Consider the following 288,358-nt stretch of genomic DNA (forward strand, 5'->3'; position numbering starts at 1 on the left):
GTCAAAGATGCTATAGGATTTTTACAGGATGAAAATGGAGAAATGGTAAGAGAGGATGTTGAGAAGGCCGAACTTTTTAATTCCTATTTTGCATCTGTTTTCTCTCAGAAAGAAAATGTAACATCAACTGATCTTCACTGTCCTTTTAAAGGAATAGAGGAATCCAAGTTATCTGTAAACAGAAAGATTGTGAGGGAATATTTAGCTAACATAAATGAGTTCAAGTCTCCAGGTCCAGATGAATTACACCCCAGAGTACTGAAGGAGATCGTAGAAGAAATTTTAGAACCACTCTCCATAATCTTTGAAAATTCTTGGAGAACAGGAGAAGTCCCAGAAGACTGGAGAAGAGCAAATGTTGTTCCTATCTTCAAAAAGGGGAAGAAGGTGGACCCAGGGAACTATAGGCCGGTGAGTCTGACTTCTATACCAGGAAAGATCTTTGAACAAATTATTAAACAACATGTATGTAAGTACATGGATAAGAATGAAGTGATTAACCAGAGTCAGCATGGGTTTGTAACTAACAAGTCATGTCAGACTAACTTAATTTCCTTCTATGACAGAATCACTGACTGGGTGGATCAGGGAAATGCTGTAGATATAGTATATCTTGACTTCAGCAAAGCATTTGACAAAGTATCTTACACCATCCTTATTGAAAAAATGACCAAGTATGCAATGGACCAGGCAACTGTTAGGTGGATTCATAACTGGCTTAGTGATCGGACTCAAAGGGTGGTTGTAAATGGCTTCACATCCAGCTGGATGAATGTCTCAAGTGGGGTACCACAGGACTCCGTCCTGGGACCTGTAATGTTCAACATCTTTATCAATGATTTAGATGAAGGAATTGAGGGTAAACTGATTAAATTTGCTGATGACACAAAGCTAGGAGGGATAGCTAATACTAGAGAAGAGAGAGAGAGGATTCAAAAAGACCTAAATAAACTGGAGCAGTGGGCAGCAACCAACAGAATGGTTTTTAACAGGGAAAAATGCAAAGTACTACATCTGGGCAATAAAAATGAAAAAAGCATATACAGAATGGGAGGAATAGAGCTAAGCAACAGTACATGTGAAAAAGACTTAGGTATACTAATAGATCATAGACTGAACATGAGTCAACAGTGTGATGCAGCAGCAAAAAAGGCAAATACAATTCTGGGATGTATTAACAGAAGCATACAGTCTAGATCACGTGAAGTCATTATCGGTCTTTACTCCTCTTTGGTCAGACCTCATCTGGAATACTGTGTACAGTTTTGGGCACCACATTTTAAAAAAGACATAGACAAACTGGAGCAAGTTCAGAGAAGAGCGACCAGAATGGTGACTGGTCTGCAAACCATGTCCTATGAGGAACGGTTGCAGGATTTGGGAATGTTTAGCTTGCAAAAAAGAAGACTGAAAGGAGACTTAATAGCTGTCTACAAATATGTCAAGGGCTGTCACATTGTAGAAGGATTATCTTTATTCTCATTTGCACAAGGAAAGACTAGAAGCAATGGGATGAAACTAAATGGGAGGAGACACAGATTAGATATTAGAAAAAACTTTTTGACAGTTAGGGTGATTAATGAGTGGAACAGGCTGCCACGAGAGGTGGTGAGTTCCCCTTCAATGGATGTCTTCAAACAGAGGCTGGACAGACATCTGTCTGAGATGATCTAGTGAATCCTGCTTTGAGCAGGGGGTTGGACCAGATGACCCAGGAGGTCGCTTCCAACTCTACCATTCTATGATTCTATGATTCTATGAAAGTGCATCACCAAAAAATCAATACAATAGGATTACGAAATTGTAAACAATATAATCAAATTACAAAAAGTGTGAATAATAATAAAGTAGTATTCTACAAAATGGTTGGAAGAAAAAGGGAAAGGAAAGAAGAGATAAAGTGAAGGAGGAGGGAAGGGGGAGATGAATGTGAGAGAGAGAAGTGTGGGAGGGGAGGGAAGGGAGGAAAAGATATTAAGGGGATTAGAGGGATTTGATCTCTCCTCAGATAGGTCTTATCTAATGACTCTATGAGTTAGGCAAGTCACTCCGTTGATTATAATGCCAGTTTTGTTATTTATAAAGACCATGAGGAGTGCATAGCGTAGCTCTTAGGTTGTTGTTTAACTCAACCAGGTGTTTAATTCAGGGGTTTCTCTACCAGCGATCCACAGAGCCCAAGTGTTATAAATCTTATCTGGATTTCCACCAATTTGACCTATCAAAAGTTCCATTCTATAGATGTTGTTTAGTTCAGACACAAATTCCGAGCGTGGTGGAACTTTTTCTTGTTTCCAATATCTCGGGATTAGGTTCCTGGCGGCTGTAAGGAAATGTCTAAGCAAACCTTTCTTGAATCTAAAAATGGAGATGTCACTCAACGAAAGTAGGGCTAGCTCTATAGATGGATACATCTTCTGTATGGAGAGTTTGTTATACAGATCAACAATTGCCAATCACAAGCTCTTAATAGGGGGGGCACGACCACCAGATGTGTGTGTATGAACTTCTGTCTTCAAGACATCTCCAGCAGGTGTCTGGTGTTGTGGGCTACATAGAATGAATGTTGACAGGGCATCTGTACCATCTAGAAAGAACCTTATAGCTTCTCTCCTGTGATACTGAACATAGAGAAGAACTAAACAACAGGATTTTGGAGCGGTCCTCAGGTGAAATGGGTCACTCTCCCAGTTTGTGAAACACAGAGGAAAGTTTTTTGGGCCAGTTTGGCCATCTAGGTATAGTTTGTATAGCGTTGAGACGGTGTGGTCCAGAGGGCTCTTTGATAAGCATAGGGTTTCAAATGGAGTCAGAGGTCTAAGGATATCTGTTTGTTTCATTATTGAGTTGATGTAACTTTTAAGCTGTTCGTAGAAGAACCACGTGCCCACCGGGGGCTCTTCACCCAAGAAAATGTCCTAAAGTGATCTCATTCCAAATTGATTTATGAAATCAAGTACAATAGGGTGTGAATTTTTACGTTTATTTTGAAAAATTGTTCTATTACCTGCTGGGAAACCTGGATTGTCATAAACTTGGGTTAAGGGGCCTGGAATGGATGATAGACGGAGAAACCTATTGCTTCATCTGAGAAATGGGATGAGGCCCCTAGTAAGAAAAGGAACGACGCCCTGACTCTCTCCTGTTGACCTCGTAGTCCATAAGGTCACCAGTGGGTCAAAGCTGGACAGATCCCTCTCTAAACCTACCCACTTCTTGCTACGACCATGATGAAATAGATCTAGGATACAAGTTCCCAAAGTGGCATAACTATATAGGGTGAAATCTGGTGGGCTCACACCACCAACTTGTTTGGGTTTACTCAAAAAGTAGGATAGATGTGGGCGTTTGTGGGACCAGATGAATCTAGTAATCGCTTTCTTGAGTCTAGAGAAAAAGAAGGCAGGAAGAATTAACGGGATTGTTTGAAAAAAGTATAGAAGGCGCGGTAAGAGATCCATTTTTATAGCGTTAATCCTTTCGAACCAGGATAACTGTAAGTTGTTCCATTTTCCCAGATCAAGTTCTGTTTTAATTAGCACAGTTTTGAAATTAGCATCGTACAACTGGGAGGTTTTGGCAGTTAATTTTACATCTATATAGTTCTCCAATCAACTTTTTAATCAAAGTACCTTGTTCTTCTGAACAATGTCTCGAACGCTCCATATGTCTCAGGCTTTCAAGGAGAAATGCATGTACAACATGTGCTGGCTTCACCCTTAAATAAGGGCCACCTGTTTCACACCTGTTTCTTTATAGAATGATTGACCTCACTAATTGACCTCGACACTACTATTATTTTGAACACTCCCCCGTACAAATAATTATTCAAGTACACAGACTCAAAAAACGGCAGATCATGAATGCGGAGTCTGGGGGTTTTCTTACAATCTACTGCACCAATTGGTAAATTGGTTGACATGTGGTGATATAATTTATACCAAAAACAGTGATTAATCTGGTTAGTCATATTGGACTGGTATTATTTTGAACACTACTGTAAGTCAATTATTTGACTAGTAAAGAAGTGAAGGCATCTTAATAAACAACTGGATTCGGGCGTAGTTTGATTATTTTGGGCGATCAGACCTTCTGTTCTGATTTTGAACCTGGCTAAGAAAATTAAACATTGAAAATATTCCGGAACAAATGTCACCTTCTTACAACATCCATACATAGTAACCTTATCTAATCCGCCATCAAGGAGGGACAGGCAGGTGATGCTTAAAAATAACAATATAAGCAGTACTGCTGCACCCCCTATGTAAATAAACTTTGTAAAGGCAATGGATAAAAATGCAAAAATATTCAAGTATCTCATTGACAAATTTCCAAGGTTGAGTGAAGGATGGAGTCTTCATTGGACCTCAGATTTGTAAGCTTCTTCAAGATGAGGAGTTTGTTTGCTGCATGGCAAGGAAAAGGCTGCATGGGTAGCATTCGCATTAGTGGTAACTATTTTTTTGGGATACTCAAGAACAGATAGCTATGAAGAGTTGGTGGAAAATTTCAAAACATAAAAGGATCTTGGCTGTAATATGTTCTTAACCCCTTCACAACCTTTGACGGCATCTTTCCTCACACTTGATGGCGATGCTCCGCCAGCAACTGTTTATCTTTTAAATCCAGCTGTCAATCACTTACAGTGGGATTTAACACGCGCCGGCCAGGAGCGTGTTACAAATCCTGCCCATCGGTGCCCCGGTCACATTATCGCGGGACGCCAATGGGTTGTCATGACAATCGGGGGTCTGCAGAAGACCCCCGTGCCTGTCATTGTGCCTGTCTCCTGTGAATGCCGGCTGAAGCTCTGCTATGTGTAGCACAGACGATCGGACAATCGCAGCTTCAAGTCTCCTAAGGGGACTATTGAAGTCAGTAAAAATTGTGAAAAAAAAAGTTTTTAAAAATATGAAAAAAAAAACAACAAAAAAAACAAGTTCAAATCACCCCCCTTTTGCCCAATTGAAAATAATACAATTAAAAAATACACTGCTCAAAAAAATAAAGGGAACACTTAAATAACACATCCTAGATCTGAATGAATGAAATCTTCTCATTGAATACTTTGTTCTGTACAAAGTTGAATGTCCTGACAACAAAATCACACAAAAATCATCAATGGAAATCACATTTATTAACCAATGGAGGCCTGGATTTGGAGTCACCCCCAAAATTAAAGTGGAAAAACACACTACAGGCTGATCCAACTTTGATGTAATGTCCTTAAAACAAGTCACAATGATGCTCAGTATTGTGTGTGGCCTCCACGTGCCTGTATGACCTCCCTACAATGGCCTGGGCATGCACCTGATGAGGTTGCGGATGGTCTCCTGTGGGATCTCCTCCAGGATGGCACATCAATGCGAGCTGTGGCAAGAAGGTTTGCTGTGTCTGTCAGCGTAGTGTCCAGAGGCTGGAGGCGCTACCAGGAGACAGGCCAGTACACCAGGAGACGTGGAGGGGGCCGTAGGAGGGCAACAACCCAGCAGCAGGACTACTACCTCCGCCTTTGTGCAAGGAGGAACAGGAGGAGCACTGCCAGAGCCCTGCAAAATGACCTCCAGCAGGCCACAAATGTGCATGTGTCTGCACAAACGGTTAGACACCAACTCCATGAGGATGGTATGAGGGCCCGACGTCCACAGATGGGGGTTGTGCTCACAGCCCAACACGGGGCAGGACGCTTGGCATTTGCCACAGAACACCAGGATTGGCAAAGTCGCCATTGGTGCCCTGTGCTCTTCACAGATGAAAGCAGGTTCACACTGAGCACATGTGACAGACGTGACAGAGTCTGGAGACGCCGTGGAGAGTGATCTGCTGCCTGCAACATCCTTCAGCATGGCCGGTTTGGCAGTGGGTCAGTAATGGTGTGGGGTGCCATTTCTTTGGAGGGCCGCACAGCCCTCCATGTGCTCGCCAGAGGTAGCCTGACTGCCATTAGGTACGGAGATGAGATCCTCAGACCCCTTGTGAGACCATATGCTGGTGCGGTTGGCCCTGGGTTCCTCCTAAGGCAGGACAATGCCAGACCTCATGTGGCTGGAGCGTGTCAGCAGTTCCTGCAAGATGAAGGCATTGAAGCTATGGACTGGCCGCCCGTTCCCCAGACCTGAATCCGATTGAGCACATCTGGGACATCATGTCTCGCTCCATCCACCAACGTCACGTTGCACCACAGACTGTCCAGGAGTTGGCGGATGCTTTAGTCCAGGTCTGGGAGGAGATCCCACAGAAGACCATCCGCAACCTCATCAGGAGCATGCCCAGGCATTGTAGGGAGGTCATACAGGCACGTGGAGGCCACACACAATACTCAGCCTCATCAGGAGCATGCCCAGGCATTGTAGGGAGGTCATACAGGCACGTGTAGGCCACACACAATACTCAGCCTCATCAGGAGCATGCCCAGGCGTTGTAGGGAGGTCATGCAGGCACGTGGAGGCCACACACAATACTCAGCCTCATCAGGAGCATGCCCAGGCGTTGTAGGGAGGTCATACAGGCACGAGGCCACACACAATACTCAGCCTCATCAGGAGCATGCCCAGGCGTTGTAGGGAGGTCATACAGGCACGTGGAGGCCACACACAGTACTCAGCCTCATCAGGAGCATGCCCAGGCGTTGTAGGGAGGTCATACAGGCACGTGGAGGCCACACACAATACTCAGCCTCATCAGGAGCATGCCCAGGCGTTGTAGGGAGGTCATACAGGCACGTGGAGGCCACACACAATACTGAGACTCATTTTGACTTGTTTTAAGGACATTACATCAAAGTTGGATCAGCCTGTAGTGTGTTTTTCCACTTTAATTTTGGGGGTGACTCCAAATTCAGGCCTCCATTGGTTAATAAATTTGATTCCCATTGATGATTTTTGTGTGATTTTGTTGTCAGCAAATTCAACTTTGTACAGAACAAAGTATTCAATGAGAAGATTTCATTCATTCAGATCTAGGATGTGTTATTTGAGCGTTCCCTTTATTTTTTTGAGCAGTGTATATATAAAGACAATTAATCTGATCAGTAAATGGCGTAACGAGAAAAATATCAAAACACCAGAATTGTGTTTTTTGTCCGGCACAACATTGCAGTAAAATGCAATAAGAGGTGATCAAAATATCATATCTACCCCAAAATGGTATCAATAAAAACGTCAGCTCAAGGCACAAAAAAAATAAGCCATCACCCAGCCCCCGATCTTGAAAACGCTACGGGTCTTGGAGAATGGAGACATAAGCGAAATTTTTTTTTCTTACAAATTTCGGAATTGTTTTTCACCACTTAAATTTAAAAAAACCTATACATGTTTGGTATCTGTGTACTTGTACTGAGCTGAGGAATCATATTGCCAGGTCAGTTTTACCATATAGTGAACATGGTAAATAAAAAAAATAAAAAATTGTGGAATTGCACTTTTTTTTTTGCAATTTCACCGCACTTGGAATTTTTTTTCCTGTTTTCCAGTACACGATATGGCAAAATCAATGGTGTCGATCAAAAGTGCGACTCGTCCCGCAAAAAAAACAAGCCGTCATACAGCTATATTGACGGAAATATAAAAAAAAAATGGAAAATCGCAAGGTCATGAAGGGGTTAAAGATTAATTTCTTACATTCGCATCTAGACTTTTTTTTTTTTTTTTCACCAAACTGCGGAGCAATGAGTGACTCAAGCACGTGGACAGATTTCACCAAGACATTGTGGCCATGGAGAAAAGATGACAAGGAAAATAGAATCCATCAATGTTTGCAGATTACTGCTGGACAATTGTGAGAGATGATCCGATGCAGGAGTACAAGAGACAAGCAAAAAAAGAGTCGTGACTGAATGAGAAGCAAATGTTGTAGTGTAATTTCTATAACAATTCACTATAGTGTTCAGACAGGTTTTAGTTATTTGAATTGTTGCTAAGTTTCCTCGAAATAAATATCAGAAAATTGTCATAAAATATTCTGCATCTTTATATTTGCAAAAATGATAATGTTTCAAAGTACTGAAACTTTTATGTATTAAAGGGGTTGTCCACTACTTTATATTACCACCCCCCCAATGTATGTTGCAGATAATGCCTGTGAGTGGCGCTATCACTGGCCGCTCACAGGCATCACGTGCTGGAGCAGCAGGGGCTCCTATAAATAATGTTTATTTTACTTTTTTACCCATTTTTTACCCATATTGCTTACCTGTCATGCAGCTTTCCCTGAATCCCTTTATTTATGAGAACAATGGCTAGACTGCACACTTCGCTCCTATTTCCTTGTAGATTGTAAGCTCTTGCGATCAGGGCCCTTAATCCTCTTGGTAATTGGTGAATTATGTGTTACGCTGCAATGACATATATGGTTTGGACTTGTACGCTCTGAATGTAATGTGCTGCGGAATATATTGACGCTATAGAAATAAAATTATTACCTGTCCTCTCCTTTTCAGTGAAACCAGAGATCCCTTTGACTATATTATGTAATATGGCTATCGTACCACTTGGCCTTCGCTGACATACACCATCTGACTGGCAATACTGGTATCTTGGCTGTATATCGCAGCCTTGACGTATTATATCATTTTGCAGGTTATGATGTGTCGGGATCAAGAAGGGATCCATTTAACCCATGGATCTGAGGTCAATTTTCTAACTTACAGACTGACAGCGCAGGGTATGTAGAGAAGGCCGTCTGTTTCTGCGGACTTTCTGTATACACCCAGGAAGTTCACCTCCGGCTGTGCATCAGAATGTGCTGGTACCAGCAACACGACCAGAGCTATTTATATGTATTTATACAAGTCAGCTTAAAAGGTTCACATGTACTCACCGACCCGTGGGTTATCTTACACTCTGGGGTAATGCTCGGCCTCTCCCCATCTAAGAATAGAGAACAGCATCAGTTGTATATCAATTCCAATTATCATTATCCGCGCCATAAAAGACCCCCAGGGACAATAAACGAGACATGTAGTTATGCAGCAATGAGGGAGGGAAAACTGAGTCACGGAAATAAAAATAACAGACACTTCCACTGGCGGCCACATGGTCTCAGGGGAACCCACCAGGCATTACATCAAACTTATTAGCGCTCTTCCAGCCCAATCAACCGGCTGTCATGTGATGAGTACATGGGGGAAGCCATTATGGGAGAATCCACCTCACTCAGGCCTGATTTCTCCCTCCACAAATATATATTCCACATGCGCCGTCGGTAGTGTCCTCCTAAAAGGGGTTTGTGAAACGCGCGTCGGGTGTGTGCGATATTTTACAAAGTCTCATCCATACACTGTAGAGGAAATCTGCATCAGGAATTGACTGATGCTGCGGATTTCCCCCCTTACACTGCACAGGAACAGAATACATTCATGTTGCAGACATTCTTGCTCATCCTAACGCTTCCATGTTATGTGGGGTGGGACCTGCAGGACCCCCGGGCCCTGGTCGTAGTCAGGTTGCTCGCTCATTCTTCACTTGCTCACTGGAAAGGTGTCATAATGGCGGCTGCACAGAACCACGACCATTTATCAACATTTTGTCCCGTAAACCAGCTACATAGAAAATGATTTCTGCGGTTTTACATTCTCACAGCTGAGGGTTTGTATTCACTGTGGATAATCCCATAAACTAAACTCATCAGCAGAAATCCTTCTCCTCTCCTGGCAGTTTGCTACAATGTATCAGTGAAGATAAAATCTAGCAATCTATAGCAAATCCTGAGAGGTCAGAAGCATTAATAAATCTCATGTTTTAGCCTCTGGATGATGTACAATAAAAAATGATATTGCAGTAGTTCGTTAGCCAGAAAAATCGATGTAAATCATTTACATATAGTGAGTGGAAACAGTGTTATTTCCACACTGAGGATGGCAGCAAGCAGGGATCTACTGCAAAGATTTACAAGACCATCTAAAATCTGAGAATTTCAAGAAGAACTAGAGAAACGTGTGACACATTTACACACCCATCATACAGTCGCCTCCAGTTCCACCTGCTGGACCACAGCGCCGAGCGGCAATGTTCAGAAGGAGGGAGAGGGGCCCTGCAGCTGCAAATCGGCCCCACAATCTCCTCCCATCTCCAGACTTTGTTCCCTCCGATGAGTGAGAGAAACTTTCACATCCTTGTAAAGAGGATTCAGGGTAACGTTCCCCTAAGTGACAATGACAAGTGAGTGGCCATTACTGATCGGTGTCACCTCCGCCAGGAAGAGTCCTCATATAGAAAACAATATAATCTCCAGTGCGAGGTTAATACAAGCACCGTCCATCATCAGATCCAGAATACACTGTAAAATAGAAGCCGAAATCTCTACTATATCTTATATTATACAGGAAGACGAATATCAACAACCAAGAGTCATTCTCCTGTACCCCGAGTGTCAGCCTCATTCTCCTGTACCCCGAGTGTCAGTGTCATTATCCTGTACCCCGAGTGTGAGCGTCATTATCCTGTACCCCGAGTGTCAGCCTCATTCTCCTGTACCCCGAGTGTCAGCGTCATTATCCTGTACCCCGAGTGTCAGCGTCATTATCCTGTACCCCGAGTGTCTGCATCATTGTCCTGTACCCCGAGTGTCAGCGTCATTATCCTGTACCCCGAGTGTCAGCGTTATTATCCTGTACCCCGAGTGTCAGCGCCATTATCCTGTACCCCCAGTGTCTGCATCATTGTCCTGTACCCCGAGTGTCAGAGTCATTATCCTGTACCTGAGTGTCAGTGTCATTATCCTGTACCCCGAGTGTCAGTGTCATTATCCTGCACCCCGAGTGTCAGCGTCATTATCCTGTACTCCGAGTGTCAGCGTCATTATCCTGTACCCGAGTGTCAGGGTCATTATCCTGTACCCCGAGTGTCAGCGTCATTATCCTGTACCCCGAGTGTCAGTGTCATTATCCTGTACCCCGAGTGTCAGCGTCATTCTCCTGTACCCCGAGTGTCAGGGTCATTATCCTGTACCCCGAGTGTCAGCGTCATTATCCTGTACCCCGAGTGTCAGGGTCATTATCCTGTACCCCGAGTGTCAGCGTCATTATCCTGTACCCCGAGTGTCAGCGTCATTATCCTGTACCCCGAGTGTCAGTCTCATCATCCTATACACAAAGTGTCAGTGTCATTGCCACAAAACCCAAGTGTCAGCGTCATTAACCTAACCTAATTTCTGAGCACAAAATATTCAACGTGTGCACATACCCTAATACTCGGAGCATAAGGGTATGTGCACACGTTGAGTTGCACCACTTCTGCATCTCTTGGCAGGAAAAAACAGCCTCAAAAAAGTTGCGTTTTTGCCATGATTTTGCCTGCGTTTTTCACCCCTTGAATGCACTGAAATAATGCAGGTAAAAATGCACAGAGAATTGACGAGGACGATTACTTTCTGCCCCAAATCTGCAAGTCAAAAATACTCAACGTGTGCACGAGGCTTCAGGTTTCTCATTGACTTTGCTGGCATCAGGTTTTGCTAACAAATCTGCACCAAATCTGCAACATGTGCACACAGCCTTAGTGTCATCATCCTGTACCCCAAGTGTCAGCGTCATTATCCTGTACCCCGAGTGGCCGTGTCATCACCCTGTACCCCGAGTGGCCGTGTCATCACCCTGTACCCCGAGTGGCCGTGTCATTCTCCTGTACCCCGAGTGGCCGTGTCATCACCCTGTACCCCGAGTGGCCGTGTCATCACCCTGTACCCCGAGTGGCCGTGTCATTCTCCTGTACCCCGAGTGGCCGTGTCATCACCCTGTACCCCGAGTGACCGTGTCAACACCCTGGACCCCGAGTGACCGTGTCATCACCCTGTACCCCGAGTGGCCTTGTCATCACCCTGTACCCCGAGTGACCGTGTCATCACCCTGTACCCCGAGTGGCCGTGTCATCACCCTGTACCCCGAGTGTCCGTGTCATCACCCTGTACCCCGAGTGGCCGTGTCATCACCCTGTACCCCGAGTGACCGTGTCATCACCCTGTACCCCGAATGGCCGTGTCATTCTCCTGTACCCCGAGTGGCCGTGTCATCACCCTGTACCCCGAGTGACCGTGTCATCACCCTGGACCCCGAGTGACCGTGTCATCACCCTGTACCCCGAGTGGCCTTGTCATCACCCTGTACCCCGAGTGACCGTGTCATCACCCTGCACCCTGAGTGGCTGTGTCATCACCCTGTACCCCGAGTGACCGTGTCATCACCCTGTACCCCGAGTGGCCGTGTCATCACCCTGTACCCTGTGTGACCGTGTCATCACCCTGTACCCCGAGTGGCCGTGTCATCACCCTGTACCCCGAGTGTCCGTGTCATCACCCTGTACCCCGAGTGGCCGTGTCATCACCCTGTACCCCGAGTGACCGTGTCATCACCCTGTACCCCGAGTGGCCGTGTCATCACCCTGTACCCCGAGTGGCCGTGTCATCACCCTGTACCCCGAGTGTCAGTGTCATTATCCTGTACCCTGAGTATCAGTGTCATTGTCCCGTACCCCGAGTGTTAGTGTCATTATCCTGTACCCCGAGTGGTCGTGTCATTCTCCTGTACCCTGAGTGGCCGTGTCATCACTCTGTACCCCGAGTGTCAGTGTCATCACCCTGTACCCCTAGTGTCCGTGTCATCACCCTGTACCCCGAGTGGCCGTGTTATCACCCTGTACCCCGAGTGGCCGTGTCATCACCCTGTACCCCAAGTGGCCGTGTCATCACCCTGTACCCTGAGTATCAGTGTCATCACACTGTACTCCGAGTGTCAGTGTCATTACCCTGTACCCCTAGTGTCCGTGTCATCACCCTGTACCCCGAGTGGCCGTGTTATCACCCTGTACCCCAAGTGGCCGTGTTATCACCCTGTACCCCGAGTGGCCGTGTCATCACCCTGTACCCCAAGTGACCGTGTCATCACCCTGTACCCCAAGTGGCCGTGTCATCACACTGTACTCCAAGTGGCCGTGTCATCACACTGTACCCCGAGTGGCCGTGTCATCACCCTGTACCCCGAGTGACCGTGTCATCACCCTGTACCCCAAGTGGCCCTGTCATTCTCCTGTACCCCGAGTGGCCGTGTCATCACCCTGTACCCCGAGTGACCGTGTCATCACCCTGTACCCCGAGTGTCCGTGTCATCACCCTGTACCCCGAGTGACCGTGTCATCACCCTGTACCCCGAGTGGCCGTGTCATCACCCTGTACCCCGAGTGTCCATGTCATCACCCTGTACCCCGAGTGGCCGTGTCATCACCCTGTACCCCGAGTGACCGTGTCATCACCCTGTACCCTGAGTGTCCGTGTCATCACCCTGTACCCCGAGTGACCGTGTCATCACCCTGTACCCCGAGTGTCCATGTCATCACCCTGTACCCCGAGTGACCGTGTCATCACCCTGTACCCCGAGTGGCCGTGTCATCACCCTGTACCCCGAGTGACCGTGTCATTACCCTGTACCCCGAGTGACCGTGTCATCACCCTGTACCCCGAGTGACCGTGTCATCACCCTGTACCCCGAGTGGCCGTGTCTTCACCCTGTACCCCGAGTGGCCGTGTCATCACCCTGTACCCCGAGTGGCCGTGTCATCATCTTGTACCCCGAGTGGCCGTGTCATCACCCTGTACCCCGAGTGTCAGTGTCATCACCCTGTACCCCGAGTGGCCGTGTCATCACCCTGTACCCCGAGTGACTGTGTCATCACCCTGTACCCCTAGTGTCCGTGTCATCACCCTGTACCCCGAGTGACCGTGTCATCACCCTGTACCCCTAGTGTCCGTGTCATCACCCTGTACCCCGAGTGACCGTGTCATCATCCTGTACCCCGAGTGGCCCTTTATTTCACAGCCCTTTGCTGATCTCTATGATAACACCTTGATCCTGGAGATGCCTTTGTACACAGATGCTGTTTCTGGATCTCCTCCAATATTATCTCAGGCGGTGATCTGGTTTATGACCTCTCTCTGGAGAATGCGCTGGTACCCGCAATTTACTAACTCACCTCAGAAGCCTCCTTATTACCTGCTGCCACCTTGTGGAGACTTATAGCTCTACGGTCGCCAGAGTCAGCTGTTCCCTCAGGCATTGTGTCAGGTCATGTCTTTTTTAAAGTGTAAAATACCAGGTATCAAACACAGAACAGTGCAATAAAAATAATAGCGACATTTAATTGCAAATATTTTTTACAAAACATTAAACATAAAAAATAATCCCTCCCAGGAATCATTGTAAACCTTGAGAGTCTATATTCTCCTCTGTAGACTTATCTCATCACTCCAGGTGTGGCCGGAGCAGAGAATGCGCTGGTACCAGCAACATGCACACAGGAATGACACTTGATTGATAAATGGAGGATGCCGTCTGAGCGGTACCAGCACATTCTCCCCAGTGCACAGCTCTCCACCCACGGCCACGAATCCAGCACAAACTAGCTGCCGAGCAAGAAGCGTTCACAGGTGGAGCCGGCACGTCCTGTATACACAGTTATGCATGGACCAGAAAAGGAAGATATAAAAAAAAAAATAAACCAAGAAGAAAAAGAGACAGTAACAATAAGATGCGTAAAGCCGGAGCCGGACCTGCGGGCGAAGGATCAGAGGAGCCGTATACAATATACAAAATATACTAATGTCTACAGCATATACTAATCTATACAATCTGCTGAATACATATACAATAGACAGCTGCAGAACTATCCCCCTCCCCATTGTAAAATATGTGTAGTAGCACAATTTAGAAACCAACAAACCAATGACAGGGTAAATATCTGAACACAATTTATAATGAGGTTTCTCCAAATTTAACACAAAATGTCCCTTTTCCTGACTCCTGCAGTATCAGGATTATTCACCCCTTCACAATCAGCTTCTTAGTACCTAGCATAGCTCCTCCGGCTGTTATGACCTGCTACAGACAAGACGGCTGTTATGACCTGCTACAGACGAGATTCATAGCCAGACATCAGCTTCTGGCAGTATTCCTAAGGGGTCTTACCCATTCCTCCAGGTCACTAGTATAATTTGGTTTGCTGCAATCGCTTTCATCAGATCCCACCAAAGATTTAACTATGGTGTTCAAGTAAGGAACAATCAGAGAGTGAGAGGCGCTGATGAAGAAATTGACAGGTGACCTGGTAGGAACCGCGCAATTCAGAGTCATCGGTGTCTCTAATCCCGGAGACAGAGTCATCAGAGAACGCTTCATCCGTACATGGATAAGGCAGTGAAGGCGGAATATACGATCCACACTTACCTCTTGATCCGCCCCCCAGTAGAGATCTTCAGGATTTGTCAGGGTTCTCATATGTTCTGGGTGCAATCCTGTGGACGAAAAAAAGGAAAATGTATATTGAAAATAAAAAATACTCCTCTCACACAGGTCCCAGTAATTCCCTCAAACAGGTGTGAAAAAAACAAACAAATAAGCAAATGCAAGAAACTTTTTCATATATTGAAATCAGCTTCTTTCTCCACTTATGAGCCACTTCTTTTCTTCCTGTCTACTGAATTCACATTGAAACACTGTTGAAATCTGTCTTGTTCATGACAAGATAGACTTCAAGCTCACTGAGGGATCAGCTTTCTAATGCTTTATCTCATCCCATAGCTGGATTCACAACTACACTGCTTAGTAGAGTGGTTTATTTCCCTTCATGATGTTGCTACTTATCACGTCACAAAGATGGATTCACAGTTACACTGCTCAGTACCTCCACATAATGTCCTTCATGCTGCTGCTGTGTATGAGAGACATTATAGCAGCTAGTCTCTAACCACTAACTCAGAGACAACTAAATATTTTATTGATACCGTTTTCAGAAGGGTAAACTGGTGAAACATGCAGGATACAAGTAATATAAACACTAGAAATAGTATTATTCTTCATGAACACAAACAGAATAGCTTATTCTGAAGTTACCTGAAACATATCACTGGCAATCATATTGATCAGCAGATATCATATATCACTCATTTCTCTATTTCCTCCATGGTTCTGACCTTCTGTATTCTAGGAAGAATCTTAGACTGATTTTTTTAAACAAAGTTTATTTAGGATGCAATGACAAAAAGACACATTACAGGGAAACAAAGGCAAACAGTATGGGTGTTAGTCAATGCAGGACAAAAGTTATTGTCTATCATAACAACGTAAAACACATGCTTTTGCCAAGGAGGGAATCCCCCTGGGATCCACTAAGCCTCCGGGCTTTTCTGACTGAGACGTGAAGTAACAAAGTCAGATATCGGGGGCCGGTTACCCCTTTTGCAGCAGGAATCCCTCTGACTAGGCCAGAGTAAAGAATACAGGTGGCGACTCCGCTCCGTCCGTATCCCCCTGGGATCCTTTCGCCTGTGGAGCCTATCTCCTCTGCTCCCCTCCTAGGCCTTCTTAAGTCAAGACCCTGACCGGGTAGAGACAGTGGTTAACTCTGACCCGCTCCTCGTCTCAAGGCCAGAGTACGAGGACCGCGAATCTTCAGCCAGCTACAGCCTCTTGCTGGACCCTGACAGAAGACCCTCAATCAAAGACCTTGAACCTAAGATGACCATAGATTAAATATGAATCAATAAGTGTTTCCTAAAAGTGTGTCCTCCACCCTCACCCACTACATGGTTCCCCCTATCTTTGGTTCCCCCCATCTCCTCTATCCCGGATCGGGGCAGCACCCTGGTGCATTTAGGCCCCCTACAGGACAGGAGTGGTGTAGTGTTGAGTGTGAAGTGGGGTCCTGAGAGATGCTCCATCCTTACCTGGAAGAGGAGATACCACACCTCTATCTGAGGTGCAGTACCCCTGTGGCGACTGAACCCTCAGGGGCGCCACAGTAATAAACAGGATCTGGGTGAAAATATGTTCTTTCTATAGTGAATGGACAGTGTTCTGGGCCTATTAACAGAAGAAAAGACTTCGGGCTCTCTGTGATAGGCATCCCCATCTCGTCTTGCAGAAATGTAACTACTTGGGCCCGATAGCCCCTGGTCTCCAGGCAATCCCATAGCAGATGGTAAAAGGTTCCCGGAGTCCTGTGGTATTTAGGGTACAGGTCCGGGGACTGGAACATGTGGTGTAGTGGGATCGGTAAAGGATATGTAATTGAGTAACTGAGAGACTAACTTGGGCGCCTTCAGAGCCAACCCCCACTGCTCATCCTACACGGCTCCGACATTATCATCATTCTAAACCTCTTGTACTCCTGCTACTCCTCCTGGAAGTGTATGAATGCATTAACAGCAGGGTGTTAGAAGTTGGGGGGGCTTATTTCTTCACAGGTTGATTCTGTCGGCTCTGACTGGACAATTCATGGACATATCCAACTGAAAACACCCATAAAAGAGGGACTAAAAGAGGAATGGCACAATACAAAGCACTAAGAAAAGACCCTCCAAGTCTTGTATTTCATGGAGAATACAAGTATTTATTAAACCAGACATGCCAGGCGAGGAGACAGGTCCTTTTTAGCCAAATCTGTGGTTTGGTCTATTGGGACCCTTTAAATAATGAGGCCCTAATCCAACTCCATTTCTAAATTATGCGGTCAGGGCAGTCAATCATCCTAGAAAAGTACTTCTGGGAGAAACTAACCCTGATGATTATGGCCTAAGGCTATGGTATGAGAGGTTTTAGCCAGTCCTGCTGGTAGGGACTGTGAAGCCGTCTCTATTGTAGATTTGCTTCCTCTATAGACCTCTGTTTCCTCAAAAAAAATTCTGGACGAGCAGGAAAAGCTTGTGGCTACTTTACCCTAAATACATTGTATTGGCTCGTATACTGGATACTAGTCATCCGTCATCTAGTTGGACAAGAGTTTTGGGAACTCTTGGGCACTTGATTGATCTCCCCATAGTAATGGTTGCCAAATGATGAGCAGAGTTAGTGTAGAATTAGTGATCTGTGCTGTATAATGGGGAGAAACGCCGCCTGGTGCAACGTCAATAGAGCAGAATATATGTTGTCTGCTCCCCTTAATCCAGTGATAGTTTACTATCAGATTCCCACTCATGAGATAATTTTTTTTTTTCCTTCAAATGATATGTTATTGATGTCTCTTTCATTAACAGTGACTACCTATCTCCAGTCCGGAGGCGAAAACCAGTTTGGGATTTTTTAAAAACCCTATAATAAAAAGGTATTTATTTTTAATTACTGCATCCTCACTAACATAACCTTTAATGTACATAAAGTCATGGAGGCAATTGTAGCGCCCCGAGGGTTCGGCCGCTACAGGGGTATTGCACCTCAGACCGGAGGTGTGATATTCCACTCCCAGGTAAGGATGGAGTGTGGACCAGGGCTCAGTTAGCTGCATGCAGCACACACACCCCATTTCCGAGGGACAGCTCAACGGTGCTCCCACTAGACATAAGTGCAGGCACGACCGACCATGTCCCTGCTGGAGTGGGGAGGGGGGTGGAACACCCAGTGCTGTAGGGGCAGATAGGGGGCGGTTCCTGAGCGTAGGAAGGAGCTCATTGGTTGCTGGTCACCTGGGCTCATGGCTAGAGGGAGGTATAAAAGGTGGGCACCATCTTAGATCTAGGTTCGTTCTGTGGAGAGGAGAAGACAGGGAGCAGCAGCTCAGGCTGAGTGCTGCTCCAGAGGCAGGCCTAGGGAAGAGGCCGGGGCCTGAGAGGAGAAGGAGAAGTGGGCCTGGCGAAGAGGCCGAGGAGGAGGTGAAGGGGAGCTGAGATTCTGGCTCATCTCAGCTCCAAGAGAAAGGAACAGAAACAGAAAGGAACTGCAAAGAAGGAGAGACAGAGAAACAGAAGGGCTCAGGAACAAGAAGGTGGAAGGGACCCTAAGAACCCACGAGAATCCAGGGTGCAGGGTCAGGCAGATTAAGGGTACCGGATCCCAAGTTGATGGAGGAGAAACAACCCTCAGCCAAAGACCGGTCGTCGTGATCATATATTGGTGCGAAACCTCATCAAACCTGCTAGGAAGGCACCATATAGGACAGCGGAGGACGGGGCCCACGTTTAACCGCACAGGTCCGTGGCGGCTGGACAAAAGTGGGTCACTGGTGAGGCAGGCCAGAGAAAGGATAAAAGGGGGTCCTGTGCCATGCTCCTGAACTGCCTGGGAGTTGACCGAGCCCCTCACCTGGTGGACGCAGCACAGCTCAGGCGGTCACTGCTGGCCGAAGTGACCTGGAACAAATGAATTGTGAGTAAAGACCCTGGACTGTAACTTGTTGTCCGTGTGCTCCTTCGCGCCTCCAGCACTATCAGCACCGGGACTCGCACTACCATCACTCCCAACATCCACTACACTGCCCTGGGGCTGCACTCTTCCCGTGGGGAGTCACATCACCTCAGCTGCACCCATCATCAGCCCCAGCGGACTGCCTTGCAGCGGCGGTTCCCAATAACCGCAATCCACGGGTGGCGTAGTCGGACATTATTTGGAGCGCATAGCAGACTACCATTGGCCTGACCACCCTGAGCTGCGGGACTGGGCCGCCACTACTACTACCCCCATCGTTCCCCTATCGCCCGGATCCGCATGCCCCACGGCCCAGGGGGCGAGTCAGCTTTGGCGTAGTCGGCAGGATCATTACCAACCCGCCACAAGCGGGTATTGCGTGCCTGAAGAAAATTGCACATGTACCTTAAAAAGAAGTTTCCCGCCGCCCGGAGTCGTTTCCCGCCATCCGGAGCCGATTCCCGCCATCAGACGCCATCTTGGACCGTTTCCCGCCATCTTCATCCGTCTTTCCCGCCCTGGCAGAGCGGACGCCATTATGTGCGCACCAAAAGACAGCAGGAAGCCACCTCCCATCGTGGGCCAGGTCCCAGAATGGCGCCAAAGAAGGAGCCCGCCCCCACCAGCCATGAATGCAGAAGTGGAGATGTCCATCAACATGGGGGGGCTGCCCCTGAAAGTGATTGTCAGCAGAATGCCCCAGGACCACCCCCTCTGGGGGCGGAGAGAGAAGAAAACTGTGGGGCAGGGCGCAGTCTGGCCAGGCCGCACCCGGAGATGGAGGGAGAAACCAGTTCCGGTACCCTGGCAAAGGGCCTGCTGCAAGCTACACCACCATTCAGCCTCACCGAGCTGTTAGCCCATCTCCCCAAGGAGGACCCTGAATATACACGGGCGGCGTTGGAAGAGCTGGACCGGAGGATGGTCCGGGCGCAGCAGGACGTGATCGCCGGATGGAAGAAGGAAGTGGCCCGGCGGGCTGTGATCCTGCAGCCGAAGGCGCCATCGACGAGCAGCGCACCAGCCACCGAGGGCAGTGAAGGCCGAGCGGAGGCCGAGGACGACGCCGCGGAGGAGGCCACGACACCAGAGGCAGGTAACGGAGACGCCCCTGCACTGAATCCTGAGGCCGCCGACCTGCCCCTGCTCCCCGTCACGGAGCCCAACGCACCGGGACCCGCCGTCGACACCGTGCCCCCGCCGCCATCAACCGGCCCCCAAGCCGTCGACGCTGCTGGTGAGCCCCGCCCCACGCCGTGCCCTCTGACCCCGGGCGTGCTCAGCCAACCACCATCGCAGGCCCGGCCGCAAGGCCCTGCGCCCCCGGGCGCCGCTGCCCCGACGGAACCCCCTGCACCTGCTGTACCGCCCTTGGGAGCAACCAGGAAACAACCAGCACGGGCCTGGTCGCAAGGTCACGTGCCCCCGGGCGCCGCCAGCCCACCTGCGCCCCCTGCTGCTGCAGTACCACCACTGGGCGAGGATCTCTTCGCTCAATACACCACTCCGGATGGGCTGCCCTTCATCTGGCCCCCCGAGTTTGTCAACCCCCGCTTCCGGAGGAGCCCGTCCGCGGAGGTCGAAGTACCCTCTGAGCCCCTCATACCTGCTCCGGGGCCTCAGAAAATCCCCCAGCTGCCATTGGAAGATGCCCAGTTTGAATGGGACCCCACAGGGGAGGACCTGATGGGGTTCACGAAAGAAACGCGAGCGGGCGCAGCTGAGCGGCGGGAGGCCTGCCGCCAACAGCTGGAGATGTTTGAGAAGGAGCAGCGAGAGCGGCGGGTGAAGCAAGAGAAGCTGCAGGTCCAGAGCGCGGAGCAGAAAATGAAGGCGCGACGAGATCCCCGAACTGCCCGCAGACCCCGAGTCACCGGGACTGTGGTGAAGTTCCAGATGGAGCGCGGCTGGGGCTTCATCCGAGACCCCGAGACCATCAGTGACGTGTTTGTGACAAGGAGAGATGTGGAGAGTTACCTACCGGAAGGCCATCGTGGGCGGGATCTATTCCCAGGCGACGTGGTGTCTTACACCCGACACCAAGGCGTGAAGGGGTGGTACGCCCTACACGTCCGCCGAGTAGTAGAGGAGGAGGAACAGCACTACTCGGACGCTGAGTACCAGGAGGGCCCGGACGGGCCTGAAGATTCGTATGAGGAGGAAGAAGGAGCGTCACGAAGACACCGTTACCAGTGAACGGTCAAGTGGCATTGTAAATAGTTACCCGTAAGGGTGCAAAGGAACTGTGTGGGACTGTTTCAAATTGCGTGTGGTCCCCGTTGGGACTGATATAGGACTGTGTGAACGTTATGCCCTATCCCCTAAGTAACCTGGCTGAGGACTGAGAACAGCCACCCCTCTTCCCCTAACAGGCTGAGGACTGTGAGCAGCCATTCCCCTATCCCCACCGGCCGAGGACTGGGAACGGCCAATCCCATGTATATAGTTGCGCTTCTTAAAGCGCCCCCTACTGGTTTTATACAAGAACCGCAACGTCTACCTCAAAGTTAAAATGGACTGTTGCACCTTTAAAAAGAAAGAACACCTGGTCGCAAGTTGCACCGCCGCCAGGATCCAAGAATGTGCTTTACTTAAAAAAATGTTTTATGTGAAAAGGTTTTATATGCTGCTAAATAGTCATGTGAAAGTTTTCTATAATGTTTTATACAAAAGAGTTCCGGAAGTATTGAAAAAGTTTTCTATAATGTCTAGTGAAAAGAAAAGTGTGTCCCATAAAGGGAGTTGAACCGTAATGTCTGTTTCTAATGTAAAAAGTTATTGAAAAAGTCTTTGCATGTCCTGTAATCAACTGTTTTTGCTCTTTTCCAGCCCGAGGACGTGCTGTGCTTTACCAGGGGGGAATGTAGCGCCCCGAGGGTTCGGCCGCTACAGGGGTATTGCACCTCAGACCGGAGGTGTGATATTCCACTCCCAGGTAAGGATGGAGTGTGGACCAGGGCTCAGTTAGCTGCATGCAGCACACACACCCCATTTCCGAGGGACAGCTCAACGGTGCTCCCACTAGACAGAAGTGCAGGCACGACCAACCATGTCCCTGCTGGAGTGGGGAGGGAGGGGTGGAACACCCAGTGCTGTAGGGGCAGATAGGGGGCGGTTCCTGAGCGTAGTAAGGAGCTCATTGGTTGCTGGTCACCTGGGCTCATGGCTAGAGGGAGGTATAAAAGGTGGGCACCATCTTAGATCTAGGTTCGTTCTGTGGAGAGGAGAAGACAGGGAGCAGCAGCTCAGGCTGAGTGCTGCTCCAGAGGCAGGCCTAGGGAAGAGGCCGGGGCCTGAGAGGAGAAGGAGAAGTGGGCCTGGAGAAGAGGCCGAGGAGGAGGTGAAGGGGAGCTGAGATTCTGGCTCATCTCAGCTCCAAGAGAAAGGAACAGAAACAGAAAGGAACTGCAAAGAAGGAGAGACAGAGAAACAGAAGGGCTCAGGAACAAGAAGGTGGAAGGGACCCTAAGAACCCACGAGAATCCAGGGTGCAGGGTCAGGCAGATTAAGGGTACCAGATCCCAAGTTGGTGGAGGAGAAACAACCCTCAGCCAAAGACCGGTCGTCGTGATCATATATTGGTGCGACACCTCATCAAACCTGCTAGGAAGGCACCATATAGGACAGCGGAGGACGGGGCCCACGTTTAACCGCACAGGTCCGCGGTGGCTGGACAAAAGTGGGTCACTGGTGAGGCAGGCCAGAGAAAGGATAAAAAGGGGTCCTGTGCCATGCTCCTGAACTGCCTGGGAGTTGACCGAGCCCCTCACCTGGTGGACGCAGCACGGCTCAGGCGGTCACTGCTGGCCGAAGTGACCTGGAACAAACGAACTGTGAGTAAAGACCCTGGACTGTAACTTGTTGTCTGTGTGCTCCTTCGCGCCTCCAGCACTATCAGCACCGGGACTCGCACTAAAATCACTCCCAACATCCACTACACTGCCCTGGGGCTGCACTCTTCCCGTGGGGAGTCACATCACCTGAGCTGCACCCATCATCAGCCCCAGCGGACTGCCTTGCAGCGGCGGTTCCTAATAACCGCAATCCACGGGTGGCGTAGTCGGACATTATTTGGAGCGCATAGCAGACTACCATTGGCCTGACCACCCTGAGCCGCGGGACCGGGCCGCCACTACTACTACCCCCATCGTTCCCCTATCGCCCGGATCCGCGTGCCCCATGGCCCAGGGGGCGAGTCACAATCAGGTTGCCCTTTTTTAGAATGGTGATTGGAGGCACGCCATTACTGTAGTCACATAGTACAGGGAAAGGGTATTTTCAGCAGCCTGAAGTCCTGTGGCCAATGTTGCACCCGTATTTTTTATCAGATTTTCATTTGTATAATAAGTAACTTTTATTCTTATAGTTTAAGATCAAGAAAATGTATATGTTGAGGATAAAAATACTAGAGTTAATTTGTATAAGATAGTTGAGATATGGAGGGGATCTAGGGCTTATATGGTGCTGATTCTGGCCCTCTTATGGTCTTGATCTATCTCCCCTTACCTTGCCGCAGGGGCTGGCACTCTACTTCCAAAGTACGTAATAGTGTTGAGCTGGGTGACCTGGCCCCTATTCCCTCCAATACTTTTGGTCTGAAGGTCTCTCTTTCTTCTTCCCCTGATGAAACTCGAAGAAACGCGTCGGATATACAGGGCTGTTGAGGGAGTGTGCGCTATATCCTTGTAGACTTGTTTGCGCTAAGCACATATGCATTTTACACACTTATAGGCACTTTAATTGATTTTTACTCTGCAGTTATAGCCTTGTATGACAGGGAACACGGCGTATATGTAATCATGCATATTATTTGTGCACAAGTAGTATTTGGGGTAGCATGCAAACCGTACGTTGTCTACCCTCAATTCGTCTGACAGTTAGCGGTGACTGCTTATTTATAGGGCCAATTAGGGACTATACCAGGGCCACAGGACGAGGAGTGGGGGCGCCATTATGTATACTGGAACTATGGTGCCAATCCTGCAGCAAGGTATGGAGAGGGAGATCAGGACAGAAGAAGCCATAGACCTCCATACCTCAACTATCTTATTTCATAGATAATTTATCATATACAGTATAGACCAAAAGTTTGGACACACCTTCTCATTTAAAGATTTTTCTGTATTTTCATGACTATGAAAATTGTACATTCACACTGAAGGCATCAAAACTATGAATTAACACATGTGGAATTATATACTTAACAAAAAAGTGTGAAACAACTGAAAATATGTCTTATATTCTAGGTTCTTCAAAGTAGCCACCTTTTGCTTTGATGACTGCTTTGCACACTCTTGGCATTCTCTTGATGAGCTTCAAGAGGTAGTCACCGGAAATGGTCTTCCAACAATCTTGAAGGAGTTCCCAGAGATGCTTAGCACTTGTTGGCCCTTTTGGCTTCACTCTGCGGTCCAGCTCACCCCAAACCATCTCGATTGGGTTTAGGTCTGGTGACTGTGGAGGCCAGGTCATCTGGAGTAGCCTCCCATCACTCTCCTTCTTGGTCAAATAGTCCTCACACAGCCTGGAGGTGTGTTTGGGGTCATTGTCCTGTTGAAAAATAAATGATGGCCCAATTGAACGAAAACCGGATGAAATAGCATGCCGCTGCAAGATGCTGTGGTAGCCATGCTGGTTCAGCATGCCTTCAATTTTGAATAAATTCCCAACACTGTCACCAGCAAAGCCCCTCCACACCATCACACCTCCTCCTCCATGCTTCACGGTGGGAACCAGGCATGTAGAGTCCATCCGTTCACCTTTTCTGCGTCGCACAAAGACACGGTGGTTGGAACCAAAGATCTCAAATTTGGACTCATCAGACCAAAGCACAGATTTCCACTGGTCTAATGTCCATTCCTTCTGTTCTTTAGCCCAAACAAGTCTCTTCTGCTTGTCGCCTGTCCTTAGCAGTGGTTTCCTAGCAGCTATTTTACCATGAAGGCCTGCTGCACAAAGTCTCCTCTTAACAGTTGTTGAAGAGATGTGTCTGCTGCTAGAACTCTGTGTGGCATTGACCTGGTCTCTAATCTGAGCTGCTGTTAGCCTGTGATTTCTGAGGCTGGTGACTCGGATAAACTTATCCTCAGAAGCAGAGGTGACTCTTGGTCTTCCTTTTCTGGGGCGGTCCTCATGTGAGCCAGTTTCTTTGTAGCGCTTGATGGTTTTTGCAACTGCACTTGGGGACACTTTCAAAGTTTTCCCAATTTTTCGCACTGACTGACCTTCATTTCTTAAAGTAATGATGACCACTCGTTTTTCTTTACTTAGCTGCTTTTTTCTTGCCATAATACAAATTCTAACAGTCTATTCAGTAGGACTATCAGCTGTGTATCCACCTGACTTCTGCACAACACAACTGATGGTCCCAACCCCATTTATATGGCAAGAAATCCCACTTATTAAACCTGACAGGGCACACCTGTGAAGTGAAAACCATTTCCGGTGACTACCTCTTGAAGCTCATCAAGAGAATGCCAAGAGTGTGCAAAGCAGTCATCAAAGCAAAAGGTGGCTACTGTGAAGAACCTAGAATATAAGACATATTTTCAGTTGTTTCACACTTTTTTGTTAAGTATATAATTCCACATGTGATAATTCATAGTTTTGATGCCTTCAGTGTGAATGTACAATTTTCATAGTCATGAAAATACAGAAAAAAATCTTTAAATGAGAAGGTGTGTCCAAACGTTTGGTCTGTACTGTACATTTTCTTCTTCTTAAACTATAGGAATAAAAGTTATTTTTTTTACAGGGCTTTCTTTTTTTTTGTTATTTTTCTTTGGTTGATGGGGTCCTGGAATATTAGTCATTTTCTGTGATTTTCATCCCACAATTTTTTCCTTTTTACTCAGGCCGCTTTAAATAATAAAGGCCTTAAGAGAATTGTGCAATGCTACCATTCACAGCCAGCGAGTCCATGATGATCATGAAGTCTATAAATTTTCCTTGTGGAAGGAGGCGCTTACAAAGCTCTGGAGCGTATTCATCTTTTATTCATGAGGTTGAGGTGGCCGGAAGGACGGCATTACTGGCTTTATTCCTTAACGTGTCTGGGATAACTGGATTAACGTCTTAATACAAATCTGTTAATTGTCTGTGAAAACCTCCTAAGGCCACGAGGGAGCGAGCGATCATTAATACCTGGTGAACACGCGGCTTTTATTACGCTTCAATCAACCTGATAACGATCTGGTGTCACCTTGGCCGTGGTGAGAGTTCATGTTAATGCATAAAAGTCATATAATTTATAGCGGCAGCAGCGACGAGGACTTCGGGTACACGGATATTATCTATCTGAACTACGGAGAAGTCTCACTTCCTAGAAATGTCTGAGATATTTATGTCCTATTGCTTCTTGAAGAGCAGAGTCTAGGAAGCGCCATGATCTACATCATTGAAGAATTCTTGCTATTCAGATGCAGCAATTAACCCGTAGATGGTGGGCCAATCATGGCAGAGGCGTTTAAGCAGTTAGAAACAAATGTGTCCCCCTGTGATACGATCATATTATTATTATAGCGCCATTTATTCCATGGCGCTTTACATGTTAAAAAAAAGGGTATACATAGCAAAAACACTTACAATAATCTTGAACAAAACGTGACGGCGACTGGTACAGGAGGAGCGAGGACCCTGCCCGCGAGGGCTCACCGTCTACAAGGATAGGCTGCTCATAGTAAACTGAAGACCCCAATGTCTACTTAGTCCTACGTCTGTGGTCCATAAGGGATCATCAATTTTACAATACTGCAGTACTGTCAAGCAATTGCTTATAAAAAGGAGGGAAAAATAAATATAAGAATCTCAATTTAACCCTTTTTCCACAAAAGTCAAGTAGAAAAATCTAAAAAAAAAATAAATAAATAATTCACTTTTTTTTTTTTATTGTCATGTGCGAAATTGTCCAAACTTTATAAAACATTGGAATATTTATACCATAAGGTGAATATCAATCAACACACGGTGTGCAAAGGGGTTAATGATGGTGCTTGTATTGGGAACCAATGGTTTTGGCCTGTGGGGGGAAAAAAAAAAATTCTGCCCAATACTAAATATTCACAGGAATGAAAAGATGTATCGGCATATTATTTAAGGGGGAAATCACTCGCTGTATGCCGCATCTAGCTACATTGTGGGAAACACTTTCAGATTTTAAAAGGGAACCTGTCATCTGATTCCGGATGAACCACGGTCCCCCTTTGAATGACAGGTCTGTGCCTGTGTGTGCGCATCTGCTGCTACTGGAGTGAATGTGACCTGTACTGTAGTACCCAAGAACGGCCACTAACAGTGTATGGCGCTGTGCTCTTCTGGCTCAGCGCTGCGGGATGTTGGTCCGCCACTGATCAGGCATTGATAATCTACCTTAAGGATTGTTTATCCTAATATTTAAATAGGGAATGCAGAAATCCTGCACCAGTTGCAGAATGGAACTGATTTTAAGTCTAAGAAATTTCTGCCACATGTGAACATACCCTCCACCCACATCTTGAGGAATATTCTCTGTACTTCCTGCACAGACTTCCTCTGCGTACCTGCTTTCAGTGAAAGTAAGTAAGTGAACGTTCCTGACAGTAATGACACAATCTCTTCCAGAAATATAAACTATGCATTTGTAGAGAATATGTCCCCGTCCGGCAGAGGCAACGATCTGGAGGCCAGAAGCTCCGTGCTCACGATCTGACGGATCTTTTTCGGACAGATGTGCTCTGCTTTCCTGAGACTGTAAGAAAAAAAAAAAGTGTCAGTGACTTTTCTTCAATCCTTCTTGTAACATCTAATTTCATGGAGGACGTGACACCAGCTCAAAAATGTCCTCCTGTTTCTCTTTCAAAAGTGTCCACCTGTTTCTCTTTCAAAAGTGTCCACCTGTTTCTCTTTCAAAAGTGTCCACCTGTTTCTCTTTCAAAAGTATCCACCTGTTTCTCTTATTTTATTCTCTCTTCTTCCCTGAGAATATATATATATTTTTTAAACCCGCCATGCAGAAATATGGATAGTGGCAATTTTTGTAGTCTTTACCAAGAGGTGTGGATCACAATTTTTTTTTGCAAACCAGAGATGTGCAAAAATTTTACATTTTTGTAATTTTTGTCACCAAAATGGGCTGAGATGGGGGCACGGTGCCACAGCTAGTCTAATTTATGGCGAACTGTGCTGTTCCTTACGCCACAAATCTTACTTCTGTCTCTGACGGAGGGGCAAGCAACTCGTCAAATGCTCCCAATTCATTACCAAGCATGCGACTCATAGGGGGGTCTGACTCCAACACGCCCCTTATAAAGACCAGCAAGAAAATCGCAACGGATGAAACAAAGTGATCCATAATGCGTTTTACCTTCAGGAGAAGTGGAAATCACCACGGTGCCTTTTCTGTTAGACTTTTTGGTTTTCAGCTTACGACTGGAGTCTTTGGATTCTCCCCAGTTTCCCAACTTTGCTATAAAAAATATAAGTTAAAAGTGGATTGCACAAGATGACACCTGACAAATCTAAAGACAAAGTCCAGGAGTGAAGGTTTAAACCTGTCTGGAGCAATACAATAAGGAGGATATGCAAAGAACAAGAGCAGCAAAACAGAGAAGAAATCATTAATTTTAATTAGGGAAAGAAACGGTAGAAACTGAAAGTGCTGAATACATAGTGTTAAGTAATAAGTAGTAAGTCATCTAGTTCAGCCGAATATCACGCAGCAGTTATCGGGATGAAGCATTGGAAGCGGCAATAATAATAACTACAGCAAAGCACAACACCAGCAGGTTATTGTCCGCCCGCGGATCTCGGGTGCCCTACTTGGCGCCTGCTGATAACCCGGCGTTGAACACTTCTCGCCCTATCACTTCTGGCATATTTCTGCAGTGAATTTTTACAGATGGTGAAGTCACTGAATCAACACTTTAATGTGGCATTTCTCAGCCCACGCCCCGGGTTTATTTCCGTCTCGGTGACGTATGGCACTTTGGTTCTAAGTTGTGGAACTTTACTGGATTTCTATATTCAGCCTTGTACACACCACAATAACAGTCAGTAAACTTCTTAACATTTTCCAGATCTCTGCTTACTGGGAACGTTACTGGTTTCATTGTCTCGACCTGGATACAATTGTAGACAATCTGTAACTGGGAGAAGTAGAGGGCCGAGCCGGCTCACCCCGGGGTCATGCGGAGACCACAGCTGATTGTTAAGCAGGGAAGCGTCCGAGCAGCACTTTATAATGGACTCACAGGTACGTAGAGAATCCAGCTGGGAAAACCGTGGGTTAACACCTGCCCTTTATTCCATAGTTAAAATTGTGGTACGAAAAAAAAAAAGGAGTGACAGCCGGCAAGTAGCAAACCTACGCGTCTCAGCTTTAAGCCTTACTCATAGTATGTGGCCAACTTATGTATGTGGCCAACTGAGAGAAGTATTAGACGTCTACTAGAGTCCGGCCTCTGATGTTCCCATTCACTGTCAGCAGAGTTCTTGAAAACGTTAATGAATTGGAACCCAAAGTATAATGGAAAAATACAGAAGTTAAAGTGGTAATCTGGTCAGAAGAATTTATCCCCAATCCTCTGGATACACAATGAATGCTCAGACCCCCCACTGACTGCATAGGCACCCTCTTAATACAAGACAGCATCTAGGAGATGTTTAATTGGAGCGAAGGCTGAGAACAGAAGGTCTAAGGCCCAGATGATAGCACCTGAGAACAGAGCTCGTGCAGCTGGGGATCAGGGGAGCACGGTCTCGAATTCTGGAGATGAGTTGGGGTCACCATCGTAGATCATTTATCCCAGGGATAGGTGACAAGTGCTAACATCTGAGGAGAAGCAGGAGATTGATGTATCATTTGTAGTTTACTTTTGAGAAAGGGTTCGATATGAACCTGAAATGCGTTAATAAAAGCTACCTGAAGTATTGCCACACGTGGAACTACTCCTTTTTCCCGCAGCGACGTCTACCAGAACCTCTGTCTCCTGGTTCTCTTCAATCTACAGACGTGACTGCAGCCGCTGGATAATCTATGGGCATTTATTGGAGTTGTGAAATACACAACTCAATTATGTGATCACTCCCCTCACCTACATTACCCCCCTTATATGCGCTTGTCTCCCTTTTCCTTTTCTGAATGCTTACTACTGGCATACGCCTTTAATACCAGCTACATGGTCTTGTATATACAGTCAGTAGAGCCGAGGAGGTGGCCGAGAAATGATGACGTAATTTCTTGAAGACGTGACATATGATGGATTGTTCTCACTGCAGATATACATGGAGATCACAAGCCGCAGGCTTACCTAGAAACTTGGCATTTACAATGGTGTCATCATTCAGTAATGGGGTAAATATGACGTCTGAGGAGTCTGGGGACCCTGGGGATAGAGGAATAATCCTGTCACCTCCATATCACTAGTAAGGAGTGGATTAGAAGCAGCGTGAGGTGACACTACACAGTGAGGGAGAAACGTGGAGAGGCCGGTGATGTCACAGACTGTGGGGCGGCGGTTATCTGGTAAGGCCAGTGATGTCATACACTGTGGGGCGGCGGTTATCTGGTAAGGCCAGTGATGTCATAGACTGTGAGGCAGCGGTTATCTGGTAAGGCCGGTGATGTCACAGACTGTGAGGCAGCGGTTATCTGGTAAGGCCAGTGATGTCATACACTGTGGGGCAGCGGTTATCTGGTAAGGCCAGTGATGTCATACACTGTGGGGCGGCGGTTATCTGGTAAGGCCGGTGATGTCACAGACTGTGAGGCAGCGGTTATCTGGTAAGGCCAGTGATGTCACAGACTGTGAGGCAGCGGTTATCTGGTAAGGCTGGTGATGTCACAGACTGTGAGGCAGCGGTTATCTGGTAAGGCCAGTGATGTCACAGACTGTGAGGCAGCGGTTATCTGGTAAGGCCAGTGATGTCACAGCCTGTGAGGCAGCGGTTATCTGGTAAGGCTGGTGATGTCACAGACTGTGGGGCGGCGGTTATCTGGTAAGGCCGGTGATGTCACAGACTGTGAGGCAGCGGTTATCTGGTAAGGCCGGTGATGTCACAGACTGTGGGGCAGCGGTTATCTGGTAAGGCCAATGATGTCACAGACTGTGGGGCAGCGGTTATCTGGTAAGGCCAGTGATGTCACAGACTGTGAGGTAGCAGTTATCTGGTAAGGCCGGTGATGTCACAGACTGTGGGGCGGCGGTTATCTGGTAAGGCCAGTGATGTCACAGACTGTGAGGTAGCAGTTATCTGGTAAGGCCGGTGATGTCACAGACTGTGGGGCGGCGGTTATCTGGTAAGGCCGGTGATGTCATACACTGTGGGGCAGCGGTTATCTGGTAAGGCCGGTGATGTCACAGACTGTGAGGTAGCGGTTATCTGGTAAGGCCAGTGATGTCACAGACTGTGGGGCGGCGGTTATCTGGTAAGGCCGGTGATGTCACAGACTGTGAGGCAGCGGTTATCTGGTAAGGCCGGTGATGTCACAGACTGTGAGGCAGCGGTTATCTGGTAAGGCCAGTGATGTCACAGACTGTGAGGCAGCGGTTATCTGGTAAGGCCGGTGATGTCACAGACTGTGGGGCGGCGGTTATCTGGTAAGGCCGGTGATGTCACAGACTGTGAGGCAGAGGTTATCTGGTAAGGCCGGTGATGTCACAGACTGTGAGGCAGAGGTTATCTGGTAAGGCCGGTGATGTCACAGACTGTGAGGCAGAGGTTATCTGGTAAGGCCGGTGATGTCACAGACTGTGAGGCAGCGGTTATCTGGTAAGGCCGGTGATGTCATACACTGTGGGGCAGCCGTTATCTGGTAAGGCTGGTGATGGCACAGACTGTGAGGCAGCGGTTATCTGGTAAGGCCGGTGATGTCACAGACTGTAAGGCAGAGGTTATCTGGTAAGGCCGGTGATGTCACAGACTGTGAGGCAGCGGTTAACTGGTAAGGCCGGTGATGTCACAGACTGTGAGGCAGAGGTTATCTGGTAAGGCCGGTGATGTCACAGACTGTGAGGCAGCGGTTATCTGGTAAGGCCGGTGATGTCACAGACTGTGAGGCAGCGGTTATCTGGTAAGGCCGGTGATGTCACAGACTGTGAGGCAGCGGTTATCTGGTAAGGCCGGTGATGTCACAGACTGTGGGGCAGCGGTTATCTGGTAAGGCCGGTGATGTCACAGACTGTGGGGCGGCGGTTATCTGGTAAGGCCGGTGATGTCACAGACTGTGGGGCAGCGGTTATCTGGTAAGGCCGGTGATGTCACAGACTGTGAGGCAGCGGTTATCTGGTAAGGCCGGTGATGTCACAGACTGTGGGGCAGCGGTTATCTGGTAAGGCCGGTGATGTCACAGACTGTGGGGCAGCGGTTATCTGGTAAGGCCATGATGTCACAGACTGTGAGGTAGCGGTTATCTGGTAAGGCCGGAGATGTCACAGACTGTGGGGCAGCGGTTATCTGGTAAGGCCGGTGATGTTATACACTGTGGGGCAGCGGTTATCTGGTAAGGCCGGTGATGTCACAGACTGTGGGGCAGCGGTTATCTGGTAAGGCCGGTGATGTCACAGACTGTGGGTCAGCGGTTATCTGGTAAGGCCAGTGATGTCATACACTGTGGGGCAGCGGTTATCTGGTAAGGCCGGTGATGTCATACACTGTGGGGCAGCGGTTATCTGGTAAGGCCGGTGATGTCATACACTGTGGGGCAGCGGTTATCTGGTAAGGCCGGTGATGTCATACACTGTGAGGCAGAGGTTATCTGGTAAGGCCGGTGATGTCACAGACTGTGAGGTAGCGGTTATCTGGTAAGGCCGGTGATGTCACAGACTGTGGGTCAGCGGTTATCTGGTAAGGCCGGTGATGTCATACACTGTGGGGCAGCGGTTATCTGGTAAGGCCGGTGATGTCATACACTGTGGGGCAGCGGTTATCTGGTAAGGCCGGTGATGTCACAGACTGTGAGGTAGCGGTTATCTGGTAAGGCCGGTGATGTCACAGACTGTGGGTCAGCGGTTATCTGGTAAGGCCAGTGATGTCACAGACTGTGAGGCAGTGGTTATCTGGTAAGGCCGGTGATGTCACAGACTGTGAGGCAGCGGTTATCTGGTAAGGCCGGTGATGTCATACACTGTGAGGCAGCGGTTATCTGGTAAGGCCGGTGATGTCACAGACTGTGAGGCAGAGGTTATCTGGTAAGGCCGGTGATGTTATACACTGTGAGGCAGCGGTTATCTGGTAAGGCCGGTGATGTCACAGACTGTGGGGCAGCGGTTATCTGGTAAGGCCGGTGATGTTATACACTGTGAGGCAGCGGTTATCTGGTAAGGCCGGTGATGTCACAGACTGTGGGGCAGCGGTTATCTGGTAAGGCCGGTGATGTCACAGACTGTGAGGCAGCGGTTATCTGGTAAGGCCGGTGATGTCACAGACTGTGAGGCAGCGGTTATCTGGTAAGGCCGGTGATGTCACAGACTGTGAGGCAGCGGTTATCTGGTAAGGCCGGTGATGTCACAGACTGCGAGGCAGCGGTTATCTGGTAAGGCCGGTGATGTTATACACTGTGAGGCAGCGGTTATCTGGTAAGGCCGGTGATGTCACAGACTGTGCGGCAGCGGTTATCTGGTAAGGCCGGTGATGTCATAGACTGTGAGGCAGCGGTTATCTGGTAAGGCCGGTGATGTCACAGACTGTGAGGTAGCGGTTATCTGGTAAGGCCGGTGATGTCACAGACTGTGAGGCAGCGGTTATCTGGTAAGGCCGGTGATGTCATAGACTGTGAGGCAGCGGTTATCTGGTAAGGCCGGTGATGTCACAGACTGTGAGGCAGCGGTTATCTGGTAAGGCCGGTGATGTCACAGACTGTGAGGTAGCGGTTATCTGGTAAGGCCGGTGATGTCACAGACTGTGAGGCAGTGGTTATCTGATAAGGCCGGTGATGTCACAGACTGTGAGGCAGCGGTTATCTGGTAAGGCCGGTGATGTCACAGACTGTGAGGCAGCGGTTATCTGGTAAGGCCGGTGATGTCATACACTGTGGGGCAGCGGTTATCTGGTAAGGCCGGTGATGTCATAGACTGTGAGGCAGCGGTTATCTGGTAAGGCCGGTGATGTCACAGACTGTGGGGCAGCGGTTATCTGGTAAGGCCGGTGATGTCACAGACTGTGAGGCAGCGGTTATCTGGTAAGGCCATGATGTCACAGACTGTGAGGCAGAGGTTATCTGGTAAGGCCGGTGATGTCACAGACTGTGAGGCAGCGGTTATCTGGTAAGGCCGGTGATGTCACAGACTGTGAGGCAGAGGTTATCTGGTAAGGCCGGTGATGTCACAGACTGTGAGGCAGCGGTTATCTGGTAAGGCTGGTGATGTCATACACTGTGGGGCAGCCGTTATCTGGTAAGGCCGGTGATGTCATAGACTGTGGGGCAGCCGTTATCTGGTAAGGCCGGTGATGTCATACACTGTGGGGCAGCCGTTATCTGGTAAGGCTGGTGATGTCATACACTGTGGGGCAGCCGTTATCTGGTAAGGCCGGTGATGTCATACACTGTGGGGCAGCCGTTATCTGGTAAGGCCGGTGATGTCACAGACTGTGAGGCAGAGGTTATCTGGTAAGGCCGGTGATGTCACAGACTGTGAGGCAGAGGTTATCTGGTAAGGCCGGTGATGTCACAGACTGTGAGGCAGCGGTTATCTGGCAAGGCTGGTGATGTCATACACTGTGGGGCAGCGGTTATCTGGTAAGGCCGGTGATGTCACAGACTGTGAGGCAGCGGTTATCTGGTAAGGACGGTAATGTCACAGACTGTGAGGCAGCGGTTATCTGGTAAGGCCGGTGATGCAATACATTGTGAGGCAGCGGTTATCTTGTAAGGCCGGTGATGTCACAGACTGTGAGGCAGCGGTTATCTGGTAAGGCCGGTAATGTCACAGACTGTGAGGCAGCGGTTATCTGGTAAGGCCGGTGATGTCACAGACTGTGAGGCAGCGGTTATCTGGTAAGGCCGGTGATGTCACAGACTGTGAGGCAGAGGTTATCTGGTAAGGCCGGTGATGTCACAGACTGTGGGGCAGCGGTTATCTGGTAAGGCCGGTGATGTCACAGATTGTGAGGCAGCGGTTATCTGGTAAGGCCGGTGATGTCACAGACTGTGGGGCAGCGGTTATCTGGTAAGGCCGGTGATGTCACAGACTGTGAGGCAGCGGTTATCTGGTAAGGCCGGTGATGTCACAGACTGTGAGGCAGCGGTTATCTGGTAAGGCCGGTGATGTCACAAACTGTGAGGCAGCGGTTATCTGGTAAGGCCGGTGATGTCACAGACTGTGAGGCAGCGGTTATCTGGTAAGGCCGGTGATGTCACAAACTGTGAGGCAGAGGTTATCTGGTAAGGCCGGTGATGTCACAGACTGTGAGGCAGCGGTTATCTGGTAAGGCCGGTGATGTCACAGACTGTGAGGCAGCGGTTATCTGGTAAGGCCGGTGATGTCACAGACTGTGAGGCAGCGGTTATCTGGTAAGGCCGGTGATGTCACAAACTGTGAGGCAGCGGTTATCTGGTAAGGCCGGTGATGTCACAGACTGTGAGGCAGCGGTTATCTGGTAAGGCCGGTGATGTCACAGACTGTGAGGCAGCGGTTATCTGGTAAGGCCGGTGATGTCACAGACTGTGAGGCAGCGGTTATCTGGTAAGGCCGGTGATGTCACAAACTGTGAGGCAGCGGTTATCTGGTAAGGCTGGTGATGTCACAGACTGTGAGGCAGCGGTTATCTGGTAAGGCCGGTGATGTCACAAACTGTGAGGCAGAGGTTATCTCGTAAGGCCGGTGATGCAATACATTGTGAGGCAGCGGTTATCTGGTAAGGCCGGTGATGTCACAAACTGTGAGGCAGCGGTTATCTGGTAAGGCCGGTGATGTCATACACTGTGAGGCAGCGGTTATCTGGTAAGACCGGTGATGTCACAGACTGTGAGGCAGCGGTTATCTGGTAAGGCCGGTGATGTCACAGACTGTGAGGCAGAGGTTATCTGGTAAGGCCGGTGATGTCATACCCTGTGGGGCAGCGGTTATCTGGTAAGGCCGGTGATGTCATACCCTGTGGGGCAGCGGTTATCTGGTAAGGCTGGTGATGTCATACACTGTGGGGCAGCGGTTATCTGGTAAGGCCGGTGATGTCATACACTGTGGGGCAGCGGTTATCTGGTAAGGCCGGTGATGTCACAGACTGTGAGGCAGCGGTTATCTCTAAGGCCGGTGATGTCACAGACTGTGGTGCAGCGGTTATCTGGTAAGGCCGGTGATGTCATACACTGTGGGGCAGCGGTTATCTGGTAAGGCCGGTGATGTCACAGACTGTGAGGCAGCGGTTATCTGGTAAGGCTGGTGATGTCACAGACTGTGGGGCAGCGGTTATCTGGTAAGGCCGGTGATGTCATACACTGTGGGGCAGAGGTTATCTGGTAAGGCCGGTGATGTCATACACTGTGGGGCAGAGGTTATCTGGTAAGGCTGGTGATGTCATACACTGTGGGGCAGCGGTTATCTGGTAAGGCTGGTGATGTCACAGACTGTGGGGCAGCGGTTATCTGGTAAGGCCGGTGATGTCATACACTGTGGGGCAGAGGTTATCTGGTAAGGCCGGTGATGTCATACACTGTGGGGCAGAGGTTATCTGGTAAGGCCGGTGATGTCACAGACTGTGAGGTAGCAGTTATCTGGTAAGGCCAGTGATGTCACAGACTGTGGGGCAGCGGTTATCTTGTAAGGCCGGTGATGTCATACACTGTGGGGCAGAGGTTATCTGGTAAGGCCGGTGATGTCACAGACTGTGAGGCAGCGGTTATCTGGTAAGGCCGGTGATGTCATACACTGTGAGGCAGCGGTTATCTGGTAAGGCTGGTGATGTCACAGACTGTGGGGCAGCGGTTATCTGGTAAGGCCGGTGATGTCATACACTGTGGGGCAGCGGTTATCTGGTAAGGCCGGTGATGTCATACACTGTGGGGCAGCGGTTATCTGGTAAGGCCGGTGATGTCATACACTGTGGGGCAGCGGTTATCTGGTAAGGCCGGTGATGTCACAGACTGTGGGGCAGCGGCTATCTGGTAAGGCCGGTGATGTCATACACTGTGGGGCAGCAGTTATCTGGTAAGGCCGGTGATGTCATACACTGTGGGGCAGCGATTATCTGGTAAGGCCGGTGATGTCACAGACTGTGGGGCAGCAGTTATCTGGTAAGGCTGGTGATGTCATACACTGTGAGGCAGCGGTTATCTGGTAAGGCCGGTGATGTCATACACTGTGAGGCAGCGGTTATCTGGTAAGGCCGGTGATGTCACAGACTGTGGGGCAGCGGTTATCTGGTAAGGCCGGTGATGTCACAGACTGTGGGGCAGCGGTTATCTGGTAAGGCCATGATGTCACAGACTGTGAGGCAGCGGTTATCTGGTAAGGCCGGTGATGTCACAGACTGTGGGGCAGCGGTTATCTGGTAAGGCCATGATGTCACAGACTGTGAGGCAGCGGTTATCTGGTAAGGCCGGTGATGTCACAGACTGTGGGGCAGCGGTTATCTGGTAAGGCCATGATGTCACAGACTGTGAGGCAGCGGTTATCTGGTAAGGCCGGTGATGTCACAGACTGTTGGGCAGCGGTTATCTGGTAAGGCTGGTGATGTCACAGACTGTGGGGCAGCGGTTATCTGGTAAGGCTGGTGATGTCACAGACTGTGGGGCAGCGGGTATCTGGTAAGGCCGGTGATGTCACAGACTGTGGGGCAGCGGTTATCTGGTAAGGCCATGATGTCACAGACTGTGGGGCAGCGGTTATCTGGTAAGGCCGGTGATGTCATACACTGTGGGGCAGCGGTTATCTGGTAAGGCCGGTGATGTCACAGACTGTGGGGCAGCGGTTATCTGGTAAGGCCGGTGATGTCACAGACTGTGGGGCAGCGGTTATCTGGTAAGGCCGGTGATGTCATACACTGTGGGGCAGCGGTTATCTGGTAAGGCCAGTTATAGCACAGAACGCAGGGGCGGCAGTCATCTGGATAGGGCCGGTGGTGGCACAGAACGCGGGGGTGGCGGTTAACTGATGGAGGCTGGTGACATTACTTCACCTGTTAAAGTCGGAGTTGGTCTCGACACAATATGGTAGATTTTCAGACTGGTGTCACTACTTACTGGTCATGGCGAGGAGGACGCAGGTCTCCCTCTCGCCCAGGAGCTCACTGGCGTAGCGCTGCTGGTTCTCCTGGAGATTCTTCACTTGCCCACCTTCATCTGCAAGCTCTATTTCCCCTGCAATATACAAGTTATGGCCATTTATAGAGACTACTATAGATATTGGTAATTATATTGCGCATTATCATGGTTCAGTGTGGACACAGGCCAAAGAAGCAAAAATCTTTATGCTGAGGATTATTAGGTCTAAATTTATGGAAAGGGTAAATAATGTCAAATGCCAATCTGGACAATTCTGAATCATGTCAAGAAGAATCTCTCTACACATCATAGAAGAACAGTAATATGCCAAACTGCGATACTGTACAATAACGCAATACACTGTGCCATAAAGATAATGCATCAGACTGCAGAATTACAGCACGCAGGATTATAACGCTCCCTCCTGTCTCCTACTGTACAATTATACACTATAACGCCCCCTCCTGTATCCCATTATATATTATAATGCTCCCTCCTATATACTATTATACATTATAACGCCCCCTCCTGTATCCATAACGCTCCCTCCTATATCCTATTATACATTAGAACGCTCATTCCTATATCTTATACATTATAATGCTCCAGTTGTATTATTCTTCTTCTTCCATTCCTTCCATGTTCCCTTCATACCTTCATTTTCATAGTGACATAAGTTTTTGATACTTTCCAGAAGGAGCTGAACTTTGCAGTTGATATTAAAAAGTGTCTCTTCACTCTCTGCGGAGGAGATCAGAGGAGGACGGAGAGTTACGCATCGCAGAGAATATTACATTTGCATTACATTTACAAATCTGAATCCGATTATATACGAGATTTTGTCTCATCCACTTATTTTTTGAAACTGAAGTAAAGAAAAGCCCCCAAGGTTTCTATGGGTGCCATGATGCGTCTTACGACACTAAGTACAGTACAACAAGACCCAACTGTCTCATGTTTTGTAGAAACAGCCACATTTCTGCTTACCTCCATACAGAACGGTTATGAACATCTCGGCAGTATTACTGAAATAATCAGACCAGTGTAAATAATGAGACACCCAGAGCAGGGGACTATATAAAGAACCTACCTGAGGTTGTGAGCGTTCCTGGTCTCCAGGGAGAAGGTCACAACCAGCAGACATCGACTCTGCTGCCGTTTGCCACGCCAGCCCTGATTGCTCAGCAAACAATCCTTATTATTAATAGTGAGGTTGGCGCACAGCTTGGCTTTACACGGTTTTGTCTCCAAGGTGTTGCTAGACGTGGTTGCCAAGAATGCATCAAATCTGTGCGCACGTCTTGCATCTGTTTCACTTTGCACGGATCTCCTATCGCAGCAACAACAATGTACCTCGCAGGGTTTACCTTTCTTCTTCCCTTCTGTGAAGCCATAATAAATAATATTCCCACAAGTCATACAATGCAATGATGGGACGTGATACAAAACATCGCTGCATACAGGAAATGTGACAATCATGGGGCAGCTTTCTGAAATAATCACCATCAGCAGCGAGTGGCTTCAGGATCTGCTTCTAGTGGTCTTCACCCCTCCTCCTGTGGTACTACATGTGTCTTCCCACGTCTATCTTTTACTGCACCATCGCTCACGCTGTCACAACCAATGGACCCAAGTTACTAATGGTTTTGTGCTTAGGTGAAAAATATGCCAAAGTTTGTTGCATGAAGATCAGGTCTCTTCTTTTTTCTTTTACGTTTTTATGGCTTATTTTATTAGCTCTTAGATTCATTTTTGTGACTCATTAGTCAAGCAGTACCTCAAAAAAAGGGTGTTGCTTAAACTAAAATTAGGTAAAATAACCAATAAATGTTGTAAAGTTAGACAAAAGTGTCTAAACTGTCACATGTACCATCCAGCATGGGCCACCAGGTTACAGGTGTCTCATTTAATGACTGACTGTCTATTCTAAATATCGGGAAGGATTTGTAAATCGGCACCAATTATCGTGATGTTACACCAGAAAGGGGTCCTCAGCTGCTGGACCCCATTATTACGGCTCTACCTGCTACTTCTTTGGATGATGTACATATGCTAGGTAATATATGTACATTTATGTTTATGTCTCTTGGGTTGTGAGCCATCAAATACAGTTAAAATTCACAAAAAAAAAAACAAAACATGAGAAAGGTCCAGTGAATATTCCTTTACTTTGACATCCAAAATATTTAGATTTGAGAGTCCTCAGTGGTTGATACCTTTTTAATGGCTAACTGAAAAGATGGTAACAAATTGCAAGCTTTCGAGACTACTCAGGTCTTTTCATTACTAGCCTGATGAAGAGACCCGAGTAGTCTCGAAAGCTTGCAATTTGTTACCATCTTTTCAGTTAGCCATTAAAAAGGTATCAACCACTGAGGACTCTCAAATCTAAATATTTTTCTATCTACTGGCTAACACAGTACAAGAATATATATTTTCCTTTTAACATCCAGAAATTCTCAGTCTGCTGATTCCAATACTGTAGATTCATGAAGAGATGAAACGTCGTAGGACTTACTGCCGCCTTATACTCTGTGATAATACCAGTAGAATTGATGCAATACAGCCGGCTATTATCCAGCTCGATGGAACAAGTTCTGGGTGCTTTTCTCTCGTGCTGCGGCTCCGGGTCAGGTCGAGGAGTTCAGAGAATGTCTTATCTGATGAAGATACTGTTTTACATGGACAATTGAGAAAGAAGCAGAAAGTTTACAGTAGGAGGTGGAGATCCAGGTGGGTTCTGCAATACTGGGGGGGTCCAATAGAATCATTAAATAAGTATCTTTAATGATGTGCAGTGAGAGCTTTTATTTGCTGTCAAGAGTGTAGTCTCACTATAACAACCTTGCTGTGGGTTAGCTTTAGGGGGCTTCAGCTGTAGCTGCCCACCCAAAGAACTCTGTCGTCTAGTGATCTGGATGAGTATTAGATGGGGACAGATGTCCACATAGGGCGATACCATAAAAGCAAATAAACTAGAAGCGGTCACCTAGAAGGGTTGTGACAGCCACAAATCCTATGAACACCTGCAGAATCCCAGCTGTCGCTGCTCCGTGTACAGGAGGAGCAGATAATTGGAACGGAAAAGGAATTTTTCCCGGCTGGATGGCTGAGCTGCTGGACATAGAACGATCCTCAAGCATAATTTGGCGACGCTTTTCAGAGACGAGTCGGCTCCTTTTTCCAAACAAAAACGCGTCGACAAATAAAACGATCCTCGAGTATAGTAATATCTCAGTAAAATAGGGTTTTGTCAACGCGTTTTGTCTTAAAAAAGGAGTCAGTTTGTCTCTGAAACACGTCGGCAAATATAACCCTATTTTACTGAAATATTACTACACTTGAGGACCGTTCTATGTCCAGCAGCGCAGCCACCCACCTGTGAAAAATTCCTTTTTCCATTCCACAGATTATACAGGATAATAAATAATTACTTTTTCACGGCTCTAATATGAAAAGAAACATGAACGGCCGGAAAACAGGCAAATCATAACATAGCAATGGGGTATATCAGGCGCCCCTGATTCTCCAGCACTGCTGGTATTTTCATTTTCCCAAATGTTCTATTTAGTAAAGCAGAAAAAACAGCACAGATGTGAACAAAGCCCAAGCTAAACATTCCTGGATAATTTGCTACTTTGTACCGGTATAAGTAAAATGTATCAGCTTAAGTCCAGAGGATTGTCTAGACTGGATGCAACTGTAGCAAACATCCAGCTGTAAGACCTGTTACACATGCAGAATATTGCCAGGTACTGACAGCAAAAGTATTGAAAATGGCAGGCAGGCAATCAAAACCTTTCTTAAATTATGAGTGATTGCACACGGTTTATAATTGGTGAGAATTTTACTTGCATATTAGTGTGTGAAAAATCAGGATGGTAACAACACCGGCCACGTTATTGAGTGAAATGTCACGAATGTACACATTGCACAAATTGTCTGTGTGTAAATCGACCTGTAATGCAGATTTTGAAATCCTCGGCCTGTCAATTCATTGTGCAGACTTCACCTTTGCAAAACATGGGGTATAATATTCTCAAAAAAATCGCCAACAAAATCTATGTCTAATGCGTGCAGATTTCAAAAGCAGAAAAGTTGTGAATTCACTGCAGAAAATCCATAGCTTTTTTTTTCTGTCCACTCTTTTAGGATAGAAAAATGCAGCATTTTACAGTTGTCGCAAAATGAATTAGATAAATGAGAGTTCTGAAAACGCAATAAGAAGTTGCATCTTTCTGTTTTTTTTGTCCTGCAAGTTTTTTTTTTTTAAATTACAGCATGTTAATTCTTTCAGTGTGTTACTGTGCTTTCCAAAGTTAGATCAATGAGGCTGAGCCGGAAAAAAAAATGCATAAATAAAAAAAAAAAAATGCATCAAAAACACACACATTTTAACATGGAATTATTGTTTTGTTTTTCTGCCGATTGTGTGTATTTTCACAGCTGGGAAAAAAATCACAGCAAAAATGTGTGACCATACCCAATGATTAAATGTTATTTCCTGTAAATTCCTTTAACTCCAGAACTCGTGGCTGCATCCACGCTTCACATGTATCTACACCATGGTAGTCACATAAAAAAAAAGTCACTTATCCCGGTTGTAACCCAAAGTGTCAGGCGGATGCAGATAAAGCAGCTCACGTTCTGCAGCGCTGATCTTTTCGGATGTATGCCGCCTCTGTATTTCCAGCAGTACCGCCAGGTCTCTCTTCTCCGCCATCCTATTAAACTACAAAACAAATCTCCATAAGTTTCTGCTACAGGCAGATAAAGATTCCCAATTCACATCAGGACTATAAGATCCCAGGTACGTTCAGCTGTATCACATCTAATGTAGTGTACTTAATTATATGTACCAAATATTCAGCTGGGGGTCTTTATGTAGGGGAGACAGGGCAAAAACTTAGAACAAGGATGAATCATCATCGCCACACAATAAAAGAAAAAAGAATAGATCTGCCTGTAGCCAAGCATTTTTGTTCCCCTGATCACAGCATAAAAGATATGAAATTACTGGTATTAAAAGGTAACTTCAAATCTCAGAGAGAAAGGAGGGTCTCAGAATATAAACTGATGATGACCTTTAACACTTTCAGAGCAGGAATGAATGTGTTGCATGGATTTATGTCATTCTACATCAACTAAGGAATGTGCTCCTCAGACCTGTGAGGCCATCACAACACTGGACCTAGTCACAGGACAATAAAACCTTCACACTCCTTATCTATTAACTGCTAAAACATTTATAGCCAGAACTGTTTATCTCTTCCATAATAACTCTGCTTTTCATCACCTGTCTTACCTATTGCATTTTTTTCTTTCTTGTGTGTCTTATTGTGTATAAATATGTGACTCTTCAGATTTTGTGGTATGCTAGCCTGATGAAGAGACCTGCGTAGTCTCGAAAGCTTGCAATTTGTTACCATCTTTTCAGTTAACCATTAAAAGGTATCAACCACTGAGGACTCTCAAATCTAAATATTTTTCTAGCATAATGTAGTATTTCTACCAAAAATTGCTGAATAATTGAATAAAGCATTCTGACTGAGGAGGAAAAAATAAACAAACATGTGCCCGAAGGGAGATGGAGTCTGAATTGCAGATTCTGCTGTGTTTGAGCAAATGTTGCTGAATGCAGATCTAAACCTGATGACCCTACAGAGGCCAATGGCGGCCGTCATGTTGCTTCAGTGTCCGATGTGCGATAGATCCTGGATTTCCATGAGAAATGGAAATCATGATGTAGATGTCAACACAGCCCAACACATTTATCACTTAAGCACTTAGTTGTGTGAGGTTTCCACATATCACATGCAGCAAGTATAATTTATATATTTTATCATATAACATTTCTTTAAAGATTTTTGTGCTCTTAAATGTATATAGTTGGGGATAAAAATAATGTTTGCAATTGGGCTTCATTCAAGGGAACCTGTCTGTCGCAGAGAAAAATGGTAAAATCCATAAATACATCACTGGAGAGGGGACATTCACTCTCATTGAAAATATGGGACTAATTATAACTGGGGAAGTGAGAAAAAGTTGACACTTCAACTTCCATTGAAGTAGGATCTCATGTTATGAACAGGTAATTACAACAGGGAGATTTGATGAGAACCAGCCAACAAGCCTAGGATTCATGTACTCAGAGGCAGAGAAGTACAGGGGCTTCCTCTGTTCAAAGGAATTAGCTTCCTCTGTTCAAATATCGGAGAGATGCATGATGCTATCCATGCCAGATAAAATCACAATAAGAAACATGACCACAATATCTGACACCTGGGACCTCCAGGGGTGAAGATATCCTGAAAGTTGGAGATCTCAAACTTCTAAAAGATCTAGTACATCCCACCATCAGCCCCCAAATGTGCTAATGAAGGGGAGGTATGTGGGCATAACCTTGATCTAATAAAATTCAGAGTTTGGGTTTTGGTCAATAGTCAGTCCTGGAAGGTACAGCTTGCTGTGGGTTCTGTTCGTTTTCCTAAAGAATACTTCTCTCCGCTAAGCTCTGAGCAATTTCCATGGCATCAGGTTTAGTATTTTTTCTTTTGTTATCCCTTTTATTTTATTTAATTGTAGCCAGGTACTGTAAATCATTCTGTGGAAAGCTCAGAGAATTCTTAGAAAATATAGTTAGAAGATCTCTTCCCAGCACAGCAGCAGGTGATTGACAGATCTCCACCTATGTACACATAAGGGAGAGACTTATCCATCACCAGGTGCAGGGAAGGAGCTGAACTAGTCTAGTCCCAGGCCGGATTCTCTAACAATATTTGCTCTGAAATGCTGGAGATTGTTACGCACACGCCCGGACTGACTGGCGTAAGCGTTGTTAGTGATCCCACTGGACCATGAACCGAGGAGTACCTGGAGGTGCGTGACTAAGTATCAACTCGGTTCGACTAAGGTCGCACGGCGGCTCAGTCGACTCCGTGAACCAGGGAGGAACAGAGGGACCAGGTGCTACTCCAGGTCAGACCCCGGTCACAGCTGTTGACCCACACCGAGAACGCAGGAACGGGCAGGCACAGCTGGTATGCAGGCAGGTGGGTACTGGCAGGCACAGCTAGTATGCAGACAGGCGGGTACTGGCAGGCACGGCAGGTATGCAGACTGGCAGATACTGGCAGGTAGGAAAGCAGGCTGGATAGGAACCAGTACAGACTGGGATACAGGAACAGAGCCGCGGGTGCGGTGGACTAGCAGAGCAGAACCGCAGGTGCGGAGGACAAGTGGAGCAGAGCAGAGCGAAACCGCAGGTGCGGTGGACAAGCAGAGAAGAGCGAAACAGCAGGTGCGGTGGATAAGCAGAGCAGAGCGAAACCGCAGGTGTGGTGGACAAGCAGAGAAGAGCAAAACCGCAGGTGCGGTGGACAAGCAGAGCAGAGCGAAACTGCAGGTGCGGTGGACAAGCAGAGCAGAGCGAAACCGCAGGTGCGGTGGACAAGCAGAGCAGAGCGTAACCGCAGGTGCGGTGGACAAGAAGAGCAGAGCGAAACCGCAGGTGCGGTGGACAAGCAGAGCAGAGCAAAACCGTGGGTGCGGTGGACAAGCAGAGCAGAGCAAAACCGCAGGTGCGGTGGACAAGCAGAGCAGAGCGAAACCGCAGGTGCAGTGGACAAGCAGAGCAGAGCAGAAGGTGCAGGCAGAAAGGACAGGGCTCTGTTCACATGGAACAGACTGGAAAATACAGGAAGATAGTTAGAACACAGGAAGTAGATACGGAGGCAGGGAAACGGGACAAGCAGAACCAGATACACACAAGGTACTTACAATGAAGTATCGAGTGGACACAAAACTCACAAACAGAAGTACAGAGACAACGAGTTGGAGTTAGGTGCAGGTTCAGACACTGCAGGAAAAGGGCAGGTAAAGACATAGAGACAAACAGGTAACGGGCTAGGACACAGTTCAGACAGGAACTGAACCCGGAACAAGATACAGGAAAGAGCCTGGGAACTCAGCCCCCAGGGTGGCGGAACAGACTAGAAGTCACAGATTCAGGTAACAGGCCTGGGTACCCAGCCCCCAGGGTGGCGGAAACAGACAAGATACAGGACAGGACCTGGCAACTCAGTTGCACAGAACACACTCAAATAAAGAGTTGCTCAGGAACCTCCTACTGGGTTGAGGGGGTTTAAGTATCCAGTGACTCACAACAATAGGCTGGGGACGCATAAGGAGTGCGCACACAGTAACTATAAGAATCAGGCAGTAACCACGCTGCCACCCTAAGCAATCAGACAAGAGACATGCACACAGCAGGTACTGGAGCAAAGTGTGAAGCCAGGACTGATAGGTAAGATGGCGGTCTTGCATGGTGGGAGGTGGTAAACCATGCCAGCACGCCGCCAGGGATGTTACAGTACCCCCCCTTTACGCCCCCTCTTCTTCAAGCCTGCAAGGATTTTCTGCAGAGAATTTGGAGGCCGATCCTTCGCTTCAAGAAGATTACCTCTTCTGTCCACTAGAGGGAACGAAACTGGTCTCACCATCTTGGTGACTAGGATGCTTCCTCCCATCGAGCTATCCTCAGCAACAGATGAAGTGGGTGAAGTATCAGGAACAGGACACGGGAAAGTCTCTCTCCATTTGTTAATATCGGGTAGCACCCCAAAGGATTCACGGGACAACTGGAGATCCTCCACCGGGTTGGAGGGGTGCAGAGACTCGGGGGTAACCACCGCCTTGAAGTACACTTTGCCAAGCTTACTGGATGAAGTGGCCGAAGTACCAGGTACAGGGAGCAGAAAGGTCTCTCTCCATTTGTTCTCAGGTAGCACCCCGAAGGATTCAAGAGACAACTGGAAGTCCTCCGCCTGGTTGGAGGGGTGCAGAGACTTGGAGGTAGCCACCGCCTTGATGGACTTATTGCCAGATTTATTATAGATGGAGGATCCTTGCTTAGGGACCAACTTCAGTCTGGTTTCTGAGATGACACGTCTGCGAGGCCATGTGGTACCTGAAGCCAGATCATTGGTAAAATCGTCGAGACTGTGTGGGGACAATGCCTCCGCCTCCCCTCCTTCGGAGATTTCAGCGCACAGCGAGTCAGCGACTAGCAGATCTGGTGAAGAAGAGGACACTGCTGACTGTCCTGAAGATATGGGGACTGGACACCCCTTGTACCTCAGCAGTCCCCCAGGAAACACCATACAGGATCTCCAGGCCTGAGCGGCACTAGATCTCTCGGCTCTGGACGACCTGTGGGTAAACCAGACAGCACCTGGAATGTGAACATCTTCATGTGTAATGCTCCAATCTGGAGCTTAATTTGAACAGACATATTTTGACTGTTTCTGAGTAGGGCTCGTCCTTCCGCTGACAATGCCCATACCGGATTCTGGAGTTGTCGGACGGGAATCAGACACCGACTCTTCAAGGCTTTACGCCCGAAACTTCCAGTTAATCCGAGGCCTTCACTTGCCATGGAGACAGTCACGGTCATCTGTGGAGAGGAAACACTAACGCCAAGGGCAGCCTCTCCTACAGGCCTAATGTCTTGGGATTCTCCAACCTTCGCTGGACAAAGACCATCAGGGTGTCCCAAACAACCGCAGCGAAACCGCAATCCGATTTTGTGACTGAGTTCCGGCCTCTGCTTTGCCTGACGAACATGGTCATCCTTCATGGATTCTGTGCGGATAGCTGCCTCTACAGGCTGGGGAACAGGAGGTCTTTGGGAGGACAGAACCTGGCGTGACAGTTTACCTCTACACCTTGCACGTCTGGACTGCCTCTTGAGGTTGGGAAGAGAAGTATTCTGTGGAACATTATCATCCTGTGTGGATTCTGTGTAGGCAGCAGTCTTTTCAGGCTTGAGAGCTGGTGGGCTACCTACACGCATCACCCATCGGGACTGCTCCAGGATATTGGGAAGGGAAGCTTTAACAGAAGCCTCAGGGTTACGGTCATCGAAGACTATTAGAAAGGCCACCAGGAAGGCCTGCAGGTCAGAGACGATAGGATCCCATGCTTCCCATAGGGGGGTGATCCAATTCAAGGCATCACCCGCTAAGTAGGACATCATAAATGCTACTTTAACCCGATCAGTGGGAAAATAGTGAGCATAGAATTTGAAATGCAGCATACATTGCTCCACAAACACACGGCTTTGTTTTGGATCCCGGTAGTATCGTGGTGAATCCGCAGGAACGAGTGCTGATAGCTCCATTTGGGCTGGTGCGTAAATCGACTGGACCTCAGCTTGAGAAAAAATTTTCCTTGGTGCATGTATTCGCCAAACAAGAATTCAAATGTCTCCGAGAGCGAAGGGCCATGGGGTTCAATGGGGACCATGGCCTGAGAAAACTGTTACGCACACGCCTGGACTGAATGGTGTGAGCGTGGTTAGTGATCCCACTGGACCATGAACCGAGGAGTGCCTGGAGGAGCGTGACTAAGTATCAACTTGGTCCGACCAAGGTCGCACGGCGGCTCAGTCGACTCCGTAAACCAGGGAGGAACCGAGCAAAGGAACCAGGTGCTACTCCAGGTCAGACCCCGGTCACAGCTGTTGACCCACACCGGGAATGCAGGAATGGGCAGGCACAGCTGGTATGCAGACAGGTGGGTACTGGCAGGCACGGCTGGTATGCAGACAGGCGGGTACTGGCAGGCACGGCTGGTATGCAGAGAGGCAGGTACTGGCAGGCATGGCAGGCATGCAGACTGGCAGATACTGGCAGGTAGGAACGCAGGCTGGATAGGAACCAGTACAGACTGGGATACAGGAACAGAGCCGCGGGTGCGGTGGACTAGCAGAGCAGAACCGCAGGTGCGGAGGACAAGCGGAGCAGAGCAGAGCAAAATAGCAGGTGCGGTGGACAAGCAGAGCAGAGCGAAACCGCAGGTGCGGTGGACAAGCAGAGCAGAGCGAAACCGCAGGTGCGGTGGACAAGCAGAGCATAGCGAAACCGCAGGTGCGGTGGATAAGCAGAGCAGAGCGAAACCGCAGGAGCGGTGGACAAGCAGAGCAGAGCGAAACCGCAGGTGCGGTGGATAAGCAGAGAAGAGCGAAACCGCAGGTGCGGTGGACAAGCAGAGCAGAGCGAAACCGCAGGTGCAGTGGACAAGCAGAGCAGAGTGAAACTGCAGGTGCGGTGGACAAGCAGAGCAGAGCGAAACCGCAGGTGCGGTGGACAAGCAGAGCAGAGTGAAACCGCAGGTGCGGTGGACAAGCAGAGCAGAGCGAAACCGCAGGTGCGGTGGACAAGCAGAGCAGAGCGAAACCGCAGGTGCGGTGGACAAGCAGAGCAGAGCGAAACCGCAGGTGCGGTGGATAAGCAGAGCAGAGTGAAACCGCAGGTGCGGTGGACAAGCAGAGCAGAGCAGAAGGTGCAGGCAGACAGGACAGGGCTCTGTTCACATGGAACAGACTGGAAAATACAGGAAGATAGTTAGAACACAGGAGGTAGATACGGAGGCAGGGAAACGGGACAAGCAGAACCAGATACACACAAGGTACTTACAATGAAGTAGCGAGTGGACACAAAACTCACAAACAAAAGTACAGAAACAGCAAGTTGTAGTTAGGTGGAGGTTCAGACACTGCAGGAAAAGGGCAGGTACGGCCATAGAGACAAACAGGTAACGGGCTAGGACACAGTTCAGACAGGAACTGAACCCGGAACAAGATACAGGAACGAGCCTGGGAACTCAGCCCCCAGGGTGGCGGAAACAGACTAGAAGTCACAGATACAGATAACGGGCCTGGGTATAAAGCCCCCAGGGTGGCGGAACAGACTAGAAGTCACAGATTCAGGTAACAGGCCTGGGTACTCAGCCCCCAGGGTGGCGGAAACAGACAAGATACAGGACAGGACCTGGCAACTCAGTTGCACAGAACACACTGAAAGAAAAGTTGCTCAGGAACCTCCTACTGGGTTGAGGGGGTTTAAGTATCCAGTGACTCACAACAATAGGCTGGGGACGCATAAGGAGTACGCACACAGTAACTATAAGAATCAGGCAGTAACAGCGCCACCACCCTAAGTAAACAGACAAGAGACATGCACACAGCAGGTACTGGAGCAAAGTGTGCAGCCAGGACTGAAAGGTAAGATGGCGGTCTTGCATGGTGGAAGGTGGTAAACCATGCCAGCATGCCGCCAGGGATGTTACAGAGATTTTCCGAAAATAATATGGCTGCAATCATGCAACCAGGCTGTGATTCATGATGCCTTTGGTTTGGCCATCATGAATTAAATAACTGGGGTAACCCTGGACTCTGAACTTTCCTTCAAACTACATATCCAAACCCTTTCCACTTCCTGCCAACTCCAACTCAAAAATATCTCCTGGATCCGCACATTCCTCAACCATGAATCTGCAAAAACACTAGTGCACGCCCTCATCATCTCCCGCCTTGACTACTGCAACCTCCTGCTCTGTGGCCTCCCCTCTAACACTCTCGCACCCCTCCAATCTATCCTAAACTCTGCTGCTCGACTAATCAACCTGTCCACCCGCTATTCCCCGGCCTCTCCTCTCTGTCAATCTCTTCACTGGCTCCCCATTGCTCAGAGACTCCAGTTCAAAACCCTAACCATGACATACAAAGCCATTCACAACCTGTCTCCTCCATATATCTCTGACCTAGTCTCCCGTTACATACCCGCACGCAACCTCCGATCCTCACAAGATCTCCTTCTCTACTCCTCTCTTATCTCCTCCTCCCACAATAGCATACAAGATTTCTCCCGTGCTTCCCCCCTACTCTGGAACTCTCTACCCCAACGTATCAGACTCTCGCCTACCGTGGAAACCTTCAAAAGGAACCTAAAGACCCACCTCTTCCGACAATCCTACAACCTGCAGTAACCACCGCTCCACCATACCGCTGCACGACCATCTCTACCCTCACCTACTGTATCCTCACCCATCTCTTGTAGATTGTGAGCCCTCGCGGGCAGGGTCCTCGCTCCTCCTGTACCAGTCGTGGTCACATTGTTTTCAAGATTATTGTAATTGTTCTTGTATTATACCCCTTTTTCACATGTAAAGCGCCATGGAATAAATGGCGCTATAATAATTAATAATAATAATAATAATAATAAACTGGTTCCTCTTAAAATTTTTGCGTTGCACGTGACATTCTAACATGGCGTTTGTAATTCTTTTCTGTCTTTTTTTCTGAGCTCCTCTCAGCTGAATTATGACCACAGATCACATATAAGTTGCGTTCAACTTTGATATAGACATAAATCACCTGAGATGAGCTCAGAAGAAAGATAAGAGTAATAAACTGTCAGCTCAAAGACGGATTCTCAATTTATTCTGTAACCAGCAATGTTGCAAGTTAAACAAAGTGCCTGGAAATTGTAAAAAATTTTTAATGACACCCAATTGCAAAAATTGCTTTTGAAGAGGTCTATATCCTTAAAGGAAATATCTTGCATGCATTTTTTTATTACAAAGGGTTCAGACTCTGCCAAAACTCTTACTGTTGCTCTTATTCATTCTCGTCTGGACTATTGCAACTCTCTACTAATCGGTCTCCCTCTTACTAAACTCTCCCCTTTCCAATCCGTCCTGAATGCAGCAAGCTGGATCGTATTCCTCTCCAACCGCTACACCGATGCCTCCACCTTGTGCCAGTCATTACACTGGTTACCCATCGCTACAGAATCCAATAAAAAAGTATCACTCTCACCCACAAAGCTCTCCACAGTTCAGCACCGCCCTATATCTCCTCCCTCATCTCTCACTATCACCCTACTCATACCCTCTGTTCTGCTAATGACCCAAGACTAACATTCTCAATAATTCAAACCTCCCACTCCTGTCTCCAAAACTTCTTGTGTGCTGCGCCACTTCTCTGGAATGCACTACCCAGGATAATTCGATTAATTCCCAATACCTACAGTTTTAACCGTGCCCTGAAAACTCCCTTCTTTAGACTGGCGTATTACCTCACTTATGTAACTATTCCAGTTTTGCTCATACAAAATTTTCTTCCAAATCTTGTCCCTCCAAGCATTTGTTCACACACCCTCCATGCATTTAATAGCCCTTTGTGTCTGTACAGTACACATTTTGGCTGGTGACCAGATCATGCAGTGTTATTTGAATACTCGATTTATTATATTTATGGCTGGACTGTACAATACAAGGAACTTTTTACCATTCACCTTTCGTGTCTCCCCTATTTCCTCATAGATTGTAGCTTGCGGACAGAAACCTCACTCTGCTTGGTATCTGATGAGTTATGTGTTACTCTCTTATGTCTTTATTGTCTGTACAAGTAAAGTGCAGCAGAATATGTTGGCGCTATAGAAATAACAATTATTATTCAGAGATCGTTAAAAAAATGTAAGTAGTAATTTCACTAGTAAACGTCCTTACAGTGTTTGGCTGTTGCGTTCACAAGTTCCCAAGTTGGGACATGATCACTGCAGAAGGTAAAGACTGGTGCGGTATTGGAAGCAGCGGGAGTCGGTGAGGGGACTATTACTACTTTTATCTTTTAATGCAATCTGAGCATTTTACGAGATTTTTTAAACTGAAAAGAGAACATCCATTAATAATTTGCAAAAAGCGAGTCTGCATTAGTCAGTTCTGCAGGAAGGCGTCCAGTGTAGGACTGATTCTGTGTATATAGTGTGACAATTATTCATATACATAAATATATATATATATATATACACACATAAACACAGATCAATACGGTTTTATAACCATGGTATAATACAGAATATCTGATGATCCAGTGACTCGCCCCCTGGGCCGTGGGGCACTCAGAACGGGGCTTCAGGGCGATGCTGGGAGTAGTAGTGGCGACCCGGTCCCGTGGCTCAGGGTGGTCAGAGCAAATGCTGTGACAGTGTATTTGTAGGTTTTGAAAGTCCGACTACGCCACCCGTGGATTGCGGTCAGGGAGCACCGCCGCTGCAAGGCAGACCGCTGAGGCTGATGTAGATGTGCAGCACAGCGATAGGATAACTCCCCAAGGGAAGAGTGCAGCCTCAGGGCAGTGTAATAGGATGCTGGGGGGTGATGGTGCAGGCGCAGCAGTAACCACACAGAGTCCAATAATGCAGTCCAGGGTCTTTTACTGCAGATCTTATCACTGACCCACCAGGAGTACAGGGTAGGAATGGACCTGGGTGTCTGAGGGCATTCGGGCGAGCTCTACTGGTCAGGGTGAGTGGGTAGGCCTACCGTTCTCTCTCTGCCATTGCTGACTATCTCCCCCTTTAGTGGTGTGATAGCCCACGTCCCTGAGCTGGCCGTGTACTACGCCTGTATGGCTTGCGACTCGGGCCTTAGGTACCTGTAGCTTCTCCGTGCTGTACCGGTCCCTCTGTGTGGCGGAGCCTCCAGGCTTCTCAGGCCAAGGAACCTGAAATCCCTTGCGGGTTGGTTATCTGCTGCAGGACTTGCAACCCTGACAGCCTCGGACCCCAGTGTCCGGTTGTGTAGTTCTCTCTCTGCCAGGACCGGCTCTCATCGCCTCTGTCCCTGGCTTGCTGTTCCTCCTATGCCTCCTGGACTCCTCAGCTGCGGCTGACCTGTCCCTCTCTTCTGGGAACCCTTCTGGAAGCTTCAGAAGTGGGTCCTGGTCTCCCTAACCCTGCCCTCAGTACCAGCTTTTATAGGGGCAGCCTGCTCCCCCTACTGGCCTTGGACAGGAGGTGCTGCATGCTAATGGTCCCTGACCAGAGAACCTCCCTCCTGCTCTCAGACACAGCCTTAAATGTTTGTGGCATACAGGCCTGGGGTGACACATTCCCCCTAGTAAAGCTTAGTACTCCGGGACTAAACAAGAAACACGAATACAGGGCATAAATTATAACATAAACACAACAAAGAAGAAAACAACAAACACCACCACGTATTGAGTTCTTTAGGTCACAGTGTGGTCTGTGACCGGGTGTCCGTTTCACCCAGTAAGGCGAAGTCTTAAACGGTGCGGGGACCTGTCCAAAGCAAACCCCAAGCATTGGCCCTGGGCGTGGCTGCAAGGCGAAGCTATCTACTTTAGACCACACGGGGCCAAACCAGACAGGTTTTTCTTCCGTGGCAGTCTTCGCAAAAGGCACCAAGTGCAACTATTCACAATGTAGTTCCGGTTATCCAAAGTTCATAACCTGTCAGTCCATATATGCAGAAAAACTGGAGAAAACACTATTAGTTACAGGTAACAAACATATTAAATATATACATTGTACATTTTAGATCTTGTACTTATATCCTCCAGCGAGCTGGTGTTTGACCCCTAGTGCTCCTGGTTGACCTCCTTAACCCACTGTCTGGTGGGGGACCAACCTGGCTTTCCCTACTATCATTGAGGGTGCCGCTACTAGCGAGGTTCATAGGCAGGGCAGGCAGCTGTCCACAAGTTCTTTGGCTTACCGCAGGCATGGCAGGCTCACTGTCAGCAGAGGGTTGACTCTCCTGGGCTGCTGGCGTGGGTTCTTCCGCCTCTGGGGCCGCTTGCTCTTCTTGTTCTTCCTGTCCTCCTGTAGGCTCCTGCTGGGTAGGCTGAAGGAAGTGTAGGACGGGTACCACTATTGCGCTATTTATCTGAGTCCAGGTCCGGGGGAACTCTCCGAGAACTGTGCTGATCATCTCTTCCTTGTCCTCTGCGGGTTCAAGGTCATCTTGATCTTCATTTGGACTCTGTAGTTGCTCGGGGCACCGTTTTAGGTGGTCTCTGGAGACGGTGCTAGTGGTTTCTCCTCCATCCTTGGTAATCACACATACCTTCGGGTTGTTGTGGTCAGACTGTAGTACTGTGTACGGGTCTCTTTCCCACTGGTCATCCAGCTTGTGAAGCCTTCTCTTCCGCTTCAGGACCTGCTCACCAGGTTCCAGGGGACCAGCAGGGGCGTGTTGGTTGAAGAGCCTCTCTTGCTTTTCTCTCGCTTGAGCCAGACTCCTCTCCACACTCTCCTGTACCTTCTTGTACTGTAGCCGCCGTTCCATATCCCAGTCCGCGTCTGGGGAGGTGTCATCGGGTGTCAGGACTCCCATCTCCAGGTCTATCGGCAGTTTACCTGGTCTTGCTCGCATCAGGTAAGCCGGGGTGCAATTTGTAGCATTCACCGGGATATGGTTGTACAAATCAATCAGGTCTGGCAGCTTCTCCGGCCACAGGCTGCGTTCTTCCAAGGGTAACGTCTTGAGGAGATCGATGACGATATTGTTCATTTTCTCACACAGCCCGTTGGTTTGCGGGTGGTAAGGCGTTGTCCGAATCTTCCTACAGCCGTAGAGGTTGCAGAACTCCTGGAATACTTCAGCCTTAAACGCTGGACCTTGATCTGTCAAGACCTGTTCCGGATACCCATGTGGACGGCAGAAGTGTTGTTGGAAGGCTCTGGCCGCTGTTTGGGCTGTCAGGTCTTTAACAGGAACCACTACCAGGAACCGGGAGTAATGGTCCACAATCGTGAGGGCATAGACGTAGCCGGACCGGCTTGGAGCCAACTTCACATGGTCCAGAGTTACCAGCTCAAGAGGCTGCCTGGTGACGATGGGCCTCAAGGGTGTCTGCTGGCTGGTACGGTCCTTCCTTCTGAGGTGACATGGGCCGCAGTCCCTGCTCCACTTCTCGATGGCCCTTCTCATGCCGACCCAGTAGAACCGCTCTCTCAGTAGGAACTCCAGTTTCTTCCACCCGAAGTGTCCCGCTCTGTCATGGTAGGCCTCCAGGACCATTGCTGCATCTCGCCTTGGGACCAATATCTGCCAGGTCAGCTCGTGCGTCCGGTGGTTGACAAGCCTTCTGCACAGCTTACCCTCGTAGAGGAATAGCCTGCTTTTCTCCTTCCATATCTGCTTGGCTTCCTCTGGAGCGTCCGGGCCAGGGCTAGCGTCTTCCTGGGTTAACATGTCTTTCACCAGGCGTATTGCAGGGTCGCTATCTTGCGTTTCAGCCCAGCCGTGGTGGGGTAAGGGGTTGAACATGACGGTGGTTAAGTCTTTGTCTCTTACCCGGTGAGAATACTGAGTGGCCCCATACCGGTGGAACGCAGGGAGCTCTATTTCCTCCAGCTCTTCCGAGTCGTCTTCTCCTTCAGGTAGGTGGGGCATTCTTGATAGGGCTTCTGCGTTGGTTCTGCCTGCAAGGTATTTGATTGCGAAGTCATAATTGGATAGCCGGGCCATCCACCGCTGTTCTAGAGCACCTAGTCTTGCATTGTCCAGATGCATCAACAGGTTGTTGTCCGTGTACACGGTGAACTTTGCGGAGGCCAAGTAATGCTTAAACCGTTCCGTGACGGCCCACACCACTGCCAAGAATTCTAGCTTGAAGGAGCTGTAATTCTCCGGGTTTCTTTCAGTGGGCCTCAGCTTCCGGCTGGCATACGCGATCATCCTTTCTCTGCCCTGTTGGTTCTGTGACAGTACGGCTCCCAGTCCCACATTACTGGCATCTGTGTGGAGGATAAAAGGCTGGCCATAATCGGGGTAGGCCAGGATCTCATCCCCATTGAGGGCCATCTTCAACTGGCGGAAGGACTCCTCTTCCGGCCTGTCCCACTTGAAGGGTGGCTTGTGACTTCTGGATTTAGATTGCCCTATCAGGAGGTCCTGCATAGGGGCTGCCATCTTAGTGAACCCGGGGATGAACCTTCGGTAGTAGCCTACCAACCCGAGGAATTGCCTCACTTCTTTGATGTTAGAGGGGCTTGGCCAGCTCTTGATGGCTGTAACTTTGTCGGGGTCGGGGGCTACTCCCTCTGCACTCACCACGTGTCCTAGGTACTGGACCTTCGGTTTTAACAGGTGGCACTTTAAAGGCTTCACTTTCAGGCCGTAGCCTGCCAGGGCTTCGAACACCTCGGCCAAGTGCTTTAGATGGTCCTCGTAAGTCTTCGAATAGACGATCACGTCGTCCAGGTAAAGGAGTTTCGGTGCCCTAGACAGCATTCCATCAGCCTCTGGAAGGTCCCTGGTGTGTTGCAGAGCCCGAAGGGCATAAAGTTGAACTCACTCAGTCCCATCGGGGTGGTGAAGGCGATCTTCTCCTTATCAGCCTCTGCCACAGGAACCTGCCAGTACCCGCTAGTAAGGTCCAAAGTAGAGAAGAAATTAGCTGATTTTAGAGCTGCTAAAGACTCCTCTATCCTAGGTAACGGGTACGCATCTTTATGGGTGATACGATTGATTTGTCTATAGTCCACGCACATTCTCATGGTACCGTCTTTCTTTTTTACCAAAACTAAGGGAGCTGCCCAGGGGCTACAGCTGTCTCTAATGACCCCAGCTTCTTTCATTTCTCTCAGCATACCCTTTGCGTTCTGATAATGTGCAGGGGGTACAGGCCTGTGTCTCTCTTTTATTGGTGGGTGGCTCCCCGTGGGGATATGGTGTTCTATCCCTCTTACTCTGCCGAAGTCTAGCGGGTGCTTGCTAAAAATTCTCTCGTACTCCTGAACCACCCGGTATACTCCTTGTTTTTGGTGCAGGGGAGTGGAGTCAGCACCCACATGGAGTTTCTGGCACCAGTCCTCCTGTTGTTTCTGGGAGCCATTACCCTCCGCCTGAGGAGATGGAGGCAAAGGTTCCACGGCCCTGATAGCTTTGTGCTCAACAGCAAACAGTTTGGCAAGTGTAGCGTACCTGGGTAAGTGTACCTCCCTCTCCCCAATGTTAAGAATGCGAACGGGCACCCTCTCATGACGGACATCAACCACCCCCCGGGCTGTCAAAATGGTGGGCCTGCTGTCTGAGTACACGGGTTCTACCATGGCTTGGTAGTCTCTGCCTCTCAACCCGATTGCAGTCCGACACCAGATCATCATTTCACTTTTGGGAGGCATGGCAATGGGGAACGGGTCGCTCATCCTCACGCTACCGATCTCACCACCAGACAGTTCTACCTGTTGCCGTCTCATCAGGGCTCTTATCTCTTTCTGGAGGACCCTCTGTTGGCTGGAACTAGCATTCACCGCCACCTGCTGCAAAATCACAATTACTTCTGAAAGACAGTTTTCAATCACATTAGTACCCAAGGTTATTTTAGGGTGACTTTCACGACGGTCAATGTCCATAATGATCACTCCCTGTGCCGGCAGCTCCACCTTACCAATCTTGATGGTCATTTCTCTGAACCCCACCTGCGGCACGGGTTGGCTGGCAATGATGCTTAAGTCATCGTCTGGATAGCGGGTTATGTCAGCGTCACTCCAGTACCGCTTGAAAAGTACATAGGGGATGGTAGTCACTTGAGACCCGGTGTCCAGCAGTGCACTCATGGGGATACCGTCCAGCACTACGGGTAAGACCGGGCATCCTCCCACGTACTTATCACGCCAATTAGACGGGCCTGATGACCTTATGCCTGGGGGTTGGCCCTCTGACCCAGGTCGGACCCATTTAAAGTACAGTACCTTGCTATGTGTCCTGGCTGACTGCAACGGCGGCAAATCGGCTGTCCATCCTCAGTGTAGCGGTCGGCAGGCCTCCCTCTGAACAGCGGGATCCTCCTCTGTCGACGCCATGGGACATCCTCCGGACTCGAAGCCAGTTCGATTGGTCTTGACGGTTCCACCTGCAACGACTGTACGGTCCTGGTCAATGCAGCCACACTCTTTGTTAGCTCCTGGACCTGATGGTGCAGGGCTGCAGGCTGGGATGGATTTAGGGCCTGTGCATCAGCCCCCACAAGGTCTGCGGGGTAGGGCGCTGCCCCCTGATGGTAAGTGATGGCAGGGCGCCGGGAAGCTACAGCGCCACCTGGTGCGGGTTCTCTGAGCACCCGGATGGCCCTATCCTTGAACTGCGCAAAAGTCAAATCGGGGTTCTGTAGGGCCATGAGGTGCAGCTGAGTCCTGTGGGCGCTGGACAGCAGACCTTCTATGAACTGGTCAGTCAACAGTTTATCAGTGTCCTGCACGCTACCAGGGTCAGCTTGTTTGATAGCTCTCAGGGCTTCTTGCAGGTTCAAGGCATAGTCTCTGATACTATCCTGGGCCCGCTGCTTACAGCCATAGAACCGCATTTTGATTTCTGCTGAGGTACGGGTGTCAAAGGTACTCCGCACCCGGGTCAGAATGTCCTTTAGAGTCCTTTTCTCCTCATCTGACCATGATTTCACTTCCCGCTGGGCTGCACCGGTGAGCTGCCCCGTTAGAATGCTCACTTTCTGTTCTTCTGTCAGGGGATAAACTTTAAATAAACTGTGCAGTCTTTCCCTAAAGTCAGTTAGGGTATGGGATTCCCCTGAGTATTGGGGCAGCCAGGCTGCTCCGGGGATGTAGGGCATGGAGAACGGCATCACCGCTGCTGCAGCCACGCTGGTGGTAGAATGTCCCTCCGCGTCCGTCATCTTCCTCCCCCCTAGTTAATCGTGGCCTACCTTCCGTTGATCCTCTTCCATAGGCCGCGGCTCCGCTGGTGCTGCTCCGTGCGAGGACCTTGCGTCGCGTCCTGGTGACATCAGCGTCGCTCTCTCTCCTTCCAGGACCTTGCGCAGCGTCGGTGCGTAGGACGGGGCCTCAGGTCTCACGCGGTTTGGACGTCCACGCCCCTCTTCTTCCTGCGCGGCGTCCTGAAGATGGCATCCGATGGCGGGAAAATGGCTGAAGATGGCGGGAAACGACTGAAGATGGCGGGAGACGACCGAAGATGGCGGGAAACGGCTCCGGATGGCGGGAAACCTCTTTTTAAGGTACGTGTTCAGTCTTTTTCAGGCGCGCAATACCCGTTTGTGACGGGTTGGTCACAATCCTGCCGACTACGCCAAAGCTGACTCGCCCGCTGGGCCGTGGGGCACTTGGAACCGGGCTTCAGGGCGATGCTGGGAGTAGTAGTGGCGACCCGGTCCCGTGGCTCAGGGTGGTCAGACCAAATGCTGTGACAGTGTATTTGTAGGTTTTGAAAGTCCGACTACGCCACCCATGGATTGCGGTCAGGGAGGACCGCCGCTGCAAGGCAGACCGCTGAGGCTGGTGTAGATGTGCAGCACAGGGATAGGATAACTCCCCAAGGGAAGAGTGCAGCCTCAGGGCAGTGTAATAGGATGCTGGGGGGTGATGGTGCAGGCGCAACAGGAATCACACAGAGTCCAATAATGCAGTCCAGGGTCTTTTACTGCAGATCTTATCACTGACCCACCAGGAGTACAGGGTAGGAATGGACCTGGGTGTCTGAGGGCATTCGGGCGAGCTCCACTGGTCAGGGTGAGTGGGTAGGCCTACCGTTCTCTCTCTGCCCTCGCTGACTATCTCCCCCTTCAGTGGTGTGATAGCCCACGTCCCTGAGCTGGCCGTGTACTACGCCTGTATGGCTTGCGACTCGGGCCTTAGGTACCTGTAGCTTCTCCGTGCTGTACCGGTCCATCTGTGTGGCGGAGCCTCCAGGCTTCTCAGGCCAAGGAACCTGAAATCCCTTGCGGGTTGGTTATCTGCTGCAGGACTTGCAACCCTGACAGCCTCGGACCCCAGTGTCCGGTTGTGTAGTTCTCTCTCTGCCAGGACCGGCTCTCATCGCCTCTGTCCCTGGCTTGCTGTTCCTCCTATGCCTCCTGGACTCCTCAGCTGCGGCTGACCTGTCCCTCTCTTCTGGGAACCCTTCTGGAAGCTTCAGAAGTGGGTCCTGGTCTCCCTAACCCTGCCCTCAGTACCAGCTTTTATAGGGGCAGCCTGCTCCCCCTACTGGCCGGGGACAGGAGGTGCTGCATGCTAATGGTCCCTGACCAGAGAACCTCCCTCCTGCTCTCAGACACAGCCTTAAATGTTTGTGGCATCCAGGCCTGGGGTGATACACCAGCACATACGAGCTTCAATAGACACCAAACTATTTTGAGTTTTGTCCTGATCACAACAGACATGTACAAATATACAGCTGAGGCAAAAAGTGAGAAGAATATCTGATTTGCATAAACTAATAGGTTACAGAAGAAATAATCAGATTAATTCAAATATAACTTAATGAATCATGAAAAATATCTCATTAAAGTGCCAAGTGCTCAAATAGTGATTCAAAAATTACTGGTCACCAATCCCATTAATTTTTAACAACTCAATTAAAAAGTCTCGGCTCGTATTTGTTTGAATCCTAGTCAAGTACAATGACAATATGATATAAGGTAAAGGATTAATAAAACAGTATGAGCATGTTCTAGATTGACCCCGTTACCTTGGTGGGGTGAAATGCCAGGACTGAGACAATTATTATATTATTGCTGCATAGGGTGGGTAAGTGTTTGTCATTTCTCCCTATTGTTACTGGAACACTAATTACTGCCAATCATAGGCACGTGTAATCCTTCACCTTATATCATATTGTCATTGTACTTGGCTGGGGATCAAACAAATATGAGCCGAGACTTTTTAATTGAGTTGTTAATACCGGTGGTGTTATGACTATGCTGATATGACAGTGAAAAAGATCTCTTGCTAGGCTTTGAAACCCCTTAGTCTAAAAAACACACGTTCCCAATTGGTGGGTAAGCTTGGGATCCTATTTTTGTTTAATCAGGTTTCACTACCACCCCTTTCTTTGGGACACAGTTATATTATGATTGGAAGTTAATATTTGCGTCCACAGTAGAAAGGCGATCCTGAACATACGGTGGAAAAACATTGATTGGTGACCAGTTATTTTTCAATCACTACTTGGCACTTTTTTTTTGTTTTAGCTAGTTTTATTGAACGATTTGAATCGAATAACAGAGGTGACTCTATAGGGGGACCATTATAATTAAATATTTTTTTGGCCTCTTTCCACACTCTACAAGCCAATCTATGGATAGGAATCAGCTTCTTATTAGTAAGTGGATTTCGGTGGATTTTGTCCAATTTATCAAGAGGCCTGAAAAACCACCCGTAAAGGTTGATAAGCTTTATAGCTCTATGAGTAGCAGAGTCTGGGGAAGAATTGAACAAGAGCAGGTCATTCACATACAGTGCCAGACGATCCTCTACTGATCTATGCTCTACTCCTCTAAAGATTTCATCCGATCTGATTCTAATGGCCAAAGGCTGCATTGCCAACGCAAACAGCAGAGGGGAGAGGGGGCATCCTTGTCGGGTACTTCTAATATAATGGAAAGGAATCAGAAATTATACCATTCAAATGGATATTAGCCTTAAGATTTTTATAGAGAATTGGCCGGGGACTCTTCAGGATGGTGCGCACCGCCCCTTTAAGAGGGAGGGAGAGCACGCTCCCTAAGTGCAGTGCCCGGGAAGCTGCGCGCAGCAAGCGCAACAGCAGCAGCAGGGGAACTGGAGGACGCCGGACCGGGACCGCGGTGGTGAGGGGAACGGCGTCTCTGCCCGACAGGAGGCAGAGACGCAGATGCTACAGCTTTTAATATTAATATTAAGACAATCGGCGCTTCATAGAATGAGTCCGGCAAAATGCTCGACTCGAAAGAAGCATCAAACACTTTCAATAGGTGGGGAAGAATTTCTTTTCTATACTGGGTAAATATCTCAAGAGGCAGTGCGTCTGGGCCTGAGGATTCACCCTAGGCCATGTCAGAGAGCGCTTCCTCCAGTTCCATCATAGAGATCTTAGCTTCTAACAATTCCCGTTGTTCCTCCACTAATTGTGGAAATTTAATATCATTAAGATATATTTGTATATCCTCTGCTGACTGCGTTAATTTAGATTTATATAAGTTTTGATAATAACTTGAGAATGTGTCCAGTATTGAGTTATTAAGATGACATCAATCGGATCTGGGTTTTGATCATGAGAGCCGAATAATGAAAGCCAAAGACGTTTTATTTTACAAATAGATCTTTGTGTAACACTAAAACTCAAGTTAAACTGAGCCAATATGGGGTAATGGTCTGAAATGGCTCTAGGTAATGGTTACTAGAACCGAAAATGCTTTAGGGTTTCCACATATAAAATCAATATGTGATTTGAATTCTTCCCAGGGGAGAAGCAGGTAAACTCCTTTATAACTGGATTATGGAGGCGCCAGACATCATACCAGCCAACCTCCTTCAAGAATAACCCGAAGGTAAGTAGGGACATTTTGTGGAATAGAATTATAAGAAGTCCCAAGTCTATCTAGTTCTGGATTAATTATCAGATTAAAGTCTCCCATACATAGTATAATAGCTTGTGGAAAGGACGCAGCAAATTTCGCCACTTCATATAACAGATTGATCGGGGTGGGGTTGGGGGGAGAAATATAATCCCAAAATAACACAAAGCTGAGATTCAATACAAGCTTGAACAAATACAGTGGTGTGAAAAAAGTGTTTGCCCCCTTCCTGGTCTCATTCTTTTGCATGTTTGTCACACTTAAATATTTCAGGTCACAAAACAAATGTAAATATTTGACAAAAATAACACAAGGAAACATTAAGGTCATTATTATTAAGGGAAAAAGAAATCCAAACCTACAGGCCCTGTGTGAAGACGTGATTGCCCCCCCTTCCCATTAAGACATAAATTAACTGTGGTTTATCACATCTTTGGGAAGCTGAGTTCAATTTCCCTAGCCGCACACAGGCCTGATTACTGCTACCCCTTTTCTCAATCAAGAAATCACTTAAATAGGACCTGCCTGACAAAGTGAGGTAGACCAAAGAGCCTCAAAAGCTAGACAGCATGCTGCGATCCAAAGAAATTCAGAGACAAATGAGAAACAAAGTAATTGAGACCTATTTGTCTGGAAAAGGTTATAAAGCCATTTCTAAAGGTTTGGGATTCCAGTGAACCTCAGTGAGAGCCATTATCCACAAATGGTGAAAAGATGGAACAGTGGTGAACCTTCCCAGGAGTGTCCGGCTGGCCAAAATTACCCCAATAGCACAGCGACAACTAATCCAAGAGGTCACAAAAGACCAACAACATCCAAAGAACTGCAGGCTTCACTTGCCTCAGTTAAGTTCAGTGTTCATGACTTCACCATAAGAAAGAGACTGGGCAAAAATGGCAGCATGGCAGAGTTCCAGGACAAAAACCACTGCTGAGGAAAAAGAAAATGATGGCTTGTTTTGCCAGAAAACATCTTGATGATCACCAAGACTTTTAGGAGAATACTCTGTGGACTGAAGAGACAAAAGTTGAACTTTCTGGAAGGTGTATGTCCCATTACATCTGGAGTAGAAGTAACACAGCGATTCAGAAAAGGAACATCATACCTACAGTAAAATATGGTGGTGGTAGCGTAATGGTCTGGGGCTGTTTTGCTGTTTCAGGACATGGAAGACTTGCTGTGGTAAATGGAACCATGAATTCTGCTGTCTTCCAAAAAATCCTGAAGGAGAATGTCCAGCCATCTGTTCGTGACCTCAAGCTGAAGCACACATGGGTTATGCAGCAGGACAATGATCCAAAACACACCAGTAAGTCCATCTCTGAATGGTTTCATAAAAACAAAATGAAGACTTTGGAGTGGCCTAGTCAAAGTACTGACTTTAATCCGATTGAGATGCTGTGGCATGACCTTAAAAAGGCGGTTCATGCTCGGAAACCCTCCAATGTGGCTGAATTACAACAATTTTGCCAAAATTCCTCCAGAACGTTGTAAAGGCTCATTGGCAGTTATCACAAATGCTTGATTGCAGCTGTTGCTGCTGAGGGCCTAATCAGTTATTAGGTTTAGGGGACAATCACTTTTTCACACAGGGCCCTGAAGGTTTGGATTTCTTTTTCCCTTAATAATAAAGATCTTCATTTAAAAACTGCATTTTGTATTTACTTGGGTTATCTTTGTCTAAGATTTAAGTTTGTTTTGTGATCTGAAGCATTTAAGTGCGACAAACAGGCAAAAGAATAAGAAATCAGAAAGGGGGCAAACACTTTTTCACACCACTGTATATATCGAACATCTGGATCTCTTTGGATAACCCCTGGTTCCCATCTAATTGATTTGTGAACTAGAATAGAAATACCTCTAGAGTGCAAGGTATGAACTGAATGGACCGAGTATTGTATCCATGGCTTATTGAGTAATCTGAGGGTTGAACATTGCAGGTGGGTCTCCTGCAGACAGATAATTTGAGAGTTCAGATAATTTGAGAGTTAGATTTCCTCATTTGAGAAAAAACAGCATTGCGTTTCTTGGGGTTATCAAGGCCTCCAACGTTCCAAGACAGTACACTTAATGTTATAAATCAAAGTACCAGATGCTAAAACAATGCCCTATACTTATACTAACTTAAAGCTCTTATTAGAGCAACGTGAATATAACTATACCCTTCGGGCAAAGAAACTAGGTGCCTTATAGACCATGTACCATTAACGTTGCCTAAATCAGAAAATAAACGGGGATAGTCTACAATAGTAAGAACCAACTATACAATACAGACTATAGCTCAGTTACTAAGCAAAATATTGATTGAGATGGTGTATTCCCTTAGGCAATACAGGATAATAGAAAACTATATACATGTATACTCTTACAGAGGCACTTCACATGGTATGAAGGAAGGGGAGGGAGAAAGGCAAAGGGCAAGACAAAAAAGAGATACTGATATGTAATAAAGGTGTTTGGTAATATATGTAACTTTAAATATAAAAAACTCATATTTGCATCCCCCACAGAGCGGGCATGAGCCCATACAAATGAAATGTCACTGGTACTGTATCCGCTCCAGCATGTAGATGGTATAAGGGACCCTGGGGATAAAAAGTCAAGAGACCTAGAGGTCCATCATGATGTCCAGCAGATCCCCTGTTTTAGCGACATTTTGTGCATTTAATCAAGTTCAACCAATCATCTGCTTCTGAAGGAGACTGAAAAAACACAGGTTTATCCTCTTGTAATACCCGTAATCAGGCAGGGAATGCCGTAGAGTAAGGAATCTGCATCTCTCAAACGTTTTTTAACGTTCATGAATGCAGCTCTTGTCTTCTGTAAAGCGGCAGAGAAATCCGGGAAAAGCACGACAGTAGAGTTGTTATAAATGATCAGGCCCTTGTGACGTGCAGCACCTAAGAAGGCGTCTATCCCTGTTGCTCAGCAGACGAGCCAGCAGGGGTCTGGGCTGGGCACCTGGCGTATGTGGACATGCCAGGACATGGTGGGCACGCTCTATGGCAAATGCAGATGAAAGGTTGGAGTCCGGAAAAGTAGATTTGATCCAATTCTCCATAACAGTGCAGGGGTCCCTGCCTTCAGCACGTTCAGGAAAACCCAAAATCCTTAAATTATTCCGGCAGAGCCTCTGTGACCACATATCGGCAGCTTTTTCAAGGTGTGAGAGCTTACCCGGCACAGAAGCCAACGAGTCCTCTGTGGCGCCCTGCTACGCACTGGTGCCACAGAACCCAGAAGGGTGCATGGATGGACTTCTCCCCAAGAGGCCCTCACACATTCACACACCTCCACCTCAGACCAGCAGACGGAGCCCTGATAGGGATATATATAGGGAGGGTGGAGCCAGGCAGCTCAGTTTAGTTTGGAGCTCAGTCAGAGTTCAGTCTGTGAGCAGAGAGCAGCGAAGAGGCAGCACGCTGGCTGCTGTGCTTAGGCGAGCCTTGGCCTACAGCACGTGTGAAGGCCTAGTGAGGGCCTTGAGTGGGCCGAAGGCGAGAGGAGAAGGAAGAAGTAGCAAGGGGGGCAGAGGAGCATACCAAGCTCACACCGGTATATTTACCGGACACCGGGTCCGCGCCTACAGGGACTCTTTACACCCAGTAGGGACTACCGGAACCCCTGGAGGACTACAGGTCCCAGGTTTGCCTAACGCTGACTACAGTACCAGGGCTAGGAGTCACGGAGGCCCCAGCAACCAGGGAGAGTGATCTCCAAGAGAAGGCCCTACCACCAGGTCAGCAGGTGCAAGAGAGAAACAGTAACCAAGCTAGGCCTAGCTCCAGGCAGGTCAGAAGCTTAGCTAGAGGAAGCAACGGATCAGGAGGCCCTACACCCACTCATTGGGGAGAGTCCAAAAGTGCACCCTTCGCCCGGAGTACCCTGGACCGTGCCTGCATCATCACCAGTAAAGGTACTGAAGCTTACCCCCATGTGAGTGTCCGTCTTTCCTCTGGGACCGTCCTGCCGTCTCTCACCAGCATCCACCATCTACCCCTACACTGCCCTGGAGCTAGCTCTACCTGTGGAGAGCCACACCATCCCTGCTGCCGTAACACCAGCTCCAGAGGACTGCTCCGCAGCGGCGGCTCCCTTTATCCGCATTCCACAGGTGGCGTCACGAACTCTTTTACAAAATCCCCTATAAATCATCCCCCTTTTTTATTGACCGCCCTGGGTCACGGACCGGGCCAGCCACCGTGATATCCCCCCCAGCATCTACCGGCCCGGCACCGGGTACCCCACGGCCCAGGGGGCGCGTCACCTCCTGCGCAGATACTCTGGTCTCAGCTTCCTTCACCCACTCTCACAGGTTTTGAAGATCTCAGCAGCCCCACATCTATTTTTACCTCATCGATTTTGCCGGTGAGAGACAGAGTAGGAGCTTGTATGGCAGCCAGAAATTGAGTAGAGACCTGTTTCAGCGTCAGCTCAGGTTCTTCCTGTAGTACATCACCCTCGGTGCCATCGCGCGCCGCCTCCTCCTCCCCCTGTTGTTGTGCCGAGGGCCCGGCGCCATTTTGTGTCTCCCGGAGCTTCTCAACTGCCACGGATTGCCTCTTTCTGTTCTTAATGTCACTCGCCAGGAAGCCCACGATGTAAGGTATCCCTGGATACTTTTCTCACCCAGATTTCGGCAGGATTATAAATAGTACATCGAGTTCAGTGCGGAGCTCTCACTAGATCCGTCCTCATCTTAACAGCTGGCCAGACCCCACCGAGATATTTTTAATGATCCATTAAAAGTTATATTTTAATTAATCTGATTATTTCTGCTGTAACCTATACATAGCATGTACACGTATTTTTATGACCCGCTTTGTTTCTGACTGTTTGTACAGCTTTTATTGGTTCCAGTCTCTGCACTTTAAAGCTTGTTTATACGGATGTTCCTATCGCCCATCACAGGACATTGTGGTGTTCACCGTTCTTCTTTGGGCTGTTCAGGTTACACAGGAGATTATGACTCTGTAAAACCTGGAGTTGCCATAAAAGATCCTTTTGGCTGTTTTCCAGCACAGATAAAGAGTTGTGATCTTGTGGAAAACTTCTAGAAGCTGTAAAAAAACAATCATTACTACTCAGTTAAATACAGTGCCCAGCCCGGCAAAACTTTAACTCCTTAACCCCTTAATGACCGGGCCATTTTCCGTTTTCGTTTTTTGCTCCCCTTATTCCCAGAGCCATAATTTTTTTTATTTTTTTTGGTCATTATGGCCATGTGAGGGCTTATTTTTTGAGGGAGAAGTCGTACTTTTGAACGACACAATTGTTTTTACCATATCGTGTACTGGAAAACGGGAAAAAAATTGCAAGTGCCGTGAAATTGCTAAATGCTAAAATGCTAAAACTGAAATTGCTAAATGCTAAAACTGACCTGCCATTATGATTCTCCACGTCATTATTGTAGACACCAAACATGTATAGATTCTTTTTTATTCAAGTGGTGAAAAAAAAAAAATCCAAACTTTGTTAAAAAAAAAAATGGCACCATTTTCCAAGACCCGTAGGGTCTCCATTTTTTGGGATCTGGGGCCGGGTGAGGGCTTATTTTTTGCGAGCTGAGCTGAAGTTTATATTGATACCATTTTTGGGTAGATCTGATGTTTTTATCGCCCGTTATGCATTTTATTGCAATGTAGCGGTGACCAAAAAAACCCGTAATTCTGGCGTTTTGTATTTTTTTCTCGTTACGCTGCTTACCGATAAAATTTATTTATTTTTTTTTTATTGATAGATCGGGAGATTATGAATGCGGCAATACCAAATATGTGTATATGTGATTTTTTTTTTTTATTGTTTTATTTTGAATGGAGCAAAACCTTTTTTTTTTTACTTTTTGAATGCTTTTATAGTCTCCATGGGAGACTAGAAGCTGCACTTGTCTGACTGCCTCTGCTACACACAGGCGATGATCAGATCACCTGTGTGTAGCAGAATTGCTCACTTGCTATGAGCGCCAACCCATCGGCAACCCGCGATCATGTGACGGGGTCGCCGATGGATGGAGCCAGTGACGCGTTTCCAGGAAGCACGAGTTAGATGCCACTGTCAGAGATTGACAGCAGCATTTAACTAGTTAACAACTGCGGCTAGATCGCGATTCCACCCGCGGTTGTTAGGGGAGCATGTCAGCTGTACAGATCAGCTGTCAAGTGCCCGGAAAGGTGCGGACTCAGCGTCAGAGCCCGCACCAAACAGGGGGATCTAACGTGCGTTGTACTATTACGGCACAGGTCATAAAGGGGTTAACAACCGCCGATACGCCTTTTCACGGCGGTCGTCAAGCGTACCCATTCCTCAGCGCCGCTGTTTAATGTCGCTGAGGAATAACAGTGTAGTGCCCCCCCAGCGTCAGAAAATCTCCGGACAACAGCTGAGATCCTGGACAACATGATCAGGGCTGTTTTTTTCCGGTCCCCGATCACTGTTATTCAGTGAATAACGGTGATCACAAAAAAAAATGTGTGCCCGTGATAAAAATTATTTTTCTCTCTTCTGACATGATATACATGTCAGAAGGAGAGAGAAATGAAGCTCCCCGAGCCCACCCGGTACCTCTACCATCAGACCTCCTGATCTGTCCACCGGCCCTCCGTTTTCTTCCTGTCAAAGAACATGGAAGGTGCACGCGCAGTGCGCCTGCCGAGGTCTGCCGGCCTGTACCTGGCAACAATAGGGAATTTTCCCTATTGGTTCCTTTTGATCCCTGTGATAGACCCTATCACAGTGATCAAAAGCAAAAAATAATAAATCAAATTCCCCTTTGTCACCCCCTTAGTTAGATAAAAATGATAAAATAAAAAAATATATTTTTTTCCATTCTTTGCAGTTAGGGTTGGGTTAGGGATGTGTTAGGGTTGAGTTGGGGTTAGGGTTGGATTAGGGTTAAGTGCTGTGTTAGGGTTAGGATTGTGTTGGGGTTGTGTTCGAGTTGGGGTTGAAATTTTTTCAAAAGTAAAGAAAAGAAAAAAAAGATGACGATATGACAGCTAGTGTCGAGTGCAAGTGCTCGTTACTTGAGTTTGCATCGGGTGCTCGGGTAGATAATGAGTATTGCGGGTGCTCGAGTACCCGCCTGCATGTTTTGCGGCTGCTATAGAGCAAAAAAAAAAATACATGCTAATGTATATTGCAATCCCTGCATGCTTTTTTTTTGGGTGTCTAACAGGCGCGAAACATGCGGGGCAGGGACTCGCGCACCTGAGCAACCGATGCAAACTCAAGTAGCGAGCACTTGCGCTCAACACTAATGACAACATATTCAATATGACGACTTAATGTTATCAAATTCTGTGTCGTAACTCTGGGTTCAAAATGTTCACTATCCCCCTTGATAAAATCAGTGAGGGGTGTAATTTCCAAAATGGGGTCACTTGTGGGTGTTTCTTTCCTTCAGAGCGCTGCCATGCGCCTAAACAGTGTTTTTTTCCCCACATATGGGGTATCAGTGTACTCAGGAGAAATTGCACAACAATTTTTGGGGACCATTTTCTCCTGTTATCCTTGTGAAAATAAAAAAAATTGGGGCTAAAAGATAATTTTTGTGGAAAAAGTTTGACCTTTTACTTTCACATCTCTACGTTATAAATTTCTGTGAAGCACTTGGGGTTGAAGGTGCTCACCACACATCTAGATAAGTTCCTTGAAGGGTTTAGTTTCCAAAATGGGGTCACTTGTGGGGGGGTTTCCACTGTTTAGACACATCAGGGGTTCCCCAAACACGACATGGCATCCGCTCTAGATTCCAGGTAATTTTGCGCTCAAAAAGTCACACGGCGCTCCTTCCCTTCCGAGCCCTGCCGTGTGCCCAAACAGTGGTTTCCCCTACATATGAGGTATCGGCTTACTCAGGAGAAATCGTACAACAAATTTTGTGGTCCATTTTCTCTTGTTACCCTTGTGAAAATAATAAAATTGGGATCTGACTTAAAATTATTCTGAAAAAAGTTAAATGTTAATTTTTTCCTTCTACGTTGCTTCAGTTCCTGTGAAGCACATGAAGGGTTAATAAACTTCTTGAATGTGGTTTTGAGCACATTGAGGGGTGCAGTTTTTAGAAAGGTGTGACTTTTGTGTATTTTCTGTCATATAGACCCCTCAAAGTCACTTCAAATGTGGTGTTGTCCCTAAAAAATGATTTTGTAAATTTTGTTGGAAAAATGAGAAATCGCTGGTCAACTTTTAACCCTTATAACTTCCTAACAAAAAAAAAAAGATTTCTTGCAAAAATTGTGCTGATGTAAAGTAGACATGTGGGAAGGAAATGTTATTTATTAACTATTTTGTGTGTGACATAGCTCTCTGATTTAAGGACATAAGAATTCAAAGTTTGAAAATTTTTTAGCATTTTTGACAAATTTCCGTTTTTTTTTTCACAACTATATATGCAAGTCATATCAAAGAAATTTTACCACTATCCTGAAGTACAATATGTCACGAAAAAAAAACAATCTCAGAATCAGTGGGAACTTTTGAAGCGTTCCAGGGTTATTACCACGTAGAGTGACAGTGGTCAGAATTGTAAAATTTGGCTTGGTCATTAAGGACATAATTGGCTCCATCACTAAGGGGTTAATAAGAGGCAGGAGGTAGCAAAAGGCTGCGATAAGTTATCTGCACAGGATAAGATCTGGGTTTTCAGCCTCTGGAACTAAATAATAAAGGTTTCCCCTCCCTAGATGAAATAGAGATCTTAATCAACTGTGAAAAGTTTTGCAACTTTCTAAGACAAACAAGAGGAGAGCAGGTTTCTGGGGATGGTGCATTTCAGTGTGTTTAGGTAGAGGAGCGTGCAGCACCAAGTATCAAGAGGCCTCCACATCTGGGCCTCCAAAGGGAAGATGTGGCACAAAAATAATGTACAAGTTAATGTACAAGTTAAATAAATAGTAAAATGCACTGAAATACTTACCTTAACCCAAAACTCCCCCTCGACTTCAGATCAAAAACAGCCGAATATGCTGATATCTAATGTATATGGCGGTCTCCCAACTCGCCCCCCACGATGGATGATGTTGGAGGAGATCAAGGATAGGCAGTAGGAATTTATAAGCGTGATCCTTTAATCCCCCAGTAGATAAGTGGCCGCCAGGCGTCTGGCAGCGTCTTTCTCCTCTTTCCACACATGTATGAGGAGTAGTGTTGAGCGAGTATGTTCTGTCCGAGTATGCTCAGGCGAGCACTGAGTATTTATAGCTGCTCGGTGTTATGTTTGAATCGCTCCCGTGTGCATGATTTGCGACTGTTTGGCAGCTTTATTACATGTGAGGAATGTCTATTTCTTACACATTCCTCACATGTAATAAAGCTGTCAAACAGTTGCAAATCATGCACACGGGAGTGATTCAACCATATCACCGAGCAGCTATAAATACTCGGTGCTCGCCTGAGCATACTCGGCGAAAGGGTTAACAGAACATACTCGCTCAACACTAATGAGGAGGTGAGGAGATACTGCTGAAGGCTTAATGGGTGGCCATCAGACATCGAAGATATAGGGTCATATGTTTTATTCTCCAGATCTACAGTCACAATTCTGCAGGCTTCAGAGCTAAACTCTCCCAACATTCCCTGCTTGTTCAATGCCTGCAGCAATTACAGCACCATGTGACGGTCAGCACAGAACTTACCACAGACGGATGGCCCTCTGGACGGACACTCAGGTCTCTGGACTCTCTCTGGTTTTCCACTGCTTGTGTTACCAGCTTGAGGAATTCTTCATTGAGAGCGTCTATCGCCGCCTCCTGCCACACAATACAGGTATCAATGGTAGAGGACAGATACTTTATTCTACAGGAGGATCTTGAACTGTGAATAGACCGATACTGTACACGATTACCTGCTGACCTGAAGGCTGGTGCAAGTGGCTATGGGCCCTCATGGCAAACACCGACATGACGGCCACTCTAGTATAGGGACTACACCACCCGCACTTCCCATTGTCACTTCATCCCACATTGTCTCTCATTGTGCCCCCATACAGGATGTAATGGATATTAATGGCTCACCTTTGTGGCCGTCTTCTCTGAATATTCCTCTTTGGGGTTTTCTCGAAGGCGTCCAGAATTCCTCACAAAAACATTCTCCATGATTCTCTGGTTTCTAAACTTGCTGTAAAATTCACAGCTGATAAAAGAAAACGTGGGGAAGGAAATGACCCGGCAGATGATGGCAGTAGTTATATAAAGCTGGAAAGTTTTATTGATGGTGAGTAACAAGTGGGGCAGCCATGACAGCTACCCCGTGGAGATGTAGTGTATCTTGCATAGACATCTAATGATCAGCGCCACCTAGAGGCCTTTATATCAACGAAGATGAATTTTTTTTATTTTTTTGTGTCCTGCTTTATTTAGATTGGTGACTCAGACTCAGCTGTAATCTCCATTAAAGTATGGTGCAAACTGAAAACCCATCTCCAGTCTCATCAGAGGCTCAGACTGCTGTTCTCTTCCTCATGCTTTACACTGCAGCTCTGCTTGTTTGGACTGGCTGCGTATGAGCTCAAGCTCAGCAATTAAACTGAAGTGACCCACGTAACATAAAAAAATTCCTCCTGAGATGTTGCCTTTCCTGGGGGTTCATGTGACATTGTAATGTCAATCAGCTGATGCAGCCTTCATACTTCCATCAGATTAAACTGTGAATGCTGCAGACGATCAGAAGCTGGTGACTGGCGGCAGTGGTTAGGTGACATTACAATGCCACGTAACCTTCTTGAATCGCAAGAGAAACGGCGCCAGTCCTAGATGCATGTGTTTTTTTTTGTAAGTAAGTATATGGTTTTCTTTATGACATGTGCAACACTTTAAAGTTAAGAAAAGGCTGTCCAGTGGTGGACAAGCCCTTTAACGGAGATGGATTTCACATGGACAGAACGTGGTCCCTACCTTCTCTGCGTGTGGGATTGATCCGGTAATTTGTGTATCATCAGAAGGTCTCTGATTGCGGTTTTCATGTCAGGATTTGCTTCTCCAACGCCCTGGAAGGAGAATGTGAGAATTACAGAAAATATAGTTAGTAGATGGATTTTAGTACTTACAGTAAAATCCTTTTCTCATTGAATATGTGGCACCCCAGAGGGTCTGGTCGCCACAGTGGTAGCAATACCATGTCTGAGAACAAGCGGGAGTTCCCTGGTTAGGAACACTTTGCATGCAACACCTTCTGCCCCAGACCAGGGAGGGGAGGATCCTGCCCTTTATAAACTGGATCTGGGGCGGGGTTAGTAGAGTAGTAGCAAAGCAGTAGCAGAGTGAGGCGCTCGGTAGACACGAGGAGCAGAGAGCCAGGGACTGGAGCTGGAAGAGCTCGTCCTGGCCAGTGACACCGAGAACCGGACACCGGAGTCCGAGGCTGTGGGGGTTACACACCCAGCAGCAGAAACCACAAGGCAGGGGATTTCAGGTCTCCTGGCCCACCAGAAGCTCGGAGGCTCAGCCACACGAAAGGGACCGGTACCGCCACAGAGGAGCGAGGAAGACAAAGGGCCCGAGTCGCCAGCCATACGGGTGAGCACTACACGTTACACTCAGGGACTTGGGCTACCACACGACTACAGCAGGATAGCCAAAGAGTACGGTCAGAACGGCAGGCCTACAACTCCGCCTGACCAGAGGGACTCTGCGTTTGTTCTCAGACTGACCAGGCCTTCATCATTAGCCGGTACTCCCGTTGGGGCCCTCATATTCGCCATCAGTAAAGACCCTGGGACTGCACTGCAAAGACTCTGTGTCGTTACTATTGCTGCTTCGCACCACTACCACCATCATCCATACACGCTGCCCTAAAGCTACACTCTTCCCGTGGGAAGTCACATCACCTTGCTGCACACACCACCAGCTTCAGCGGCCTGCTCCGCAGCGGCAGTTCTTAATAACTGCAATCCACAGGTGGCGTAGTCGGACATTAACCTCACACAAAAAGACTGCCACTGGTTTGACCGCCCTGGGTCACGGACCGGGTCACCGCCACGGTGACTACAACCCCCCAGCATCCACAAGGCCCGGCTCCGGGTACCCCACGGCCCAGGGGGTGCGTCAAATACATTGGGGACGCAGGACCTACTTAGAATTTAAAGGGATATTCTGGTTTCATAAAAATTCCTTTCCTCCCAGCGGCAGTTTGTTAAAAAAAAAATCCTGCGTTTTACTAACCCTCCCCTGGTTCGCTGCTGCAGATCTGTAATTGTCTGCAGCGCTGAGAGTTCAGCTCTGCACGAGTTGACGGCACAAGCTGCTGAGCTCAGTTATTGACTGCAGCGTTTTCAAATGTTATATCAGTGCTGCAGACAATATATACTAATATCATACTGGGAGTAGTGGCGAAGACTCAGCGTGGGACCTGGGGAGGGTGAGAAAAGCGCAGCTTGTGTTTTTAAATCATACTATACCCGAGAGCATAATGTTTTTTTTTCCGAATCCAAATTCTCTTATATCAGGAAGTAATAGTTATTTGGAAGGTCTTCCCTGAGGAGCTGTTTTAGCAGTAACTTCATATATCAGTGTCAGGTACGTAGCTGCAGAAATATGTAAGTGACGCCACCATTATCACATGTATAGTGGACACATCCTGTATGACGATTACTAGATGTCTGCAAATATGCACATTCCTCATCAATCAGCACAGACATGGAGCTTCTGGGGTGTACTGACAGCACTTACGGTGCGCATCCCTGGCCTCTCCACACCCCAGGAATGAAAGAAAGAGCGGCATATCGCCTTGATGGCTCCATTCATGCGCTGTATGTATTCATTTTTAATAGGAGTTTGATGCAGACCTAAAAAAATCAAAAGAGCAAAGCAACAGCCAAAATGTTAAAAAGCGACCAATAATAAGTTACAAGTTGTATTCACATTATAATATCTACTTCATTGTTCCATAAGCTTTAGACTATTACTGACCTGTACTGATCCGTGCCACTGCATGCACAATGATCGCTGCCAGCTCCCCGACATGGTCCAGGCTCGGGTACGGCACAAACAAAGCTTGATTTTCTGTATCATAATAGGAATCTCCGAGATGCAGATCATCCGTCAGACACTCGGGACTCTGGATTCTGGGGATTGTCTGAGCTATCAGGAGAAGCAGAGGAAACTGGGAGCAGCCATGACATACAAGATGGAGGAGAGCAGAGCCAAACCGGAACACAACTAACTGACGGGGGGAGAGCCGGCTCATGTCCATGGGGACAAGGCTTCCGATGGTGACGCTGGGCTCAAAGCTTTTCTGCTTCTCTGAAAAACAAAAATGGAATAGACAGTAACTGAGCTGCGGCAATAAACGTGGTTTAAGTGATTTATAGAAAACGTGTTATTATCAGAAATTTATCTTTTGGGGTTTTTTTAGCAGATTTTTGGTAAATATACATTTTTAAGAATTTTTGATGATTTTTATTTTTTCCATTTTTCATGTCACAATAATTATATTTATATAGTATTTATATAGTATATTGTGGTAGATCGGCTCACTTGGTTGCTCATAGAGGTAGACACAGGAACACTGTCTCTTTAAATCTTCTGTGGTTTATTAAGAGGACCGCATAAACCACAGCAACGTTAGCAAAACAAACTCGGCCTTGCTGGCCTAACAGGGAAAACAAAACATAATGTACGGCACAAGCACAGTCACAGTCCTTGTTGCTACGGGTAACCGCCCACTTCAGGAACAAAACAACCCAAGGTTTAGCCTTCCATAACATTAACACCAAGGCTCCAGAGCTTGAGCTTCCAGGCCTTCCCCACACCAAATGCTCTGAAAGGCTGGGAATTTATCCTCTGACGACCTCCTCACTTTCTGCAGGTGTTTAATCACCCTAGCACTAAATATGGCTGATTAACCCCTGTCTATAATTTGTGTGCTAGAACACTTTTTCTATGTTTATATTACTGGAGTTAACAACCTCAGTGCTACATATCTCCCCTCCAGTAATATGTCTTCTATTTTTCACTTTGAAGAAAAGAGGTGAGCCTTCAGTTCAGAGCAAGGAAGCCACTGGACAGTGGCTGGAGCAATGCATGCTGGGAAGTGATTGAACAATAGATCCAGCACCTTTAGTGCTGGCAGAATGATGATGACGAAGAACTGCGCAACTGCTAAGGAGAAGATGGCAAGTTATGCAGCAAAAGACATATTAGAGAATCTATGTCTGTGTATGGGATCTGATGCTCTGTTTTAGAATTAGTAAACTCCAATTGCAATGGTTATATTCTGAAATTCACTGGCAAACCCTTTTGGACACATTTAGGTAAAAATATTTAAAAAAAAAATTGTGCCTAATGGTGGAGATTTATTGTAAAGTCATTAGCAGCCATTATGACATTAGTCCAGCAGAGATGATTGTGGGCTGGTTTAGATGAATAAGAAGAGGTATAGGATTGCTTAGGACAGGAGCAGGAAAAGATGAGAGAATGCCGTACTATACCAAAATATGAACCCAGCACCTTGAAGATGAGACTCTTTGCTTTTTTTGGAAATGTGACAGAAGCTACGTGTTAGAACTCTCCTGTTAGGTTTTTTCTATCTTGCTGGTCACATGACCTTTTTTGCCTATTTAATCCTGCTCCGCCCTCCTGGCCTTGCTGGACTTCATTGTAATTTCTACTCTTAAGCTAGCCTGGTGCTTAGTTACCTTTCTCAGTCAGTTTAGCTAGGTCTTCGGACCTTTATGTTCTATGTTGTGTGTTTGTCTTTTACTGCTACAATCTCTGCTAGGAGGTGTCCAACTTTATCCCAGTCCCTAGTTCTTGTAGGGATCCCTCCCTTGCATCTATAGGTCTTCGTACAGACTAGCCGAGGACTTTAGCGGGTCTGATCGCAGGATCAGGTTCCCCGTTACATCGTAGGGATCTAGCTTAGCTCTATTGTAGGGACAGATCTCCTTTCTTTCCTTAGTGCTTGCAGCAGATCATAACAGTAAGTCCAGCCCAAAAATATCTCTAAGGAAAGACCTCCAGTTTCCATCATGGTGTCGGTTCAGGATTTGGCTCAACACCTGCAGGGACTCTCTCTGGAGGTGGCCGAGCTCCAACAACACGTGAGTAGCTGTTCTGGAGCACATTTTGTGGAGCCAAAGGTACGTTTGCCTGATTTATTTTTTGGTGATCAGCAAGAGGTTTTTTCCTTTAAAAATGCTTGTTTGTTGTATTTTCGTTTGAGACCCAGATCCTCTGGTTCATAATGTCACTTTTGCGCAAAGAACCTCAGGGATGGGCCTTTTCTCTCCAACCTAGTGATCCATGCTTTAGATCAGTGGATAGTTTTTTTTCTGCTTTGGGTTTGTTGTATGATGATCCTGATCGTGTCTCATCAGCTGAGACTGAATTGAGACGTTTGAGGCAGGGATCAGGTAATGTGGAAAAATATTGTTCTCACTTCCGTCGGTGGTCTGCCCAGGTGGGGTGGAACGATTCAGCTTTGAAAAGTTTGTTTCTTGCGGGGCTAGGTGAAAGGGTTAAGGATTTGCTGATTGCTTATCCCACACCTGGAAACTTGCAGGAGGCAATGCAATTAGCTATACGGGTGGACAGGAGACTGCGTGCAAGGGTTAATGAGAGTAAATCCTCTGCCATGTCAGCTCCTAGTCTTGAGAGGGTCTGTAATGACATTGGAGAGCGGATGGAGATTGGGGCGATGGCACCCCGCTCTCAGGAAAAAGACCACAGATCTTCTGAAGGTTTGTGCTTTTATTGCGGGAAATCTGACCATTTTATTAAGAACTGTGTGCTTCGTATGAACAAAGAAAAAAAAAAGGTCAGTTACGCCCATATTGCCTGTTTAAATACTAAGGGGGTATTTCTTCCTGCTACTACTGCTGCTCGGGAAGAATTAATTGAATTTCGGATATTTGTGGATTGTGGTTCTACTCTGAATGTGATTGATGGGGGATTCTTGGAAAAACTTAAATTAAAACCCAAACCTTTGTCATCCCCTATTGCTGTGGTTTCTGTCGATGGCTCCCCCTTGAAGAGTGTTACTCACAAGGTCTGTGAATTTCCCCTCACTATTAATGGTATTCACCAAGAAAATTTGGATTTGGTAGTATTAAATAATTTGCCTTCTCCAGTAGTTTTGGGGTTACCCTGGTTAAAATTGCACAATCCTGTACTGGATTGGTCTACCAATGAAATTTAGTCCTGGAGCCCTAAGTGTTATGACAAGTGTTGTAACGGACGTATTGCTGCGGTGGAAAAAGGGGAATTACCTGTACCTATTCAGGATTTTTGGAGAGTTTTTTCTGAGGAGGAGTCACAAATTTTGCCTCCCCATAGAGACTACGATTGTACCATTGAATTTGTCCCTGGAGCGACTCTTCCTAAAAGTCGTTTATTTAATCTTACTATTCCTGAGAGAAAGGCTTTGGAGGAATACATACAGACAAGCTTGGCCGCCGGTCACATTAGGCCTTCCAAGTCTCCTGTGGCTGTTGGATTTTTTTTTGTTAAAAAAAAGGACGGCGGTTTACGTCCTTGTCTGGATTTTCGTGAGATTAGTAAAATTACTGTACGCAATCCTTACCCACTGCCATTGATTCCTGATTTGTTTAACCAGTTAGTGGGGACCAAGTGGTTCTCTAAAATTGATCTCCGGGGGGCATACAATTTGTTGCGCATGAAGGAGGGTGATGAATGGAAGACTGCTTTTAACACTCCTGTGGGTCATTTTGAGAATCTGGTTATGCCTTTTGGTCTTACCAATGCTCCAGCATTTTTTCAGAATCTTATTAATGACATCCTTAGACCTTTGATCGGCAAAAATGTGGTTGTGTATTTGGATGACATTTTGATTTATTCACCGGATCTGGAGTCTCATTGGCGGAGCGTACGTGAGGTATTACAGCTATTAATTGACAATTCGCTTTTTGCTAAGCTGGAGAAATGTGAGTTCGCTGTACAGAGAATTAGTTTTTTGGGCTACATTATCTCCAGCGAGGGCTTTGAGATGGACCCTGTGAAGGTTCAGGCGGTTCAGGAATGGCCTAGGCCCAGGGTCGGTCTGGGATGGCGGGATACCGGGAAATTTCCCAGTGGGCCCCGCCCCCTGCTGCAGAGTAGAGGGGGGAGAAGAGAACAAAAAAAAATTTTGCGGTTTTAAGGGGCACGGGCCCTTTAAAAGCGCAGGCACAGTGTATGCAGGGACGCGCGCACGCAGCGTTCATTACCTGAACCACCGCGGCGCACGTCCCAGTGAATCAGCTGAAGCTGCGTGTCTCCCTTCGCCGGCCGGCGTATGACGTCATCGTCATGCGCCTGCTGTGAAGGAGGCGCGCAACTCAGGAGAAGGAGGACACCGCACGGGAGCGCAGGAAGGTAAGAGGTGTGTGTGTGTGTGTGTGTGTAATTGTCTGGACCCACTGGCTGGACACACAAGGCGGGGGCCAGCTGGACACACAAGGGGGGGCCCAGCTGGACACACAAGGGGGGGCCCAGCTGGACACACAAGGAGGGGCCCAGCTGGACACACAAGGGGGGCCCAGCTGGACACACAAGGGGGGGCCCAGCTGGACACACAAGGGGGGGCCCAGCTGGACACACAAGGGGGGGCCCAGCTGGACACACAAGGGGGGGCCCAGCTGGACAGACACACAAGGGGGGGCCCAGCTGGACAGACACACAAGGGGGTAGCCTGGCTGGACACACAGGGGGGGAACCCTGGATGGACACACAAGGGGCAACCCTGGCTGGACACACAAGGGGAGCTCAGCTGGACACACAAGGGGGGGCCCAGCTGGACAGACACACAAGGGGGTAGACTGGCTGGACACACAAGGGGGTAGCCTGGCTGGACACACAAGGTGGTAGCTGACTGGACACACAAGGGGGGAACCCTGGCTGGACACACAAGAGGGAACCCTGGCGGGACACACAAGGGGGGTACCCTGGCGGGACACACAAGGGGGGAACCCTGGCGGGACACACAAGGGGGGAACCCTGGCTGGATACGCAAGGGGGGAACCCTGGCTAGACACGCAAGGGGGAACCCTGGCTGGACACGCAAGGGGGGGCCCGGATGGACACACAAGGGGGGGAGCCCTGGCTAGACACACAAGGGGGGGGAGCCCTGGCTGGACACACAATGGGGGGGAGCCCTGGCTGGACACACAAGGAGGAGCCCTTGTTATGTTCTGCTACCAAAGCTAAGGAAAGAGAGGAGATCTGTCCCTACTATAAGACTCAGCTGAATCCCTACGATGTAACAGGGAACCTGATCCTGCGATCAGACCTGCTAAAGTCCTAATCTAGTCTGTACGGAGACCTATAGATTTGGGGAGGGAATCCCTAGAAGTACTAAGGACTGGGAGGAATATGGGACACCTCCTAACAGAAATAGTAGCAGACAGACGAACAAACAAAATAGATAGAACCTAGAGGTCCGTAGACCAAGCAAACTAACAGAGTTAGATACAGAGCACAGGCTAGCTAGAAAGTAGATATACAATGAAGTCCAGCAAAGCCAGAAGGGCGGAGCAGGATTAAATAGGCCAACAAGGTCATGTGACCAGCAAAGGAAAAAAAACCTAACAGCAAGGTTCTAACAGTACCCCCCCTTCTAAGAGGATCCTCCGGATCCCCTAGGACCAGGCTTATCAGGAAATCTCCTGTGAAACGCTCTGATAAGTCTGGACGCGGAAACATCATCTGACCTCACCCAAGAGTTATCCTCGGGTCCGAAACCTTTCCAGGCCACAAGATACTGCAAACTACCTCTATACCGTCTAGAGTCAAGGATGCGAGAAATTTCATATTCCCCGTCCTCCACCACCGGAGGAACAGAGGCAGAGGCGTCACCATCCGACACAACAGCTTTTTTTAACAGAGAGACATGAAAGACCGGATTAATTCTCCAGGAGGTAGGAACCTCCAACCTAACAGCAGATTGGTTGACAACCTGAAGCACCTTAAAGGGCCCTACAAACTTGGGACCCAATTTCTTAGAAGGAATCCTCAACCGCAGATTCCTAGAGGACAACCAAACCATGTCACCAACAGCGAACAAAACCTCCTGTCGTTTCCTATCAAAGTAGTCTTTAGATTTTCTGTTGGCCTCCTGAAGATTACCACGCACATCCGTCCAAACTCTTTCCAAATCACCGGAAAAATTCTCCTCCTCAGGCACGGCAGATCCCAACTTGGAGAACGACCCAAACGACGGATGTCTCCCAGAACAACAAAAAAAAGGCGAACAACCAGCAGAAGAAGATGTATGATTGTTCAGAGCAAATTCGGCAAGTGGCAGAAACTCAGACCACCCCTCTTGATTGTCTGCCACAAAACAACGCAAGAACTGCTCAACATCCTGGTTTTTCCTTTCTGTCTGGCCATTAGATTCAGGATGATATCCAGACGAAAACGACAAATGAATTCCCAACCTGTCACAAAAGGCACGCCAAAAACGAGCCACGAACTGAGGACCCCTATCAGAAACAATGTCAGTAGGAACGCCATGAAGTCTGACAATTTCCTTGACAAAGGCCTTAGCGAGAGTTTTAGCGCAGGGCAGTTTGACGAAGGGAACCAAGTGACACATCTTGCTAAAACGGTCCACGACCACCCAGATGACAGTAAAACCCTCAGAGGAGGGAAGGTCAGTTATAAAGTCCATAGCCAAATGTGTCCAAGGAGCACTGGGGACCTCCAAAGGACAAAGCAACCCCGCAGCAGGAGTATGTGAGGACTTAGATCTAGCACATATAGTACATTGGCGCACCCACTTAATGACTTCCTTCTGCCATCCAGGCCACCAAAAACTGCGACCCACCAGTCTCTTGGTCTCAGAGATTCCGGGATGACCTGCCAACCGAGATTCGTGACACTCAACAAACAAATCTCTCCTAAAGGTCCCAGGCACAAACAACCTCCCATGAGGAGTGTTAGATGGGGCATTCTCCTGAGCTTTAAGAATCTCATCTTCCAAAACGGAGTCTAAAGCAGCTATCACAACACCTTCTTGTAAAATGTTTTCCTCTTTCTCAGCACCGACTATGGGAGAAAAACTGCGAGACAAGGCATCCGCCTTAACATTCTTAGTACCAGGGATGTAAGTAACGGAGAAATTAAACCGCGAGAAAAACAGTGCCCACCTAGCCTGACGGGCATTCAGGCGCTTGGCAGCGTCAAGATATATCAGATTTTTATGATCCGTAAGAACCTGAACGGGAAATTCCGCACCTTCCAAGAAGTGGCGCCAGTGTTCAAATGCGAGTTTAATAGCCAATAATTCCCGATTACCAATATCGTAATTCAATTCAGTCTCCGAAAATTTTTTTGAAAAAAATGCACAGGGATGTAATCCATCCCCGTTATCCTGAGACAATACTGCGCCAACCCCCACAGAGGAAGCATCAACCTCAACCAAAAACGGCCTAGTAACATCAGGCTGCATAAGGATGGGAGCAGAGGTGAACCTCTCCTTGAGATACACAAAAGCTTCAATGGCCTCAGAAGACCACTGAACCGCATCAGCACCTTTCCTGGTGAGATCAGTCAGAGGTTTGACAATACTAGAAAAATTTTTTATGAATTTTCTATAGTAATTGGCGAAACCCAAAAACCTCTGTATTGATTTCAAACCAATAGGCCTAGGCCATTCCTGCACAGCCTGAACCTTAACCGGATCCATCTCAAAACCTTTGCTGGAGATAATGTAGCCCAAAAAACTAATTCTCTGTACAGCGAACTCACATTTCTCCAGCTTAGCAAAAAGCGAATTGTCCATTAATAACTGTAATACCTCACGCACGCTCCGCCAATGAGACTCCAGATCTGGCGAATAAATCAAAATGTCATCCAAATACACAACCACATTTTTACCGATCAAAGGTCTAAGGATGTCATTAATCAGATTCTGAAAAAATGCAGGAGCATTAGTAAGACCAAAAGGCATAACCAGATTCTCAAAATGACCCACAGGAGTGTTAAAAGCAGTCTTCCATTCATCACCCTCCTTCATGCGCAACAGATTGTATGCCCCCTTAAGGTCAATTTTAGAGAACCACTTGGCCCCCATTAACTGGTTAAACAGATCAGGAATCAATGGCAGTGGGTAAGGATTGCGTACCGTAATTTTGTTAATCTCACGAAAATCCAGACAAGGACGTAAACCGCCGTCCTTTTTTTTTACAAAAAAAAATCCAACCGCCACAGGAGACTTAGAGGGCCTAATGTGACCGGCGGCCAAACTTGTCTGTATGTATTCCTCCAAAGCCTTCCTCTCAGGAATAGTAAGGTTAAATAAACGACTTTTAGGAAGAGTCGCTCCAGGGACAAATTCAATAGAACAATCATAGTCTCTATGGGGAGGCAAAACCTGCGATTCTTTCTCAGAAAAAACTCTCCAAAAATCCTGAATAGGAACAGGCAATTCTCCCCTATCCAAAGCTGCAATACGCCCATTACAACACTTGTCATAACATTTATGGCTCCAGGATTTAATTTCACTGGTAGACCAATCCAGTACAGGATTGTGAAATTTTAACCAGGGCAAACCCAATATTACTGGAGAAGGCAAGTTATTCAACACTACCAAATCCAATTTCTCATGGTGAACACCATTAATAGTGAGAGGAAATTCACTGACCTTGAGAGTAATATTCTTCAAAGGGGAGCCATCCACAGAAACCACAGCAATGGGGGATGATAAAGGTTCAGGTTTTAAATTGAGTCTTTCCACGAATCCCCCATCAATTACATTCAGAGTAGACCCACAATCAACAAACACCCGAAATTCCATTAATTTTTCCTGAGCAATCGTGGAAGCAGCTAAAAATACACCCTTGGAATTTAAACAGGCAATACGGGCGTGACTGACCATTTTTTTTTCTTTCTTCATACGAAGCTCACAGCCTTTAATCAAATGACCAGATTTCCCGCAATAGAAACACAAGCCTTCTGAAAAACGACGGTGTTTCTCTTGAGAGCGAGGTGCCACCGATCCAATCTCCATCGGTTCACCACTGTTAGTACACACATTATCATAACCAGAAACTGACATAGCAGAGGATTTGCTCTCATTAACCCTTGCACGCAGTCTTCTATCCACCCGTATAGCTAATTGCATAGCCTGTTGCAAATCCTCAGGTGTAGGATAAGCAATTAGCAGGTCTTTAACCTTTTCACTGAGCCCAGCAAGAAATAGACTTTTCAGAGCAGAATCGTTCCACCCTGTTTGAGTGGACCAACGACGAAAATGTGTACAATATTTTTCGACATTACCTGATCCTTGTTTTAAACGTCTCAACTCAGTCTCAGCTGATGTCACACGGTCAGGATCATCATATAATAGTCCTAAAGCAGAAAAAAAACTATCCACTGATCTGAAGCATGTATCACTAGGTTGCAAAGAAAAGGCCCACTCCTGAGGCTCTTTGCGCAAAAGTGACATTATGAACCCTACGCGCTGGGATTCATCCCCAGAGGACTTGGGTCTCAAACGAAAATACAATAAGCAAGCATTTTTAAATGAAAAAAATTCTCGATGTTCACCAAAAAATAAATCCGGCAAACATACCTTAGGCTCCAAGAAATGTGCTCCAGGACAGTTACTCACGTGCTGACGGAGCTCGGCCACTTCCAGAGAGAGTCCCTGCAGGTGTTTAGCCAAATCCTGAACCGACACCATGATGGAACAAAAAAAAAATCTTTCCTTAGAGAATTTACAGGCTGGACTTACTGTTATGTTCTGCTACCAAAGCTAAGGAAAGAGAGGAGATCTGTCCCTACTATAAGACTCAGCTGAATCCCTACGATGTAACAGGGAACCTGATCCTGCGATCAGACCTGCTAAAGTCCTAATCTAGTCTGTACGGAGACCTATAGATTTGGGGAGGGAATCCCTAGAAGTACTAAGGACTGGGAGGAATATGGGACACCTCCTAACAGAAATAGTAGCAGACAGACGAACAAACAAAATAGATAGAACCTAGAGGTCCGTAGACCAAGCAAACTAACAGAGTTAGATACAGAGCACAGGCTAGCTAGAAAGTAGATATACAATGAAGTCCAGCAAAGCCAGAAGGGCGGAGCAGGATTAAATAGGCCAACAAGGTCATGTGACCAGCAAAGGAAAAAAAACCTAACAGCAAGGTTCTAACAGCCCTGGCTGGACACACAAGGGGGAGCCCTGGATGGACACACAAGGGGGGACCATGGCTGGACCCAGGCAAAGGGGAGTGGGCAGGCTGGACACATGGAGGCCAGGATGGATATATTGGGGGCAGGATGGATATATGGGGGGGCAGGCTGGACTCATGGAGGCCAGGAAGGATATATGGGGGGGCAGGCTGGACTCATGGAGGCCAGGATGGATATATGGGGGGGCAGGCTGAACACATGGAGGCCAGGATGGGTATATGGGGGGGGGACAGGCTGGACACATGGGGGGCTAGGATGAATATGTGGGGGGGCGGGCTCGATACACATGGGCTAGCATAAATATATGGAGGGGCACGCTGTATATATGGGGGATGTCAGGATGGATATATGCAGGGGGTAAGGGCAGTATGGATATATGAGGGGGGAGGCTGGACACATGGAGGCCAGGATGGATATGTAGAGGGCAGGCTGGACACATGGAGGATATATGGGTGGGATATATGGGGGCGCAGGCTGGAAACATGGAGGCAAGGATGGATATGTGGGGGGGGCAGACTGGCCACATGGGGGGGCTAGGATGGGTATATGGGAGGGGGCAGGCTCGATACACGTGTGCTAGGATAAATATATGGAGGGGTCACACTAGACAAATGGTGGCCAGAAGGGACATATGGGGGTGCCTGGCTAGACAAGGGACTTAATTACTGTTTGGGAGCCAGATTGAGGAACATACTTTATTAGTTTATGGTGACCAGTGGGGAACATTATTACTTTAGATTCCAATTATTATTATTACATTATTACTTCTGTAATATAATTTACTTTTTAGGAAATTGTTTTCCATGGGATGGGACAAAAGAGGGGTCCTGTTACTGTGCAGGACGGCACTATGTTGCTTTTTTTCTTCAACTGGTGTAGTGTAGAAGTCGGGGGGAAAAGTGGGAATATTCTCTAGAAGAGATCAGTTATTGATAACTGTGTGTTATTTTCTGCAGAGATGATTCCTGGCTGGAAGAAGTGATGGCTGTCTGTGCCAGATGAAGAAGAAAAGCGAAGATGAAGGACTTCACCTAGAGACGTCACTGGTGAGTCAGTGTGTTACATGTACACTTACTCTATACACGTGGTCAAAATTGTTGGTACCCCTCGTTTAATGAAAGAAAAACCCACAATGGTCACAGAAATAACTTGAATCTGATAAATTACAAATTTTTGAAAATGAACAAATGAAAGTCAGACATTGCTTTTCTGCTTCCACAGAATTTAAAAAAAAATTAACCTCATGAAATCGGCCTGGACAGAAATGATGGTTCTTCTTCTTAACTTAATATTTTGTTGAACAACCTTTTGAGGCAATCACTGCAATCAGACGATTCCTGTAACTGTCAATGAGACTTCTGCACCTCTCGACAGCTATTTTGGCCACTCCTCATGAGCAAACTGCTCCAGTTGTCTTGTGTGTGAAGGTTGCCTTCTCCAGACGACATGTTTCAGCTCTTTCCAAAGATGCTCAATAGGATTTAGGTCAGGGCTCATAGAAGCCACTTCAGAATAGTCTAATGTTTTCCTCTTAGCCATTCTTGGGTGTTTTTAGCTGTGTGTTTTGGGTCATTATCCTGTTGCAAGACCCATGACCTGCGACTGAGACCAAGCTTTCTGACACTGGGCAGCACATTTCTCTCTAGAATCCCTTGATAGTCTTGAGATTTCATTGTACCCTGCACAGATTCAAGACACCCTGTACCAGATGCAGCAAAGCAGCCCCAGAACATAACAGCCTCCCCCATGTTTCACAGTAGGGACAGTGTTCTTTTCTTGATATGCTTCATTTTTCCATCTGTGAACATAGAGCTGATGTGCCTTGCCAAAAACTTCCATTTTTGTCTCATCTGTCCATAGTACATTCTCCCAGAAGCTTTGTGGCTTGTCAACATGTAGTTTGGCAAATTCCAGTCTGGCTTTTTTATTATTTTTTTTTTTCAACAATGGTGTTCTCCTTGGTCGTCTTACATGAAGTTCACTTTGGATCAAACAACGGTGGATAGTACGATCTGACACTGATGTTCCTTGAGCTTGAAGTTCACCTTTAATCTCTTTAGAAGTTATCCTGGGCTCTTTTGTTACCATTCATATTATCCGTCTCTTTGATTTGTCATCAATTTTCCTCCTGCGTCCACGTCCAGGGAGGTTGGCTACAGTCCCATGGATCTTACATTTCTGAATAATATGTGCACCTGTAGTCACAGGAACATCAAGCTGCTTGGAGATGGTCCTATAACCTTTACCTTTTAACATGCTTTTCTATAATTTTCTTTCTAATCTCCTGAGACAACTCTTTCCTTTGCTTCCTCTGGTCCATGTTGAGTGTGGTACACACCATGTCACCAAACAACACAGTGAGTATCTGTAGCCCTATATACAAGCCCACTGACTGATTACAAGATTGTAGACACCTGTGATGCTAATTAGTGGACACAACTTGATTTAACATGTCCCTTTTGTCACATTATTTTCAGGGGTATCATCATTTCTGTCCAGGCCTATTTCATGAGTTTAATTTTTTTTTTAATTCAGTGGAAGCAGAAAAGCAATGTCTGACTTTCATTTGTTCATTTTCATAGATTTTTAATTTATTATTACTTTTGTCAGATTCAAGTTATTTCTGTGACCATTGTGGGTTTTTCTTTCATTAAACGAGGGGTACCAACAATTCTGACCACGTGTGTATATAGTATATACAGAACTCCTGTGTATGTCACTGGTGATCACTGTATTATGTATACACTATATACAGAGCTTCTGTGTATGTCACTGGTGACCACTGTATTACCTGTACACTATATACAGAGCTCCAGTGTATAATGTCACTGGTGATCACTGTATTACCTGTACACTGACACTATATACAGAGCTCCTGTGTATAATGTCACTGGTGATCCCTGTATTACCTGTACACTATACACTATATACAGAGCTCCTTTGTATAATGTCACTGGTGACCACTGTATTACCTGTACACTATATACAGAGCTCCTGTGTATAATGTCACTGGTGACCACTGTATTATCTGTACACTATATACAGAGCTCCTGTGTATAATGTCACTGGTGACCACTGTATTACCTGTGCACTATATACAGAGCTCCTGTGTATAATGTCACTGGTGATCACTGTATTACCTGTACACTATACACTATGTACAGAGCTCCTGTGTATAATGTCACTGGTGACCACTGTATTACCTGTACACTATATACAGAGCTCCTGTGTATAATGTCACTGGTGACCACTGTATTACTTGTACACTATATACAGAGCTCCTGTGTATAATGTCACTGGTGACCACTGTATTACTTGTACACTATATACAGAGCTCCTGTGTATAATGTCACTGGTGACCACTGTAATACCTGTACACTAAATACAGAGCTCCAGTGTATAATGTCACTGGTGATCACTGTATTACCTGTACACTGACACTATATACAGAACTCCTGTGTATAATGTCACTGGTGAACCCTGTATTACCTGTACACTGACACTATATACTGAGCTCCAGTGTATAATGTCACTGGTGGTCACTGTATTACCTGTACACTGTACACTATATATAGAGCTCCTGTGTATAATGTCACTGGTGATCCCTGTATTACCTGTACACTGACACTATATACAGAGCTCCTGTGTATAATGTAGCTGGTGGTAATAACAGTGTTGTTAGTATTGTGGTTTGTATTCATGATCAGTATTGTAGTATTTGGTCACTTTGGGGTGGTAATATGTGGTCTGGTCATGGTGTGGCCGTATTTGTTCCTTGTATGTGGTATTATTCGGTCACTATGTGGTGGTAATATGTGATCTAGTCATGGTGTGGCGATATTTGTCCCTTTTGTATGTGGTATTATTGGTGTTGATATAGTGTACTGTGTTGTGTATGGCAGTCATTTTGTTCTTGCTGATATTAACTAGGAAAATATTTTTTTCCATTAGGCCACAGCCCCACCATTAGTATTCGGTCAGTATTTTTTCTCAGGAGTCGCTACCAAAACCAGGAGTGGGTGATAAATGCAGAATTGGTGACTTGTTTCTATTATACCTTTTCTCTGATTGTTCCTCACCTGGTTTTGGCTCCCACTCCTGAGAAAATATACTGACCGAATACTGACCAAATACTGATAGTGGGGCCGTGGCCTTAGAGATTAAATACTTGGACCAGAGCGGCAGAGATGCACTTACAGGGGTTTTCTGGTGAAAACAAGTAATCACCTCTCCACAGGATCAGTGATGATATTGATTGGGGGGGGTCTGACTGCTGGGACACAATCGGCAGAATGTGAAGCTTTTCACCCCATTAGACTGGAGCGGCCTGTGAGATGCGACCACTCATCCAGTCATTCCCTCAGTGACTGTGAGCGCTGCTCTTTTTTGGAAGCTGCATTTTAAAATGGGGATAAGTGTCCTGTCAGGGATGAAACTTCCCCATTCTTCTGATAGGTGCGTTTTCCAATGTTCGGACCCAAACGATCAATAAGTGATCACCGATCCTGTGGATCCCATGGATCGGTGATAACTTGTTTTAACCAAAGAACCCCTTTAATGCAAACTACCGTAATTGTACATCCCAGTTATAGTGGTGCACAGTAGATGTGCAGGAGCCGCCAGTCAATGCTCCACTATAACAGGGATAGCGGATAACAGATATTTGCATATGGCTGTAGGTGGGCCCCTAGAGTCAGTTCTCCCTGTGGGCCCCAGACACCCCAGTCCGACCCTGCCTAGGCCTATTGGTTTGAAATCGATACAGAGGTTTTTGGGTTTCGCCAATTATTACAGAAAATTCATTAAAAAATTTTCTATTATTGTCAAACCGCTGACCGATCTCACCAGGAAAGGTGCTAATGCGGTTCAGTGGACTACTGAGGCCATTGAAGCTTTTGTGTATCTCAAGGAGAGGTTCACCTCTGCTGCCATCCTTATGCAGCCTGATGTGACTAAGCCGTTTTTGGTTGAGGTTGATGCTTCTTCGGTGGGGGTTGGCGCAGTATTGTCTCAGGAAAACAAGGATGGAGTACATCCCTGTGCTTTTTTTTCAAAAAAATTTTCTGAGACTGAACTTAATTACGATATTGGTAATCGGGAATTGCTGGCGATTAAACTCGCATTTGAACACTGGCGTCATCTCTTGGAAGGTGCTGAATTTCCCATTCAGGTTTTCACTGATCATAAAAATCTGATCTATCTTGATGCTGCCAAGCGCTTGAATGCCCGTCAGTCTAGGTGGGCACTTTTTTTCTTGCGGTTTAATTTTTCCGTTACTTACATCCCGGGTACCAAGAATGTTAAAGCGGATGCTTTGTCTCGCAGCTTTTCTCCCATGGTCGGTGCTGAGGAGGAGGAGAGCATTTTACAAGAAGGTGTTGTGATTGCTGCTTTGGACTCCGTTTTGGAAGATGAGATTCTTAAAGCACAGGAGAATGCCCCATCTAACACTCCCCATGGGAGGTTGTTTGTGCCTAGGACCTTTAGGAGAGATTTGTTTGTTGAGTGTCATGAGTCTCGGTTGGCAGGTCATCCAGGAATTTCTGAGACCAAGAGACTTGTGGGTCGCAGTTTTTGGTGGCCTGGATGGCAGAAGGAAGTCATTAAGTGGGTGCGTCAATGTACTGTGTGTGCTAGATCTAAGTCTTCACATACTCCTGCTGCGGGGTTGCTTTGCCCTCTGGAGGTTCTTAGTGCACCTTGGACACATCTGGCTATGGACTCTATTACTGACCTTCCCCCCTCTGAGGGTTTCACAGTCATCTGGGTGGTCGTGGAAAGTTTTAGCAAGATGTGTCACTTGGTTCCTTTCATCAAACTGCCCTGCGCTAAGACACTCGCTAAGGCCTTTGTCAAGGAAATTGTCAGACTACATGGCGTTCCTACTGACATTGTTTTGGATAGGGGACCTCAGTTCGTGGCTCGTTTTTGGCGTGGTTTTTAGTGACAGGTTGGGAGTTCATTTGTCGTTTTCATCCGGATATCATCCTGAGTCTAATGGACAGACAGAAAGGAAGAATCAGGATGTTGAGCAGTTCTTGCGTTGTTTTGTGGCAGACAATCAGGAGGGGTGGTCTGAGTTTCTGCCACTTGCTGAGTTTGCTCTTAACAACCATACATCCTCTTCTGCTGGTTGTTCGCCTTTTTTTGTTGTTCTGGGAGACATCCGTCTTTTGGGTCATTCTCCAAATTGGTATCGGCTGTGCCTGAGGAGGAGAGTTTTTCCGGTGATTTGGAGAGAATTTGGACGGATGTGCATGGTAATCTTCAGGAGGCTAACAAAAAATCTAAGAGGTACTTTGATAGGAAACGGCAAGAGGTTTTGTTTGCTATTGGTGACATGGTTTGTTGTCCTCTAAGAATCTGCAGTTGAGGATTCCTTCTAAAAAATTGGGTCCCAAGTTTGTAGGGCCCTTTAAGGTGCTTCAGGTAGTTAACCAATCTGCTGTTAGGTTGGAGGTTCCTACCTCCTGGAAGATTAATCCGGTGTTTCATGTTTCTCTGTTGAAAAGAGCTTATGTGTTGGATGGAGACGCCTCTGCCACTGTTCCTCCGGTGGTGGAGGACGGGGAATACAAAATTTCCTGCATCCTTAATTCTAGACGGTATAGAGGGAGTTTGCAGTATCTCGTCGCTTGGAAGGGTTTCGGACCCGAGGATAACTCATGGGTGAGGGCAGATGATGTTTCTGCTTCCAGACTTGTCAGAGCGTTTCACAAGAGGTTTCCTGATAAGCCTGGGCCTAGGGGATCCGGAGGATCCTCATAGAAGAGGGGGTACTGTTAGAACTCTCCTGTTAGGTTTTTTCTATCTTGCTGGTCACATGACCTTTTTTGCCTATTTAATCCTGCTCTGCCCTCCTGGCCTTGCTGGACTTCATTGTAATTTCTACTCTTAAGCTAGCCTGGTGCTTAGTTACCTTTCTCAGTCAGTTTAGCTAGGTCTTCGGACCTTTATGTTCTATGTTGTGTGTTTGTCTTTTACTGCTACAATCTCTGCTAGGAGGTGTCCAACTTTATCCCAGTCCCTAGTTCTTGTAGGGATCCCTCCCTTGCATCTATAGGTCTTCGTACAGACTAGCCGAGGACTTTAGCGGGTCTGATCGCAGGATCAGGTTCATCGTAGGGATCTAGCTTAGTTCTATTGTAGGGACAGATCTCCTTTCTTTCCTTAGTGCTTGTAGCAGATCATAACACTACGGTTGACATGCTTTATGAAGACTTTAGAGAAGACGTCACCAATCATTTAATCACACATCACAGTCACCAATCAGCACCTTGAGTCTGTTTATTAAGTGCTTGCTTGATTTCTTCCAAAGTCTTAGTTAAAGGGCTAGCAGTGATGAGTTTCTTAAGGTTTTCTTCTCTGTACAACGCCGTCAAAAAGAGCTGTGGGTTTAACTGTGAACCTAGGAAAAGTAAAGGTAAAATCTAAATATCCAGGTCCAAAGAATTCTTACATAAAAGGTCCTAACTATTCTAAAGAATCATTGGCTATGACGCACCTACAGAAGAAAGCATCGGTATGTTGCCATTCATCAGACCTTCATAGGCGATCTTATTGGCCGAGGTCTAAAGTAAAGTAAGGAAATATTCAGAATCTGGGGACGGTGTCCCTCGTTGTAAAGTTGGTAGCAGAATTCAGTTAATTAAATAATTCACATGACAATCTCAAATTATTTCATACGTAGGAAACTACAGATATAAAACTATGAGATATCAAAAACTGTGAAAATGGCACCACTATCAGCGACCAACCCATCATTAACTTTTTCCCACCTTACAAAGTGAGATCATTTTCCTAGGACATGCTATCAGTTTATAACCATTGAAGGTTTGACTCTTAGACCCCCAAACACCCTGTCCAGTGAACTACACGCATTAGGGTCTTTTTTTGTGAATTCTGGAGTATTTGACTTTTACATCTTCTATTTATCATTGTACAAAGCTGACTGAAATGAGTTACCAGTGAACGTACTGTATTTTTCAGACTATAAGACGCTCTGGACCATAAGACGCACGAGACTATGGGCGTGTGGAGCAGTGAATATTCATTCTCTTTATTAGCGTGCACACTTTTAGCCACAGCCGCCAGCTCCTGCAGCTGCTGGACGATCACATGTGTCTGCTATTAAAGAGAATGAATATTCACTGCTCTCCACTCCTATCCACCTCTCAGCGCCGCCTTCAGTGCATAGAGGTGGGCGGGACTATGGGCGTGGGGAACAGTGAATATTCATTCTCTTTAACAGAGGGCACAGTGTTAGCTGCAGCAGCCTCCTGTGACCTGCTCTTCCTACGCTGCCACTCCCCCTCCACAGCCACAGCCACACTATAAAGTACATCCAGACTGTAAGATGCACTCCCCACTTTCCTCCAATATTTTGGAGGAAAAACGTGCGTCTTATAGTCCGAAAAACAGGGTAATCCTTAACTATCTTCTGAGGTGTGTTACGGATCCGGGTGTTGGAACCTCTGTGCTGTGATGCAAGGAGGGACCAGAGGGGAGTAAATAAGTGTCTACCCGGACCGACCCTGGCGACACGGCGGCTCAGTCGACTCCGTGAACCAAGGAGGGACCGGGAAGGAGAACCAGGTGCCACTCTGGGACCGACCTTGTGTGAAAGCAGGTGACACCCACGGGACTGATGGCTGAAGCCAACAGGCACAGCAGATGAGCACGGCTGGTAGACAGGCAGGTCATGCGGGTAGGCAAGCAGGCGGGCACGGCAGGTAGACAGGCAGGCGGGCACGGCTGATAGACAGACAGGCGAGCACGGCTGATAGACAGACAGGCGGGCACGGCTGATAGACAAGCAGGCGGGCACGGCTGATAGACAAGCAGGCGGGCTCGGTTGATAGACAGGCAGGCGGGCACGGCTGATAAGACAGGCAGGCAAGCACGGCTGATAGACAGGCTGGCAGGCACGGCTGATAGACAGGCAGGCGGGCACGGCTGATAGACAGGCAGGCGGGCTCGGCTGATAGACAGGCAGGCGGGCACGGCTGATAGACAGGCTGGCGGGCACTGGAACCTAGGGGCTGAGGAGAGTGTTAGTACACAAACAACAGCCTTGCACAGGCACCTCCATTTTGGAGGAGGTGCCTTATATAGGGGAAGTCCTCCGGCCATTGGTCGGGGACTCTTTAGGACGGTGCGCGCTACAAGGTGAAATAGTAGTGGTTCTAAACCAGTTCAGAAGATGATACAGGAGAAGACATAAGGGTTACAGACCAGAGAACAAGATTACTGGTAACTAATTCTGCAGTCAATTATGTACAGTGATACATAGAGGATGTAAAAAACACACACACTGCAAAACTTTATGATAAAACCCTTATGAAAAAAATGTTTCTTAGCCAAAAACACATGCACAAAAGTAAAAAAAAATAAAATGCCCCGAATCCACTCATAACTTTTAACAGTGATATCCAACCTCATCGTGCTCCAGGGGTTCGGCTGCTCTGGCACCATTATGTGCCTTCATGTGGTTGTGCGGCTCCTTAGCGGACATGTTTTTCTTTGCTGCTAGCTCAGTGGACACCTTCATCAATGTGAGCTTTACAACTTTCATAAGTGCGGTGGCTTCTTGCATGAAAATGTCTGAAATTAACACAGAATGTTACGGCAGAAAATAACGAAAATGGCGCTCAATGTGTCCCGGATTAAGTCAAAAAGCAAGTGAGACATCAAGTCAAGCTTCATCTGAGGTTACAGACGGATTTGGGAAAGCAAGGTATTTACAAAAGAGCTCATCTATGGCAGAGAGTTCACATGAAAGGGACTCAAAGTATTGGCCAACTCCTTTAAGGTAGCAGGTACATAGAAACATAAAATATTTGGTTTCCAGGTGATGGCTGATCACGCGAGAGCCTCACCTTGGGTCGGTTCGGTGTTATACCCCTGGTTGATCATCAGGGACGAGCTCTGACTCTGCTGGGATGTCATGGTAGCTCTTGTACTTTCCTCTTCACCTTCCAGTGGGATTTTCCTCCACTCAACACTTTTATTGGTTCCCAGTTCGAGAGTCTGTAATATTTCCTGGAACAGGAAAAAAAAAAACCAACATGCATGACCCAGCTAAAACCCTTAGCAGAACCTTTCATACAATAGATCTGGGTCACAGGGATGGCCTTGGGCTCACCTTCAGCACCTGTATCCTGTGTATGAAGGCCTTGTAGAAGGAGAGCGTTTCGCTCCGGTGTCTTCCTAGCTGAGACGTCAAGTGAAGATTTTGGTCTTCCAGTTTGTCAAATAAAGTTCGTACATTGAAATCCTCCAGGAGGCGTACACAGCTCCTACGATCTAAGACATAGTATGTCTGTGAAGGCTCTGCGGCCATCAACGAATAGGAAACATGCTGATAGTGATGGCTTAATGTGGTTTATAGAGAGTAAAACCAACCGGACAGATCAGGTCCAACTCGAAAATTCTCTTTTTGGGGACTTCTAATTGTTATATGTAAACCATTAATGGCAGACACTTATTTACAGGGATCCGATAGGGAGCGCACAGTGAATAGAGGCTGAGCAACATTGACCTGTAGACATCATGTACTGTACGCACCTGATCCATAGGAGATTTCCTTTTTCCCAATGTCTTGTATCTCTCCAGAGCCGCGAGAGCCGACAGCTTCATAAAACCGGAGGCTGAGAGAGGAAAACAAGGCGGATATCAGACGTAACGTAAAAGGCACCAAGGTGACGTCTGGCAAAAAGTCACATGTACAAGTACTATAAATGACGATTTATGGTATATAGTGGTCGTACATAAGGTGCATGGTGTATAGCATATGAAGGTCACATGGTATACTGTATACAAGTTCTTATCTGGTATATGTCATATCTAGGTCACATGGTATACGATATTAAAAAGAGGTCATACATTAAATGGAGAAAAGTGACAGGATACACTTAGAACCAAACTTGGGTATTTCCTTCAGTCCCATCGCTTCCAACAAATAACTTGCGACCCTCGCGCCCTGATGTATAACACTGTCACCCGCCATACTGTCTGCTGTTACCAACATGTCACAGAATGACTGATAATAAAAAGCTCACTGATCCCAGCGGGGGTCCTGTAATTGCAGCCATCTCCTGTAACAGGAGCCACCTGGGTAACAAGTCCGTCCATGACATTTCTTCCTCCTGGATCTTCCCCCATCACCTGTGAGAGTGATATTACTGAGAAGTGGAAGGAACCGCAGCAACTCGGCCATGAAAGTGGAGACCCCGTAATGTTACAGAGCGGGGGGGCTGAGTGCTGAGGAGCAGAGGGCAGAAAAGTCATCAAAGCTCTGCTGACCCCATACCTCCTCTGGTATTAACATCAGCACAAACACTGAGCCCCCGCCGGGAGTTTCTTGGCCGAGCAGTTGCATGCAGCCGTACATTACCAAGCACAATGCTGAGTGGAGTGGTGGAGTGGTGTAAAGCCGCAACCACTGGACTCTGGAGGAGACGTGTTCTGTACAGGTTTTCAGCACAAGACATTGTGGACAATTGTAGCTTCTGCTTTGTGAGAAGAGTTTGGGGAAGACCCTTTTCTGTTCCCCATGACTGTGCCCAGTGCACAAGGGCTACACAGACATGAGGTGGGGGGAGGGGGAGGGTTTGGTGAAAGAACATGACCAGCTGCACAGATCCCAACTTCTTTGGGATGAACTAGACTGGAGACTGTGAGCCCGACCTCTTCCCGCTCTCATTTTCCCAGTAGAGTGATCTGCTAATGTCTATGGATAGAAGGGGAGGTTGGAAGATGAATGTGGAGGGGGCACTTACTTTACTCCATCTAGGGTATGAGCTTTATGACATATATGGAGGCCACATGTTGTATTATCTAAATATATACTGTATATCAGAGTATTCTACATAATAATATATACTGTACATCATATCCCTAAGACCACCTGTCTTGTGTGAGCACATATTCAGGTGGGATATAAGGTTCTCCAAGACTCCTCCATCTGGGCTTCCAGTTCTTCAGCGGGCAGGGGGTGTAGAGTGAGGGTCGTAGTACCAAGGTGAGGACCAGCAGAGTGACCATCACTATGAGGAGCAGCAGCAGGATGCCTACAGCACATGCAAGATGGCACCATTAGTAATTGCAGCTACAGACACAGTATAATAGTGAGGATTGCAGTAATAGGAAGAAATGCCACCCCTCTTCCCCTAATGCCCGCACTATACACAATGTGAAGGAAGTAATGTATTACCCAAAATAGCCGGCCAGTTTGGTGCCAGTTGGAGCCTTTGTTGGGTAACAATACCCTGCTTGACCAGCTGATATGGAGAAGACGGCTGGATACGAGAGGCCCCCGGATCACAATACACATTATTCTCTTTCACCGTCACAAAAAGCGATCGATCCCTAACCCCGTTGTCCATGAACACGTATGTACCAGGATCTGTGAAGACGTGGGCGAATCTACAACATAGATAACACACGATCAATGCCCTGAGCAAGGGCGTAAAAGTGATAAACTGCGAGAAGACAGTGACTACCTGGAAACATTCACATGGGTCTCCCCGATGAGGTGGTTGAGCCTCCTGAAGGCCCCAAAATCCCAGTGAGGGTTTGTATTAAACAAGTGATCCTTCTGATAGAGGGGATAATGACTGGATGTCCGCTCTGTAATATACCAGATAGGATGTGTTATTAGACAGTGTGTCCTGACATACGATGCAGAAGATAATGACTCACTCTCGACTCGCTGATGACATTGCTGCACAGCTTTACCTGAGCAATGTAGCTGCAAAGAGAGTGATTTGTGTGCTCTCTCCTGCACTGAAGCGATAGAGGAGGAGAGCTATGTCAGAAGCGAGGAGAGAGCAATTTGTGTGCTTTTTTCTGCACTGAGGTGAGACCATCAGAGATGAGCAATGTCAGAAGCGAGGAGATAGCAATATGTGCGCTCTCTCGTGCACTGAAGTGATAGAGGAGACGAGCAATGTCAGAAGCGAGGAGAGATTTGTGTGCTCTCTCCTGCGCTGAAGTGATAGAGGAGACGAGCAATGTCAGAAGGGACGAGAGAGAGATTTGTGTGCTCTCTCCTGCGCTGAAGTGATAGAGGAGACGAGCAATGTCAGAAGCGAGGAGAGAGAGATTTGTGTGCTCTCTCCTGCGCTGAAGTGATAGAGGAGATGAGCAATGTCAGAAGCGAGAAGAGATTTGTGTGCTCATTTCTGCACTGAGGTAAGAGAATCGGAGATGAGCAATGTCAGAAGCGAGGAGAGAGCGATTTCTTGGCTCCCACCGGCACAGTGACAGTGATCACATAAGAGAGGTTTAGTTTCAGGCAGAGCTGGTTCTGGGCAAGCACCATCAGCATAGAAGGAAAGAGGGGCAGTAATGTAAATAAGTGGGTGGACGGTGCACAGAGGCACTTAGCCACACAGAGGATGCAGTAAACACCTTTATTTGCATATTAAGATACAGTTTTTTATTTTTAACAGGTAACAGAGGAACAGATTTAAAAATAAAAAGACCGTTATTTATTGTTGCTCCATTTCCTACAAGGCTATGTGGTTTGAAGTGTAAATTTGTCGTGACAGATGCCCTTTAATACATTTTGGATGTAGATGCTTCTTGGCCTCCAAAGTAACCACAATGGAGGAAAGAAGCAACGACTCTTCCAGGGGTGGATTTTTTACCCATTTTTTTCACCCAAGACAAGGTTTCATCTCCTCTACCGAGACATTTTCTATCCTCATCCTTTTTTTGACAGCAGCACAGGACCTATTTAATTACTTATTATAATTTTCTGTCCCCAATTGGTCATTATTAGTAGTTTTCAGTCCCTTACTAGGGGCAATCATGAGAGATGAGTATGAGGTGCATTTTAATACTGGCGGAGAATGTAACATCCCATTCTCCGTTGAAGATCTTGATACTCCTTAACCAGCTTTTCCTATGAATAAAAACTTTCTTAGCTGTACAGTGGGCTCCGGTCTTGTACAGCACCTCCACAGTCCTTTCTCCGGTCAGTGGGGAGCACGCTCCTCGCTTTCTGAGCGACTGGAAGTTTGGGAATTAGACATCATCATGGTTTTTCTGGTCTCTGGTGTTCGCTGTTGTCTGCATTGTTCCAGTATTTCTGACACTGATCAGACCCCCTGCTCTGAATCTGTAGTGACCCTCAAGCCATTAGTAGTATTCTGATACATGGCTGTATTAAACACTAGTACTACCACATTACAGTTTACATAATATACCATACTTAAGGTACAGTTAAACCTGAATACTATTCATTTTCAGTGCTTAGCACTTCTTTTTTTGGATTTCATCAGCTCTTCTAACTTTCACCAAACAAATGGTTCAAGCCTTGTTTCGTTATCCCATGATACATAATGCTCCATATTTCGATGACCTTCTGATCATTGCCATTTCTGCCTTTCTTTTTTTCATACCAGTCCTAGAAAACAACATTTTGCAACCGAGGTTGATTTGTGAACAAGAAATGATCAGATTTGGTATACTGAGGATCCTTTCAGATGCCTAAATACAAATGTCTTTCCAGGGGAAAAGAGTCTATCCTAGGTTTATTGACTGCTTGCATCCCTGCAGTTCCATGCAGTCAGGGACTAGGTCTCATTCATAGGATCTAGTCCAATCCACCGAGGCTCCAAGGAGATGTGGCTAAACTTAAAACCGTAAAAGGGATTATGGTGACCTTATCAACAGCAAAGTTGTTACCCCTCAGGAATTGTGTCTGAAGAAAAAGATCTTTCAGTCCTTGGTCCTTTGTTTCACGACTGGAGATATCGACTTGATCACAATTCTCTAGAACTAAAAAGATGAGAACTCTTTCTCTCTGAATCTCCAGGACAGACACGCTTTCTCGAATCTGACATTTCTGCATATTCTTTTACTCCAAACCCTAGAGGGTGTTACAGAAAATCTTGGTTATAAAGAACTAAAAGAATCTTAATTGCATCGCTTTTGCCAAAAAAAGAGCAAATACTGCCTTCTAAAATAAGTCTCCAGAAGATTCTTCCAGGATCTTGGATATAAGGGTCTCATGTAAGATCAAAATGTTGAGGACCACCAGGTGGGATTCTGGAAACTACATACTGCTGAGAAAAGGCCTAGCCAAGGCTGAAGCTCCTAGAAAGAGCTGAGAGAGTGACTTAGGCTGATTATCACACGATATGATGTGGATCTGACAATGCAACTTCTCATCGAGTCATTCCCTCTCTTTCAGGCTAACCTTTGGTCCTTGAAGGCTTTACGAATGCTCCTTGGGAATGACTTTTGCAGATTGACATAAAAAGACTTGGAATACAGCATTTCTGATCGATATTACCTTAGCAAAGTATTAAAGGAAACCTGTCATATTGCTCATGCAGTTGGAAGTGCAGGTAGCATGATCTAGAGAAGAAGATGAGCAGATTAATAGATGGTTTTGTAGAAAAAAGGAGATTTTTGTGTACTCACCGTAAAATCTCTTTCTCTTAGCCTCTAATTGGGGGACACAGGACCTTGGGTGTTATGCTGCTGTCCACTAGGAGGCGACACTATGCACAATCTGAAAAAGATTAACTGTGGCTCCTCCTCTGCAGTATACACCCCTGGACGGCGTCAGCCTTCTCCAGCTTTGTGCAAAAGCAATAGGAGGAACGTAACATGGATAACATAACCATGCCTATAAGAAGGCAACTATGTACGAGCTCAAGAGAAAACAATATGAGAACTCAACATAACAACGGCCCGGAACGGGCAACAGGGTGGGAGCTGTGTCCCCCAATTAGAGGCTAACAGAAAGAGATTTTACAGTGAGTACACAAAAATCTCCTTTACTCTGTCGCCTCATTGGGGGACACAGGACCATGGGACGTCCCAAAGCAGTCCCTGGGTGGGAATTAATGGACGAATATTGTGTAGATAGGCCCCTATAATTGGGGCACTGCCGCCTGCAGGATACGTCTACCCAGGCTCGCGTCTGCTGAGGACTGGGTATGAACCATGCAGTGTTTGGTAAATGTGTGTAGGCTAGTCCAGGTGGCTGCCTTACACACTTGTTGTGCCGAAGCCTGGTGTCGAATGGCCCAGGAGGCTCCTACCGCACGTGTAGAGTGTGCCGTAATTCCTGCTGGAAGAGGAGAATTTTTGAGGCGGTAGGCCTCTTGTATGGTGGATTTGATCCACCTGGCAAGGGTAGCTTTGGTAGCTGGCAGACCCTTGCGGCCGCCTTCCAGAAGAAGGAAAAGAGAATCAGACTTCCGGAAGGGCGCAGTCCTAGACACATAGATACGCAATGCCCTGACAAGGTCAAGCGTATGCAGAGCCTTCTCCACTCTATGAACCGGGACCGGACAGAGGGATGGCAGTGAAATTTCCTCATTGAGGTGGAAGTTGGACACAACCTTTGGAAGGAAGGATGGAACCGTACGGAGGACTACCTTGTCCTGGTAAAAAGCCAGGAAGGGTTGTCTGCAGGAGAGTGCTGTGAGTTCAGACACCCTGCGTAGCGAGGTGATTGCCACTAGGAAAACCACTTTCTGGGATAGAAGGAAGAGTAAGACTTCCCTAAGGGGTTCAAAAGGTGTTTCCTGTAATGCTGTCAGCACCAGGTTGAGATCCCACGTTTCTAGTGGTCGTCTGTAGGGGGGAACCAATCGGGAAACCCCCTGAAGAAATGTCCTTACTTGCGGCTTGTTAGCAATGCACCTCTGAAAAAGCACTGAGAGAGCTGACACCTGGCTCTTAAGGGAGGCCAGGGACAGTCTGGCCTCCAGACCCGATTGGAGAAACCCAAGTACCCTGGGGAGGGAATAAGGGAATGGGGTCTGGCCACGAGATTCGCACCAGGTAAAGAAGACTTTCCAGATACGGTAATAAATCTTAGCAGAGGTTGGCTTCCGTGCCCTGATCATGGTTCCAATGATGTCAGGCGAGAATCCTGACTGGGTTAAAACCCAGGTCTCAATAGCCATGCCGTCAAATTGAGGGCCCTTGAGTTCTGGTGGTAGAACGGGCCTTGTGACAGAAGATCCGGGCGGTTGGGGAGACGCCAGGGGACATCTGCTGTGAGCAGTACGATGTCGGCGTACCATGTACGTCTGGGCCAGTCTGGTGAGATTAGGATGGTTAGAACTTCCTCTTGCTTGATCTTCCTCACCACTCTTGATATCAGGGGGAGAGGTGGAAAAATGTACAGGAGCTGGAACTGGGTCCAGTCCTGAACCAGGGCGTCCGCTCCTAGCGCCCGTGAGTCGTGTATTCTGGCCATGAAGTTGGAGACCTTGGCATTGAAGTGGGATGCCATTAGGTCCACGTCCGGAGTCCCCCAGCGATGGCAGATCTGGCGAAAAACTTCGGGATGGAGAGACCACTCTCCCGAGTCCATTCCTTGCCGGCTGAGGAAGTCTGCTTCCCAGTTGTCCACACACGGAATGTGGACCGCAGAGAGAACCGAACCTGTGTCTTCCGCACAGTGGAGAATGTGTGTCACTTCTCGCATCGCCTGGGCACTGCGGGTCCCCCCTTGGTTTTTCACATATGCCATAGCCGTGGCATTGTCCGACTGTAATCTGATGTGAGCGGTTGCTAGTAAGTGATGGAAGGCTCTCAACGCCAGAAGGATGGCACGAATTTCCAAGATGTTGATAGGCATGGTCGCTTCTGGTGGAGACCACTTGCCCTGTGCTCTGTGGTGTAGGTGCACCGCACCCCAACCCGTCAGGCTCGCGTCGGTTGTCAGAACCTTCCATTGACCCGTGAGAAAGGATTTCCCCTTTGTTAGTGAGGTTGGCTTGAGCCACCAGTGCAGGGACCTCCTGGTTGACGACATCAGCTGGAACTCCCTGTCGAGAGAAAAAGGGTTCCTGTCCCATGACTTGAGGATGGCTAGTTGGAGAGGCCTGAGGTGAAGCTGGGCAAATGGGACCGCTTCTATTGCCGCCACCATCCTGCCAAGGACTCTCATGGCAAATCGGCGAGATCGAGGGGGTTTGCTGAGGAGGGTGCAAACTCCTAAACGGAGAGGCAGTGCCTTGTCCTTGGGAAGGAGCACTAGACCCCTGAAGGTGTTGAATAACATTCCCAGGAAGGTCAGAGACTAACTCGGGGTTGGTGATGACTTTTGTAGGTTGACTAACCAACCCAGGCGACTCAGAATGTCGATTGTGATTGAGACGCTGAGCTCGCAGTCCTTGAAGGTGGGAGCCTTGATAAGAAGATCATCCAGGTATGGAACGACTACTATGCCTCTGGAGTGCAGGACGTGCATGGTGGCTGCCATGACTTTGGTAAACACTCTGGGAGCCGTGGCGAGTCCGAACGGGAGAGCCACGAACTGGTAGTGGTCCTGGTCGATTGTGAACCTGAGAAATCTCTGATGGGCGGGCGCAATTGGTATATGCAGGTATGCGTCTTGTATGTCTATGGAGGCGAGAAATTCTCCCTTCTCCATGGACGCAATGATGGACCGAAGGGACTCCATGCGGAAATGACGTACCCGTACATAATTGTAGAGCTGTTTTAGGTCGAGTATGGGCCTTACGCCGCCTCCTTTCTTGGGGACTACGAATAAATTTGAGTAGAACCCTTGGAAGCGCTCGGCCGCGGGGACCTGTACTATGACTCCTGCTTGAAGAAGCGAGCAGCCTGCTTGGTGGAAGGCACGAGCCTTGGCTGGCGGTTTTGGGGGAACAGACAGAAAGAGTCTGTTTGGTGGATTGGAAGTGAACTCTATCTTGTATCCCGAAGACACTAGTTCCCTGACCCACCTGTCTTCTGTAATAGGCAGCCAGACTTGATGAAAGAGCGAAAGACGGCCGCCTACAGGTGGGGTGTCTTCCGGAGTCCGTGAGTCATGATGAGGAGGAAATCTGAGATTTTCCTCCTTAAAACTTTGACTGGCCTGCTCTTGACTGCCAGGTCTTGTCCGACTTTTGCGTCGACCGCGAGTTCTCTCTGTGAGACGGACCATCGGAAGAGTTTCGAAAGGATTGGAATCGAGTTTGGTTGTGCTTCTTGTAAGTGTTTTTGGGCTTCAGTTGGGGGAGAGAGGTACTCTTACCCCCGGTGGCGTTGGATATCATTGTGTCCAACTGTTCACCGAAAAGTCGACCACTGAGGTACGGGAGGTGCATGAGGGACTTCTTTGAGACTGCATCTGCTTTCCATTCCCGCAGCCAGAGGATACGCCAAATCGTGATGGCGTTTGATGCTATCCCCGCTGCACCCCTTGCAGAATCCAGAGCTGTATGAAGCATGTAATCTGCTACAACTGCTATTTGGGCCGCTTGGTCTGACAGCTCAGGGCAGATACTTGTAGGCTAGCTTGTAAATTTTGGGCCCAAGCCAGGATGGCCTTGGCAGCCCAAACTGAGGCGAACGCGGGAGCCATGGAGGCCCCTGCCGCCTCGAAAATTGAACGAGCCATGCGTTCTACCTGCCGGTCTGCCGTGTCCCTGAGGGTTGAGCTATCTGGCAGTGAAAGGAGTGACTGTGCTGCTAGCCTAGAGACTGGGGGATCCACTTCAGGTGGATCTGTCCTTTGTTTGGTGACCTCCTGTGGGAAGGGGTACCGCGCCTCCAGATATTTGCGATTGGTAATCTTCTTCTCAGGCTGTGAGAACTGCTTTTTAAGGATCGCCTTAAACCGGTTTCAGAACTCCTTCAAAGGAAATCTTATGTCCTGGTGTCTCCGGGGCTGGATCAGAGATGTCCAGCACCAGATGGATGGATGATATTGGATCATCAACTAGCGCTGTATTGCTAGGGGGGATAGGGATTAGGGACCCGTCGGTTTCCTTGTCTGAGTCGGAATCCTGTGTATCACTAAGGCGTCTCCTGCTGGGTGAACCGGAGCGGAGGCCTTCTCTGGTCAGGGATGGCTGTGGGGATCTGCATTGTCTGTCCCTGGCAGGGGACGGTCCAGATGAGCCGGGACTACGGTGTCTCTCCCTAGAAGGGGATAACCGTGTGGTATGGGATGACGCAGATGAAAGCGACCTGTGGGTCCGCTTGCGTCCTGACCTAGACGTGGATGTGCCCGTGCCGTCATGTCCCTGAGTGGAACTCTCCCTTTGCTGGGTAGTGTTCATAGCTACGTGCTGACACTGGGGAGTGTATTACTGCAGGCTGTACAGAGTGCATAATAGCAGTCCAGCCTGGTTCTCTTGGACCTTGAGCCTGGCATAGTGCACAGGGGTGGCTATGCAGAGGGCCATGGCTATGCAGAGGAGCTTATAGGATTCACAGCCGAGGGAGAAACTCCAGCTGTGATCTTACCCCACTAGTGTGCCTCTAGGTCCAGTGCCGAAGATCCACAGTCCTGTGCCCCCCGGAGACTGGCAGGCCTGTTCTGTATGTGCCGACCGGTAGCTGCAGGGTTAATTTTTTCCTCCAGTAGATAATGGCCGCCGGAGTATGAGGAAGAAGGGGAGGCGGAGAGCTGAAAAAGGGCGGCAGTTTGCTGTGAAAACGCGCCCTTTCAGTGTGGATCCGCCCCTTCTATGACACTGTAGAGTGTCATATTCGTCATCCGGGGGGCGGAGAGGGGGTGGCGGCTTCGGCTAGGCCCAAACAGGAGTCCGCAGCAGGGCTGGGGTCCCTAGATTCAGTGCAGTGTGCTAGCTACTGAGAGCTGCAGAGTGCAACCTGTACAGGCCCTACCTGAGGCGTCTGAACCTAATACCCCCAGAGGGGGATTAGGGAGGGTGCTGTTGTCACCATCAGGGGGCTTTATCCTCGCCTTGACCTCAACCCAGAAACCAAAAGGAATTGGGGAAGGAGGGGGGTCTTGACTTCGACCAGCACCCGAGGGGCTGGGGAAGGAGCGACATGGGGAATAGCCATCTCCACTTCATCTGTGCACCCCTAATAGGGGGCAGAGGAAGGAGCCATGTCGGGAGTCTCGCAAGAGACCCACTTTTCTTCATCTGTAATCCCGTCGTAAAAAAATCGGAGTAAAAATTTTAGGTGTGCCTCCTATGCGACACTAAGCAAAAACTGAAGAAGGCTGACGCCGTCCAGGGGTGTATACTGCAGAGGAGGAGCCACAGTTAATCTTTTTCAGATTATGCATAGTGTCGCCTCCTAGTGGACGGCAGCATAACACCCATGGTCCTGTGTCCCCCCCAATGAGGCGACAGAGTAAACAAAATGTTGTATCTTTTTGCTTGAAAATTCTTATTCATTCTGAGCTTGGGAGTCCAGTAGGCGGGTCTAATCAGTGATTGACATCTCTATGTCCTTATGCTGAAAAGGTTGCAATAATTGAGTGATAGCACTGAGTAGACTTCTAAATATAGATGTTCACTAAAAATCATCATCCGGACAATCACTCAGCCTGTAAACCGAGCGTCAGGAGGAAAGTCCTGCAAGCGATACTCCCTCCCTAAAGATCTGGTTATTCGGCATTCTCCTGTGGTGTTAAGGAGGTGTGGATAGAAAAGTGGAATAAGTCTTACCAGTAATGCATTTTCTATGAAACCTCCAAGGCAGTACCAGTGCCAATACATATCGATCCCCTCCCTTATAATAATCCAACAATCAGCACTTTTGTAATTCCTATAAACATGTGCATAGCTGCACAGAATATGGGCATAAATGAATACAAATGAAGAAACTTCTGCATAAATGAAGCGTTAATCCGCATATCCATACATCCACGTGCTGGAAAATGGCATATTAAATAGTATAAAGTGTTTAATCCCTCACCACAAACATTTTAATTTTCTCACTTTAGCTTTTCAGTCCCCACCTTGCAAAACTATATTTCTTCCGTAAGAAGCCTTGTTTATTTGAGTTGCATTTTTTGACTGCACAATTTTACCTTTTAATGTATTGAAATACAAGGGATAAAAAATTATGAAAGTGGGGAAAACAAACAGCAACACGTCATTGTTGTTGGGATTGGTTTTGCCTCATTCTCTGTGCAGTAACTTTATTCCACAGGGCGATGTGCGATTGTGCCGATAGCGCATTTCTATAGCGTTGTGTTACTGTCACACACGATCCGTATACACCGCGTTCCAAATTATTATGGGAATGCTATTTATCTCTGATTTTCCTAAATGGTCGATACTAATGAGTCAGTATAATGTTCAAATCATCAACCGCTAAAGGGTAAATAACATTTTACAAGCCTCCCAATGATAACAGGATTTTTGTCAAAAATAAAAATGCACCAAATTATTCTGCACAACAAAGTTTCCAAACAAGGTGAAAATGGTCATTTGTTGAATTTGCAGCATTACGAGGTCACATTCACTGAAATCAAAATATTTTTCAATAAAAACCATTTTAACAGGCCAAGTTACATAACATAGGGCCCTCCAGTGATGTCACATTAACAATTCTTGCATCCATTGGGACTTGTGAGTTTTCGGATACTTTCAGCTTGAATTTCTCCGCAGTAGGGCAGAATCGCCTCCCAGAGTTCGCGTTTCGATGTGATCGGTCTTCCACCCGCATAGATATTTATGTTGAGGATACTCCAAATGTTCTCAATAGGGCTGAGGTCAGGGGAGGGTGGTGGCCGCACCATGAGTTTCCCTCCTTTTATGCCCATAGCAGCCAACGACTCGGAGGTTGCTTTGCAGCATGAGATGGAGCGTTGTCAGCATGAAGATGATTTTGCCATGGATGGAGCGGTTCTTCTCTTTGTACCATGGAAAAAAGTGGACAGTCAGAAACTCTATATACTTTGCCAATGTTGTTTTCACACTTTTAGGGACCTATCAGCACTCTCCTCATGATTCCAGCCCAAAATATGACTCCGCCACTTCCTTACTGACGCCGCAGCCTCTTTAGGACATGGTTGCTGTCCAACAACCATCCATCTGGACCATCTAGGGTTGCACAGCATCATCAGTACACAAGACTGGTTTATAATTAGTCTTCATGTATGCCTGGGCCACTGAAACCATTTCTGCTTGTGAGCGCTGTTAAAAGTGCGTCCGAATAGTAAGTCTATGCACAACTGCAGCCTATGGAGGATGCTACACATTGAGGTTCACAGACAGAGGCTCCAACAGCTTCACATAGCCGTCTGCTGCTTTTTAATGGGATTTTAGCAGCTGCTCTCTTAATCTGATAAATTTTTCCGGCAAAAATCTTCCTCATTATGCCTTTATCTGCCCATCTGTGCTCTGTATCAGCCACAAATCTCTTCACAGACAATGATAACACTAGTTTTCCTAATGTTTTCATACCTTGTCCGAGGCATTGAACTATGTGACGCTTTTCAGCAGCAAAGAGATCATTTTTCTTAACCATACTGCTTGAAACCTGCAGCTACTTAATAATGCGGAACGTCCTTCCTAAGTAGTTTTCCTGTAATTGGGCCTCACCTGGCAACTAATTATCACAGATGTTTGAGATTGATGTCAGTAATCCAAAGACCCTGAGAGAAAAACCATCCATGAGTTTATTGGAAAAACAAATAATTACATTTTTATGACACTTAAATCCAATTTGCATAATAATTTGGAACATGGTGTAGTTTCTTCAGTGTTTTATGGCATTCCCTCTCTATTTTTATTGCTATGCTGTGATGTCCTTTCACTATCCAGATTTATCACAAGTGGCTGCTGCATTCCCTGCCTCTGCTTTTATACAGGCTATCATAGTTTCTTTTGATTGGCTGTGCTATACCACGTAATGTGATTGCTGCAAGGCATTATAGGAAAGCCTGTCTGGCTACAACAGAGTTTACGTGACCCTTCTGTCTGATGTAATCTGTGGTGTATAAAATGGCGGTGGCCATTTTTGACAATTTATGTGACGTTAAATTTGCCAGGTTCATTGAATTCCCTATAAATTTGCCACAAATGCGATTTCCAATCGAAAAGCGTTTCTCATCTCTAACATGTAAGGATACTTATGTATGGATAGATGTGAAATAAATGAACAGATGGATTCTATATTATTTTGCGATTCCACAACTTCCCATCCACCATAAAAGACAGATATTATAAGGTTTATGGTCTAACAGAAAAAAAAAGTTGTATTCCTCATAAACCTCACATAGTTTGTGTCCCGCTGTTACTTTGGAAGACACAGGATACATACAATGAAGGAAATAATTATTTGATCCCTTGCTGTTTTTGTAAGTTTGCCCACTGACAAAGACATGAACAGTCTATAATTTTAAGGATAGATTAATTTTAACATTGAGAAATAGAATATCCAAAAAAAATTCAAGAAAATCACATTGTATTTATTAGAAAAATTGATTCGCTTTTTGCAGTGAGAAATAAGTATTTGATCCCCTACAAACCATCATGAGTTCTGGCTCCTACAGACTAGTTAGACGCTCCTAATCAACTCGTTACCTGCATTAAAGACAGCTGTCTTACATAGTCACCTGTATAAAAGACTCCTGTCCACAGACTCAATCAGTCAGACTCTAACCTCTACAACATGGGCAAGACCAAAGAGCTTACTAAGGATGTCAGGGACAAGATCTGCACAAAGCTGGCATGGGCTACAAAACCGTAAGTAAGACGCTGAGTGAGAAGGAGATAACTGTTGTTGCAATAGTAAGAAAATAGAAGAAATACAAAATGACTGTTAATCCACATCGATCTGGGGCACCATGCAAAATCTCACCTCGTGGGGTATCCTTGATCATGAGGAAGGTGAGAGATCAGCCTATAACTACACGGGAGGAACTTGTTAATGATCTCAAGGCAGCTGGGACCACAGTCACCAAGAAAACCATTGGTAACACATTACACCTTAAAGGTTTAAAATCCTGCAGTGTCCGCAAGGTCCCCCTGCTCAAGAAGGCACATGTGCAGGCCTGTCTGAAGTTTGCCAATGAACACCTGGATGATTCTGTGAGTTATTGGGAGAAGGTGCTGTGGTCAGATGAGACAAAAATTGAGCTCTTTGGCATTAACTTGCCATCTTTGGAGGAAGAAGAAGGATGAGTACAAACCTAAGAACATCGTCCCAAATGTGAAGCATGGTGGGGGAAACATTATACTTTTGGGGTGCTTTTCTGCAAAGGGGACATGACATCATCATCATACTGAAGGGAAGATGGATGGGGTCATGTATCGCAAGATTTTGGCCAACAACCTCCTTCCCTCAGTAAGAGCAGTGAAGATGGGTCGTGGCTGGGTCTTCCAGCAAGGCAATGACCCAAAACATACAGCCAAGGCAACAAAGGAGTGGCTCAAAAAGAAGCACATTAAGGTCATGGAGTGGCCTAGCCAGTCTCCAAACCTTAATCCCATAGAAAACTTATGGAGGAAGTTGAAGCCCTGAGTTGCCAAGTGACAGCCTCAAAATCTGAATGATTTAGAGATGATCTGCAAAGAGGAGTGGACCAAAACTCCTCCTGACATGTGCGCAACCCTCATCATCAACTACAAAAAAACTCTGACTGCTGTGCTTGCCAACAAGGGTTTTGCCACCAAGTATTAAGTGTTGTTTGCCAGAGGGATCAAATACTTATTTCTCACTGCAAAATGCAAATAAATGTATCTATTTTATACAATGTGATTTTCTTGATTTTTTTGGATATTCTATCTCTCAATATTAAAATTAACCTAAGTAACTAAGTGCAAATAAACATATTTTTTTAGAGCTTCACCTCTCCTTCATGCTGCTAATGCATCTGAACATAAAAGAGACAGAAAAGTAGGGTTACCACCGTTAAAGAAGCACTTCCATCAAAGTAATATCCTCTTAATATATTGCAATCATGATATTATAGAGCACTGTGTAATTACAATTGCTCATTTTACCTTCTCTTTTCTCTACTCCATATAGAAACAGGAAGTTTTTGTTCCCTGCATGAGTCATCCCCCTCTTCAACTCTTGATCCAGCTGCTCCCGCTCCTCCCCCTGCCAGGGAGTTTTGCAGTGATGTAGGATTGTAGCTCTAATGATGACTCATGCAGGGAAAATACACTTTTGTCTCTACATAGATCTTATAACGATTCAGCTTGTCTGTTTTTAATCACATGATGTCACGACTTATTGAAAAAGGGAAGAATTAATTGGGTAGAAAGGCAAAATGAGCAATTGTAAGTACACAGTGCTGTGTAATATGATGGGTGCAATATATTAAAGAGGATAACAATTTAGATGGGAATTCTTCTTTAACGGCTGGTTCACATGGGGCTGATAAAAGCTCTATTGGGGCAGAATGATCGCTAATATGAACCTTCTGTCTCCATGCATGCTGGCGTCAGCAAATCACCTATTACATGGGGAGAAGACTTTCATGCCACATAACCAATCAAAGCAACCAATGAATAAGTGTTTTGCTTTGCACTGTGATACACAGAGGCTGTAGAAGACAAGGAATGTATTTATACATATTTGTACGTATATGTAACTTACCACTAAAATAGAAACCTACTAGTGATCCGGTGACATTACCATTTTGCAATATGCTCAGCTGAAATAGCACCACGTCGCCCTTTTTGAGGCACAGGATGGGATTGGGTATTCTGGGTAAAGATGTCGGATCTGGTGATGTAGGAACCGGATCTCCTGCGCGTGATTTCCTGGGTGTTGGCACCGACCACGAGTCTCCTAAAAACAAGCGCTGTTATCAAGATTTCAATTCTTTTTGGGAACAGCTTATATAACACACCTAACACGAATATTACAATTATCTGACCTGTCAGAAAAGACTCGATGACATGTGCGCCGGCCAGAATGACGCCAAATACACCGCTGGGACTGAATAACACAAGATGCACTTGCTCGCTGCTCCACAGGTGGTGATCCGGACCCAGGACATTCATCACCTCCTAAGATAGAAGGGTAAAACGCTAGTTATACCTGCAGTAATGACAGCGAGGAGGATACACGGCTAGTACTGGTCCTAGACATAGAGATCCGCTGCGGACTTCACATATCAGGACATTCTGCTATTAACACAGCACCCAATGATGACAAACCTGCAACAGATGAATGGTTAAATGTAGTCCTGGACGCTATCTTCTTGAGTCATTCTAATAGTTCTAGGTGTTGTCCAAGACCTCGGACATCAATATTGATCAAAATCTCAATTAAAATTAGAATAAAAATATCTAGGGGACTTTTTTTTCCCCCAAGCTGGCATTAAAGATAGGAATCCACCCATTTCCACCAGGTTAATTGCCCTACTGACAGCACCGGAGGAGTCAGGATCAGCACAGAAGGAAAGAAAAACAATCGCCAAGACTTCAGATCTTCTGTGAATTTGTGCTATGGCTCATTGAAACTTTCTTAGAAAATAAATATTTGTGTAGGAACAGGCGGGTTGTACGGCACAGGAGCTGAGCGTTCTGAGAAATCTACTGTATCATCACAAGACTGTTTCATCTGTGACCCGGGTGTAGCAAAACTTTTCATACCTTTAACAGTGTTTTCAATGACTTATTTCAAAAGCATCCAAAAATAAATAAATAATTGTTATAAAATGACCCCCTGCCACCACCAAAAGTGGTGCTTTCCTACCCATCAGTAACCAGACCCTTCAACTAATCTATGGCCTCGCAAGATGACTTTTGGTCCCGGCGGAGGTTCAGAGAGGTAATAACACTTCTCAGTGTTTTGTTCACTGAGCTTTAGTTATCACTTTTCCCTTGCAACATTGTCTCCATCATGCTGGAAAAATCATCATCACCACATTGCTCTGAGATGATGGTAGAAGTTGCTCTTGGGGGTCTGAAAGGGCTTCCTCAGAGAAAATAACTTTAGACCCCGTCCTCTGCAGAACAATCTCTAGAATTCCTGCAGAATGTCAGTCTGTCCTTGATACTTTTCAATTCATCCGATCACTCTTCTATCTAGAGTTAATGCAAATTGCCAATATAAAAGCTCAAGCAGCAAAATTTGTGAAAGCAAGTATTTCTGTCACTCTCAAAACTTTTGGCCACGATTGTATATTCCCTAGGGACAGGTTTGTTGCAAGTTTCTCAATTGCCCCTATAGAGCTTGTACAAACACATATGTCCACAGCAGAAAAACCCCATTAACATACATGGAATGGATTTGCAGGTGTAGTTTAATATACCATAAGTTCACTACAAATTCTATATGGTATAAGTTCGCCATCTGGTGGCTAAACTGTATCACAGTTTTTTTGTTGTTGCATTAGCAAAATAAAGTGAAAAATTATTACACTTCTGTATTTCTAGGTGACGTAATGAGATAAAATAAGTGTAATTTTTTTTCAAAGGTTTGAGTCAAAAAGTGTATTATACTGAGATTATCAATGTCTCTGGAAACATTACAAATGATATTGTTAGTCAAAGTCCCGCCACTAATCAGTAAGTGGATTGCGTTTCCCCGGCATACCAGCTTTCTGCTCCTCCTCTTCTCAGGTTCTTCAATTTGTAGCTGGAATTGCATGTTGGATCCAAAGCTCATGGATATCCGAGGAATCGTCATGAGGCAGAAACGATCGCACAGTTCTTCAGCCGAGACATAATGCAGACAGTGACACCTGAGGAATATGGATACCAGCAGATCCAAATCATAGTACATTACTGATCCTGTACTGATATGGAGTTACCTTCTGTATCATACTCCAGAGCTGCACTCACTATTCTGCTGGTGCAGTCACTGTGTACATACATTACATTACTGCTCCTGAGTTACATCCTGTATTATACTCCAGAGCTGCACTCACTATTCTGCTGGTGCAGTCACTGTGTACATACATTACATTACTAATCCTGAGTTACATCCTGTATTATACTCCAGAGCTGCACTCATTATTCTGCTGGTGCAGTCACTGTGTACATACATTACATTACTAATCCTGAGTTACATCCTGTATTATACTCCAGAGCTGCACTCACTATTCTGCTGGTGCAGTCACTGTGTACATACATTACATTACTAATCCTGAGTTACATCCTGTATTATACCGCAGAGCTGCACTCACTATTCTGCTGGTGCAGTCACTGTGTACATACATTACATTACTGATCCTGAGTTACATCCTATATTATACCCCAGAGCTGCACTCACTATTCTGCTTGTGCAGTCACTGTGTACATACATTACATTACTGATCCTGACTTACATCCTGTATTATACTCCAGAGCTGCACTCACTATTCTGCTGGTGCAGTCACTGTGTACATACATTACATTACTAATCCTGAGTTACATCCTGTATTATACTCCAGAGCTGCACTCACTATTCTGCTGGTGCAGTCACTGTGTACATACATTACATTACTGATCCTGAGTTACATCCTGTATTATACTCCAGAGCTGCACTCACTATTCTACTGGTGCAGTCACTGTGTACATACATTACATTACTGATCCTGAGTTACATCCTGTATTATACTCCAGAGCTGCACTCACTATTCTGCTGGTGCAGTCACTGTGTACATACATTACATTACTAATCCTGAGTTACATCCTGTATTATACCCCAGAGCTGCACTCACTATTCTGCTGGTGTATTCACTGTATACATACATTACATTACTGATCCTGAGTTACATCCTGTATTATACTCCAGAGCTGCACTCACTATTCTGCTGGTGCAGTCACTGTGTACATACAGTACATTACCGATCCTGAGTTACATCCTGTATTATACCCCAGAGCTGCACTCACTATTCTGCTGGTGCAGTCACTGTGTACATACATTACATTACTGATCCTGAGTTACATCCTGTATTATACTCCAGAGCTGCACTCACTATTCTGCTGGTGCAGTCACTGTGTACATATATTACATTACTGATCCTGAGTAACATCCTGTATTATACTCCAGAGCTGCACTCACTATTCTGCTGGTGCAGTCACTGTGTACATACATTACATTACTAATCCTGAGTTACATCCTGTATTATACTCCAGAGCTGCACTCACTATTCTGCTGGTGCAGTCACTGTGTACATACATTACATTACTAATCCTGAGTTACATCCTGTATTATACCGCAGAGCTGCACTCACTATTCTGCTGGTGCAGTCACTGTGTACATACATTACATTACTGATCCTGAGTTACATCCTATATTATACCCCAGAGCTGCACTCACTATTCTGCTTGTGCAGTCACTGTGTACATACATTACATTACTGATCCTGAGTTACATCCTGTATTATACTCCAGAGCTGCACTCACTATTCTACTGGTGCAGTCACTGTGTACATACATTACATTACTGATCCTGAGTTACATCCTGTATTATACTCCAGAGCTGCACTCACTATTCTGCTGGTGCAGTCACTGTGTACATACATTACATTACTAATCCTGAGTTACATCCTGTATTATACCCCAGAGCTGCACTCACTATTCTGCTGGTGTATTCACTGTATACATACATTACATTACTGATCCTGAGTTACATCCTGTATTATACTCCAGAGCTGCACTCACTATTCTGCTGGTGCAGTCACTGTGTACATACAGTACATTACCGATCCTGAGTTACATCCTGTATTATACCCCAGAGCTGCACTCACTATTCTGCTGGTGCAGTCACTGTGTACATACATTACATTACTGATCCTGAGTTACATCCTGTATTATACTCCAGAGCTGCACTCACTATTCTGCTGGTGCAGTCACTGTGTACATATATTACATTACTGATCCTGAGTAACATCCTGTATTATACTCCAGAGCTGCACTCACTATTCTGCTGGTGCAGTCACTGTGTACATACATTACATTACTAATCCTGAGTTACATCCTGTATTATACTCCAGAGCTGCACTCACTATTCTGCTGGTGCAGTCACTGTGTACATACATTACATTACTAATCCTGAGTTACATCCTGTATTATACCGCAGAGCTGCACTCACTATTCTGCTGGTGCAGTCACTGTGTACATACATTACATTACTGATCCTGAGTTACATCCTATATTATACCCCAGAGCTGCACTCACTATTCTGCTTGTGCAGTCACTGTGTACATACATTACATTACTGATCCTGAGTTACATCCTGTATTATACTCCAGAGCTGCACTCACTATTCTGCTGGTGCAGTCACTGTGTACATACATTACATTACTGATCCTGAGTTACATCCTGTATTATACTCCAGAGCTGCACTCACTATTCTGCTGGTGCAGTCACTGTGTACATTACATTACTGATCCTCAGTTACATCCTGTATTATACTCCAGAGCTGCACTCACTATTCTACTGGTGCAGTCACTGTGTACATACATTACATTACTAATCCTGAGTTACATCCTGTATTATACTCCAGACCTTCACTCACTATTCTGCTGGTGCAGTCACTGTGTACATACATTACATTACTGATCCTGAGTTACATCCTGTATTATACTCCAGAGCTGCACTCACTATTCTGCTGGTGCAGTCACTGTGTACATACATTACATTACTAATCCTGAGTTACATCCTGTATTATACCCCAGAGCTGCACTCACTAATCTGCTGGTGCAGTCACTGTGTACATACATTACATTACTGATCCTGAGTTACATCCTGTATTATACTCCAGAGCTGCACTCACTATTCTGCTGGTGCAGTCACTGTGTACATTACATTACTGATCCTCAGTTACATCCTGTATTATACTCCAGAGCTGCACTCACTATTCTACTGGTGCAGTCACTGTGTACATACATTACATTACTAATCCTGAGTTACATCCTGTATTATACTCCAGAGCTGCACTCACTATTCTGCTGGTGCAGTCACTGTGTACATACAGTACATTACCGATCCTGAGTTACATCCTGTATTATACCCCAGAGCTGCACTCACTATTCTGCTGGTGCAGTCACTGTGTACATACATTACATTACTGATCCTGAGTTACATCCTGTATTATACTCCAGAGCTGCACTCACTATTCTGCTGGTGCAGTCACTGTGTACATACATTACATTACCGATCCTGAGTTACATCCTGTATCATACTCCAGAGCTGCACTCACTATTCTGCTGGTGCAATTACTATATACATACATTACATTACATTACTGATCCTGAGTTACATCCTGTATTATACCCCAGAGCTGCACTCAGTGTTCTACAGACTATACTTCTAAATACTTCAGTTTTACTTTGATAAGAAGTGACTCCCATAATTGTTAGTGAACATATATCAGTAGATGTGACTGACATTCCCAGCTCTGTGCTGAGCTCTCCACTCTGAAGGCCGCAGGTTGGGGTACAGTCATGATGCTGCGGAGATGCACACTTCCTTGTAGATGAGAGGCGCACTTCAGCACCAGAGCAGCGCTCTTCCACCTGCATATAAACGTCACATTTCATTTTGGAGTATAGGAGAATGTGGTGCAGAAAAAAAAGTTGCTATTGGAAACATTTTCATACTCACATTTACGAAGCGGAAAGTAAAATAAAAGAAATATAATGCTCAAAAATGACGGTGCAATCTGGGCTCTTGTCCAATAAATGAAGGATAATATTCAGTAGTTCGCTATATGTGTGGTAGAGGTTTGCAGCCTTTTCAAATCTATAACTCAAAAAGTTTGCAAAGGCATGCTGGGAGTTGTAGTTTGGCAACAATTAGAGAGACATATAATCATAATTAACCATTCATTCAAGGAGGGACACAGCTGAGATGGGCCGAGTTTTTCCCATACGGCTGCATGGAGCTGAGCGCACATTTGCCTCCTACCTGTGGCTGACAACCTAAGTCGCTGTTGCTGTCTGATCTCTGCTGTTCTCGGTTGTCGTAAAACACGAATCCGGCCTGACAGATGCAGGAGCCGTCGGATTCCTGGAAGGAGCGGTTCAGTCCTCGGCAGACGCAGCTCCTGGAAGCTGAGGGTCATTCACAATAAAAAAAAATCACATCAGGTTAAGTGGTCGGCATCAGACCAATCAATGATCCGGGGACGACCTGGAGCCGCCGCAGCGATAGTGGGACAGTAATATCCAGTAAGTTGGGATCAGAGTCAGACTCTTAGGAGATACTTTATTGTATGATGGAGACGCAGCATCCGGATAACTCTGCCGCTTCTTGTTTTGCTCCGTTCACCTGCAGCCGTCCACATTGTATCGTCCGTGCTGGCTATAGCAGCATTGTCCTGTTCACATCAATGGAGAAATGCTGCAATATCCAGCAAAGACACTAATGGGCCTTGCAGTATTTTTGCTGCATTTTTTTCTGTAGGAAAAGCACCAGAAACAATGAGTTTTTTCCACCCTGAAAACTAGAGGAAAAAAAAATCCAGCACAAATGCTACGTGCAAACAAGCCCATAAGAGCAGAAGTGTCTATGGCACTTGCTGATTGCTGCAGCCTGAGATGCCGGGAGTCAGACCCCTATAGGTAATTAAAATCTATACCCTCCGGATACTAAGGGGTTTAGCTTTGCTTGATCTTCCCCCTGGCAGAGCAATGATGGAGAGGGGTCTGCTGCACAGCGACCATGTTCACATGTCTAGGTGAGGACTCTGCTCCTAAATCCTGGGATAGACTTTGCCCAGTTTCCTTAGTAAACTCTGCAGGATGCCCGTTACAGCCTTGGATCCAGTCATGGCAGAAATACAAGATTATGTCATGAGAATACAATGGTACATCCAGGAAGGTGCTGGCATCAAACTTAGACAAAGGTATGTGATTTACAGTTACCAGTCATCGTATCTCCCATTAAATATGACTTTAAAGGGGTTTTCTAGAATTGTTATTTTTTTGTTATTATTCAGGCTCGCCCGGTGTATAAATAATAAAAATGAGTTTTATTAACTGACCCCGGCTCCACCGCTGTCAAAAGTCTTTGTTGACAGGTTTGCGGTGGTGACGCAGGGCGCAAGACTGCTGCAGCCAATCACTGGGATCAGCAGTGATGATGATGATGAGTCAGAAAGAGACTGCTGAACCCGTTGATTGGCTGCAGCAGTTATGGGCTATAGTTGTTACATAACCATGACAACTTGTCAACAAAGGCAGCAGCGAAGAGGCAGCTCTGGACGAGTGTCGGGTGATTAATGCTGATTTCATCATTTTTACAGTGGGCAAGTCTATGGAATAACAAAAAAACAAACAAAAAACATGAAAACCCCTGGAACTGGGTTGTCTTATTAGGGCACGTGGTCATCAGCGAAGGTCATCGGCCGCTCAGAATCCTCCTCTGCTCACCAGAGAGGAGACACGTTGCCGGACGGCAGTCACATAGGTCTACAGCTGGCCACAGGGGCTTTAACCCTTCAGGCCATAGGTATGATCTTACTCACCTGGCTGGGAATAGGATGAGCTTCCGCACAGAAAGCACGATACCTGGGCAGAGAGGTGGTTGTACGTGCCCGCTGGGCAAGGATGGCAGTCTACTAATTCTCTTCCTCCAGTGCTGTTACCATAAGTACCAGGTGGACAAGGGACCGGCGCTGTGGCGCTGGACAGGCAGTAATGGCCAGTGGGGCAGGGATAGGACTTGTAGTTCTCCACACCTATAGCAAAGGGGAGAGAGAGCGCATGAGGCATTAGATGCCAAGCAGACATTTATCAATCAGAGAATGCCAAGAGTGTGCAAAGCAGTCATCAAAGCAAAAAGTGGCTACTTTGAAGACCCTAGAATATAAGACATATTTTCAGTTGTTTCACACTTTTTTGTTAAGTATATAATTCCACATGTGGTAATTCATAGTTTTGATGCCTTCAGTGTGAATGTACAATTTTCATAGTCATGAAAATGCAGAAAAATCTTTCAATGAGAAGGTGTGTCCAAACTTTTGGTCTGTACTGTGTGTATTCTATAAACTCAGAATGGAGGCTAAAAAAAATTATGTTATGATGGAAACTCTCATAACTTTTTATCTTTATACATGTAAACTTTCTCTTAAGTGACTTATATCTTTATGGAAGATGAAAGAATGTTTCCATAGCCCTATAAATGTCTATATCTGAGGGCAGGGTTAATGCCATGGAAAGCTACAGGTAAGGCAGCAGAAGAGGACTGACCATACAGCACATGAGTCCGGAGAACGGTCCGTCCATGCATGTCCTATTCCTTTACAGCACATGGGCAGACATGATATCCTCCACATCACCATAGCACATGAGTCCGGAGAACGGTCCGTCCATGCATGTCCTATTCCTTTACAGCACATGGGCAGACATGATATCCTCCATATCACCATAGCACATGAGTCCGGAGAACGATCCGTCCATGCATGTCCTATTCCTTTACAGCACATGGTCAGACATGATATCATCCATATAACCATAGCACATGAGTCCGGAGAACGATCCGTCCATGCATGTCCTATTCCTTTACAGCACATGGGCAGACATGATATCCTCCATATCACCATAGCACATGAGTCCGGAGAACGGTCCGTCCATGCATGTCCTATTCCTTTACAGCACATGGTCAGACATGATATCATCCATATAACCATAGCACATGAGTCCGGAGAACGATCCGTCCATGCATGTCCTATTCCTTTACAGCACATGGGCAGACATGATATCCTCCATATAACCATAGCACATGAGTCCGGAGAACGGTCCGTCCATGCATGTCCTATTCCTTTACAGCACATGGGCAGACATGATATCCTCCATATCACCATAGCACATGAGTCCGGAGAACGATCCGTCCATGCATGTCCTATTCCTTTACAGCACATGGGCAGGCATGATATCCTCCATATCACCATAGCGAAAGAGTCCGGAGAACGGTCCATCCATGCATGTCCTATTCCTTTACAGCACATGGGCAGACATGATATCCTCCATATAACCATAGCACATGAGTCCGGAGAACGATCCGTCCATGCAAGTCCTATTCCTTTACAGCACATGGGCAGACATGATATCCTCCATATAACCATAGCACATGAGTCCGGAGAACGGTCCATCCATGCATGTCCTATTCCTTTACAGCACATGGGCAGACATGATATCCTCCATATCACCATAGCACATGAGTCCGGAGAACGGTCCGTCCATGCATGTCCTATTCCTTTACAGCACATGGGCAGACATGATATCCTCCATATCACCAAGGCACATGAGTCTGGAGAACGGTCCGTCCATGCATGTCCTATTCCTTTACAGCACATGGGCAGACATGATATCCTCCATATAACCATAGCACATGAGTCCAGAGAAAGATCCGTCCATGCATGTCCTATTCCTTTACAGCACATGGGCAGACATGATATCCTCCATATAACCATAGCACATGAGTCCGGAGAACGGTCCGTCCATGCGTGTCCTATTCCTTTACAGCACATGGGCAGACATGATATCCTCCAAATAACCATAGCACATAAGTCCGGAGAACGGTCCGTCCATGCATGTCCTATTCCTTTACAGCACATGGGCAGACATAATATCCTCCATATAACCATAGCACATGAGTCCGGAGAACGGTCCGTCCATGCATGTCCTATTCCTTTACAGCACATGGGCAAACATGATATTCTCCATATCACCATAGCACATGAGTCCGGAGAACGGTCCGTCCATGCATGTCCTATTCCTTTACAGCACATGGGCAGACATGATATCCTCCATATCACCATAGCACATGAGTCCGGAGAACGATCCGTCCATGCATGTCCTATTCCTTTACAGCACATAGGCAGACATGATATCCTCCATATAACCATAGCACATGAGTCCGGAGAACGATCCGTCCATGCATGTCCTATTCCTTTACAGCACATGGGCAGACATGATATCCTCCATATCACCATAGCGCATGAGTCCGGAGAACGATCCGTCCATGCATGTCCTATTCCTTTACAGCACATGGTCAGACATGATATCATCCATATAACCATAGCACATGAGTCCGGAGAACGATCCGTCCATGCATGTCCTATTCCTTTACAGCACATGGTCAGACATGATATCATCCATATAACCATAGCACATGAGTCCGGAGAACGATCCGTCCATGCATGTCCTATTCCTTTACAGCACATGGGCAGACATGATATCCTCCATATAACCATAGCACATGAGTCCGGAGAACGGTCCGTCCATGCATGTCCTATTCCTTTACAGCACATGGGCAGACATGATATCCTCCATATCACCATAGCACATGAGTCCGGAGAACGATCCGTCCATGCATGTCCTATTCCTTTACAGCACATGGGCAGACATGATATCCTCCATATCACCATAGCGCATGAGTCCGGAGAACGATCCGTCCATGCATGTCCTATTCCTTTACAGCACATGGGCAGACATGATATCCTCCATATAACCATAGCACATGAGTCCGGAGAACGGTCCGTCCATGCGTGTCCTATTCCTTTACAGCACATGGGCAGACATGATATCCTCCAAATAACCATAGCACATAAGTCCGGAGAACGGTCCGTCCATGCATGTCCTATTCCTTTACAGCACATGGGAAGACATAATATCCTCCATATAACCATAGCACATGAGTCCGGAGAATGGTCCGTCCATGCATGTCCTATTCCTTTACAGCACATGGGCAGACATGATATCCTCCATATAACCATAGCACATGAGTCCGGAGAACGATCCATCCATGCATGTCCTATTCCTTTACAGCACATGGGCAGACATGATATCCTCCATATCACCATAGCACATGAGTCCGGAGAACGGTCCGTCCATGCATGTCCTATTCCTTTACAGCACATGGGCAGACATGATATCCTCCATATAACCATAGCACATGAGTCCGGAGAACGGTCCGTCCATGCATGTCCTATTCCTTTACAGCACATGGGCAGACATGATATCCTCCATATCACCATAGCACATGAGTCCGGAGAACGGTCCGTCCATGCATGTCCTATTCCTTTACAGCACATGGGCAGACATGATATCCTCCATATCACCATAGCACATGAGTCCGGAGAACGGTCCGTCCATGCATGTCCTATTCCTTTACAGCACATGGGCAGACATGATATCCTCCATATAACCATAGCACATGAGTCCGGAGAACGATCCGTCCATGCATGTCCTATTCCTTTACAGCACATGGGCAGACATGATATCCTCCATATAACCATAGCACATGAGTCTGGAGAACGGTCCGTCCATGCGTGTCCTATTCCTTTACAGCACATGGGCAGACATGATATCCTCCATATCACCATAGCACATGAATCCGGAGAACGATCCGTCCATGCGTGTCCTATTCCTTTACAGCACATGGGCAGACATGATATCCTCCATATCACCATAGCACATGAGTCCGGAGAACGATCCATCCATGCATGTCCTATTCCTTTAGAGCACATGGGCAGACATGATATCCTCCATATCACCATAGCACATGAGTCCGGAGAGCGATCCGTCCATGCATGTCCTATTCCTTTACAGCACATAGGCAGACATGATATCCTCCATATAACCATAGCACATGAGTCCGGAGAATGATCCGTCCATGCATGTCCTATTCCTTTACAGCACATGGGCAGACATGATATCCTCCATATCACCATAGCACATGAGTCCGGAGAACGATCCGTCCATGCATGTCCTATTCCTTTACAGCACATGGGCAGACATGATATCCTCCACATCACCATAGCACATGAGTCCGGAGAACGGTCCGTCCATGCATGTCCTATTCCTTTACAGCACATGGGCAGACATGATATCCTCCATATCACCATAGCACATGAGTCCGGAGAACGATCCGTCCATGCATGTCCTATTCCTTTACAGCACATGGGCAGACATGATATCCTCCACATCACCATAGCACATGAGTCCAGAGAACGATCCGTCCATGCATGTCCTATTCCTTTACAGCACATGGGCAGACATGATATCCTCCATATCACCATAGCACATGAGTCCGGAGAACGGTCCGTCCATGCATGTCCTATTCCTTTACAGCACATGGGCAGACATGATATCCTCCATATCACCATAGCACATGAGTCTGGAGAACGGTCCGTCCATGCGTGTCCTATTCCTTTACAGCACATGGGCAGACATGATATCCTCCATATCACCATAGCACATGAATCCGGAGAACGATCCGTCCATGCGTGTCCTATTCCTTTACAGCACATGGGCAGACATGATATCCTCCATATCACCATAGCACATGAGTCCGGAGAACGATCCATCCATGCATGTCCTATTCCTTTAGAGCACATGGGCAGACATGATATCCTCCATATCACCATAGCACATGAGTCCGGAGAGCGATCCGTCCATGCATGTCCTATTCCTTTACAGCACATGGGCAGACATGATATCCTCCATATAACCATAGCACATGAGTCCGGAGAATGATCCGTCCATGCATGTCCTATTCCTTTACAGCACATGGGCAGACATGATATCCTCCATATCACCATAGCACATGAGTCCGGAGAACGATCCGTCCATGCATGTCCTATTCCTTTACAGCACATGGGCAGACATGATATCCTCCACATCACCATAGCACATGAGTCCGGAGAACGGTCCGTCCATGCATGTCCTATTCCTTTACAGCACATGGGCAGACATGATATCCTCCATATCACCATAGCACATGAGTCCGGAGAACGATCCGTCCATGCATGTCCTATTCCTTTACAGCACATGGGCAGACATGATATCCTCCACATCACCATAGCACATGAGTCCAGAGAACGATCCGTCCATGCATGTCCTATTCCTTTACAGCACATGGGCAGACATGATATCCTCCATATCACCATAGCACATGAGTCCGGAGAACGGTCCGTCCATGCGTGTCCTATTCCTTTACAGCACATGGGCAGACATGATATCCTCTATATCACCATAGCACATGAGTCCGGAGAACGGTCCGTCCATGCATGTCCTATTCCTTTACAGCACATGGGCAGACATGATATCCTCCATATAACCATAGCACATGAGTCTGGAGAACGGTCCGTCCATGCGTGTCCTATTCCTTTACAGCACATGGGCAGACATGATATCCTCCATATCACCATAGCACATGAGTCTGGAGAACGATCCGTCCATGCATGTCCTATTCCTTTACAGCACATGGGCAGACATGATAACCTCCATATCACCATAGCACATGAGTCCGGAGAACGATCCATCCATGCATGTCCTATTCCTTTACAGCACATGGGCAGACATGATATCCTCCATATAACCATAGCACATGAGTCCGGAGAACGATCCATCCATGCATGTCCTATTCCTTTACAGCACATGGGCAGACATAATATCCTCCATATAACCATAGCACATGAGTCCGGAGAACGATCCGTCCATGCATGTCCTATTCCTTTACAGCACATGGGCAGACATGATATCCTCCATATAACCATAGCACATGAGTCCGGAGAACGATCCGTCCATGCATGTCCTATTCCTTTACAGCACATGGGCAGACATGATATCCTCCATATCACCATAGCACATGAGTCCGGAGAACGATCCATGCATGCATGTCCTATTCCTTTACAGCACATGGGCAGACATGATATCCTCCATATAACCATAGCACATGAGTCCGGAGAACGATCGGTCCATGCATGTCCTATTCCTTTACAGCACATGGGCAGACATGATATCCTCCATATAACCATATCACATGAGTCCGGAGAACGATCCGTCCATGCATGTCCTATTCCTTTACAGCACATGGGCAGACATGATATCCTCCATATAACCATAGCACATGAGTCCAGAGAACGATCCTTCCATGCATGTCCTATTCCTTTACAGCACATGGGCAGACATGATATCATCCATATAACCATAGCACATGAGTCCGGAGAACGGTCCATCCATGCATGTCCTATTCCTTTACAGCACATGGGCAGACATGATATCCTCCATATCACCATAGCACATGAGTCTAGAGAACGATCCGTCCATGCGTGTCCTATTCCTTTACAGCACATGGGCAGACATGATATCCTCTATATCACCATATCACATGAGTCCAGAGAACGATCCGTCCATGCATGTCCTATTCCTTTACAGCACATGGGCAGACATGATATCCTCCATATAACCATAGCACATGAGTCCAGAGAACGATCCTTCCATGCATGTCCTATTCCTTTACAGCACATGGGCAGACATGATATCATCCATATAACCATAGCACATGAGTCCGGAGAACGGTCCATCCATGCATGTCCTATTCCTTTACAGCACATGGGCAGACATGATATCCTCCATATCACCATAGCACATGAGTCCGGAGAACGATCCGTCCATGCATGTCCTATTCCTTTACAGCACATGGGCAGACATGATATCCTTCATATAACCATAGCACATGAGTCCAGAGAACGGTCCGTCCATGCATGTCCTATTCCTTTACAGCACATGGGCAGACATGATATCCTCCATATCACCATAGCACATGAGTCCGGAGAACGATCCATCCATGCATGTCCTATTCCTTTACAGCACATGGGCAGACATGATATCCTTCATATAACCATAGCACATGAGTCCAGAGAACGATCCTTCCATGCATGTCCTATTCCTTTACAGCACATGGGCAGACATGATATCCTCCATATCACCATAGCACAGGAGTCCGGAGAACGGTCCGTCCATGCATGTCCTATTCCTTTACAGCACATGGGCAGACATGATATCCTCCATATCACCATAGCACATGAGTCCGGAGAACGGTCCGTCCATGCATGTCCTATTCCTTTACAGCACATGGGCAGACATGATATCCTCCATATAACCATAGCACATGAGTCTGGAGAACGATCCGTCCATGCATGTCCTATTCCTTTACAGCACATGGGCAGACATGATATCATCCATATAACCATAGCACATGAGTCCGGAGAACGGTCCGTCCATGCATGTCCTATTCCTTTACAGCACATGGGCAGACATGATATCCTCCATATCACCATAGCACATGAGTCTGGAGAACGATCCGTCCATGCATGTCCTATTCCTTTACAGCACATGGGCAGACATGATATCCTCCATATCACCATAGCACATGAGTCCGGAGAACGGTCCGTCCATGCATGTCCTATTCCTTTACAGCACATGGGCAGACATGATATCCTCCATATAACCATAGCACATGAGTCCAGAGAACGGTCCGTCCATGCATGTCCTATTCCTTTACAGCACATGGGCAGACATGATATCCTCCATATCACCATAGCACATGAGTCCGGAGAACGATCCGTCCATGCATGTCCTATTCCTTTACAGCACATGGGCAGACATGATATCCTCCATATAACCATAGCACATGAGTCCGGAGAACGATCCGTCCATGCATGTCCTATTCCTTTACAGCACATGGGCAGACATGATATCCTCCATATAACCATAGCACATGAGTCCGGAGAACGATCCGTCCATGCATGTCCTATTCCTTTACAGCACATGGGCAGACATGATATCCTCCATATAACCATAGCACATGAGTCCGGAGAACGATCCGTCCATGCATGTCCTATTCCTTTACAGCACATGGGCAGACATGATATCCTCCATATGACCATAGCACATGAGTCCGGAGAACGATCCGTCCATGCATGTCCTATTCCTTTACAGCACATGGGCAGACATGATATCCTCCATATAACCATAGCACATGAGTCCGGAGAACGATCCGTCCATGCATGTCCTATTCCTTTACAGCACATGGGCAGACATGATATCCTCCATATAACCATAGCACATGAGTCCGGAGAACGGTCCGTCCATGCATGTCCTATTCCTTTACAGCACATGGGCAGACATGATATCCTCCATATCACCATAGCACATGAGTCCGGAGAACGGTCCGTCCATGCATGTCCTATTCCTTTACAGCACATGGGCAGACATGATATCCTCCATATAACCATAGCACATGAGTCCGGAGAACGATCCGTCCATGCGTGTCCTATTCCTTTACAGCACATGGGCAGACATGATATCCTCCATATAACCATAGCACATGAGTCTAGAGAACGATCCGTCCATGCATGTCCTATTCCTTTACAGCACATGGGCAGACATGATATCCTCCATATCACCATAGCACATGAGTCCGGAGAACGATCCGTCCATGCATGTCCTATTCCTTTACAGCACATGGGCAGACATGATATCCTCCATATCACCATAGCACATGAGTCCGGAGAACGGTCCGTCCATGCATGTCCTATTCCTTTACAGCACATGGGCAGACATGATATCCTCCATATCACCATAGCACATGAGTCCGGAGAACGGTCCGTCCATGCATGTCCTATTCCTTTACAGCACATGGGCAGACATGATATCCTCCATATCACCATAGCACATGAGTCCGGAGAACGGTCCGTCCATGCATGTCCTATTCCTTTACAGCACATGGGCAGACATGATATCCTCCATATAACCATAGCACATGAGTCCGGAGAACGATCCGTCCATGCGTGTCCTATTCCTTTACAGCACATGGGCAGACATGATATCCTCCATATAACCATAGCACATGAGTCTAGAGAATGATCCGTCCATGCATGTCCTATTCCTTTACAGCACATGGGCAGACATGATATCCTCCATATCACCATAGCACATGAGTCCGGAGAACGATCCGTCCATGCATGTCCTATTCCTTTACAGCACATGGGCAGACATGATATCCTCCATATCACCATAGCACATGAGTCCGGAGAACGGTCCGTCCATGCATGTCCTATTCCTTTACAGCACATGGGCAGACATGATATCCTCCATATCACCATAGCACATGAGTCCGGAGAACGGTCCGTCCATGCATGTCCTATTCCTTTACAGCACATGGGCAGACATGATATCCTCCATATCACCATAGCACATGAGTCCGGAGAACGATCCGTTCATGCATGTCCTATTCCTTTACAGCACATGGGCAGACATGATATCCTCCATATAACTATAGCACATGAGTCCGGAGAACGATCCGTCCATGCGTGTCCTATTCCTTTACAGCACATGGGCAGACATGATATCCTCCATATCACCATAGCACATGAGTCCGGAGAACGGTCCGTCCATGCATGTTCTATTCCTTTACAGCACATGGGCAGACATGATATCCTCCATATAACCATAGCACATGAGTCCGGAGAACGGTCCGTCCATGTGTGTCCTATTCCTTTACAGCACATGGGCAGACATGATATCCTCCATATCACCATAGCACATGAGTCCGGAGAACGGTCCGTCCATGCGTGTCCTATTCCTTTACAGCACATGGGCAGACATGATATCATCCATATCACCATAGCACATGAGTCCGGAGAACGATCCGTCCATGCATGTCCTATTCCTTTACAGCACATGGGCAGACATGAAGTCAAGAGGGCAATGAAAAACAAAAAAAGGGCTTTCGGTAAACTTAAACAAGAAGGCAGCGAGGAAGCGCTAATATCTTATAGGGAAAAAAACAAAATCTGTAAGAAACAAATAAGAATAGCAAAAGAGGAGACAGAGAGACTAATTGCCAAGGAAAGTAAAACGAATCCCAAACTGTTCTTTAACTATATAAACAGTAAAAGGATTAAAACTGATGGCGTTGGCCCATTGAAAAATAACCTGGGTAAAATCATAGAGGGCGATGAGGGTAAAGCAAACCTACTCAATAGCTTCTTCTCCACTGTTTTCACAAAAGAAAACAATTTATCGGAGGAAATGCAGAGTGATAAAGTAAACCCTCCGCTAAATATCACCCACCTAACCCAGGAGGAAGTCCAGAAACGCCTAAATAATATCAAAATAGACAAGTCACCAGGCCCAGATGGCATACACCCCCGGGTACTAAAAGAATTAAGTAATGTGATAGACAGACCGCTGTATCTTATATTCAAGCACTCTTTATGGACAAGGACTGCCCCACTAGACTGGCGCCAAGCAAATGTGGTACCAATATTCAAAAAGGGGTCTAAAAGTGACCCTGGGAACTATAGAGCAGTCAGCTTAACGTCTGTTGTGGGTAAATTGTTTGAAGGATTTCTTAGAGATGCTATTGTAGAATATCTTAATGATAATAACTGTCTAACTCCATATCAACATGGATTCATGAGGGATCGCTCCTGATGGCCTTCTACGAGTAGGTGAGCTCACAGCTGGACCGGGGAGAGGCAGTGGATGTTGTAGACCTGGACTTCTCCAAAGCGTTTGATACCGTGCCACACAAAAGGTTGGTATATAAAATGAGAATGCTTGGTCTGGGGGATAATGTGTGCAAGTGGGTAAATAGCTGGCTGAGTGATAGAAAGGAGAGGGTGGTTATCAATGGAGTAAGCTCAGGGGGTGTCAGGGTTACTAGCGGGGTGCCTCAAGGGTCTGTCTTGGGCCCTATATTATTTAATATATTTATTAATGATCTAGTTGAAGGGTTGCATAGTAAAATAGCAATATTTACAGATGATACTAAACTTTGTAAAGTAGTTAATACAGATGAGGACAGGGCACAGCTACAGGAGGATTTAGATAAATTGGGGAGTTGGGCCAAAAAATGGCAAATGGGGTTCAATGCCGATAAATGTAAGGTCATGCACATGGGAAAGAAAAACAGCAGTCACCCATACATATTAAATGGGAAACCGTTGGGGAAATCTGACATGGAGAAGGACCTGGGCGTCTTGGTTAACAGCAAATTAAATTGGAGTGCCCTGTGTCAGGCAGCAGCTGCGAAGGCAAATAGAGTCATGGCATGCATCAGAAGAGGAATAGGGGCATATGATGAGAACATTGTTCTTCCTCTGTATAAAGCGCTGGTAAGGCCGCACTTAGAATATTGTGCACAGTTCTGGGCTCCGGTACTCAGGAAAGACATATTGGAGCTAGAGAGGGTACAAAGGAGGGCGACTAAGGTAATAAAGGGAATGGAGGGACTAGAATACCCAGAGAGGTTGTCAAAATTAGGCCTATTTACATTGGAAAAGAGAAGGCTTAGGGGAGACCTCATAAACATGTATAAATACATCAGGGGGCAGTACAGAAATCTCTCCCATGACCTGTTTATACCAAGGATGGTGACAAAGACGAGGGGGCACACTATGCGTCTGGAGGAAAGGAGGTTCCTGCACCAGCATAGAAGAGGATTCTTTACGGTCAGAGCCGTGAGACTCTGGAACTCTCTGGGAGAGGAAGTGGTGATGTCCAACTCACTTAATGAGTTCAAGAGAGGCCTGGACGCCTTTCTTGAGAACAATAAAATTACATATTATGCTTAGTGATAGTTAATTAATCCAGGGATTTAATCTGACTGCCAGATTGGAGTTGGGAAGTGAATTTTTCCTCAATGATGTAAATTGGCCTATACCGCATGGTTTTTTGTTGCCTTCCCCTGGATCAACGCTGCGGAATAGCTGCAGTGCACAAGAAATAGGCTGAACTGGATGGACGCTTGTCTTTTTTCGGCCTTATAAACTATGTAACTATGATATCCTCCATATAACCATAGCACATGAGTCCAGAGAACGGTCCGTCCATGCATGTCCTATTCCTTTACAGCACATGGGCAGACATGATATCCTCCATATCACCATAGCATATGAGTCCGGAGAACGGTCCGTCCATGCATGTCCTATTCCTTTACAGCACATGGGCAGACATGATATCCTCCATATCACCATAGCACATGAGTCCGGAGAACCGCCCGTCCATACATGTCCTATTCCTTTACAGCACATGGGCAGACATGATATCCTCCATATAACCATAGCACATGAGTCCGGAGAACGGTCCGTCCATGCATGTCCTATTCCTTTACAGCACATGGGCAGACATGATATCCTCCATATCACCATAGCACATGAGTCTGGAGAACGGTCCGTCCATGCATGTCCTATTCCTTTACAGCACATGGGCAGACATGATATCCTCCATATAACCATAGCACATGAGTCCGGAGAACGATCCGTCCATGCATGTCCTATTCCTTTACAGCACATGGGCAGACATGATATCCTCCATATCACCATAGCACATGAGTCCGGAGAACGATCCGTCCATACATGTCCTATTCCTTTACAGCACATGGGCAGACATGATATCCTCCATATAACCATAGCACATGAGTCCGGAGAACGATCCGTCCATGCATGTCCTATTCCTTTACAGCACATGGGCAGACATGATATCCTCCATATCACCATAGCACATGAGTCCGGAGAACGATCCGTCCATACATGTCCTATTCCTTTACAGCACATGGGCAGACATGATATCCTCCATATAACCATAGCACATGAGTCCGGAGAACGATCCGTCCATACATGTCCTATTCCTTTACAGCACATGGGCAGACATGATATCCTCCATATAACCATAGCACATGAGTCCGGAGAACGATCCGTCCATACATGTCCTATTCCTTTACAGCACATGGGCAGACATGATATCCTCCATATAACCATAGCACATGAGTCCGGAGAACGGTCCGTCCATGCATGTCCTATTCCTTTACAGCACATGGGCAGACATGATATCCTCCATATAACCATAGCACATGAGTCCGGAGAACGATCCGTCCATGCATGTCCTATTCCTTTACAGCACATGGGCAGACATGATATCCTCCATATAACCATAGCACATGAGTCCGGAGAACGATCCGTCCATGCATGTCCTATTCCTTTACAGCACATGGGCAGACATGATATCCTCCATATCACCATAGCACATGAGTCCGGAGAACGATCCGTCCATGCATGTCCTATTCCTTTACAGCACATGGGCAGACATGATATCCTCCATATAACTATAGCACATGAGTCCGGAGAACGATCCGTCCATGCATGTCCTATTCCTTTACAGCACATGGGCAGACATGATATCCTCCATATCACCATAGCACATGAGTCCGGAGAACGGTCCGTCCATGCATGTCCTATTCCTTTACAGCACATGGGCAGACATGATATCCTCCATATCACCATAGCACATGAGTCCGGAGAACGATCCGTCCATGCATGTCCTATTCCTTTACAGCACATGGGCAGACATGATATCCTCCATATAACTATAGCACATGAGTCCGGAGAACGATCTGTCCATGCATGTCCTATTCCTTTACAGCACATGGGCAGACATGATATCCTCCATATAACCATAGCACATGAGTCCGGAGAACGATCCATCCATGCATGTCCTATTCCTTTACAGCACATGGGCAGACATGATATCCTCCATATAACCATAGCACATGAGTCCGGAGAACGGTCCGTCCATGCGTGTCCTGTTCCTTTACAGCACATGGGCAGACATGATATCCTCCATATCACCATAGCACATGAGTCCGGAGAACGGTCCGTCCATGCATGTCCTATTCCTTTACAGCACATGGGCAGACATGATATCCTCCATATAACCATAGCACATGAGTCCAGAAAACGATCCGTCCATGCGTGTCCTATTCCTTTACAGCACATGGGCAGACATGATATCCTCCATATAACCATAGCACATGAGTCCGGAGAACGGCCCGTCCATGCATGTCCTATTCCTTTACAGCACATGGGCAGACATGATATCCTCCATATAACCATAGCACATGAGTCCGGAGAACGGTCCGTCCATGCATGTCCTATTCCTTTACAGCACATGGGCAGACATGATATCCTCCATATAACCATAGCACATGAGTCCGGAGAACGGTCCGTCCATGCATGTCCTATTCCTTTACAGCACATGGGCAGACATGATATCCTCCATATAACCATAGCACATGAGTCCGGAGAACGGCCCGTCCATACATGTCCTATTCCTTTACAGCACATGGGCAGACATGATATCCTCCATATCACCATAGCACATGAGTCCGGAGAACGATCCGTCCATGCATGTCCTATTCCTTTACAGCACATGGGCAGACATGATATCCTCCATATAACCATAGCACATGAGTCCGGAGAACGGTCCGTCCATGCATGTCCTATTCCTTTACAGCACATGGGCAGACATGATATCCTCCATATCACCATAGCACATGAGTCCGGAGAACGATCCGTCCATGCATGTCCTATTCCTTTACAGCACATGGGCAGACATGATATCCTCCATATCACCATAGCACATGAGTCCGGAGAACGGTCCGTCCATGCATGTCCTATTCCTTTACAGCACATGGGCAGACATGATATCCTCCATATAACTATAGCACATGAGTCCGGAGAACGATCCGTCCATGCATGTCCTATTCCTTTACAGCACATGGGCAGACATGATATCCTCCATATAACCATAGCACATGAGTCCGGAGAACGATCCATCCATGCATGTCCTATTCCTTTACAGCACATGGGCAGACATGATATCCTCCATATAACCATAGCACATGAGTCCGGAGAACGGTCCGTCCATGCATGTCCTATTCCTTTACAGCACATGGGCAGACATGATATCCTCCATATCACCATAGCACATGAGTCAGGAGAAAGGTCCATCTATGCATGTCCTATTCCTTTACAGCACATGGGCAGACATGATATCCTCCACATCACCATAGCACATGAGTCCGGAGAACGATCCGTCCATGCGTGTGCTATTCCTTTACAGCACATGGGCAGACATGATATCCTCCATATAACCATAGCACATGAGTCCGGAGAATGGTCCGTCCATGCATGTCCTATTCCTTTACAGCACATGGGCAGACATGATATCCTCCATATAACCATAGCACATGAGTCCGGAGAACGATCTGTCCATGCATGTCCTATTCCTTTACATCACATGGGCAGACATGATATCCTCCATATCACCATAGCACATGAGTCCGGAGAACGGTCCGTCCATGCATGTCCTATTCCTTTACATCACATGGGCAGACATGATATCCTCCATATAACCATAGCACATGAGTCCGGAGAACGGTCCGTCCATGCATGTCCTATTCCTTTACAGCACATGGGCAGACATGATATCCTCCATATAACCATAGCACATGAGTCCGGAGAACGGTCCGTCCATGCATGTCCTATTCCTTTACAGCACATGGGCAGACATGATATCCTCCATATCACCATAGCACATGAGTCCGGAGAACGGTCCGTCCATGCATGTCCTATTCCTTTACAGCACATGGGCAGACATGATATCCTCCATATCACCATAGCACATGAGTCCGGAGAACGATCCGTCCATGCATGTCCTATTCCTTTACAGCACATGGGCAGACATGATATCCTCCATATAACTATAGCACATGAGTCCGGAGAACGATCCGTCCATGCATGTCCTATTCCTTTACAGCACATGGGCAGACATGATATCCTCCATATAACCATAGCACATGAGTCCGGAGAACGATCCATCCATGCATGTCCTATTCCTTTACAGCACATGGGCAGACATGATATCCTCCATATAACCATAGCACATGAGTCCGGAGAACGGTCCGTCCATGCATGTCCTATTCCTTTACAGCACATGGGCAGACATGATATCCTCCATATAACCATAGCACATGAGTCCGGAGAACGGTCCGTCCATGCATGTCCTATTCCTTTACAGCACATGGGCAGACATGATATCCTCCATATAACCATAGCACATGAGTCCGGAGAACGATCCGTCCATGCATGTCCTATTCCTTTACAGCATGGCCCATATAGAACAGGCTGGTGCATTAATCTTAGGGTGTAGCTGCATTTTTGGATGTCATGTTACATCTATATATACTGTAGTATTAACTTTGCATTAATGAACGTGCATTTAGAAAAATTATATCATACCTTTGACTTTAGTCACATCCAAAGCTGTATTTTGTATTTTGCCCGATAGACAAGGATTCAAAGTAAATCACAGGCGGCCCTCAGACTCATGCGTTAGTCTCGCAACACTCATCAGGAGGGCGTTAAACTAGAAGAAGAGGGGATGGGAAGAAAAACGCCGGACACGAACATGCAACCAGAGAACATACTAATGAAAGATATGAAGTGCGACAAAGAAGGTCCAAGACAGGATACTTGGAAGGGAGGTAAGAAAATTTCTAATACAATCCACAGGGAGAAGATTGGAACAAAACAAAATCGTGTCAACTGCGTGCTAGCAAATGCCAGGAGCCTGACAAACAAGATGGATGAACTGGAAGCAGAAATATCTACAGGTGACTATGACATAGTGGGAATAACCGAGACATGGTTAGATGAAAGCTATGACTGGGCAGTTAACTTACAGGGTTACAGTCTGTTTAGAAGGGATCGAAGAAATCGGAAAGGGGTGGAGTCTGTCTATATGTAAAGACGTGTCTAAAGCCTACAATACGGGAGGATGTATGGGGGGGAAATGAGGAGGTCGAGTCCTTATGGGTGGAGATACATGGGGCAAAAAACAAGAATAAAATTATCATAGGAGTCTGTTATAAACCACCAAATATAGCAGAAGCCACGGAAAGTCTATTAATGAGACAAATAGACGAAGTAGCAAAAAATAACGAGGTGATTATTATGGGGGATTTCAACTACCCCGATATAGACTGGGAAACCGAAAGCTGTAGATCTCAGAAAGGAAACAGGTTTCTGTCAATTATCAAAGACAATTATTTGTCACAACTTGTGCAGGAACCAACTAGAGGGACGGCCCTTTTAGACTTAATATTAACTAACAGGCCGGACAGAATAACTGAGGTGCAGGTCGGGGGGCACCTGGGAAATAGTGACCACAACATTATACAATTCCACATGTGCTTCAGTAGGTGCCCAGCAAGGGAGGCACAAAAACACTGAACTTCAGCTAAGAGATGCCCTTCACCTTATAGACTGGGATAGTATCTTCAGTAATAGGAGCACGGATAGAAAATGGGAAATTTTCAAAGCAGTCCTACATAGTCACTGTAGAAGGTCCATACCTTATGGGAATAAAAGGGCTAGAAATAGGAGGAAGCCAATGTGGCTAAATAAGGAAGTCAAGAGGGCAATGAAAAACAAAAAAAGGGCTTTCGGTAAACTTAAACAAGAAGGCAGCGAGGAAGCGCTAATATCTTATAGGGAAAAAAACTAAATCTGTAAGAAACAAATAAGAATAGCAAAAGAGGAGACAGAGAGACTAATTGCCAAGGAAAGTAAAACGAATCCCAAACTGTTCTTTAACTCTATAAACAGTAAAAGGATTAAAACTGATGGCGTTGGCCCATTGAAAAATAACCTGGGTAAAATCATAGAGGGCGATGAGGGTAAAGCAAACCTACTCAATAGCTTCTTCTCCACTGTTTTCACAAAAGAAAACAATTTATCGGAGGAAATGCAGAGTGATAAAGTAAACCCTCCGCTAAATATCACCCACCTAAACCAGGAGGAAGTTCAGAAACGCCTAAATAATATCAAAATAGACAAGTCACCAGGCCCAGATGACATACACCCCCGGGTACTAAAAGAATTAAGTAATGTGATAGACAGGCCGCTGTATCTTATATTCAAGCACTCTTTATGGACAGGGACTGTCCCACTAGACTGGCGCCAAGCAAATGTGGTACCAATATTCAAAAAGGGGTCTAAAAGTGACCCTGGGAACTATAGACCAGTCAGCTTAACGTCTGTTGTGGGTAAATTGTTTGAAGGATTTCTTAGAGATGCTATTGTAGAATATCTTAATGATAATAACTGTCTAACTCCATATCAACATGGATTCATGAGGGATCGCTCCTGATGGCCTTCTACGAAGAGGTGAGCTCACAGCTGGACCGGGAAGAGTCAGTGGATGTTGTAGACCTTGACTTCTCCAAAGCGTTTGATACCGTGCCACACAAAAGGTTGGTATATAAAATGAGAATGCTTGGTCTGGGGGACAATGTGTGCAAGTGGGTAAATAGCTGGCTGAGTGATAGAAAGCAGAGGGTGGTTATCAATGGAGTAAGCTCAGGGGGTGTCAGGGTTACTAGCGGGGGGCCTCAAGGGTCTGTCTTGGGCCCTATATTATTTAATATATTTATTAATGATCTAGTTGAAGGGTTGCATAGTAAAATAGCAATATTTGCAGATGATACTAAACTTTGTAAAGTAGTTAATACAGATGAGGATAGGGCACAGCTACAGGAGGATTTAGATAAATTGGGGAGTTGGGCCAAAAAATGGCAGATGGGGTTCAATGCCGATAAATGTAAGGTCATGCACATGGGAAAGAAAAACAGCAGTCACCCATACATATTAAATGGGAAACCGTTGGGGAAATCTGACATGGAGAAGGACCTGGGCGTCTTGGTTAATAGCAAATTAAATTGGAGTGCCCAGTGTCAGGCAGCAGCTGCGAAGGCAAATAGAGTCATGGCATGCATCAGAAGAGGAATAGGGGCATATGATGAGAACATTGTTCTTCCTCTGTATAAAGCGCTGGTAAGGCCGCACTTAGAATATTGTGCACAGTTCTGGGCTCCGGTGCTCAGGAAAGACATATTGGAGCTAGAGAGGGTACAAAGGAGGGCGACTAAGGTAATAAAGGGAATGGAGGGACTAGAATACCCAGAGAGGTTGTCAAAATTAGGCCTATTTACGTTGGAAAAGAGAAGGCTTAGGGGAGACCTCATAAACATGTATAAATACATCAGGGGGCAGTACAGAGATCTCTCCCATGACCTGTTTATACCAAGGATGGTGACAAAGACGAGGGGGCACACTATGCGTCTGGAGGAAAGGAGGTTCCTGCACCAGCATAGAAGGGGATTCTTTACGGTCAGAGCCGTGAGACTCTGGAACTCTCTGGGAGAGGAAGTGGTGATGTCCAACTCACTTAATGAGTTCAAGAGAGGCCTGGACGCCTTTCTTGAGAACAATAAAATTACATCTTATGCTTAGTGATAGTTAATTAATCCAGGGATTTAATCTGACTGCCAGATTGGTCGGGAAGTGAATTTTTCCTCAATGATGTAAATTGGTCTATACCGCATGGTTGTTTTTTGCCTTCCCCTGGATCAACGCTGCGGAATAGCTGCAGTGCACAAGAAATAGGCTGAACTGGATGGACGCTTGTCTTTTTTCGGCCTTATAAACTATGTAACTATGTAACTATGTAAATAATAAAGCTGCACATGAGGGGTCCTGTTATCAGCAGCCCCCCCACCCACCCCGGGAGCATCCCTGCTGCAGCACAGACTTGTTAATTACCTTGCGGACAGCTGTATCCGGCTGGACATGGCTGACAGGTGACATCTGAGGCGCTGGCGCTGCGGAACGTCCCTGCTCCACATTCACTACACGAAGTTTCTGCAGAATCCCGCAGTGCGCTCCCATGAACAGCTGAACTCCCTCCTGGACAGGACATCATGTGCACACTACCAGGAGAGCAGTAATAAGGGAAGGTGCAGCTGCAAGGAAGAATGACCCCAACAGTGTAAGTGTTTAGCAGGAATTGTGGATTATTTTAGCTGCCAGTGATGAGGTATATATTTTACGGGACAGGATATCGCATATGAGGGGTCCTATTGTGGAGAAGCCTTCATTTGGCTGATCTTACATATGTACCAGCAACCTTCATTGCTACAGCTGTTGTGAAACTACAACTCCCATCATGCACTGATAGCTGTCTAACATACTGTAGCTGACAGGGAATGCTGGGAGTTATAGTTTCACAAAACTAAGAGTGGCAAAGCTTGTCGTGCCCTTCAGTAGATGGAGCAATTGTAATCAATGATCTGTCAATGTAAAGCCCAGATGTGCTGTCCTACAGGGCCGCTCTCCTCTCTGGCTGATGGAGTGAAGTTGCACTTAGGAGTCCTTCTATTAAAGGGGTTGTCAATCAAGGGGTAGAGATGCACAATACTGCCCCCTGGCAGGGGTATGTAGCTGTGGCATCATAGACGCCGCTCATCTCCCAATGTGACAGTGAGCGGCAGCAGACAACCCTTAACTCCTTACGTCATAATAAAAGCACGCTATTAGATACTTAAATCATACTACTATCTCATATGTGCCCAGTACAGACAGCTGGCATATCACGGAGCAAGGACATGGGCTTATACATTGTAGATCTGTCCAAAAAAACAAGAAAAAAAATCCATAGAGCAATATAACTGCATACCTGACAGTCCCGGGACATGCTGCATTAACACTGGATGTGATCATGAAGATCTGAAGTTGGACATACTCACAGCTGTGCACTGCTGTTATAGGTAGTAGATCCCTCCGGACAGAAGAACCCACCAGGACACGGAGGGGGGAATCCTGTGCGTGAAGCGCAGTATGATCCCGCTCTGCAGGAAGATTCGCGGATAGAACCTGGTGTAATAAAATCACTCATTATCTGAAGTTCATTGCTTACATCGTGGGTTGTCACATCTTTCCTAGATCACTGACTGCCAGATCTCCACCGTTACTGATCACCAATGCAATCGACTGTTCTACAATATCAAATAACTTGTCAGATTTTCTAAAAAAATAGGCTTTCCTCATTCTGTATGGCATTAGTGTGCCTGCGTTAAACATAAAAACAGTGTCCCCGGGTCCAGCGCTGTCTCTGGTGATTGTTTACTGGCTGCAGCGGTGAGGTCACGTCTACAGCACTGCAGCCAATCTCTGGACCCAGCGGATTGTGCTTTCTTCATGCAACTAGTCCTGTCTGCAGTCTTGCAGCCAGGAGTGAACCGGGTACACAAGCGCCCCATTCTGGAGATCTCAGTGCACCCACACTGATCACCTAACCAGTGTAAAAGTGACATCTAGATTAGGCTGGAAAATCCCTTTAAGGATAATAAACGACAGCAGTGCCATCTTGCAGCAAAGCAATGCCTTTTCCTAATGAGCGTCCTGATGGTGAAGCATCACTGGTATTTACTGTATCTAATCCTTTGATAATCAGCGACTGTCATTGTATCATCCGCAGATAGTGATCTTATGCATACTTACTATACTAATCTGCGATGATCTCCACCTGGATTATCTCCGACTCTCGCCTCTGCCACCTGTATCCTCAGATCAACTTAAAGTCTGATTTAAATTTCAGATTATGAATTGTCCCAAAGGTGAATTAAATAAGTAATGTACGCCAGACTTATAATCTTATGTAAATCCCATGTAATCATTGCATAATGAACGTTCTGTAACTTTCCAATATGCATTGTGCTTTAATCCACAGATATGATTGATTTCAGGGAACTCGTATTGAAATTACATTAAGAGGCTGTAAACTGGTTTTAATCTGTTGTTGTTTGTTACAATGTGTCAGCGAAGTAAATTTTCTGTGTATTTATTAAAAACCTGCAATAGGAGAAATGTACTGCAATAGTAGACAACGGGACCAAACTCCAATTAAAACACTTATAATACCCTGAATATTGGCCAAATGGGTGCATTACTGCAGGTGGGCATATAGTTCTGTCCATAAGAAGCTGTGCCCACTCCATCCACAGCAAGTGTCTCCCACTCCCACTGTGCCCACTCCATCCACAGCAAGAGTCTCCCACTCCCACTGTGCCCACTCCATCCACAGCAGGAGTCTCCCACTCCCACTGTGCCCACTCCATCCACAGCAAGAGTCTCCCACTCCCACTGTACCCACTCCATCCACAGCAGGTGTCTCCCTCTCCCACTGTGCCCACTCCATCCACAGCAGGTGTCTCCCTCTCCCACTGTGCCCACTCCATCCACAGCAGGTATCTCCCACTCCCACTGTGCTCACTCCATCCACAGCAGGTGTCTCCCACTCCCACTGTGCCCATTCCATTCACAGCACATGTATCCCTCTCCCACTGTGCCCACTCCATCCACAGCAGGTGTCTCCCACTCCCACTGTGCCCATTCCATTCACAGCACATGTATCCCTCTCCCACTGTGCCCACTCCATCAACAGCAGGAGTCTCCCACACCCACTGTTCCCACTCCATCCACAGCAGGTGTCTCCCATTTCCACTGCGCCCACTCCATCCACAGCAGGTGTCTCCCACTCCCACTGTGCCCACTCCATCCACAGCAGGTGTCTCCTACATCCACTGTGCCCATTCCATCCACAGCAGGTGTATCCCTCTCCCACTGTGCCCACTCCATCCACAGCAGGTGTCTCCCACTCCCAATGTGCCCACTCCATCCACAGCAGGTGTTTCCCTCTCCCACTGTGCCCACTCCATCCACAGCAGGTGTCTCCCACTCCCACTGTGCCCACTCCATCCACAGCAGGTGTATCCCTTTCCCACTGTGCCCACTCCATCCACAGCAGGTGTCTCCCACTCCCACTGTGCCCACTCCATCCACAGCAGGTGTATCCCTCTCCCACTGTGCCCACTCCATCCACAGCAGGTGTCTCCCACTCCCACTCTGCCCACTCCATCCACAGCAGGTGTCTCCCTCTCCCACTGTGCCCACTCCATCCACAGCAAGTGTCTCCCTCTCCCACTGTGCCCACTCCATCCACAGCAGGTGTCTCCCACTCCCACTGTGCCCACTCCATCCACAGCAGGTCTATCCCTCTCCCACTGTGCCCACTCCACCCACAGCAGGTGTCTCCCTCTCCTACTGTGCCCACTCCATCCAGAGCAGGTGTCTCCCAATCCCACTGTGCCCACTCCACCCACAGCAGGTGTCTCCCTCTCCTACTGTGCCCACTCCATCCAGAGCAGGTGTCTCCCAATCCCACTGTGCCCATTCCATCAACAGCAGGTGTCTACCAATCCCACTGTGCCCACTTCATCCAAAGCAGGTGTCTCCCACTCCCACTGTGCCCACTCCATCCACAGCAGTTGTATCCCTTTACCACTGTGCCCACTCCATCCACAGCAGGTGTATCCCTCTCCCACTGTGCCCACTCCATCCACAGCAGGTGTATCCCTCTCCCACTGTGCCCACTCCATCCACAGCAGGTGTCTCCCTCTCCCACTCTGCCCACTCCATCCACAGCAGGTGTATCCCTCTCCCACTGTGCCCACTCCATCCACAGCAGGTGTCTCCCACTCCCACTGTGCCCACTACATCCACAGCAGGTGTCTCCATCTCCCACTGTGCCCACTCCATCCACAGCAGGTGTATCCCTTTCCCACTGTGCCCACTCCATCCACAGCAGGTGTCTCCCACTCCCACTCTGCCCACTCCCTCCCCAGCAAGCGTCTCCCTCTCCCACTGTGCCCACTCCATCAACAGCAGGTGTCACCCTTTCCCACTGTGCCCACTCCATCAACAGCAGGTGTCTCCCACTCCCACTGTGCCCACTCCATCAACAGCAGGTGTCTCCCACTCCCACTGTGCCCACTCCATCAACAGCAGGTGTCACCCTTTCCCACTGTGCCCACTCCATCAACAGCAAGTGTCTCCCACTCCCACTGTGCCCACTCCATCAACAGCAGGTGTATCACTCTCCCACTCTGCCCACTCCATGCACAGCAGGTGATGCCTTTACACCTGATATCTTATGACAATGATGGGAGTTTCCACAGATCCTAAACCTTTTAACCCTTCAGATGATGCAGGTAATAGAGACTGCCTCACAAGTTGCTACCCCTGGGTACAGAGCCTAACCAATAAGCATACAAAAGGGGTTTTAGTTTGAGTAGGAAGACCTACATCTGGTCCGGACACCATGGTCTGTATTCAGACTGTGAAAATTGAATGTATGAAACTAGTTTTACCGATTAGTTCATAAAACTTGTTCACGTACCAGTTGGGCACTCGTAGCCCGGTCTGCAGGGGATTCCTATAATGTTGACCACCAGAGTGACCTCAGGGTCTGGGCAGTAATATCCCGGGGGGCAGATCTCACAGTCCTGAACGGATGAAGCTCCTGATTCAGTTCTTACAGTGCCAGCAGGGCAGGCCAATGGCTCGCTCGTCCCTGGGCACCAGTACCCTGGGGGGCATGGGTGGTCTTCATACATAACAGTACCTAAGATAAAAATATAGAAATAAGTCTACCAAAGAACTGCAAGGACATTGTGGTAATTCTTATGAGGTTAAGTGGAATTAACCCTGTTACAGGAGTAATGAAAAGAAATAACATTACAATAAAAAATAAGAATAAAATCATCAGCAACCTGTATACAATCTGCTCGTCCCCCCAGGACTTTATTTACAAGCAGCCTGCATGTGACCGCTGCAGCAATCATTGGCTGCAGTGCTCCTAGGCCACACTTATTGGCTCAGCGCTGAGGCTGGTAGCACCCCACAAAGATGGAGGGGGGTAACAACTGGAGCCTCTGCAGTGGATCGAAGATGGATTCAAGACTCAGGCAGCATTTTATTTATTTTTATAGTATTTCTCAAGACTGGCACATTTCACATCTACAAAAAAAGGTGTCATTTCTATTGGGGGGCAAGAGCCTATACAGCCATATCACTATCTCCATATAATAATAATAATTTTTATTTATATAGCGCCAACATATTCCGCAGCACTTTACAATTAAGCGGGGACATGTACAGACAATAAATTCAATACAATTTAAGACAGTTTAAACAGTTACATTAGGAGTGAGGGTCCGGCTGCTCGCTGCTTACATTCTACAAGGAAATGGGGGGACACAATAGGTGAAAAGTGCTTGTTATTTCAGGTCTGGCAATTATAATAAGTCGGGATTTTCATATAAAGCTGCATGATCCGGTCATCAGCCTGTATGTTTCAGTGCAATACTCAAGTATCGAGTGCAGTTATCGTGTGCATGGAGGGTGTGGAGACAGATGAATAGTAGGGGGCAGATTCTGAATAATATTTAGAAGGAGGGGACAAGGGAAGGTTAGTTTACTGAGTAGTTGAGGTGGTAGGCTTGTTTATAGAGATAGAGTGGTTTTTAAAGCGCGCTAGGCATCAGTCGGATCGTCTGGGGTAGAGCATTCCAAAGAACTGGTGCAGCACGAGAGAAGTCTTGGAGACGGAGGTGCGAGGTTCGGGTTATGGGGGATTTTAGTCTTAGGTCATTTGTAGAACGGAGGGCACGTGTAGGGCGATAGACAGAGATGAGAGACGAGATATAAGGTGGTGCAGAACTGTGGAGAGCTTTGTGGGTGAGAGCGAATAGTTTATATTGGACCCTGTAGCGAATGGGTAACCAGTGTAATGACTGGCACAAGGTGGAGGCATCGGTGAAGCAGCTGGACCAAAATACGACCCTGGCTGCCGCATTCAGGACGGATTGGAGAGGAGAAAGTTTGGACGAGAGTGAATGAGAGCGACAGTTAGACTGCGTTCCCACTATGCATTTTTCAAGCGTTTTTGCCGCGCAATTTCCGCTGCGAAAACGCTTAAAAAACGCTTGGTAATACGTGCCCCATGTTCCTCAATGATAATCCGCATGTGCTGTTCACATGCTGCGGCAGTTTCCGCTGTGGATTATCACTGCGGAAAAATACGCAGCATGTTCATTAATTTTGCGGACACGCAGCGTAATTCCCGCCATTGACTTGCATTGAATCGCATAATATCAGCATCACTACATGTGCACATGCGGATATCATGCGGTTCAATGTGCGGATGGTACCCAGGTCTGGAGAAGAGGAGACTCTCCTCCAGACCCAGGTACCACAGGCAGTTGCGTGACCTGTCACATGACTAATTGACATCATGGAAGGTCCTTTTAGATCATCGCGAGCCGCCGTGGAGACCGGAGAAGGAGACTGGGGGCCATCAGAAGGTGAGTATAATGGCTTTTTTTTATTATTTTTTACCATTTTTATTCTTTTTTTAACTAACTTGGTCACACTATATAAAATCCATGCCGGCAGCATGGATTTATATAGTGTGACCAAGTTGTCAAGCACTTTTCCAAGTGATGCTAAAATCGCTTGGAAAGCGCTTGTCAACCTGCATGCAGAAAAAGCTTGACAAAAGCTTCTACCTGGCAGGAAAAACGCAAGTAAAATCCGCATGCGTTTTTCCTGCCAGGGAGATGCGGAAAAATTCTGCAGCATTTCTGCATCGTGGGCACATAGCCTAAAGAATTTTAGCAGTTTCAAAGGTGAGAAAAGGTCGGATTCTGGAGATGTTTTTAAGGTGCAGGTGACAAGAGCGAGTGAGTGATCAGATATGGGGAGTAAAGGAAAGGTTAGTGTTGAATATGACCCCAAGGCAGCGGGCATGATGCTGGGAGTTATGGTTGAACCCTCCAAGGTAATTTCGATGTTAGGTAGAGTTAGGTTAGTAGAGGGGGGAAACACAAGAAGTTCAGTTTTGGAGAGATTCAATGTCAGATAGAGGGAGGACATGATGTTAGAGACAGCGGACAGACAATCCTTGGTATTTTGTATTAGGATAGGGGTGATGTCAGGGGAAGAAGAGTATAATTGGGTGTCGTCAGCATAGAGATGATACTGGAACCCAAATCTGCTGATGGTTTGTCCAAAAGGGGCAGTGTATAGAGAGAAGAGGAGGGGGCCTAGGACTGAGCCCTGCGGGACCCCGATAGTAAGGGGACAAGGAGAGGAAGAGGAGCCGGCAAAAGATACAATGAAGGAGCGGTCAGAGAAGTAGGAGGAGAACCAGGAGAGAACGGTGTCCTTGAGGTCTATAGAGCGGAGCATAGTGAGGAGGAGCTGGTGATCCACAGTGTCGAATACTGCAGAGATATCCAGGAGAATCAGCAGGGAGCAGTGACCATTGGATTTAGCTGTTAGTAGATCATTAGAGACTTTAGTGAGGGCAGTTTCAGTGGAGTGTAAAGAGCAGAAACCAGATTGTAGAGAAGAGAGTTATCTGAGAGATAGTGGATCAGACGGGAGTGGACCAAGCCTTCCAGGAGTTTAGAGATGAAGGGAAGATTAGAGACGGGTCTGTAGTTAGCCGTGCAGTTCTAGTCCAGGGATGGTTTTTAAGTAAAGGGGTTATGATGGCATGTTTAAATGAGGAGGGAAAGATACCTGAAGAAAGAGAGAGGTTAAATATTTTAGTCAGGTGAGTGGTGACCACCGGTGAGAGAGACTGCAGGAGATGTGAAGGAATGGGGTCACTGTTGCAGGTTGTAGGTCGAGAAGAAATGAGGAGCTGGGTAACTTTTTTCTTCTGTAACAGGCTCAAAGATGCCTAGTGAGCTTGAAGTGCGACAGGGAAGGGGATCCAGGCACTGAGGAGATTGGGCTGAGATGTCCTGATGGATATGGTTCATTTTTTCTAGGAAATAAGTGGCCAGATTTTCACCGCTGAGGTTGGTGATGGGGTTCTGTGCTTTAGGGCTCAGGAGAGAGTTTAAGGTTTCAAAAAGTCGTTTTGGATTGTTGGATAGACGAGGGGCAGAGTTATAGGTTTTGAGCATAAACTTATAGTGGATGAAATACTCTGCTAAGAGAGATTTTCTCCACTGACGCTGAAGAAAACGTGTTTGCATTGTGTGCCAGGGCTGCCGTTGTCTGTGTCGGGTCTTTCTGCGTGTAAAAGGTGCTGCTTCATCTAGGGCACTCTTCAGTGTATTATTGTAGTGTGACAAATATGCACACATTTACAATAGCTTCCTTTTAAGAAATGGTTAAACAAGTCAAGACCCTTTATGATCAGTAGGGTCCCAGAGGTTATGCCACTACATGTATAAAACACTGATGACTAGTCTAAATTCTATGCAGTGTAATGCAGCGGCTTGCTGCATTGCTAAAATGTCCAGGGGGTGTGTTCTGGCTGACCATTTACCTCCCCCTCAGGTGACTGATCACATGACTGTGACATCATCACAGGTCCTGTGTGCACAGAAGAATATATAAATCCTGGTGGTTTTGAAACAGAGAGAGAGAGAGGCCTGGTCAAGCCTGGAAGGCAGAGGCTGGATCCCTGTGTTTGGGATACCAGTAGCCTTGGAAGGCAAGAGGCCTGGTCCCTGTGTGGGACTCCACTAGCCTGGAAGGCAGAGGCTGGATCCCTGTGTTTGAGATACCAGTAGCCTTGGAAGGCACGTGGCCTGGAGACTACGTCTGGGAGCCTTAAAGCCACAGCAGTGGCAGAACCGAGCTGATAGAAGCAGCTGAGACCCGGCAAAGGTAAACTGGCACTTTAAGTGAATATTGTTGCTCTACCTTGCTGAAGTCTGTATTTGAAGCCTAGCGGGCATAGCTGCCACTGAAAAGGCTCTAGGATACATGTGTAACATTCTTGCGAGCCACTGAGATGGACTATGTTATAAACAATTTATGAGGTGTAATAAACTGCTGGACTACATATTACCGGAAAACGTTGGATGTGTGCTTTAATTGACCCGGTGAAGTGACTACCCTCAGCGTGATGAATAGCGCTGCCTTACAGCAGATACTGTATATATATATATATATTTCCAACCTTGTAGTTTGCAGTAATAGCCCGGGGGACATGGCTGGCAGTCACTGGCTCTCTCCGCTCCTGTTAGGGCTTGGTACGTATGAACAGGGCACTCCTGTGGTTCTCCTGTATGTCCAGAATTGCTCTGATTTCCCTCACTGCAGTAATATCCAGGCGGGCACAGAACAGGCACTGGATTTCCTAATTAAGGAAATATTTATAGCTATGATAATCAAAGGATGTCAATGATTTCTTAAAAAAAAATGAGTATAATTAAATTGTAACAGCACCTTCTTTACACCAGTATCCTCGAGGGCAGGACACACAATCCTCACGGTGCCTGCCCCCCGGAGAGCTTCTTACTGTGCTAGCAGGGCATGGGGTGGGCAACATGGCTCCCTCCTGGCAATAGAAACCTAGAAAAAGAAATCACAAGTGACCCAACGTAATATGTCGACATGAAGAAATGGTTTCCATTAATTTTGATGGGATGGGATGTGTTAACACAGTTAAGTCTATTGGAGGAAAAAAAAGGCTAGAATGGCTGAATTCTCAAATGTCTACTGCACAAATCATGGAAATGGTAACAAATAGATAGAAAAATAATAGAGAGTTGCAAAACTTCATGAAACTTAAAGGGAACCTTTTAGGATTATTTTACTACTGAAACCTGTGATACGGCTGTATATGCACAAAAAGAAAAAAAGATACCATCATGTAGTCACCCAGCATTCCAGTGCTGAGAGATTAAGCTTTGAAGCCACATGTACATTAGCCTGAAAGTGCATTGTCGGCATGTCAATGGAGTCAGAGTATCGCCACGACCCTAATGCACTTCCAGGCTAATTTTCAGCTTGACTTTTCAGTGCTGGCACATTGAATTACTACAAGATAGGTATCATTTTCATTGTCGTACTTAGACCTATACAGCCTTACGACTAAGCCCAGTGGTAAAGTCATCCTGACAGGTTCCCTTTACATGCCAACAGAGAAACAAGAGCAGACTTTAATTTAAAGGCTAAATATGAGGAGACTTGACAATGTAACCCTGATGATAAAGGTTATTTGTGTCTATGAATGAGCGACAGACTACGACATGCGGACAACGAGCCGCAGACTATAAGGTGGAGACTATGAGCGGCAGACTGCGAGCGGCAGACTGCGAGCGACAGACTGCGAGCGACAGACTACGAGCGACAGACTGCGAGCGACAGACTGCGAGCGACAGACAGCGAGCGACAGACAGCGAGCGACAGACTGCGAGCGACAGACTGCGAGCGACAGACAGCGAGCGACAGACAGCGAGCGACAGACTGCGAGCGACAGACAGCGAGCGACAGACAGCGAGCGACAGACTGCGAGCGACAGACTGCGAGCGACAGACTACGAGCGACAGACTATGAGCGGCAGACTATAAGGTGGAGACTATGAGCGGCAGACTGCGAGCGACAGACTGCGAGCGACAGACTGCAAGCGACAGACTGCGAGCGACAGACAGCGAGCGACAGACAGCGAGCGACAGACTACGAGCGACAGACTGCGAGCGACAGACTGCGAGCGACAGACTACGAGCGACAGACTATGAGCGGCAGACTATAAGGTGGAGACTATGAGCGGCAGACTGCGAGCGGCAGACTGCGAGCGACAGACTGCGAGCGACAGACTACGAGCGACAGACTGCGAGCGACAGACTGCGAGCGACAGACTGCGAGCGACAGACAGCGAGCGACAGACAGCGAGCGACAGACTGCGAGCGACAGACAGCGAGCGACAGACTGCGAGCGACAGACAGCGAGCGACAGACAGCGAGCGACAGACTGCGAGCGACAGACTGCGAGCGACAGACTACGAGCGACAGACTATGAGCGGCAGACTATAAGGTGGAGACTATGAGCGGCAGACTGCGAGCGGCAGACTACGAGCGGCAGACTGCGAGCGACAGACTGCGAGCGACAGACTGCGAGCGACAGACAGCGAGCGACAGACAGCGAGCGACAGACTACGAGCGACAGACTGCGAGCGACAGACTGCAAGCGACAGACTGCGAGCGACAGACTACGAGCGACAGACTATGAGCGGCAGACTATAAGGTGGAGACTATGAGCGGCAGACTGCGAGCGGCAGACTGCGAGCGACAGACTGCGAGCGACAGACTGCGAGCGACAGACTACGAGCGACAGACTGCGAGCGACAGACTGCGAGCGACAGACTGCGAGCGACAGACAGCGAGCGACAGACTGCGAGCGACAGACAGCGAGCGACAGACTGCGAGCGACAGACAGCGAGCGACAGACAGCGAGCGACAGACTGCGAGCAACAGACTGCGAGCGACAGACTACGAGCGACAGACTATGAGCGGCAGACTATAAGGTGGAGACTATGAGCGGCAGACTACGAGCGACAGACTGCGAGCGACAGACTGCGAGCGACAGACAGCGAGCGACAGACAGCGAGCGACAGACTACGAGCGACAGACTGCGAGCGACAGACTGCGAGCGACAGACTGCGAGCGACAGACTACGAGCGACAGACTATGAGCGGCAGACTATAAGGTGGAGACTATGAGCGGCAGACTGCGAGCGGCAGACTACGAGCGGCAGACTGCGAGCGACAGACTGCGAGCGACAGACTGCGAGCGACAGACTGCGAGCGGCAGACTGCGAGCGACAGACTGCGAGCGACAGACAGCGAGCGACAGACTGCGAGCGACAGACTGCGAGCGACAGACAGCGAGCGACAGACAGCGAGCGACAGACTGCGAGCGACAGACTGCGAGCGACAGACAGCGAGCGACAGACAGCGAGCGACAGACTGCGAGCGACAGACTGCGAGCGACAGACAGCGAGCGACAGACTGCGAGCGACAGACTACGAGCGACAGACTACGAGCGGCAGACTATAAGGTGGAGACTATGAGCGGCAGACTGCGAGCGACAGACTGCGAGCGACAGACTACGAGCGACAGACTGCGAGCGACAGACTGCGAGCGACAGACTGCGAGCGACAGACTGCGAGCGACAGACAGCGAGCGACAGACAGCGAGCGACAGACTGCGAGCGACAGACAGCGAGCGACAGACAGCGAGCGACAGACTGCGAGCGACAGACTGCGAGCGACAGACTACGAGCGACAGACTATGAGCGGCAGACTATAAGGTGGAGACTATGAGCGGCAGACTGCGAGCGGCAGACTGCGAGCGGCAGACTACGAGCGGCAGACTATGAGCGGCAGACTATAAGGTGGAGACTATGAGCGGCAGACTGCGAGCGGCAGACTACGAGCGGCAGACTACGAGCGACAGACTATGAGCGGCAGACTATGAGCGGCAGACTATAAGGTGGAGACTATGAGCGGCAGACTGCGAGCGGCAGACTGCGAGCGGCAGACTACGAGCGACAGACTATGAGCGGCAGACTATAAGGTGGAGACTATGAGCGGCAGACTGCGAGCGGCAGACTACGAGCGGCAGACTACGAGCGACAGACTACGAGCGGCAGACTATGAGCGGCAGACTATAAGGTGGAGACTATGAGCGGCAGACTGCGAGCGGCAGACTGCGAGCGGCAGACTACGAGCGACAGACTATGAGCGGCAGACTATAAGGTGGAGACTATGAGCGGCAGACTGCGAGCGGCAGACTACGAGCGGCAGACTACGAGCGGCAGACTGCAAGCGACAGACTGCGAGCGACAGACTGCGAGCGACAGACTGCGAGCGGCAGACTGCTAGCGACAGACTGCGAGCGACAGACAGCGAGCGACAGACAGCGAGCGACAGACAGCGAGCGACAGACTGCGAGCGACAGACAGCGAGCGACAGACTGCGAGCGACAGACTATGAGCGGCAGACTATAAGGTGGAGACTATGAGCGGCAGACTGCGAGCGGCAGACTACGAGCGGCAGACTACGAGCGGCAGACTGCGAGCGACAGACTGCGAGCGACAGACTGCGAGCGACAGACTGAGAGCGACAGACAGCGAGCGACAGACAGCGAGCGACAGACTACGAGCGACAGACTGCGAGCGACAGACTACGAGCGACAGACTATGAGCGGCAGACTATAAGGTGGAGACTATGAGCGGCAGACTGCGAGCGGCAGACTACGAGCGGCAGACAGCGAGCGACAGACTGCGAGCGACAGACTGCGAGCGACAGACAGCGAGCGACAGACTGAGAGCGGCAGACTACAAGCGGCAGACTGCGAGCGCAGACTGCGAGCGACAGACTGCGAGCGACAGACTGCGAGCGACAGACAGCGAGCGACAGACTGCGAGCGACAGACAGCGAGCGACAGACTGCGAGCGACAGACTGCGAGCGGCAGACTGCGAGCGGCAGACTGCGAGGGGCAGACTACGAGCGGCAAACTGCGAGCGGCAGACTGCGAGCGGCAGACTGCGAGGGGCAGACTGCGAGGGGCAGACTGCGAGCGGCAGACTGCGAGGGGCAGACTACCAGCGGCAGACTGCGAGCAGCAGACAGCGAGCGGCAGACAGCGAGCGGCAGACTGCGAGCGGCAGACTGCGAAGGGGCAGACTACGAGCGGCAGACTGCGAGCGGCAGACTACGAGGGGCAGACTGCGAGCAGCAGACAGCGAGCGGCAGACAGCGAGCGGCAGACTACGAGCGGCAGACTGCGAGCGGCAGACTGCGAAGGGGCAGACTACGAGCGGCAGACTCCGAGGGGCAGACTACGAGGGGCAGACTACGAGGGGCAGACTACGAGCGGCAGACTACGAGCGGCAGACTGCGAGCGACAGACTACGAGCGGCAGACTACGAGCGGCAGACTGCGAGCGGCAGACTACGAGCGGCAGACTGCGAGCGGCAGACTGCGAGCGGCAGACTATTAGCGTTATTTCTGTGAGACACAGGAATGAAATATTGATAAATATCTTTTCCTAAGTCTCATTTAGGATGTGGTGGTTCCTCTTGTAATGTACGATATGTTATGTGTGGTTGAAGGGTCAATTAGACCCATTGCTTTTCGCAAGTGCGAGCTTGTGACACAGCCCAAACTGGAGTTAATATGAGATGAGGATAATGTGACATTCTGAGATGAAAAGTATTGTCCAGACAGCAGTAACAAAATGCTGGAAGTACAATGATGTACAGCAAGTCTCACAGCTCAATGGATGCACATAAAAATAGCATAAGATCCCAGAATACCCTCCTCCTTACTACCTCCTGGTCATAGGCCTCAGTCCAGTTGCATATGCAACAGAAACCTCTCCCCACTGCAACTAGAGATCAAGTCATCCCAACTCTCCCAGAACATCCAGGAGGCTCCCAGAAAAAAGTTGAGACTTCCTCAAAAAGGTGGCAGAGTTCCTAAGTGATGGGATGTTCCATCATTAAACACGGCCCATGCAACTGTGCATTTGATGGTAAGGTACAAGGCATGAAGACGAAGAAGGAGGTGAGTAACAAGAATAGAAGAAGTTTGGCTTAAAAAAAGGGGCATAAAAAAGAAAAAAAAAGGGGGTCCGGCTGCAATTATTGGCACGTGCAGTATATGTTATCCCCCCATCCACCATAACTAAATTGGGGGATTAGGAAAATATATCTATTTTGCCAGATTTCTAAAGCTTGCACCATTTATAGCTTTGGTTTTACTCCATGTTACCTGTCTTTACAAACGTACTAATCACTGATTGCACTACTCACCTGGTGGACAGACCCCTGCACACATCTGGCCCCAGTTACACTCAGTCAGTGAGCTCCGGCTGAAGTTCTGGATGTACGGTGTGTATTCTGAACTGCCGGATAAGCAGAAATGACCGGCCGCACAAGGTCCCTGCACCTTGCCTCCCCTGTGCATCAGGAAGGGCAGTCAGTTAGGGTATGTTCACATGTGGAATGCTTATTGCAATTGATAATACGTTCTATACATGTTAATGGGGGTACACGAATATCAGCAATGATTAGCCATGTGTGCAATAGACGGATCTGATACCTGCAGTAGTGTCCCGGGGGGCAGGGGAGACATTCTCCCTTCTCTCTCAGACCACTCATTTCAACAGGTGTATAGGTCCCATTAGGGCAAGATACAGGAAAAAGTGTCCCTAGTAAATATAAGATGTCAATGTGTCCAATACATACATACAGCTGCAGTATATAACACACAAAGACTAATACACACCTGCAGGGCAATAAGAATGGGATGGGCACAGCTGCGGGTCGCCAGCCACTGCTTCCTGGCAGTACAATCCTGGCTGGCAAGGGGTGCAGGAATGAGACCCGGTATTTGGCTGGTACTGTCCAGTTGGGCAGGGTATAGGATGAGATGATCCTGCAGTACAGAAATGACCCTGGACAAGATGGAGAATAGAAAAAAAGGAGACTTTCAATATTTATGCAAAGAAAAAGTTCTGCAACTTTCTAATAATATGAGTTGAAGCCCACAGCATTTTCAAGATCTCTGCTTGTAGTCAGTGAATGTAAGGATGACATACAACTCCCATGACAGATATAAGAAATGCTTGATACATTATATATCCACAGAAGCAGAAGGAACATCTCTCCCGTCCTGAACTAGTTTTTTGTTCATTGCCGCAACTATACACTGTGACGTAATCTCAGCAGTGTGAGCAGGACCTGGCACGCGGAACATCTTGTATTTGCAGATTTTATTGATTCTTGCTGGGATTTGTAATACATCTGATGCCAGATACAACGTGTTCTCGCTCAGTGTCAGATGACTACGTGTGATCTGTTCCTTTTGGGATGAACATGAAGCCGAGCCAATAATAATATATAAGTAATACTTTACAGGAAGCTTTGCAGCCATGATGCCATTGTGTGTCCACCACATCACCAGGACAGATTTATATCCTGTTAGCCATCGGTCACCAAGCACAGATCGTACAATGATTGCAGAACCTATATTGGATATTTGTTGATGCCATCACACATAGAATAATATTCTGATTGAGTAACTCGATACGACTGAATGTTTCTCTTTGGTCGGGAGGTCACTCTGGATTCAAGGTTTCCAAAACTCATTCCAATTTCCTTGTGTGTCAAGGAGAGACTTAAATAAACAAGCTGTGCAATTATTGATGGTATCCGAGCTAAAAAGGAGGATAAAACCACAACGCACGCGGGTATGTGTCCGCAACTCCTGATCATTACTGCTCAACTAAAAACACATTCACTAAAACCGATGAGTAAATCAATAGAATCTGTACTAATGGTCTGTTAAGGTTATTGTTGCTCTATCATCGCACTCCCTTCATTCTCCGGGGTGGTGGAGAGTCCTAGAAGTTGATCCCCTTGAATCGTAAACTGGAAGCACGTTCTAGTGACATTACATGGGTGCAGTTAATTACTTTCGGACGCGGATCATTAGCCAGAAATGCAAAATGTAAAGACGGTCATTTTCAGAAGATTTTCCATTACCTTTGGGCACAGGAAAGCAGTAGGGGTGGTAGAGGTGAAGTTCCCTGGGCAGAAGAATCCAGCTGAGCACAAACCTGTGGGTGAACTCAGACCGACGCTGGCACAAAAATACCCAGCGTAGCATGGCACACAGCTGTCCATGGAGGAACCACCTGGAAAAGAGAAGCGCAGAGAAGGTTCAGAGGCTTCATGGGAGATACATTGTCTCCTAGTTCCCGGTCCTTGATATTGTATCTCTCCTAGGACTTCCGGATGTCACCGCTCATTATAGATGGATATAGTCCTGGAATGAACGGTCTGGGTAGGAGCCACGCACCGGTTATATTTTTCAGAGTGCCGACAGGACAGGGTTTCGGATAAAGCGTCCCCTCAGGGCAGTAATGGCCGCTGGGACAAGGTCCGTTGAGTGGAAAGCGGGTGGTCTTCTGAGGAATATTGTCGGCTGCTTCTCCTTCACAGTAATATCCAGCAGCGCACAGACCTGCGCACAGAAGGGGGAGGCCGATACGTAAGTACGATGTGTGATATCAGATATAAAATGTACAGACATGAAGGGGGCGCTTCCACTAATAACAGATATAGCAGACGTAGAACACTATAATGACATGCACCTCAGCTTGAGGTCAGCTGGCATTATAAGCTGACATCAACCCCAGCCCTATTACCCCACTGCCACCGCTACAGGGCAGTGGGAAGAGCGAGGCTAAGTGCCAGAATTGGCGCATCCTATGGATGCGCCATTTCTGAGGCAGCTGACGGCTGGTGTTTCTAGCCTGGGAGGGGGCCAATATTCATGGCACCCTTCCTGGGCTATTAATATCAGCCCCCAGCTGTCTGCCTAGCCTTTGCTAGCTATTAAAATAGGGGGCCCCCACATCATTTTTTTGGGGGTCCCCCATTTTAATAGTTAGTAAAGGCTAGGTATTCAGCTGGGGGCTGATATTAGTAGCCTGGGAAGCTCCGTGGATATTACCCCCTTCCCAGGCTTCAAACATCTGCCCGAGCCGTCGGCTTAACCTCCGCTAGAGACTAAAATTACGGGGAACCCACGCCAATTTTTTTTTTAATAAATCCTTTATTTTAACACTAAATGACAAGTACAGTAACCAACACTATCACTGTACTTCATATATATGTGACTGACATGTTTCTATTAGTGTTGAACGAGCATGCTCGACACTGCTCGGTACTCGCCCGAGCATCTCACTACTCGGGATGTTCGGCGAGCACCGAGCATTTCCGGGTTACTCGGGCGGGAGCTCGGGTCTCCGCCCTGCATGTTTGGCGCTCTTTACAGAGCCAATGAACATGCAGGGATTGCCAGCCAGTCACTGTAATGCAGCAGCCATGTTGGTTGTGGGCATTACAGTGATTGGCTGGCCGCACAGCGTCACCTCGAGTATTTAAAACCAGGAGCTGCCATCTTGGACACAGTCGCTCCGGATCAGACAGTGTAGGGAGAGTGCTGCTGAGCTAGGGAGAGATTTATACTGCGAAATAGGTACTGTAGGGTCTGTAAAGCCTGCAAAACCAAACAAACAGTCCTTCTGAGGACTAATATCCATCCCAGATAGACAAGGACTTGCACGGGGATAGTTGCAAGTCTGCATCTTCTGATGCGGCAAGGATCACTTCTGATGGGCACACTTTTAGGCATTGACCTGGGTGTCAGAGATGCTTCCAGGGGTCTTCCTCATGTTGTTCCCATGTCTTTTCAGCACTGTATGCATGTGTCACACAGCACATGGCCAGATAAGGTTGTAAAATGTTAAAATGACATTTCCCGGTGAATGCATTTGTCCCGGTTGAAAGCAATACAAAAGTGCAAAAACGCATAAAAAATGCTACTTGTGAACATAGCCCAAGGTGTGGAGGAGTATTTTTGTTTTTGATTATTTATTTTACCTTATACACAAGTCTTTACCCTGGAAAGGATGTTCCTTAACATATTTCACAGGAAAACAGTTTCAGTTTCGTTTTTGAACGTTTTATTGTGATTCCGTAAAAGTGGCTTAAAACCTCTGACCACGTTATTGACAGCAGTGACCTGGGGGTCAGAAATGCTTCCTGGGGCGATCCCCATGCTGTCCCCATGTAATTTAAGCACAGTCACTATCGTTTTGGGCACTTTTTAGGCTTTCTACAGACTGCCAGGGGTGCCGCCGCAAAAATGCTCGGGTCTCCCATAGACTAACATTGGGCTCGTTGCTCGGGTAGAGCACCCGAGTATCACGGTGAGCTCGGCCCGAGCTTCGAGCACCCGAGCATTTTAGTGCTCGCTCAACACTAGTGACACCCGCTGACACTGGTCGTGGACCCTGGGGTTCGCCCCACGAAGTCGGGTGCTTTGCTGACATGTGCCTGATCATGCTGGTGGTGGTCAGGCTGGTAGTTTTGTCACCCCTGCTGATGCTGGCCTGCCAGGTGGTACAAATGGCCTTTTTGGGGTTATCAGCAGAGTCTTTAAAAAAATTCCAGACTCTGGAAGACCTACCGACTGTACTGGCAACGTCCCTCGTGTTGGTGTTACGGTGAACGGTTGCCCGCCTTCTGTCTGCGGCCACCACACTGCTTCTTCCTGCCTGTTGGGGTACTCTGCCTCCCTCCCCCTGTGTGCTGCTGGCCTCGCTCTGCGTGTCCTTCTGCCACGTTGGGTCAGTTACTAGATCATCCACCACCTCCTCCTCTTCCGCTTCCGCACCACGGTCCTCCTCTTCACTTCGTGGCAATTGTGTCTCGTCATCGTCCACCTCTTGTGACAAATTGCCAGCGTCGCCTTTCTGTGGCCGTGGCTGTTCCAATACTTGGCCATCGCTACATGGGATCTCCTCTTCCACCACTTTAAGCGGAGCAGGCGAGGGGCACAAATATGGAAATGGACCAGTGAACAGCTCTTCAGAGTGTCCAAGTGTGGGATCACTTGCTGTCTGACGACACTCGGCATGGTGGGAGGAAGGAGCATCAGGGTGAGGAGGAGTATGCGGTCGAGACTCACGGCTACTAAAACTTGACCGTGTGGAAGACAGACTGGAGGTGGTGGTGCCCAGGTAACTGGAAGTATTATCTGCTATCCAATTAATAACCTGTTCACACTGATCAGTTCGCAATACTGGTGTTGTTCTGTGCTTCCCTAGTAATTCGGTCAAGAACTGGAAGTGAGATGTGGCTGTTGGTTGTGGCACATTTTCACCTTGGCCACGGCCCCGTCCTCTGCACGCACCATCACCAGAACGTCCAGTTCCACGTCCCTTGCCACGCGCCTTGCCCATTGTAAATGAAGTAAAATAGCTTACACTCGCACTATCAATGGCAAAAGGGAAAAGGGTAATAAAAAGGAGATTAGAACCGTAGAAGAGGAAAACCACAGTTCTATTTCTCTGGCCTACAACAGAATCTTTTAAACAGATATATTTGTGTCTGAACAGTCAGCGAGTCACTCAAACTGTTTTTTTTTTATGTAAAAAAGGCAAAAAAGTGGATAATACAGAGATTTGACCCGTGGAACTTCAAAACCACAGTTCTAGTTATCTGTCCGAAACCAGACTCTTTTAAACAGATATATTTGTGTCTGAACACTCACAGACACACTCAATTTTTTTTTTTTTGGGGGGGGGGGATACCAAAAGGTTAATAAGACGGGTATTTGTACAGTCTGACTGAGGAAAAAAAAAAGAAGAGGATTTAGATGAAAAAAAAAGGATTTTTCCTGGCCCCTGAGACCTGGGGCTAAGTCTAGCAATTTGAGCAGCAGCAGCACACAGGACTGTAATACAGCCTGCCTGCCTGATATCTGGGATGGATATTAGTCCTCAGAAGGACTGTTTGTTTGATATTTCAGGCTTTAGAGACCCTACACTACCTATTTCGCAGTATAAATCTCTCCCTAGTTCAGCAGCACTCTCCCTACACTGTCTGATCCGGAGCGACTGTGTCCAAGATGGCGGCGCCCGGTTTTAAATACTCGAGGTGACGCTGTGCGGCCAGCCAATCACTGTAATGCCCACAAACAACATGGCTGCAGCATTACAGTGACTGGCTGGCAATCCCTGCATGTTCATTGGCTCTGTAAAGAGCGCCAAACATGCAGGGAGGGGACAAGAGCTCCCGCCCGAGTAACCCGGAAATGCTCGGTGCTCGCCGAACATCCCGAGTAGCGTGATGCTCGGGTGAGTAACGAGCAGTGTCGAGCATGCTCGCTCAACACTAGTCAGGATGATTTTGATGTGAAAATTAACCTGTAAGCGCATTGGGGGTGTGCAGATGTACACCAGGTGAACTGACACGCCCCAATCCACTTGCAGGCTAATTTGAATGTGCTTTCAATGTTTGATTTCTCAGAACTAACATGCCGGATAACTACAAGATAGGAATAATTTTCATAGTTGTACTAGGACCTATACGACCATACTGCTGGTGTCAGTGACTGACTGGAGTTACTGTGGATATAACTACAGACAATGCAGCGGGAGAAGAAAACTATAGATCTGAAGAGGAGGTGACACAATCAGCAATATTGTTAGTTTTAATCCTTTGAGCTGAGTACTTTACCATCGGGCTCAGAGTTCGCTTCTCCGCGGCAGTATCTCCCCGCTGGGCACCTCTTACATGAAGCAAGTGTCAGAGCCCCCGCTATAGGATTAATAGTGCCAGCCGGACATGGGATTGGTGCTGCAGTCATAGCCGGGCAGTAGTGACCTACAAGGATGAAATGTTGAGTTGCATGTTCTTTATATGGGTAACTCCAACGTATTTTACTGGTTCTGTCATGAACTATTACAGAGGCCAATATACAGCGCAGATACAGGAGGCCGTGCTGGCATCATACGTGCTTATGACTCTCCAGTCATTACAGAGATCGAAGTCTCCAGAAACCAATATAATAAAATGTTCCTGTCATTTCAGGTGGCAGAATAAGCAGAGTTGTGTGTGCATATGAGGAATAACACTATTTCTGGTCATTATGTGTCTTGTAGCCTTAATTTTTCACCAGTATTTTCCTCTGCCAGAGCTGTCTCTTCATTTCAGTTTTCTCTGAGCTGGTAGGTGGAGATCAGCTGCTATGATGTCTCCCATACACAGCACACACAGCCATGAGGGATTGCTGCTCTCCTTTCTCTACGTAGCACATGTTCAGAAGCAGCAGCATGGAGTACATGATGCAGAAGTACTGAGCAGTGTTACTGTAAATCCAGCTCTGGAGTAAGATAAACACTTACTAGAAAGCAATAGTGTGGAAAAAAATTATACAGCAGTATTGAGCAGTGTAACTGTGAATCAAGCTCTGGGGTGAGATAAATGCTTACTACAAAGTAGCAGCGTGATGAACATTATACAGCACTGCTGTATAAGTCTGATGGCATTTCATAATGCAGTACCTATAAACAGAGCTTTCACCATAGAAGAAATACTACATATTTATCATGTATAACTAGATGATACAAAGTTTGGGGTCCTTCCACTCATACCATATGTAGTACAGTTATTATATCTCCATGCTATGACCTGTAAGTTCAAGTCACAGTTACCCCAGGAGTCAGAAGAAGTATTCACTGCACACTCATTTCTTAGGAAGTTGAAGCAATGTTTATTCAAGTGCTACAAACATGTGCAAGTACGCAACGGTGCTCCTGGATTGCGACAGAAGGTGACATTTGGATTCCTCGGTCGCTGTAGGTGTATCTGCTTGTTGCGTTCCTCCCCTTAGTTACTATGACCCTATAAACAATAATGCCACGTCATCGTTCAGGTATTTTATTTTGATATTAGATTTGTATATAGTTGTACATATGTATATATTGTTTTATGTTTACCACGGTCTTTTCTGTGCTCATGGTACCAATGTACATGTAGATTTCGATGGTTTCGTCTATCTATACACAAATACATGTAAATCAGTGCACAGTAGTCTTTTGTCTATTTACAATTTTGCTTATAATTTCCTGTTTGATCGCCCACAGCGATTCCTGTGAATCGAAACGTCACCTTCTGTCCCAATCCAGGAGGAGCACCATTGTGTATTTGTACATATTTGTAGCACTTGAATAAAAATAGTTTCAACTTCGCAAGAAATAAGTGTGCAGTGAATACTTCTTCTTATACTGTATAGGGGGAATTTGTGGCACCCTGCTGTGCACAGGTACCACAGGACCCAGGGTGCATGGATGGATTTCTCCACAAGAGGCCCTCACTACATACAAACACCTCCACCCTTCCACCTCATACCACCAGAGGGAGCCCGTTAGGGATATATATATATGGAGGGTGGAGCCAGGCAGCTCAGTTAGTCCAGTGAGATCAGACAGAGTCAGAGAGTCTGAGAGCGTGCTGACGCTGAGAGCAGCGAAGACGCAGCACGTCTGCTGCCGAGTTCTGAGGGCCTCGAGTGTGGCCGACGGCAAGGAGGGAAGGAGAGAGGAGTTGAGGGGGCAGAGGAGCAATAGAGGCTCACCCCGATATACAAACCGGACACCGGGTCCGCGCCTACAGGGTCCCTTTATACCCAGTAGGGATCAGGAGGACTACAAGTCCCTGGCCGACCTGAAGCTAGACCCATTACAGGAGCAGGAACCACGAAGGCCCCAGCATTACCAGGGATAGTGGTTGCCAGCAGAAGGTCCTACTACCGAGCGACAGGTGAAGGAACAGCACGACATATAAGCTAGGCCCAGTTGCAGGCTGGCCAGGAGCATACAGAGAGGCAGACACGGACCAGGAGGCCTTATACCTGCTCACTGGGGAGAAGTCCTGAAGTGCACACATCCTACCGAGTACCCTGGACCGTACCTGACATCCTCACCAGTAAAGGTATTGAAGCGAATCCCCTGTTTCTGTCAGTTACTCCTGCTGCGCCTTCCCGCCTGCACTACAAGCCCCAGCATCACCACCCACCATCAAACTCCACACTGCCCCGGGGGCCCGCTCCGCCTGTGGGGAGCAGAAACATCCCAGCTGCCATCCCATCACCCCCCGGAGGTCTGCAGCAGCGCTGGTAAACCTTACCAGATACCACAGGTGGCGTCACACACTATTTACTTTATCTTTATTTTGTATCCAAGTTACAATCCCCTTTTTGGTTGACCGCCCTGGGCCACGGACCGGGCCAGCCACTGTGACATATTCCCCCAGCATCCATAGGCCCGGACGCCGAGTACCCCATTGCCCCGGGGGCGCGTCAACTTCACTCCCATTTTGCTGGTACCTCAAGGAAATCGGTGTGTGCACTCTGAATTTGAAAGCACACTTACCCCGGGGACAGCTCATTGGCTCCACTGTGGACACATACATACAGCTGCTCCCAGCCGGACATGGTAGACACGTACTAGACCCAGACATAGGACTAAATGTTCCTGGCTCACACGGGATCTCAATACTTGTGCCACTGGGGCAATAGAACCCAGGAGGGCAACGATAGCCATGAAGGTCATCCGAAGGGCATGAAACCGAGCTGCCTTCCTTACAGACGTATCTGAGAAAGTAAAAAGTTACTTTAAATTAACAGAAACTTCTAATGAAAATGTCTGGACATTAGTAGGAGAAAGAAACGTGTATTAAAGGGTTTGCAATTTTTGCACAAAGCAACTCCGCAGCAAATTACAGTACAACCTTTGAAGACGCTTTCCACAGGTACATTCACAGACGCTGTGGATTGTCAAGTATTAACAATCCAAACAAGTTCCAAATGGTATCCAAACGGAAAAATAATTTTCTACCAAAACTCTAGAATATAATATCAGCGCTGCAGCGCTCCTTGAAAAAGGTGTCGAAACGCGCGTCGGAGCGGTGGTGGTCCCCATACCTTCATCTTTATTCACAATTGTGTGAGGTAATAATGTCTTCTGTCTAATGTGATTTATTTACATATCCTGTGATGCGGATTGGTTATCTACCTGTTATATAGGATATTTTTCATATTAGCTGAGTTGACTATGCTATGGCTTTATAAACATCTGTGATACCCATATATTTTTTGAATGGTTTATGGTTTGACACCCCATGTCTGTAGTACGGGTATTTATCTGTTTTCATATCTTTATTTTAAAGAATATCTAATAAATACATTATATTTTAAACCTAATACTTATTTGTTGTGTTTTGGATTTATGTGTCCTACACAAGTTGCTGATATTAGGATTGTCAAGTATGCAGCAGTGCGGTGCTCTTTCTGCGACAATGCGACAGATTTTATACCTTTCATGAATAGGGAAGAATACACAGTAAAATCCCCATGTAATATTTTTATGCAAAATTTGTCATTTATATATTGGGGATAGAACTGAACCCTGCGGTATCCATATTTCATGGGAACTTGCGTGGAGGATGAGGAGTCAATAGATACTCTCTGTGAACGTTCATCCAGAAGGAACTGAACCACTTGGGAATGGTGCCATGAATTCTGCAGAAATCCTTCAATCTGTGTATTAGGAAATCATAGGCAACTGTACAAATGTTGCAGAAATATCTAAGAGTATTAGGATGGTGCTTTCACCCTGTTTCTTGCCGTGAGCAGATGGTTCAGTATTATGTTTTTTTCTGAAGCTCAGAGTAGAAATGGTCATAGATGCAATGATCAGACAGTCTGGTATCTAGTTGGATAGCGATGGCCTTTTCTATGACTTTCTCCATGAAGGGTAGGTTAGAAACCAGTCTGAAGCTAGTCATAGCAGCCAGGTCCATGGAGGGCTTCCTTAAAAGAGAGGCTCGATGATGACTTCTTTCAGTAACAGTTAACCATATTCTTGATTGATCAGCGCACTCCAGCAGGAGTGACCTCAGGCCGGGGTCCAGGGCTCACGTCCTACAGAGACACTGGAGGATTTTTGTGATCTCTGGATCACTTAGTGGATCAACGTTGAGGTATTAATATTCCTGATGCCATTTTTTGATGCTTTTTTTTTTGGACCAGATAGAAACTTTGCCCATGAAGTGATGGGTAGATTTTTCACAGAGTTGCTGTGATGATGGCACAGAAGGTCTTAGGTCGCGTGCGTTGCAGAGTATATTTTCTATACATGTGCTGGTCGGTCGCTTGCATTTGTTATCTCTTGTGATAGTAAGGCAGATTTTTTCTCATCTATGGTTCTTAGCTCCTGAGGCGGAGGAGCAATTTATATTTGACCTGTGGGGACTGGTGTTTTCACCATTGGCGTTCAAGCAAATGACCTGTTTTTAAGTTTTTAGCAAGTTTAGGTGTTATCGTCCAACAGAAAGTGTGGCACCCCTGTGGGTTCATTCACCACAGAGGTGTTGCATCTCACCCAGAGGTGTGGTATCTCACTCTCAGGTGAGGAAGGAGTACTGCCCGGGACCCCAACACCTGCATCCAACACTACACTACTCCAGACCAGCAGGAGGGGCAAGATGCGTCACTTCTCTGCTGAGCCCTGTCCCTGGCTGGAGTGGGGGGAACCAAAGTAGGGGGAACCATGTAGTGGGTGTGGGTGGAGGAAGTAAATCAGGGGAGCACTTGTTAGGAATAGTATAAAGAGAGAAGCCATCTTGGGAGTTTCAGACAGTCAGTCAGAGGAGGACAGTGAGAGGAGTAGAAGCTCTGTAGGAGCTCTGCTCAGGAGGAGGGCCTAGCCAGAGAGGCCCAAGACTGGAGAGAGAGAGGAGCAGGAAGGGCTCCAGGAACATGGAAGGGACCCCAGGGGTACGGGAAGTGCTGGAGGCCACCCGTATGCCCGAATCTACCAGGAGGTGGAGGGGTCAGGTCGCACAGAGGGGACCGGTCCCTAAACTAGCAGAGTTCTTTAAGCCTCAACTAGGAAACCGGAGGCTGTAGTATTTCAGGTACTGCAGCCACAAGCCACATCTATCTCACCAAGAAGGTGGCCATAGAGGACCCAGGGGACAGAGAAGACATCGCCCGACAAGGTCCGCGGTCACTAGATTGGGACACTAGGTGTGAGGTGCAGGGAGACCGCCAGAGGGAACACACAGAAGGGGGTCTCGTTTCGTACTCCGGAGAGACCTGGGAGTTTGCTGAACCCCTCCCTGAGTGAGCACAGAACGCCGTGGGAAGTTACTCTATTACTGGTAACTGGAAGTCTAAGAAACCGTGAGTAAACCCTGAGGACTGCACCTTATTGTCTCTGTGATCATTATCTGCGTCATCCTCTGCACTACATCATAGCAGCAACATCTACACTGCCCTGGAGTTAAGCTCTACCTGTGGAGAGCTAAACCAACTCTGCTGCATTTACAACAGCTCCAGAGGATCTGCTCCGCAGCGGCGGCTCCATATAGCCGCATACCACAGGTGGCGTCACGAACTGTATATAAAAACTATAAATCCCCTGTAAATATCCCCCTTTTATTGACCGCCCTGGGTCACGGACCGGGTCACCGCCACGGTGACATCTCCCCTAGCAACGACCGGCCCGACACCGAGTACCCCACGGCCCAGGGGGCGCGTCAAAAGCACTGCATAAATGTGAACCAAGCCCAACACTTCTCACAGCTGAGCGTTTGCTACAACTGGACCCAGAGTAGATCCTACATCATACAGCAAGAGAACTACTTCCCCAGATTACTTGCTACAGTGTATCGGTCTGCAGAGAGAATTGTCTCGTCTGGATACATTTGTTTCAAACCTTCAGCTGTGAGAAATGATGGATCCTTCACATTGTCTGACTGCAAACAGAGATCTGTAAATTGGTTTAAGGAGCTCAGAAAGCATTTTACAAACTGCAGAATGTGTGGATTAGAACTGTATTTAGCTACTATTCAGTACATATTACACAAAGGAATAGAAGGAGACAGAAGCGCCGCAGTTCAGAAGCGCCGCAGTTATCCATCTGATGATGTTACATTGTGTAGATCGGCGTCTCGTCTGCATTCTGTTAATGACTTTAGGCCGGGCCGACAGATCCATTATTGATTGCATATTTAATGCTGGAGAAGATGAAAAGCTCCTCGCCTCTGACAGAAATGCAGCGTAAAGTAAAGAGAAACGCTATATCTATCAATATTTAGTGAAGGACCGACTAATGAACCGCTCGTCTCTGCAGATCTGGATTTTTTTTTTCTTTTACTTTACAGCTGATTTATTAATTTTCAAACTTTGGGAACATTAAATCTCCACAACCTTGAAAGAGGAAGCGGGGAGGCCATTAGATATTAATGCATTTCATGTCTTTGTGCGGCATGCAAATAGAAAATATCTGCAGGCTTTATAGTTAACTCACAATGTTTGTTGCAGTTTCCTGATTCTACCATTACTGCTCATACAAAACAGTAGTGTAAAGTATGGTGGATAGCAGAGCAGCAGCCTGAACCTGCAGACAGTGCAGCAAAGCAGGATCGGAGTTAAGCCCCTGCACATCATCTGTGGGTGATCCTGTACATAGGATCGGACCCCCAGAGATATGAGAAGTCAGTGTTTGCTCCCCCCAGTATATTCACAAGGAGGTATTTTGAATACGGGAAGCCATATTTTCAGGTATAAATTACATTGCAGCTGAAGGACGGTATTATCATCTGATAGGGAGTTAGCGCGAGTCCATTAGACTTCATTACCGCCACCATCATGTTCTGTAATTACAATTTAATGACTAATATTTCACATAAAAGATAATGGAGCCGCTTTATCGCCCATCTCAGTGCCTGATTTACTGCATGGCGCCAATTACATTTACTGTTGCAGAATCCTCCAACTTTAACAGATCACATTTCCCCTTATAGATGACATCAACTATACAGATAATATGAGGTCCCAGATGATATTACTTTCCTGTGGAATCCATATGTTTATAAGAAGTATCATACTCTCCGTGTATGTATATACTATACGTATACCAGCCTGGCCAGAGATGGAAATGTCATGTCAGAGCGCCACCTGCTGTTCAGACTGTGAATTATAGCTCTCCAAGATTTATAGCGTACTGATCCTGTAGATTAAATGGCCCAAAATTGTGAACTACTTTGCAAATTCTCCAAAGTAGAAATGGTAGATTACAGCGATTACCCCTATACGGCCAGCATATACTTCATTATGCCCATCTATGAACAACCTGGGACATTGAATTTTTCATTAGCAGTTTACACAGGACTCAAAGTATAATGAACAATTTTAAGTGCAATTATCATACTTTATCAGGACAAGGGTGTCCATTTTAATCACATTTTTTTTCTGTAAATATCTTTTCTCCAATTTATATGTCCTTCAGATTGGTGGGAGATTTTGGTTCTGAGACCCCCACTAATTACTCAGAAAAGCTCCCTGAATTATGTCAGTGCTTCTGTCGGTATAGCATGCTTCAGCCCCCCACCAACCTGCTGGCTTCAGCCCCTCACCAACCTGCTGGCTTCAGCCCCTCACCAACCTGCTGGCTTCAGCCCCTCACCAACCTGCTGGCTTCAGCCCCCCAATAATCAGTTGGCTCCACACCTCCACCAACCTGCTGGTTTCAGCCCCCCACCAATCTACTGGCTTCAGCCCCCCAATGCTCAGTTGGCTTCAGCCCCTCACCAATCTGCTGACTTCAGTCCCCCCACTAACCTGCTGGCTTCAGACCCTACCAATCTACTGGCTTCAGCACCCCAATAATTGGTTGGCTCCACAACTCCATCAATCTGTTGGTTTCAGCCCCCCACCAACCTACTGGTTTCAGCCCCCACCATTCCGCTGGCTTCAGCCCAACAATAATCAGTTGGCTCCACAATTGCACCAATCTTCTGGCTTCAGCCCCCCACCAATCTGATGGTTTCAGCCCCCCACCAACCTGCTGACTTCACACCCCCACCAATCTACTGGCTTCAGCCCCCCACCAATCTGCTGGCTTCAGTTCCCCAATAACCAATGGCTCCACAACACCACCAACCTGCTGGCTTCACACCCCCACCAATCTACTGGCTTCAGCCCCCCACCAATCTGCTGGCTTCAGTTCCCCAATAACCAATGGCTCCACAACTCCATCAATCTGTTGGTTTCAGCCCCCCACCAACCTGCTGGCTTCACACCCCCAATCTACTGGCTTCAGCCCCCCAATAATCAGTTGGCTCCACACCTCCACCAATCTGTTGGTTTCAGCCCCCCACCAACCTACTGGTTTCAGCCCCCACCATTCCGCTGGCTTCAGCCCAACAATAATCAGTTGGCTCCACAATTGCACCAATCTTCTGGCTTCAGCCCCCCACCAATCTGATGGTTTCAGCCCCCCACCAATCTACTGGCTTCAGCCCCCCACCAATCTGCTGGCTTCAGTTCCCCAATAACCAATGGCTCCACAACACCACCAATCTGCTGGCTTCAGCCCCCCACCAACCTACTGGTTTCAGCCCCCCATCAATCTGCTGGCTTCAGCCCCCCACCAACCTGCTTGTTTCAGCCCCTCACCAATCTGTTGGTTTCAGCCCCCCAAAAATCTGCTGGCTTCAGCCCCCCACCAATCTGTTGGTTTCAGTTCCCTAATAACCAATGGCTCCACAACGCCACCAATCTGCTGGCTTCAGCCCCCCACCAACCTGCTGGCTTCAGCCCCCCACCAATCTGCTGGCTTCAGCCCCCCACCAATCTGCTGGCTTCAGCCCCCCACCAATCTGCTGGCTTCAGCCCCCCACCAATCTGCTGGCTTCAGCCCCCCACCAATCTGTTGGTTTCAACCCCCCACCAATCTGCCGAGCAGGAAAAAGTTATATTGGTACCCTTTGAACTCCATTCTTTGACTGCAAGCAGAGATACAGAATATGATGAAAAATGTATACACAAAGTATACTACAAAGTTGAAATATTTTTCATAACTTAACACAGGAAAACATTTTTCAGAATAAAAAAAAAATCTAATAATAATACAGAAAGGATCACCTACCCAGATGAACATGGCAATGCCAAGGAAGCATCAGACAGACCGGATTGGGCACAGTAGTAACCTGCGGGGCAGGGCTGGCACTCCTCCAATGTGCTGAGGCCTGCAGCCATTGAGAATGACCCTGGAGGGCAGGGAACTGGTGAACGGGTCCCATTAGGGCAAAAGTGACCAGCAGGGCAGATGTCATTCTGGGGGTAATGCAAATCAAAAGGCATCTGCAAAGCAGAAAAATAAGGTCATAACGAAGGGATAAAAGCACATTATTATTATTATTATTTTATTATTTAGAAAAAGCGTAGTTGGTAACAGCAATACTATAGTGAAATTATACTGCAACTGTGGTCCTCTTACCCTTGGTGTTATAGGAGTTGGGTTAATGGACCCCTGGGAGCAATAGTACCCGGCGTAGCAGTAACCGGTGGGCTTGCTGAGACCCTCAGAAGAACAATACATTCCTGGTATTATGGTAAAAAGTAAAGCATAACGTCACATGATACTGGAGGCCATTTAACTAGAGCAAAAAGCAAAACTCTTACCCTTTGGAAACATGGGTGCATTATATAGATCTGGGTTATGCTTAAGGTTGGCCTTCCGTGCTGTGCGAAGCAACAGCCAAATGTGATTTCGAAGGTAATTCCTCAATCTTACCAACAAAATTGTACAGCCACTGTCCAATGTATGTGGACTACATTCATCTGCCACCGGCTGCCACACGGCCCGGCTTTAACCAGCAACCACCCTATGCCGCTCATTATTGGGCAGCAGAGGCTGAACACTTGCACACCATCCGGATCCATGAGTCTGTAGACCAATGTTTCCCATCTGTGGCTCTCCAGCTTGTTGCAAAACTACAACTCTCATCATGCCCTTAACATGGCTGTTCTGGTATTGCTGTTAACTGCTAGAGAGTCACAGGTTGGGAACTCCCTTATGATAAAACACCAACAGCAGTCAGTCGGGGCATGATGGGAGTAGTAGTTTTGATAGACCCTCAGTTATGATCGTAGCATCTCTGTCTCACATGCTCACCCGCTGGGCAAGTCTCGCAGTCAGATATCCTTGAAGCTCCGGTCTTGGATCCATACGTTCCAGCTGGACATGGATAAACAGTGACGAAACTGGTACCTGGAGGGCAGTAATGGCCGGAGGGGCAGAGCGCTGGCATTGATATTCCGGAGCCTAAAAATCGGATTGTATTATCCATAACTAATCAATCGTTCAGTGGATGCACATTACGGGTCAGTGATCATCTTCAGGGGTTCATCCAATATCAAAGATCAGTAAACAGAGCAAAAAGTATCCAGAAAATCTGCACATAAATTATGATTAAACCATTAAAGACAAGAAATCTATAACTCACTGTCATTGCCAGATCCGCAGTAAAATCCTGTAGGACAGGGGCTGCAGGCCTCTCGTCCTTCTAGTGACTGGTAGCTGCCGCTTGCGCAGGGTTCTGGTGCTGCAGAGCCTGACGGACAGTAAAACCCGCTGGGGCAGCGATGAGCAGACGGCCGGGGGGAGATCTGACCAGGAGGGCAGTAAAATCCTGGAGCACAAAGACCTTGCCACATGGATTTTCCACTGTCTTAAAACAGAATTTAATGTAAACATTACATAATGGAAAGATGTTCGATAACGATGCACCAATCTTACCCTCCAGCTCCCATAACAAGACGGGTACATTTTCAGACTTTCTAGTCTAAGTTCACACTGTCTAAATATTGAACAATATTAGTAAGGCTGTGTGCCCACTATGCGTTTTTTAAGCGTTTCCGCAGCGGCAATTCTGCCGCAGAAACGCTTAAAAAACGCTTGGTAGAAGGCCTGCCATGTTCTCCAATGATAATCCGCATGTGCTGTGCACATGCTTTGGAAATTCCCGCTGCGGATTATCATTGCGGAAAAATCCGCAGCACTACCAATTATTTTGCGGAAGCGCTGCGTTTTCGCCGCCATTGACTTGCATTGGAACGCATGGAATCCGCATCACTGCATCTGTACATGCAGAATCCATGCGGTTCAATGGGCGGATGGTACCCGGGTCTAGAGAAGAGGAGACTCTCCTCCGGACTCAGGTACCATAGTACCTGTAAAAAAAAGAATAAAATAAAAAATATACATTATACTTACCTTCTGATGGCCCCCGGTGTCCTTGTCTTGGCTTGCCGGCAGCGCGCGGTAGACTAAAAGGACCTGCGGTGACGTCATTTAGTCATGTGACGGGTGACGCAACCGCTGACGTCGGCAGGTCCTTTAGTCTACCGCAAGCTGCCGGCAAGCCAAGACAAGGACACCGGGGGCCATCAGAAGGTAAGTATATACAGTGCCTACAAGTAGTATTCAACCCCCTGCAGATTTAGCTGGTTGACACATGCGGAATTAACTTGGCATTGTGACATTTGTACTGTAGATCAGCCTGGAAGTGGGAAATGCACTGCAGCAAATTTTTTTTTTTTTTTTAAACGTTAAAAGTTAATTCAGAGTGTCATTTATTATTCAACCCCTCAAACCACAAGAATTCTGTTTGGTCCCCCTAAAGTATTAAGAAGTAGTTCAGGCACCAAGAATAATGAGCTTCACATGTGTGGATTAAAGATCTCTTTTGCCAGCCTTTTCTGACTATTTAAGACCCTCCCCAAACTTGTGAACAGCACTCAGACATGGTCAACATGGGAAAGACAAAGTAGCATTCCAAGGCCATCAGAGACAAGATCGTGGAGGGTCACAAGGCTGGCAAGGGGTACAAAACCCTTTCCAAGGAGTTGGGCCTACCTGTCTCCACTGTTGGGAGCATCATCCGTAAGTGGAAGGCTTATGGAACTACTGTTAGCCTTCCACGGCCTGGACAGCCTTTGAAAGTGTCCTCCCGTGCCGAGGCCAGGCTTGTCCGAAGAGTCAAGGCTAACCCAAGGACAACAAGGAAGGAGCTCCGGGAAGATCTCATGGCAGTGGGGACATTGGTTTCAGTAAATACCATAAGTAACGTACTCCACCGCAATGGTCTCCGTTCCAGACGAGCCTGTATGGTACCTTTACTTTCAAAGCGTCATGTCAAGGCTCGTCTACAGTTTGCTCATGATCACTTGGAGGACTCTGAGACAGACTGGTTCAAGGTTCTATGGTCTGATGAGACCAAGATCGAGATCTTTGGTGCCAACCACACACGTGACGTTTGGAGACTGGATGGCACTGCATACGACCCCAAGAATACCATCCCTACAGTCAAGCATGGTGGTGGCAGCATCATGCTGTGGGGCTGTTTCTCAGCCAAGGGGCCTGGCCATCTGGTCCGCATCCATGGAAAGATGGATAGCACGGCCTACCTGGAGATTTTGGCCAAGAACCTCCACTCCTCCATCAAGGATCTTAAGATGGGTCGTAATTTCATCTTCCAACAAGACAACGACCCAAAGCACACAGCCAAGAAAACCAAGGCCTGGTTCAAGAGGGAAAAAGTCAAGGTGTTGGAGTGGCCTAGTCAGTCTCCTGACCTTAACCCAATTGAAAACTTGTGGAAGGAGCTCAAGAATAAAGTCCACATGAGACACCCAAAGAACCTAGATAACTTGGAGAAGATCTGCCTGGAGGAGTGGGCCAAGATAACTCCACAGACCTGTGCCGGCCTGATCAGGTCTTATAAAAGACGATTATTAGCTGTAATTGCAAACAAGGGTTATTCCACAAAATATTAAACATAGGGGTTGTATAATAATTGACCCACACTTTTATGCTTAAAATTTAATAAAATTCAACTGAGCAACATAACTTTTTGGTTTGTAAGATTTATGCTTCTGTTCATAAAACCTACTCTCGTTTGCAGTTTGAAGGCTCTAACTTATTTGCATCTTATCAAACCAGCTAAATCTGCAGGGGGTTGAATACTACTTGTAGGCACTGTATATATTTATTTTACCATTCTTTACGGTCCCACTATATAAATCCATGCCAGCTGCATGGATTTATATACTGTGACCAAGTGACAAGCACTTTCCAAGTGATGCTAAAATCGTGGGAAAGCGCTTGACAGCCCGCATGCGGAAACGCATGTGAAGAAGGCTACACATCCGCATGTCCCTGGCAGGAAAACGCATGTACAATCCGCATGTACAATCCGCATGTACAATCCGAATGTACAATCCGAATGTACAATCCGCATGCGTTTTTTTCTGCCAGGGAGATGCAGAAACGCTCAGGAAAAAATACGAAGCATTTGTGCATTGTGGGCACATAGCCTAATTGAGATACCATATGAGACATAATCACTTGAGCATATAGGGCAAAAGCCTGAGGCTGCAATACTAGAAGATCCTGATATCTCCTATTCTGATTCAGGTCCAGTAATGTCAAGAATTTCATGGAGACTCTGTGAACACAAAACACCATCTCCATCCCTGTGTTAGAGGGTCAGTTTGTGTCCTCTGTGCCTTCCCAGAGTGAGGTGACGCGTTTGGGGTCACTTACTGACAAATACATGGGAGGTTTTACCTGGAAAAGATTATACTCAAGTTAAGAAATAGTGTCGTAGAACTTGATAGTTAGACATCAGAGCAGTGGCGCAGAACTTGGTGGTTACACATCAGAGCAGAGGCGCAGAACTTGGTGGTTACACATCAGAGCAGAGGCTCAGAACTTGGTGGTTACATATCAGAGCACAGGAGCAGAACTTGGTGGTTACACATCAGAGCAGAGGCACACAACTTGGTGGTTACACATCAGAGCACAGGAGCAGAACTTGGTGGTTGCACATTAGAGGAGAACTTGGTGGTTGCACATCAGAGCAGAGGCACAGAACTTTGTGGTTACATATCAGAGCAGAGGCACAGAACTTGGTGGTTACATATCAGAGCAGAGGCACAGAATTTGGTGGTTACATATCAGAGCAGAGGCATAGAACTTGGTGGTTACACATCAAAGGAGAGGCACAGAACTTGGTGGTTACACATCAGAGCACAGGAGCAGAACTTGGTGGTTGCACATCAGAGCAAAGGCATAAAACTTGGTAGTTACACATCAGAGCAGAGACACAGAACTTGGTGGTTACACATCAGAGCAGAGGCACAGAACTTGGTGGTTACACATCAGAGCAGAGGCACAGAATTTAGTAATTACAATTAATATCAGGAACGGACTGTTAATAATTTTGTTCGCCATCTCATTCTGATATATCATCAGCAGCTTTCCTTGACTTAAGGACCCATAGGCTTCACCATGTGACCACAATTCCCTCACACAAAAGGCAGCATAATAAAGGTGATTTCTACAGATAATCTGACGCATCACCTGTAAAGGTGGAGATTTGGATTAGGACTTCTCCTAAAGCAGCCCCAGGCTTTGGGCCTAGAAGTTCAGGTGATTCTGTGTTTCCCCTATTCCTCTGAACCTTGCAGACGATTCTTCCAAAAATGCAGAATATTTACAGAAAAATGCTTCATAATAAAGGTTTGCACATATAATATGTCCTCAATATAATTCTTGATAGTAACTTACCATTACAGAAGTGCCCAGATGGACACAGCTCACAGTCATCAGGTGACTTATTGCCACTGACTGGAGCATAGGTGCCACTGTCACAAGGAACAGGCGAGGGGGCACCTTCCGGGCAGTAGTATCCAGGGGGACAAATTGCTTGATTGGAACGGGAAGAGCAAACATCACAGAAGTATCCGGCCTCGCAGTCCCCTAACAACAGAAACAGTGACAGCTATGAACAAAGACGCCATCTCTCAACTACTAAACCCTCAATCACATGGGACCATTGGTTCAGCTGAGATTTTAAGAAAACTGTAGAAAGTGAATTGACTGATAAATGAAATTGTATACACACATGCAAACATTTTCTGCAGTTTCTTAAGGTGGTGCCCAAACTACTGGCATAGAGATAATAATATTACATGTCATTATTAGTGTTGAGCGATACCTTCCGATATCGGGAAATATCGGATCGGATTGGATCGGACCGATACCGAAAAAGTATCGGATATCGCCGATTCCGATACCGGAAACCAATGCAAGTCAATGGGACATAAATATCGGAATTAAAATAAACCCTTTCTTTCCTTGTAGGTTATTTCTACATGAAGGAAAACAACTAAGAATAATGTAGAATGTATTGGGGGAGGTGGGGGAGACAATAAAGGCATAGAGGTTTAGCCCAGTCAAATGGAATAGCAGGAATTAATATTTTTTTATTATGTTCTGAGTTACGGAAATATTAACTATGTTAAGTATTTTTATATTTTGTCAGATATTTATGTTTCACTACTTCCATGCTCTTCACCTTCTTTTTTACTTCTCCCACACTTTCTCCTTCATCATCCTCAGCATCTTTTTCATCCACTTCTTCTTCACCTTCTTCTTCTTCACCTTCTTCGTATTATTCTTTTTTTTACATTCTTCATATTCTACTTCTTCATCTTCTTCATATTCTTCTTCTTCATCATATTCTTATTTGTGACAGGCATTCCTGTAGTTGTTATCTATAAAAGGTTGGACATTACACCTTTCGTTCTGCCCGTCACAAAAGATTTACAACAGGATTTGTCCGCGTTCAGTTTGGCCTGCAGCAGCAGGTCTTTTCCAGGGGCACCACGAGGAGGAACGGACTCACCCCCATACACTGCTTAGTCATCTTCTGCTTATAATTTAGATATTATCTTTTGCTCTGATTTTTAGTCTTATGCTTAATGTTCTTCCGCTTTTTGTTCTGCAGCTTCTTGTATTTCTGCTTCTTGGTTTTCTGTCTCTTGTTTTTCTGTATCTTGGTGCTTGTCTTCTCTTCTTTGTCTTCTTGGTCAACTTCTTCAGGGTCATCTTCTTGGTCTTCTTCGGGGTGGTCTTCAGGGTCGTCGTCTTCGGGGGTCCTCGTCTTCGGGGTCCTCGTCTTCTTCGGGTTGGTCTTCTGGGTCCTCGTCTTCGGGGTCCTCGTCTTCTTCGGGGTGGTCTTCAGGGTCCTCGTCTTCTTCGGGGTGGTCTTCAGGGTCCTCGTCTTCTTCGGGGTGGTCTTCAGGGTCCTCGTCTTCAGGGTCATTGTCTTCGGGGTCCTCGTCTTCTTAGGGTTGGTCTTCAGGGTCCTCGTCTTCAGGGTCCTCGTCAGGGAGATCCAGAGTGATTACCAAGAACCATTTCAAAAAGCTTGAACTTGGAAATGTAGCAGAAGGTACAAGAAAGCTGAGGAACTACCGAGGACCAGCTGACGGTACTGGAACCCGGATGGATAGCAGAAGGTACAAGAGCCAATGGAACTACCGAGGACCAGCTGATGTTACTGGAACTCGGTTACTAAGCAGGAGGTACCTGTGCCAGAAAGCACTACCAAGGACCAGCAGACGTTGGTGGAACTTGGATACCGAGAAGGAGGCACCTAATCCAAAGGCACTGCCGAGAACCAGCTGACGGTACTGGAACCCGGATGGGTAGCAGAAGGTACAAGAGCCAATGGAACTACCGAGGACCAGCTGATGTTACTGGAACCCGGATGGGTAGCAGAAGGTACAAGAGCCAATGGAACTACCGAGGACCAGCTGATGTTACTGGAACTCGGTTACTAAGCAGGAGGTACCTGTGCCAGAAAGCACTACCAAGGACCAGCAGACGTTGGTGGAACTTGGATACCGAGAAGGAGGCACCTAATCCAAAGGCACTGCCGAGAACCAGCTGACGGTACTGGAACCCGGATGGGTAGCAGAAGGTACCCATGTAAAAAAAAAGTTCAAGGCCGCGAGCCGGCCGCAGTTACCAAAACCCACAGTCCTACAGAGGGTGCTTGTCCTATTGGCACTATGGAACCAGCCTTCATTGCCAGATCCCGCAGGCCACATAGGAGTCACCTAAACTGCAGGCACCATAGAGTCGGCTAACCCGACCGCAACACGACAGGACAACGCATTGGAGGCAAAGTGACGTTGACACTACCCGGAAACAGCTGGCGTGCTGGAACCAGGCTGGGCAGGAGGGAGTACCCGTGCCAAAGACACTGCCGAGAACCAGCTGACGGTACTGGAACCCGGATGGGTAGCAGAAGATACAAGAGCAAATGGAACTACCGAGGACCAGCTGACGGTACTGGAACCCGGATGGGTAGCAGAAGGTACAAGAGCCAATGGAACTACCGAGGACCAGCTGATGTTACTGGAACTCGGTTACTAAGCAGGAGGTACCTGTGCCAGAAAGCACTACCAAGGACCAGCAGACGTTGGTGGAACTTGGATACCGAGAAGGAGGCACCTAATCCAAAGGCACTGCCGAGAACCAGCTGACGGTACTGGAACCCGGATGGGTAGCAGAAGGTACCCATGTAAAAAAAAAGTTCAAGGCCGCGAGCCGGCCGCAGTTACCAAAACCCACAGTCCTACAGAGGGTGCTTGTCCTATTGGCACTATGGAACCAGCCTTCATTGCCAGATCCCGCAGCCCACATAGGAGTCACCTAAACTGCAGGCACCATAGAGTCGGCTAACCCGACCGCAACACGACAGGACAACGCATTGGAGGCAAAGTGACGTTGACACTACCCGGAAACAGCTGGCGTGCTGGAACCAGGCTGGGCAGGAGGGAGTACCCGTGCCAAAGACACTGCCGAGAACCAGCTGACGGTACTGGAACCCGGATGGGTAGCAGAAGATACAAGAGCAAATGGAACTACCGAGGACCAGCTGACGGTACTGGAACCCGGATGGGTAGCAGAAGGTACAAGAGCCAATGGAACTACCGAGGACCAGCTGATGTTACTGGAACTCGGTTACTAAGCAGGAGGTACCTGTGCCAGAAAGCACTACCAAGGACCAGCAGACGTTGGTGGAACTTGGATACCGAGAAGGAGGCACCTAATCCAAAGGCACTGCCGAGAACCAGCTGACGGTACTGGAACCCGGATGGGTAGCAGAAGATACAAGAGCAAATGGAACTACCGAGGACCAGCTGACGGTACTGGAACCCGGATGGGTAGCAGAAGATACAAGAGCAAATGGAACTACCGAGGACCAGCTGACGGTACTGGAACCCGGATGGGTAGCAGAAGGTACAAGAGCCAATGGAACTACCGAGGACCAGCTGATGTTACTGGAACTCGGTTACTAAGCAGGAGGTACCTGTGCCAGAAAGCACTACCAAGGACCAGCAGACGTTGGTGGAACTTGGATACCGAGAAGGAGGCACCTAATCCAAAGGCACTGCCGAGAACCAGCTGACGGTACTGGAACCCGGATGGGTAGCAGAAGGTACCCATGTAAAAAAAAAGTTCAAGGCCGCGAGCCGGCCGCAGTTACCAAAACCCACAGTCCTACAGAGGGTGCTTGTCCTATTGGCACTATGGAACCAGCCTTCATTGCCAGATCCCGCAGCCCACATAGGAGTCACCTAAACTGCAGGCACCATAGAGTCGGCTAACCCGACCGCAACACGACAGGACAACGCATTGGAGGCAAAGTGACGTTGACACTACCCGGAAACAGCTGGCGTGCTGGAACCAGGCTGGGCAGGAGGGAGTACCCGTGCCAAAGACACTGCCGAGAACCAGCTGACGGTACTGGAACCCGGATGGGTAGCAGAAGATACAAGAGCAAATGGAACTACCGAGGACCAGCTGACGGTACTGGAACCCGGATGGGTAGCAGAAGGTACAAGAGCCAATGGAACTACCGAGGACCAGCTGATGTTACTGGAACTCGGTTACTAAGCAGGAGGTACCTGTGCCAGAAAGCACTACCAAGGACCAGCAGACGTTGGTGGAACTTGGATACCGAGAAGGAGGCACCTAATCCAAAGGCACTGCCGAGAACCAGCTGACGGTACTGGAACCCGGATGGGTAGCAGAAGGTACCCATGTAAAAAAAAAGTTCAAGGCCGCGAGCCGGCCGCAGTTACCAAAACCCACAGTCCTACAGAGGGTGCTTGTCCTATTGGCACTATGGAACCAGCCTTCATTGCCAGATCCCGCAGCCCACATAGGAGTCACCTAAACTGCAGGCACCATAGAGTCGGCTAACCCGACCGCAACACGACAGGACAACGCATTGGAGGCAAAGTGACGTTGACACTACCCGGAAACAGCTGGCGTGCTGGAACCAGGCTGGGCAGGAGGGAGTACCCGTGCCAAAGACACTGCCGAGAACCAGCTGACGGTACTGGAACCCGGATGGGTAGCAGAAGATACAAGAGCAAATGGAACTACCGAGGACCAGCTGACGGTACTGGAACCCGGATGGGTAGCAGAAGGTACAAGAGCCAATGGAACTACCGAGGACCAGCTGATGTTACTGGAACTCGGTTACTAAGCAGGAGGTACCTGTGCCAGAAAGCACTACCAAGGACCAGCAGACGTTGGTGGAACTTGGATACCGAGAAGGAGGCACCTAATCCAAAGGCACTGCCGAGAACCAGCTGACGGTACTGGAACCCGGATGGGTAGCAGAAGATACAAGAGCAAATGGAACTACCGAGGACCAGCTGACGGTACTGGAACCCGGATGGGTAGCAGAAGATACAAGAGCAAATGGAACTACCGAGGACCAGCTGACGGTACTGGAACCCGGATGGGTAGCAGAAGGTACAAGAGCCAATGGAACTACCGAGGACCAGCTGATGTTACTGGAACTCGGTTACTAAGCAGGAGGTACCTGTGCCAGAAAGCACTACCAAGGACCAGCAGACGTTGGTGGAACTTGGATACCGAGAAGGAGGCACCTAATCCAAAGGCACTGCCGAGAACCAGCTGACGGTACTGGAACCCGGATGGGTAGCAGAAGGTACCCATGTAAAAAAAAAGTTCAAGGCCGCGAGCCGGCCGCAGTTACCAAAACCCACAGTCCTACAGAGGGTGCTTGTCCTATTGGCACTATGGAACCAGCCTTCATTGCCAGATCCCGCAGCCCACATAGGAGTCACCTAAACTGCAGGCACCATAGAGTCGGCTAACCCGACCGCAACACGACAGGACAACGCATTGGAGGCAAAGTGACGTTGACACTACCCGGAAACAGCTGGCGTGCTGGAACCAGGCTGGGCAGGAGGGAGTACCCGTGCCAAAGACACTGCCGAGAACCAGCTGACGGTACTGGAACCCGGATGGGTAGCAGAAGATACAAGAGCAAATGGAACTACCGAGGACCAGCTGACGGTACTGGAACCCGGATGGGTAGCAGAAGGTACAAGAGCCAATGGAACTGCCGAGAACCAGCTGGCGGTGCTGGAGCCCAGGGTAAATACTAAAAACAGAAGAGCCAGAGGTGTATTTGGAGGAGGTTTTAAATCCGTACTACAGTGGATGTGGACAAAGCAGGAGAATTTGCCGGACACACAGCTGGGGATCAGCTGACGTTACTGAATCCCAATAACACTGGAGCAAGCGTTGACTGTGCAGACGGCACTTCTGAGCAGCAACTAGCGGTATTGGAGCCCAGGGTAAATACTAAAAACGGAGGAGCCAGAGGTGTAATTGGAGCAAGTTTTAAATAAGTAGCACAGTGAATATGGACAGAGCAGGAGAAATTGCCGTGAACACAGCAGGGGAACAGCTGACGTTACCGAACCCCAATAACACCGCAGCAAGTGTTGACTGTGCAGACGGCACTTCCGAGCGCCAACTGGCGGTGCTGGAGCCCAGGGATAAGAATGAAAACAGAGGAGCCAGAGGTGTAATTGGAGCAACTTTAAAATCTGTAGTAGTGAGAATGTGGACAGAGCAGGAGAAATTGCCATCCGCACAGCAGGGGAACAGCTGACGTTACTGAACCCCAATAACATGGTAGCAAGTGTTGACTGTGCAGACAGCACTTCCGAGCGCCAACTGGCGGTGCTGGAGCCCAGGGATAAGAATGAAAACAGAGGAGCCAGAGGTGTAATTGGAGCAACTTTAAAATCTGTAGTAGTGAGAATGTGGACAGAGCAGGAGAAATTGCCGTCCGCACAGCAGGGGAACAGCTGACGTTACTGAACCCCAATAACACGGCAGCAAGTGTTGACTGTGCAGACAGCACTTCCGAGCGCCAACTGACGGTGTTGGAGCCCAGGGTAAATACTAAAAACGGAGGAGCCAGAGGTGTAATTGGAGCTAGTTTTAAATAAGTAGCACAGTGAATATGGACAGAGCAGGAGAAATTGCCGTGAACACAGCAGGGGAACAGCTGACGTTACTGAACCCCAATAACATGGTAGCAAGTGTTGACTGTGCAGACGGCACTTCCGAGCGCCAACTGGCGGTGCTGGAGCCCAGGGATAAGAATGAAAACAGAGGAGCCAGAGGTGTAATTCGAGCAACTTTAAAATGTGTAGTACAGTGGATGTGGACAAAGCAGGAGAAATTGCCGTCCGCACAGCAGGAGAACAGCTGACGTTACTGAACCCCAATAACACGGCAGCAAGTGTTGACTGTGCAGACGGCACTTCCGAGCGCCAACTGGCGGTGCTGGAGCCCAGGGATAAGAATGAAAACAGAGGAGCCAGAGGTGTAATTCGAGCAACTTTAAAATGTGTAGTACAGTGGATTTGGACAAAGCAGGAGAAATTGCCGTCCGCACAGCAGGAGAACAGCTGACGTTACTGAACCCCAATAACACGGCAGCAAGTGTTGACTGTGCAGACGGCACTTCCGTGCGCCAACTGGCGGTGTTGGAGCTCAGGGATAATACTGAAAACAGAGGAGCCAGAGGTGTAATTGGAGCAACTTTAAAATCTGTAGTAGTGAGAATGTGGACAGAGCAGGAGAAATTGCCGTCCGCACAGCAGGGGAACAGCTGACGTTACTGAACCCCAATAACATGGTAGCAAGTGTTGACTGTGCAGACAGCACTTCCGAGCGCCAACTGGCGGTGCTGGAGCCCAGGGATAAGAATGAAAACAGAGGAGCCAGAGGAGTAATTGGAGCAACTTTAAAATGTGTAGTACAGTGGATGTGGACAAATCAGGAGAAATTGCCGTCCGCACAGCAGGAGAACAGCTGACGTTACTGAACCCCAATAACACGGCAGCAAGTGTTGACTGTGCAGACGGCACTTCCGAGCGCCAACTGGCGGTGCTGGAGCCCAGGGATAAGAATGAAAACAGAGGAGCCAGAGGTGTAATTGGAGCAACTTTAAAATCTGTAGTAGTGAGAATGTGGACAGAGCAGGAGAAATTGCCGTCCGCACAGCAGGGGAACAGCTGACGTTACTGAACCCCAATAACATGGTAGCAAGTGTTGACTGTGCAGACAGCACTTCCGAGCGCCAACTGGCGGTGCTGGAGCCCAGGGATAAGAATGAAAACAGAGGAGCCAGAGGTGTAATTGGAGCAACTTTAAAATCTGTAGTAGTGAGAATGTGGACAGAGCAGGAGAAATTGCCGTCCGCACAGCAGGGGAACAGCTGACGTTACTGAACCCCAATAACACGGCAGCAAGTGTTGACTGTGCAGACGGCACTTCCGAGCGCCAACTGGCGGTGCTGGAGCCCAGGGATAAGAATGAAAACAGAGGAGCCAGAGGTGTAATTCGAGCAACTTTAAAATGTGTAGTACAGTGGATTTGGACAAAGCAGGAGAAATTGCCGTCCGCACAGCAGGAGAACAGCTGACGTTACTGAACCCCAATAACACGGCAGCAAGTGTTGACTGTGCAGACGGCACTTCCGTGCGCCAACTGGCGGTGTTGGAGCTCAGGGATAATACTGAAAACAGAGGAGCCAGAGGTGTAATTGGAGCAACTTTAAAATCTGTAGTAGTGAGAATGTGGACAGAGCAGGAGAAATTGCCGTCCGCACAGCAGGGGAACAGCTGACGTTACTGAACCCCAATAACATGGTAGCAAGTGTTGACTGTGCAGACAGCACTTCCGAGCGCCAACTGGCGGTGCTGGAGCCCAGGGATAAGAATGAAAACAGAGGAGCCAGAGGAGTAATTGGAGCAACTTTAAAATGTGTAGTACAGTGGATGTGGACAAATCAGGAGAAATTGCCGTCCGCACAGCAGGAGAACAGCTGACGTTACTGAACCCCAATAACACGGCAGCAAGTGTTGACTGTGCAGACGGCACTTCCGAGCGCCAACTGGCGGTGCTGGAGCCCAGGGATAAGAATGAAAACAGAGGAGCCAGAGGTGTAATTGGAGCAACTTTAAAATCTGTAGTAGTGAGAATGTGGACAGAGCAGGAGAAATTGCCGTCCGCACAGCAGGGGAACAGCTGACGTTACTGAACCCCAATAACATGGTAGCAAGTGTTGACTGTGCAGACAGCACTTCCGAGCGCCAACTGGCGGTGCTGGAGCCCAGGGATAAGAATGAAAACAGAGGAGCCAGAGGAGTAATTGGAGCAACTTTAAAATGTGTAGTACAGTGGATGTGGACAAATCAGGAGAAATTGCCGTCCGCACAGCAGGAGAACAGCTGACGTTACTGAACCCCAATAACACGGCAGCAAGTGTTGACTGTGCAGACGGCACTTCCGAGCGCCAACTGGCGGTGTTGGAGCTCAGGGATTACAGTTCAGGTGGTAGAAACATGAACAGAACAGGAGACCTGGATACTGTTGCCAACCAATTATTTATTCTGGAAGAGGACTGGCAAATTCATGAGAGATCCAGGCCTTGTTCATTTTGAGAAAAGTAAGCCGGTCAACGTTATCGGAGGATAGTCGCATGCGACGGTCTGTTAGTACACCACCTGCGGCACTAAAGACGCGTTCCGATAATACACTAGCAGCAGGGCAAGCTAGCACCTCCAGTGCATACTGACTAAGCTCTGGCCATGTATCCAGCTTACAGACCCAAAACTTGAAGGGAGAAGAGCCGTCTGGGAGTACACTAAGAGGGCAAGACATGTAGTCTGTCACCATCTGACGGAAACGTTGCCTCCTGCTGACTGGAGCTGTCTGTGATGGTGTAGACATTTGTGGCGGCGGGGACACAAAACTTTGCCACATTTCGGCCATACTGGTCTTGCCTTGTGCTGAGGCGCTGCTTCTGCTCCCTCTTTGTGCAGAGCTTCCTCCACTGCCTCGACGCACTGAGCTGCTTTGTAAAGCACTAGCAGCACTGCTCTCGGTTGGAATGGAGAACATGATGGAATGCACCAGTGCGTCTTGGTACTCCCGCATTTTACGCTCCCGGTTCAATGGTGTTATGAGGCTTTGTAAGTTGTCCCGGTAGCGAGGATCTAGGAGGGTGGACACCCAATAATCAGCCGTGTTGAGAATGTGGGCGATGCGGCGGTCGTTTCTGAGGCACTGCAGCATGAAATCAACCATGTGCTGCAGACTGCCAACTGGCCAAGAAACGCTGTCCCCTGCTTGAGGCGTGATCTCTGCCTGCTCTGCATCACCCCACCCTCGCTCTAGATACTGACTACTAGAGCATTGTGTACCTCCCTCCTCTGGACAGATGTCTTCCTCATCCATTGACTCCTCCTCATCCTCCTCACAAAGTGTCCCCTGCCTAGGCCTTTGTGAGGAACCACATTGCGCAGACTGTAGAGAAGCAGATGGCATTTGTGACTCCTCATCCTCCACCTCTTCCAAAACCTCGTCCCTTAGTGCTTGCAGTGTTTTTTCAAGCAGGCAGATAAGGGGGATAGTCATGCTGACTAGTGCATCATCTGCACTCGCCATCCGCGTGGAATAATCGAAGGCACGCAAAACGTGGCAAATGTCCTTCATAGAGGCCCACTCAGTGGTGGTGAAGTGTGAACGGCGCGCACTGCGACTTGTTTGCGCCTGCTGCAGCTGGTACTCCATTACTGCTGCCTGCTGCTCACACAACCTCTCCAACATATGTAACGTTGAATTCCACCTGGTGGGTAGGTCACATATGATGCGATGTTCCGGAAGACATAATCGGCGCTGCAGAGCTGCAATGCGTGATCTTGCATTGCTGGAACGCCGCAAGTGAGCGCACTCTATGCGGACCTTGTGAAGCAGTGCATCAAGATCCGGATAGTCCCTCAAAAAACTCTGCACGACCAAGTTGAGCACATGTGCCAGACATGGGATGTGAGTGAGGTTGCCTAGGCCCAGAGCTGCCACCAGATTTCGGCCATTGTCACACACTACCATGCCTGGCTGGAGATTCGCTGGCACAAACCACACGTCACTCTGCTGCTTGATGGCATTCCAGAGCTCCTGCGCTGTGTGGCTTCGATTCCCCAAAGAAATTAATTTTAATACGGCCTGTTGACGTTTGGCCACGGCTGTGCTCATATCGGTCATCATAACAGGTAACCGTTCACGGGTCGATGTGGAGGTAGACCGTGACGGCTCCTGCAGCGCTGATTCAGAGGAACTGGAGTATGAGGAGGAGTCAATGTGTACAGACTGGATTCCTGCAATCCTTGGAGTTGGCAGAACACGTACAGCGCCACTCTCAAGATCTGTACCCGGCTCCACAACATTTACCCAATGGGCAGTGAGGGAAAGGTATCGTCCCTGTCCATGCTTACTGGTCCACGCATCAGTGGTCAGGTGGACCTTGCTACTGACGGCGTTTTGTAGCGCATGTTTAATTTTTCCCTCCACATGATGTTGCAGGGCAGGGACGGCTTGCCTGCTGAAATAAAAGCGGCTGGGCACGTTGTATTGTGGGACTGCCAATGCCATAAAGTTACGGAATGTGTCAGTCTCCACCAGCCTGAATGATAGCATTTCAAGGGCCAGTAGTTTAGCAATGCCAGCATTCAGAGCCTGTGCTCGGGGGTGGTTTGCCGAGTATGGGCGCCTTTTCTCCCATGCCTGTGCTAACGATGGCTGTAGACTGGCCTGGGAGTGTGAGGATGACTGGGAAAGTGGTGCTGTGGGTGGAATTACACTGTGTCTCTGTACAACAGTGCCAGAGATTCTTCCATGGCGATCCTGTGAGGAAGCCGAACCAGCTGTGTGTGAGCTGGAGGAAGAGGCTACAACACGAGCTGAAGAGGTGGTAGGTGGCGCTGTAGGTTGGCCTAGGTCTTCAGTGTGTTTGTGTAACTCCACCACGTGCTTGGTCCGCACATGTTTCCACATATTTGTGGTATTGAGGTTGCTGACACTTTTCCCTCTTTTCACCTTCTGATTACACAGCTTGCATTTGACAAAGCAAATGTCATCTGCAACTGTGTCAAAAAAGGACCAGGCACTGCAAGTCTTGGGAGCGCCCGCTTTGGATTTTGGAAGAGCCATGCTCCTAATGGGTGCCGAAGTGGAGGCTACAGGCAACCAAGTCTGCCCCCTCCCTCTCCCTCCTTTTTGGGCCGTTCGGGGAATCTCTTCCTCAGAGCTGCTCCCACCACCTTCCTGTCCCTCACGCCATGATGGGTCAAGGACCTCATCATCTACACCACCCTCTTCAAACAACTGCTTCTCCTGGGTAGTCTCGACAGCACAGTACGCACCAGAAAGTGGCACCTGAGTCTCATCATCAGATGCGTACTGAGGTGTGCTGCTGACCATAGGCACTGGCCCACCCGCCTCTTCAGATTCAGAGAGACAAAACGGTTGCGCATCACTGCATACTACCTCTTCTTCAAATTCTCGAATTCTGCTTGGCTGGCAGCCTCTTTCCAAGCCAAGAGATTCAGAGAACAGAAGTAGAGATGGCTCCTGTCCAGGGCTCTCTGACTGCCTGGGCAATTTGGCAGGTGGTGAAGAGACAGATGGGTGCTCTTCAGTGCTCAGGACCTGAGAGGATCTGGAACTAATTGAAGTCGATGCGTTAGCTGCCATCCATCCGACAATGGCTTCAATTTGGTCCTCGCGCAGCAGTGGGGTACGGCTAGCTCCTACAAAGCTGCGCATAAAGGACTGTTCCCTGGTAAAACTGGGGGATGCTGAGTCACTGGTGCCCGCAGCAGGCACAGAATCCCCACGTCCTCTCCCTGCAGGCACAGAATCCTCACGTCCTCTCCCTGCAGAAACTCCACGCCCACGCCCACGACCACGACCACATGCCTTACTCCCTGCCTTCTTCATCTTGGTAGACTGATAAAGATAGGCAGAAAAGTACTAAGGGCTTAGTGTGCTTATTCCTGAACAGCTGCTAACAGGTATAAGAAACACTAATTTTATAAAGTGTGGACTAGACTTTAATATGAGCTAATGTGGCCTACACAACTGTAAAGTGGAGTGTTTGGTGAACTTTATTTAGGTTTTTTTTGTCACAAAAAGACACTGGATGTGCCTAAAGATGTAATAACGATAGTATCACAAACTTTTTGTAGCTATTACAATGTAGGAAGGTAACCTACAATGCAATAGATGAGGCTGCAAAAAATAGGCTAATACTAATCTGGCTGGGGCTGCAGGGCCCAATGCTGCAGAAAGGCTCCTCTATCTACTCCTATATAGTGTGTTTGGAATCAATTTAGCTGAATATGGATGGAACCACCACACTAATAGGAGATATCAGGAAAAATTATGAATTGGCAATAAAGGACAATGTATGAGGCAGTGACACACACTGAGTGCACTACAACCAGACGGGGTTGAAGCACACACTACAGGGTGAGCTGCACTCACACACCAGACCTTGCAGACAGCGGTGAACAGTACAGATGCAGAGCACTGTGCACTAGTGCTGCAAGACGGAAAAAAAATTCTCTATCTACTCCTATATAGTGTGTTTGGAACCAATTTAGCTGAATACAGATGGAACCACCACACTAATAGGAGATATCAGGAAAAATTATGAATTGGCAATAAAGGACAATGTATGAGGCAGTGACACACACTGAGTGCACTACAACCAGACGGGGTTGAAGCACACACTACAGGGTGAGCTGCACTCACACACCAGACCTTGCAGACAGCGGTGAACAGTACAGATGCAGAGCACTGTGCACTAGTGCTGCAAGACGGAAAAAAATTTCTCTATCTACTCCTATATAGTGTGTTTGGAACCAATTTAGCTGAATACAGATGGAACCACCACACTAATAGGAGATATCAGGAAAAATTATGAATTGGCAATAAAGGACAATGTATGAGGCAGTGACACACACTGAGTGCACTACAACCAGACGTGGCTGAAGCACACACTACAGGGTGAGCTGCACTCACACACCAGACCTTGCAGATAGCGGTGAACAGCACAGGGAACTGTGCACTAGCACTGCAAGGCACAGTGATTTAGAAAGTAGCTTGGGTAAAGCAGTATAGAGCAAATAGGTAGCTAAAACTGTCCCTCAGAACAACAGCGTCCTATCCCTAACTGAATTCACAGCAGAGTGAGCTCAAAATGGCGGCGGTGGCTTTTATAGTGCATCATGACATCATTTCAGCAGCCAATCACAGCCATGCCATTAGTTAAGATGCCTACATGCCTAACAGGATGTGCCCACACTTCTTAGGATCCTCATTGGCTGAATAAAATGAAAATGTCTCATTGCATTATGGGAACTTCCGATTCCGGTATACGATATTGCAATAGTATCGGAATTAAGTATCGGAATTCCGATACCGCGAATATCGGCCGATACCCGATATTTCAGTATCGGAATGCTCAACACTAGTCATTATAAAGAAAACATAAATATATAAAGTCATGGCCGAAAGTGTTGGGTTGGCACCCTTGAAATTGTTCCAGAAAGTGAAGTATTTCTCCCAGGAAATTATTGCAATTACCCATGTTTTGTTATACACACATTTATTTCCTTTGTGTGTATTGGAACAATACAAAAAAAAACTGAAAAAAGGCAAATTGGACTTAATTTCACACAAAACCTCAAAAATGGGCCGGACAAAATTGTTGACACCGTCAGGTTATTATTTGGTTGCAAGCCCTTTGGAATAAATACCAGCAATCAATCGCTTCATATAACCATCAACAAGCTTTTTACACCTCTCAACTGGAATCTTGGACTCTTCTTTTGCAAACTCCTCCAGGTCTCTCATACAGTTATATGAAAAAGTTTGGGCACCCCTATTAATCTTAAACTTAATGTTTTCTTAAAATTGGTGTTTTTGCAACAGCTATTTCAGTGTGATATATGTAATAACAGTTGGACACAGTAATGTTTCTGCCTTGAAATGAGGTTTATTGTACTAACAGAAAATGTGCAATCTGCATTCAAACAAAATTTGACAGGTGCAGAAGTATGGGCACCCTTATCATTTTCTTGTTTTAAATACTCCTACCTACTTTTTACTGACTTACTAAAGCACTTTTTTTGGTTTTGTAACCTCATTGAGCTTTGAACTTCATAGCCAGGTGTATGCAATCATGAGAAAAGCTACTTAAAGTGGCCACTTGCAAGTTGTTCTCCTGTTTGAATCTCCTCTGAAGAGTGGCATCATGGGCTCCTCAAAACAACTGTCAAATGATCTGAAAACAAAGATTATTCAACATAGTTGTTCAGGGGAAGGATACAAAAAGCTGTCTCAGAGATTTAACCTGTCAGTTTCCACTGTGAGGAACATAGTAAGGAAATGGAAGAACACAGGGACAGTTCTTGTTAAGGCCAGAAGTGGCAGGCCAAGAAAAACATCAGAAAGGCAGAGAAGAAGAATGGTGAGATGAGTCAAGGACAATCCTCAGACCACCTCCAGAGTGCTGCAGCATCAACTTGCTGCAGATGGTGTCACTGTGCATCGGTCAACTATACAACGCACTTTGCACAAGGAGAAGCTGTATGGGAGAGTGGTGCGAAAGAAGCCATTTCTGCAAGCACGCCACAAACAGAGTCGTCTGAGGTATGCAAATGCACATTTGGAGAAGCCAATTTCTTTTTGGAAGAAGGTCCTGTGGACTGATGAAACCAAGATTGAGTTGTTTGGTCATAGATAAAAACGTTATGCATGGCGGCAAAAAAACACAGCATTCCAAGAAAAACACTTGCTGCCCACAGTAAAATTTGGTGGAGGTTCCATCATGCTTTGGGGCTGTGTGGCCAATGCCGGCACCGGGAATCTTGTTAAAGTTGAGGGACGCATGGATTCCACTCAGTATCAGCAGATTCTTGACAATAATGTTCAAGAATCAGTGACAAAGTTGAAGTTACGCAGGGGATGGATCTTTCAGCAAGACAATGATCCAAAACACCGCTCCAAATCTACTCAGGCATTCATGCAGAGGAACAATTACAATGTTCTGGAATGGCCATCCCAGTCCCCAGACCTGAATATCATTGAACATCTGTGGGATCATTTGAAGAGGGCTGTCCATGCTCGGCGACCATCAAACTTAACTGAACTGGAATTGTTTTGTAAAGAGGAATGGTCAAAAATACCTTCATCCAGGAAAAACACCAATTTTTATAAAACATTAAGCTTAAGATTAATAGGGGTGCCCAAACTTTTTCATATAACTGTATTTAAAGGTGTTTTCTCCCAATAGAAAAGTTAAGCTCGCTCCACAGGTGATCAATGGGATTTAGATCCGGACTCTTGAAGTCGTTTTGGGGGGGTCCTGCTGGAAGACCTAGGATGCAAACCCAGCTTTCTGACAATGGGCACTACACTGTGTCACAAAATCCTTTGGTAATGTTCAGATGTCATGATGCATTACACACAGTCAAGGCACCCAGCGCCAGAGGCAGCAAAACAACCTCAAAACATCTGTGACCCTCCACCATATTTGACTGTGTTCTTTTCTTTGTAGGCCTGATTCCGTTTTCGGCAAACAGTAGAATGATGTGCTTTACCAAAAAGCTCTATCTTGGTCTCGTTTATCCACAAGACACTTTTCCAGAAGGATTTTGGCTTACTTGTTTACATTTTGGCAAACTGCAGTCTAGCTTTTTATGTCTCTGTGTCAGCAATGGGGTCCTCCTGAGTCTCCTACCATAGCGTTTCATTTCAATTAAATGTCGATGGATAGTTCGCGCTGACACTGATGCACACTAAGCCTGCAGGACAGCTTGAATTTCTTTCGACCTTGCATGGGGCTGCTTATCCACCATCCGGACTACCCTTAACCTTTCATCAATTTTTCTCTGCCGTCCACGTCCAGGGAGATTAGCTGCAATGCCATGGGTTGTAAACTTCTTGATTATGTTGCGCAATCTGGACAAAGGAACATCAAGATCTCTGGAGATGGACTTGTAGCCTTGAGATTGTTGATATTTTTCAATAATTTGGGTTCTCAAGTCCTCAGACAGTTCTCTTCTTCTTTTTCTGCTTTCCGTGCTTAGTGTGACACACACAGACACAACAGTGCAAAGATTGAGTCAACTTCTCCCCATATTATCTGGCTTCAGGTGTGATTTTCATATTGCTCACACCTGTTACTTGTCACAAGTGAGTTTGAATGAGCATCACATGCTTGAAACAAAGTTGTTTATCCACAATTTTGGAAAGGTGCCAACAATTTTGTCTGACTTATTTTGGGGGTTTTGTGTGAAATTATGTCCAATTTGTTTTTTCTTCTCGTGTGTTGTTCCACTACACAGAAAGGAAATAAACGTGTATAACAAAACATGTGTAATTGCAATAATTTTCTGTGAGAAATACTGTATACATAGGGTAGAGATACAGTGCACTTGTCAACTTCTTGAAATCAGTGTCTGGGAGTGCGCTATTCTGCGTGCACCACCTTTTATTGGCCATGCCCATTCTCCTTCACAACATACTCAGACAAAGAAACCTTCCAAAATCCCTGATTTCTGCAAGATACCAGCAGGACCAGGGAGATTTGCTGATTCTTCCAGGAGCTCTTGCCTTATTGCAGGAGCCTCCAAAACTTTCTAGTTGATTTGGCAAATATGAGACAGATAGGAAAATTGACAGACAAATAGAAAGAAATATAGTTAAATAAGAGAAAGAAAGTTAGAAGATTAATAGATGAATATGTAGAGCAGAAAGACATACCTGAAATATCTCCATCCTTACAGAACTTTCCGGCTGGACACACATCTCCCGTAACACCATCAGTTGGGTTTGCAGTCTCAGCTCTCCCAATGCACCAGTACCCGGGTAGACAAGGCCCAGATGGTTCTGTGAGACCCTCATCTGCACAGTAGTAACCGGAAGGACAGGACCTGCACTGTCCTGCAGAATGAAGGAGAGAATTCTCTGTTTTGTCATGTCAGGGGCACGGTCCTGCTGTTTGATAATGACCTTTTCTATATCGCAATGCAACATTGTACAAACCTTGTGCCATCAGTTGCTGGCTGGGGTTGTAGGTGCCACGTGGGCACCTCTGTTCTGCTCCAGACTGACTTCCTCTAGGGCAGATATTACCAGCAGGGCACGGCTGTGGCATGACAACTCCACCGAGATCCGACGTGTCACAGTAGAATCCTGGGGGGCAGACTTTACAGCTGGATTCTCCCTCCAGGTCTTGAAAATACCCTGTATACATAAAGACAGAATACATGTAGTAGAAAGTAATCACTGTATCTACAACACCCGAGACGTACCATGTATGCAGGACACGGGAGCAGGTGATCCGGATGGACAGTAATGACCCTGAGGGCAAAATGACCCTGTGATCCCATCGACAGGTGACTCAGATATGGCTCCCAACACACAGTAGTATCCTGCAGAGCAATTCCCTAGAAAAGTACAACAACCAATTTTCCCCTAATCTTAAAACTTGTGCACTCTGTAAGAGAGGACTGTACCCTATAAACCGGCACCAACCTGAGGAACGGGACAAAGCTTCTCCCCTGCAGAATCTCCCAGCAGGACAAGGCAGACAAGACTCAGGAGAAGACATCCCCAAGTATGACTGGAAGGTGCCTGAAAGACAGGGCAGAGGACCTTGGCTGCCCAGAGGACAGTAGTACCCGGCAGGACACAAACTCCCACTGGACCCATCGGTAGGATTTGGAAGCTGCGCATTCAGTGTGCAGTAATATCCAGGTAAGCACTTCTCTGAAGGGGACGAGAGACCTAGAAACATGAACCAGAATGAGACACTTGTACTAGTATGCCATGATATAACCTATACAATCTGGCAGCAAGCCAAAGGGCTAATGTAACAAATGTAGTAAGAAATGGTAGTTATAACCCTGCAGGAAGATACTGAACCTATAAATATGGCCACACAAGTTTAAAAAAATGACTTATTATATGAAAGCATAAATTATGAAAACATAAAAGTGGTGATAGCAACATAGAAAGGCAATTTTCCCAAAAGAGGTATACAAAAAAATATATCATGCACAAATAACAGTTTTCAATTAATTGCAAAATAATGCAAACGTTATCTATTTATTAATTAAAATAAATAATGTTAGGAAAAAATAGTTGTAAAAGATGAAAGGGGTAATGCAGTAGGGATTATATATGATATGATATCCACCATACAGGAAGGTGTGCGACAGCAACAAAAGTAATTAAGGTAAATTATAGCAGTGCTTGACTAAGGTAACATGATTACCTGTGCATGATGTATGTTACCTTTTAAATACATTTAAAGGGCAATTAAATAGTAATATACATTATGTGCAGGTTAATTGTGTTACTTTAGCCAAGTATGACACTGCTATAATATGTAACTTATGATAGTGATTACTATTTGAACTATGTTCACTTTACTGATCTTGACTTGTTTTTTTGTACCTCTGTATGGTATATATCATGTATTGTGAGGTGTGAGACTACTGTGATATATGGTATGCTACGCTGTGGGTGGTGGGGTTATAGGGGGGGCAGGAGGAGCGGGGTACAGGAGGCAGCAGCGGCTACTGCAGCCTGCACTGTCCCCGCTGCTTAAGAAAATGAATATTCACAAGGGCGTGGGGAGCACTGAATATTCATTGTCCTTAATCACGGGCGTACAGTGTAGCTGCAGCGCGGCTCCTGCAGCACTCGGCAGTCATTTGTGCCCGCTACTAAAGAGCATGAATATTCACCCCCTCTCCACGCCCATGGGAGTGGAGAGGGGGTGAATATTCATGCTCTTTAATAGCGGGCACACGCAACCGCCCGGCAGCAGGAGCCGCGCTGCGGCTCCAGTGTGCGCCCGCTATCCAGGAGCATGCAGTCACTGCTCCCCACGCACACAGTCCCAGCGTGGGGAGCAGTGACTCTTCCGGCACAGCATCTCCCTGTGTGAGCGGGCATGTCAGTTAAGTCGTGCGCGGCTCACACAGGGAGATCTGTGCTGGCTACAGAGGAGGACACAGCGCTGGAGGAGAGAAGAAGAAAGGTGAGTAGGAGTGTTTATTTTTTTGTGTAATGGAGATGGAGGTGCCAAGCATACCAGGATGTGGGGCTGCCAGGCATACTAGGATGTGGGGCTGCCAGGCATACCAGGATGTGGGGGTGCCAGGCATACCAGGATGTGGGGCTGCCAGGCATACTAGGATGTGGGGCTGCCAGGCATACCAGGATGTGGGGGTGCCAGGCATACCAGGATGTGGGGCTGCCAGGCATACCAGGACGTGGGGCTGCCAGGCATACCAGGACGTGGGGGTGCCAGGCATACCAGGATGTGGGGCTGCCAGGCATACCAGGACGTGGGGCTGCCAGGCATACTAGGATGTGGGGCTGCCAGGCATACCAGGATGTGGGGGTGCCAGGCATACCAGGATGTGGGGCTGCCAGGCATACCAGGACGTGGGGGTGCCAGGCATACCAGGACGTGGGGGTGCCAGGCATACCAGGACGTGGGGCCGCCAGGCATACCAGGACGTGGGGCTGCCAGGCATACCAGGACGTGGGGCTGCCAGGCATACCAGGATGTGGGGCTGCCAGGCATACCAGGATGTGGGGCTGCCAGGCATACCAGGATGTGGGGCTGTCAGGCATACCAGGATGTGGGGGTGCCAGGCATATCAGGATGTGGGGCTGCCAGGCATACCAGGATGTGGGGCTGCCAGGCATACCAGGATGTGGGGCTGCCAGGCATACCAGGATTTGGGGGGTGCGCCAGGCATACCAGGATGTGGGGCTGCCAGGCATACCAGGATGTGGGGGTGCGCCAGGCTTACCAGGATGTGGGGGTGCGCCAGGCATACCAGGATGTGGGGGTGCGCCAGGCATACTAGGATGAAGAGGGGCATGCATACCAGGATGAGGGGGACCTTGCATACCAGGATGAGGGGTGCCATGCATGCCAGGATGAGGGGTGCCATGCATGCCAGGATGAGGGTTGCCATGCATGCCAGGATGAGGGGTGCCATGCATACCAGGATGAGGGGTGCCATGCATACCAGGATGAGGGGTGCCATGCATACCAGAATGGGGGCTATTAGAACAGAATTAGGGGATATTACCCCTATAACAGTGTCAGTAGCAGACCCTCTCCCCCTTAACAGGGCATCATGACCACATTTTTTGCTTACATTTTTTTCCCCTATCTTCCTCCTCTAAAACCCAGGTGCGTCTTATGGTCCGGTGCATCTTATAGTCCAAAAAATACGGTACTTTGAGATACATACTGCGGTTATCCCGGTTACTTGTGCACCTTTTTCTACCACACCTTTTCCTTCCACTCAACTTTCCATTAATATGCTTGGATACAGCACTCTGGGAGCAGTCAGCTTCTTCAGCAATGACCTTTTGTGGCTTACCCTCCTTGTGGAGTGTGTCAATGACTGCCTTCTGGGCATCTGTTAAGTCAGCAGTCTTCCCCATGATTGTGGAGCCTACTGAAACAGACTAAGGGGCCTTTTTAAACGCATTGGAAGCCTTTGCAGGTGTTTTTTGTTAATTATTCTAATTTACTGAGATAATGACTTTTGTGTTTTCATTGGCTGTAAGCCATAATCATCAACATTAACAGAAATAAACACTTGGAATAGATCCCTCTGTGTGTAATGACTCTATATAATAGATCCCTCTGTGTGTAATGACTATATAAAGATCCCTCTGTGTGTAATGACTCTATATGATAGATCCCTCTGTGTGTAGTGAGTCTATATAATAGATCCCTCTGTGTGTAATGACTCTATATAATAGATCCTCTGTGTGTAATGACTCTATATGATAGATCCCTCTGTGTGTAATGACTCTATATAATAGATCCCTCTGTGTGTAATGACTCTATATAATAGATCCCTCTGTGTGTAATGACTCTATATAATAGATCCCTCTGTGTGTAGTGAGTCTATATAATAGATCCCTCTGTGTGTAATGACTCTATATAATAGATCCCTCTGTGTGTAATTGACTCACCCCCTGGGCCACACGGGGAACCCGGAACCGGGCCTTTTGTAGGATGCCGGGGGGTTGTAGTCTCCGTGTGGCGGTGACCCGGTCCGTGGCTCAGGGTGGTCAAACCAGTGGCAGTCTATTTGTATTGTAATTGTCCGACTACGCCACCCGTGGATTGCGGTCAGTGGTGACCGCCGCTGCGCTGCAGACCACTGAGGCTGATGTTATATGCGCAGCCAAGAATGGGATAACTCCCCACGGGAGAAGAATTGCCTCAGGGCAGCTAATGTGGATGATGGGAGTAATGGTGTGAGCGTCCCAGTCCTAATGGTGCTGGTGCGGCGATGAAACACAGAGACTTGTAATTGCAGTTTCCAATGCTTTACTCACAGTTGTTATTTGGTCAATCCTGCAGGTGATGACGGCCCAAGCCGTGCTGCGTCCACCAGGCAAGGGACTCGACCAACTCCCAGGCAATTCCAGAGCGTGGCACAGGGCTCCCTTCCTTTCCTTTCTCTGGCCGTCCCCACCAGTGACCCACCTTTGTCCAGCTTCCTCGGGCCTTCTGTTGGCGAAACCTATCTCCGGTTTCCCTGACCCTATGCGGTATGCTTTCCTGGTGGATGTAGTGAGGGGTCGCACCAAGATGTGGTAACGACCTCCGGTCTTTGGCTGAGGAATCTGTTGCCTCCACCAATTTGGGTTCCGGTACCCTGTTCTGCCAACCCGTCACCCTGTATCTCCTGGGCATATGGGGTTCCTTCTTTACTCGTGTCTCTGGGCCTTTCTCTGTGTTCCTTGCTTCCTTTCTCCTCTGTTCCAGTTCCTTTCTTACTTTCCTTTCCGTTCCTTCTCCTCTCTCTTTCTGCTGTTTCTGGCCTCCACTCCAGGCCTGCCTCTGGAGCTGGGCCCAGACTGAGCCACAGCTCCCTGTCAGCCCTCTCTGGCTGAACTCCTCTCTGAACTGACCACGGGACTGAACACTGTTCTAAGATGGTGCCCACCTTATATACCTCCCTCTATGTGTGAGCCCAGGTGACTAGCAACCAATGGGCTCCTACCTATGCCCAGAGACCCATCCCTATCTGCTCCTACACCACTGGATGTACTTTCCCCTCCCCACTCCAGCCAGGGACAGATGCTATCATGCCTGCACTTCTGTCTAGTGGGAGCACCGTTAAGCTGTCCCTCGGAAATGGGGTGTGTGTGGTGCATGCAGCCTACCGAGTCCTGGTCCACACTCCATCCTTACCCGGGAGTGGAATATCACACCTCTGGTTTGAGGTGCAATACCCCTGTAGCAGCCGAGCCCTCGGGGTGCTACATTCCCCCCTGGTAAATCACAGCACGTCCTCGGGCTGGAAAAGAATAAAACAATTTAAAACATACAAATTTTTAGAATGCATTCACATATAAGACATTAACTATTCACTCATCCCTTTATGGGAGGTACTCTTCTCTTTTCAACGTTACAGGTATAAAACATTTTACTAATGCCACCGGAACTCTTTTATAGAACACTATAGAAAACTTTGGCATTATTATTTTAGCAGCATATTAAACTTTTCACATTAGGGCATTTTCAAATAAAACATTTTCAAAACATTTTCTTGAGTTCTGGCCGCTGTGCAACTTGCGACCAGGTAAAGGTGCAACAGTCCAGTTAATCCGTCTCGAGGTAGACGTTGCAGTTTTTATATAAAACCAGTAGGGGGCGCTTTAGGAAGCGCAACTATTTACAGGATGGCCGCTCTCAGTCCTCGGCCAGTGGGGATAGGGGAATGGCTGCTCACAGTCCTCAGCCTGGTTAGGAATTAGGGGCACACAGGTAACGTTCACACAGTCAACAGTTTCACAACAGTTCTTGTAACAGTTCCAACGGGGATCACACACCACTCAGCAACAGTTCCAACAACAATTCTTATACCCTGATGGGTAACTATTTACAGTTCCACTTTACCGTTCACTGGTAACGGTGTCCTCCTGATGCTCCTTCCTGAGGATAGTCTTCAGACCCGTCCGGGTCCTCTTGGTACTCGGGGTCCGAGTGGTACCGCTCCTCCTCTTATCCTCTGGACATGAAGGGCATACCATCCCTTTAGGCCTCGGTGTCGGGTGTAGGACACCAAGTCTCCTGGAAACAGATCCCGTTCCGGATGGCCCTCTGGCAGGTGACTCTCCACATCCCTCCCGTCAACATAGATGTCTGTGGCGGTGGCAGAGTCCCAAATGAACCTCCACCCTTTCTTCAGGTGGAACTTCACCACGGTCCCAGGTGTTTTAGGACCGCGTGCTGCATGGGGGTTCCGGCGGGTGCGCGTCTTCTCCGCGCTTCGGGCCTGCAGCTGCTCCCTCTTCTGACGCCGTGCCCGCTCCTCCTCTGGACCCGCCAGTTGAGCATACAGGTCCGTGCCCAGGGGTGGTGGTTTCGAGACCGGGGGCACACGTGGTTGGGAGGCGCCTGGGGAGATCAGGCCTTGCGACCAGGCCGGTGGTCGTCTGCTGGTCGTGCCCGGGAGTGGCACCGCCAAGGCAGGGGACGCTGGAGAGGCAGCGGCGCCCGGGTGTACTAGGCCTTGCGTCCCGGCCTGTGATGTCTCCTGCTTTACGGCGCCCGGGTTCAGAGGGCACAGCGCGGGGCGGGGCGTGTCAGCGACGCCTGCAGCCTGAGGCCTAGCCGGCGGAGGTGGAGGCGTGGTGTCAGGTACGGTCCCCGGGGCTTCGGGTCCCGCAACGGAGGGTGGGGGCAGGCTGGTGATCTCAGGGCTTGGGGTGATGACGTCCCCGTTACCTGCCTCGGCCTCCGTGGCTTCCTCCGCGGCGTCGTCCGCAGCCGCCGGTCCATCTTCTCCGCCCTCAGCGGCAGGCGCGCTGCTTGGTCCTCGCGGTGTCTCCTGCTGGCCGGTTACGTGCTCCCAGGCCAGCTCCTCTTTCCACCTGGCAAACACATCTCGCTGCGCCCGGACCATCCTCCGCTCCAAGTCCTCCAGCGCAGCCTGCGCACGCTCCGGGTCTCTGGGGAGCTGCGCCAGGATCTCCACCAGGCTGTATGGCGGTGCGGCCTGCAGCAGGCTCAGGACCAAGGTGTTGGTACTGCTGGGCGCTTCCTCCATTTCCGGGTGCGGTCTGTCCAGACTGATCCAGACCGCGCCCTGCCCCACAGTTATCTTCCCTATCCGCCCCCATGGGGGTTGGTCTTGGGGGCATCTGCTGACAATCACCTTCAGGGGCAGCCCCCCTACGTTGATGGACATCTCCATTGCTGCACTCATTGTTGCTGGGGGCGGGCTCCTTCTTTGGCGCCACTCTGGGACCTGGCCCACGATGGGAGGCGGCTTCCTGCTGTCTTTTGGTGCACACATAATGGCGTCCGCACTTCCAGGGCGGGAAAAACGGATGAAGATGGCGGGAAACGGTCCAAGATGGCGTCTGATGGCGGGAATCGGCTCCGGATGGCGGGAAACGACTCCGGACGGCGGGAAACTTCTGGAAATGGCGGGAGACTTCTTTTCAAGGTACATGTACAATCTTCTTCAGGCACGCAATACCCGCTGGTGGCGGGTTGGTTTGAATCCTGCCGACTACGCCAAAGTTGACTCGCCCCCTGGGCCGCACGGGGAACCCGGAACCGGGCCTGTTGTAGGATGCTGGGGGGTTGTAGTCTCCGTGTGGCGGTGACCCGGTCCCGTGGCTCAGGGTGGTCAAACCAGTGGCAGTCTTAGTGTTATGATAAGTGTCCGACTACGCCACCCGTGGATTGCGGTCAGTGGGGACCGCCGCTGCGCTGCAGACCGCTGAGGCTGATGTTATATGCGCAGCCAAGAATGGGATAACTCCCCATGGGAGAAGTATTGCCTCAGGGCAGCTAGAGTAGATGATGGGAGTAATGGTGTGAGCGTCCCAATACTAATGGTGCTGGTGCGGCGATGAAACACAGAGACTTGTGATTGCAGTTTCCAATGCTTTACTCACAGTTGTTATTCGTGTCAATGCTGCAGGCGATGACCGCCCAAGCCGTGCTGCGTCCACCAGGTGAGGGACTCGGTCAACTCCCAGGCAATTCCAGAGTGTGGCACAGGGCTCCCTTCTCTTCCTTTCTCTGGCCGTCCCCACCAGTGACCCACCTTTGTCCAGCTTCCTCGGGCCTTCTGTTGGCGAAACCTCTCTCCGGTTTCCCTGACCCTATGTGGTATGCTTTCCTGGTGGATGTAGTGAGGGGTCGCACCAAGATGTGGTAACGACCTCCGGTCTTTGGCTGAGGAATCTGTTGCCTCCACCAATTTGGGTTCCGGTACCCTGTTCTGCCAACCCGTCACCCTGTATCTCCTGGGCATATGGGGTTCCTTCTTTACTCGTGTCTCTGGGCCTTTCTCTGTGTTCCTTGCTTCCTTTCTCCTCTGTTCCAGTTCCTTTCTTACTTTCCTTTCCGTTCCTTCTCCTCTCTCTTTCTGCTGTTTCTGGCCTCCACTCCAGGCCTGCCTCTGGAGCTGGGCCCAGACTGAGCCACAGCTCCCTGTCAGCCCTCTCTGGCTGAACTCCTCTCTGAACTGACCACGGGACTGAACACTGTTCTAAGATGGTGCCCACCTTATATACCTCCCTCTATGTGTGAGCCCAGGTGACTAGCAACCAATGGGCTCCTACCTATGCCCAGAGACCCATCCCTATCTGCTCCTACACCACTGGATGTACTTTCCCCTCCCCACTCCAGCCAGGGACAGATGCTGTCGTGCCTGCACTTCTGTCTAGTGGGAGCACCGTTGAGCTGTCCCTCAGAAATGGGGTGTGTGTGGTGCATGCAGCCTACCGAGTCCTGGTCCACACTCCATCCTTACCCGGGAGTGGAATATCACACCTCTGGTTTGAGGTGCAATACCCCTGTAGCAGCCGAGCCCTCGGGGTGCTACATAATGTCTCTATATAATAGATCCCTCTGTGTGTAATGACTCTATATAATAGATCACTCTGTGTGTAATGACTCTATATAATCGATCGCTCTGTGTGTAATGACTCTATATAATAGATCCCTCTGTGTGTAATGACTCTATATAATAGATCCCTCTGTGTGTAATGACTCTATATAATAGATCCCTCTGTGTGTAATGACTCTATATAATAGATCCCTCTGTGTGTAATGACTCTATATAATAGATCCCTCTGTGTGTAATGACTCTATATAATAGATCCCTCTGTGTGTAATGACTCTATATAATAGATCCCTCTGTGTGTAATGACTCTATATAATAGATCCCTCTGTGTGTAATGACTCTATATAATAGATCGCTCTGTGTGTAATGACTCTATATAATAGATCGGTCTGTCTGTAATGACTCTATATAATAGATCCCTCTGTCTGTAATGACTCTATATAATAGATCCCTCTGAGTGTAATGACTCTATATAATAGATCCCTCTGTGCGTAATGACTCTATATAATAGATCCCTCTGTGTGTAATGACTCTATATAATAGATCCCTCTGTGTGTAATGACTCTATATAATAGATCCCTCTGTGTGTCATGACTCTATATAATAGATCCCTCTGTGTGTAATGATGATGCTATATAATAGATCCCTCTGTGTGTAATGACTCTATATAATAGATCCCTCTGTGTGTAATGACTCTATATAATAGATCCCTCTGTGTGTAATGACTCTATATAATAGATCCCTCTGTGTGTAATGACTCTATATAATAGATCGCTCTGTGTGTAATGACTCTATATAATAGATCCCTCTGTGTGTCATGACGCTATATAATAGATCCCTCTGTGTGTAATGACTCTATATAATAGATCCCTCTGTGTGTAATGACTCTATATAATAGATCCCTCTGTGTGTAATGACTCTATATAATAGATCCCTCTGTGTGTCATGATGACGCTATATAATAGATCCCTCTGTGTGTAATGACTCTATATAATACATCCCTCTGTGTGTAATGACTCTATATAATAGATCCCTCTGTGTGTAATGACTCTATATAATAGATCCCTCTGTGTGTAATGACTCTATATAATAGATCCCTCTGTGTGTAATGACTCTATATAATAGATCCCTCTGTGTGTAATGACTCCATATAATAGATCCCTCTGTGTGTAATGACTCTATATAATAGATCCCTCTGTGTGTAATGACTCTATATAATAGATCCCTCTGTCTGTAATGACTCTATATAATAGATCCCTCTGTCTGTAATGACTCTATATAATAGATCCCTCTGAGTGTAATGACTCTATATAATAGATCCCTCTGTGTGTAATGACTCTATATAATAGATCTCTCTGTGTGTAATAACTCTATATAATAGATCACTCTGTGTGTAATGACTCTATATAATAGATCCCTCTGTGTGTCATGACTGTATATAATAGATCCCTCTGTGTGTCATGATGACGCTATATAATAGATCCCTCTGTGTGTAATGACTCTATATAATAGATCCCTCTGTGTGTAATGACTCTATATAATAGATCCCTCTGTGTGTAATGACTCTATATAATAGATCCCTCTGTGTGTAATGACTCTATATAATAGATCCCTCTGTGTGTAATGACTCTATATAATAGATCCCACTGTGTGTCATGATGACGCTATATAATAGATCCCTCTGTGTGTAATGACTCTATATAATAGATCCCTCTGTGTGTAATGACTCTATATAATAGATCCCTCTGTGTGTAATGACTCTATATAATAGATCCCTCTGTGTGTAATGACTCTATAATAGATCCCTCTGTGTGTAATGACTCTATATAATAGATCCCTCTGTGTGTAATGACTCTATATAATAGATCCCTCTGTGTGTAATGACTATATATAATAGATCCCTCTGTGTGTAATGACTCTATATAATAGATCCCTCTGTGTGTAATGACTCTATATAATAGATCCCTCTGTGTGTAATGACTCTATATAATAGATCCCTCTGTGTGTAATGACTCTATATAATAGATCGCTCTGTGTGTAATGACTCTATATAATAGATCGCTCTGTCTGTAATGTCTCTATATAATAGATCCCTCTGTCTGTAATGACTCTATATAATAGATCCCTCTGAGTGTAATGACTCTATATAATAGATCCCTCTGTGTGTAATGACTCTATATAATAGATCCCTCTGTGTGTAATGACTCTATATAATAGATCCCTCTGTGTGTAATGACTCTATATAATAGATCCCTCTGTGTGTCATGACTCTATATAATAGATCCCTCTGTGTGTAATGATGACGCTATATAATAGATCCCTCTGTGTGTAATGACTCTATATAATAGATCCCTCTGTGTGTAATGACTCTATATAATAGATCCCTCTGTGTGTAATGACTCTATATAATAGATCCCTCTGTGTGTCATGACTCTATATAATAGATCCCTCTGTGTGTAATGATGACGCTATATAATAGATCCCTCTGTGTGTAATGACTCTATATAATAGATCCCTCTGTGTGTAATGACTCTATATAATAGATCCCTCTGTGTGTAATGACTCTATATAATAGATCCCTCTGTGTGTAATGACTCTATATAATAGATCCCTCTGTGTGTAATGACTCTATATAATAGATCCCTCTGTGTGTAATGACTCTATATAATAGATCGCTCTGTGTGTAATGACTCTATATAATAGATCCCTCTGTGTGTCATGATGACGCTATATAATAGATCCCTCTGTGTGTAATGACTCTATATAATAGATCCCTCTGTGTGTAATGACTCTATATAATACATCCCTCTGTGTGTAATGACTCTATATATTAGATCCCTCTGTGTGTCATGATGACGCTATATAATAGATCCCTCTGTGTGTAATGACTCAATATAATACATCCCTCTGTGTGTAATGACTCTATATAATAGATCCCTCTGTGTGTAATGACTCTATATAATAGATCCCTCTGTGTGTAATGACTCTATATAATAGATCCCTCTGTGTGTAATGACTCTATATAATAGATCCCTCTGTGTGTAATGACTCTATATAATAGATCCCTCTGTGTGTAATGACTCTATATAATAGATCCCTCTGTGTGTAATGACTCTATATAATAGATCCCTCTGTGTGTAATGACTCTATATAATAGATCGCTCTGTCTGTAATGACTCTATATAATAGATCCCTCTGTCTGTAATGACTCTATATAATAGATCCCTCTGAGTGTAGTGACTCTATATAATAGATCCCTCTGTGTGTAATGACTCTATATAATAGATCTCTCTGTGTGTAATAACTCTATATAATAGATCACTCTGTGTGTAATGACTCTATATAATAGATCCCTCTGTGTGTCATGACTCTATATAATAGATCCCTCTGTGTGTCATGATGACGCTATATAATAGATCCCTCTGTGTGTAATGACTCTATATAATAGATCCCTCTGTGTGTAATGACTCTATATAATAGATCCCTCTGTGTGCAATGACTCTATATAATAGATCCCTCTGTGTGTAATGACTCTATGTAATAGATCCCTCTGTGTGTCATGATGACGCTATATAATAGATCCCTCTGTGTGTAATGACTCTATATAATAGATCCCTCTGTGTGTAATGACTCTATATAATAGATCCCTCTGTGTGTAATGACTCTATATAATAGATCCCTCTGTGTGTAATGACTCTATGTAATAGATCCCTCTGTGTGTCATGATGACGCTATATAATAGATCCCTCTGTGTGTAATGACTCTATATAATAGATCCCTCTGTGTGTAATGACTCTATATAATAGATCCCTCTGTGTGTAATGACTCTATATAATAGATCCCTCTGTGTGTAATGACTCTATATAATAGATCCCTCTGTGTGTAATGACTATATAATAGATCCCTCTGTGTGTAATGACTCTATATAATAGATCCCTCTGTGTGTAATGACTCTATATAATAGATCCCTCTGTGTGTAATGACTCTATATAATAGATCCCTCTGTGTGTAATGACTCTATATAATAGATCCCTCTGTCTGTAATGACTCTATATAATAGATCCCTCTGTCTGTAATGACTCTATATAATAGATCCCTCTGAGTGTAATGACTCTATATAATAGATCCCTCTGTGTGTAATGACTCTATATAATAGATCTCTCTGTGTGTAATAACTCTATATAATAGATCACTCTGTGTGTAATGACTCTATATAATAGATCCCTCTGTGTGTCATGACTCTATATAATAGATCCCTCTGTGTGTCATGATGACGCTATATAATAGATCCCTCTGTGTGTAATGACTCTATATAATAGATCCCTCTGTGTGTAATGACTCTATATAATAGATCCCTCTGTGTGTAATGACTCTATGTAATAGGTCCCTCTGTGTGTCATGATGACGCTATATAATATATCCCTCTGTGTGTAATGACTCTATATAATAGATCCCTCTGTGTGTAATGACTCTATATAATAGATCCCTCTGTGTGTAATGACTCTATATAATAGATCCCTCTGTGTGTAATGACTCTATATAATAGATCCCTCTGTGTGTAATGACTCTATATAATAGATCCCTCTGTGTGTAATGACTATATAATAGATCCCTCTGTGTGCAATGACTCTATATAATAGATCCCTCTGTGTGTAATGACTCTATATAATAGATCCCTCTGTGTGTAATGACTCTATATAATAGATCCCTCTGTGTGTAATGACTCTATATAATAGATCCCTCTGTGTGTAATGACTATATAATAGATCCCTCTGTGTGTAATGACTCTATATAATAGATCCCTCTGTGTGTAATGACTCTATATAATAGATCCCTCTGTGTGTAATGACTCTATGTAATAGATCCCTCTGTGTGTCATGATGACGCTATATAATAGATCCCTCTGTGTGTAATGACTCTATATAATAGATCCCTCTGTGTGTAATGACTCTATATAATAGATCCCTCTGTGTGTAATGACTCTATATAATAGATCCCTCTGTGTGTAATGACTCTATATAATAGATCCCTCTGTGTGTAATGACTCTGTATAATAGATCCCTCTGTGTGTAATGACTATATAATAGATCCCTCTGTGTGTAATGACTCTATATAATAGATCCCTCTGTGTGTAATTACTCTATATAATAGATCCCTCTGTGTGTAATGACTCTATATAATAGATCCCTCTGTGTGTAATGACTCTATATAATAGATCCCTCTGTGTGTAATGACTCTATATAATAGATCCCTCTGTGTGTAATGACTCTATATAATAGATCCCTCTGTGTGTAATGACTCTATATAATAGATCGCTCTGTGTGTAATGACTCTATATAATAGATCCCTCTGTGTGTCATGATGACGCTATATAATAGATCCCTCTGTGTGTAATGACTCTATATAATAGATCACTCTGTGTGTAATGACTCTATATAATACATCCCTCTGTGTGTAATGACTCTATATATTAGATCCCTCTGTGTGTCATGATGACGCTATATAATAGATCCCTCTGTGTGTAATGACTCTATATAATACATCCCTCTGTGTGTAATGACTCTATATAATAGATCCCTCTGTGTGTAATGACTCTATATAATAGATCCCTCTGTGTGTAATGACTCTATATAATAGATCCCTCTGTGTGTAATGACTCTATATAATAGATCCCTCTGTGTGTAATGACTCTATATAATAGATCCCTCTGTGTGTAATGACTCTATATAATAGATCCCTCTGTGTGTAATGACTCGATATAATAGATCGCTCTGTCTGTAATGACTCTATATAATAGATCCCTCTGTCTGTAATGACTCTATATAATAGATCATACTGAGTGTAATGACTCTATATAATAGATCCCTCTGTGTGTAATGACTCTATATAATAGATCTCTCTGTGTGTAATAACTCTATATAATAGATCCCTCTGTGTGTAATGACTCTATATAATAGATCCCTCTGTGTGTAATGACTCTATGTAATAGATCCCTCTGTGTGTCATGATGACGCTATATAATAGATCCCTCTGTGTGTAATGACTCTATATAATAGATCCCTCTGTGTGTAATGACTCTATATAATAGATCCCTCTGTGTGTAATGACTCTATATAATAGATCCCTCTGTGTGTAATGACTCTATATAATAGATCCCTCTGTGTGTAATGACTATATAATAGATCCCTCTGTGTGTAATGACTCTATATAATAGATCCCTCTGTGTGTAATGACTCTATATAATAGATCCCTCTGTGTGTAATGACTCTATATAATAGATCCCTCTGTGTGTAATGACTCTATATAATAGATCCGTCTGTGTGTAATGACTATATAATAGATCCCTCTGTGTGTAATGACTCTATATAATAGATCCCTCTGTGTGTAATGACTCTATATAATAGATCCCTCTGTGTGTAATGACTCTATGTAATAGATCCCTCTGTGTGTCATGATGACGCTATATAATAGATCCCTCTGTGTGTAATGACTCTATATAATAGATCCCTCTGTGTGTAATGACTCTATATAATAGATCCCTCTGTGTGTAATGACTCTATATAATAGATCCCTCTGTGTGTAATGACTCTATATAATAGATCCCTCTGTGTGTAATGACTCTATATAATAGATCCCTCTGTGTGTAATGACTATATAATAGATCCCTCTGTGTGCAATGACTCTATATAATAGATCCTTCTGTGTGTAATGACTCTATATAATAGATCCCTCTGTGTGTAATGACTCTATATAATAGATCCCTCTGTGTGTAATGACTCTATATAATAGATCCCTCTGTGTGTAATGACTATATAATAGATCCCTCTGTGTGTAATGACTCTATATAATAGATCCCTCTGTGTGTAATGACTCTATATAATAGATCCCTCTGTGTGTAATGACTCTATGTAATAGATCCCTCTGTGTGTCATGATGACGCTATATAATAGATCCCTCTGTGTATAATGACTATATAATAGATCCCTCTGTGTGTAATGACTCTATATAATAGATCCCTCTGTGTGTAATGACTCTATATAATAGATCCCTCTGTGTGTAATGACTCTGTATAATAGATCCCTCTGTTTGTAATGACTATATAATAGATCCCTCTGTGTGTAATGACTCTATATAATAGATCCCTCTGTGTGTAATGACTCTATATAATAGATCCCTCTGTGTGTAATGACTCTATATAATAGATCCCTCTGTGTGTAATGACTCTATATAATAGATCCCTCTGTGTGTAATGACTCTATATAATAGATCCCTCTGTGTGTAATGACTCTATATAATAGATCCCTCTGTGTGTAATGACTCTATATAATAGATCGCTCTGTGTGTAATGACTCTATATAATAGATCCCTCTGTGTGTCATGATGACGCTATATAATAGATCCCTCTGTGTGTAATGACTCTATATAATAGATCCCTCTGTGTGTAATGACTCTATATAATACATCCCTCTGTGTGTAATGACTCTATATATTAGATCCCTCTGTGTGTCATGATGACGCTATATAATAGATCCCTCTGTGTGTAATGACTCTATATAATACATCCCTCTGTGTGTAATGACTCTATATAATAGATCCCTCTGTGTGTAATGACTCTATATAATAGATCCCTCTGTGTGTAATGACTCTATATAATAGATCCCTCTGTGTGTAATGACTCTATATAATAGATCCCTCTGTGTGTAATGACTCTATATAATAGATCCCTCTGTGTGTAATGACTCTATATAATAGATCCCTCTGTGTGTAATGACTCTATATAATAGATCCCTCTGTGTGTAATGACTCTATATAATAGATCGCTCTGTCTGTAATGACTCTATATAATAGATCCCTCTGTCTGCAATGACTCTATATAATAGATCCCTCTGAGTGTAATGACTCTATATAATAGATCCCTCTGTGTGTAATGACTCTATATAATAGATCTCTCTGTGTGTAATAACTCTATATAATAGATCACTCTGTGTGTAATGACTCTATATAATAGATCCCTCTGTGTGTCATGACTCTATATAATAGATCCCTCTGTGTGTCATGATGACGCTATATAATAGATCCCTCTGTGTGTAATTACTCTATATAATAGATCCCTCTGTGTGTAATGACTCTATATAATAGATCCCTCTGTGTGTAATGACTCTATGTAATAGATCCCTCTGTGTGTCATGATGACGCTATATAATAGATCCCTCTGTGTGTAATGACTCTATATAATAGATCCCTCTGTGTGTAATGACTCTATATAATAGATCCCTCTGTGTGTAATGACTCTATATAATAGATCCCTCTGTGTGTAATGACTCTATATAATAGATCCCTCTGTGTGTAATGACTATATAATAGATCCCTCTGTGTGTAATGACTCTATATAATAGATCCCTCTGTGTGTAATGACTCTATATAATAGATCCCTCTGTGTGTAATGACTCTATATAATAGATCCCTCTGTGTGTAATGACTCTATATAATAGATCCCTCTGTGTGTAATGACTATATAATAGATCCCTCTGTGTGTAATGACTCTATATAATAGATCCCTCTGTGTGTAATGACTCTATATAATAGATCCCTCTGTGTGTAATGACTCTATGTAATAGATCCCTCTGTGTGTCATGATGACGCTATATAATAGATCCCTCTGTGTGTAATGACTCTATATAATAGATCCCTCTGTGTGTAATGACTATATAATAGATCCCTCTGTGTGTAATGACTCTATATAATAGATCCCACTGTGTGTCATGATGACGCTATATAATAGATCCCTCTGTGTGTAATGACTCTATATAATAGATCCCTCTGTGTGTAATGACTCTATATAATAGATCCCTCTGTGTGTAATGACTCTATATAATAGATCCCTCTGTGTGTAATGACTCTATATAATAGATCCCTCTGTGTGTAATGACTCTATAATAGATCCCTCTGTGTGTAATGACTCTATATAATAGATCCCTCTGTGTGTAATGACTCTATATAATAGATCCCTCTGTGTGTAATGACTATATATAATAGATCCCTCTGTGTGTAATGACTCTATATAATAGATCCCTCTGTGTGTAATGACTCTATATAATAGATCCCTCTGTGTGTAATGACTCTATATAATAGATCCCTCTGTGTGTAATGACTCTATATAATAGATCGCTCTGTGTGTAATGACTCTATATAATAGATCGCTCTGTCTGTAATGTCTCTATATAATAGATCCCTCTGTCTGTAATGACTCTATATAATAGATCCCTCTGAGTGTAATGACTCTATATAATAGATCCCTCTGTGTGTAATGACTCTATATAATAGATCCCTCTGTGTGTAATGACTCTATATAATAGATCCCTCTGTGTGTAATGACTCTATATAATAGATCCCTCTGTGTGTCATGACTCTATATAATAGATCCCTCTGTGTGTAATGATGACGCTATATAATAGATCCCTCTGTGTGTAATGACTCTATATAATAGATCCCTCTGTGTGTAATGACTCTATATAATAGATCCCTCTGTGTGTAATGACTCTATATAATAGATCCCTCTGTGTGTCATGACTCTATATAATAGATCCCTCTGTGTGTAATGATGACGCTATATAATAGATCCCTCTGTGTGTAATGACTCTATATAATAGATCCCTCTGTGTGTAATGACTCTATATAATAGATCCCTCTGTGTGTAATGACTCTATATAATAGATCCCTCTGTGTGTAATGACTCTATATAATAGATCCCTCTGTGTGTAATGACTCTATATAATAGATCCCTCTGTGTGTAATGACTCTATATAATAGATCGCTCTGTGTGTAATGACTCTATATAATAGATCCCTCTGTGTGTCATGATGACGCTATATAATAGATCCCTCTGTGTGTAATGACTCTATATAATAGATCCCTCTGTGTGTAATGACTCTATATAATAGATCCCTCTGTGTGTAATGACTCTATGTAATAGATCCCTCTGTGTGTCATGATGACGCTATATAATAGATCCCTCTGTGTGTAATGACTCTATATAATAGATCCCTCTGTGTGTAATGACTCTATATAATAGATCCCTCTGTGTGTAATGACTCTATATAATAGATCCCACTGTGTGTTATGATGACGCTATATAATAGATCCCTCTGTGTGTAATGACTCTATATAATAGATCCCTCTGTGTGTAATGACTCTATATAATAGATCCCTCTGTGTGTAATGACTCTATATAATAGATCCCTCTGTGTGTAATGACTCTATATAATAGATCCCTCTGTGTGTAATGACTCTATAATAGATCCCTCTGTGTGTAATGACTCTATATAATAGATCCCTCTGTGTGTAATGACTCTATATAATAGATCCCTCTGTGTGTAATGACTATATATAATAGATCCCTCTGTGTGTAATGACTCTATATAATAGATCCCTCTGTGTGTAATGACTCTATATAATAGATCCCTCTGTGTGTAATGACTCTTTATAATAGATCCCTCTGTGTGTAATGACTCTATATAATAGATCCCTCTGTGTGTAATGACTCTATATAATAGATCGCTCTGTGTGTAATGACTCTATATAATAGATCGCTCTGTCTGTAATGTCTCTATATAATAGATCCCTCTGTCTGTAATGACTCTATATAATAGATCCCTCTGAGTGTAATGACTCTATATAATAGATCCCTCTGTGTGTAATGACTCTATATAATAGATCCCTCTGTGTGTAATGACTCTATATAATAGATCCCTCTGTGTGTAATGACTATATAATAGATCCCTCTGTGTGTCATGACTCTATATAATAGATCCCTCTGTGTGTAATGATGACGCTATATAATAGATCCCTCTGTGTGTAATGACTCTATATAATAGATCCCTCTGTGTGTAATGACTCTATATAATAGATCCCTCTGTGTGTAATGACTCTATATAATAGATCCCTCTGTGTGTCATGACTCTATATAATAGATCCCTCTGTGTGTAATGATGACGCTATATAATAGATCCCTCTGTGTGTAATGACTCTATATAATAGATCCCTCTGTGTGTAATGACTCTATATAATAGATCCCTCTGTGTGTAATGACTCTATATAATAGATCCCTCTGTGTGTAATGACTCTATATAATAGATCCCTCTGTGTGTAATGACTCTATATAATAGATCCCTCTGTGTGTAATGACTCTATATAATAGATCGCTCTGTGTGTAATGACTCTATATAATAGATCCCTCTGTGTGTCATGATGACGCTATATAATAGATCCCTCTGTGTGTAATGACTCTATATAATACATCCCTCTGTGTGTAATGACTCTATATATTAGATCCCTCTGTGTGTCATGATGACGCTATATAATAGATCCCTGTGTGTGTAATGACTCAATATAATACATCCCTCTGTGTGTAATGACTCTATATAATAGATCCCTCTGTGTGTAATGACTCTATATAATAGATCCCTCTGTGTGTAATGACTCTATATAATAGATCCCTCTGTGTGTAATGACTCTATACAATAGATCCCTCTGTGTGTAATGACTCTATATAATAGATCCCTCTGTGTGTAATGACTCTATATAATAGATCCCTCTGTGTGTAATGACTCTATATAATAGATCCCTCTGTGTGTAATGACTCTATATAATAGATCGCTCTGTCTGTAATGACTCTATATAATAGATCCCTCTGTCTGTAATGACTCTATATAATAGATCCCTCTGAGTGTAGTGACTCTATATAATAGATCCCTCTGTGTGTAATGACTCTATATAATAGATCTCTCTGTGTGTAATAACTCTATATAATAGATCACTCTGTGTGTAATGACTCTATATAATAGATCCCTCTGTGTGTCATGACTCTATATAATAGATCCCTCTGTGTGTCATGATGACGCTATATAATAGATCCCTCTGTGTGTAATGACTCTATATAATAGATCCCTCTGTGTGTAATGACTCTATATAATAGATCCCTCTGTGTGCAATGACTCTATATAATAGATCCCTCTGTGTGTAATGACTCTATGTAATAGATCCCTCTGTGTGTCATGATGACGCTATATAATAGATCCCTCTGTGTGTAATGACTCTATATAATAGATCCCTCTGTGTGTAATGACTCTATATAATAGATCCCTCTGTGTGTAATGACTCTATGTAATAGATCCCTCTGTGTGTCATGATGATGCTATATAATAGATCCCTCTGTGTGTAATGACTCTATATAATAGATCCCTCTGTGTGTAATGACTCTATATAATAGATCCCTCTGTGTGTAATGACTCTATATAATAGATCCCTCTGTGTGTAATGACTCTATATAATAGATCCCTCTGTGTGTAATGACTATATAATAGATCCCTCTGTGTGTAATGACTCTATATAATAGATCCCTCTGTGTGTAATGACTCTATATAATAGATCCCTCTGTGTGTAATGACTCTATATAATAGATCCCTCTGTGTGTAATGACTCTATATAATAGATCGCTCTGTCTGTAATGACTCTATATAATAGATCCCTCTGTCTGTAATGACTCTATATAATAGATCCCTCTGAGTGTAATGACTCTATATAATAGATCCCTCTGTGTGTAATGACTCTATATAATAGATCTCTCTGTGTGTAATAACTCTATATAATAGATCACTCTGTGTGTAATGACTCTATATAATAGATCCCTCTGTGTGTCATGACTCTATATAATAGATCCCTCTGTGTGTCATGATGACGCTATATAATAGATCCCTCTGTGTGTAATGACTCTATATAATAGATCCCTCTGTGTGTAATGACTCTATATAATAGATCCCTCTGTGTGTAATGACTCTATGTAATAGATCCCTCTGTGTGTCATGATGACGCTATATAATATATCCCTCTGTGTGTAATGACTCTATATAATAGATCCCTCTGTGTGTAATGACTCTATATAATAGATCCCTCTGTGTGTAATGACTCTATATAATAGATCCCTCTGTGTGTAATGACTCTATATAATAGATCCCTCTGTGTGTAATGACTCTATATAATAGATCCCTCTGTGTGCAATGACTCTATATAATAGATCCCTCTGTGTGTAATGACTCTATATAATAGATCCCTCTGTGTGTAATGACTCTATATAATAGATCCCTCTGTGTGTAATGACTCTATATAATAGATCCCTCTGTGTGTAATGACTATATAATAGATCCCTCTGTGTGTAATGACTCTAGATAATAGATCCCTCTGTGTGTAATGACTCTATATAATAGATCCCTCTGTGTGTAATGACTCTATGTAATAGATCCCTCTGTGTGTCATGATGACGCTATATAATAGATCCCTCTGTGTGTAATGACTCTATATAATAGATCCCTCTGTGTGTAATGACTCTATATAATAGATCCCTCTGTGTGTAATGACTCTATATAATAGATCCCTCTGTGTGTAATGACTCTATGTAATAGATCCCTCTGTGTGTCATGATGATGCTATATAATAGATCCCTCTGTGTGTAATGACTCTATGTAATAGATCCCTCTGTGTGTCATGATGACGCTATATAATAGATCCCTCTGTGTGTAATGACTCTATATAATAGATCCCTCTGTGTGTAATGACTCTATATAATAGATCCCTCTGTGTGTAATGACTCTATATAATAGATCCCTCTGTGTGTAATGACTCTGTATAATAGATCCCTCTATGTGTAATGACTATATAATAGATCCCTCTGTGTGTAATGACTCTATATAATAGATCCCTCTGTGTGTAATGACTCTATATAATAGATCCCTCTGTGTGTAATGACTCTATATAATAGATCCCTCTGTGTGTAATGACTCTATATAATAGATCCCTCTGTGTGTAATGACTCTATATAATAGATCCCTCTGTGTGTAATGACTCTATATAATAGATCCCTCTGTGTGTAATGACTCTATATAATAGATCGCTCTGTGTGTAATGACTCTATATAATAGATCCCTCTGTGTGTCATGATGACGCTATATAATAGATCCCTCTGTGTGTAATGACTCTATATAATAGATCCCTCTGTGTGTAATGACTCTATATAATACATCCCTCTGTGTGTAATGACTCTATATATTAGATCCCTCTGTGTGTCATGATGACGCTATATAATAGATCCCTCTGTGTGTAATGACTCTATATAATACATCCCTCTGTGTGTAATGACTCTATATAATAGATCCCTCTGTGTGTAATGACTCTATATAATAGATCCCTCTGTGTGTAATGACTCTATATAATAGATCCCTCTGTGTGTAATGACTCTATATAATAGATCCCTCTGTGTGTAATGACTCTATATAATAGATCCCTCTGTGTGTAATGACTCTATATAATAGATCCCTCTGTGTGTAATGACTCTATATAATAGATCGCTCTGTCTGTAATGACTCTATATAATAGATCCCTCTGTCTGTAATGACTCTATATAATAGATCCCTCTGAGTGTAATGACTCTATATAATAGATCCCTCTGTGTGTAATGACTCTATATAATAGATCTCTCTGTGTGTAATAACTCTATATAATAGATCACTCTGTGTGTAATGACTCTATATAATAGATCCCTCTGTGTGTCATGACTCTATATAATAGATCCCTCTGTGTGTCATGATGACGCTATATAATAGATCCCTCTGTGTGTAATTACTCTATATAATAGATCCCTCTGTGTGTAATGACTCTATATAATAGATCCCTCTGTGTGTAATGACTCTATGTAATAGATCCCTCTGTGTGTCATGATGACGCTATATAATAGATCCCTCTGTGTGTAATGACTCTATATAATAGATCCCTCTGTGTGTAATGACTCTATATAATAGATCCCTCTGTGTGTAATGACTCTATATAATAGATCCCTCTGTGTGTAATGACTCTATATAATAGATCCCTCTGTGTGTAATGACTATATAATAGATCTCTCTGTGTGTAATGACTCTATATAATAGATCCCTCTGTGTGTAATGACTCTATATAATAGATCCCTCTGTGTGTAATGACTCTATATAATAGATCCCTCTGTGTGTAATGACTCTATATAATAGATCCCTCTGTGTGTAATGACTATATAATAGATCCCTCTGTGTGTAATGACTCTATATAATAGATCCCTCTGTGTGTAATGACTCTATATAATAGATCCCTCTGTGTGTAATGACTCTATGTAATAGATCCCTCTGTGTGTCATGATGACGCTATATAATAGATCCCTCTGTGTGTAATGACTCTATATAATAGATCCCTCTGTGTGTAATGACTCTATATAATAGATCCCTCTGTGTGTAATGACTCTATATAATAGATCCCTCTGTGTGTAATGACTCTATATAATAGATCCCTCTGTGTGTAATGACTCTATATAATAGATCCCTCTGTGTGTAATGACTATATAATAGATCCCTCTGTGTGCAATGACTCTATATAATAGATCCCTCTGTGTGTAATGACTCTATATAATAGATCCCTCTGTGTGTAATGACTCTATATAATAGATCCCTCTGTGTGTAATGACTCTATATAATAGATCCCTCTGTGTGTAATGACTATATAATAGATCCCTCTGTGTGTAATGACTCTATATAATAGATCCCTCTGTGTGTAATGACTCTATATAATAGATCCCTCTGTGTGTAATGACTCTATGTAATAGATCCCTCTGTGTGTCATGATGACGCTATATAATAGATCCCTCTGTGTGTAATGACTCTATATAATAGATCCCTCTGTGTGTAATGACTCTATATAATAGATCCCTCTGTGTGTAATGACTCTATATAATAGATCCCTCTGTGTGTAATGACTCTATATAATAGATCCCTCTGTGTGTAATGACTATATAATAGATCCCTCTGTGTGTAATGACTCTATATAATATATCCCTCTGTGTGTAATGACTCTATATAATAGATCCCTCTGCGTGTAATGACTCTATATAATAGATCCCTCTGTGTGTAATGACTCTATATAATAGATCCCTCTGTGTGTAATGACTCTATATAATAGATCCCTCTGTGTGTAATCACTCTATATAATAGATCCCTCTGCGTGTAATGACTCTATATAATAGATCCCTCTGTGTGTAATGACTCTATATAATAGATCCCTCTGTGTGTAATGACTCTATGTAATAGATCCCTCTGTGTGTCATGATGACGCTATATAATAGATCCCTCTGTGTGTAATGACTCTATATAATAGATCCCTCTGTGTGTAATGACTCTATATAATAGATCCCTCTGTGTGTAATGACTCTATATAATAGATCCCTCTGTGTGTAATGACTCTATATAATAGATCCCTCTGTGTGTAATGACTATATAATAGATCCCTCTGTGTGTAATGACTCTATATAATAGATCCCTCTGTGTGTAATGACTCTATATAATAGATCCCTCTGTGTGTAATGACTCTATATAATAGATCCCTCTGTGTGTAATGACTCTATATAACATATGAGCTTCACTTTTTTGTATTGAAGAACTGAAATAAATTAACCTTTTGATGATATTATAATTTAGTGAGAAGCTCCTGTATATAATTTTTGCAATACTTTGCAAATAATTGCAAACTGTTATTTGTGCATAATGTATTTGTATATGCCTCTTTTTGGAAAATTGTCTTTACTTGTTGATATCACCACTTTTATTTACATGCTTTTATACAATGAAAGTCATTTTTATAGGTTTAGTATGGAGGATCAGTACAGGATATGTAATGCATTTACACATGTACACAGTGACTGCACCAGCAGAATAGTGAGTGCAGCTCTGGGGTATAATACAGGATGTAACTCAGGATCAGTAATGTAATGTATGTACACAGTGACTGCACCAGTAGAATAGTGAGTGCAGCTCTGGAGTATAATACAGGATGTAACTCAGGATCAGTAATGTAAAGAATGTACACAGTGACTGCACCAGCAGAATAGTGAGTGCAGCTCTGGGGTATAATACAGGATGTAACTCAGGATTAGTAATGTAATGTATGTACACAGTGACTGCACCAGCAGAATAGTGAGTGCAGCTCTGGAGTATAATACAGGAGGTAACTCAGGATCAGTAATGTAATGTATGTACACAGTGACTGCACCAGCAGAATAGGGAGCGCAGCTCTGGAGTATAATACAGGATGTAACTCAGGATCAGTAATGTAATGTATGTACACAGTGACTGCACCAGCAGAATAGTGAGCGCAGCTCTGTAGGATAATACAGGATGTAACTCAGGCTCATTACAAAATAAGTGATATGTGTATGTGCCCATTGATTCTTCATTTTCGGTTTTGTTAATTCTAAATTTAATTTCAGCGTAGTGAAGATGTCGACTTTAAAGCTTTTATTGAAATGTAAAAAATATTACACATGTGAGTTAGAGTGAAAGGCAAGTGTAAAGTAGCAGAACAGTAGCGGATACCTGGCCGTGCACAGAACCAGCCTCCCGGACAGGGTGAGCACTCCTCTATGGACACCAGTCCCGTCTGATTGCTGAAAGTACCGGTTGGACAGGGGTGCTGCTGCCCATATTCGGTTCCCTCGACACAAATATGACCTGCTGGGCACTCGTTGGGCACATAATAATTTTCTGACATGCTTTCTTGCGTTTTCTCTTCTGGTATCAATGGGCCACAATATCTGAAAAACACAATGAAACCCACCTATAAGGCCATGTAATAAATGCTGCATTGATAAGATGCACTTACACCCCTAAATTCTTATATTCTTTGCAGATATAGAGGCTGGTGGACTGGTTACAATCAGATCCCCACCCTTTTCCCACAAACATGCAGCTGCTAATCTCAAAATCAAAATTGGATTTTTGTATGTACCGTAAAATCCCTTTTCTTTGAAAACAATGAGGTATCCAGCGCCAAGGATATATACGTTCTGCCAGTTTGTGGCTTGACACTAGATAGAACAAAATAGTTTGCTCCTCCTGGTGGGCTATACTCGTCTCCTCAGACACCGGGCAGCTCAGTGCCAAAAGAAGAAGGAGAGTAAAAAGATTCTATAACAACCAGGAATGAACATAACCAGAATACAGGGAAGAAAGCCATGGCGGAGGCAACACAACTACCCTTGAGAAGGAAGCAGATAAGAACCGGGTGGGATCTGTGTCCCAAAATGTATTCAACGAGAAAAAGATTTTACGGTAAGTTCAAAAATCCAATAGCAATGTGGGATGTCCTAGAAGGTGGGAAAACAGAACCGTGGGCCATGTGGACCCCGAAATGCACAGAGGCTTGCTGCAATGTGCCACCCACAATGGCATTGGTAGATACCATCGAGGGAAACTCATGGATTTCAGTGAAGGGGACCCAGCTCGCACCCAGGATAATAAAAACCTGATGTCTGACTGCCCTTGTGGAGTGAAAGATGAGATTTGCCAATGTAAACTTCTGCTGTCACATACCGAAGTGGCCTTTGTCAAAGCTTGTCTTGATGGAGGTAAACTGCCACCTTCCCTGGAACGAGGAGTGCTTTGAGGGAACAAGGATCTCAGAGAAGATCCTGGTAGCTGGTGGGAGACCCTCAGGTGCCAGAGCCCCAAATTATGGGAATACGAGGGTGGGGGATTAGGAGGGAGAGAAGCACAATCATCTGTTCAATGTCTTCTGATACCTGCTGGGTCAGACCTATGGTGGCCTTGCACCACATAGGGGAAACAGGCACTCGGAAGCAGCCGCAGGGGATGGGTGGCGCCTGCAGGGAGGCGCACTACTGTGGAGTGAATGGGGTGTCCTTCATGGGATTATGAGAAAGAGGTGGGGGACATTCACTTTACCCAATAGAAAAAAGTAAAAAAAAAACATGCAGCAAATCCGATACAGATAATGTCTGCCTCCTATGAACACTAGGATAAAACTGAGCTGCCAGGTGTCTGAGGAGAGGGGTTAGCACCCTGGGCAGAAGTGACACTTTTTTACCTAGTCCTTTAGTGTCAGGGCATATACCATGATCCAATGTTTCCCAATTCTATTAACAAGAAAGCAGAATTTACAGATCTAAGCAGCAGCCTAAATATAGTGGTGTCACTGCATGACATCAGGGGTCATAGACATTCACACCCGGGGGAACATGTAGCATTGGGTCGGACATTCACTAAATGCTGGATCTGATGAACCGCTAGCGCTTACTTTCCAGCAGGGCAGACGGCGCACTGTCTTTGGCCAATCTTATCCTGATACCGGCCCATGGGGCAAGCTCGGGGCTCGGAGATTCCAGTAGGACAGTAATGACCAACAGGACAAATATGTTCTGAAAGAAAGATGACAAGCAGATATTAGGATTTAGTCATCTCATATCTGGAAATACAATGCTAAAGGAAGAGAAGTGCAAAAGAGCCAAAAATCACTTAATTGCTGTAAAAGTATAGTTCTATGATATGATGCGCCTGTGTGAATCCTGCTGCAAGCAGAAAATAGGTAAAGCGCCTACAGTCACACATGAGCTGTTGTAACCGGCTGACAAAGAATTCATCATAAGCAAGTTCATAATGGGGAATACCCATCTGATAAAGAGAGCGAATATCATTAGGATATGCAGTCACTTAATGATTGGTGGGCTCCAGCCCCTAAGATGCTTCACAATGAGCAACACAAATCCTGCACATGAACAGAAAACATTAGAATGAAGTCATATATTACCTGGACTCTGTGGATTTATTGACCCTGGTGGACAGAACCAACCAGCGATACATTCAGCATCAGGGACTTCAGCCCCCCAGCGAGAGCAGTAGGATCCAGCAGTGCACGGCGAGCAGTCCTGAGGAGAGCGAGCACCGGAAGCAGGCAAAAAAGTACCTGTGTATACAGCAGTGCCAGCGTCATCACCAAGACCGGAGCCACACAGACAATATTGCTATAATACAAGATACCCTAAGTCATATTATGATTTTAGAATGTCACTTAACATTTTATGCAGAGTAATTCTTTTTGAACAATTGTTTTCAAAATGAGACAAACTCTATAAATATATAGCACTGGTTTTGCCAAAACTCAAGCACCGGGCTAGTTGCACTTCATTCCCAAAATTTTGCATTATTACAGGAGTTGTGTATATGAGCTCATGTAGAATAAGGGCTGTCCGGGCCCAGTAATCATTGCTGGCGAAATCTGGAGGAATTATTATTTTCATTTGCACCATTTTCGTTTTCTGTGATTGTGAATACTTTGCTTGTCATCATGGACGGTTTATTCTCACCTGGAGGACACGGTGAAGGTGATGAACTTCCAGCAATGCAGAAGTGTCCAGGCGGGCAGATATCTCCCTTATTCCCATCTCTGGGGTTTGGAAGGGAAGACCCCGCTGAACAATAAAACCCAGGGTCACAGGCACCAGACTCGGCCTCCAGCTCGGCGGATGCACAGTATTTCCCTGGAAAAAAACCCCTTTTGATTCATTTTTATTTACGGCATTTACCATGAGTTAAAGGAGTTGCTCACTACCCGTACAAACACTGGCACATGAGACCCGGCGCGACGTTGCTGGAACAGTGTCAGTACGGGAGGTGCATATAAGGAGTTTTTATTTTAAAAGGGGTATATAGTGTTTAAGAAGGGGTTGTCCAGGTAGTAGAGATCCCCTTAAAATATTTTTTTAAATATTTGGACATTTACAGACAAGGTGATACCAAATATACTTTTTTTTTTCTTTTCTTGAATTGGGAAAAGAGAGTGATTTAAACAATTAGATTTTTTAATTACATTTTTTTACATAGTCTACTTGAACCTGTGATCATTTGACCACTTGCATAATATTCCAGAATACTTTAGCATTTAGTATGAAGTCCCTACTGCCAAATTTCATCAGTGATAGTGGTTCACATCTGGGGTTATTGACACTTTTTGATCGGCTTATTGTACAGGGACCCCTCGAATAAGTAGGAACTGACCAAAGGAAAACTTTGAGACGTCAATAACACCGCTGATTGATTGTCCATATTTTTGGTCTCCTTCTGTCCTCCACTTTCCTGTTATTATGTTTTTTTTTCTCCTTTTTAAGGTTTTGTTGGACTCAATATGTGGGTGGACTTTGATAATAAACAGACTTCCATTAAGAAGGTTACATATTCCATACATGTTCTGTGACTTTCCAGGTTTTGGTCATTTCACTCTGTACAACCAAATTCTTTCTATACAAAAATTCAATAGTTTTAAAAAGTTTAGAAAACCAAGAAAGGACAAAGGAAATATTACCTGGGCTGCAGGGAAAAGGGTGAGATGAACCTTGGGGGCAATAAGTTCCTGGTGGGCACATGCCATATCTAGAAAGGTTAGATGGTATTGTAGGTCCTAAAAGAAATAGATAAAATAATTACATATAGACGGTACATGCACATCTCATTACAGGATACATCTCTGATACTCACGGTAACAAGCCATGCAGCTGGGAATCCATTACATGACTGGGATAGATCATTATCTTATATATATATATTACCTGGAATCTCTAGAGAATAGACAGGTTTATCAGATATCGACCCTGCAGGGCAAAACCAGCCGGATGCACAGAATCCCTCTGGTCTTCCCAGTCCACGCCTTGAACAGAACATCCCTGGTGGACAGGGCAAGCACGTGCCAATGTCCGGGGCGCCTTGGTTTCCGCTGAATGTACCCTGTGGGCAGGGGTGCAGCTCTGCAAATTCTGTTTTCTTTGGACAGTAATAACCTATGATAAATCAAAAGTAAATTAATACTGGTTGTAAACCCAGGAATGGCCGACATCACTACACAGTCATTACCATGTACGGATAATGGCGTTTATTGCGCAGTAAGAATAGACTGAGAACGTGGTTCTCCAGGTCAGTGTGATTATGGTCATACCAAACAGTTTTTTATATATTTTACTAGCTAAAATTTAGAACCTTATAAAAAAAAAAATGGCTTCTGTCTCCGTTTTTTGCCAACAGATAGTTTTTTTTTTTTTTAGTTTTCCGACAATGAAGCTGTATGAGGTCTTGCTTTGTGTGTGGTGAGTGGACATTTTTATTGGTAGCAATTTGGGATAGATCTGATTCTTTGATTGCTTTTTATTGCCGTTCTTGAGAGAGGAGCAGAATAGAATGGAGCAATTCTGGCATTTTGATTGTATTTAGCTTTATGGTCTTTACTGGACGTGTTGAACGATTTGATTTTTTCATACATTAGACTATTGGCAACTGATTTGAGCTTGAATTGACCTTCCACCAGGATTGCACCAATTAGCAGAGAATGACAGCAGCATTTAACTGGTTAAACAGTTTGGAGCTAAATCATATCGCTGCTATTTGAGCCAGGTTCCAGTGGTATAACACAGCCGGCGCCCACCGTGTACAGTAAGGGCCCACCCTATACACACGCACCCGACATTCATTGTACATGTATGGTGGATGCTGAAATGGGTTAAAGAGAACTTGTCACCGGGTTTTGCACAATCTGGGAGTAGCGGGTAATAGGGACAAAGATCCTAACTCCAGTGCTGGGTCACTAACTGGGCTTCTTGCAGTAGTTTTAACAAATCTTCTTAAATTATATAGAGTAACAATAAGTGTGCACAAAATTCCTCTCTGCATCTTTTCAGCTGCCAATTTTCCTGCAGATCTAATCAAATCTGCCCAAAAATCTGTTGCAACATCTGCAAAAAAATGTTTATAATCTTCATGGAGATTTGCCGCTGGATACTGAAGCTTTACAGGTTGCTCGTTCTTCTAATACATAGATATGAATAAGTCCGACCTCGTCACTATTTAGGGACAAGATGCAAGTTCATGCAGGCGCCGGTACATGCACATAAAATCACAGTGATCAAAATTTTAAGCATTAAAATATCTCCACCTTCAGGGCAAATGCTTGTGTTAGTGGATTGCACAGGACAATAGAAACCTTCTGGACACGCCGCACAGCTGGCTTGTCCCAAATACTGTGAGAAGGTGCCTGCAGGACATGGATGAGGAAGATGACTTCCCAGTGGACAGTAGTGACCGGCAGGGCATGGGCCACCACTGCTGGCCACCTATGGAATAAATACATAATGATTCTCAATTATAAGAGCCTCGGTAATAATACAATATAAATGCACCATGGAGTGAAATAAGAGTACATCACCTGAGGAGGATGAGGAGATGCGGATGCTCTGGTACAGTAGTAGCCTTCATCACAGGGGCCATTTGGAGTTGCCAGTCCAGGTCTATCACAGAAGTATCCTATATTTTAAGAGAAGAGATCGGTGTGAATTGGACTTGCTGCCATTCACTTTCTGCAATGAAAACTCCACAAACAAAATATGCATTAAACTGTGCAGAGATATTTGACATGTTATGGATTTAGCGCATTGCAAAAAACTGAAATCCAAAATGACAAATCAGCAGCATAAATGAGGCCGCTGCAAATTTCTTATCTGGATGGAAAATCAGCGGCGTATTCCCCACAATGTTCACAACACAATCAGGGGAAAAACTACAATTCACAGCACATCCTTTGAAAAAATTAGTCCATCCACCGAACGGCAAGAAACAAACGGCGGCAATAATTAAAAGGCATGGATAATACCGCCAAATATCAGAGAAAACACATTAGTGTCAGATAGGAGAAACCAATGTGTTATCCCTTACAAAAAGATACAGTGCTCTTGCACCTGAGTGGTTCCTTCATATTATCGTATGTAGCCTACAGCTATAGTTACAGCCGTAAAGTCCAAACTCCTCGTCACGTTCGCCTCCGATAAGTTGCTTTATTAAAAGGGTATTCCCATCTCCAAGATCCTATCTCAATATGTAGTAAGTGTAATAATAAAATTAGCAAATACCTCCAATTATAAATGTTGTATAGTCCTCCTGATAACCTATGTTGCTTACCTCATGTTCAAGGCATTGCAGTAGCTTAGGTATCCATGGTTACGACCACTCATATAGTGACATTTAGTTAATTGGTAGTGGTCGTCACCATGGATACCTAAGCCGTTGCAATGGCCTGCATATAGGTTATCAGGAGTACTATTCTACATTTCTAATTGGAGGTATTAACGTTTAGGCCACATAGGGCCTTCATCAAGCCATAAATGTACAAAGGTTATGGCCGTTTTTACAGTGATCCAGAAAAAAAAACAGTTTACCTGGTTCACAGAGCACACAGGCCTCAGGTGCCACATTTCCCGAGGTGTTACTGTATGAGCCAGAGGGGCAAGGACGCGGAACTACAGACCCCACTGGGCAATAATACCCTGACGGACACACATCTCCCAGAGGTCCCTGGTTTGGAGTTGGTGTTTTCGCTGAATGTGTACAGAAGTATCCTTCGGAGCAAAGACCAGTCACCCGCGTCTGTCCTAATGTGTCACAGTAATGTCCTGCAAAAAAAAACAAAACAACACAACACATATAAAAAGATAATTGTGAGAGTGGCATTAAAGGAAGGAGTAATGTTATCAGCATTCACATAGAGATTTGTTCACCGTCGATCATTACCTGGGTCACAAGGCCGGCAGTCCTCTCCAGAGCGGCTTCCTCTGTGCCCATTGTACGTGCCTCTGGGACATGGGAACTGCTCCGGAGAGAACGTCCCTCCAGGACAGAAGAACCCAGGAGGACATTCTTTTCCTTCCAGCGATGAAGTCTTGTTGAGGCAGAAGAACCTGTAATTTCACAAGGGAGGACATTAATCTCAGCACACGATTAATAAAAAACTACAGTTTGGGGGTGTGCATTTTACCCTTCTGTGCAAGGTAGGCAAATAGCCTGCCTTTCTATAGGATTATATGTTCCAGGAGGACAGGGCTGAGGATCAGAGGAGCCAACGGGGCAGAAATGTCCTGAAATGTAAAATGTCCACAGTAAATATTAAGATTTATAAATGCATTTGCATGTGACATGCATGCGAACAGTACCTGGTGGGCACGGACCTCCCATAGGGCTAACTGAGAAGAGTTGTGGCGATATAGCTGATAGGATACAATAGAAACCCTCAGAACATGGGCCGGCGGGCAGCAGAAGGCCAGGCGAGTCGCAGTAATGTCCGGCAGCACATGGAGAACATTCAGCCTATTTATTAATGGAAGATTGTTGTAACTTAGCGTTTTGCATGAGCACAGTTAGTTTTAGCTTGTGATACATTTTTTATTTCCATCTTGGGTTTCCCAATTATAGCAGGCTTTATAAATCATTTCCATCATCATTATTTCCTACCTCTGAGAGCAGCTTTATTCTGGAGCTGCAGGTGCCGAGCGGACAAGGTGTGGGAGCCACACTGCCACGAGGACAGAAGTGGCCAGGTGGACAAGGACCAGTCGACCCTAATAATACAGCAATGTTAACATTCTGAAAATGTAGTAAAGTTGCATCATCTTGATTTGAAATGTGACCTTAAGTTACATCCAACATTACCTGGAATTTCTTCTTCCTGATCCGGTCGCTGAGCTCCAGCCATGCAATAATATCCCTCTGCACAGTCTCCGGTCACCATGGTGGAGTTATAGAACGGGCAGTATTTGCCTCCATCACAAACTCTGCAGCCAGAAGCATCACCGAGGCCCAGATCTGAGCTGTAGGATCCAGGCTGGCAAGGCTTCCAGTCCAAGCTGGTCCCCTGGGGACAATAAAATCCTAAAACAGCAACAATATTAACACTTTATTGAGGTGTCCTTAAACATAATTTTATAGTTTATATGTTGGTATATTGTGTCTAAATATTTTATTAAATGTATTGGTGATTTCATTCTAATCCTGAGTTACCTTCTGTATTATACTCCAGAGCAGCACTCACTATTCTGCTGGTGCAGTCACTGTGTACATACATTACATTACTGATCCTGAGTTACATCCTGTATTATACTCCAGAGCTGCACTCACTATTCTGCTGGTGCAGTCACTGTGTACATACATTACATTACTGATCCTGAATTAATCCTGTATTATACTCCAGAGCCGCACTCACTATTCTGCTGGTGCAGTCACTGTGTACATACATTACATTACTGATCCTGAGTTACATCCTGTATTATACTCCAGAGCTGCGCTCATTATTCTGCTGGTGCAGTCACTGTGTACATACATTACATTACTGATCCTGAGTTATATCCTGTATTATACCCCAGAGCTGCACTCACTATTCTGCTGGTGCAGTCACTGTGTACATACATTACATTACTGATCCTGAGTTACATCCTGTATTATACTCCAGAGCTGCACTCACTATTCTGCTGGTGCAGTCATTGTGTACATACATTACATTACTGATCCTGTACTGATCCTGAGTTATATCCTGTATTATACTCCAGAGCTGCACTCACTATTCTGCTGGTGCAGTCACTGTACATACATTACATTACTGAACCTGAGCTACATCCTGTATTATACTCCAGAGCAGCACTCACTATTCTGCTGGTGCTGTCACTGTGTACATACATTACATTACTGATACTAAGTTACATCCTGTATTATACTCCAGAGCTGCACTCACTATTCTGCTAGTGCAGTCACTGTGTACATACATTACATTACTGATCCTGAGTTACATACTGTATTATACTCCAGAGCTGCACTCACTATTCTGCTGGTGGAGTCACTGTGTACATACATTACATTACTGAGCCCGAGTTACATCCTGTATTATACTCCAGAGCTGCACTCACTATTCTGCTGGTGCAGTCACTGTGTACATACATTACATTACTGATCCTGAGATACATCCTGTATTATACTCCAGACAGGGGTGGATTAAGAGTAGCAAGGACCCCAGGCAGTTTAGAAGGCGCGGCCCCCCCCCCCCCCCCCCCACACCTGATGTATCACATGTCACATGATCCCCTGTAATAGATCATGTGATAGTTCACGTGAAATTAATTTGGCACAATATTAATATATTAATTATAATAATTTTTTTTACGCTGTGTGCCCACTATGCGTTTTTTAAGCGTTTCCGCAGCGGCAATTCTGCTGCAGAAACGCTTAAAAAACGCTTGGTAGAAGTTCTGCCATGTTCCCCAATGATAATCCGCATGTGCTGTGCACATGCTGCGGAAATTTCCGCTGCGGATTATCATTGCGGAAAAATAAGCAGCACTACCAATTATTTTGTGGAAGTGTGGCGTTTTCGCCGCCATTGACTTGCATTGGACTGCATAATATCAGCATCACTACATGTGCACATGCGGATATCATGCAGTTCAATGTGCGGATGGTACCCGGGTCTGGAGAGGAGCAAACTCTCCTCCAGACCGGGGTATCATAGTACCTGTAAAAAAAAAAGAATAAAATAAAAAATAAATATCATACTTACCTCCTGATGGCCCCCGGTGTCTTTATCCGATGCGTACTGGCTTGCCGGCAGCTCGCGGTAGACTAAAGGACCTGTGGTGACGTCATTTAGTCATGTAACGTTTCACACGACCGCTGACGTGGGCAGGTCATCAGAAGGTAAGTATATATTTATTTTTTACCATTCTTTCGGTCACACTATATATGCCGTTTGCATGGATTTAAATACTGTGACCAAGCTGTCAAGCACTTTCCAAGTGATGCTAAAATCGTGGGAAAGCGGAAATGCATGTGAAGAACGCTTCACTTCCGCTTGTGCCTGGCAGGAAAAATGCATGTACAATCCGCATGTACAATCCGCATGTACAATCCGCATACGTTTTTTCTGCCAGGGAGATGCAGAAATGCTCAAAAAAATCCGGAGCATTTCTGCATCGTGGGCACATAGCCTTACATTAATTGTATGACTCAATATTGAGCACACGTAGCCATCTATACACAGAAGGGGGCCGCACGGTGCCATCTATACACAGCGGAAGGTTGCACGGTGACATCTATATACAGCGGGAGGCCACACGGTGCCACCTATACACAGCGGGAGGCCGCACGGTGCCATCTATACACAGCAGGATGCAGCACGGTGCCATCTATATACAGCGGGAGGCCGCACGTAGCCATCTATACACAGCGGGAGGCCGCACATAGCCATCAATACACAGCGGGAGGCCGCACGGTGCCATCTATACACAGCAGGAGGCCGCACGTAGCCATCTATACACAGCAGGAGGCCGCACGGTGCCATCTATACACAGCAGGGGGCCGCACAGTGCCATCTATACACAGCAGGGAGCCGCACGGTGCCATCTATACACAGCAGGGGGCCGCACGATGCCATCTATACACAGCAGGAGGCCGCACGGTGCCATCTATACACAGCAGGGGGCCGCACGTAGACATCTATACACAGCAGGAGGCCGCACGTAGCCATCTATACACAGCGGGAGGCCACACGGCGCCCTCTATACACAGCGGGAGGCCACACGGCGCCCCCCAGATACAGCGGGAGGCCACACGGTGCTATCTATACACAGCAGGAGGCCGCACGGTGCCATCTATACACAGCAGGAGGCCGCACGGTACCATCTATACGCAGCAGGAGGCTGCACGGTGCTATCTATACACAGCAGGAGGCTGCACGGTGCTATCTATACAAAGCAGGAGGCCGCACGGTGCCATCTATACACAGCAGGAGGCCGCACGTAGCCAGCTATACACAGCAGGAGGCCGCACGTAGCCATCTATACACAGCAGGAGGCGGCGCGGTGCCATCTATACACAGCAGGAGGCCGCACGGTGCCATCAATACACAGCGGAAGGTTGCACGGTGACATCTATATACAGCGGGAGGCCACACGGTGCCATCTATACACAGCGGGAGGCCACACAGTGCCATCTATACACAGCAGGATGCATCACGGTGCCATCTATATACAGCGGGAGGCCGCACGTAGCCATCTATACACAGCGGGAGGCCGCACATAGCCATCTATACACAGCGGGAGGCCGCACGGTGCCATCTATACACAGCAGGAGGCCGCACGTAGCCATCTATACACAGAAGGAGGCCGCACGGTGCCATCTATACACAGCAGGGGGCCGCACAGTGCCATCTATACACAGCAGGGAGCCGCACGGTGCCATCTATACACAGCAGGGGGCCGCACGATGCCATCTATACACAGCAGGAGGCCGCACGGTGCCATCTATACACAGCAGGGGGCCGCACGTAGACATCTATACACAGTAGGAGGCCGCACGTAGCCATCTATACACAGCAGGAGGCCACACGGCGCCCTCTATACACAGCGGGAGGCCACACGGCGCCCCCCAGATACAGCGGGAGGCCGCACGGTGCTATCTATACACAGCAGGAGGCCGCACGGTGCCATCTATACACAGCAGGGGGCAGCACGTAGCCATCTATACACAGCAGGAGGCCGCACGTAGCCATCTATACACAGCGGGAGGCCACACGGCGCCCTCTATACACAGCGGGAGGCCACACGGCACCCCCCAGATACAGCGGGAGGCCGCACGGTGCTATCTATACACAGCAGGAGGCCGCACGGTGCCATCTATACACAGCAGGGGGCTGCACGGTGCCATCTATACACACCAGGGGGCCGCACGGTGCCAACTATACACAGCAGGATGCAGCACGGTGCCATCTATACACAGCAGGATGCAGCACGTTGCCATCTATACACAGCGGGAGGCCGCACGGTGCCATCTATACACAGCGGGAGGCCGCACATAGCCATCTATACACAGCGGGAGGCCGCACATAGCCATCTGTAAACAGCGGGAGGCCGCACATAGCCATCTATACACAGCAGGAGGCCGAACGGTGCCATCTATACACAGCAGGAGGCCGCACATAGCCATCTATACACAGCGGGAGGCCGCACGTAGCCATCTATACACAGCGGGAGGCCGCACGCAGCCATCTATACACAGCAGGAGGCCGCACGTAGCCATCTATACACAGCAGGAGGCCGCACGTAGTCATCTATACATAGCGGGAGGCCGCACGTAGCCATCTATACACAGCAGGATGCCGCACGGTGCCATCTATACACAGCGGGAGGCCACACATAGTCATCTATACACAGCGGGAGGCCGCACATAGCCATCTATACACAGCGGCAGGCCGCACGTAGCCATCTATACACAGCGGGAGGCCGCACGTAGCCATCTATACACAGCGGGAGGCCGCACGTAGCCATCTATACACAGCAGGAGGCCACACGTAGCCATCTATACACAGCAGGAGGCCGCACGTAGTCATCTATACATAGCGGGAGGCTGCATGTAGCCATCTATACACAGCAGGATGCCGCACGGTGCCATCTATACACAGCGGGAGGCCACACGTAGTCTTCTATACACAGCGGGAGGCCGCACATAGCCATCTATACACAGCGGCAGGCCGCACGTAGCCATCTATACACAGCGGGAGGCCGCACGTAGCCTTCTATACACAGCGGGAGGCCGCACGTAGCCATCTATACACAGCGAGAGGTCGCACGTAGGCATATATACACAGCTGGAGGCCGCATGTAGCCATCTATACACAGCAGGAGGCCGCACGTAGGCATCTATACACAGCAAGAGGCCGCACATAGCCATCTATACACAGCGGGAGGCCGTACGTAGCCATCTATACACAGCGGGAGACCGCACGTAGCCATCTATACACAGCGGGAGGCCGCACGTAGCCATCTATACACAGCTGGAGGCTGCACGTAGCCATCTATACACAGCGGGAGGCCGCACGTAGCCATCTATACACAGCGGGAGGCCGCACGTAGCCATCTATACACAGCAGGAGGCCGCACGTAGCCATCTATACACAGCGAGAGGTCGCACGTAGGCATCTATACACAGCTGGATGCCGCATGTAGCCATCTATACACAGCAGGAGGCCGCACGTAGCCATCTATACACAGCGGGAGGCCGCACGTAGCCATCTATACACAGCGGGAGGCCGCACGTAGCCATCTATACACAGCGGGAGGCCACGCGGCGCCCCCCAGATACAGCGGGAGGCCGCATGGCGCCATCTATACACAGCAGGAGGCCGCACGTAGCCATCTATACACAGCACGAGGCCGCACGGCGCCATCTATACACAGCAGGAGGCCGCACGGCGCCATCTATACTCAGCACGAGGCCGCACGGCGCCATCTATACACAGCGGGAGGCCGCACGGCCCCCCCCCCCAAGAGACAGCGGGAGGCCACACGCAGTCACGCACACACACAAACATATACAGACATATGCATACACGCATAAACACATTTGAAACACAAAAATACATATAAACAAACATCACACAATGATATCTGCCTGCAAACACACACACACTCACTCAATCACACACACACACACACTCACCATCCCCCGGCTCAGCTCCAGTCGTCCAGCTTCTCTCCGGTGCATCAGTGCAGGCCGGGCGCGCACTGCGTGACGTCACACTAGCAGACACGGCCGCGCCCAGGGCCGTGTCTTCTAGCTGTGACGTGGCCGGGCCAGCAAACAGGGAAGTTAACAGATGCAGTGCTGGCCCGGCCGAAGAAGAAGCAGCGGCCGCGCGCCGCTGCTGGGGGAGCGGTCCGGGGGCCCCCCCGCCACTGTCTGCCGGTATGTGCCGCGGCGCCGAACATATTATAATGAGGACAATCTGGCCATGGACACCCCGGAGCCCCGGGCCCCCCGGGGCCCCGGGCGGTATCCCAGATTGCCCTCATTATAATCCGTCTATGACTCCAGAACTGAACTCACTATTCTGCTGGTGCAGTCACTGTGTACATACATTACATTACTTTTCCTCTACTGATCCTGAGTTACATCCTGTATTATACCCCAGAGCAGCACTCACTATTCTGCTGGTGCAGTCACTGTGTACATACATTATATTACTGATCCTGAGTTACATCTTGTATTATACTCCAGAGCTGCACTCACTATTCTGCTGGTGCAGTCACAGTGTACATACATTACAATACTAATCCTAAGTTACATCCTGTATTATTCTCCAGAGCTGCACTCACTATTCTGCTGATCCTGATTTTCATCTTACCTCTAGGACACGGCTGAGGGCTCATTCCCGGAACACAGTATTTTCCAGCCGGACACACATCACATTCAGTCGCTCCGTTCTGCATCGTGTAAGTGCCAGGAGAGCACAAGATAGGAGCAGATGATCCAGACAGGCAAAAGTGTCCTGGGGGGCAAAGGCCTCCTGACAGACCATCCACTGGAGTTGATATTTCAGCTCCTTCTGAACAGTAATACCTGAAATTGAAAGAAAATTAAACTCAATTTCTCTGTCGCTTCATTGGGGGACACGGGAAACCATGGGTGTAATTCTCAATTTCAACCTCCTGGTGGCAGCAGCATACATCCAGGGTTTCCTGAGTCCCCCAATGATGGCTCTGAGAAAGGGCTGTTATGCTCAGTACCATCTCATAATACACTGTTATGCACACGCCCGGGCTAAGCGGCGTGTGCGTGTGATTGGTAGTGATTCCACTGGACCGTGCCGGAGAGTGAATGCCTGGAGGGGCGTGACTAAGTATTCACCCGATCCGACCAGGGTCGCACGACGGCATACGACGCCAGTGCACCAAGGAGGAACCGAGCAGAGGGACCAGGTGCTACTCCAGGACAGACCCCGGACACGGCTGTTGACCCACACAGGGGAATACAGGAACAGGCTGGTAGGCTGGCACACAGACTGGAGGGTATAGGCAGGCACGACTGGTATGCAGGCAGGCGGGTATGCAGGCAGGGGGGTAAAGGCAAGCACAGCTAGAGTGCCGACAAGGCTGAGCAGGGAGGACAGGGCTCTGTTCACACGGAACAGACAGGAAGGGAAAGACAGAGCCAGATACTCACACAGTACTTGCAGAGACAATAAGCAGGAGTTAGGTACGAGTTCAGACTCTGCAGAAAAAGGAAGGGAACGGACATAGAGGCAAAACAGGTAAAGGACAGGAGAGAGTTCAGACTGGAACTGAGTGTACGGAGGAGACCGACACTGCAGAGGGATACAGGAGCGGGTCTGGGAATACGGCCCCCAGAGAGGCGGAACGAACAGGCAAGGAGCGTGTTCAGACAGGACAGACAAGAGAACACAGAAAGGACTCAGTTCAGACACGGGAACTAATGCCGCAAAGCAGGAGACATACAGGACTTAGTTCAGACACGGGAACTAATACCGCAAAGCAGGAGACATACAGGACACAGTTCAGACACGGGAGCTGATACCGCAAAGCAGGAGACATACAGGACTCAGTTCAGACACGGGAACTGATACAAAAAGCAGGAGACATACAGGACTCAGTTCAGACACGGGAACTAATACCGCAAAGCAGGAGACATACAGGACTAAGTTCAGACAGGCCTGGAAATACAGCCTCCAGGAAAGGCAGACAAGGAAACAAAGACGGGACCTGGCACCTTCAGAGTGCAAGCACACACTGAAGGAAAACACTATGCTCAGGCAGGGATAGAAGGGAGCTGCTGAGCTATATACCAAGTGACAGACAGCAATAGGCTGAGGACGCACAAGGGGTGTGACCCACAGCAGGTACAAAAGGCAGGAAGTGATCGGGCGCCGCCCTTAAGCAGCAGAAACAGACACAAACAGACAGCATGGAGGGAAGCCAGAGAGACATTCTGGACAGGAGATCAAGTGCGCGCTCTTGCACAGTGGGAGATGGACCACCATGCAAGGACGCCGCCAGGTATGTTACAGTACCTCCCCCCTTACGCCCCCTCTTCTTCAGGCCTGCCAGAATCTTCCGCAGGGAATTCGAGGGCCAGTCGTTCACTGGGTTGGAGGGGGACAGAGACTTAAGGGTAATCTCTGCTTCGAGGTACATCTTGTCAAGCTCACAGGAAGAAATAGACGGGTTATCAGGTACATAATGAGGAAAAGTCACTGTCTCTTTGTTATCTGGTGATATCCCGGAGGATTCAGGAAACAACTGGAGGTCCTCCGCCGGGTCAGAAGAGTGCAGAGGCTCAGAGAAAACAACTGCTTCAGAGTACACTAGGTCGGACTCACTGGAGGAAGCAGGCGAGGTATTGGGTACCGAGTATAGGAAAGTCTCTGTCCATTCACCACCAGGTGGCACCCCGAAGGGTTCTGGAGACAGCTGGCGGACCTCCGCCTGGTCAGAGGGGTGTAGAGACTCACGGGTAACCTCTGCTTCAGAGTACACTAGGTCGGACTCACTGGAGGAAGCAGGCGAGGTATCGGGTACCGAGTATAGGAAAGTCTCTGTCCATTCACCACCAGGTGGCACCCCGAAGGGTTCTGGAGACAGCTGGCGGTCCTCCGCCTGGTCAGAGGGGTGTAGAGACTCACGGGTAACCTCTGCTTCAGAGTACACTAGGTCGGACTCACTGGACGAAGCAAGCGAGGTATCAGATCCAGGATATAGGAAAGTCTCTGTCCATTCACCACCAGGTGGAACCCCGAAGGATTCTGAACACAACTGGAGGTCCTCCGCCTGGTCGGAGGGGTGTAGAGACTCAGGAGTAACCTCTGCTTCGGAGTACACTAAGTTGGACTCACTGGACGAAGCGAGCGAGGTATCAGGTACAGAGTATAGGAGAGTCTCTGTCCTTTCGCTACCAGGTAGCACCCCGAAGGGTTCAGGAGACAACTGGAGATCCTCCGCCTGGTCGGAGGGGTGTAGAGACTCGGAGGTAACTACCACTTTGGGGTACCCATTGTCAGGCTCACAGGACGAAGCGGACAAAGTATTGAGTACCGGGTGTAGAGAAGTCTCTCTCCATTTGTCATCGAGTGGTATCCCGGAGGGTTCAGGAGGCAACAGGGGATCCTCCGCCAGGTAGTAGAGGTGCACAGACTCTGAGGTAACCACAGCTTTGGAGCATCCTTGGACATGCACACCGGTTAAAGAGAAAGAAGCATCTGATGCCGGGTGCAGGAAGTTCTCCTGTGTGGAGTCTGGATGGGCAGAAGTCTCTTCGGCCAGGAGAACTGGTGCACTACCCACGCACATTACCCATTGGGGTTTCTCCGGGATACAGGGAGATGAAGCTTCAGTAGGGACTTCAAGGTTGGGGTCAGGAGGTCTCAGGGAGGACAGACCCTGGCGTGACGGCTTGCCTCTAAGTCTAGCACGTCTGGGCTGCCTCTTGAGGTTGAGAGAAGTATTCCGGAAAGCGTAGTCACCCTGTGAGGATTCTGGGTGGGCAGTAGTCTCATTGGGCTGGAGGACTATTGCGCTACCCACACACATTACCCGTCGGGGCTGCTCCGGGATATTGGGAAGTGAAGCTTCAGCAGGGGCTTCAGAGTTAGGGTCCTCGAAGACCATACGAAAGGCCACCAGGAAGGCCTGCAGGTCAAGGATGACAGGATCCCATGCTTCCCATAGGGGGGTGACCCATTTCAAGGCATCACCCGCTAGGTAGTCAATCATAAAGGCCACTTTAGCCCAATCGGAAGGAAAATAGAGAGGGTAGGCCTTAAAGTGTAGCATGCATTGCTCCACAAATGCACGACACTGTCTTGGATCCCCATAGTAACGTGGCGGATCCGCAGGAACGAGGGCTGATAGATCCATCTGGACGGGTGCGTAACTCGCCTGGAACTCAGCTAAAGGGGGAAAAAAATTTATTTATTTTATTTTAATGCATGTATTCGCTGGAAAAACTTCTCAAAGAGCGAAGGCCGTGGGGCTCAACGGGAACCATGGCCTGAGCATGCTGTTATGCACACGCCCGGGCTAAGCGGCGTGTGCGTGTGATTGGTAGTGATTCCACTGGACCGTGCCGGAGAGTGAATGCCTGGAGGGGCGTGACTAAGTATTCACCCGATCCGACCAGGGTCGCACGACGGCATACGACGCCAGTGCACCAAGGAGGAACCGAGCAGAGGGACCAGGTGCTACTCCAGGACAGACCCCGGACACGGCTGTTGACCCACACAGGGGAATACAGGAACAGGCTGGTAGGCTGGCACACAGACTGGAGGGTATAGGCAGGCACGACTGGTATGCAGGCAGGCGGGTATGCAGGCAGGGGGGTAAAGGCAAGCACAGCTAGAGTGCCGACAAGGCTGAGCAGGGAGGACAGGGCTCTGTTCACACGGAACAGACAGGAAGGGAAAGACAGAGCCAGATACTCACACAGTACTTGCAGAGACAATAAGCAGGAGTTAGGTACGAGTTCAGACTCTGCAGAAAAAGGAAGGGAACGGACATAGAGGCAAAACAGGTAAAGGACAGGAGAGAGTTCAGACTGGAACTGAGTGTACGGAGGAGACCGACACTGCAGAGGGATACAGGAGCGGGTCTGGGAATACGGCCCCCAGAGAGGCGGAACGAACAGGCAAGGAGCGTGTTCAGACAGTACAGACAAGAGAACACAGAAAGGACTCAGTTCAGACACGGGAACTAATGCCGCAAAGCAGGAGACATACAGGACTTAGTTCAGACACGGGAACTAATACCGCAAAGCAGGAGACATACAGGACACAGTTCAGACACGGGAGCTGATACCGCAAAGCAGGAGACATACAGGACTCAGTTCAGACACGGGAACTGATACAAAAAGCAGGAGACATACAGGACTCAGTTCAGACACGGGAACTAATACCGCAAAGCAGGAGACATACAGGACTAAGTTCAGACAGGCCTGGAAATACAGCCTCCAGGAAAGGCAGACAAGGAAACAAAGACGGGACCTGGCACCTTCAGAGTGCAAGCACACACTGAAGGAAAACACTATGCTCAGGCAGGGATAGAAGGGAGCTGCTGAGCTATATACCAAGTGACAGACAGCAATAGGCTGAGGACGCACAAGGGGTGTGACCCACAGCAGGTACAAAAGGCAGGAAGTGATCGGGCGCCGCCCTTAAGCAGCAGAAACAGACACAAACAGACAGCATGGAGGGAAGCCAGAGAGACATTCTGGACAGGAGATCAAGTGCGCGCTCTTGCACAGTGGGAGATGGACCACCATGCAAGGACGCCGCCAGGTATGTTACATACACATCTGCAGTGTATTTCAGGAGCAGCAAATTGTACGCAGAACATGAGTAAGTGTACTCTGAAGGGCCGGTCATTGCCCAAACACACTAGGGGCAATTCTACAAGAAGTTAATGACACTTGAGAAACTTTCTACTGTGGAGTTTCTGCTGCATCTTTATGCAGCAGTTCAGTAGGAAATCCACATCAAAATCTGCATGTTGGACACACATTTGTCATGGATTTTTATGTGGATTTGCAGCACATTTTAACCTATGAATTGCGAAGAATAAATCTGCAGTGAATATTCAGAACATAAAATAACATGGATGTGATTTGCTAAAATCTCAACTATTGCTGTTGCTGTAATACAAGATTTTCTCCTGCAAAAAAAAATGGCAGTGTATCTGCCTCATGTGAACATACAATAGGAGACTCACCCAGGTGCACACAGCCCTGACGCAGAGGAAAGACCGGAACTATTGCAAAATTTCCCCCCAGGACACGGCCTGCAGTCGTGTCTATTTCTCAGACCTTTTGCGTCTGTCCAGGTGCCGGCAGGACAGGGCTGCGGTGATCGTGTCCCTAGGAATAAAATACAGAACTCTTAATAAAATGTGTCATTTTCAGATAGTATGTGTAGTACCTAACATGATTCAGACCTTCTGGGCAATAATTCCCTGGGGGGCAAATGTCACCAGAAAGACCATCCTGTGGATATTCATCTGCCGCCCCTTCCTTACACCAGTACCCAGAGGAACAGTTCCCTAAAAAACATGTTACAATATGAGGTATATACTCTGTGTATACAACCATGGTGACTTTATGGTGATGGTTCACTTAATATAGAACTTTACCTGTAGGAGCTGCTTGTCCAGATCCCTTACAAAATGTCCCTGGTGGACACGGTACACAATCCACGATGCTGGACAGACCGTGTCTGGGTCCATAGGATCCTTCCGGACAGCTATGCTGAGTGGCAAACTGTGTACCCAGGGGGCAAAAATACCCTTGTGGGCAAATGAACTGTGTGTAGTCACTGACAGGCAGCTCCCTCCGCTCACAGAAGAATCCTGGGGTACACAGCAAAAAGGACACAAACTAGAAAATATTTTATGCTCTTTAAAAAAAAACAACACTATATAACGTTCTTATTTACTATGTGTTTCGGTTTCTCATCCTTTTCAGAACAATAGTATATAAAATCGTATGCTGTCAGTCAACGAGAATACACACAGTAAACAGACTGGTCCTACCATCACCTGGGAGGTGGATACATTTATATCCAGTCTAGACAATGCTCTGTGAGCTAAATACATCAGCAGCTGCACAAATCTCTGATGCTTTGTCACAATGTATCAGTCTGGAGTCCAGGCTGTTTATCTATCTGATACATTGTATCCACTTCTCAGCTGAGACCAGGACAAGCTATATAAAGGTTTAATGCCTCTGAAAATAAAGTGTTTTCATTCACTGACAGCAAACTAATCCCTTGTGGGGGCATTGACACTCTACCGAATTTCGTAGAACTTCTCATTTATACATACAGTTAGGTCCATATATATTTGGACAAAGACAACATTTTTCTGATTTTGGTTCTAGACATTACCACAATGAATTTTAACCAAAACAATTCAGATGCAGTTGAAGTTCAGACTTTCAGCTTTCATTTGAGAGTATCCACATTAACATTGGAAGAAGGGTTTAGTAGTTTCAGCTCCTTAACATGTGCCACCCTGTTTTTAAAGGGACCAAAAGTAATTGGACAGATTAAATAATTGTAAATAAAATGTTCATTTCTAGTACTTGGTTGAAAACCCTTTGTTGGCAATGACTGCCTGAAGTCTTGAACTCATGGACATCACCAGACGCTGGGTTTCCTCCTTTTTGATGCTCTGCCAGGCCTTCACTGTGGTGGTTTTCAGTTGCTGTTTGTTTGTGGGCCTTTCTGTCTGAAGTTTAGTTTTTAACAAGTGAAATGCATGCTCAATTGGGTTGAGATCAGGTGACTGACTTGGCCATTCAAGAATATTCCACTTCTTTGCTTTAATAAACTCCTGGGGTGCTTTGGCTTTATGTTTTGGGTCATTGTCCATCTGTAGTATGAAACGACGACCAATCAGTTTGGCTTCATTTGGCTGGATCTGAGCACACAGTATGGCTCTGAATACATCAGAATTCATTCGGCTGCTTCTGTCCTGTGTCACATCATCAATAAACACTAGTGACCCAGTGCCACTGGCAGCCATGCATGCCCGCGCCATCACACTGCCTCCGCCGTGTTTTCCAGATGATGTGGTATGCTTTGGATCATGAGCTGTACCACGCCTTCGCCATACTTTTCTCTTTCCATCATTCTGGTAGAGGTTGATCTTGGTTTCATCTGTCCATAGAATGTTCTTCCTGAACTGTGCTGGCTTTTTTAGATGTTTTTTAGCAAAGTCCAGTCTAGCCTTTTTCTTGATGCTTATGAGTGGCTTGCACCGTGCAGTGAACCCTCTGTAGTTACTTTCATGCAGTCTTCTCTTTATGGTAGATTTGGATATTGATACGCCTACCTCCCGGAGAGTGGTGGTCACTTGGTTGGCTGTTGTGAAGGGGTTTCTCTTCACCATGGAGATTATTCTGCGATCATCCACCACTGTTGTCTTCCGTGGGCGCCCAGGTTTTTTTGCATTGATGAGTTCACCAGTGCTTTCTTTCTTTCTCAGGATGTACCAAACTGTAGATTTTGCCACTCCTAATATTGTAGCAATTTCTCGGATGGGTTTTTTCTGTTTTTGCAGCTTAAGGATGGCTTGTTTCACCTGCATGGAGTGCTCTTTTGACCGCATGTTTACTTCACAGCAAAACCTTCCAAATGCAAGCACCACACCGCAAATCAACTCCAGGCCTTTTATCTGCTTAATTGAGAATGACATAACGAAGGGATTGCCCACACCTGTCCATGAAATAGCCGTGGAGTCAATTGTCCAATTACTTTTGGTCCCTTTAAAAACAGGGTGGCCCATGTTAAGGAGCTGAAACTCCTAAACCCTTCATCCAATTTTAATGTGGATACCCTCAAATGAAAGCTGAAAGTCTGAACTTCAACTGCATCTGAATTGTTTTGTTTAAAATTCATTGTGGTAATGTCTAGAACCAAAATCAGAAAAATGTTGTCTCTGTCCAAATATATATGGACCTAACTGTAGATAATGCAGCAATTACAAAAAATTACATTCACTGCCAACAAGCAATGTCCTGATCATTTCCAGGCCATGGCTGGAGACTCGTTCCTGGAATACATTGTAGCACGGATCTTTCTTGGTATGAGCTGTACATCAGTGTTCAGAAATGATTTCCAAACTACTGTCTGTTCTCATGTTATTAGCACTCACTGACCACAAACAGAGATCTCTAAAATATTGAAACCTTGAAAGAAATGTATAATTGAAAGTTTATGAACTTATACAATATATGGAGACCTTTGCGGACAATGCATTTAAGTAAAAACACACATCTATTTTGGGCTTAACAGAATTTTTGTAATTGAGTTTGAATGAAAGTATTGCCCCTCTTGGCTTTAATGGGCTCTTTTGTTACCCTGCACATTGCTCATTGTAGAATGAGTTACCTGAGGATATGTCAGTGAGCTTGTTCTGAAGGCGAGTTTGTAACTCTTTGATCTTGCTTTTTCTGATCTCAGCTGATTTATGACCACATCAAAGTTCAACTCAACTTACACGTGGTCATCCGTCAGCTCAGAAAAAAGTATAAAATAGTTGCAAACTCCCTCTCAAATTGAGCTCATTAATAAATTCTATAATAATATCATATAGAAGACAAGTGGTGCAAAATTTTTGGTAAAATCCAGATTATCGTCTCAAGCAGCCATATTCTGCAGATCTATGGACTAAGGCTACGCTCACACATTCAGTATTTGGTCAGTATTTTTCATCAGTATTTGTAAACCAAAAGCAAGAGTGGAACAATCTTAGAGAAAGTATAATAGAAACACGTCAACACTTCTACATTTTTCACCCACTCCCGGTTTTGGCTTACAAATACTGATGTGAAATACGGACCACATACTGAACATGTGAATGTGGCTTTAAAGGCGTTATTTTCTATATATCTGATGAAAATATCTGACCGGTTGGGGTACGATACCGGCACCCCATTTTCCGCAACTAAGCACTTCCAACCGCCATTTTCACCAGGAACAGCTAATCGGCAGGTGTGCCGGGTGTAGCACCAGCAAAGATCAGATATTCATGACCTATCCTATGGATGGGAAATCAATATAAAAGTCCTGGACACCCCCATTAAATGTTATGGCCTCCATCTCCATATCTGTTTCCTGGGTTTAGGTCTACCTGCTTCACAGATCCGGCATGTGGTTTGCTTTTCCGCATTTTGGTAAAATCCAGAATCACAAGGTAAAGGCTTTAAGCTCCCTGCCGTACATCGATGTCCTGAGGGACATGGTAAACTATCAGGCTGTGTCTGCCCTTCAGGACAATAATAACCTGCAAAAAGAGATGAACCTGAGATCTGGTGCACCAAGAACACTATTATACAGACAAAACGAAGCAGCAAGAAATAGGACAAGGAAGCAACAAATGGTGTAAAAGACATCAGATCTTATCTTTTCTTTGGATGGTACCTTCTGGGCACTGCCCTGTGGGGGACATGATACCAGACCCACTGCAGTACAGCCCTGGAGGACACGGCTTACATTCAGAGACGCTTCCTAAGCTGTAATCTGCCGAAAACGTGCCAGCCGGACAGAGCTGTGGATGATGGGAACCATTCGCTACAAGTACGAAAAAAACATGATGAACAGACAGACAAGAAACTGGGGAGCAAAAAAGTAGAAAGTAAGTGAACCTACAACAAAATGTCCCAGGAGGACAGATATTTCCCTGCAGGGCATCGGTGGGTTTGGAAGTCTTGGCCCTTCCCGTGCAATAGAAACCTGCAGCGCATTCACCAGATGGAGCACCGAGGCCTGGAATATGGCACAAAGAAAGGAAAAGTCATAATAACAGCATGGATAAAATATTATTACAGGCGTAAGTGGAATTAATACATTTTTTCAAAGATTTGTACAAGGAGAGTTCAGGATTGGTGATTTAGTACACGCAGAACTATGTGGATAGAAAACTAGAAAGAGCTGGACATTGCCTTTGTCAGGAATGATTCTGATTACTAAACTTCCCATCAATTGTTGATATTTTTCTCTACAGCCTTAGATAAACCAATTGTGCATCAGTATAAAGACAGCATGGGCTCACTGTACCTAACTACTAGGAAGAACAACAGAAGGAGGAGCCTTCATGCTGTGGGTGACTAGATGAGACGGAGGGTCCTTCATGCTGTGGGTGACTAGATGAGACGGAGGGTCCTTCATGCTGTGGGTGACTAGATGAGACGGAGGGTCCTTCATGCTGTGGGTGACTAGATGAGACGGAGGGTCCTTCATGCTGTGGGTGACTAGATGAGACGGAGGGTCCTTCATGCTGTGGGTGACTAGGTGACACGGAGGGTCCTTCATGCTGTGGGTGACTAGGTGATACGGAGGGTCCTTCATGCTGTGGGTGACTAGGTGATACGGAGGGTCCTTCATGCTGTGGGTGACTAGATGAGACGGAGGGTCCTTCATGCTGTGGGTGACTAGATGAGACGGAGGGTCCTTCATGCTGTGGGTGACTAGGTGACACGGAGGGTCCTTCATGCTGTGGGTGACTAGGTGATACGGAGGGTCCTTCATGCTGTGGGTGACTAGGTGAGACTGAGGGTCCTTCATGCTGTGGGTGACTAGGTGAGACGGAGGGTCCTTCATGCTGTGGGTGACTAGGTGACACGGAGGGTCCTTCATGCTGTGGGTGACTAGGTGAGACTGAGGGTCCTTCATGCTGTGGGTGACTAGGTGAGACGGAGGGTCCTTCATGCTGTGGGTGACTAGGTGAGACAGAGGGTCCTTCATGCTGTGGGTGACTAGATGAGACGGAGGGTCCTTCATGCTGTGGGTGACTAGGTGAGACGGAGGGTCCTTCATGCTGTGGGTGACTAGGTGATACGGAGGGTCCTTCATGATGTGGGTGACTAGGTGACACGGAGGGTCCTTCATGCTGTGGGTGACTAGGTGACACGGAGGGTCCTTCATGCTGTGGGTGACTAGATGACACATAGGGTCCTTCATGCTGTGGGTGACTAGATGAGACGGAGGGTCCTTCATGCTGTGGGTGACTAGATGAGAAGGAGGTTCCTTCATGCTGTGGGTGACTAGGTGACACGGAGGGTCCTTCATGCTGTGGGTGACTAGATGAGATGGAGGGTCCTTCATGCTGTGGGTGACTAGATGAGAAGGAGGGTCCTTCATGCTGTGGGTGACTAGATGAGACGGAGGGTCCTTCATGCTGTGGGTGACTAGATGAGACGCAGGGTCCTTCATGCTGTGGGTGACTAGGTGACTCGGAGGGTTCTTCATGCTGTGGGTGACTAGGTGACACGGAGGGTTCTTCATGCTGTGGGTGACTAGGTGAGACGAAGGGTCCTTCATGCTGTGGGTGACTAGATGAGACGCAGGGTCCTTCATGCTGTGGGTGACTAGGTGACTCGGAGGGTTCTTCATGCTGTGGGTGACTAGGTGAGACGGAGGGTCCTTCATGCTGTGGGTGACTAGATGAGATGGAGGGTCCTTCATGCTGTGGGTGACTAGATGAGAAGGAGGGTCCTTCATGCTGTGGGTGACTAGATGAGACGGAGGGTCCTTCATGCTGTGGGTGACTAGATGAGACGCAGGGTCCTTCATGCTGTGGGTGACTAGGTGACTCGGAGGGTTCTTCATGCTGTGGGTGACTAGGTGACACGGAGGGTTCTTCATGCTGTGGGTGACTAGGTGAGACGAAGGGTCCTTCATGCTGTGGGTGACTAGATGAGACGCAGGGTCCTTCATGCTGTGGGTGACTAGGTGACTCGGAGGGTTCTTCATGCTGTGGGTGACTAGGTGACACGGAGGGTCCTTCATGCTGTGGGTGACTAAGTGATACGGAGGGTCCTTCATGCTGTGGGTGACTAGGTGACACGGAGGGTCCTTCATGCTGTGGGTGACTAGGTGAGACTGAGGGTCCTTCATGCTGTGGGTGACTAGGTGAGACGGAGGGTCCTTCATGCTGTGGGTGACTAGGTGAGACGGAGGGTCCTTCATGCTGTGGGTGACTAGATGAGACGGAGGGTCCTTCATGCTGTGGGTGACTAGGTGAGACGGAGGGTCCTTCATGCTGTGGGTGACTAGGTGATACGGAGGGTCCTTCATGCTGTGGGTGACTAGGTGACACGGAGGGTCCTTCATGCTGTGGGTGACTAGGTGACACGGAGGGTCCTTCATGCTGTGGGTGACTAGATGACACATAGGGTCCTTCATGCTGTGGGTGACTAGATGAGACGGAGGGTCCTTCATGCTGTGGGTGACTAGATGAGAAGGAGGGTCCTTCATGCTGTGGGTGACTAGGTGACACGGAGGGTCCTTCATGCTGTGGGTGACTAGGTGACACGGAGGGTCCTTCATGCTGTGGGTGACTAGATGACACATAGGGTCCTTCATGCTGTGGGTGACTAGATGAGATGGAGGGTCCTTCATGCTGTGGGTGACTAGATGAGAAGGAGGGTCCTTCATGCTGTGGGTGACTAGGTGACACGGAGGGTCCTTCATGCTGTGGGTGACTAGATGAGACGGAGGGTCCTTCATGCTGTGGGTGACTAGATGAGACTCAGGGTCCTTCATGCTGTGGGTGACTAGGTGACTCGGAGGGTTCTTCATGCTGTGGGTGACTAGGTGACACGGAGGGTTCTTCATGCTGTGGGTGACTAGGTGACACGGAGGGTCCTTCATGCTGTGGGTGACTAGATGAGACGGAGGGTTCTTCATGCTGTGGGTGACTAGGTGACACGGAGGGTTCTTCATGCTGTGGGTGACTAGGTGACACGGAGGGTCCTTCATGCTGTGGGTGACTAGATGAGACGGAGGGTCCTTCATGCTGTGGGTGACTAGATGAGACGCAGGGTCCTTCATGCTGTGGGTGACTAGATGACTCGGAGGGTCCTTCATGCTGTGGGTGACTAGGTGACACGGAGGGTTCTTCATGCTGTGGGTGACTAGGTGAGATGGAGGGTCCTTCATTCTCTGGGTGACTAGGTGAGAGGGAGGGTCCTTTATTCTCTGGGTGACTAGGTGAGATGGAGGGTCCTTCATGCTGTGGGTGACTAGGTGACACGGAGGGTTCTTCATGCTGTGGGTGACTAGGTGAGATGGAGGGTCCTTCATTCTCTGGGTGACTAGGTGAGAGGGAGGGTCCTTCATGCTATGGGTGACAAGGTGAGACGGAGCGTCCTTCATGCTGTGGGTGACTAGGTGACACGGAGGGTTCTTCATGCTGTGGGTGACTAGGTGAGATGGAGGGTCCTTCATTCTCTGGGTGACTAGGTGAGAGGGAGGGTCCTTCATGCTATGGGTGACTAGATGACACGGAGGGTCCTTCATGCTGTGGGTGACTAGGTGAGACGGAGGGTCCTTCATGCTATGGATGACTAAGTGAGACGGAGGGTTCTTCATGCTGTGGGTGACTAGGTGAGAGGGAGGGTCTTTCATGCTATGGGTGACTAAGTGAGACAGAGGATCCTTCATGCTGTGGGTGACAAGGTGAGACGGAGGGTCTTTCATGCTGTGGGTGACTAGGTGAGACGGAGGTTTCTTCATGCTGTGGGTGACTAGGTGAGACGGAGGGTCCTTCATGCTGTGGGTGACTAGGTGAGACGGAGGGTGGCTCATGCCGTGGGTGACTAGATAATGGCCTCCAGCATTAAGGATTTGACCAATGAAAAAAAATGATGAGTTTACAATATACATACTGTATATACAACTCTTTTACAGACTTATAATAAAAAGGGCCCTAAACTCTAGAAATCTATACTCTACCATCAGATACACTTGTTCTTTTTGCTCCACACAGTAGACTGTTTTCTATGTCTGCCCCTCTTCGGTGATGTGTGTGTGTGAAGAGGACTGGATGATAGGTTTATTTTAATGACTATGTTTTTCGTTCACATAAGCATTTTTCTCACCTGCATTCTCACAGTAAAACCCAGGAGGACAGGATATGGGCTCTGTGGTGCCCTCCGGACAGTAGAAGCCAGGCAGGCACTTTCCCCCAGTGGAGGTGGCAGGACACAAGCAGTTGGCACTGGTGTAATTATCCAGGTCAAAGGGCTGCGGAGTCCAAGCAGCAAAAACACAAAACCAACCTAAAGAGAAGTAGACACACTTGGACACATCCCTCAATATCACTTACAGTACAGATGTAGCAGTGTGTACAGGGCTCCAGGTGATAGAGGTCCTATTCCTACAGTGGTCCTATTCCTACAGCTTTATGTAGTAAGTAATGTAATTGTAAGTACATGAAAGTCTACAGTCAGCCATTATTTTATTACAGGCAATGGATGCATTTTTCCATGTTAGTTGCTACCTTTAGTTAAAGTTTCATTGCTCATGACAGGTGGTTTGCAGGTTGCTCATAGTTTCAGAATTTTCACTTGTGGACTTGTTCTTCCCAGTTATACATGCTGGATTTGATGTCTGTGTTCACTAGATCTCGTGTATCAGAACAGCTTCATTCCTGGATTGATTTCCTCTTCTACAACTCATGAAGGATCATGTGCTTTTCTCTACAGAATGAGCTGCCCTCCCTTATTACTTGAATGCTTCCCCCCTCTCTGCAGTGTGCAACCTCCTAACAATCACCAACATAAAAGAAGGGGAGAGGAGAGCAAAAGTCAGAGACCAGAGCAGACAGATTTGTGTCAGCTAACTAGGCGAAGGACTTACATACTCTGCAGACGTAAAATGTTAGGAAATGCAAACTCACCGGGGTCACACTTTCCAGATACGGCGCTCAGTCCTTCCGCCCCGCAGTAATGCCCTGAGATACACGGCAAACAGCTATCGATACTGTGAGACCGAGGGTCAGGATTATAGTAGCCACGAGGACAGGGGAACTCGCAGGAATGCTGGGTTCCTGAAATTTTCCAAAAAGATCACTGTATTAGTATTAGGGCATGAACATTTTCAGTTTTATTTCAATTATCCACACATTAGTTAAGGAAAAAGTTAGCAACTTTCTAATATACTGTACGTTGTTTTCCATTATCTTCTATTTTCAAGAACTCTGCTTGCAACAAGTAAATGTAATCCATTGTTTACACCTTACAAGACAGGGCATTGATACACTGTAACGAGCCATGAATGTCTGACCAGGACACAATCATTTTTTTGTTTTTTTTTTAAATCAAATGTTTTTTATTGATTTATATAAAGATTTACACAAAGGGAAAAAAAAGAATAAAAAAAAAAAGGAAAAAAACAACAACAATCAGACAAACATTGGAGAAACACAATTCTCCACCCCCCAAAGAAGCATTAAACATGGGTTATTTATACATCTTGGCTCTGCAAAACCAGCATAATTAGATGAACAAATATTTGAACATAGTAACAATAGTCAATCCAATTACATATAACTTGTGGAAGTTAACATTTTAATTCATTTTCTGTGCAGATTAGCTATTCTCTGTATTATTGAGTTTTGGGGTACCGGACACAATCATTAGAGATTTTTTTTTTGCTACTGGATGTTAATAAGATTGTTTCCAGTCACTGATGTAAAGTTGACATCATAAAAATGATAGGAAATTGAAAAGGAGGGAATCTATCAAATATTTTTTTTATCACCAAGTTCCGGTTGGAAAAAAAATTAAATCCCCCCAAAAAAAACCCGGAGATTTTGTTGAATGCCATTTTTTGTAAAAAAAAATAAATTGTTCTTTTATTATTATTTATTTAGCCTATATAGCATCAACATATTCCGCAGCGCTGTGCAAGACAATCTTAAGAACAATTTATGAATTGCGCCAAAATCATTAAATGCTGGATGAATTTGCCGCAAATAACAAAAATGAAGCAAAACAGACTTGAAAAAAGTCTCGTTATGATTAATCCCCTCTCCCTAACCTCCTCCAAAGTATCAGAAAGTTATGCAGAACTTGATAAAATAAATAAAATGTAGTCACATAAAACCAGGATTGGGGGCTGGTGATGGAGGTCACTATTCTTTACTAATAATCAGTAAACAGATTAAAACCATCAGTCCCTCCGATAACCCCCTGCTTGGGAGCCGCAAAATTATTCATGAAAGGACATTACCCGGGGGCGATGGACAATGGCGTTTACAGCCGCCGTTCCTTTCTTTAGTTTTCATGCATATTCTGCCTTATTTAACATCCCGCACATTATTACTCACTGCGATTATTATTCAATACTGAGATTAAATATTTAGAGCTTTTATGTCCCCGATTGTTGTTCCATTTTATTGGTAGACGCATTATTTCATTGATTTTTTATTACAGAAGAACATTTAAATAAAATATTTAGTAATTAGGAATGTGCTCAGGAACACTGCCTGGAGAGAGGGAAGACTAGAAGCTGCAGGGAGCTAAATCTGTTCTCCGCTGTAATGGTTTATAGTGAGACGCTGCGGGGCGGACTACTGCACACAGCAAGCCAGGCAGCAAGGATGCTAAATCATACGCAAATATTACTTTGCAGGATAAGTTTTTTAATTGTAGTCTTAAAAAATTAGTATTAGTAATTGTTGCTACGAATGCTTCTGTGGACGACTGCAATAGTTACGCACATGTGATAACGCTGGACCTTCAATCTTTTTTTGCAAAAAGCATAGAATAAAATTGTTTTCATGAGATCACAAAACTATTATTGCTTTCTTACAGATACAGCGTCGCGCTTATACATGGGTTATGGCTGGTACCTGCAGAAGTGAGGGACACCCGACAACCCCTTTAAGCCTACCTACACCCGGGGAGCCTCTAAATGTCCGGTCAGTCAGCCAGAACACATGTGGCATTTCCTGCTAAATAGTGTTTTAATTTTTTCACATCAGTCAATTTCTGGGCTGGAAAAACCTTCCACAGAAAACAGAGATAGGATATAAAAAGCCTAACCCCATTAGACATCCATACAGTCTGATGACAGTATAGAACGGGCAGAATAGTGCACTATGGTGTGAATTTGCAGATGGCTTCAGAACTGATTATTCGGTCATCTTTTTTTACTGCCATATTAATGAATGGGATCCATTAAAAATGTATAAAGCCTCTGAAGTGTGCACTAAGCATTGCTTCTCACAAGTATACTACATTAAAACCCAACGAGGTCGAGCCCCATGGTGCCATTTAGGAAATAGCAAGGATGTACACATGGATTCACAACTTTCAGGTGAAGCATCTGCCAGGCTTCCTTTATCTCACCATAGCATAACTAAAAAATGCTTCCCTTTACTATCCACGCAGTGGGTATCCTCCTCACTTTCTTATTTCAGTGTCGAATCCTGACCCATGAATGCAGACTGAACCCATCTTTTCATACCTTCAGGGCAGTAAAACCCAGCCGGACACGGAAATTTGCTATAATCGCTGGTATTCTCCGCACAGAAGTGCCCAGCGGGGCACGGGAAGCAGTCGGGTTGATGAGTGAGGTTGTTATAGGTCCCTGCAGGACAGGCGTGTGGATGGGGACTTCCAGCTGGGCAATAATGACCTTGTGGGCAGCTACCTCCTTCTCCTGTAAATACTGGTCGGGACATAAAACCAGAACAAATAATATTCATTATTGTTTGGAAATACAATATTACATAGATTGTTTAGAAAATAAAGCAATATGTTTTAAGTTCTTTTAAGTTTTCGAAGAGTTTTGCACACTCCAAATATAAACTATATACTAATGGGCAATTTATCCCATTTATTTAACTCTACAGTGTAACATTGCTATAATGGTCATCATCTTACACTCTGCGGTGGGAGCTGATGAGGAGACCCCAAGGGAGCAGTAGTATCCAGCAAGGCAAAGTCCACTCGGGGCATCAAGGCCGACCGAGCTGCAGTAATACCCGGGCGGACAAGGCGTACATTGGGATGCCATGCTTAGATTGGACCTGTTCAGAAGATGATTAGATTGTGAGCTCATATGTGCACGGGTCTGGTACTAATAATCCCAAATAATCTGCGTCAGCGCTAATACGACACGTCTGCATTGTAATAAGACAGAAATTGATGTCTTAGTAGTAGTTAAGATGATAGTAACTGAAACTACAGCAAGACTTACTGCAAGACTCACCTGTCAGAGAAACTACCAGATGAACATGGAATTGGGGCAGCGGAGCCCGCAGGACAATAGTGGCCAACAGGACAAGGACCGCCAAAACTTTCATTCACGTGACCAGAAGGGTTTGGTACAAGGGATCCTAATAATCATAGCATAGTAAAAGTTTACAAAAGTTAAGAGTAGGTCTTCTATGGAAAAAGTATTAGATTGGGACACTTCTTTGCCTGAAGGGGACACAAGTAGCAGATGTACAGCACTGTGTAAAAGTTTTAGGCAGGTGTGAAGTAAATGCTGCACAATAGGAATAGAATAAAAACAGAAATGTTAATAGTTTATTTTTATCAATTAACAAAATGCAAAGTGAATGAACAGAAAAGAAATGTGAATCCCATCAAACATGAGTTCTTCTGGGTTCACTTACATGAAGTCAAAGATATGTAAGATTATAGTCTAATATGTGAATGTCCAATTATACTAAACTGAATTTGGTTACATTAACTGAAACAGAAATGGCTGTATAGGAGGCTTAAAACTGGGTGAGGAGCAGCCAAGCTCTGCACAAAGGTGAGGTTGTGGAAGACAGTTTCAAGTCACACACCATGGGAATATGCAGCTCAGCAACAAGACACAAGGTAGTTATAGTGCATCAGCAAGGTCTCTACAGGCAAAGATTTCAAGATGAGATATTCAAGGAGCGTAGACGCAGTGGTCAGCCAAGGAAAAACGTAATGAAGCAGATGAAAGACACAATAAGCAAAACTTCCCTTCCAAATCAGCTGAGGATCGGCAGCAACCAGGGGGTCCCAGCTTCACCCATTACTGTTCAGTGAAGTCTGTCCACAAAAAGCACTTAATTTCAACATGGACACAAGGCCCGGCGACTCAACTATGCACAAAAGCATATGAATTGGGGTGCAGAAAAATGGCAGCAGGTGGCAAGACTGCGGCATCAAAATTTAGCATATTTGGATCTAACAGAAGCAGTTTGTTCTCCGAAGGGCTGGAGAGCGGCACAATAATGAGGGTCTGCAGGAACAGTGACGCTTGGTGGAGGATCCTGCAAGTGTGTGGCTGGATTTCAGCAAATGTAGTTGAGGGATTTGGTCAAAATAAATGGTAACCTCAATGCTGAAAAATCCTGGCAGATACTTCTATATCATGTGATACCATCAGCAGGCGTCTGACTGCCTCCAAATTTATTCTGCAGCCGGACAACGACCCCCAAAATCCAAGCAATGTCATTAAGAATAAGGAACCCTGGAGGTGATGATCCGGCCCCTCAGAGCCCTGATCTCACATCATCCCGTCTGTCTGGGATCACATGAAGAGACAGAAGGATCCGCACAAGCCTCATACACAGAAGATATGGGAGCAGTTCTCCAAGATGTTTGGAACAACCTCCTGCCAAGATCCTTCATAAACTGTGTACAAGTGACTGAAAAGAAGTGATTGAGACGAGGGGTGATCACCAGATACTGATGATGGAAGCGACAGGCCGTCATCAGATACTGATGATGGAGGCGACGGGCGGTCACCAGATACTGATGATGGAGGTGTCGGGTGGTCACCAGATACTGATGATGGAGGCGATGGGCCGTCACCAGATACTGATGATGGAGGCGACGGGTGGTCACCAGATACTGATGATGGAGGTGACGGGCAGTCACCAGATACTGATGATGGAGGCGACGGGCCGTCACCAGACACTGATGATGGAGGTGACGGGCAGTCACCAGATACTGATGATGGAGGTGACGGGCAGTCACCAGATACTGATGATGGAGGCGACGGGTGGTCACCAGATACTGATGATGGAGGTGACGGGCAGTCACCAGATACTGATGATGGAGGCGACGGGCCGTCACCAGACACTGATGATGGAGGTGACGGGCAGTCACCAGATACTGATGATGGAGGTGACGGGCAGTCACCAGATACTGATGATGAAGGCGACGGGTGGTCACCAGATACTGATGATGGAGGTGACGGGCAGTCACCAGATACTGATGATGGAGGCGACGGGTGGTCACCAGATACTGATGATGGAGGTGACGGGCAGTCACCAGATACTGATGGGATTTACTTTTCTCTTTTGTTCATTCACTTTGAATTTTGTTAATTGATTGAACTGTTAACACTTCAATTTGAAAGCTTCTTACTCTGCAGCATTTTTTCCACAACTAACTATCACTTTTTGCACAGTACTATAAATCCTGGCAAACAGACACTATAGAGCGTGAGTGTATGAAGGAATGAATTGTATAAGTATATCTTTCCTATATTACTACAGTAACCGATAATACACAATCTAACAGTTCGGCTCTGCAGTTAGTACGGGGATGGTGCAATGCAGTAATAACTACTCATCAGGGAATGGTGGTCTCATTAAGTGCTAGCAATTATAAACCTTGCACTGTAAGGGAAGCGTTCTCCATCTTCAGGAGGCCATATCACACTCTCTGGCATACTGTTTAGGTGCGATATATAACAGCCATTCTGTGGACCACATTCAGCCCCCATTTGGCACGTTTTTGTTGTTTTGTTAGTGTTAGTATAATTTTCTCCCATAACGAAACAATATCGAGTTTTATTTTACCTCCACTGCAGAAAAATCCAGGTTCACAATGACCAGTAACCGCCCCAGAGCCCCAGTCACTGCAGAACATCCCTAAGAGAGAAAGTTTAGAAATTAGGTAGCACCGCTTCTCTGAGTCTACCGGGTCCCTCACCTTCTCAATGGTACCATTCAGAGCGTTAGGCATGGGTTTTAATACTGGTTTGTTGTGATGCATACTGTGATATTAGATATAGATGAGAATGACTGTAACCCATAGACAAACTTTAAACCTTACTTTGTATTTCTGTGTGTGTGCATAAACAGACAATCAGTAAGACTGTGGGCAAGGAGGCATCACCTGGTGGACATGGCTGGCATCCCTCTGCAGTGGTCAGTCGTAGTACTGGGCTGAAGCTTCCAGGTGGACAAGGAACTGGACCTGAAGTTGCCCCATCTGGACAGAAATGTCCTGCAGGACAGACTACAATATCCCCACCGAGACATATATGGCCAATGGGGCAGACGGAGCAAAGAGATCGACCTGAATTGGGAGAAAAAATAAATAAAGCTAAGGAAAAGTATAAGAAGTCCGGAGCTCTAATCTCACAATTCAGCTGCTCCATCTGCATCGATGTCTACAGTACCTGATATTGAGATTCTTACATAATAAATATCACGGTTTCGCATCATATAGATTCACTGGTTTATCCCTGTAATACATAGAGTTTGCCGCACCTGTTGAGTTGCTGTACATGCCGTCAGGACAAGGAACGGGCTTGGATGAACCTTCTAGACAGAAATGCTTTGAAGGACAGATGTCACCAGATATTCCTCCCTCTGGTCTAGGACTCGAAGAACCAAGAAGGCAAAAATACCCTAAACACATAGAGGTCATTAATTATATTTATCATGTTGGACTTGAGGTGTTGGGTAATGCTGAATGTAAAGTGGCTTCTCTCCAACCTGGATATCACTTTTAAAATTAATCGCCTGTTTAAGGAATTGATTGGGAAAGCAAACTCCACGAATCAGGCTGGAAATGATAAAAGTGCTGGTGGCCTTGGCAGTTCCAGATTTGTGGGATTATTTTATGGCATATCCATGGTTATTACGACTCTGGAGATGGGTGTGCACAGCGCCTTTGGCTTCAATGCCACTTTGGGTCATCTAGGCTATATGAGGCATTGGAAGCACATAGGCGTTACACGTAATTCACCGAATATGGTGGAAGGTGAGAATTTAGGGGCTTACATGGGTTCACACAATTTACTTCTCTGTGGGATCCCCCGTGCCTCTCTATTCTTTAAAAATTAAAGAGGTTGAAAAGCTGAGGCCTAAGGGGTCTTTACAGATCTCACATTTTAATAGGTGACATGTTTAAAGAATTTTCTCAATTGCAAAGTGAATTCGGAATATGTCACCATGAGTTTCCTTTTGGAAAGGCGCTATAGAAATCAAAAATAGTGTCTATTTAGTTAACATAGTCCCCTCGCCCCCTAGGTATGTGTATTGGGTTATATTGAAGATTAAACTACTGATGACCGTGGCAAGACGGCTGTGTCCCGCATGTTGTTTAGGAAATTAATAGCCCAATATTGGATATCAGATCAGGTGCCCACAATTTCGGAATTCATAAATAAAATCAATTGGTTACTAAACCTGGAGAGCAAAGTTTACTTAAAGAGAAATGCCATTACTAAATTCCAAATAACTCTGGGCCTCATGGATTGATGGATCAGGGTTAGCATAAGAGAGTTACGGAGATACTGCCTGGGTCCCTTTTCATTATTAGGATTGTTTATTTTTGCAGTTTATGCGGTATTAAATATTAAGATTTATAGATCGTTTCTCCTACATCAGCTGTAATTGGTTGACTACTGTATGCGGCAGCAATATGAATCTAATTGATTACTACGGTACTTTCCCTTTTTCCGAACTATGGAACTGTTTCCGTATTTGCCATATCTTGTTGTGTTATATTGTGGGGGAGGGATAGGGTTTGGGGATTGTCTATCTCTGTTTGTAATATTCTTAATTTTGAAAAAAAAAACATTTTAATAAAAAATACCTGATTTAAAAAAAAAGTGACCTTAGACTTACCAGGGTGACAAGGCCCAGCTGGTTCAGCTAATCCTGGCACATCACAGTAGGTCCCTGAAGGGCACGGCAAACACCAGGTAGTGTCCACAGCTTCCTCCCGGCTGTTCCATGTGCCAGGAGGACAAGCGATCCTGATACCATTAGAACAGTAGTGACCGGATGGGCAAAGGTCTCCAAATGGCATCTCTATCTGAAAAGAAAAATATTTCTACATAATAAAATAGGGTCAGTTTATATAAGCATTACATTACTCATCCTGTATTATACTCCAGAGCTGCCCTCACTATTCTGCTGGTGCAGTCACTGTGTACATCCATTACATTACTGATCCTGAGTTACATCCTGTATTATACTCCAGAGCTGCCCTCACTATTCTGATGGTGCAGTCACTGTGTACATCCATTACATTACTGATCCTGAGTTACATCCTGTATTATACTCCAGAGCTGCACTCACTATTCTGCTGGTGCAGTCACTGTGTACTTACATTACTGATCCTCAGTTACATCCTGTATTATACTCCAGAGCTGCACTCACTATTCTGCTGGTGCAGTCACTGTGTACATACATTACATTACTGATCCTGAGTTACATCCTGTATTATACTCCAGAGCTGCACTCACTATTCTGCTGGTGCAGTCACTGTGTACCTACATTACATTACTGATCCTGAGTTACATCCTGTATTATACTCCAGAGCTGCACTCACTATTCTGCTGGTGCAGTCACTGTGTACCTACATTACATTACTGATCCTGAGTTACATCCTGTATTATACTCCAGAGCTGCACTCACTATTCTGCTGGTGCAGTCACTGTGTACATACATTACATTACTGATCCTGAGTTACATCCTGTATTACACGCCAGAGCTGCACTCACTATTCTGCTGGTGCAGTCACTGTGTACATACATTACATTACTGATCCTGAGTTACATCCTGTATTATCCTGCAAAGCTGCACTCACTATTCTGCTGGTGCAGTCACTGTGTACATACATTACTGATCCTGAGTTACATCCTGTATTATACTCCAGAGCTGCACTCACTATTCTGCTGGTGCAGTCACTGTGTACCTACATTACATTACTGATCCTGAGTTACATCCTGTATTATACTCCAGAGCTGCACTCACTATTCTGCTGGTGTAGTCACTCTGTACATACATTACATTACTGATCCGAGTTACATCATGTATTATACTCCAGAGCTGCGCTCACTATTCTGCTGGTGCAGTCACTGTGTACATAAATTACATTACTGATCCTGAGTTACATCCTGTATTATACTCCAGAGCTGCACTCACTATTCTGCTGGTGCAGTCACTGTGTACATACATTACATTACTGATCCTGAGTTACATCCTGTATTATACTCCAGAGCTGCACTCACTATTCTGCTGGTGCAGTCACTGTGTACATACATTACATTACTTATCCTGAGTTACATCCTGTATTACACTCCAGAGCTGCACTCACTATTCTGCTGGTGCAGTCACTGTGTACATACATTACATTACTGATCCTGAGTTACATCCTGTATTATACTCCAGAGCTGCACTCACTATTCTGCTGGTGCAGTCACTGTGTACATACATTACATTACTGATCCTGAGTTACATCCTGTATTATACTCCAGAGCTGCACTCACTATTCTGCTGGTGCAGTCACTGTGTACATACATTACATTACTGATCCTGAGTTACATCCTGTATTACACTCCAGAGCTGCACTCACTATTCTGCTGGTGCAGTCACTGTGTACATACATTACATTACTGATCCTGAGTTACATCCTGTATTATACTCCAGAGCTGCACTCACTATTCTGCTGGTGCAGTCACTGTGTACATACATTACTGATCCTGAGTTACATCCTGTATTATACTCCAGAGCTGCACTCACTATTCTGCTGGTGCAGTCACTGTGTACCTACATTACATTACTGATCCTGAGTTACATCCTGTATTATACTCCAGAGCTGCACTCACTATTCTGCTGGTGCAGTCACTGTGTACATACATTACATTACTGATCCTGAGTTACATCCTGTATTACACTCCAGAGCTGCACTCACTATTCTGCTGGTGCAGTCACTGTGTACATACATTACATTACTGATCCTGAGTTACATCCTGTATTATCCTGCAGAGCTGCACTCACTATTCTGCTGGTGCAGTCACTGTGTACATACATTACTGATCCTGAGTTACATCCTGTATTATACTCCAGAGCTGCACTCACTATTCTGCTGGTGCAGTCACTGTGTACCTACATTACATTACTGATCCTGAGTTACATCCTGTATTATACTCCAGAGCTGCACTCACTATTCTGCTGGTGTAGTTACTCTGTACATACATTACATTACTGATCCGAGTTACATCATGTATTATACTCCAGAGCTGCGCTCACTATTCTGCTGGTGCAGTCACTGTGTACATACATTACATTACTGATCCTGAGTTACATCCTGTATTATACTCCAGAGCTGCACTCACTATTCTGCTGGTGCAGTCACTGTGTACATACATTACATTACTGATCCTGAGTTACATCCTGTATTATACTCCAGAGCTGCACTCACTATTCTGCTGGTGCAGTCACTGTGTACATTACATTACATTACTGATCGTGAGTTACATCCTGTATTACACTCCAGAGCTGCACTCACTATTCTGCTGGTGCAGTCACTGTGTACATACATTACATTACTGATCCTGAGTTACATCCTGTATTATCCTCCAGAGCTGCACTCACTATTCTGCTGGTGCAGTCACTGTGTACATACATTACTGATCCTGAGTTACATCCTGTATTATACTCCAGAGCTGCACTCACTATTCTGCTGGTGCAGTCACTGTGTACATACATTACATTACTGATCCTGAGTTACATCCTGTATTATACCCCAGAGCTTCACTCACTATTCTGCTGGTGCAGTCACTGTGTACATACATTACATTACTGATCCTGAGTTACCTCCTGTATTATACCCCAGAGCTGCACTCACTATTCTGCTGGGACAGTCACTGTGTACATACATTACATTACTGATCCTGAGTTACATCCTGTATTATACCCCAGAGCTGCACTCACTATTCTGCTGGTGCAGTCACTGTGTACATACATTGCATTACTGATCCTGAGTTACATCCTGTATTATACCCCAGAGCTGCACTCACTATTCTGCTGGTGTAGTCACTCTGTACATACATTACATTACTGATCCTGAGTTACATCCTGTATTATACCCCAGAGCTGCACTCACTATTCTGCTGGTGCAGTCACTGTGTACATACATTGCATTACTGATCCTGAGTTACATCCTGTATTATACTCCAGAGCTGCACTCACTATTCTGCTGGTGTAGTCACTCTGTACATACATTACATTACTGATCCTGAGTTACATCCTGTATTATACTCCAGAGCTGCACTCACTATTCTGCTGGTGTAGTCACTCTGTACATACATTACATTACTGATCCTGAGTTACATCCTGTATTATAACCCAGAGCTGCACTCACTATTCTGCTGGTGCAGTCACTGTGTACATACATTGCATTACTGATCCTGAGTTACATCCTGTATTATACCCCAGAGCTGCACTCACTATTCTGCTGGTGCAGTCACTGTGTACATACATTACATTACTGATCCTGAGTTACATCCTGTATTATACCCCAGAGCTTCACTCACTATTCTGCTGGAGCAGTCACTGTGCGCATACATTACATTACTGATCCTGAGTTACATCCTGTATTATACTCCAGAGCTGCACTCACTATTCTGCTGGTGCAGTAACTGTGTACATACATTACTGATCCTGTACTGATCCTGAGTTACATCCTGTATTATACCCCAGAGCTGCACTCACTATTCTGCTGGTGCAGTCACTGTGTACATACATTGCATTACTGATCCTGAGTTACATCCTGTATTATACTCCAGAGCTGCACTCACTATTCTGCTGGTGCAGTCACTATGTACATACATTACATTACTGATCCTGAGTTACATCCTGTATTATACCCCAGAGCTGCATTCACTATTCTGCTGGTGCAGTCACTATGTACATACTTTACATTACTGATCCTGAGTTACATCCTGTATTATATTCCAGAGCTGCACTCACTATTCTGCTGGAGCAGTCACTGTGCGCATACATTACATTACTGATCCTGAGTTACATCCTGTATTATACTCCAGAGCTGCACTCACTATTCTGCTGGTGCAGTAACTGTGTACATACATTGCATTGCTGATCCTGAGTTACATCCTGTATTATACCCCAGAGTAGCACTCACTATTCTGCTGGTGCAGTCACTGTGTACATACATTACATTACTGATCCTGAGTTACATCCTGTATTATACCCCAGAGCTGCACTCACTATTCTGCTGGTGCAGTAACTGTGTACATACATTACATTACTGATCCTGAGCTACTTCCTATATTATATTCCGGAGCTGCACTCACTATTCTGCTGGTGCAGTCACTGTGTACATACATTACATTACTGATCCTGAGTTACATCCTGTATTATACTCCAGAGCTGCACTCACTATTCTGCTGGTGCAGTAACTGTGTACATACATTGCATTGCTGATCCTGAGTTACATCCTGTATTATACTCCAGAGTAGCACTCACTATTCTGCTGGTGCAGTCACTGTGTACATACATTACATTACTGATCCTGAGTTACATCCTGTATTATACTCCAGAGTAGCACTCACTATTCTGCTGGTGCAGTCACTGTGTACATACATTACATTACTGATCCTGAGTTACATCCTGTATTATACCCCAGAGCTTCACTCACTATTCTGCTGGTGCAGTCACTGTGTACATACATTACATTACTGATCCTGAGTTACCTCCTGTATTATACCCCAGAGCTGCACTCACTATTCTGCTGGGACAGTCACTGTGTACATACATTACATTACTGATCCTGAGTTACATCCTGTATTATACCCCAGAGCTGCACTCACTATTCTGCTGGTGCAGTCACTGTGTACATACATTGCATTACCGATCCTGAGTTACATCCTGTATTATACCCCAGAGCTGCACTCACTATTCTGCTGGTGTAGTCACTCTGTACATACATTACATTACTGATCCTGAGTTACATCCTGTATTATACTCCAGAGCTGCACTCACTATTCTGCTGGTGCAGTCACTGTGTACATACATTACATTACTGATCCTGAGTTACATCCTGTATTATACTCCAGAGCTGCACTCACTATTCTGCTGGTGCAGTCACTGTGTACATACATTGCATTACTGATCCTGAGTTACATCCTGTATTATACCCCAGAGCTGCACTCACTCTTCTGCTGGTGCAGTCACTGTGTACATACATTACATTACTGATCCTGAGTTACATCCTGTATTATACTCCAGAGCTGCACTCACTATTCTGCTGGTGCAGTAACTGTGTACATACATTGCATTGCTGATCCTGAGTTACATCCTGTATTATACCCCAGAGTAGCACTCACTATTCTGCTGGTGCAGTCACTGTGTACATACATTACATTACTGATCCTGAGTTACATCCTGTATTATACCCCAGAGCTTCACTCACTATTCTGCTGGAGCAGTCACTGTGCGCATACATTACATTACTGATCCTGAGTTACATCCTGTATTATACTCCAGAGCTGCACTCACTATTCTGCTGGTGCAGTAACTGTGTACATACATTACTGATCCTGTACTGATCCTGAGTTACATCCTGTATTATACCCCAGAGCTGCACTCACTATTCTGCTGGTGCAGTCACTGTGTACATACATTGCATTACTGATCCTGAGTTACATCCTGTATTATACTCCAGAGCTGCACTCACTATTCTGCTGGTGCAGTCACTATGTACATACATTACATTACTGATCCTGAGTTACATCCTGTATTATACCCCAGAGCTGCATTCACTATTCTGCTGGTGCAGTCACTGTGTACATACATTACATTACTGATCCTGAGTTACATCCTGTATTATATTCCAGAGCTGCACTCACTATTCTGCTGGAGCAGTCACTGTGTACATACATTACTGATCCTGAGTTACATCCTGTATTATACTCCAGAGCTGCATTCACTATTCTGCTGGTGCAGTCACTGTGTACATACATTACATTACTGATCCTGAGTTACATCCTGTATTATACTCCAGAGCTGCACTCACTATTCAGCTGGTGCAGTCACTGTGTACATACATTACATTACTGATCCTGAGTTACATCCTGTATTATACTCCAGAGCTGCACTCACTATTCTGCTGGTGCAGTCACTGTGTACATACATTACATTACTGATCCTGAGTTACATCCTGTATTATACTCCAGAGCTGCACTCACTATTCTGCTGGTGCAGTCATTGTATACATACATTACATTACTGATCCTGAGTTACATCCTGTATTATACCCCAGAGCTTCACTCACTATTCTGCTGGAGCAGTCACTGTGCGCATACATTACATTACTGATCCTGAGTTACATCCTGTATTATACTCCAGAGCTGCACTCACTATTCTGCTGGTGCAGTAACTGTGTACATACATTACTGATCCTGTACTGATCCTGAGTTACATCCTATATTATACCCCAGAGCTGCACTCACTATTCTGCTGGTGCAGTCACTGTGTACATACATTGCATTACTGATCCTGAGTTACATCCTGTATTATACTCCAGAGCTGCACTCACTATTCTGCTGGTGCAGTCACTATGTACATACATTACATTACTGATCCTGAGTTACATCCTGTATTATACCCCAGAGCTGCATTCACTATTCTGCTGGTGCAGTCACTGTGTACATACATTACATTACTGATCCTGAGTTACATCCTGTATTATATTCCAGAGCTGCACTCACTATTCTGCTGGAGCAGTCACTGTGTACATACATTACTGATCCTGAGTTACATCCTGTATTATACTCCAGAGCTGCATTCACTATTCTGCTGGTGCAGTCACTGTGTACATACATTACATTACTGATCCTGAGTTACATCCTGTATTATACTCCAGAGCTGCACTCACTATTCAGCTGGTGCAGTCACTGTGTACATACATTACATTACTGATCCTGAGTTACATCCTGTATTATACTCCAGAGCTGCACTCACTATTCTGCTGGTGCAGTCACTGTGTACATACATTACATTACTGATCCTGAGTTACATCCTGTATTATACTCCAGAGCTGCACTCACTATTCTGCTGGTGCAGTCATTGTGTACATACATTACATTACTGATCCTGAGTTACATCCTGTATTATACTCCAGAGCTGCACTCACTATTCTGCTGGTGCAGTCACTGTGTACATACATTACATTACTGATCCTGAGTTACATCCTGTATTATACTCCAGAGCTGCACTCACTATTCTGCTGGTGCAGTCACTGTGTACATACATTACATTACTGATCCTGAGTTACATCCTGTATTATACTCCAGAGCTGCATTCACTTACAAGATGTAACTCAAGATCAGTATACAATGAATGCAGACAGTGACTTTACTTAGTATATTAATTATATCTAAATAGCATTTTACACTTGTAGAAGGCTTTTAGCAGGACACTTACAGGAACAGAAGTGTAAGACCCTCGTGTACAGTAATGACCCATCACACAGGGTCCTTCCGGCTGGGTCAGTCCAGGGAGGCTGCAGTACATACCCAAGGAGCAGAGCTCACAGTAGTTAATGCCTATGTTGCCAGACATGTTTGAAAAGGTTCCCTAAACAAAATAAAAACACTATTTATATAATGGATGACTAATAAATCTGCTATATACATATACACTGCTCAAAAAAATAAAGGGAGCACTGAAATCCCCCCTCCTAGATCTGAATAAATGAAATCTTCTCATTGAATACTTTGTTCTGTATAAAGCTGAATGTGCTGACAACAAAATCACACAAAAATCATCAATGGAAATCACATTTATTAACCAATGGAGGCCTGGATTTAGAGTCACCCCCAAAATTAAAGTGGAAAAACACACTACAGGCTGATCCAACTTTGATGTAATGTCCTTAAAACAAGTCAAAATGAGTCTCAGTATTGTGTGTGGCCTCCACGTGCCGGTATGACCTCCCTACAACGCCTGGGCATGCTCCTGATGAGGCTGAGTATTGTGTGTGGCCTCCACGTGCCTGCATGACCTCCCTACAACGCCTGGGCATGCTCCTGATGAGGCTGAGTATTGTGTGTGGCCTCCACGTGCCTGTATGACCTCCCTACAACGCCTGGGCATGCTCCTGATGAGGCTCAGTATTGTGTGTGGCCTCCACGTGCCTGTATGACCTCCCTACAATGCCTGGGCATGCTCCTGATGAGGCTGAGTATTGTTGTTGGCCTCCACGTGCCTGTATGACCTCCCTACAACGCCTGGGCATGCTCCTGATGAGGCTGAGTATTGTGTGTGGCCTCCTCGTGCCTGTATGACCTCCCTACAACGCCTGGGCATGCTCCTGATGAGGCCGAGTATTGTGTGTGGCCTCCACGTGCCTGTATGACCTCCCTACAACGCCTGGACAAGCTCCTGATAAGGCTGAGTATTGTGTGTGGCCTCCACGTGCCTGTATGACCTCCCTACAACGCCTGGGCATGCTCCTGATGAGGCTGAGTATTGTGTGTGGCCTCCACGTGCCTGTATGACCTCCCTACAATGCCTGGGCATGCTCCTGATGAGGCTGAGTATTGTGTGTGGCCTCCACGTGCCTGTATGACCTCCCTACAACGCCTGGGCATGCTCCTGATGAGGCTCAGTATTGTGTGTGGCCTTCACGTGCCTGTATGACCTCCCTACAACACCTGGGCATGCTCCTGATGAGGCTGAGTATTGTGTGTGGCCTCCACGTGCCTGTATGACCTCCCTACAACGCCTGGGCATGCTCCTGATGAGGCTGAGTATTGTGTGTGGCCTCCATGTGCCTGTATGACCTCCCTACAACACCTGGGCATGCTCCTGATGAGGCTGAGTATTGTGTGTGGCCTCCACGTGCCTGTATGACCTCCCTACAACGCCTGGGCATGCTCCTGATGAGGCTGAGTATTGTGTGTGGCCTCCACGTGCCTGTATGACCTCCCTACAACACCTGGGCATGCTCCTGATGAGGCTGAGTATTGTGTGTGGCCTCCACGTGCCTGTATGACCTCCCTACAACGCCTGGGCATGCTCCTGATGAGGCTGAGTATTGTGTGTGGCCTCCACGTGCCGGTATGACCCCCCTACAACACCTGGGCATGCTCCTGATGAGGCTCAGTATTGTGTGTGGCCTCCACGTGCCGGTATGACCCCCCTACAACACCTGGGCATGCTCCTGATGAGGCTCAGTATTGTGTGTGGCCTCCACGTGCCTGTATGACCTCCCTACAACGCCTGGGCATGCTCCTGATGAGGTTCAGTATTGTATGTGGCCTCCACGTGCCTGTATGACCTCCCTACAACGCCTGGGCATGCTCCTGATGAGGCTGAGTATTGTGTGTGGCCTCCACGTGCCTGTATGACCTCCCTACAATGCCTGGGCGTGCTCCTGATGAGTTTGCGGATGGTCTCCTGTGGGATCTCCTCCCAGACCTGGACTAAAGCATCCGCCAACTCCTGGACAGTCTGTGGTGCAACGTGACGTTGGTGGATGGAGCGAGACATGATGTCCCAGATGTGCTCAGCCGGATTCAGGTCTGGGGAACGGGCGGGCCAGTCCATAGCTTCAATGCCTTCATCTTGCAGGAACTGCTGACACACTCCAGCCACATGAGGTCTGGCATTGTCCTGCATTAGGAGGAACCCAGGGCCAACCGCACCTGCATATGGTCTCACAAGGGGTCTGAGGATCTTATCTCAGTACCTAATGGCAGTCAGGCTACCTCTGGTGAGCACATGGAGGGCTGTGCGGCCCTCCAAAGAAATGCCACCCCACACCATTACTGACCCACTGCCAAAAAGAGGCATACTGAAGGATGTTGCAGGCAGCAGATCGCTCTCCACGGCGTCTCCAGACTCTGTCACGTCTGTCACATGTGCTCAGTGTGAACCTGCTTTCATCTGTGAAGAGCACAGGGCGCCAGTGGTGACTTTGCCAATCCTGGTGTTCTGTGGCAAATGCCAAGCGTCCTGCACGGTGTTGGGCTGTGAGCACAACCCCCATCTGTGAACGTCGGGCCCTCATACCACCCTCATGGAGTCGGTTTCTAACCGTTTGTGCAGACACATGCACATTTGTGGCCTGCTGGGGGTCATTTTGCAGGGCTCTGGCAGTGCTCCTCCTGTTCCTCCTTGAACAAAGGCGGAGGTAGCGGTCCTGCTGCTGGGTTGTTGCCCTCCTATGGCCCCCTCCACGTCTCCTGGTGTACTGGCTTGTCTCCTGGTAGCACCTCCAGCCTCTGGACACTACGCTGACAGACACAGCAAACCTTCTTGCCACAGCTCGCATTGATGTGCTATCCCGGATGAGCTGCACTACATGAGCAACTTCTGTGGGTTGTAGAGTCCGTCTCATGCTACCACGAGTGTGAAAGCACAACCAACATTCAAAAGTGACCAAAACATCAGCCAGAAAGCATTGGTACTGAGATGTGGTCTGTGGTCCCCACCTGCAGAACCACTCCTTTATTGAGCGTGTCTTGATAATTGCCAATAATTTCCATCTATTGTCTATTCCATTTGCACAACAGCATGTGAAATTGATTGTCAATCAGTGTTGCTTCCTAAGTGGACGGTTTGATTTCACAGAAGTTTGATTTACTTGGAGTTATATTCTGTTGTTTAAGTGTTCCCTTTATTTTTTTGAGCAGTGTATAATGCAGAGTGCTGATTGGATGGTTTCAAACAAGATTACGACACATGCGGAATGTTTATACGCGCAGCTACAGATTAGATTTTCACAAGGCCGCTCCATTATTACAGACTTCTCTAATCATTCACACACAGAACTTCCATCCACAGTATTAGCACTAGTTAGTAAATTAGATAATTCAGCTCACGTTTGATAGTGGACACTTCCCATTCATCCTGACGAATATCTTACCATTGGGCATGGCGTTGGAGCAATGCTGCCAACAGGACAGAAATGACCTTGTAGACAGGAGGTAACTTCAGATAAACTGCTGCCATTACAAAAGTTTCCTGGAGGACACGGTGTGCATGATGACTGAGCAGGAAGCTGCATTACAGATGGGTACAATCGCCAGAGGATAGAGACAATTCCAGGTGGGTAGAGACAATAAATACAAAGCTGTGGCCTTTAATTCCATAGGGGCATGGTACTAGAACATTGTGGAGTCCTCTACTTACAGGCTGGAAGGTTCCCGGTGGGCAGGGTTCTGGCCGGTACGCCCCTTCTATTGAGTGGTGGCCTTGTGACACCTCATGCTGGATTGGTGAGGTAGAGCCCGCTGTGCAGTAATACCCAGGAGTGCAGTTACCGGTGGGACTGGCACGCCCTTGTCCATCGCAGAACATCCTGAATCGTAGAGGAGTTTATATTGATTTTGTGTCCGAGGTGTAAGTGAAAGGTATAAAGAATGAAAATACTCAGCACTCACCCCGGTGGGCATATTAAGCACTGATTGACATCTGTTAATCCAATCTGGTTACTGTAAGTGCCTGGGGGGCACAGGACTGGCCAAGCAGAGGAAGTGGGGCAGTAACTGCCAGCTGGGCACATTCCACCAGAAGGCGTCTATACCACAGACAAGGAAAAGAAATGCCATGAAATTCATTAGTGTAAGTGACCGATTCCCCTTCACCACCCTACAGAGTAAATGAAGCATTACACAATTCCCGTTGTCACAGGTTTACCGCGACGGAGAGAGGCCAAAAGACCACAGTGTCTGATTTCACATACTCCTGCACTAATTAGAAGCACTTCCATCTTATTAAATAGTGCAAGGGTTAATCTGTTCAGTTGTGAGTCTCTGAAGCTTACTGCTTTGATAGTATCAGCTGTTCAGTGTTGGCCACTCCCCTCTCCTATATATACTGGCAATCAGGGATTGCAAGTGTTAATTTCATGCTGCCTGGTTCTGGAGTTGGAGGAGCCTTTTGTTTGTGGAGGTGTTTGGAGTGTTTTTCTAAAGACTGTTGCTCGGTGATTTGTCTGTGTGCATATCCTCATCCTCTCCCATTTTTTTTTCCTTCTTTTACTTTCCAGTGTTCCGCTCTGTTGTTTGTGAGTGCATATTTGTATGATTGGTATTTTCATTTATCTTTGTACGTCTTCCCTTGTTAGTCTGATTTGTGTATTCTTATACACTACTACTCCCTACTTCAATGGGTGGGGGAGGGGACAGATAAGGGCTGATTCAGGAGCTCAGCAAGGCACGTGGCCCTGGAGTCTTCACCATTAGAAGTAATGTGCGGATGGCTAGGGCACCTATGCTTTAGGGATAGGGAAGGAGCCCCTGGTCCCAGGATATCCGACATCAATGCGGTGACAGACAGTTTATATCAATGAGCGGTCTGTGCAATTCAGGACCGGTCCGGTCCTCGGAAGGTGGAGGCACTATGTACACGCTGTCCACTCTGATCAAGAGTTGAAGAGAGGACCCTTCTCTATTAACTCAGAACCTCCCAGTACGGTGTAGAAAAATGGGATCTTTTAAAGGAAAAACAATTTTACTGTTTCAAGACCAGGATAATTTTTATGTTATTTTTATATTAGTATACTATTTTTTACATATACAGTACAGACCAAAAGTTTGGACACACCTTCTCATTTAAAGATTTTTCTGTATTTTCATGACTATGAAAATTGTACATTCACACTGAAGGCATCAAAACTATGAATTAACACATATGGAGTTATATACAACCCCTGGCAAAAATTATGGAATCACCGGGTTCGGAGGATGTTCATTCAGTTGTTTAATGTCGTTGAAAAAAAGCAGATCACAGACATGGCACAAAATAAAGTCATTTCAAATGGCAACTTTAGGGCTTTAAGAAACACTAAAAGAAATCAAGATTAAAAATATGGTAGTCAGTAAGGGTAATTTTTTTCAGACCAAGCAGGGGGAAAAAATTATGGAATCACTCAATTCTGAGGAAAAAATTATGGAATCACCCTTAATTTTCATTTCCAAAACTGACACCTGCATCAAATTAGATCTGCTCGTTAGTCTGCATCTAAAAAGGAGTGATCACACCTTGGAGAGCTGTTGCACCAAGTGGACTGACATGAATCATGGCTCCAACAGGAGAGATGTCAATTGAAACAAAGGAGAGGATTATCAAACTCTTAAAAGAAGGTAAATCATCAGGCAATGTTGCAAAAGATGTTGGTTGTTCACAGTCAGCTGTGTCTAAAATCTGGACCAAATACAGACAACATGGGAAGGTTGTTAAAGGCAAACATACTGGTAGACCAAGGAAGACATCAAAGCGTCAAGACCAAAAGCTAAAAGCAATATGTCTCCAAAACAAGAAATGCACAACAAAACAAATGAGGAACAAATCGGAGGAAACTGGAGTCAATGTCTGTGACCTAACTGTAAGAAACCACCTAAAGGAAATGGGATTTACATACAGAAAAGCTAAACACAAGCCATCATTAACACCTAAACAGAAAAAAACAAGGTTACAATGGGCTAAGGAAAAGCAATTGTGGACTGTGGATGACTGGATGAAAGTCATATTCAGTGATGAATCGCAAATCTGCATTGGGCAAGGTGATGATGATGGAACTTTTGTTTGGTGCCGTTCCAATGAGATTTATAAAGATGACTGCATGAAGAGAACATGCAAATTTCCACAGTCATTGATGATATGGAGCTGCATGTCAGGTAAAGACACTGGGGAGATGGCTGCCATTACATCTTCAATAAATGCCCAAGTTTACATTGATATTTTGGACCGCTTTCTTATCCCAACAATTGAAAGGATGTTTGGGGATGATGACATCATTTTTCAAGATGATAATGCATCCTGCCATAGAGCAAAAACTGTGAAAACATTCCTTGAAAGAAGACACATAAGGTCAATGTCATGGCCTGCAAATAGTCCGGATCTCAATCCAATTGAAAATCTTTGGTGGAAGTTGAAGAAAATAGTCCATGACAAGGCTCCAACCTGCAAGACTGATCTGGCAACAGCAATCAGAGAAAGTTGGAGCCAGATTGATGAAGAGTACTGTTTGTCACTAATTAAGTCCATGCCTCAGAGACTGCAAGCTGTTATTAAAGCCAGGGGTGGTGCAACAAAATACTAGTGATGCATTGGAGTGTTCTTTTGTGTTTGTTTTTCATGATTCCATAATTCTTTCCTCAGAATTGAGTGATTCCACAATTTTTTCCCCCTGCTTGGTCTGAAAAAAATTACCCTTACTGAGTACCACATTTTTAATCGTGATTTCTTTTAGTGTTTCTTAAAGCCCTAAAGTTGCCATTTGAAATGACTTTAGTTTTGTGCCATGTCTGTGATCTGCTTTTTTTCAACAACATTAAACAACTGAATGAACAATCTCCGAGCTGGGTGATTCCATAATTTTTACCAGGGGTTGTACTTAACAAAAAAGTGTGAAACAACTGAAAATATGTCTTATATTCTAGGTTTTTCAAAGTAGCCACCTTTTGCTTTGATGACTGCTTTGCACACTCTTGGCATTCTCTTGATGAGCTTGAAGAGGTAGTCACCGGAAATGGTCTTCCAACAATCTTGAAGGAGTTCCCAGAGATGCTTAGCACTTGTTGGCCCTTTTGCCTTCACTCTGCGGTCCAGCTCACCCCAAACCATCTCGATTGGGTTCAGGTCTGGTGACTGTGGAGGCCAGGTCATCTGGCGTAGCACCCCATCACTCTCCTTCTTGGTCAAATAGCCCTTACACAGCCAGGAGGTGTGTTTGGGGTCATTGTCCTGTTGAAAAATAAATGATGGTCCAACTAAACGCAAACCGGATGGAATAGCATGCCGCTGCAAGATGCTGTGGTAGCCATGCTGGTTCAGTATGCCTTCAATTTTGAATAAATCCCCAACAGTGTCACCAGCAAAGCACCCCCACACCATCACACCTCCTCCTCCATGCTTCACGGTGGGAACCAGGCATGTAGAGTCCATCCGCTCACCTTTTCTGCGTCGCACAAAGACACGGTGGTTGGAACCAAAGATCTCAAATTTGGACTCATCAGACCAAAGCACAGATTTCCACTGGTCTAATGTCCATTCCTTGTGTTCTTTAGCCGAAACAAGTCTCTTCTGCTTGTTGCCTGTCCTTAGCAGTGGTTTCCTAGCAGCTATTTTACCATGAAGGCCTGCTGCACAAAGTCTCCTCTTAACAGTTGTTGTAGAGATGTGTCTGCTGCTAGAACTCTGTGTGGCATTGACCTGGTCTCTAATCTGAGCTGCTGTTAACCTGCGATTTCTGAGGCTGGTGACTCGGATAAACTCATCCTCAGAAGCAGAGGTGACTCTTGGTCTTCCTTTCCTGGGGCGGTCCTCATGTGAGCCAGTTTCTTTGTAGAGCTTGATGGCTTTTGCAACTGCACTTGGGGACACTTTCAAAGATTTCCCAATTTTTTGGACTGACTGACCTTCATTTCTTAAAGTAATGATGGCCACTCGTTTTTCTTTACTTAGCTGCTTTTTTCTTGCCATAATACAAATTCTAACAGTCTATTCAGTAGGACTATCAGCTGTGTATCCACCAGACTTCAATACAACACAACTGAGGGTCCCAACCCCATTTATGAGGCAAGAAATCCCACTTATTAAACCTGACAGGGCACACTTGTGAAGTGAAGACCATTTCCGGTGACTACCTCTTGAAGCTCATCAAGAGAATGCCAAGAGTGTGCAAAGCAGTCATCAAAGCAAAAGGTGGCTACTTTGAAAAACCTAGAATATAAGACATATTTTCAGTTGTTTCACACTTTTTTGTTAAGTATATAATTCCACATGTGTTAATTCATAGTTTTGATGCCTTCAGTGTTAATGTACAATTTTCATAGTCATGAAAATACAGAAAAATCTTTAAATGAGAAGGTGTGTCCAAACTTTTGGTCTGTACTGTATATGTAGATTCTTCTTACAGTTTTTTAATAGCACAAAGTGCCTCAAAAAAGCATATTTCAATTGCAGTCATTGAATAGACAAGGGATGTGTAGTTTTGGGTTGCTTGAGCATTTATAGCGGTACTTTGCATTAGAGATGGTGCTGGGTTTCTTTGCATTTGTTCATAGTTTTTAGCCATTTTTTTTTTTACTTTGTGCCAACATTATGATCTCAGAGACTTTCGGGAGACTTCTTTACTAGGGTTGAGCGAGTATGTTCTGTCCGAGTATGCTCGGGCGAGCACCGAGTAGTTACAGCTGCTCGGTGATATGGTTGAATCGCTCCCGTGTGCATGATTTGCACTGTTTGACAGTTTTATTACATGTGAGGAATGTCTATTTCTTACACATTCCTCACATGTAATAAATCTGTCAAACAGTTGCAAATCATGCACACGGGAGCGATTCAACCTTATCACCGAGCAGCTGTAAATACTCGGAGCTCAGCCCGAGCATACTCGGCAAAAGGGTTAATAGAACATACTCGCTCAACACTAATCTTTACATAAAGTGACTTTTTTATTGCCTATTTTCCCTTGCACACATTTTCCACAGTTATCGGGGTAACCCAGCCACTGGACCCCTCCTGATCTGTATACAGGTGAACATTGAGACCTCTGTGTACAGCAATCGGGAAGGCAGGGAGAAATCAGAGGTCTTTGCAGTTGCAGATTCTGGTGAAGCTGTAGACCCCACAGAGATTTTTAGAAAAAAAAATATCTTTACACATAGTAATATCCAAAATGTGCCGCACTTACTGATTGCTTTCAGTGTATGGAATAGTTACCGCACTTGTAGATCCTTCAGGACAGGAGAATCCTTCCTGGCAGGGTCCACTAATGGCAGATTGTCCCATGCCTGCGCAGAATTTACCAGCTTCACATGGACGGCATTCAGCTCGTGTAGAGACCGCCTCAAGAGGATTATAGGTGCCCTCTGGGCAAGGATGTGGGCTAGGGCTGCCCTGGTGACAGTAGAACCCCTGAGACAAGGAAAGAATCAGAAAAGATGAAGTCATGTACAATCTGCCACCAAAGCCGTCATTTTATATACTGTATATTGCAAAAAAAAGTCCATCAAGACTTTTGCTGGATGCTTCTTACAAAAAATTGCACACTTAAAGGAATTGTCAAGGATTAGCAATACATGGATGCCTTCTTCCAAAAAGATGGTCTTTACAAAAGTCCATAAGAGGACAGATTGTAAAAATTAGTACAATATTAAAGTATTCCAGAAATTATGCATACTTACAGCTGGACAGAGCTTAGGCTCCAGTAAGGAGGGCACATCACAGAAGAAACCTGCAGGACATGACACACAGACTGATATTTCTACCCCCTGTTTGGTCATGTTCCAGTACGAGCCAGGCTGGCAGGGGTAAGACAGAGGAAAGCCTGTCCCTGGTGGGCAATAAAATCCTGGAGGGCATGGTCCGTTCTGCAGAGATTGGGACAGAATTTAGAGTCTCATCCAGCTCAGAGCATTGAACAAAGTGAAAATTTATAAAGACTCCATGTAGAACAGTCCAACTTTCTGACTAATGTCGCCCATCCGTCTTATGGCTGGAAAAAAAGAAGGAATCATCTTCTTCATTCCAAGTAGAGCTGGTAAGGAATTATCTGATCTTAGGACTTACTGGACTTTGAACTCCTCTCTGTCCATCTTGGTAACAATAGCTTCCTTCTGGACAGAGCAAACAGTCCTCTACTCCTCCCAGACCTGGCTGGAATCCATAAGTGCCATTTGGGCAAGGTCTGGCTTCCTGAAATTAATACAAAACCAGAGAATGGGCATCTTACCAACCGTGCAGAGAAAGGTAAAACTTCAATAGGTATGCCTACCCATGAACAATGGTGTACAGTTCATACGGTTGATATTAAAGAGTTTCTTCCATGTTCTGTCCTCAGGAGTGCACTGCTCCTCTGCCTCCTGCTTGCCAGGGGGCAGTGCGCTCCTGATGAGTGACAGTTGGAGCAGTGGCATGGTTGGGCTGCTGGCATGATCTTTCTTCTCTCCGATGCTGCAAGCAGAAGCAGCATTGCCTTTGCAGCATTGAGAAGCACAGAGGCAAGAAGATCACCAGATCTCGCAATATGGCACACTTCAGAGCAGCACTTACAAGCTCATAATGCAAAGTGTGAACAAATCCTGTGCAGACACTGAACAAGCAGAAAAAAATCTGGGAGATTTCAGCTTTGAAACTGGCAGAAATGTAGCTCTAGCCCATAATACAAGATTTAAGATCCTATTGAGGACTAATGCAAAGTGTTGGCAACATTTTTAAACGATCTATTTGTAGATTAATTCCATATTTCAGCTATAAAATTCAGATCAAAATGGCCAGATATACTATGATCTTCTGCAGCTTCTTACTCGGCACCCCTGAGGGCAGTAGTATCCCTGCGGACAAATGTAGGCATCTTCTCCTGGAAAGACTGCCATCCCTTTGGGACAAACTGTTCCGGCAGGGCACAGTAATTGCATCATGCGCTGTCTGCTGGTCCTGTCCTCGTTGCAGTAGTGTCCGGCTAGACAGGATAAGCATGTGGAGGATCCGGCATCCTAAAAATAGATTTATGTTCGGAGATTAGAAGAATACGTGTAGAAAAACATAAATGAAAACGAGTAAGGGGATAAGTGGTGGTCTGCACGGTAAAGGCCCCCATACACATTAGACTAATGTCAGCCGAACCTGTGGATATTGACGGGTCCAGCCGACAGTCTAATGTATATGAGGCGCTGGCCGACTGATGGTCAGGAGACAGGGCAATTGCCCATGTCCAATTTTGGACTGCCGATCTCACTGTTTTCCCACCGGCCGATGTGTCAATTGGAAGCTTTCTGAAATAGTACACAGAAGTGATCAGCTGAAGGAGCGAAACTGTGTATGGGAGTGTCCGACATCCATCTAATGTGTATCGGGGCCTTAAGGCTGAAGTTTGTTAATTTTAAAGAGAACCTGTCAGCAAGATTTTGTGATGTAAAGTAAATACATGGCTGCAATGTCGCTGTAATACTGATTACATTGATACCTTTGGTGAAGAAATCTGCTTTGTTGTTCTTCTGTAATCACCATTTGACGTTTTCTGCTAATTAGATTTCAGAGCACAGGGACTGGACTGTACACGGTGGTCTTCTCCTCACTGTCTGTTATTCCCCGGTCCCTCCGCCTGCCTCCGGTCCATGATTCCCCGGTCCCTCCGCCCGCCTCCGGTCCGTGATTCCCTGGTCCCTCCGCCTGCTTCCGGTCCGTGATTCCCTGACCCCTCCGACTGACTCAGGTTCGTGATTCCCTGACCCCTCATCCTGCCTTGGGTCTGTAATTCCCCGGACCCTCCGCCTGCCTCCGGTCCGTGATTCCCTGGTCCCTCCGCCTGCCTCCGGTCCGTGATTCCCTGACCCCTCCGACTGACTCCGGTTCGTGATTCCCTGAACCCTCATCCAGCCTTGGGTCTTTAATTCCCCGGACCCTCCGCCTGCCTCCGGTCTGTTGTTCCCTGGCCCCTCCGCCTGCCTCCAGTCTGTGATTCTCCGGCCGCTCCACCTGCCTCCAGTCCGTGATATTCCCTGGCCCCTCCGCCTGCCTCCGGTCCGTGATTCCCCAGCGCCTCTGCCTGTCTCCGGTCTGTGATTCCCCAGCCCCTCCGCCCGTTGAGTGACCTGCCTCCTCTAAGTGATCAGTCACTGCTGAGATTTCTCACAAACACAGGAGGTCGGGCAACCCCCAGATGAACTGTATTATTTACCGTTGAGGATATTGTAGTGTCACACCATTGCCCTCATTTAGCCTATATTTTATAGAAGTGGTACACTGAACTGACGACCGAGGTTTGTATTACAGCAGAAGTTAATGAAGAAATTGAACAGGCCACATAGACATAGCTGTCAGGAACGACAGGGACGACACCAGGGAGATCACACAATATCCCACCGCTGCCGTCACTTTGTAAGGGATTCGCGTGCACAGGATCCCGATTACTCACTACATAGCTATCGGAAAGCGAGGAGAAAGCGTATGGCATACACACCTCTGGATTCCAAACCATGGAATATGTGTACATGCCCCCGTACAGTCACTGCCAGCTTCATGATAGCCCAATTACAATTATTCGCTGCCACAACTGATCAGCTTTAAAATACAGGTCTGATCGGACTCCTGCTTTCTGGTAGCGTATGGCTTCGGGGGAGGAATGATAACAGGACAGAAGGAACAGACTATTAAATTTGTCAGGAATGACACTGGCGGGACCACACAATGTCCCACTGCTGCCACCAATTTGTCAGGGGCGAGACCGGGTAGATCACACAATATCCCACCGCTGCCACCAATTTGTCAGGATTGTCAGGGATTCGCACGCACACGATCCCGATTACTCCCTATGTAGCTATTGGCAAGCGAGCAGAGAGCGTATGGCGTACACACCTCCAGATTCCACCGCATGGAATATGTGTATATGCCCCCGTACGGTCACTGCCAGCTTCACGATAGCCCAATTACGATTATTCGCTGCCACCACCGATCAGCTTTAAAATACAATACAGGCCTGATGGGACGCCTGTTTTCTGGTAGCATATGGCTTCAGGGGAGGAACGATTACAGGACAGAAGGAACAGACTATTAAATTTTATATTTAATCCAAAAGGAAGGCAGTGTTTATGAAAAATATACAAAGGTTTTACAATCTGAGACAATACAATACAGGGTATACAGTTACACAAAATAAAAAGGATTAATAGAAGACTTACTAGACCGATCGCAGAGACGATTCAGTTTAGCTGGAGGGGAGGTGCTCCAATTGATTTGACCCCTTGCTTATAGAATACATACCTCCCAGCAATGAATATAGATCAATCTTCAGTTGGATCTTTTATGCCGAAGGGGGGGGACCTGCCCACACACTCCCCTGTGATGACCTCACGTGGGTTGGTCTCCACCCTTCATTTTATTAGAATATCTAACTTCCGCGATAACTCCTCACTGGTTGATCGCAGAAGCTCGCAAGTGATACCATATTTTCTATTACGAATTTACCCTTCTTTAGAGACCACACATGGCATAGCTGCAGTCCGTTATTTTGGTAATTTTGCACCACAGCTTACCGGAAGGGCTCACAGATCCGGAAAAATATACGTATTGTTCCTTAGCTGACCCTGCCACTAAAAGTACTTGTCCCATTACACAGGTCTACAAAAAAATATTTTTTGTAATCATCGCAGTTGACCTTGCGCTTTTCTGAATAATTTTTTTTCTCTGATTTCAAAAATGTATATAGTTTTTCTGTAGCAGGTATAGTTTCCACGGAGCAGCATCATTATTATAAGGTACAGGAAATATACTGGCGACATTAAGAAAACTGTCATCTACATATCAGAAAAAAAAGCTTGACCTTACAAAACAGTTTTTGTTGAACCAAAATAATTTCACATGCAAAATAGAAACCAAAATATGAGCAAAAATTAAAAGTGCTTGACATTAGACTGTCGATACGATTTTTCAGGGGTGTCCCTATATAACATCCAACAGTAATCTGCCATCATTGAGTCATTCCAAAAACCCTGGTAGCGGTGTTCCATTGCTTTAATGTCCTGGTGAAACCGCTCGCCTTGTTCATCGCTTACATCCCCAAGATTTGGAGGGAAGAAATCTAAATGTGAATGCAAAAAGTGCATTTTCAGAGACATGCGACATCCATGACACTGGTATGCATTTAACAGTTCCTCAACACCTTCAACATATTCTGGAGATTTATTTTTTCCTAAGAAATTTTCACAGATCCACTTGAAGCTTTTCCAATCTCTCAATTCCTTATCATTTAGAGTTCCTTCAAACTCATCATCTCATAAGCTCTCTGATGTGAGGACCAACAAATACCCCTTCCTTCAGTTTTGTTGGTGAAATGCTGGAGAATTTCTGTGAAATGTACTGAAACCCTTGTGAATTTGTCTTTGCCATGGCTTTCACAAAGTTTTTAATCAATCCCAACTTTATATGTAATGGAGGAAGAAAGATTTTTGTTGGAGCAACTAAAGGATTATGCTGCACATTGTGTCTACCTGGAGCATAGATGTTTCTCTGTCCCCGATCACGTCGAACATAATGCTCTACTGTATTTATACTGTCCCATAAACACAAGAAGCAACAATATTTTGTGAATCCTTCTTGCATTCCCATTAGAAGACCAATCATTTTCCAATCTCCACTGATATTCCATTGATGATGCTTATATTGTATAGCATCCAAAACAACGGACAGATTTTCATAACTTTCCTTTAGATGAGTGAGCGATGGTTTCATATTTCCACTGTGAAGCAACACTGCTTCCAAGCTTCTCTGGGATGAGTCACTAAACAATCGCCAATCTGCAACAAAATACTTAAGGCTATGTGCCCACGATGCAGAAATGCTCCGGATTTTTCCTGAGCGTTTCTGCATCTCCCTGGCATAAAAAAACGCATGCGGATTGTACACGCGGATTGTACATGCAGATTGTACATGCGGATTGTACATGCGTTTTCCTGCCAGTGACATGCGGAAATGAAGCGTTCTTCACTTGCATTTCCGCATGCGGGTTGACAAGCGATTTTAGCATCACTTGGAAAGTGCTTCACAACTTGGTCACACTATATAAAGCCATGCAAACAGTATGGATTTATATAGTGTGACCCAAGAGAATGTAAAAAAATAAAAAAATAAATCTATACTTACCCTCCGATGGCCCGCGCTGTCTTGCTTCACCGTCCCGGCTGCCGGCAGATCGCGGTACGCTGTACTGAAGGACCTGCCGTCACATGACTGTGACATCAGCGCAGGTCCTACAGATCTGCCCGCGATCTATCGGCAAGCACAGGGAAGGAGTCCGGGGGCCGGCGGAAGGTGAATATAATCTTTATTTTTTATTTTATTCTTTTCTACAGCTTTTAATGGTACCTGGGTGTGGAGGAGAGTCTCCTGTCCTCCACACCCGGGTACCATCCGCACATTAGAATGTGCCAATTACGCAAGTACAGATGCAGTCTTGCGGAATTGGCGCGTTCTAATGCAAGTCAATGGCGGCGAAAACGCAGCACTTCCGCAAAATAATTGGTAGTGCTGCGGTTTTTTCCGCAATGATAATCCGCAGTGGAAATTTCCGCAGCATGTGCACAGCACATGCGGATTATCATTGGGGGACATTGCAGACCTTTTACCATGCATTTTTTAAGCGTTTCTGCAGGGATTTTGCCACTGCGGAAACGCTTAAAAAACGCATCGTGGGCACACAGCCTGATTCAGTTCTTCAAAGAGGCCATTCACATTGTTCCAGTACACCATTGGTCCATCAACCGTGAACAATTGTGTTAGACTGTTATTTCTATTTCGGTAATAACACACATTGACATCATGAAGAAGATTCTTCTGTTTCAACCTAGATGCAAGAAGTTCGGCTTTATCTTTTGGCAATGACAGGTCTCTGATGAGATGATTTAATTCATGTTGAGTAAAGCGTTCTGGCTGCTTGGCCGCTCCATCAGGTACATACTCATCTGGACTTGAGGTCTCCATGCCTTCGCTAGTAGCTTTAGCTCCATATTCTACTTCAATTTCATCCAATCCCAACAACGGTGGTCCAGGAACTGGCAAGGTATCATCATGTGGTAGTGGCCTAATCGCAGATTCAATTCAGGGTAATTAATCTTGTGTTTGTTCTTTGTAGAAAAGCCCTTCAGTTTGACAAAACAAAAGTATCAGTCATCACTATGATTTTTGGGTTCTCTCCAAATCATGGGAACAGCAAATGGCATAGCCACTTTCCTCATATTTAACCATTAGAACAACTTGAGCATATCACATGAGCGGTCCAGCTTTTGTCTTAATCACCAAGTGGACAGTTAAAGTACATCTGGTACATCATGTTAATATCATGAGCGATTGAACGTACTTGGCCTTTTGGCGTAAAAGAACCACACACATGGCGGAATCTGTCCGGATGATGGATACACTGTCGGGGCATTTTTCTCCTTTAAAGCAGATTAAACAGTAGAGTAAGTTCAGTTCAGTGGTGGTGACAAACTCAAAAAAACAATGTGATGAGCCGATATGGAGATATTTCCCCAGAGATGACAGAGGCAGCTTGTATATAGAACTTATTTTACTGGAGGTAATCTGGTAGATCACTATATACAGGTGTGAGGTAAACGGCTCGGCCTATTCCTTACAGATAAACACTTGCAGACAGGCAGTTTCTCAGTGTGATATTGGCTGCTTTCAGGGTCTCTCTCTGTGGAGACCCTCACTCAGTTACACCTCAGTGTAAGATGCCTGTAGAGGCCGGCCTCCTGTCACAGTCTCACATACCAGTCCTTGCTGCCGTCACCATCCTTTTCTGACTGACCCAAATCTTACCACCTCATAACAGTTAGCTCCTCCCCATAACATGTGACTTTCCGAGAAGCCGTCATTGGCTGACTGCACTATCAATACTCCTTCCCATAAAACTCACTAAAAACTTTACTGATGTCATCCCTGTAAGACAATTCACAATTAAGTACGACAAGCAAAGAAATGGGAACATAGAAAAACCACATACACTGAAAATGTAGAAATAACGTAATAACAAAAATGCTTCTATATCAGAGACTTTATGTGGTAGAGCAAAACTAAGCATATTTTTGGAATCAGCATATCAAAGTCCATGAAACAGACATATTACCTTTGCTGAGGATTTTTTTGTGTTGACCAGTGTTCTTATCGGAAGTATAGAACTTCCGATATTCCATATTTCGTGTCGGTGCCGGCGAGACTGCAGATTGAACATATGTTCAAATGGGGATGCCCTGGGGGCCAGAGAGAATTCTTTTGAAGCTAGGAGCTGTGTCCTCCTCACCCAGGTGTATATATATCACAGGCCTGTGCTACCAGGACTACTTTCGTATGCTAATTAGAATGAACAATTGAGCTTGTCACCTCTCCTATGTACAGCGATTTGCATAGAAGCAGCTGGCTAGAGCATCAGCTCTTGTTCCCTTGACAAATAGTATAGATGAAGGGGGATGAGGGGTTTGGAGAAATTCTTAATATTTTCTATGACATTTCCCCCTCTTTGAGGTAGCGTAGGGGCCGATTTACAGATCGCCCCTTAAGCCTATGTAACGGGGCCGGGTGGTGGAACCTCTGTGCCTTGGAACAAGGAGGGACCCCGAGGGGCAGGTGTTATACTGGGGACGACCTTGTAATAGAGCAGGTGGCTCCCACGGGTCAGGTAGCTGGGACTGACCGGAGTAGCGGGTGGACACAACTGGTAGGTAGCAGTCTCTGGGTGAGTAGGCGGGTTGTCACGGGAAGTGACAGAAGAGCAGGTAAGAGTCTCTTGGCTGGCAGGCAGGCAGTCACGGCAAGTGACGGCTGAGCGGGTAAGAGTCTCTTGGCTGGCAGGCAGGTGGTCACGGCAAGTGACGGCTGAGCGGGTAAGAGTCTCTTGGCTGGCAGGCAGGTGGTCACGGCAAGTGACGGCGGAGCTTCCAAGTAGGCTAGCAGGCGGGTAGCAGGTGAGCGCTCCCAGGTGAGCGGGCTAGCAGGTACGGCAGGTAGCAGGCAGGTAACTGGCAGGTGCTTCCTGGTCCGCAGGTGGACTTGCCCATAGACAGACTGGCGGATGCAGGAGACAGACTGTGGGGCAGAAGAGAAGACAAGCAGGCAGACAGGACTGGTAGTCAGGCTGGCAACGGGACCTGAGGGCTGAAGCAGAGGTGAGTATGCTTTGCAACAACTTTGCTCGGGCACCTCCACTTTGGAGGAGGTGCCTTATTTATGGGAAGTCTTCCGGCTATTTGCCGGGGACTCCTTAGGACGGCGCGCGCCCTAAGCACAATGCCCGGGATGGAGCGCGCGCCGGCAGCAGCGAGGGAAGGAGCGCTGGAGGACGCCGTGCGCTGAACAGGAAGGTGAGAGGGACGACGTCTCTGCCTAGCAGGAGGCAGAGACGCCGATGCTACAGTACCCCCCCCTTTAGGCCCCCCCTTTTTTAGGCCAGAGAGAAATTTCTCAAGGAGAAGTGGAGTGTTGATGTTCTCCCTGGGTTCCCAAGTTCTTTCCTCAGGACCAAACCCCTTCCAATCCACCAAAAAAAAGGTTCTCCCTCTTACCCTCTTGGTGGCCAGGATACTCTCCACTTCAAAGACGTCCTCAGCAGAAACCGGAGTAGGAGGAGTACCTGGATTGTCGGAAAAAGTGTTAAGGACAACGGGTTTGAGGAGGGATACGTGGAAGGAGTTGGGAATGCGTAGGGTGGCCGGGAGTTTTAATTTGTAGGCCACTGGGTTAATTTGCCTGAGGACTTCGAAGGGTCCGATGAATCGAGGGCCCAACTTGTAGGAGGGTACTTTGAGCAGCACATGTTTGGAAGAGAGCCAAACCTTGTCTCCCGGACGGAACTCAGGCGGATCCAGACGTCTCTTATCAGCATATCTCTTCATCCGCTCGGAGGACAGAAGAAGAGCAGACCTGGTACTCTCACAAATAGTAGAAAATTCGCTGACAAGAGACTCCGCGGCAGGGTTGTCCACAGAAGTGGAGACAGGAACTGGAATCCGGGGATGTTGGCCACCGACTATAAAGAACGGGGATTTGGAAGAGGATTCGCTCTCATGGTTATTATAAGAGAATTCGGCCCATGGTAGGAGATCCACCCAATCCGAATGGTGGGCATTAACGAAGTGCTGGAGGTAGCTGGTCAGGATCTGATTGATCCGCTCCACTTGACCATTGGATTGTGGGTGGTAAGCGGAGAAGAAATCCAGGGTGACGTCTAGCAGCTTACATGTGGCTCTCCAGAAGCATGAGGTGAACTGAACCCCATGATCCGACACGATGTGGAGGGGTAGGCCATGGAGACGGAAGATGTGGCGGATAAAGTCTTTAGCCAGCTCGGGTGCAGATGGGAGACCAGGCAGGGGAATGAAGTGGGCCATTTTAGAAAAGCGGTCAGCGACCACCCAAATGACTGTACAACCGGCAGAAACAGGAAGATCGGTGATAAAGTCCATAGCAATGTGCTGCCATGGAGCAGCAGGTACGGGAAGGGGCAGGGGATGGCCAGCTGGTAGATGTCTGGGAACTTTGTTAAGGGCACAGAAAGAACAGGCCGCGACGAAGTCTACAACATCCTTACGCAGGGTAGGCCACCAGTAATGCCGGGTAATGAGCTGGAAGGTCTTCTTTTGGCCAGCATGGCCAGCTAGTTTAGAAGAATGTCCCCAGCGAAGAACCCTCTCCCGATCTGGTACTGCTACAAACGTCTCACCGGGTGGAAGACTAGTCAGATCCAAGAGGGCCACATTCATCACCTTGGAGGGGTCAATGATGTGCGTAGGCTCCTCCTCTTGATCGGAGGACAGGAAGGACCGGGACAAGGCATCAGCTTTGACATTCTTGTCCGCCGGGCAGAAATGAAGTATGAAGTCGAAGCGGGCAAAAAACAACGACCACCGGGCCTGGCGAGGATTAAGTCTCTGGGCATTTTGGAGATATGCCAGGTTTTTGTGATCCGTGTAGATGATCACCGGGTAAAGAGCCCCTTCAAGCAGATAGCGCCACTCCCCTAGTGCCAATTTGACGGCTAGCAATTCACGGTCTCCTATGGAGTAGTTGCGCTCAGACGAGGAGAAGATTTTGGAGAAGAAGCCGCAGGTTACCATTCTCCCGGTAGAAGATTTTTGGGTGAGTACCGCTCCGGCTCCGGCTCCGGAGGCATCAACCTCCAGGTAGAATTGTTTATTGCAGTCCGGTCGGTGCAGGACGAGGGGCAGAGGCGAAGGCTCTCTTTTAGGAAAGGAAGACCTCCTCGTCTTCAGGCGACCATACCTTGGGATTTGCCCCCTTATGGGTAAGCGCAGATATGGGAGCAGTCCGAGAAGAGAAGTGTGGGATGAAAAGACGATAGTAATTGGCGAAGCCCAGGAATCGCTGTATCGCCTTCAATCCCTCTGGATGGGGCCATTTTAGGACGGTAGAGAGCTTCTCGGGATCCATTTGCAGACCTGTCTGGGAGATAACATAGCCCAAGAATGGAAGGGAGGTCTGGTCGAAGAGGCACTTCTCATATTTGGCATAGAGGTGGTTCTGCCGAAGCCTAAGCAGGACCTGACGAACATCCCTCCGTTGTGTGGGGAGATCCGGAGAGAAGACCAAGATATCGTCCAGGTATACCACTACGCAGGAGTACAGGAGGTCACGGAAGATGTCATTGACCAGCTCTTGAAAGACAGCGGGGGCATTACAGAGACCAAAGGGCATCACAAGGTACTCATAGTGACCGTCCCGGGTATTGAATGCTGTCTTCCACTCGTTTCCTTGACGGATACGGACCAGGTTATATGCTCCTCGTAGATCCAGCTTGGAGAAGATCCTGGCGCCCTTGAGACGGTCAAACAATTCGGAGATGAGCGGCAGGGGGTATTTGTTTTTTACAGTGATTAGATTGAGTCCTCTGTAGTCAATACAGGGACGTAGCGAGCCGTCTTTCTTTTTGACAAAGAAGAATCCGGCTCCAGCCGGGGAGGTAGATTTTCAGATAAATCCCCTAGCCAGATTTTCTTCAATGTATTCAGACATGGCCCGGGTTTCGGCCGCAGACAACGGGTAGATACGCCCACGGGGAGGAGTGGCGCCAGGTACCAGGTCGATCGGGCAGTCATATGGCCTATGGGGTGGCAACGTCTCTGCTTCCTTTTTACCGAAGACGTCCGCATAGGGCCAATATGGAGCCGGGAGACCGGGTAGATTAGCTGGAGTAGGCGGAGGGCGAGCTGGGCGGACCGGAACCAGGCAGGTCTTAAGGACAGTCTGGACCCCACCGGAGTACTTCACCGGATCGCCATTTCAATACGGGTTCATGTGTCTGGAGCCAAGGTAGACCTAGCAACAGGGAGTGAGAGAGTCCGGATAGCACATGGAAGGTGATCTTCTCTGAGTGCAGCATTCCCACCTGCAGAGTTAAGGGTTCAGTGACGAGCAGGATGGGCACTGGAAGGAGTCTACCATCCACGGAGGTAACTGACAAAGGTTCAGTGAGAGGCTTGGTGGGAATACGGTATCTCTCTACCAAAGACTGGGAGATGAGGTTCCCTGCAGCTCCAGAGTCCAGGTGGGCGATTTCAAAGTGCCGATCCTCTCCCCAGGAGAAGGAGACAGACAAAGTCAGGGAGGGAGAGGACTTACTTTTGTCTAGGACGACCTCTCCGAGCGATCCTAGACACCGGCGTTTCCCGGCCTCTCCGGGCAGGAACGGATCAGGTGCTCCTTGCTGCCACAATAGAAACAGCTCCCCTCGGCCCGGCGTGACTCCTGGCGGGATTTGCCCAACTTGGTCTGGTCGACCTGCATGGGCTCGGGTGAGTGCACCTGGGGAGTGACTGAAGAAGAGACAGGTCTCTGGAAGTTAGGAGCAAGGCGGGGAAACCTTCTCTCACGGGTGGTTTCCTTGGCACGTTCCTGGAACCGAATGTCAATCCGGGTAGCAAGTGACACCAGGTCGTCCAGGGTGGTAGGGATGTCACGACCGGCAAGTTCATCTTTAATCCAACCGGAAAGACCCTCCCAGAAGACGGACAGCAGGGCCTCGTTATCCCAGGCAAGCTCAGAAGCGAGGGTACGGAACCGTATGGCATATTGGCCTACGGTGAGACTCCCTTGGCGGAGACGTAGCAGAGAGGAGGCTGACGAGGTCTTTCGTCCTGGTTCATCGAAGACTTTCCGGAAAGCAGTGAGGAAAGCTGACAAGTTGGAAACCAGGGGATCCCCTCTCTCCCACAGGGGATTTAGCCAAGCCAGTGCTTCCCCAGTGAGATGGGACATGATGAAGGCCACTTTGGCCCGGTCGGTGGTAAAGTGGTGTGCCAAGAGTTCAAAGTGCAGGGTGCACTGGTTAATGAAGCCTCGAGCCAAGGCGGGATCTCCACCAAAACGAGGCGGTGCAGAGAGCCGGGGACCCGGACCGGGTACCATGGCATTGATGGGCAGCGGCGCTGCCGGGGCGTGAGTCGTACGACTGGAGGCAGGTCCAGGTGGAGCAGTCAGTGTGTCCAGGCGGGTGTTGACATTACGCAGGTGGTTCAGGATGGATTCCTGTTGGGATCTCTGACGGGAGACTTCGTGGAACAGGTCAGAGAGCGAGGGAGCTTGGGTGCCACCGGGTTCCATGGCCCGAGCAAACTGTAACGGGGCCGGGTGGTGGAACCTCTGTGCCTTGGAACAAGGAGGGACCCCGAGGGGCAGGTGTTATACTGGGGACGACCTTGTAATAGAGCAGGTGGCTCCCACGGGTCAGGTAGCTGCCACTGACCGGAGTAGTGGGTGGACACAACTGGTAGGTAGCAGTCTCTGGGTGAGTAGGCGGGTGATCACGGGAAGTGACGGAAGAGCAGATAAGAGTCTCTTGGCTGGCAGGCAGGCGGTCACGGCAAGTGACGGCTGAGCGGGTAAGAGTCTCTTGGCTGGCAGGCAGGCGGTCACGGCAAGTGACAGCTGAGCGGGTAAGAGTCTCTTGGCTGGCAGGCAGGCGGTCATGGCAAGTGACGGCTGAGCGGGTAAGAGTCTCTTGGCTGGCAGGCAGGTGGTCACGGCAAGTGACGGCGGAGCCTCCAGGTAGGCTAGCAGGCGGGTAGCAGGTGAGCGCTCCCAGGCGAGCGGGCTAGCAGGTACGGCAGGTAGCAGGCAGGTAACTGGCAGATGCTTCCTGGTCCGCAGGTGGACTTGCCCATAGACAGACTGGCGGATGCAGGAGACAGACTGTCGGGCAGAAGAGAAGACAAGCAGGCAGACAGGACTGGTAGTCAGGCTGGCAACGGGACCTGAGGGCTGAAGCAGAGGTGAGAATGCTTTGCAACAACTTTGCTCGGGCACCTCCATTTTGGAGGAGGTGCCTTATATATGGGAAGTCCTCCGGCTATTGGCCGGGGACTCCTTAGGACGGCGCGCGTGGTCCCTTTAAGAGAGGGGGAGCGCGCGCACGCCCTAAGCACAGTGCCCGGGAAGGAGCGCGCGCCGGCAGCAGCGAGGAAAGGAGCGCTGGAGGACGCAGTGCGCTGAACAGGAAGGTGAGAGGGACGGCGTCTCTGCCTAGCAGGAGGCAGAGACGCCGATGCTACAGCC

The 288,358-nt window shown here is 46.6% G+C and overlaps 3 protein-coding genes and 5 long non-coding RNA genes across 10 annotated transcripts; 1 reads left to right on the forward strand and 7 right to left on the reverse strand.

The window, feature by feature from the left end:
- Positions 1–8,290: 8,290 nt before the first annotated feature.
- LOC141171829 (uncharacterized) lies at positions 8,291–10,076 on the reverse strand. The gene is made up of 3 exons (XR_012252373.1): positions 9,952–10,076; positions 8,818–8,867; positions 8,291–8,332 (listed from the first exon to the last, which is right to left on the reverse strand). It is a non-coding gene; the product is annotated as an uncharacterized lncRNA (long non-coding RNA).
- Positions 10,077–26,220: 16,144 nt separating this feature from the next.
- On the reverse strand, positions 26,221–39,630 carry LOC141172796 (uncharacterized protein CXorf65-like). 3 transcript variants are annotated; one of them, XM_073657317.1, is made up of 7 exons: positions 39,424–39,610; positions 39,321–39,358; positions 38,988–39,074; positions 38,313–38,429; positions 30,445–30,519; positions 28,500–28,601; positions 26,230–27,884 (listed from the first exon to the last, which is right to left on the reverse strand). In XM_073657317.1, the coding sequence occupies exons 2-7, from the start codon at positions 39,343–39,345 to the stop codon at positions 27,835–27,837; spliced, it is 456 nt and encodes a 151-aa protein (XP_073513418.1). In that variant the 5' UTR covers positions 39,346–39,358; positions 39,424–39,610; the 3' UTR covers positions 26,230–27,834. The 3 variants fall into 3 exon arrangements, with proteins under 3 accessions (XP_073513417.1, XP_073513418.1, XP_073513416.1); XM_073657315.1 differs by having other exon boundaries at positions 26,232–27,884; positions 39,321–39,595; XM_073657316.1 differs by lacking the exon at positions 30,445–30,519 and having other exon boundaries at positions 26,221–27,884; positions 39,321–39,630.
- A 2,563-nt stretch (positions 39,631–42,193) lies between these two features.
- On the reverse strand, positions 42,194–142,154 carry LOC141172794 (uncharacterized). Its single transcript, XM_073657314.1, has 24 exons — positions 142,056–142,154; positions 141,302–141,428; positions 140,319–140,518; positions 120,549–120,761; positions 118,988–119,133; positions 118,469–118,596; positions 114,687–114,834; positions 113,020–113,152; positions 112,776–112,931; positions 98,930–99,056; positions 98,641–98,852; positions 98,335–98,497; positions 96,993–97,075; positions 96,571–96,731; positions 96,305–96,467; positions 95,863–96,029; positions 93,931–93,997; positions 93,703–93,834; positions 76,203–76,535; positions 75,963–76,078; positions 74,190–74,281; positions 73,311–73,428; positions 72,933–73,046; positions 42,194–43,065 (listed from the first exon to the last, which is right to left on the reverse strand). Exons 3-24 carry the CDS (start codon positions 140,476–140,478, stop codon positions 42,922–42,924), a joined length of 3,276 nt encoding a protein of 1,091 aa, XP_073513415.1. The 5' UTR covers positions 140,479–140,518; positions 141,302–141,428; positions 142,056–142,154; the 3' UTR covers positions 42,194–42,921.
- On the reverse strand, positions 141,483–155,661 carry LOC141171821 (uncharacterized). Its single transcript, XM_073655452.1, has 7 exons — positions 155,497–155,661; positions 155,311–155,419; positions 155,022–155,167; positions 149,649–149,774; positions 149,380–149,559; positions 144,793–145,017; positions 141,483–141,550 (listed from the first exon to the last, which is right to left on the reverse strand). Exons 2-7 carry the CDS (start codon positions 155,367–155,369, stop codon positions 141,483–141,485), a joined length of 804 nt encoding a protein of 267 aa, XP_073511553.1. The 5' UTR covers positions 155,370–155,419; positions 155,497–155,661.
- Positions 155,662–170,579: 14,918 nt separating this feature from the next.
- On the reverse strand, positions 170,580–171,736 carry LOC141171830 (uncharacterized). The gene is made up of 3 exons (XR_012252374.1): positions 171,593–171,736; positions 170,915–171,018; positions 170,580–170,778 (listed from the first exon to the last, which is right to left on the reverse strand). It is a non-coding gene; the product is annotated as an uncharacterized lncRNA (long non-coding RNA).
- Positions 171,737–193,314: 21,578 nt separating this feature from the next.
- LOC141171831 (uncharacterized) lies at positions 193,315–193,969 on the reverse strand. The gene is made up of 3 exons (XR_012252375.1): positions 193,849–193,969; positions 193,580–193,780; positions 193,315–193,477 (listed from the first exon to the last, which is right to left on the reverse strand). It is a non-coding gene; the product is annotated as an uncharacterized lncRNA (long non-coding RNA).
- Positions 193,970–223,676: 29,707 nt separating this feature from the next.
- Positions 223,677–225,471, reverse strand: LOC141171832 (uncharacterized). The gene is made up of 3 exons (XR_012252376.1): positions 225,298–225,471; positions 223,925–224,152; positions 223,677–223,776 (listed from the first exon to the last, which is right to left on the reverse strand). It is a non-coding gene; the product is annotated as an uncharacterized lncRNA (long non-coding RNA).
- A 13,698-nt stretch (positions 225,472–239,169) lies between these two features.
- On the forward strand, positions 239,170–256,943 carry LOC141171833 (uncharacterized). Its single transcript, XR_012252377.1, has 3 exons — positions 239,170–239,295; positions 251,112–251,218; positions 255,383–256,943. It is a non-coding gene; the product is annotated as an uncharacterized lncRNA (long non-coding RNA).
- Positions 256,944–288,358: the final 31,415 nt, after the last annotated feature.

This window comes from Phyllobates terribilis, unplaced genomic scaffold (genome assembly GCF_046119375.1).
Source record: "Phyllobates terribilis strain yellow unplaced genomic scaffold, ASM4611937v1 Scaffold_12__6_contigs__length_324123572, whole genome shotgun sequence".
Classification (NCBI taxonomy): Eukaryota; Metazoa; Chordata; class Amphibia; order Anura; family Dendrobatidae; genus Phyllobates; species Phyllobates terribilis.

Bases quoted from the DNA above. Each gene is read 5' to 3' on its own strand.
- LOC141172794 (XM_073657314.1), bottom strand. From the start codon at position 140,478: ATGATGTCCTGTCCAGGAGGGAGTTCAGCTGTTCATGGGAGCGCACTG. The intron at 96,732-96,992 runs GTGCGTACAGTA...ACTATGTCTTAG, and splicing joins GGAAATCTCCTATGGATCAG to ATCGTAGGAGCTGTGTACGC. The intron at 96,468-96,570 runs GTGAGCCCAAGG...TTCCTGTTCCAG, and splicing joins ACAGGATACAGGTGCTGAAG to GAAATATTACAGACTCTCGA.
- LOC141171821 (XM_073655452.1), bottom strand. From the start codon at position 155,369: ATGAGTGGTCTGAGAGAGAAGGGAGAATGTCTCCCCTGCCCCCCGGGA. The intron at 149,560-149,648 runs GTGCTGTTACAA...TTCCTTAATTAG, and splicing joins AGGATACTGGTGTAAAGAAG to GAAATCCAGTGCCTGTTCTG. The intron at 145,018-149,379 runs GTTGGAAATATA...TTTTTATCTTAG, and splicing joins CTATTACTGCAAACTACAAG to GTACTGTTATGTATGAAGAC.
- LOC141172796 (XM_073657315.1), bottom strand. From the start codon at position 39,477: ATGTCTGCTGGTTGTGACCTTCTCCCTGGAGACCAGGAACGCTCACAA. The intron at 38,430-38,987 runs GTATGAAGGGAA...TGTATATTGCAG, and splicing joins ATGTCACTATGAAAATGAAG to GGGAAATAGAGCTTGCAGAT. The intron at 28,602-30,444 runs GTAAGCCTGCGG...TATTTTTTATAG, and splicing joins TGTAAATGCCAAGTTTCTAG to CAAAGTTGGGAAACTGGGGA.